The sequence below is a fragment of the Pezoporus occidentalis genome, unplaced genomic scaffold (genome assembly GCF_034315485.1).
Source record: "Pezoporus occidentalis ecotype Australia unplaced genomic scaffold, CSIRO_AGI_Poc_V1 ctg22, whole genome shotgun sequence".
Lineage (NCBI taxonomy): Eukaryota > Metazoa > Chordata > Aves > Psittaciformes > Psittacidae > Pezoporus > Pezoporus occidentalis.
Genome location: NW_026914072.1, coordinates 1462346 through 1688010, shown reverse-complemented (window position 1 = coordinate 1688010; position 225665 = coordinate 1462346). Strand labels below are relative to the sequence as shown.

The 225665-nt window shown below is 41.0% G+C and overlaps 2 protein-coding genes and 1 long non-coding RNA gene across 4 annotated transcripts; all 3 read right to left on the bottom strand.

Annotated features, from left to right (window-relative positions):
* Positions 1-7737: 7737 nt before the first annotated feature.
* LOC134164442 (uncharacterized) lies at positions 7738-33840 on the bottom strand. The gene is made up of 3 exons (XR_009965144.1): positions 33274-33840; positions 8879-9773; positions 7738-7799 (listed from the first exon to the last, which is right to left on the bottom strand). It is a non-coding gene; the product is annotated as an uncharacterized LOC134164442 (long non-coding RNA).
* Positions 33841-38701: 4861 nt separating this feature from the next.
* Positions 38702-99146, bottom strand: PARVA (parvin alpha). Of its 2 annotated transcripts, none has more exons than XM_062620171.1 (13): positions 98848-99146; positions 58711-58800; positions 58541-58611; positions 57805-57907; positions 55747-55887; positions 53647-53762; positions 48073-48131; positions 47036-47055; positions 45622-45683; positions 44895-44963; positions 43205-43306; positions 42342-42414; positions 38702-38956 (listed from the first exon to the last, which is right to left on the bottom strand). In XM_062620171.1, the coding sequence occupies exons 1-13, from the start codon at positions 98981-98983 to the stop codon at positions 38880-38882; spliced, it is 1119 nt and encodes a 372-aa protein (XP_062476155.1). In that variant the 5' UTR covers positions 98984-99146; the 3' UTR covers positions 38702-38879. The 2 variants fall into 2 exon arrangements, with proteins under 2 accessions (XP_062476155.1, XP_062476156.1); XM_062620172.1 differs by lacking the exon at positions 98848-99146 and adding an exon at positions 69645-69748.
* Positions 99147-104020: 4874 nt separating this feature from the next.
* Positions 104021-223692, bottom strand: MICAL2 (microtubule associated monooxygenase, calponin and LIM domain containing 2). Its single transcript, XM_062620114.1, has 36 exons — positions 221172-223692; positions 218637-218994; positions 199373-199580; positions 198592-198708; positions 197375-197476; positions 195435-195590; positions 194365-194465; positions 192573-192830; positions 191677-191792; positions 190547-190673; positions 190281-190371; positions 190036-190183; positions 187699-187898; positions 187077-187189; positions 182762-182833; positions 182117-182263; positions 180915-181019; positions 179148-179366; positions 178807-178908; positions 177697-177828; positions 169236-169343; positions 167117-167303; positions 165948-166036; positions 165231-165609; positions 146228-146436; positions 143696-143829; positions 143241-143416; positions 142069-142143; positions 136365-136462; positions 132827-134186; positions 124511-124605; positions 122350-122442; positions 120314-120407; positions 109522-109621; positions 108237-108310; positions 104021-107333 (listed from the first exon to the last, which is right to left on the bottom strand). Exons 2-36 carry the CDS (start codon positions 218898-218900, stop codon positions 107149-107151), a joined length of 6234 nt encoding a protein of 2077 aa, XP_062476098.1. The 5' UTR covers positions 218901-218994; positions 221172-223692; the 3' UTR covers positions 104021-107148.
* Positions 223693-225665: the final 1973 nt, after the last annotated feature.

Genomic DNA, 225665 nt, shown 5'->3' with positions numbered 1-225665 from the left:
ATCGTGCTCAAAATCTACATCCAAGGAATATTTCAAAGCAACTAAAAGCACCATCTGCTGTGAGATCCATTGTACAACATCATTCACAAGCATTCACTCCACAGGTGACTTTTACAGTGAAAAGCTGGCCTTTTCCAGTCACTCAGGACAAACACCATTCCTGGTGTCAGTTTATCCCAGCACATCCGTGTGGCAGCCCAGCCAGCTCTCCACTGCCCATCTCCACCTTGTAGGCTACAGTGTGTTCTTTCATGGCCAGGCCTTGCCTTTGTTCCCTGTAATGCTGCTGTTCACAGATTAGCCCATGGCAGTGGGTCCCACAGACCTGACTCCCTACTGGGTTTGGCCTGGGCATCTGTACACACCATTTGTATGGAAAGAAGCATGTTGTGGGATGGTAAAGTCATTAACCAACCAAATTTCAAAGATCAGCAGCAAATGTTATACCACCTTAAGTCAAGAAATGGAAAATATTTCCCCAGAGAAAGTGCCAGGCAGCTTCACCAGAGATAGCAACACTTTCTGCAATAAGAGAAATTCCACTTTCACAACTGACTTCGCTGAGACTGCAGAAGGTGTAAATCAGTGCAGAGTTTAGACCTGTCTGTTTATAAACAACTGTGGATGTAAGCAAGCACTCGGATGACATGGGGTTGCTGGCAAAAAGCTGAGCTGCATTTCTTGCTGAGGCTCCTCAGCCCCAGGTTAGGAGTGCAAATATATGGCTGCTGCTTCACCTAATCCCTGGAATGCCACATGATGAGGCAGAATTTGCCAGATATTGGGAAAGGCTACCAAAACCAGTGAAGCACAGCTGACAGTGTCTGAAGTGAAAACAAACTTTCCCAAATATGAAAGAATTGTGCAACACTCCTTATTCATACAGAGTCCAAAGTATCACTGGCAGTTCTGATAAATACAAAACCAAACTTTATCTGAAGTGGAAGTGATACCCAGCATATGACCAAGGCAGGTAGGATAGAATGCACACTGAAGGCCCAACTAGAATATAGTTACCCTTATTTCACACCGATTGTTTCATTTCTCCATTCATAATGTGGGTAGAATCACACATGGTAAATAAAACTGGGAGAAAAATGAAATGAGAAAGTCTGAGCTCTGCAGAGGTGTTAGGGGTGCTTTGCTAAGAAAGAAAAAAGTGAGAAGAGACACGTCCTCTGCTCATGCTCTCTTCTATGTCATCTGCATAACAAGACTTGCAGAAAGCACCCAAATTCCTCTAACCTTTTTTACTTTCTCTGTAAATATTCTTCTGGTATGGAAATATGGAAACTTGTTCCAGCAACCTTTAAAGCTCAGGCTTTGTTCAGGACAGAAGTGGGGAGCTGAGAGCGCACAGCACTGTTTCTGAGGAGATTCAAACTCAGCAGGATTCAGTTTTTCTGCTTTTGGTTGGGGGAAGCAGGAAAGGAGAGGAGAAGGAAAGGGACTCTTAGAAGACTATTTTGCTATTTCCTGTTACAACTTGACTATGTGGGAAGTTCAAATGAGTATGAAAGGAAATCTAAAGAGAGGTAATGCATTCCTCACTGTAACTAATCCTTGAAGGCCAGGCTTACATGACATTTCAGTAGGAAAATTACAAAAAGTAATTTTCAGTTGGTTGGGTAATGAAAGAAATAAAAATTACCTAAAGCTACTGGGAAACCATAATGGTGCATGGGTAAGTAGTTAGATAGACTCAGTTCATGGGGATGAGAACTACTGAATCAAGTTTCTGGAATGGCCATTACAGAATTTGTAGTAGTTAATATCACCATGTAAATCCCAACCTTTCCTCATACTTCCCAGGGGAAACCACAAATACTTTTCATCTGGCTTGTATTTAGGAAGACAGTTTTGGAAACAGGAAAAAGAAAAATCAGCTGAAGATGTAGGAGGCACTGAGGCTAGCCGATGCTCTAGTCTACCAGAATAGGGTCCCCCACCTTTAATTTTAATATTGGACTGTCTCTTCTCTCACTGCTTTTTATATGTGTCCTGGGTTCAGCAGTAGCAGTCATTTTTCCCCTTCTTGGTAGCTGGTGCAGTGCTGTGTTTTGACTTTCAGCTTGGGAACAGAGCTGATAGTGATGTTTTGGTTTGGCCAAGGACTTTGTGAGCCTCATGCTCTGCCAGGGGGGAGGGGAAGCCAGGAGGAAGCAGAGACAGGACACCTGACCCAAACTGACCAAAGAGGTATTCCATACCACAGCACGTCATGCCCAGGATGTAACTGGGAGTTAGCCGGAAGAAGGGCTGGGAGTCTGCAGGGTTGGAGGAGGTATCGGTCAGAGCTTGGTCGGGCTGGGGGGGCAAGTTATCGGTCGGCTGGTGGTGAGATGATGTATTCTCTTCCCTTGTTATTTCCTTTATCATTATTATCATTGGTGGTAGCAGTAGTGATCTGTGTTATACCTTAGTTACTAAACTGTTCTTATCTCAACCCGTGGGAGTTGCATTCTTTTCGATTCTCCTCTTCGTCCCTCCGAGAGCAGGGGGAGGGCAAGAAAGGGGGGGGGGGAAGTGAGTGAACAAATTACCTGACTGGGTTTAAACCACGACAGTTCTTTTTGGCGCCCAACGTGGGGCACGAAGGGTTGAGATAACGACAGATTTGACTGGATTAATAGTCACTCGTCACAATGCTGATTTATTGGCTCTCAGAGTTGTTTCGCTTGATCTCACAGCTTCAGAATGTTGTAACTTACGTAGAGCCGGTATTTGCTGTGATAGTGTTTATCAAGTATGGGGCCTGGGCTAAGGTTCTTGTCTCACTGTGCTTTATGGCAATGGCTTGTAACACGGGTGGGCTCCAGCAGCAGGGCGGGACGGACGTGGCCGTGGACTTGTACCTGGCCGTCCGGCTGCTCTTCACCGCCCTGGCCCTCACCCTACTCTCCATCTTCGTGAGGCTGCGGGGAGCCGAGGGGGAGCGGCCCCGGGAGCCGGCGGCAGCCGAACCGGCCCGGGAGAGCGGCCCCGGGGACCAAGCGGCGGCGGGAGCGGGGCCGGAGGCCGCGAGGGGACGGCTGCCGGTGGAGGAGGTCGGGGCGGTCGAGGAGCAGAAGGAGGCGGCTGCCGAGCAGCGGGAGAAGGCGGCGGAGGAGCCGAGCCCCGCGGAGGAGCCGAGCCCCGCGGCCGAGCCGAGCCCCGCGACGGCCGAGAGCATTCCCTGGAAGCCGCCCGCCGAGCCCCAGGAGGATGCAGGAGACCACGCAGCATTTCCCAGCAAGGCAGAGGGGGAAGAGCTGGACTCAGGACAAGAGAAGCTGGCGGTGGGAGAGCCGGCAAGCACAGCAGCTGCACCAGCCCCAGTGACAAGTACAGCAGCATCAACTGAGAGTTCTGAAGGTTTTGAATGGCCTTTGGGTGTCCTTGGTACCTGCCTGCTGATTGTGATGGGGATCAGCATGTTGGCACACACACAGAGTGTGTTCTACCCACAACCATTTTGTCTGATCTCAAAAGTTAAGCAGAGTCAGGTTTGGGTCTTGTCTGGGGTTAGACGAGGATATGGGGGGACCAAGAGGTTTTCCCCAAGGCTGGACAGCCAGGAGTGGCAGGGTGTGTGGGACAGTATGGACAAGTATCTAGTCCACTGGGCCCCTCCAGTGCTTTGGAAGCATCGGAGATGGAAGGCAGCTGTATGGAGTCCCCAGCAACAAGCTGCAGAAACTGCTGAAGGGGACAGTGAATTATTTTAAGCCTGGTGGGCCCATGACACCTCAGGCCATCAGAGCAGAGATGCAACACAGAGATGGACTCATGATCGAGGGGTGGACTTAGCAATGGACACTATTGCCCAGGTTATTCACGAGTGTGAACACTGCACACAGTCTCTCCTGCTCTGGAAGACTGTTACAAGAGATGGAGCCTGACATGGACCAGATGGACTCAGCAGCTTTATAGGGACTGGTCCATGCACTAAGTTAAGAGTGCACCGAGATAAGAGTGATGGTATATTGAAAATGTGGGATCTGAGCATGACGTGAATGGTATGGAATAAGGGGTGGATAATGTCCTGGGTTCAGCAGTAGCAGTCATTTTTCCCCTTCTTGGTAGCTGGTGCAGTGCTGTGTTTTGACTTTCAGCTTGGGAACAGAGCTGATAGTGATGTTTTGGTTTGGCCAAGGACTTTGTGAGCCTCATGCTCTGCCAGGGGGGAGGGGAAGCCAGGAGGAAGCAGAGACAGGACACCTGACCCAAACTGACCAAAGAGGTATTCCATACCACAGCACGTCATGCCCAGGATGTAACTGGGAGTTAGCCGGAAGAAGGGCTGGGAGTCTGCAGGGTTGGAGGAGGTATGGGTTGGTGCTTGGTTGGGGCTGGGGGGGCAAGTTATCGGTCGCTGGTGGTGAGATGATGTATTCTCTTCCCTTGTTATTTCCTTTATCATTATTATCATTGGTGGTAGCAGTAGTGATCTGTGTTATACCTTAGTTACTAAACTGTTCTTATCTCAACCCGTGGGAGTTGCATTCTTTTCGATTCTCCTCTTCGTCCCTCCGAGAGCAGGGGGAGGGCAAGAAAGGGGGGGAAGTGAGCGAACAAATTACCTGACTGGGTTTAAACCACGACAGTTCTTTTAAAAGAACCACCGGCCAAGAGAAACGAGCTCCACCCCGAAACCCCTGTCCTTCCGGGTCACTCCCAGTTACCCCTCACCCCGGGTAGGAGGCACTGAGGCTAGCCGATGCTCTAGTCTACCAGAATAGGGTCCCCCACCTTTAATTTTAATATTGGACTGTCTCTTCTCTCACTGCTTTTTATATGTTATGTTCCAGTAGTGACAAACGGTAACTGAACTGACAGTGTTACTTACTTGAAATTAAAACAACTGTTTAATGCTCTTAAGATTCAGAATTCTGCAGCTTTGCAAACTACAGTGGATGAATTGGCTGCTATGAAGCTCAATCCTGATTGCAGCTGCTCTCTTTGGTCTGCCTTTTCTGCTCATATGCTCATGACATGTTACTTCTAATAGAGAGCCAGTCAGAACACATTGTTGGTGTTTGAAGAGGTCCACGGAAAAGAAGGACCACCTCAAAGAGATATCCTGCAGGAAGAACAATGCCAATGGTGGGTGAATAGCTGTGCAGTCTTAATGAACAGGTTTGGGCAGAAGGAAGACAGGGAAGACTACAAATCACGCTAGTCAGTAAGTGTTCACAGCTCAGGGCTATGTGCCACAGCACACAGGGCAAAGTGCTCTGCCCACAGTGCGGGTCACAGGTAAATGGGACACATAAGGAGCTGTGAATCACAGGTCCTGTACCTAGTCATTAAATAGTTGGGTAGAAGTATGTCAAACAATGAGGTGATGTAATGGGCAAACACTTGTCATAAACAGAGAATCCTGACCTCATTTCACATGTGATTTCATCTTAGGTGACCTCACAAGTGCAGTTACTCTACCACCTTCACAGCCTTGTATGTTTTATGTGCTTCTTTTACCCTCTAGATCCTGAAGAAATTAGTTAATTTGTTATTGTTCACAATCAGTCCCAGATGGATGATGTCTGTCAGCATTTCCTGAGTTACATAACATTTATCATTTTCAAACCACTTTTTAAACACTAAGCAGTTGATCCTCACACCACCCTGTGCCCTAAGCATTAATACTTCTCTTTTACCAAGTTTCCAATTATTATGGGAAGTCAAAGTAATCCTCACAGTAGCTAAGGTAACAGCAGAACTCAGTACCATCCAATTTTTTAACTGCTCTTTACTTCTCTAGCACATCACACTTTCCTAATGCAAACACACCTACCGCACTGCCCTCCAGTAATATTTTTTTCTTTGTTATTTACATATAAAAATCCTCTACCCAGCTCCATTAGTTCTTGCAGCCTTTTGGTCTCTGGTATAGTTAGAACCAAGCTCCCAACTTGTCCACAAGTGAGTACAACCTTTGTGCCTTAAGATATTTTATCCCAAATGTCTGTCAGGTACAATCAATAGTTTAAAAAGTCATCTTTTTAGCTTACTCACTTAGTATGTGGTCACAGAGTCATCTAATTCCTTGTGGATACAAAACTGAGGTTCACTGAAAATTGGGCCCCAGCTGAGCTTTGGTAAATTTTTAATGTCAGCAATTCAATGGCTTGTAAAATTAGAGGTATTTCAGAACTGACAGCAGTAACTCTTGGAAAGAACTGAAACTCAAAGCGGCTGCATTCTTAGCTGCAGTAGAGCATTCAGCAGTGTTAAACTCCTTCCAAGCACATACAAAGGGAAGTAGTTTGATTTATTAATAATAATGACCTTACATACATAGTTATAGGCAGGTGAAGGCTTTTGAGTCAGTTTTACATTCTAACTGCCGAAGGCAAGTAAAGAAGAAATGTTGGGTAGTAGTTAAGACAAAATTAGAAGCCTGTAAGCCCTTCCTTGGGCAGTGTTTCTTCATCTAATCCTGTCCATGCTAGCAAAGAGTAGTGGTACATGGCTGAACACTGCTAGCACACCACCATCTGCCAGCCCCTCAGCACATAAAGGCTCCATATGACCTCCAATCATTTGAGTCTTAACACTTGCCAAAAAAATCACCTGAACAAAAACCACAGAACATGAACTTCTGATTATGACATTCTCTTTCCCTACCTTCCTTTTTGAAATCTTTTCCCTCTAATGGCATAGGTGACCCCAGACCTGATGTTCTTAAGGATAAACCTCCCGAACATTCAGTGTTGCAATTCCTGATTTACGGGTTTGCTTTCATGTTAGAGGCAATGGGTAATGCATGAGAAAAGCCATGAGGTACCTGAGAATAATATTCACCACAGTTAAGTTACAGATGCCTAGAAGTACCCGAAAGAAAAATCCTTAGGAAAGCATTAGAGGTCTGCTCTCTGACAACATAAAGGAACTTTATTTGCCATAACAGGAGGCGTTCTTCTCTTGCAATTCAGACCCTAGCTTTCTTTGCTGAGGGTGTGTGTCGCTGCTCTTGCTTTTCTACCTGGCAGCTGGTCCCCGTGCTTTACAGCAATGGGAGGAAGAAAGCGACATTGCCATTCACTGTCCTTCCTTGGTAGCAAAGTAGATAAGCCTTGGTCCACTAAGGACAGAAGGAAACTGAAGCTTAATGTCCTTCTCCACCTGAGATAATATGTTTCTCCAAGCCCTACAGAGAAAGCACTGTCTAGCAGGAAGCAGGTCTGTTGCCTCTCCTTCAGAGGTTCTCCTTCAGAGTTATTAACAGCATTTTACTATGCTCCTTGCAGAAGAAAGCAGTGAGAGAGTTCCAACTTTTCTGTGCAAGCCATTAGTGGATGTAGTACACCAAACTGGGAACTTTCCACAAGAGCAGGAGCCTGGCCACCAGTATATCTTCTCAAACAAGTAAGGGAGCTTCATCAATCTTACGGCTTCGGTGTAGCCGGGGCAAAATTTAATTGTTGGCTACATCTGGACTGGTATTAGGTACTGTGGTATCTATCTCTGCATTGTAACTCCTGCTCACTCTGTTCCCTTCTGCAATAAAATAATTAAAGGTTGAAAATGGGACAGAGGGAATAGGAAATCTATAGCTGGTTGGGAGGGCAAACTCCTCAAATGAGCCTTCATTGGCTTTATATTGTTTACTCATGCCTGCTCCTTCTGACCAAAAAAGTATAACAAAAGTGAAGAAAATAAACTTGCATGGGATAAAGTTGTTCTAGTAATACATCAATATTAACATCCTACATGTATAAAACATTGTCCATACCTTTTTGTCCCTTTTTCTTTTTTTTTGCTCTGACTGTTGTCCAACCTTTAGGTGTCTCATGAATTCAGGCCAGTGGAAAACTCTGGAAAATAAGTAAAAACTCTTTGTTTGAGACATGGGTTTGTTCTGCTGCCCAGGTTTGAAGAGGGTGAGATATTTACCTACATGTGATTTCAGCACTGGCTCAGACACACAAGCCAGTTACAGTGGCTTAGCAAGGCAATGCATATAAGCTGAACTATGGCTGCTCAGTTAAGTCAGAGCTCTTCATGGCATTTATGTGAATCTTACATACAGAATATGAATTAGGCATCCAGGCTGCTGCACTGGGAAGGGACTTTTACTCCGGCCTACATAGTTTTTAATCTCTAAAACCATGAAAGGAGCCATTACGGTGTGGCTAAAGAATGCCTAGGTGACACTTGTATTTCTTCTATTGACAGCTGACGGCTTATGCTATTGGTGAGGAGAGTTAAACTATTAAAAACCTAATTTGTGTCTCTTTCTTCACTGTGTGACTCAAACCAGTTTTGCAATCTGTTACAGGTTAACTAGCCAGGGTTAGGCAGGGTGGGGCCTGTAGCACATTGCAAAACTGTTTTATTCAATTCACAAAGTGAGAAAACATCCTTAAAAATAGGCATTCTAGAAGACCAGATACCTTACTGTCAATTACGGCACATCATGCAACAAAACAGATTTTCAGGCCCCTCAGCTTTTGCTGCTGTATTGAGTGAGACACTGCATGCAAGTCACGTGCAAGCAGAGGCCACCCAGCATTGTGCTGCAGCTGAAGAGCATGCCTTTCTTTCAGCTTCAGGCTACGCTCAGAGGCGTACCCTCACCTGCAGCCGGCTCTCCTCTTGTCCATAACTCTGTGTGCCAAACGCAGCTGGTTAATAGATCACAGATCAGACCGACCAGCTGCTCCCAGCATATGGGGTCACAGAGGAGGGGAAGCTGCAGAGCTGCTCTGCAAATGTGTGAGATGCAGGTCTGGAGCTGTCTGCAGATCAACAGGTGATTTTGAGTAGAGAAAGAAATGGAAGAGAGCTGTACTGTTTTCAGCAAGAGAGAGGGAATGCAATCTGTTGGCTCTTGAAGAGTTTTGCTCTTTTTGAGTGGGTAGGCAGACATGCAGATAGTGAGTTGCAGGCTTACCTTGTGGGATACCTTGTACAGCTTCATCTGGACATGGGATGTACCACATAAGGCGATGACATAGGTGTGTCTGAAAGCTCTTCTTCAATGTTAAACTGAGGAAGATGGAATACAGAAAGCACGGGGGAAAAAAAAATAAATTACATCAAAAGTCTCTTGTATATGTGTTAAAATATGACAGATGGTTTCAGAATCTTGCACCTTCTCTTCTTATAAATGCAGTTCCTTTTACTGCTTCCAGACGTTCAAATTTTGGCACTGTATCAGAGTATCAGAGAAGACATGAAGTGTATGATCAACTTTCCTGTATGCAGCCAATACCATCATTGTCCTAGGGAGTTTTCCTAGTCTACAGCCATAGAAAGATCATCAGAAACAGAGAGCCTCGCTTTCACTTACATTAGTGGGCCTTTCATATTGCTCCAGAAATATAAAAAAGTCCTAAAGTTTAAGTTAAACTTAATATGAAACTTTAGCAATCCTTTACATTGTCATGGGAGTGAAAATTTGTCCCTGCTATAAACATAACACAGCCATTTTCTGAATCGCTGTTATGTTGCATTATAACAATGAGACACCAGAACAGATTAACTGGGGAGCCAGAGGAGCTTCCTTCACAGAAAGTTTTTGAAAGTTAGGATCTGCATGTGCCAGCATGGTCTGGGAGTATTTGCTCCTGCCTCAGTGCAGGGACAGACTGAGTAATTTTCTGAAATCCTTTGCAGTTCTGCAGTTCTGAAGGTTTATGTTTTCTAAAGAGTGAAATTCTCTGCGTGTCAGTCAGTGCACTCTGGTCCTATCCCCAGAATGTTACTCCATATTTTTGCAAAGGCTATCAGTTTACTCACCGTAGCAGTGAAAATTAAAAACTACATTCCTGAAATTGGCCTGTTTCCTAACAACATACCAAAGAAAAGCAAACAGAAAAGGTATTACACATAACTTAGTTAATATTGCTTCTTTTGTATTTGCTGCAGCGTAAACATATATTCCCTTCTTGCTCCCCCGAACTGCCCATTCCAGCTGAATTGTGAACTGTGATTCTAAGGACACCCAACTTTCGTGCTTTTAAAAATGTAATTAAAAAAATCCCCCTTATATCTACAAATTTCCCCAAAATTTTTCTTTTTTTTTTCTTTTTTTGTTTTTAACTCAAAAGATGTCAGTTTTAAAATGACACTGTTGCCTTTGTTTCTGAGCACAGTAGCCCCTGTCTATTTCATGTCTCTATTTGTTTCACAGCAACAACTCTTGGGAAGGGACCTTCACGATGCCCCTCAGTGAAACTCCAGATTTAACAGCTTTACCATGTAGAACCAAAATTAGCATTCATGTCCAGTGTTCATCTACAATCCTCCTGTCCCTTCTCTGTGGAAGTGGCCAGTTCCAAACCAAAGCTGTTCGAATTTCCTCACACTGCCCCATAGGAGAGGCATGGGAATGCCCTTGTTGCTGCCTATAGGACAGCAGAGAGAGAGCCAGGTAAGCAATCCAGCTTAGGTAACGTGTCACTTTGCTGTCACAGTACAAAGCTGCTTCGCAGAGTAAGTAGCCTACATGGGGGTTTGGGTCGCTGTGGCTGGGCTACCTGTGGTACTCAAACAAGCTCTGTCACCCTTGCAATACCAGGTACCTCTACAGTGCCAGTGTAGCCCTGTTCCCAAGTTTCAATGATGAAAAAAAAACTTCAGTTTGCATATGTGTTATTGTGCCTTTGGTAGTGTCACGTTCATGCTAGAGACAACAGTCCCAAAGGAATTGGACTAAGGCTAGCATTTCCCTTCCTTGGAGTCAATGAAGCAGTCCTCAGTCACAGCTGCGGTCTGGGTGACTGGAGTAATGAGGTTCCGCAGTCCGTAATTTCACACTGAGTACTTCCTCCCTCAGGAGTAACGCAGCCAGTTTATTGAAATCACACACAAATAGGTCTTAGTGCACTTCTTTGCGGCTGATACTAGAAAAACCTCAGATGGCCTAATTGCGAAACATGCTGGTGGAACCTGCGGAAACATGGCCTTTATTCCTGGCCTTTTGACCAGTGGAAGGACTGACTTCAAACAAATCTTTTAACCCCTTTGTGTTTCAGATCCTCTCAGCTGTAAAAGAGGGATGCATCGCACCCTCTGTGCTACTGCCATGTGACGTTGTGGGCTGAGCATACACTGGGCAAGCCTCTCCTACTGCTGACCTCCAACATGCGTTCCCTGGATAACTGAAGAGCTTCAGCTCCAATGGCAGGCACCCCAAGACCTCTACCGGCACTCTAGTCACTACAGAAATATGTCTTTTTATTGTTGTTATGATTGCAGTTAGTTGACAGAAACCCCATAAAACCTGATGCTGTAAAAAAGTAATAAAAACATTTAATGTTACAAAAAAAAGTTACTTTGATACTAAGCCCCAAGTTGGCATGATTAAGAGTGTAACATCACCCACAGCAAAACTACTAATGCTCTTTGCACTCATCGAGAGGCTTAGGTCACTCTGGCCAGATCCTATGGGTCCCTACATACCCTCACCATACACCTTCCAGTAGAAATCACCAGCAGACCCTTCTTCCACTCTCAACTGAAGCTACTTCAGTAGGTTTTAAAGTGTCTCTGGATTGCGCTGCTCAACTCCAGTTCAGAAATTGCACTTGATCAGGCAAAAGACACTTGACCCTCTGATGTGACTTCATGCCCTGGATCACAAGAAAACCTAGCAGTGACATGGCTGTGCCCACCCTCTGCACATATAATGGCCATATCTGATCATCTGGTGTAAACCTTTTTTGTAAGCTGAGATCATAATCTTTAAACTGCTCCTCTGCAAGCCAGTCATTACATTTGATCTGCAGTTTTTTCTCACCTTGGGATGATCTTTTAAAGCATGTGAGCAATTATGAAAATTAGCATTTTCCCAGGGCAATAAAATTTGCATTTCAGAGACTTGTGAATAAATATTTAAGAAAAAATATAAATGTGTTAGGTAAAGTTTAGTTTATGTTAATTTTTATGACTCCTCTGGATGGTAGGACAGCTGCATTGGCTGCATAATATTTTTTAGAGTTAGGAATATATAGCCATCTGTTCAGCTTGTAAAATGTGTTAATAGGTATCTCAAATTTCAAATTTAGAAATTACCATCATAGTAAATAATGCAGCAGCAGGAAACTTGGGTTAACTAATGGAGACCTACCTGTAGTAATACTACATCTGTTTAAGTTAGTCATTACAGAAATAGTCAAGTATGAAGTAGAATCATAAAATCATAGAATAGTTAGGGTTGGAAAGGACCTTAAGATCATCCAGTTCCAACTTCCATGCCATGGGCAGGGACACCTCACACTAAACCATGTCACCCAAGGCTCTGGCCAACCTGGCCTTGAACACTGCCAGGGATGGAGCATTCACAGCTTCCATGGGTGACCCATGCCAGTGCCTCACCACCCTTACAGCAAAGAACTTCCTCCTTATGCCCAATCTAAACTTCCCCTGTTTAAGTTTTAACCCATTACCCCTTGTCCTATCACTACAGTCTCTAATGAAGAGTCCCTCCCCAGCATCCTTACAGGCCCTCTTCAGATACTGGAAGGCTGCTATGAGGTCTCCACGCAGCCTTCTCTTCTCCAGGCTGAACAGCCCCAACTTTCTCAGCCTGTCTTCATACGGGAGGTGCTCCAGTCCCCTGATCATCTTCGTGGCCCTCCTCTGGACTTGTTCCAACAGTTCACACAGTATCACAGTATGCTGGAGATTGGAAGGGACCTCAAAAGATCATCTAGTCCAATCCCCCTGCCAGAGCAGGAACACCTAGATAACGTTACACAGGAATGTGTCCAGGCGGGCTTTGAATGTCTCCAGGGAAGGAGACTCCACAACCTCCCTGGGCAGCCTGTTCCAGTGTTCCGTCACCCTCACTGAGAAGAAGTTCCTTCTCAAGTTTAAGTGGAACCTCTTGTGTTCCAGTTTGCACCCATTACCCCTTGTCCTATCATTGTTTGCCACTGAGTAGAGCCTGGCTCCATCCTCGTGACACTCCCCCTTTATATATTTATAGACACTTATAAGGTCACCCCTCAGTCTCCTCTTCTCTAAACTATAAAGACCCAGCTCCCTCAGTCTTTCCTCATAAGGGAGATGCTCCACTCCCTTAATCATCTTGGTTGCCCTGCGCTGGACTCTCTCCAGCAGCTCCCTGTCCTTCTTGAACTGAGGGGCCCAGAACTGGACACAATATTCCAGATGGAGTCTCACCAGGGCAGAGTAGAGGGGAAGGAGGACCTCTCTCGACCTACTAACCACCGCCCTTCTAATACATCCCAGGATGCCATTGGCCTTCTTAGCCACAAGGGCACAGTGTTGGCTCATGGTCATCCTGTCGTCCACTAGGACCCCCAGGTCCCTCTCCCCTACACTGCTCTCTAGCAGGTCATTCCCCAACCTATACTGGAACCTGGGGTTGTTCCTGCCCAGATGCAGGACTCTACACTTTCCCTTGTTATATTTCATCCAGTTATTCCCTGCCCAACTCTCCAGCCTGTCCAGGTCTCGCTGGATGGCAGCACAGCCTTCTGGCGTGTCAGCCACTCCTCCCAGCTTAGTGTCATCAGCAAACTTGCTGATAGTGCACTCAATTCCCTCATCTAAATCGTTGATGAATATATTAAATAATACCGGTCCCAGTACTGACCCTTGAGGCACTCCACTAGTTACAGGCCTCCAACTAGACTCCGCCCCATAGACTACAACTCTCTGGCTTCTCTCCTTCAGCCAGTTCACAGTCCACCTCACTACCTGGTCATCCAGTCCACACTTCCTCAATTTAGCTGTGGGAGACTGTGTCAAAGGCTTTGCTGAAGTCAAGGTAGACCACATCCACCGCTCTGCCATCATCCATCCACCGTGTTATTTCCTCATAAAAGGCTAAGAGATTGGTCAAACATGATTTCCCCCTGGTGAAGCCATGTTGACTGCCCCTCATAACCCTCTTATCCTTGATATGCTTTAAGATGGCACCAAGGACAAGGTGTTCCATCACTTTCCCAGGGATGGAGGTGAGGCTGACCGGTCTATAGTTACCCGGGTCCTCCTTCTTGCCCTTTTTGAAGACTGGAGTGACATTTGCCTTCCTCCAGTCCTCAGGCACCTCTCCCGTTTCCCAGGACTTTGTAAAGATGATGGAGAGTGGTCTAGCAATGACTTCCGCCAGTTCCCTCAGCACCCACGGGTGCATCCCATCTGGACCCATGGATTTATGGATGTCCAGATTGCTCAACTGATTTCTAACCCATTCCTCATCGACTAAGGCAAGTCGCTCCGTCGACCTGACTTCATCTAAGGTCTCAGGGGTATAGGGCTCTTCAGGACTGCCTGCAGCAGAGTAGACAGAGACAAAGAAGGCATTCAGTAACTCTGCCATCTCTGCATCTTCTGTCACCAGGGCACCCATCCCGTTCATCAGTGGGCCTACATTGCCTCTGGTGTTAGTTTTGTCTGCTATGTACTTGAAAAAGCTCTTTTTGCTGTCCTTGACCCTTCTCGCCAGGTTTAATTCTAAGGAAGCCTTAGTCCTCCTAGCTGCCTTCCTACATCCCCTAGCAGCAGCCTTATAGTCCTCCCAAGTGGCCAGCCCCTCCTTCCATGACCTGTAAACTCTCCTCTTCCACTTGAGCATACCCAGCAATTCCCTATTTAGCCACACAGGTCTCTTGGCCCTCTTCCTTGACTTCCTACGTGTCGGGATGCTCCGATCTTGAGCACGGAAAAAGCAGTCCTTGAATGTCAACCAACTATCTTGGGCCCCTTTTCCTTCAAGCAGCCTTGCCCATGGGATTTCCCCTAGCAATTGCTTGAAAAGGCCAAAGTTTGCCCTGCTAAAGTCCAGGGTTGCAATTCTACTTGGTATTCTACTAGTCCTACCACACAAGATCCTGAACTTCACCATCTCGTGGTCGCTGCAACCAAGGCAGCCCTCAACCCTTACTGCTTCAACCAGATCCTCCTTGTTAGTGAGGATGAGATCCAGCAGCGCTCCTCTCCTGGTCGGCTCATCCACCATTTGCAGGAGGAAGTTATCATCCACACACTGGAGAAACCTCCTGGACTGCGGCTGGGTTGCCGAGTGGTCCTTCCAGCAAACATCAGGGAAGTTAAAATCCCCCATGACGACCACGGCCTGTGACTGTGAGGCCTCTCTCAGCTGCCTGTAGAAGGCCTCGTCAACTTCCTCACCCTGATCTGGTGGTCTGTAACAGACACCTACAACAGTATCGCCCCTGCCAGCCTGCCCCTTAATTCTCACCCACAGACTCTCAACTCGCTCATCATCTGTCCCCAGACAGAACTCGGTGCATTGTAGTTCCTCCCGCACATAAAGAGCAACCCCACCACCCCTCCTGGCTAGCCTGTCTTTCCTGAAAAGGACATAGCCCTCCATGACTATATTCCAGTCATGTGAGCTGTCCCACCAAGTCTCTGTAATTGCCACGTCCTTTTTATGTTGAGGACACCAGAACTGCACACAGTACTCCAAGTGAAGTCTCACGAGAGCAGATTAGAGGGGCAGGATCACCTCCTTCAACCTGCTGGTCATGCTCCTTTTGATGCAGCCCAGGATACGGTTGGCTTTCTGGGCTGTGAGTGCACACTGAAGCCGGCTCATGTTCATTTTCTCACCAACCAACACCCCCAAGTCCTTCTCCGCAGGGCTGCCCTGAATCTCTTCTCTGCCCAACCTGTAGCTGTGCCTGGGATTGCTCCGACCCAGGTGTAGGACCTTGCACTTGGCATGCTTAAACCTCATGAGGTTGGCATCAGCCCACCTCACAAGCGTGTCAAGGTCCCTCTGGATGGCATTACTTCCCTCCAGTGTATCAACCAAACCACACAGCTTGGTGTCATCAGCAAGCTTGCTGAGGGCACACTCAATCCCACTGTCCATGTCACCGACAAAGATGTTGAACAAGACAGGTCCCAACATCGATCCCTGAGGGACACCACTCGTTACTGGTCTCCAGCCGGACATTGAGCCATTGACCACAACTCTTTGTGTGCGGCCATCCAGGCAGTTCTTTATCCACTGAGTGGTCCACCTATCAAATTGATGTCTCTCCAATTTAGAGACAAGGATGTCGTGTGGGACAGCGCCAAATGCTTTGCACAAGTCCAGGCAGATGACATCAGCTGCTCTACCCCTGTCCATCAGGTCCGTAGCCCCATCATAGAAGGCCACCAAATTGGTCAGGCAGAATTTCCCCTTAGTGAAGCCATGCCGGCTGTCACCAAGCACCTTGTTGTTTTTTATGTGCCTTAGCATGCCTTCCAGTACTTGGCTTAAATGGGACTTTTAGCTAAAAAGCATTAGAAATCCGCATTGGAAGTCTGGGACTGAGACTAAGAAAAAGACATAGCCAAAAGGTTTCCAGCTTTATGTTGACACTTAGATGCATTTTACAGAGATTACAGATCTTTACTAACAATATACCAATATACCCACCCAGGCTTCATAAATTTATTTTATGGACTTGGTCCACCAGAGATGACCCTAAGGATAACTTCAGACCTACCTGGATTTGAAGTTCAGATCAGAGAAAGAAAAAATCCCATGCAAAATGCCTAAGACCATAATTAAATTAATCTCAAATTGTGCAGCCCCTGCAGGACAATATCATACTTAAGTAGTCTCAATGCAGGTGATGGTTGGCTCTGAATTTAATCTGAAAAGTGAGTTATAGTCCCCTATATGTGCATGGGTATGTATGAAGCAAGACAAATTACAAAATAAAATTAAAGTATGGTCTTTACCCCCCACTCCTTGCTCCAAAAGGCTCTTCTTGCTGCACAGTTGCAGGCAGTTTAAAGGGCTGTAGCTCTAGGTTTTTGGTTGCCAAGATCAAGAAAATGTCACTCTAAAGCAGATGGTACTGCTGATGCAGAAGGTCATACACTTGGAAATTCATTTTAACAACCCAAAACTAAAGCAAGGGAATGGTAGCAATAGTCCATTATTATATTTGAACATTGAAAAGAGCGTTGAGGAAGCACAGCAAGAAAGGAAGGTCAGTTTATCCTTGGATTAATCATAGAAAATGCATTTGATTTCCTTAATGAGAACTAGAGGGAAACATAAGCCAACAAAAGAAATCATGGTCAGATCCTTGAACCTCTACAGATGAAGATTTTATCTGAGTGCAGGAACCACAGAGGACAGTGTCACCACAATTAATGGTCTTTATGCCATTTTCAACTAGAAGGATGCACTCCATTCCCCCACCAACTAGATGGATGCTGGAGGGGGCTAGGCACCCTAGTTGATGCTCTTCCTGGTTCAGCCTTAATTTTAGGACTGAGAAGCACTGAGATCAGTTGAATGTTCCTGTCCCATCTCCAGTCATCTTTCAGATACAGCTCAGCAGACTGAATTCCAGTCCTTTGCACGTGGCAGATGTCATAGCAGAGAAGTTACAAGAATATGACCTCATGATTTCATAAAGTACCTTCACAGGAACTAATTAGGGGGTAACTTCTTAACAGAGAAACCACCAAGTTATGAATGAACTGTCAGTTGCTGTGCCAAGTAACTTGCAGCAGCAATTACAGTCATAAACATTCTGGGTAAAAGCACACTTAATAGGACACTTTCATGGGCTGTGCAGTCTCTATCACAGGAACAATTTAATGTTTTCTCTGTTTGTACCAGCTATAGAAGGGCCTGGAAAATCTGTGATCTCTATTCAATTTCTGTGACATAAATTTGCACCCATCTTTGCTATTCAATAACCACTTCCCTCCCTCCCCCAACTTTATAGCTCTTACGGCTGTGGAGAAAATGTGATTCAAACATATTCTGAAAGAGCAAGATCTTCCCGAATCTCTGGAGAGCCTAATGAGGTGCTTGTGAGTATGAACTGCCCTATTCATATTAATCAGTAGCTTCATTGGTCTCACAGCCAAGGAACTAGTAATTCTTTAACAGTATACTAAAATTAATTGAAATTTTCATCTTGGTTTTGCCAGAGACACAGGATATTTCACTTTGTTTCTATACTCTGCTGGAATCTCTCAGCAGCTGTTTTTATCTCATGCTCTTCCTACAAGTAGAAAATCTGTGGAATTACGGTGCACCACTCAGTCCTGCTCGCTCTGTTCAGTTAAGCAGCTGTATAACTCACCTCTGGCTCAGCCCCTGCTAGTGTGGCCACACTGAAGTGACACCAGTAACCTGGAACGTACACCTAAGTTACATCTTCCGGCATCCACGCCATGCCTCTCTGGATCTTTAAGATTGTGTATAAATTGCTATTATCATGTGACAAACGGCCAAACCATCTCCCTATAGTGGCAAAATCATCTAGTCTGTTGATTTTTCATGCTGGCCTCATCACTAGGACACTGTATAAACATCTGAGCAGCTTTAAACAGTCGCACACTAGAGCACACAAATCTGACAACCTTTCAAAAATGCATTGCCCCAGACAGAAATACTTCCCACACAAATAGCCTTCCATAGCTCGTTAGCAGACACGGAGCTTGAAAACTCCTGCAAAAAGAGACATGGCATCTGACTGGAAAGAACAGCTTTCTACTTCAAATTTAAAATGGAGTAAAAAAGCGCCCATTTTTATCTTCCATTCTTGACTTCTTCTCTTCCAGATTGCATTTTGTATCTCTTCCTTGTTAAGAACCACATCAAAAAAAGAAACACCTTAAAATTTCCTAAGTAGGAAACTAGCTGTTGTACAGTATTTCCTATGTGTTAGTAGTAAAGGACTTCCAGAATATGATTAAAATATTATGAGCTGGTTTTATGAGAGCTGAAGTCATATAAGGAGATTTATATAGGCCATTGCAACCTTCCTATCAATTGTAACTTTGCTTAAGGCTACTGTTTATTCTTTCAGAAAATACTAGAGATATCTAAGGTCTAAGGCACCAGAAAAAAGGAAAGGAAGGCAAGCATCTGTCATGGTACATAGAAAATGAAACCTTCTGGCAACTCCTGCCCAACCCTAGATTAATATGGATTTACAATTAACATCATCAGTGAATCAAGCAGCATTGTAATTGTTTTTGCAGCTATTCCAAAACTTTCTTCTGCACAGACATAATCTAATTCTAACTTAGTGAGACAGAACAGCTTGACACATTTGTTATCTAAAGACTACTTCAGCCAAAGAATATAATGAGAAAGCATGGGAACTTGACTCAGGAGCAAAGGCTCTTCTTCAATATTTGTTCCAAAAATAAAAAACCTCTCTCCCCTACATCTCTCATTATTTCTTACCCTTGAAGCTCTGATTTTGCCCCAAGGACTGCTTCAAAAATACATTCTCTTTGATAGGATTGCTTAATACTGTGCAGTCAAGTGGGATTAGAGCCTTCTGAGGGAAATAACGTATTCCTTATTAATTTTCTTGACTAATTAGTAAAAATTACTTTGGGAAACCTTAGTTGTAGAAGGATCACTCACCTCTTTTTCACAGTGGGGATTAATAACCAGCACACACTATCGTTCAGTGTCCAAATGCAGCTGGCAGGCAGCTCCATGACACCAGCCCCGGAGCCTCATGGAGAAAGGAGCTAGAGCTTCCGCCTTCACCTAGTGACCTGGGTCTCAGGCATACCAAGCAGCAAACCAGTTATTCCCTCTCACAGGCACAATCTTACTTCATCACTAAAGCATCAAAGAGCTGCTACAAAGGGGAACTAACCAAGTGTAACGGGGACTAACCAAGTGTAACCCTGCTCTGGCATCATTCCTTCAACTAGTCTTTAGGGAGAATTGGGTGAATGCTTTGCTTATGCGCCAGTCTAAGGTAGGGAATGTGCCTGTATCCCAGCTTTTAGAAGTGATATGACAAGAAGATGAGCTGGAAAAGACCAGGCACCATGATGGAATCATTTTCATGTCCTTCCTTCTCTATGCCTTGGCCAGACATAACTAGTCTTTGTTGAGAACTAGTTGGCTAAATATTCCTTCAAAAGCCAGTAAATTTCTTTCCTTAAATTCAATGATTTTGTAGACATACATAGTAAAAAACTAGAACATGCCTTTATCATGCAAACATTGAAAGCTTACTTCCAGAGTTTCTTCAGCTATGAAGCTCAAGAAGAAAACAAGGACTACCACTATGTGAGGTACTATGTTATCACTGTGTATTACACCATCAGCACACTACATTATTGATACTTAAAATCATTTACAGCAATGGTGAGACAAGACAAAAATCAAACCCAGCGATCTGAATCTACTGTCCTCACTAAATCAAAAACAGGATTGTTGTTGACATGTATACAAAATAATGACTCAGACCTTAAAAAACCCATGATGTTGACTTACATTTGTGACTTTTTTAAAATACAAAAGACTATTTAGATTTCTTTACACAGTTCCAAGAATATGGACTGGGCACTGCATTTCCTACAGTTGATTTGCTGCAGTGTTTTTGTAATCTGGGACTTAAAATTGTCAGGGTGTGATGCAGAAAAACACGCTTTATGAGAAAGCATGCAACTAAATTGAAATGAACTTCCCTGCAAAGGGAGAAAGGGGTTTTTCATGTTCTTCATCACCACTGCCCACTTGGCTGAGCTTGGCTGGAGTGGCCATACTACAGCCACCTCAGATACTTGGTTGAGGTATGAGGCCACAAAGGGTCTCCTGAATTCCTTGGAAAGCTGTGGCTGTAGAGCATTTCTCTCTGGCTTTCCAGGCTAATTGTGGATGTCAGATCAGCACTCAGAGTTAAGAAGAGAACACAGATCCTGCAAAAGGTGTTAATCTCTTTGCTGAAAGAAAAAAGTATTCTAGAACAAAAAAACCCAACCCATGCTTTAGGGTTCATCTTCTACTCAGCAGTTACTGAAAGAAGATTTCTTCCTTTGCCTAAGTGTCCGGTCATTAGTAACATACTGAAAGTGATCTTTTTTGTATAGAGCCATATACAACAATCTAGACAATGCCAAGGTAACACAATGAGAATTGTTATTTCCTCATGCCCAACCATCATCTTTCACTTGTCATCACAATTTGATAGATGTGAAAATAAAACAAAATAAAATAAGGACAAAAAGAACCCAACAACATCATTCTTAGAGCACTGCCAGAGCTTCTACTTAGACAAGAGCAGTTTGACCTATTATAGCAGGTAATGAGATCCACGTCTCTGTGACAAAATGGGACCTGACCATACAATTTTATTGCTTACTGCTCTTTCCTGAAAAAGTTCTGTCCTCAAAAATGTTTTCCAAGCTTAAAAACATTAATAATATTGATTCTGCTTGACAATGTTTCAGGACTTTTGCAAAGACCCCTTGACTAGAGCTGAACTGTGAAAAATTCCTGTTTTTCCAAAAATGAAGCAGAATATGATGTGCTGCCATGTCCACTAACTGTGAACATGACTTTTCATCAGTTATAGGAATTGATTTAATACAGATGTAGCCATGAGGCTTCTGAAAAGCACAATGGGTCCTCTGGGACTCTGCAAGCCTCCCTGACACTACAAGAGAGCCGCTCTATGTCTGTATTTCTTTCTTTAGGACTAAAACCACCACACCAGACAAAAAGAAATGTGACAGCTTCAGAGCACTGTTCCTGAGCAGAACTGTTGCCTCTGAGTAGGTGAGCGTTGGAACCACAGAGACAGGGCCAGGACTTATTCCCTTTCTTCAGCAGTGCACAGCTGTGACAACATCTGCAGAGTACGAAGAGGGTGAAGTTCTGGGCATCACTGCTATACATATCCCACATGCCCAGTGGAAGAGTCACTTCACCTTCACCTTGCTTCACCAGTGCTTTTGAAAGGCCGTGGGGAAAGAAAGACTGACCCTATAGATGTGGCTTTAGGGATATTTCTGGGCAGGCCTTCAAGCTTATTTCTTAGCCTTATTTTTCCATGGGTGTCCATGAAGACTACAATGAATAGTCAGTAATTTTGATCTTTCCCCACGTCAATGCAAGAGATCCCAGGAAGAAGGGACTCAAGTTACAGATTCATTTTAGAGATATAGGTATTTCATAGTTGTTTCATTCCTCACACACTGGCAGCATGTTAGGGAAACACACGACAAGGCCTCTCTCCCTCTTATGACAAACCTGAAGAGATCAAAAGTCAGTCAGTCTGGGGTGGGAGTCAGTAACAGTGATTCTAGGAGATGACTTATCTTCCCCTCTGTGTTGAGCACAAAAGAAGTAAGTAAGGACAGTCCACAAAGCTAACAGTCATGGAGTGACTCTTCTACTTCTGGTGCGTACAGTAGCTACCCACCCATAGCTCGCATGACCCAGCAGACTAATTCTGAGCATGATGGGGATGCAGGAACCAGGATCTTACAGACTGCACAAGTCTGAGAGACACAGCCATGTGTGCAGTCCCCCATCTGTGCACTAGTCCCAAGTCTGAAAAATTCCAATGCAGCATTTAACTTTCCCCAAAATATCGAGGATAGTCTGAAGAGGCTGCTACGTAAAGCCTTTTCTAATACACCTGTAAATAAGCAAAAGAACATCCATCTGGGCCAATATTAGATACACCATACCACAGGGCTATCCCTGGAAAAGCCAGCACCAGGAGAAATGTAACGTTTTGCTCCGCTGGTTACAAACTCACCATAGACCAATCATGTGAATGGGTCTGAGTTTACTGCTGTGGGAGCACAACTGATAACTTTGAAGCTTGCTGCTGAATTTTGTATCAAGAACGAGGGTAGCACAATTTCTGGACAGACATCCTGTTTTCATGAGGCTGCTGTGGTACAGGCTAGCTGTCCTGACTTGTGAGCTGCTGTTAGCCACTGGCTCTCTATGTGTCTGTTAGCCAGAATAACATAGGTGCAGCTCAAGGGTCATGAAAGGGCTAGGTTTTTGCTGACTATCCCATGAAACTTGTATGGAGTTAAATGTTAGAAAGTGTGGATATTCACAGGGTTTGACCTCCAAAGATGCTAAAGTGACAATCTAGAGTGCTATGAAGGAACAAAAACATAGGTCTTTACATTATTTGGGCACCTGAATCCCATCTGTATTAGCAGCCACTATGCCTTTGAGGATGCAGGACAGCTCGGATTTATTTAGACCAGTGCCCACCACAGTCATAGTGCTTCAAGCTCCTGGCTGACTAAGCCTTGAAGCCAGGCAGTAAGGAATGCTAGACACTGGCAGTGAGGTAGACATATTTGACAAGTCCAAGTAAATTAGCCATTGTCATGAGGGAAATAGGGTGGCAGAGTAAGGAAAGTAAATCATCTTATTGCAAGAAACATGATTCAATGCCTAAACTACAGTACTGCACTTTGTTTCAGAATTCACAAGCAACCCTAACTGAAGAACTAAACCCACCAAACTCTTCTCAAAATATTTCACTGACAAAAAAGTAACTGGCTGGTTCACTATTGCAACCAGAAGCAGACCTGAATAAGAATAATACTATTGATGAACTGAGTGTACAAAATAAAGTTACAACAGTAATTAAACACAGAACTCTATTTAGCAATGAAGGCTGGTTATTAATCTTGCTGGGTTAACAATTTGGCTAGGAGGCAATTAAACTCCTGTATTTTGAATCTGATCTTGTTTTGTCATGGAATGAAAGTCCTGTAGGTGGTTATCTATCAAAAAATCCTCCCGTGTGAAGCACATGATTAGTACAGCACAAATGTTCTGCATTGATACGTATTTGTGATCATACCAAAGATTTTTCTTATATCAAGACACTTTAATACCCACGCATTCTCTATCTAGCCACTGGCAAGCAGTCGTGTGGGGTCAGGCAGGCCACTGCGGACTATTTCACAGCAAGACAGTCAATCTGCATCACAACAAACTGTCACACTTTAGGAAAAAGCAGTTCTGCCATGGTGTATTCTGAATTTCAGACAGACCTCAAATGGTCTCCACAGATGCCAACTCACCAGTAGCCTGATTCAGATATCCCATCTGTCCAAATGCCTATTGCATTTCTTCAAACCTTGGGTACCTTAAAATATTTTATGCTGCCTCTTTCCTCTCACACCCTCCTTCTCCAGCATTACCTCTATTACAATATAATAACCCCAAATGACCTTGGGGCACCTTTTATGAAGGAGTCCCACTTTGGATGCTGACTCACCACAGAAAGAATAGCTCTCTCCCCTCTTCACACAGTAACATGCAATCTTAATTTTATAATTCAAAAACACAGAACTAAATCCATCCCTAATGTAACTAGTCAATGAAATTACTCCAAGAATCAGTTTTAATCTCTTGGTTCTAATACAAGGAAAATGTCTCATCCACCATAAAAGTAGAAACTTAATACACACTCTGGTGTGTCAGACAGCATTGTCAACACAGCACTGTATTTGCTTTTGAACAAGGCTTATTCATATCTGTGTTCTTTCTAAATCTGGGTATTGCATTTGTTATGCAAAGAAAGAAAATTAAGTTTTGCTACTGAAGATAGGGACTACTGAGACCCCTGAGATTCAGCATATGTTAACAGTACACCTATCCTCACTTAAGAGAGATGCTCAAACCTCTAATAAAATTTTGATTTTTAAAGATTTCCTCTACTATAAAGTACACGTAAGTACCATGTACCATTGCCATCTAGTGGAAAGGTAAGTAAGAACACAGGTTTCCTTCAATTTAATAGCTATCCATGATGATTATTTTAGCTAATCTCTAGATTAGCATACTGCATGCTGACCTCTAGAAAGCATACTGTAAAGTCCATACATTTCTCAATGCCTGCCCTGCTCTCAGGTAAATCAATAGCTTCCTGTTTATCTTTTGGTATGGTTGAAAGAAGTGTTTGATTGCTGTTAGCAATCTTACAGAAGACTTTTTCTTCTGAAACAGAGGAAACTTAGCTTGCATCCTCATCTTTGATTAAATATAATATTTACTAACTCAATTGAAATACAGCATGTTAGTGGATACACATGGTCAATATGAACGTATTTCAGAGACAACTGCTGTGAAAAGGGAGGTGGTGGTACAACAGGAATAGAAATCAAGCTACAGTAATTCCGCTTCTTCTTGGCTTGTCTAAAAGAACAAAATTAACACAGGTTTTCACAATTAAAAGCATATGCAAGTTTCGGGCAGGCTCACAGATTAAGCATTAAAGTGAGGAGCTTCTACACAAAAACTCTGTTCAGGCTAAAAGACTTATTTCTTGTAGCCATTTGTTTAACGAGTTTATGTCTGATGTAACATTCAAAGAAGTCAGCAGAGCTAGCGTTTGACAGCTGCTCTTGAAAAACCCAACGAGGATGCACTTTGCTCATCTTCCTCACAAACTTTAGATAAGGATGAGAAATGGTACAGAGATCCACTGGAAAACCTCAAAGGCAAAATACACGATATCTAGTTTTACTAGATTCTTATCATTTACAGTTCACCCTAAAACTCCCACACATTTGTTTCTTAAAGTCCCTTATGCTCTGTTAAACCTCACTGCAGCAATGTTCCCATAGGAATGTGGCTACTTGCCAGACTCTCTCATGAACATTTCATTAATCTTCTTGGCTCTCATACAAACTACAAAACATTATTTGTTAGCAGTTTAACTGTTTTGCTGCCAAATGTGCCAGAAATGAGATCTTTGCTATGCTTTCATTCAAGAATACACAGGATAATTATATAGTAAATGAAATGAGGTTTTTTACATTTAGCAAGATAAGAGTGCAAGAAAGGTAAACTGTTTATAACTTATTGCTGGAATTAATTTTCATGCTATCCTAAACACCAAGCCATTCTCAAATGTTAAGATCTAACTTATACTTAGCAAAATACATCTTTAAATTCAGTTTCAGACTATCTCATATAATCTACGTACTTGAGAGGATAACATAACAGAAAAGACTATTTCTGTTTTCTGTAAGTCTGGCCTGCCCCATGTCCAGGGATACTGAGAAAAGACTATCACTGGCTTCGCAATAAATATGAAGACTCTGTCAGCATGCAAATCTTTGAAAATACATGTGACTTGCTAGAGAGAAGAAAAACAATTAAGAGAAAAGCAGCATCATCCCCTGCAGAGCAGGGAGGAGTTAATTCTAGCTATACAGATACACAACTTTTATTTCATAAAATGGGAAGCTTCAGAGTGGTGTAAGTGGATAAAGCTGTCCCCAAATTCATATAACGCTAACAGTATAGAAGCGGGTTTCATCACTCAATTTCACCCGGGCTTAAAAAAACAACATCACATAGAGACATGCAGATGCAACTCAGTTTCATGGGAGAAGTATAACCTTTTCATTTTCTAACTTTTCAGTATTGTAAGTAATAAGCTTCAAGTGTGTCAACTCCATGGGTTATTTGGTAACTAATCTATAAGAAGTTCAGTTAATTCCTCAAATCCCATTTTCACTTTGCAACAATGTGACTGTTTTAAACAATATGCTTCCATAGCACTGTATGTAAAGTGGTATACATCTATAATTGAAAGATGAAATAAAGAGTAAAGAGCGAATCAAGGCTGAAGTCATTTAAAAAAAAGAAAATCAGAGAATTAAAAGGAGAGGAATGAACAATAGCACATTTATAGGTCTTTCTGTTTTCTCTTCTGATTTCTGTAAGTGCACACAAGGAACCAAAACATTTGGAATGTATCCAAACTCAAGCTCTTCTGAGGTTTTCCCAGCACTCTTTTTGGCTTAATACTGTTCTGCAATGTAATGGGCAAAGACATGCAGCCATGCTCTCCACATTGTGCAGTCACTAAGTTGCAATCTGTGTGAACAGATTTGACCAGCCACGAATGAAGCAACGGCCACAGGCTGTTTGCTGGGTCAGAATTGGGATTTTTTTCTTAGAATAATCATAAGGGGAAAAGAAAAAGGTATTGCAAATTATGCTGCAGAATGCACTGGATTGTGGCAAAAACTGATTGAAACATGCTCTTTCAATTCTACCTTTTAAAATTATAGGGGGGGATGAGTGGGGAAGTGTTATGAGTGCATCCATAGAACACGAAGGGCTGATGATAGAAATAAGAAGCTCTATCAGTTTTACATGCAGTAAGATAATGAAACCATTCAAAACTTTCAATGTTGCTTGAGAGAAAGGAACAGGAATGACAGAGTGCCTAAGACCAGTTGGAAAAAATCGGTTTTTGGTGAGATAACGGCATGATCATCTGCATGATTTTGATTGTTTAGATGTTGGGTTGATCAACTATCTCAACAGCTGGAAGAAGAGGTACGTCATAAGGTGTGATCAGATGAAGGGGGTTGGGAGCTAGGAATTTTTGAAGGGTGAAAGTAGGTAGGAGTATTTTGATACAAATATCTCAGGAGAGTCAGTCAATGAGGAAATAACCAATGGAGGGGACAAGGCACCCTGGAAAGTATTTATTTTTCTTTGATGGTGATGGGAGACCTGATGTAGCTCTTTCACCATTGGACTGAGAGTACTCAACTGCAGTGTTACAAGGGTTAAAACCAGTCCAGAGACAAGCACATATGTAATCTGCCATTCAGAATGAGCATTCCCAATTTAGCTTTCAACCGGTGGCAAAGCCTAGTCATAGTGGTGAGATGCCAAATACTAATTTAGGCAAAGCTACCTTGCTATATACTCTTGGAAGCTGTATGATTAGAAGTCAATAGAGTAAAAATGACCTAATTTCTTATTTTTATTTCATAACTAAAAGCAGCTCAAGGGAATCCTGAACACAGAACTTGCTCAACCCACACCATAATTGGACAGGATGATTTAACTAGCTGGTTGGCTAACACTGTATTCTGATTAAATTGTAAGACCTTTTTTCCAAACGGCAAAGCTCTCCTCCCTGTAATTCCTGAGAGCCCCATCCGATAATTACAGTGTAAAGAGAGTGTATAGTGTCAGACAGCCTCTGCTGTTCTCCCCAACAAGTTATAAATAAATATAGCATACTTACAGTGCTCTGTATTAAAGAAAGCCAAGATCAAGGCCAAGTGTCACAGTCTTCCCTGAAAATAATTGCAGCATGCAATATAATCCCACATACTCTAGCAATATATAGTCTAAATAGAAACCAACAGGACAGCATGGGATTGTGGAATTCTACCAGATCTTGGGAATTTTATGTTAATTAAGAAATGCTGATTAATAAAGAATGGCAGGTTTTAATAAGCTACTAATAAAAGAGAAATTGTGTTTAAATAACCAGAGTGTCTTGATTCCCTGGAACAAACCTTCTGATTTTTAATGGGAGAGAATTCACCTAGTGGAAAATTTTGCCTGACTTAGGACAGCCAAAGTCTTCTGTTGGTGTTACTCACTGCAGTTTAACTCTGTCCCAGAGGTCTGCTGGGTAACTGAGCCATCGGGAAAGACGTCTTAGAAGCAGCAGAAATCACAGTCTTGATACCAAAATTACTGGGTGAGGTTGAGTCATACCAGAGGAGAGAACAAGAAGATCACAAGACTTCTGGGGTTAAAGTGTTAAGGTACATGCAGAAGACCTAGCAACACAATATAGTATAGTTTATTTACTGAAAGTGCTCAGAATGCAAGTTACAGGTCTGCTAGCAAAGTGATTAACAAAGGTGCTGGGACTGTGCTGCCCCAGCAGGATCAATCCTTTATCTCATTTCAGGGTACAAATGCTTCTTCTCCCTCTTAATAGTACAACTACACATAACTACCTACACAAAGAGAAGGAAACCCCTGATCTTTTTTGTTACTGGGCACAGACGGAAATCCTGAGGCATGATGCAGGTTTCTCTGTATATATATCCCAAAAGGAGGCAGAGCTGACTCAGAGAAACTTGCCCATTAATACTCTGTATTCACATCATGCTACGCACCTTGGTGGATCATACAATACTTTGTAGATTACCTAAAGGAGCTGTGTTCAATGGAGGGACATTATTGTAAGCATAAAACAGGAATCCAGACACTTTCGGCAATCCAAACTCAAATAAAGTGAGCATAGAGACTCTGCTGTGGCTAATGAAAAATTAAAAGCAAGGTCTAATTATTAGCAAAGGAATTTCAGAAATTAATACTCAAACCTCTAACTGAGGAATACATGTGTTCCTGAAAAGCAGTGTAACTGCTCAAAATATCTATAGAAAAACCTGTGCCCTAAATCTGCTTCCTACCAACTTGGTAACTTTCTACAGTGATTGGAAAGTGCATATTGTAACAAATTTATTGCCAGACTATCTTCCTGTACCTCCAAGACAGAAAAATCTCTGAATCTAGACATGGAGTTCTGGTTAAATGAAGCTGAGTCTGCTACGTGCTTCTAATTTCTTTGCTTTGATGAAAGTCCTAATGTCACCACTTAGACAATGAGAAGGCAAGTTAGAGTTTTATCAGTACTAACTGGCAGCAGGCAGAGTTGAAGGCAGATCTTGATTAAGAGCTCTAAGCCACTGGAATTAAACTGTGGGACTGCAGAGTCTGGGAAGTAGTGGTCCACATGCAAGTTTTCATTTCAGAGCCCCCCTAACTAAACCCCTTTTAAAACCTGACCGTTTTCTTCCAGCTCTCTTCTTCAAACTACAAGTAAACTCATGGAACCTGCCGAAGTAGAAAACTAACTTATTAGTCACAGGACAGTTGGTGGCACACAGAGCATACTACTGATTAATTTATCTGTCTAGGTTATTTTACAGCCAGCTGGCCCACCCTCATTGTGTTATATGAGCATGTTGCAAACTCTAAAGTGTTGACACAAAGATATGTTTCTTTCTCTTCCCCTCACCCTCTACTTTTATTTGTGCTTGTTTCTTTAGAGATATGCATTTGTGCACCAAGTATCTGTATACCTAGTTCTCATTTGCATTAAGAGCCCCTAAGGTGCCATGAAGAAAGTTTAGTGTTAAGTAAGATTCAGGACTTGATTTCTGTGATGGTTGGGGGGGGGAGGGGGGGGGCGTTTATTTGTTTTGTTTCAATACTTTTAAAATTGTGTAAATACGATTAGTATTGCTTCCATTTTGACAGGCTACAATCAGTAGTGGCTTAGATTACCCTCTCTGCAATTTATATTTGAGGAGATTATTTGATTTTGCTATTGCTTTATTAAAGCACAGTGACCCAATTAGAAATACTGATAGTGATCCTGACCAATTCTATCTTTACATTTTATCTTAAGAAAGAAAATAAAAGTTCCCAGATAGCAAAATTACGAAAATCACAAAGGGAAGTGTCACCTAAGATTCTTTCTACTGAAAATGTAATCACCACAAGTTTTTCAGTCATCTGAACCAAGACTGGGAATAATCTCCCAATGTCCTAGAATTGTGCATTTCTTTTTTTTTTTTCTCTTACAGATTAATTACAGTACTTCAGCAGACTGTCAAATAAGGCAGCTCTGTTGCTTAGTTTTTAAACTAGTGCATTCATGGGAATATTTTTTTTTTTGTATCATTATCTCATAAAACTACACATGCAAGTTTAGCACAAACCATAAAAATGTATTGTAGACTTCAGCTAATCTAGTATCTTTCATTTGTAAGGAGGATTTGGGTGGAAGCCAAGTTAATTAAAACCAGAATAGAAATGTTCTATTCATATGAGTCATATACTTCTGACTCACAATAGAGTCTGTGCAGCTAATGGGTTAATTTGTCCTGATAACACAGAAAAAAATGAACCTATACATTATGACACCATTTGAACCGAGTGCTGGTTTCAGACAGTAGAGGTACAAGGCTTTTTTGCAATTAAGAACACAGATCTGCTCTAATAACCTCCCTTCTGTCTATTCAAGAGCCATTACAAGCAGTTCAGAAAGATCTGGAGGTACAGAAAGCTTAGAAATCTAGGACTGACACCTTCAGTACTCTATTATTGTAACAATATGCACATGAAAGTGTTTAAGCTACTGTCACATAGGGGAAAGTCTAAATCACACACATATAACTTGTAATGTTGGCATTTCCCTCCTAGCTGATGACCCTGCAGCACTTCAATGGGAAAAATTCCTCTCCAAACAACCTAACAAACCCACATACTTGCCTCAGTGGCTTGACGCTCAGCACCTACATCTTTACCACAGGAAGTGTGGTAATCTTTTGAGCTAACAGCCTTTGTAACTCCTCTAGTCCCTTTTTCCCAGGGGACTGGCATTCCACACAAAACTCACTGGTAACTTCCTAGCTCCTTGGTTTACACCCCCAACTTGGTTCCTAATCCATACCTATTATGATCTCCTGTATAAAGTTAGAGAAGTTCACTTACAGCTTTCCTCCTCCCACATTCCTGCAAGACCATGAGCCTTTCAAGATATGGACTGTATCACGGCATGCATTCACGGAACTCCTACTGCAACAAAACGTGTATGCATGGATATAAACCATCCAGCAATAAATAATAAGCACACCTGAGTAGTATCTGCCTAAAACTTAATGCCACTGTTGAACACAGACAGCAGCATTCTGATACTCTGCAGTTGATTTATGTATCTGATCTCCAAGGCCCTCATAAGAGTAGACAAAAATTAGTTTTTCAATCCTCGTGCAGGTGAAACTCTTAATGAATACAAGAGTGGACAAGAAACATATATCTTTTATGAGCTAATTGACAAAGTGGCTATAAAGGATCCTTTATAAAGGAAAGCAGGCCTTAAAGGTAATGGTTTTGTGGGTATAATTATATAGGATTGTGCTGGGGTGTGAATACAATAAATACAACACAGGCCTCAGTGTAAATGTGACTGAGGCTTTCCACAGTGATACGAATATTTATCGATGCCTAGGTAAAACAGACTCCAAGAAACCACAAGTGCTTTTCTCACATATTTAAAGTTAATTCAGTATTTTGCTGAATTGAGGCTACAGCCCTCAGCATCTTGAAAGTTTCAGACTGCGCACAGGAATAGAAATAATCCCCCCCTTATCTAAGTACTGCCACCCAATACAAAAAAAATAAAAATTAAGTTCTAGCCACAGTGATTTCCCTCTCCCCCCCACATGTAATTTCAGAGTCCTCATCTGTTCATCTAATATAACAGTTTTAAATTTGGCATGTGATCCAATGGACAAATCATTCAGAGACATGACTACAGTCAGCACTGTTCATTCCTCCCAGCATCAAAAGCCCTAAGCAGTGAATGGTGCTGATTAGTCACAGCTAAAGACTTTAGAACCTCAATATGCTAGTTTAGTATTAATTTTCACCTCACTGGAACAGTGGAAACATCCAAGAGAGGGAGGAATAGTTAAAGCATGTTTTCAGGGTTATTTCCAATAAAATTAAACTGAGCCAAGTGGGAAAGAGTCTGTGCAGTCCACCACAATATGGAGAAGGGAAGCAGAAGATGGTCTTCCTGTTTTCCCTCACCAGCCCATGTGAGGCGCATGGCCCCAGGCAGATTTTGTGCTCTTCACACTGAATACAAGCACCAAGGCTGCCATTCTGGAAAATCTATTAAAGCAATGCTTCCCCCTGAAGCTGTCTAAATTTCACCCTTGACTGTCAATTGAAAAAGCCCTAGCATTTTATGCCTGCACATTCTTGAAGCTGACCTAGTCTCAATGGGACTGAGCAGTTCTAATCTGTCTGGGATTCAAAAAAGAGATTTAGCACTCAACCCAGTACTTGTGCCCAGAGAAGGCCTAAAAAGTTGCAACTGGCTTTACAGACAAAATGCACACATCTGCCATTTTCCTAAAACACAGCTGGTAGATAATGTGGTGCTCATCTTCCCATATGAGTTCACCTAATGGCTACAGACAGGTAGAAAGCAGGGGATGAAACCATTATTTGCTTTGCCTGAGGAAATGTAAAACTAACTCAGGCTGCAGGCTTTGTGGGGTAGGAATACCTTCTCTTGGGGATGTTTTGACACAGGAGTCCTGGATGAGAGGAGTGAGAGTAACCAAAGCTCAGCAGGAACTCTGAATTGAAACAGAGGTGATGCTAGTCCTGGTTCCTCTTCAGCCAATGTATTTTGGTATTTCAGCACTTTTTGACTAAAATACAAAAGCAGGGCTTACAGGAGGCCCAGAAGACAGGTTCTTCCCCCAAACCTAACCACCTATTTTGCTCTCTCTCTCTGTCAGTTACTGTGGAATCACTTTATATACTGAATTGCAACTTCATCTTATGAGTAGACAGTGCCCCTCCAACGCCACTAAAAAAAGCGCATTACCTTAAATTCATATTGCAGATTATGGCATTCTTCTAAGAAGGAGGAGAAATAACTCCCACAGGTGCAGAAAGACATTAGACCCAGGTCTTTTACTTTCTGGGTGAAGAGACATGAAGAAACTGAAGCAGCCAGCCAACAACCTGTCTGTTGTACTGCAATATTTGAAGATGAGCAAGTTTACTTGCTCTTCAAGACAAAATACATGAAATTCAGGACAAAAGTTGCAAGTACATATGGTGGGGCTTAACACTGTGGATTCTAAACAGAGATACTTCTTTCCAGCCCTTTTACTTTTAATAGGCTGGGATTGAAGAATGGCATTAAAACTCACCCTTACTGTTCCCTGTTGATTAGGCAGCTCTGCTTGGTGGTTTCAACTCTACAAGCAGACCTAAAGATCAAACACCTGCTTCTAGATTCATTCCAGTAATTCAGTAGCTAAAGATGTCGATCTGTAGCACTTTAGATGCCTATATTTTTGACTGGTTCCAAGTTCTGCACTGAAGCGCCTGCATTAAAGCGTCACAACAAAAACAAATTTGTAAAAAAACAGATCTCAAAATCTTCCTAAATGCAGGTATTTTCTGAAATAGTTTAATTTTGATCATTTTAACATTTTGCTAAGATTTTGTTAAATCTCAAATTAACAAAATTATGCTGCAGTAAATTGCATTATATCCAGCTGCAATACCACCACTAAAATGTTCAGCACAGTAATTTTAATTAAAGGTATACTTTGCTATTTTGAATCAAATACAGCATTTTACCAACCTCCTGTTGTTAATCATTTCAAGCATATGCTTATGCGGCTGTTTTTGCCAACCCACTTTCAGCTGTCACCAGCCCCCACACAAAATAATAACAAACACCTAGTGCACCCACACAGACGCAACTGAAAATGGGTCTAGAAGCTAAGAGAAAATAAACCATACAGCCTTCCTCATTATTTGTCATACATGTCATACTTTGACCCAACATACAGGGTTGATTTTTCAGGTGCGTATTTTATTTTATTGTGAATCAAAACAAAGGTTTCAGAAAAAGCACAGGAAAAATTCAGCAATGGTGTCTCTTACTTACAGGGTACATTAAATATATTCTGTGAAAGCTACTAACTCTGCACTTGAAGGCAACGCAGCTTCATTTAAACTAACCACTATTTGTGGTATCTGAGATACACATCTTAAGAAGCAGATTTTGCAAATATGCTTTTTTTTGATTGGTTTGATATTGAAATTGAGAACCAAATATATTACAGCGAAACATACATTGTTGCAGAGTGTATAGTATTAAACTGTTAGACATTAAATCTCATTATTGGAAAAGAAACAGTCATACAGAAGATATTGTCAAAACACATAAAATTAGCCTCAGTAAATATTAAATTACTCAAAACATCTTTGGAAAAATTGTGGATGCTGAGGTATGCAAAATTGGGGTATTTTGGTGCTGCTATCTCCATTTTTCATGTGAGACATCAAAACAAAAGATCTTAATTTAAGCTAACTTAAACTTTCTACAAGGATTTCTTCAGCTTTTAATTGTACTTTTAACTGTAAAAAAAAACCCCACACTAATTCTTATAGTAAAATGACAAAAGTCTATTAGATAACAGTGTAGAAAATCTTGCAAGAGTTATTCAAGGCACTGTTCTTTTTTGCATGCTTGGCACACACAGAGGCCATTCACAAACGCTGTTCTGATAGGAAGACAGGAATAACAAAAACTAGACCTAAAGCTAGTATTTAGTGTATTAAATAGCATATATATCTTTCTCTAATGAAATAAATCCCATTACTTTTAAAAGTCATTTTGCTTTACAACACTATAGCTTGCACTAAGGTGTCTGTTAAATTAATCTGAAACACGAATTTAAAAAAATACTTTAAGGAATTGAGTAAGAACAAAAGTCAACCAAGTAGCATTTACCTCAGTCAATATAGTCTGCCTGAATGTAAACCATTCCCAAATACTGAAACCTTCTGTAAAACAGAAAGGACCAAATGCTCTGTTGATTTAATGCCACTGGTTCACATGGAGATATGCTGATCTGCAACTTGGTCCACAGTTAGTCAACGTAGATTTGGACCTTATCCAGCACTTGCTGGTCCACTTAAATGCCTGAACTATGCAGCTATAAGACTGCTGCCCCCCTACTACAGGAAGATATATACTGACTAAGAAACGCAAAGAACTAAATATTCTTTAATAAGAAACCTGATGCATTTGTACTCCAGCAGAAATACAGAGCAATCAAGTTTTGGACTTTATGTGTGTATCTCAGGTAAAATTATGCAAAGATTCCTTCAATACCTTTTTTTCTTCTAGGACCTGTTTCTTTACAGCAACTAAATGCCAGTCAGCTGGGAAGGAAATCTGAAAGGAGATGACTTCAAGATATTAGGATTTTAGATAATTATTTTAACTACATCTTTCTGACATACTGTTCAGAATCTCTGGCTGCTCTTTGAAAAAAAGTAAGTTTTGTGTGGTTGACAGAGCATGCCAGGCTCCATCAATAGGAAAAGAATGCCCATCTCCAATCACAAAACAAATCTGGATGCCACACTGCTGGATGCAATAGACGGATTAGAAATCAGAGAAGCATAGAAACCTCTGTTCTTTTGGCAGTTTCATAATGCCCCAGCAGCAGAAATGTTTACTATTTATTATTCAAGGCAGGTTAATATTCTGCCAGTTTTCAGTGGACTCCACTACTTGTGGGCCTTCATGTGACAGACCACAACAGACAAGCGTATTAGACAAGCGATGAGATCCAAATACCACCATGAGATCTTAAGCAGTGACTTGGACTCATACTACTTGGCTTTAGAAACCTAGCCAAAGCAGTGAGATAGCAGCCTCAAGATTAGAGGCTCCTGCTGGGACCAGGAAAGAAACTTGCCTCTCCAGGTGACTGTTTATATCTTACATGGACTACATCCATTGACCTGGACCTATTTAATCATTTAAAGCAAACATAAACAAAATTATGATTGACCTAAATCTTAAACAACTTCTATCTTCAAATAAAGAGTGAGGAAAATTCTGCATTCAGCTGTACATCAGTACATCTGCTCTGTATCAAGAATAAAAGCATCACAGGCACCAGAAGAATTTGGCCCAGCTAATTTAACATTTCGCTTCCCTGAAGGAAGGTGCTGGCCTACACTGACTGCTTAAGGGCAAACTGTCTGCAGTAGTATTGTATATTTCTATAATATTCTGTATCAAAGCAATAAATATTAGATATAATCTGTATATTAGATTTCATATTTATCTGATAGCTATTTAAATCTACACTGTCAAAAATATAAGCAGTGACCCACTCCTACATGGCAGCATATACTATTTGTGTGAATGTGTTAAAACTATCACATGGGTCTATATTTACATAAGACACTCTCGTTTATACAGTAGATTTTAATTTACATAAATTCTTACCATAGGATAGATAACTGTGTAAAGCTTGGATATTATTTGTTTCTATGATTCTGCATAATTACATTTCAGCATGAGGATTCTATCATTTTGTCTCATTTTTATGTTTTTTAAGGATAGAAAACAGAGCCTGATTGATAGACTTCAAAATCTCTAAAACGTTATACCAATATAGCACAGGAACACTTTCAAGTCCAGACAAAAAACAGTTTCATTGCTCCTAACTTTTTTCTTTTACATATATAAATCTCCTCTTTAAAGAAAGTGCACTCCTGAAAACAAGGGCAATCAAAATGTTTTAGCATTGTTAAGATGTAAAAGAGTGCTTCATTTGAGCATGATCTGCAGAAAAACATCATACATGTTTTTAAATAACTATTACAATTACTACAATCTAGGTGCACAAATGAAAAACATACATTAAATAAGCTGAAACTGCTGCTGGTCTCAGTTTGCTCAAAAAAATGGTTGGTTGATTCCTATTGTTTTGCCTCGTTTCTCAGTTATTAAAGATCTAATCAAAACATGTTCATTTTCATGGAGGTCAAAATGGCCAGTTATTTCCCTCTGTAAAAGGCAAATAATTGTTAATTTTTTGTACCTCTAATTTCAGAAACTTTTAAAAATACAGAGGTAACAAAATATTTTAATAAAGATATTTAGAAAGTTTATAACAATCAGATAACAATTTCTGAGTTCAGAGAACATTCAGATATTGTCCTCTGAACTATATATTGACTTTCCTTTGCTAAAGTTGATATATACTTCTCAGAATAATAATTTCTGTAATATCTGTTAGTGTTCATTATGAGTATTCATTATGGATGCAGCTTTGAGCAACCTGGTCTAGTGGAAGGTGTTCCTGCCCATGGTAGACGGCTGGTACTAGATGAGCTTTAAGGCCTCTTCCAACCCAAACCACTCTACGATCCTGTGCTTAAAAGACAGAACATAACGGCTTGTCTTCCTTTTTTGCTAAGGTTGGACTGGAAAGCCAATAAGTAACATATAGCCGCTACTGGCTGTTCTAGTCAGCACTGCTTTTCTACAGATGAACAGACCCAAGGGCTGACAGATTGCTTTCCCTTTTACCTATACCAGTTGTTGTAATTGGACGACTATTAACAAGTCTCCTTCCTGCCCCAAACAGTCCAAGGATTTCTGAACAGTCATCCAGTAATTCCTGTCTAAGGATTTTCTTCCTTACTGTGTAACCCAGGATCCCAAGAATCTGTGGTTGCATTGGATCACTTCTTAGTGTATCTAACATCAAGACTTCCAGCAAATGATTGATTTACTCTTCAACTTATGCCAGCACAGTTTCTGAAGATTCAGGCAGTCTCCATCAGCTTCTTTATGGAAACATAATTGGTGCTTGATATCTGTCTATGGCAAGAATTAACTCCCATTTCTCTTTCCTGTCTTTGTTTAAGCTAAAACTAAACAGGTAACAGCTTATACTTGGTCATGATTAGACAAAAGTATTCTTTACAGCTGTGTAAAAATGACCCCAAAAACTTATACTGTAGTGGAGTCTTTGCAGATTGGAGTAGTTTTGACGAAAAAGCAGTGCTTTTGTAACTGAAAGGCTACAGGAATGTTTCTAGAAAATTAATCTGCTAGACATTATGCAGCAAAATACATTCACCATAAAAATCAAACAAAGGGACAAATTCTAAATCCTACTTAGCAATAAATCTAAACTTACAACCTGTTAATCCTGTGTTTAAACTACTGAATAAAAAAAGAAACCATTCTTTTATTTTCTATAGTAATACTAATATTATACAGAAACTGTATTATATAATGTGTTTTCCTGAAATGTGTACTTTGTAAAAAAGCTGCAAAGTGTGCTTATGTGGAATGCTCAATAACACATAGGTAAAGCAGAGCATCATGTTATAGTAAGTCTGAAGGAACGAGTAGCCACTTCAGTTTGTAACCCTAAAATTCAAGCCTAATAGCACTGGAAATATAAATCAATCAGGTTAAGTGCTTGAAAAAGTATCTTTTTAGCTGTGATCTGAACAAGAGTTTTTAACTGGTTTTCCCCAGGCATATTTCTCATAATTAGAATGCAACTGTCATATCATGAATAGAAAATATTGTTCCCCTACACCAGAAAATACATACATTAAAAATATTTAAATAGCTATTCAGTACAGAACCTTCCTATGATTTGCTTCAAATGCTGATTTGAACTAAAGTTACTATATCTTTTTTCCATTGTGTCTCCACCTACTACAAAACAGTGTGAAAACAGTTATTACTAAGATATTAATTCTCCCAGAATACACCCAAATACCTTCCTCCAAACCCTTCATTCTTAGTTTTAAATCTCCTATAAAAACAGTAGTGCATGAATAATCAATTAAAAATGCTTCAGATAAATGGTTCAGCTCCTTTTCAGAAAAAGATGCAGAGGAATACTGATGAAAGATATGCTAGTTATGAAGTTTTCTTTGTTAACACTCCTTCACGACCCAAATCAGTTCTTCACTCCACGTTCCTGTATTTGGTAAACAAATTGTACAGTACTCTCAGTGTAGACTTCAAGTCACAATTTACAATATCTAGAAAAAAGACAAGGGAAAAACAATTAGTAACTTCATTAGCTCAAAACATTTTTCAGAAAAAGTGCCTATCCTCCATTTCTTTTCCTTGCTCGGATCCATATCCATGAACATTAGAATCACAAGTACAGTAAGAAAGAGTAGAGATACAAACAAAGTAAAGCTTTTAAACTGGTAACTCAAAAATCATTATTTCAACCACTTTTTGTTAGGTATACAAACGGCTAATGGTGCTGATATAGAAATGCAACCAAGGTTTAGATACCCATGAGACAAATTGTGTCTAGGTTTACACATATTTACATTACTGAATCTTCAGTTAATTGTGGCTGGAAAGTAAGTATTCTGAACAAACAATGAGACAGGAACCAATGGAACTCTCACATTAAGATTTGCAGAACTTGCATTCTGGGTTGCAACATCCTTTAGTAGGCCTAATTTCAGCAAGACAGCTAGAGGCAAGTTTAAATTTTCTGATGGATCTAAAGAAGCTAGGCATACAAGTCCCCCTTCTGAAAATGCTTTGGATCATTTGATGTACATGGCCTTAGAAACTCCATGTATAAAGTAAAGGAGTTACATGAAACAAAAAGCTGATGAATACTTTCTGTTTCAAAGAGAAGTTCTTGAGAAAATTAATGTTATTTCACAAGAAATCTATAAAACAAGCTGACAAGTACTACTGCAGCAGTCTATGCTAGTGCTTCAAGGAATTTTTAGTCTCAAACAGGGACTTAGAATTGCCCTCAGAAAGAACAGAATAGAGCAAAATAGAATTTGAATTAGAATTGTCCTATGACTTTTGACTCCACAGGAATTCAATCTCCTAATTTTGTTCTTGGAATTGCTCATGAAAGTGCCAAGCAGATGGTGTCCCATTATCTTCAAAACCTCCAAGCAGGCCTAGTAAATTGTATATATAATCATCAGATGGTTCTACCATTATATTTAACAGCACTGATATTTCTCATAGATTGTAAAGGGGTTATACATTGAAGAATGAATCCAATCAAATCTGTGCATGCTGTCCCGAAGCATATAAACTTTGAAGGGCTAAAGATATCAACTACATGTCAAACTGACATCCACACACAAAGGGTGAAAACACTCAAACCTAGATTTTATGCTGAGCTTGTGTATGGTCATGAAACCATGGCCACATGGTTTTGTGGCTCTTAATTCAATCAGATCAAAACTGCTTGGTATAAAAGAAAATGCCAAAAGCTAGAGGAAGGGCACACCGCTCCCACAGCATCAAGTTATACTCTGCAATACTGTCTGCATGTAACTCAGGAAGTTTCCTTTTCAGGCCAGTAGCAAGCCGCATAACACCCTCCTTTCCTAATACAGAACATCAAATGAGTAAAGAGATAACTTTCATAGGTCTTCGTGAAGTTACCAGAAGACTTCACTGCGACAACAGAATTCCGCAGAAAGCTCCAAACTAAAAAGCAGCATGCTCCCAGAGAAAGATGAGTTATTTTCATTGCTACATGTGTTTGACCTATATATATAACATTTTACTGATTGCAATTTTCAAAAAGAGAAACTTGATTTTGACTTTGATATACACATTTCAAGAAGTAATCTGAAAAAAGCTCAAACTGGAAATGTATTCATTATAGACTCAGTAGATTAATGTTCTGGCCCTTTTTAAAGTAAAAGGTCACAGAATGGTTTTTAATACCTTTTCAATTATATTGCAAATAACCCAAATAAACTGTTGACCCCATAAAAATCATTGGTTTTCATACTCATTTATTTAACCACATTCTTTTTTTCCACTAGATATGTTTTTCATATTCTAAAGCACTTTTCAGCATATTTTTTCCTCAAGAACCTCAAAGAAACAGTGTAGGAATTTAAAGAGTATTTAGTATACACATTTAGGGCAAGATCCTTTTCAATATGCTTCTGCTCACTGGAAATTTTAAGTCCGGGCATTGTGCCCAGTGTAACAACACATAAAACAGATGTGTTTTTCCATTCACATTGGGCAGGAAGTTTCATATTAAGCATTTCAATAATTGCACAAGAAATGTCTTATATATGCTGAAATATCCTTATGGCTTGATTTATACTGGAAAAATTAGCTGTCCCCTAGAGCAATAAATACCTGAAAAATTAAATGCCATAAGAATTTTAAACCTCCATGGGGAGTAAGGGATCACAGATACTCTCTGTTTTACTTGGATCCCTAGATTTCACTATTTCCCTCTTCTCTGACTACTTCAAACATAAAAGTTTGTGATACAGTCACCACTGGTTTAGCTGACTGTGGACAAGAATTCAAGCAATCAAAAGAAGGGAAAAGACAGGCTGCGTAGGTGCAGATTAAATGCCCAGGCAGAATAGGCTGAATCCTGAGACATACTTATTTTGTGTGCGTGTACATCTACTTTTGTTATGATGTGGAAGCCTGGAGGAATGGAAAATAAGCAGAATGGAGCAGAACTTGATTCAGTGATGTGTGCCTGAATCTCCAGAGCGTCATTGCTATTAGAAGTAAAACTGAGCATTCACTTCGATCAGCTCCTCAGGGAATGACAACCCAATATTATGGCAGGAAAAGACTGTGCATCATAGAACGTGAATCTGCAACGGGTCTTGAAAGCACATTTATTTTTACTAGTACGGTAGCTAACCAGCAAAAGCCTAGTAAACACCCCTGTTGGGAAGCGTGAAGCAGAAGCTACACGTTCAGCTCCTCCATGGTAAGAAGTGGCAACTTCTTAGAGGAGAAACCACAAGAGCACCCTATAGCACAGTGAATCAAGAGCACTATATCTAGCCTGAAAGGCTGGATTTAAACCCTTCTTTATATGGGCAAAGAGGAGTGCAACCCTGGTCCTGCTAAAGTCAGCAGCAAACCCTTCATCTTCCCCCAAGGCACTTTACTTTCAGTTTCCAGCTCTAAATCTAATTTAAATATCCATTATTAGGTCCTGCATTCAAAGGCAGTTATGTGAACATTTGAAATTCCTTATCCACAATACCTACTTATTTTGTGAAAAACTTCTAAATTACACTGGAATACTTGAGGTTTGCTATGAAGATGCGGGATGGGGGAAAAGGGAGCAACTGGAGCAGTTCGTATCTGCTGCTTACACCATTCACAGCTGTATGCTTTTTCTTTCAGTGAATATCTGAGTATTACTGAATATGTTTGGTCATGCAAATATTATCCTGGCCATTCAAGAAAGGAAGCCTTGCAACATCTGAAAGTGTATCTAACAGCCGCTTGAAATACAGTTACCTGAGCACTTCAAAATGTATCTTGACTTTCACTCTTTGTTTAATGTTTTAACCACTGTTTAGCTATACCATAATCCTATGAGATCCATTGCAAATTTTTAAGAACATATAAAAAAAGTAGAATAGATACCTTCTGGTCTTGGCTTTGGTTTTTCCAATCCACCATCTTGCATTAGCTCAAATGCGAAGGATACATTGAGGACCTAGTAATGCGATAAAGGTACTCATTATTGTGAACTATATACAATATAGGATAAATGGTCAAAATAAGATTTATTTAAAGCTGCAGATCCAGATGCTAAGAAAGAAAAAATAGTCAGGGCTCTGTATATCAATGGCAGATCTGGTCTGTGGAATCCAGACAATCCATTGTTTTATTTTTTTCTGGGTGGCGATGGTGGTTTCAGAAACATAAAAGTAATTGAAAAATAACATGTGGACTAATATTACCCATAGAAAAGTTAGTTACAAGTAAGAACAGCCCACCTCCTGCAAGTTTGAAAATTGGAACATGATGGCCCGTGAAGCACTCTTATCTTGAATAGACAACTGAATTGCCTGGATAGCAACAGACATTCGAGTAATAGTTGGTCTTAAAATGATAGATTGTACATATATGCTTTTATGCTTCCAAAAAACCATTAAACCTTTCAAATGTTAAATTCTTGGATTCTCAACACAAAAACCCAGTTCAGTCAACAATTCATGTGTATAATTTCTTCTACACTTACTGAAGACTAAGTCTGGTTCAATGCATCACAAAATGGCTGCCAAAATCAGTTCTTACTTGCTAACCTCTTCATCATTAACATAATTTTCCCTTTTATTCCCGATAAGCATTAATACTGAGATCTTAAAAATGTTTGGAATTGGTTACCAGCACATTCCTATTACATCAAACTTATGCAGAAAAGTCTGTGTCATCTTTGAACTATTTGACATGCTTATGTCAAATAAATATTTGTTTTTAACAGAAAAATGAAATCTAATTACCTTTTGATCAAAACTATCAGGAGTCAAGAAAAAGCTATGCAGAGGAACAAAATAGCCTTCTAGGAGACCCATTAGCAGGACTAAGTACACACCATCTGCAAACTGTAAAACAGACATTTCTCAGGACATTTACTGAAAAATAACTCATTGCTTTGCTTAATGAACAAGATATATATTGTATAATGCAAAACTGTCAACAAAATACTAATACAAATATTTTAAATTGCAACAAAAAGTTTTCATCTCACTTCTTTGATTCCTCTTATTTAGTTAGTACATTCTGCTATGTCTTCTCCAAAACTGACCTAATGCTAAAATACACATGCCGAATAAAGTTCCTGGGAAGAGTGGCTGTCAGTGGCTCTGAGGTATGCCTTTGCTTTCTATTCAACTAGTTGCAGGGAATCAGAACAGCCACCTTTCAAGCTCTCAAACAGCATGCATTCCCTGAGCACAGAAAAGTAGAATGGAGGTGCAATCTCATGGCTGCACTTAAATCCAGTGCATTGGAGGAAATAAAGGAACATCTTCATCCATGTTATGTAAGTCTGTGTCAACCTAATTTTAAGTGTAATTACAGATGGAAGATATGTAATTGCTATATGATAATTTCTATCTAAAAAAATAGCAAAAAGATTTTGATAAAGGCCTCTCACTCTTACCCCTGTGGCATCAGGTCTATCAATGTACTGAGAGATGCTCATAATCAAACTGAGTTATCTGAAGCAACCCATCACCTTCCTGTAGTAGGTCATTTTCTTTCAACTGACAGAAATACAATCTCTCATCTCAGGGAATACTGTTTCAGATAAATGCTTAAGGGGTTTCTAGCCACATCTGAGTAAATATTTTTTTCCAAAGCAAATACTGCAATAAGCAGGCAAAGGGAACACATTTCTGAAAGCCCTTACATATTATTTCCATCTGAATCTTACCTTTGAAAAATCTCTATGAGATTGACAGCTATTTAAATAAACCAGAGAGTCTTAATAACATGAATCAAGCATAAAATAAAAGCCTGTCCTGAAGTCACCTGGGGTTTTTTTGATACCATCCTTCCTGTCTGACCTTGTAATTTGCTTATGAAAACTGCTGCAGTTGTTCACATGGGGTGGTATTAATACAGCAGGATTAAGCTTTTCTTTTAGATTATTTTCAGCCAATTTAGCAGTTGAGAACAAGAAATAAGACCATGTACCACATAATTTCTGTGCTGCAATCAAGCCTGCAGCCCAACTCTACAGCTGCCTATACACTTGAGTAGCTTTACTCTCAAGAACGTGTCTTACTGAATAGAGTCATTGTATTCCCGTATGATCGTATGCTTATGTGAAGGCAGGCAGGAAACAACTGTTCAGCTTGATGCTGGATCAAATCAAGCAGACAGAGTTCTTTCCTGACCGAAACAAGTACAGGTTTTGCTTACAGCACTTGGCAGCACCCAAGAGGTAGCATATATTAATTAATTTTTATGCTAATGGAAGCGCAAAACAGTTTCAGAAAAATTAAGCTGTCCAATTGGTGATGGTCTTCATCACACAAACATATTTAGAAATGAAGGGTTTCCTGCTGAAATAACATCTTAGAGCTCAATCAGTAATAACTCAATGAGATTTCTGGATAAGGTTCAGGGCATAGTGCGCAACAGTGCAACTATCCCTTCATTTTATGAAAGGCTGTAAAATCCTACCTGAGTCTCCAGTTCAGTGACCTCCAAATTCAATTTATTTAGATGCTTGTTAACAAAGGTGATGAGAGTCTGAAATATGAAAACAATTACTGAAAGCCTATTCAGTAGCGCAGCAGCTCAACATATGCAGTATTAACTTCACTCACAAGAGAATCTGCATGAGCAGAGAGACTGCAACACCATCTTAACTGAAATAGAACATTAAAACCCCCTTTTTTTTCTTCTCAGATTGAAGAACAGAAATAAAATGATCGTGATGTATATAATAAAAACACTGTTAAAACACACTAATTCTTAAAAAAAAAACCCTGTAGCAGACTATAGGGAAGTGGGTAATTGGACTCCACTCAAATCTGACAGCAGCCAAAATACTCTAGGTCAGACCCCTGGCAGCTGTAAACTGGATACCTCTTTAGCATCAGTATACTCAATCTACCAGGCAGGTTCTACTTAACATACACTTTGTGAGAATTTCTCTTTGATGGAAACATTGATAACTACATGTTGTTCTGTGTTCCAAAGTTAAGTTTATGCTGCTGAACATGAATAAAAAGTACTATTATAGTAATGAATTTGTGTGTTTGTTTAAGCATAAAGCTTAATTGTATTTAATGTATGTAAACTATGTCAATTATGTATTATATACATACACACTCACTACATATGTAGAAACAGATCCACAGAAACATGCACACATCATGTAATTTCAAAATTAAAGCTTTCCAACCTTTTTCACTACATTGAGCTTGTCTGGAGCATGGTCAAATAAAGTGTCAAATGCGTCTCTTTCTGAAAAACATTCAGAGATATTAATATCTTGAGCAGCAGTTGTTCAAATGCAGAATAAATGCTCATTAAGGCACATATTGTTTGAGACAACACAGTCAGGAAGAGGTTTCATTATAGCCCCTTTGTATTCCACGTACCATGTATTTTGCATACTGTTCTCTTGCTATAAGCTGCTAGGAACTTATTCTCTGCAAAAAGCATGATTTTCAAGCAGGATTTGGATTACCCAATAACCCTGTTTTTTAGAGATTAACAAATAATGGTATCTTAATGCATAAAACCTTAATTGGACAGAAACAAGGAGCTAAATAACCAAATCTTTTCTTGCAGAAGGACCTGAGTTCACATCTAGAGTCAGTACATCTACATAGGAAGATTTTCCCCATGGGCCACTGACTGCATTGTGGTCTGCAAGCCTCTTAATCACACAGCTGCAATACAATCCTTTGTATAGATGTTTTGGGGCCATTCTGATATGCAATTTAGGACATTATCAGCAGAACAGGCAACCTAGGGTAGCATGACTGGAGTGCTACCATAGCCGCATTCTGAAGAAAACAGAAAAAACAATAAATATAAAAAGGTACCAGAGCTTTTTCTGAGCAATTTCCATTTTGACTACTACCTGAATGATAGTGACTGACTCTATGAAAAGCTACATTCATACTCCTCAATAGTATGAATGCTAGATCCAAAAGCATTTGTAGAAGGTACACTTCATACAAAGAGTGCTCTGGGATATATCACTGGGAAAAGGTCATGCATGTAGCCTTTTAGATCAGCTCTAAGGCAGCTACTGAAATAAAACAAAAAGCAAATGCTAAATTTTGGTGGGACTCCACCTAAGCTTCTCAGATACATGTTTTCTGTTGGCCAGGCCTCTGGCTAGTCTCACTACTTGCAGTAAGATGTACTAGACACAGGAACTTGCATGGTGTTTAGGCCTGCCAAATAATGACTCAAAGTCATAAAAGCATAAGCAAGTAATGCATGCAAGAATGCCAACAGGTTCACCAGCTAGTTTATGATAAGACATTTCATATTATGCTGTGAACTTATGACCATTATTACTATTACAGTAATGTTCTAGAGGTTAAACCATAAAGCACCTGCAAATTAACACATGCTGAAAAGCAATGAAATGTGTTTTAAAGATGGTCAGACTGATTTTTATGCTTTTTTTTTTCCTTTTGTTAACTGCCACAATAGCTTGTGGTGCATATATTTATATATTTGCCAGAGCGACTTGAAATCCACTGCTTCCTTGCAGTTTGATCGAAGTGGCCACGCACTGCAGAACTAGTGTTTACTTTGGCTGCCTTTAGAAAAAGAAAATAATCAAACGTACTTACCATGCCTTCCTGATAATGCCCTATGAAAAACAAAAAGAACAAAACACAGTTATATGCAATACACTTGCAGGCACTGTGCTGCAAAAGACAACATCATACATGGCCAGATCTTCAGCTTGTCGAATGCTGGAGCAGATTAACAGAATTAAGAGTACCTTTATCAAGTCACTCTAACTGAGATTCTGGATTAGTCCACAGTCCATCAGTTTAACATCTCCTGGCTTCACTAAAGTCTCATGGGAACCCAGATCTCAGATATCCTACTATTGAACCAAATCAACACATCTTGCTTGAGTGAAGGTGGCTTTTTCATACTGATTTTTTGAAAACTTTTCCATTTGCTTTTAAGATGCATTTACCAAACCAACTATAATTTCAGCCAAAACAATGATTGAACTTGGTTCCTAACACTGAAGGATTTTACTGCAGTTGATTCCTTATATAACTAGCACACATAAGGAAATCCATAAAGATTAATAATAAGTCAATAGTCTGGTTTCCATTCATTCTATTAAAAACTAGGATATTCTATTATTGCCGTCTGTTAATTTGGAATAGCTTCTCTGTTAAACATTGTTTGGTCAGATGACATATACAGGGCTTGATACCATAATTTTAAATCTCCAAAACACCTAAAAATAGTCGTATCACATTCCTTTTTGAAATAATCTAGTTCTCTATCAAATAAATACCAACATAAAAGAATGAGGCATATCTTCCTTGTTTGTTTGAAGGACTTTGGAATAATAAGAAATAAATACAGAAATAAATTAATAGAAGATAAAGTAGAGCTTCCCTCTGTCTCCTCTTTTACCATGGTTTCCTGCTTTTAGTTCCCCGGCTTTGTATTTCCTCACCCTTTTGTATTTTTAGATGCATGTTTGCAGCTCTTGAGAAGGCTAAAATAGAGCCACTGGCTGATGCGTCATCTTCCCTGGAACCCCAATACCAAAATCTAAATATCAGCAAATGTTTGAATTTCTGAGACACATCTGTGTTCAATTACTGAACTGCTGGCAAAAGTGGTGTTGACATACTCAGTGTTACCAGTTATTTCCTCTTGGATTTGTCGAGACTGGAGGATTCCTTCTCTTTTCTGGAAAAAATAAAAAAGTGACATTTTTCACTGTAAAGTTTAATGCTTAGGGTACAGTAAGAAAATTATTTGTGATCCACAAACATAATTAGACAAGAAACCTGCAAAATAAGAACTTTTTTAAAACAAACTTACAGCAATAGATTATTTCACTTTGCAAGTATTTCGGAAAACTCTTTTGTAAATTAACAAGAAACTTGAAAACTCCACCTGTGGAAGGAAGCATTTCTTTTCCTTTCTCCATTGTTCTTAATTCACTTTTATTCTAAAGGCCCCAATTCAGCAAGACGTTCGAAACACCTAAAACCATATGTAAGTATTTTAGTAGAGGTATGTTTAGGTGAGTTGAATTAAACCTTGTATTTCAATGAACAGATTGGCAGATGGTGCCCATGCTTCCCTTTCACATAATTCTTGCTCCCAGACTATCAGCTCTTTCTGCTCTGTTCATACATTTTCTTTCTTGCCTCAGTGGTTTCCTTTTCTGACGTCTCTCCACAGAAAGAGCTCTTTTTGCTCGTGATGGAAAACCAAAATGGAGGATGATCCATTCACAGTGTGCTCCAGACCCTAGTCCTTCTTGGTGTTAACACATGCATTGACTCCAGTGCTCCTCAGATTCAAGAAGCCCTTCATACACGGTGGTGAGTGGCTTGTGTCTAGAAGCTGTACACAAAATGGCAGAAGCCAAGTCAAATGGTTGCTATTTGAGTCAGTTGGAAAATGAAGGAGTCTAAAAAATTTGACATTGTTTCCAGTATGCTGATCATAGTCATCTGTTGTCAGTGTAAATACTGCACATATGTTTTGCCTCTCTTTGTGTTCTTGCTGTTAATTCTATTCACTGGAAATAGTAAGATTTTGCAATACAGAAAGAAGAGTTGGGCAAATGCTGACGACTTCATATAAAGTCTAGACATTAAGCAATTATTCACGATTCTTCACTCCTTGTCATACAAGGAAAAGAGAAAAATAAATTTATGCTGGTCCCAAACTTGCCTTCTACATAAAAAAAAGGGGACTAACCTTTTCTAGAAGTCCTTCATGGCATGTGAACTGGAGCTGCTGCTCTTCCCTGCCTTCGAGAAGATAGCACATCCCCTACCTGAGGCGTGTATGATGGTGCTGAGGATTTGGTCAGGCTTGAGTTTAGTATTCCTATGCTGCATTACTAAAATATATGAGGATCAAACTTAAGTTTCTGCAAGAAAGCCACACATGGCACTCTCTGGGTCACCCCAGACTGGCACTTGGAATAGTCTGAATTGTCGTTTTAGCTAGATGATATTTTCAGGGTTTTTTGCTTTTATTTTTTGAAACCCTATTATTATCTTGCATATAGTTAAAAATGTATTTAGGAAAGACATTTGAACATTAAAAAGAGAGGGTGATGTCCAGTGTGTTATATACTGAAAGAGGGGGCACAGAACAGCTGCAGAGACATCTGCTGTCACGTATCTTGAAAGTCTGAAGAAAAACTACATCATTTAGGGCTATCTTCATTTATAGCTTGCATAGACAGCAGTAAGTACTTGCACCTAAAGTTACCGTATAGTTCATGGCAGCTCAAGTTAAAATTCCACTCTAGGATTTTTGTTTATTTTCCCCTTTGCTGCAGGGTGAAAGGAAACTTTTATTTCCTTCTGATGATGACTCCAACATGCCAACAATGCCTTCTGAAGCAAAAGCCCTACCACTTGTCTCCTAGAGGAGTTGAGCATCAGCAACAGCAACTGTAGAACTCAGTGCCCAGTCCACTTATATGGGAGAAGAAAAAGGCTTCTTTTACTTCACCTTCCCTCTGCAAACATGCAAAAATTGCCTAAAACATAGTCTAATACCGATATAAAACATTTTCCTTTTTGATAAACTGCAATTAATATAACAGGAATTCTACATCTCAGTCCTGTTATTGACAAATAAAAAAATAAACCAAAACAAAAAAAACAAAACCAAACCAAGAATCCAAAACAAAACAACAAGAAAAAAAACACCACACAACCAAAAGATCCCAAGACATCAAGCCCTATTTTTGTGTCTGGCATCTGATCACTAACAGTAATGGGATTTCCACACTACCCAAATATGACATGCATCATCTGGACACTTACTTGACCACCACATGTCAAGATGGACTTTCTTATGCTTTCAATCTGTAAAAAGACTGGTGAAAAAATCCCAATGGCAAAAATATGAATGGGCCTTAGAAACACTAGTCTAAGGACCATCTCTGTGAAGGCTGCTTCCCATTCATCTTTCACAATTTAAAAACTCTCTGCCTCAAAATTTACCCTAACACTGATGTCACCTGTTGTGAAGTTTGATTTATATTAAGACGGAGAATGACGTGATATTCCTAAAAATACAAAGAACTGACACTGAGGATGGAAAGACTCTCCAGCAATGTTCCTTAAAGACAACAGTGGCTATAACTGAAATAACAAATGATAAAAATGAACACCTACTATTTGAAAGAAATGAGGCATGAGTTGAGATTCACCATTAGAAAGAAAAGCTGGACACACATTCCAGTGACCTCAGGGACAGGCCTGGCATTTTCTTCCCTCTCAGCTGAAAGACACTCAGCTGTGAAAGATGTTCTTAGTCACTTACCATTTTAAATTGGTGACTAACCCTAAAAAAAAATACACCTGAAACTTGGGTAATAGGTCTGGAAATGGAAAGAGTTTCTTCTTCATCTCTGTTTGCATCACCTAGATGTAACTGAGAGCCAACTGCTTACTTAAACAGAGTCCTGCTCTGAAAACCTTCCAGCTATCTGAATCATAGAATGGTAAGGTTTGGAAGGGACCTTATGATCACCTAGTTTCAACCCTTCTGAATGGATTTTGCCTATGTACTGTTGTTATCCATTTCATCTGGAGGATCACGTTTCCTAACTGCCCCACCAAAATGAAATGCAGAACTGTTCTGGAGCTTAAAGAACAAATACATTTGTCACAGGTTCAAAAAGAAGATTTCTTGAGAAGCTGGAGGCAATGCTGCTCAGAAGCATTTCAGACCTTCTCAGGCAGTGGGACCAATGATCTCAGATTACGTCTGTGATAGATATACTTTCTTCTAATCTCATTAATTTTCTATCTTTGCTTATCAGTAGTTTATGCACCCAAGAATTGCTGTACCAGTGTTCAGAATATGCTGAAGCCATTCTGGCTGCTCTGCCAATGCATTCTTATACTCTCTGACTTACATCTCTTGCACACAAACAACCTGTCATTTAACAAGTTGTGGATGGCATAAATAAATAATTTTTAGAAAGAGGCAAAATGATGGCTCTGCACAAAAGCTCTCACTTGTTTCAATAAACAAACAAAGCCCAGGCTTTGATCAAAGTTATTTACTCTACCAGTATGAAAGGAAAAGAAAATCATATAACAAAATAACTATAAAAGATCCATCTATCTTTTTTCCCAATCAGTTTATAACCCGTATCTCATATTATCTCGTTGCTAACAGCTTTGGTACAAAACGCCCAAAGGAAACAAGCTTTCCTAAGACCTGTGTTGATTACCTGTTGGGCATGAGCACGTTTTTAGTTTCAGGGATATCTTTGTTTCTACTCCAATTAACTACACCCAGTCAACAGGCAACCCACACATTTTATGTGTTTCTAAACCTAAGAAAATATGAAATGAATCTAGGTAGTCTTCCTCAAAGAGCTCATAGAAGTACTTCGGGTTTTTATTCCTCTCTTTATACTATTCCCTTTATCAAACTATATAGAGTAGAAATTAAAACCAGCTACCAACATAATCTGTTAAGTTTCCCTAGGCATGACCTGACTTTAAAAAATATATGAGGGTTTAGAACATAAGGTGTGCAAGTCTGAACACTAAATTAGGCTTTAGGATCTAAATTAGGCTGCTTGTTGATTAAAACTTTCACCAAGTTCAGAGGGCACGCGATGAATTACACAGAATCCATCCCACAGGACATGAGAAACATTTAAAACAAAAAACCATCCACCATAAAATAAAAATTGCCTCAAACACATTACAGTAAGAACACTGCCTTTCACCCCACCCTTCCCTGTTTATAGGAATCATCATAGCCTTGAGGTTCCACTGACCAGCTTTCCCCAAGGACAGGGACTGTAGGATGAAATCTCCTGCAACATTTTATCCCAGTACTACTGCTTTCTCTCACCGGCACCTGAGCTACAGCTGCATAGCTCAGACGCAAAGCAGACAGCCAGATTCTCCCACTACTTACTGTTTTTAAATCAGTTTATCTGTAGTGACTTCAGTGGATTTGCTGTTGAACTACATTAGTCTATTAAACAGAAGGACAATTACATCCATTGATTTCAATGGGAATTTTGTCTGGACGTACAGAGTGACAGCAAAATGCAAGACTGGTTCTTTATTTTAGAATGGTTTTCTTTTTCTAGTTTGTTTTTTTAACCCAAAGATGCTCTGCCACTGTACTCACAGATTTCTTAAGCTGGTTTTGGTAGAACTTTGAAATAATCCAGTGTAATTAATATATTTATAATAGCCAAAGGAAAGTGCTTGAAAATTATGTTCCTCTGAAGCGTTAAACAAATAAGTGCAGATCTGCTATGGTTCTTTTTCATTGTCTGTAGAGAAACCCATGAAGCAGAATTTGAGAGTCAATGAGTCATTATCAGGCATCAGTGACACATCTACTGAGACTCTCCTTCAGATTTCTCCTCAAATTACAGAACTGTCTTATTTGAATGATGGAAAAAGGTTACTTTCTCAGATCTGTCCCACAGATTTTCAGTCACACAGAACTTCAGCAATAGCTCTTTGCATCAGATACTTCAGGGTAACATCAGTTAAAACACATAAAGACAGTTGCAGTGTGAAAAATAAAGGCATAGCTAGTAGGACAGAAAGAAAAACAAATTAAATGGGAAGAGGCCAAATAAGATACAGCAAGCACAAGTCCAAGTGAAAGAAAAATTCTAACAGAATATGAAGAGTTTGGATGGATGAGGCTCTTAATAAGGAGTCTGACTGACACAAAAGATTTAGCTGATGGGGGGTTTTTGCATGCTTATGAGAAAGCCAACATTGTAATCAGACTAAATTAGCATGCACAAGGCTGAAAAAGAGTATTTAGTCACCTAACATGAATCTGAATGTAATAAACAGTGACAATTCATCATTCAGTGCCAAAATTGATTTGAATCTCTACACAAGTGAGAAGACCATCAAAAAAGAGAAAAAATAATAATTCTAGAGATCATATTCAGTGATAAACACATTCCAACAATAACAATGCTTCATATACTTTTAACGTCAGAGTCTGGCCACTTCACAATCTAAATAAGATATTCTGAGCCACAGCTCAATCTGGGAAAGCACTTCTGCATTTTCCTGGTTGAAGCATTGTCCAGCAGAGAAGACGCTTTCTTGTCAGCCAAATAGACACACACATGCCTGCCCAAACAGAAACTCTGTATGTATTTTTGAAGAAACCCGACAATTTCACAACACTACCAACAGCTGGTCAACACCTCTCTTACCTGCACAACAACCACCTGAATGAACACATGATCTGGGAGTCGGATTGGTGCTCGAAAATACTGTGATAATGCAACCAGAAGATGAAGTATTGCTACGAGGCTTTTAGCATGAACAGCTGAAATAGATATTAAAAGCACAAGTTACAAACTGTAAAGTAACTAGGGCATATATTTTTACCATTTAGGATGTAGGGATTATGGGACTCTTCTCCTCCTGCCACCTGGAGCCTTGGGGCACTTTTAATGCACCTCACCTTTACTGGTCCCCTCATGCTCAACAGGTCATGCGAATGCAGCCCAGTCAGTAATAAGTGTCAGCACCAAAGCGTTACTTTTTGCAATATGCCTGGACGCCACAGGCTCGTGTAGATGGAAATCTAAAGCTAATCCAAAAACCAGATTTCATGTACAGCAGTTTAAGTGCTGCCTCTGCATTCTCCTTGCCTTTCCTTTATTCCCTTTATTTCAATAAGGATTTATGGACTATCAGAAAGATATTTTTGTACTCATAACATGCACTTACTCATTTTTAAGTGTCACAATGTCTGCAGGATGATAAATGAGCCTATTTTGGCAGAAGCCTTAAGCAATAACTTACTAAACTCAATGACTCAAACATTCCTCATGAAGTTGTTACAGTTCTTGTTATTGAAGCTTTTTCACAGCAGGTTTCATATGCGTAGTTAACACTAACACAACTTACAAGATAGATATCAAAAGCCATATGCAGGAAATCCATAAGTATCTGTAAGTGAATCATTCCTAATTTTTATAATTGCCTTTCTTCTTTTTTTAATTTGTTTTTGCATTCATAGTCTTTTCCCAGAGTAGTATTCCTGAATGATCTTTGACAGCTAACAGTACAGCTCACTTAGGCTTCATGTATTTGAGCTAACCAACTACTACCTTACTACACTGTAAAGTAGGATCAGACTAACGGAAACATCCTTCTTCATTATCTTCCAGTGCAAGTCCCAACTATGCCACATGGAGATGATACCCATTCATTTAAAATGTGGTATCACTGTCAAATTTTGCTGCCATGCCAGTGGTCAAGGATGAGGTGCTTTAGTGGAACACTAGAAAGATGTCTGTCTGCATAAAACTGGTGTGTGCTACAGCTGGCTCCAACTGCTGCTATCTCTTACTTTAGCTCTAAAACGCATGTAAAATATTAAATTAAAACTAGAAGTTAAATTGTCAAGCCTCTCCAAACACCCTGCCTCACGCTGCATGACAGAGAATGGAAAAAAACTGGGGGGAAGTTGAAGAGAGATGGGGACAGAAAATTCAGTAGGACCACATGAAGGGTAAAGTCAGAGATGCCTAACATTCACTCTTCCTCCCTAGAGCTATTTCTCTCCCTCTCACTAATTTGTTGGAAATTGAACAGGATACCACACAGCCCGGATGTGGTAGACAGGTATAGGAGACTGGGAAACTGCTATATAGTGGTGAAGGTATTCACTGGTGTGAAATGATTCTGGATACCAAACTTAAAACAGATTTAGAGGTCTAATTTTCTAGAATTGATGATAACCTGCTTTCTGCAACACATATGCAGTAAAAATGTCCTGTGTTGGGCCACAGAGGGCATTTCTATTAGATATAACTATATTCATTTTTAATACAATAAAACAGGAAGGATATGGTCCTAATCCTAATGAGAGTTTTGTAATAAAAACTGGTGGTTCAAATTTAGCCTTAAACGATCAGAAATATTATTCACATCTATGTTGCAAATGTTACACAAATAAGTCCTAGGACCTAACTCTCCCTCTGCCTATCTACCACATTTATGCAGGTACTTGCCTATTTCAACAATTTAGTAACAGAAAACTTAATCTGGTATGCATATGGATTTAACAGCAGAAATACCATACTTTGACAGACTCTGAAGACACTTTATTTAAATTGGAGGTTGATGACCAGTAAAGAGGGTAGAGTGTAACACAGCTTGAAGTGCACTGCAGGGCAGCTCCTACAATAAATACCAGGTTTCAGCCTTCCCTTATCATTGGATATTTTGTAATTCCAGCTAGCAGCTATAAACACTCAGCTGTCAACAAACAAGAACAGCATAGAAAACATGCAACTTACAGTCAACATTCCATTTAATGCTTCTTGGAGGCAGTTTAAGGGTTTCGTTGATCTTTTCAAGTACTGTCTGTAGCTTCTGCTTCTGAGCAATTTCAGACTGAGTAACTTCAGCAACGTTCAGCTTCTCACTTTCAAGTTTTTCTGAAGTGATAATAGATATAAAAACAGAAGAAAAACCCTGAAGAACACAAAGACATCCTATGCATCCAGATATACATTCACGAGATAGTGGACTTCCTAGTTTTAAAATTATCTGGTTTTCCTTCCATAGCCACTTCCCTACCTCCCTACTTCTAAGCTCCTATCCTAAAGATACAGTTCGCATTTTCCCTTTATTTACCCATTGCCAAGGGGAAGGCCAAGTATTAATTAAAACCACACTACGGACTAACAAGTATTTTCTGCAATTCCCTTTTGGGAACACCAGACTGTGAAGTAAGGCCCGTTACTTCTACTGCTACTACTGGATAAAGGACATTCTGCATACAAGCAGCTTGTACAGCAGACCATCAAACCTACAAAAGAAACACTACCTTCGAGATTTGTTTCATTGGTCTCACTCTTCTGGCTTCTCCCTCAGACTCAGGAGATTTAAAAATTGTACTCAGCCTTTTTGTGATAAAAGTGAAGAAACACCACATTCAGAGACGTGGAGGATGCATGCAAGAAATGTGAACAAGTATTTCTGGAGGTATGAAAATAACTAAAACCTCTGACAGTTTCTTTCTATAAAACCACAGCTCTTTTCTGCACTCAAAATTTGCAGAAGATTAAAAATACTTCATGAATCAGTTTGTTACTAATTAGCACAAATTGCTAGGTATATATGTACATGGCTTAGTGTTTGCCATTAAATAACAAGCAAAGATAATTTGGCAATAAATGCTCCCTGATCACAACAACAGAAACAAAATGCTTGGCCACCTATCAATTTACTTCTATGAAGGAATATCTTATTAACAGGTATCTTATTCAGTAAGAGCCAATCTTGTTCTCATTGAAGCCAAGTGAGTATCTTCCCAAAGAGCCCGAGCTACCAGCTTGTGAATCCTGCCTGAGATCCTATCTCCATGGGTTTCTTGTGCCTCCACAAAAATCAATCTGTGCACAGTCTCACAAAACCGAAGTCTTCAGTTAGCATAGACCTGATCCATAAGGAATTAACAGTAACGGAAAAGATTCCACTGAAATCAGTAAGTGCTGGATCAGTATAAGCATATTTAGAGTCAAGCTGCATCTGATACGTGTTTTTTTGGGTTTGACTGAAGTCACTGGAGGTCTGCCCATGAGAATCAAATTGCTCAGCCTGAGGCATATCCAGTCCATCGCGATATATTCAATAGCTTAACCATTCATAGAAGTCTGTGTACTCTTTATTAGAAGTGTTCACATGATGTTTCAAGATTCATTTGAGATACTGAGCAGAAATTTACTGGAGACTTTATGAGCTGTAATAACTAAGAAAATGGCTTCTAAGCCAACAGTTCAAAAAGCACATGCCAGCTCTGCATTAGCAGTTTCTCTTCTCTATCTGTTTCTCAGCTGAAGCTCAGTTTGCAGTCCACTGGGTACCATTACCTCAGTAATGTTAAAAGCCAGACATCAAATCAGAAAGAAATTCCAACTTTCCAAAGGAACTTCACAATGTGAATAAACTACAGTATGGAACCAGCAGAGATTAAAAACATCCACCGTTGTACTGGAAATACTCTTGCCTTGAAACTTACTTTCCACTTCTAACATGGTTAAGTTTGCACAGCACATATGCAGATAATAAATTTAATTGGAGTGAATACTGTTGCCAAGACAAGAACCCTCCCTCTCTAGCACCCCAGGTAGGCTTTATGCTCTTCTCATCAACTACAGAGCACCACACATTGCACTGTAGCTATAAGGACTGTGCATACAGCCTATTGCTCAAGGGTCTCATAATACAACACTATTTTTATATCACTTAGTGGCATAAATGTAAGATGAAACCAAGGCTCCTATGTAGGAACAAGTGATCCACTTACTGACAGAATGCCCCAACAGCATGCACATAGATTTTTTTCTTACCAAATAATTTCTGCAGTACTTGTCCATCATACAGGTCTTCAGCCAAGTCTTTCACAATAATCCTCTCTCCTACCAACACATCATTAATCCAGTCAATTAATACCTATATGGGAAACACAAATTTGGCAGTATTACACACTATTCATTTGCAATTTAAAACACATGTCATTTTTTACAATGATGAAAATATTTAGCAGAAAGAATACCAAAGCTGCAATGGCTCAAAATACAATCAAGTCTGAAATACCACCAGAAGAAAATAGGAAGGACTTAGGAAGGACTCTTTCAAGGTAGCTGTGTCAATGCACCACAATATCTAGACAAACACCAACTTGATGCAATGCCTTCTGGAGTGAAATCTGTCCCTTGCTTTCACTAGTATTTTAACATTTTATTGCGAATCCAAAGGTGTTGAAGTCAGTTGTTATTGAGCTTCCTGCTAAAGTTCTGACCCAAGAATCACAAAGACTACAAGGGAGGTCAGGGTTACCATAGGATTGGGGTTGGGATGGGACTAAAAACTCAGGATTTTAATTCAAATCGTTAAGTATCCATGTGCCATATCTAGAGAAAGATACTTCAGCAAATGACCTTCCCATTTCACTGGGATGCATGCACGACCTGGATTCATTTAATTAATATTTAAACAATACTTTGAAGTGTTCAAACAAAAGAGTCAGGGATAGCATTAAAAACAGCTTAACTTTCTTGAAAGTGTTTACATGCTTTTCGTTACCTTCATTAGTTCTTGTAATTTTGGATCATTTCTTGAATTTGGATCAACCATTGTTCGGACTTCATTTTCCTCTGGAGGGTTTTAAAGAGAGATATTAGAAACTATTACAGGCATGAAACTTTATTTTACATCAAGCTTTTATGTTGAGACGTAAAATCGTTGTGAATTACCTAGCATAGTGTCCTCAGGGTCTAGTTCAAATGGAATTGGACTGAGAGGTAAGTTAATGGCATTTATTCCTTCTTCCTGTAATTCAGATACTAGGAAATAAAAGAGAAGAGCTTGGTCAAATTTCAATTCAATTTTCCTTACTATTTCACTCTTGCTAAAAGTAGCATTAATTGTCTTAATTTCTTTATAAGAACATGACTCTATTAGATAAGCCATTAGGTATAATTAAAGTAATAAAATATAGCTAACAAAAAAAGGAGGCCCACCCAACAAACCTTTACTTGTATGAGTATATTTTTCATGGATAATGGTACTCGAATCAACACAATTTCCTCAAGTCTTTTCCAGGATAAGGCCCATTGTCCTCAAATTTTGAAAGGCTCACTTGCATTTTAATAGTCTTGACATTTTAACACTAATGAATCATCTTAGCTGAGGGAAATGATTATTGCTTTCAGCTGTGTCACCCTTGCTCCGGAGATACTTCAAGTTTAGCTACTTGAGAGGAGCTGCGTCTGGCTATATATCCACACAGGAGCTGCCAGACTGATAGAACTATTTGCAGCACATGGCTATCTCCATTGCTCAGGTCAGAGACCAGCTGGAGCAGACTGCAGGATGCTTCTGGCCTGTGTTTTTGGCCTTTCTTTAGCAGATACCACAGTAGCAAGACACAGATGTAAAATGATGAACCCTCAAAAGTACTGCCTTAGTGCGGAGTCCAGATATAGGCTGAGATAGAACTTGGACACAGGAATGACGAAGTAATCCAAGATCCCACAGTCTGGAGATGCCCACAGTTGTCAGGAAATATGGACTCATATTTCCTACTCAGCCAAAGTCCCCTAATGCTGCAAAAAAACAATATTCTTGTAATACATGCTCTGAGAACAGAGGGACAGATTGATCCAGAGAAGCATTGAAACAGTCCTGCCACTAGTTCTGTACTGTACAGGTTCTACACTTTTACAGTTCATCCCTCTGCTAACCTCATAGGTTGCAAAGACAAACTCCTTGCTTCACTAGCCAAACATGCCTCTGTATAAGAGAAGAGCATAAATACAAACAAGCCAACACACTAATCCTACCACTATGGAAGAACACAGAGTACTGTGCAGGGAGGGTTGTCACTCTGGTGATCAGACAAGCCGGTACCCTGTTTTGTGACCAAGAAATCAGTACAAACCTGACTTACCAAATCAGGGAAGAGTTTTGCCACCTTATGTGGAAAGCCTTTTAGAAGACAACTCAAGACACGGTTTTGCTTTTTTCTTTAGCAATTTTCTTAGGCTTTGGAACAGGCTGCCCAGGGCAGTGGTGGAATCCCCATCCCTGAAGCATTCACAAACCCTGTACACGAGGCCCTTAGTGACATGATTTAGGGGTGAGCTTGGCAGTGCTTGGGAATGGTTGGACCTGATGATCTTGAAGGACTTTTCCAACTTTGCTGATTCGATGATTCTATGTGTAACAAGTAAGTAATGCTGTTCTGACCACTCATTTTCCAGTGTACAGACCTTTAACAGAACTGGTTATTAACACAACTGTTACAGTTCAGACTTAAATAACTTAACTATTCTACATGTGTCCTAAAGATTCATGTAGCTGTATGCACCTTCTGACATGAACTGAAATATATGATTTATGTGCAGATGCAGATTCAACATCTAACATTTCAGATTTACTAGCTGAAGCTTTGCTCAGTTTATTCTGAAAATTACAGATGCAATTCAGGTTTGGAGAAAACGGCAAAGGAGAAAGTGACAGTAGAGATCTTGTGCTTTGTTCCTGGCCCCTTGAGTGCCTCCTAAGTTAGCTTTTGAAGAAGTTTTACCTCTCTGCCTTAACTCCCTGTGTGCAGTAAGTACAGCTAAGTTTCACATGAACACTGCAATAATTAGTCGGTGTGATAACAGTACTTAAAACTTTCCAAATATTTTCTATGCTTCGTGAAATATTTTGTGCTCTGCCAGATGAAATGCCTGTGCACGTTTCAAGAGCAGCCTCTATGAAAGCGCTCTATGTGCTCTAACAGCAATAATGGCTGTTAGAATGCTTACTTTTAATTGTACAAAAGTAAATTTGAGAAATCCACTACCTTCAGTATGGAAACACTAACTTCACACACTCACCCTGCTTTTTTATCTGTAAAATACATATATTGAGCAGCTCTAAAGAGTCATAAAATAGTCCCCTCGATTGTTGTATATCCTCTAAAACTGATGGCTAAGAGCAATGGACCAAATTAATCCCTTATGTAAATCCATTGAGTTCTGAGGAGTTATAGCAAGGATGAATTTGGTCTAACATGTACAATCTCATGAACTGTTTACACTTAATGGCATATTTTTTAACTGATAGCACTCCTTAATAAAACCAACAGTGATTTTCTCTAACCATGGTTATGAGCATAAAGACATCAGTGGATAGAAAACTTTCATGTGCAGGTCTCTCTGTTCTGAAATGTTTAGTTCATGAAGGACTTCTGCACAAAGATTCCTGGGCAGAAAATGTTATTTGGGTTCTTTTTCCACATCAATCCCAAGAGGGAGCATAGTAAGAAATCTGTTCAAGCCAACTGGCTTCACTGAGCAGTCCTATCCCAAAGGGCTGGACGCTTTGCTTGAGGAAGCAGTCAGCTCATTTTCCTAGTAAAGGACAATGTGGAAAGCTTTTGGCTTCCCTCCCTCAGGTGTGACCCACTGGCACAACTCACTGACACTTCTCCAGGGACACTGAGTGGACCTTTCAAGGCTGAATGTTCTGTAAGGCATTCTTTACTAGGCCCACTAAACCTCCCCAGATTTGTCCTCCAGTCTATACAACTATTACTTTTAATAACATGACCTTCAACATACTATCAGAGTTTCTGATAATAAAACAAACTAAAACCTGCCATATCTTGCAAGGAAAGGGTACATAAAATACAAATAAAATAATAATAAATATGCACAATAAACTAATACATAGATCTCCTCTAGAATGCATTGCAAGTGTTATGTTTATTGTACAGCAGGGGCTAACTGCTGCTTTGCTGTACTCAGTTATGCACAAGTGTGGTCTTATTCCCACCAGGCAGGTCACCCACTCATACATCTATCACACCTGCCTGAGCCATATGCAAAACCTACCCAACACATCTCCAGATGATCCAAAGATCGATCCAGTTTGCCAGAGAGGACAGCTCCTCCACAGCCACTGCATTCTGCAGTGCACAACCATGCCCAAGGTTGGTATTAGTTCTGTAATAAAGACTCCTGCTCTCCTGTCCCCTACAAGCAGAAAACATGATGGAGAAACCCTGAGCCTGATAGCATCTTTTCCTTTCTTTCCTGATAATGAAGAGAAAACATTAAGCTACAGATTAGCAATACTACTAAAAGGAGCAGGTAAGAACATATGCATTATAACAAGTTGTATGTAAATGGAGAGAAAATGTATTATGTAGTATAGCCTTACTTTCTAAGAATTTCCATCAAAAACGTTCCATGACAAACCACTATTATACACTTAGGTGTTTATAGAGGAACCACAAAAATGTGATCGAGGTTAAGAGTTTGCATACCACAGTTTCAGCAGAGGAATCAATTTTTCAGCTGCTTTTCATTAATTTGTTTTAATTAATTTTCATAAAAATCACTTCAGCAATTTAGCATTTTAATAAAAACAAGGCACATGTTTGTGACAGTTTTTGCAGCAGCCAAAACTAAAATACAATCATACAATTTCTTGAAATACTTTGAGGGAGGACTTGGAATACCAGTAAGACCTCCACTCTGAGTCTTAAAGTATAAAGATCCAGGTAGGGAGAAGGGGACACAGCTGCAGCTCATTTACACAGCAGCTGCCAGAAGGTAGACCGGGGCACAGGGGCCTGATACCTCTGAAGGACAGTATCCACAGAGTTGTCTGCTTGATATCAAGCACACTTGGCCACTGGACAACCCTAGCAATTAAGAGTTAAGAGCACCTTTCTGTTCCCACTCTCTGCTGCAGCCCAGACACAGCCCTGTGAGTCAGCTACCATGGGGCTTGTTCTCGTTGTGCTTATACTGGCAAGATTAGGGACTTCATCCTTTGGATGCAAGAGGAAAACCCAGACCTTTGTGGTTTTTTTTATAGTCACCATGCTGAGTGGAAGTGGGGGTTGAACATATGTTTGAAGCAAGACCCTTAAAAGCAACATGGACCAGACAAATCTTCATGGATTTGCAAAGTGAAAGTCCCAGTTTTAAATCTGGATAAGGAATGGTCACTTCTGCTTAGACTTCTGATTCAGGTCCACATGTCAAGCTTGTTATGATGTAATCCACTGCTATCAGCTGTCAACAGACTTCCTCCTATCCTGCCAGCACCAAATTTGGCCCCAGAGCTGGGGAGCCCACAAGCTTGTATCAACAGCAACTACAGCAGCTATTTTAAGCTGGATAGAGTTCTTACTGTTTTAGATGCTATAGGATTACAAGGTCATAAACCTATGCTATCAAATCCACACAGGTGCTCTGAGCCAGACTTTGCCCTTTGATGCATGCAACCAACTGCCATTGAAACCACTGGACGCCATGCACATCTGAAAGTGGAGTACTGCCCATACGGTTTAAATTGGCTTAATTCCTCTAGAACATGCAGCCTGTTGCTCCACAATGTATTTAGCAGTTTCATTCGGGTTTTTTACTTGTTTATTTTCTGTGCTGAAGGCTTTTTGCTGCTCTGCTTAGTATTCAGGGCTTAATGTTATTCTGATTTGGATAAAACACATCTAATTATTTAACTGAGCTCAGAGATGCCGTATCACCCAACACATTCTCTGTGGTTTAGACGTATTTTGGCATATCTGTCTGAAGAATCATAAAATAAATACAGCAAGATGCAGTGTTAAATGGTCTCTTTTGAGTGCTACAGCCATGTCTTTCCATATAATTGATTCCTTACTTACAAAACTAAAATTACTCAAGCGCTACAACACTAATAGATCGATTCTGAAAGTCTGTGATTAACTAGAACCAAACCTTAATACTGGAAGACCACAATGACACAATGCTTCTAACCTCAATCTTTCAAAACCAGAAGATTTAAATATATGCATGTACACCTACACAAATATATACATACATGCTTCTGCAGTTCTTTAACTGTCTTTTATTCTTAATGTAAGGGCTTCCATTCAAGGTCATCTCTGCCACTTTTAAGGTTGCAGATCCTTTGTTTTGGCCTCAGGGGGGTTGAAGAAGAGGGGAAAGGGTGTGTTTTCATGATGGTTTGGTTTGATTTGGATTTTTTTGGGTGGAAACTGAAATTTGTTGCCATTCACAGCACTCCAGGAGTTTAAGCTTCCTATAAAAACCCAAACAACAAACTACATGTAAACTTCTATGGTAGACAGTAGCTTTATGTGCCATGCTTTAAGCTACTCTTCCCTGGAACATGCACAGCTTGGGAGGCTAGCTGCAGACATTATATTGCCAGAGTAACACTGGATATTTGTATATATACCCACATTCAAACACGCGTGCTTATGCTACATACATTGATGTCTGTAGTCAAGAATTTTCTAAACAGCCAGTTTAGAAAAATGCTGATTTTCAATAAGAAATGTCTTCACTGCTCTTGTAGCAGAGATGTTCGCCCAATCAGAGTCGAGCCAAATGCAGATGAATTGGTTTTGGTTTCATATTCTCTTCACTGGGTGCAGATTTCCCATAAACGCTTATGACCTTGCTGGCTTGCCTCTGTAACCACTTGTGCACCAGAGCAGCTTTACTACTCCCAGTGACTTGATAGTCTGCGATGCAAACTTGAGCGTTAATGACAGTACCCGCACAGATTTCAGTGGATTTATGCCAGTTTATACCAACTCACTTTCAATTCTATTCCCCCTCACATACTCCAGTTTGATACCCCAACATAATTCCAGTGGAGTAATTCTGAATTTGTACTGCCAAATGTGAAAAGATTCAAATTACTTGAGATGGCCAGAGAATGAGAGGAAAAAATACAATCAGCAAAAGCATTTTCAAAAAGTCCCAGTTTAAGTTTTTACAGAATTATCCTATTCAAAACTTATGCAATTGCTTTCTGGGCCATCCATCCAATTGTTATTTTCTAATGTTTGTGTGTGTGCATCTTATAAGTCCACAAAGGGAAAAGAAAATATTAATCTAAAATGGTCTAATTTTCTTGAATACATAATTCACCCAATACGGATTCTGGCAGCTCAAACTCTGAAACAAAAGAAATCCACACAAAAGACAATAAATCTGCATTACACATGGTACTAAAATGATCCAATGGATTTATAGATGTTTACAAGTTTGCAGAGTATGACACAGTGTCCACCAGAAATCTGATATTCGCAGCACAAAACATCATAAACATATGTCTACAACTACAAAGGGGCCTTTTTATCTGGGGATGACTGTTAAAATTGTCTTCAGAACATAAACCTGAAGTTGTAAATGCTACTCCTCATTTATTCTCCAAAACATAACAAATGAGGAAAGAAAAGCAGAGATATGTTTGCAATTGAAAATGTTTCTCAGGAAATGTTCTGTACAGGAACATCATTCTCATTCCATTAACTGCTGACTCCAAGCCAACCATTTTTAAAAGTAAATAAATATGCAAACTGGCTGACAACAATGTGCCTGCCTTCAATGTTACTGCATTAGTACCCATTCTCCAAAAAAGAATCTATTTTCTTTTCTCATTTCTCCATTAAACCAATCATGGCATACACACAAAAAGAACGGGTGAAATGCTGCTCACAAAAAAGAATGTCAGAAATGCCATAATTTAATTTTCATGTATGCAATACAAATTAAATGCTTATTGCCTTGAACTTTCTTTAAAGTCCAAAACTACTCAAAGTTCTTCAGTGACTAGCTTGCTGTTCCTTTCTTTTTTACAATTAGCAGGGAAAAAAAACCCTCCATAGACTGACAGATGTCTGGTATGAGTAGGTAAAAAACAACAAACAGGGAGCAAACTCATTCCTTCTAGAAAGTGCATGTGATTTTCTTTGCCATGTCACAAGTAGCTTCATTAAGCCATACATGCTTTCACATTTCATTTGGGATGAAGGTTCTTGCTCAGAATTTTCCTGTAGTTTCTGAGAGGTAGCAAGTGTTGCAGTGTCAAGCTAACACAGATGCCAGTCATTCCAGTCATTCCTTCAACACATTCTCTCAACACATCTTTCAAAATACATAAGCAGTATCTGCAGATGTTTTGAAAAGCCTGTCGCCCTACAAGAGTGTTTCAAATACCACTAAAAACCCCAAAACACAAAACCAGCAATGGGAACAAATACAGACAAGCATTCAATTGAAACTGACTTTTTTTCCCCCTGCTGAAGAACAAACTATGCATATAAGAAATGCTGTGACCATCCCAAGTCCTGATCAAAATGTGTTGCACTGAATCTGATTCCATCCTAAAAACACCTCAAACAGCCTCAGATATGTTGGTAGGGTCTCTGTGCAACAGACACCTAGAGATTATTAAATGGTATGCACACGGTATCCCTAAATGCAAACTATCTTACTGAAACAAATCCTTTGACAGCTAAGATTTCCAATTTACTGAGATACTTGGAGAGATTTACTGAGATATCTCAGAACTACATGGAGTGCTCTGGGGACATATGGAGACAGAAGAGAGAATGTTTGTATTCTCCTCACCAATACTTCACAAATTGTAATAAACCCAGATGTAGCATAATCCAGAAGAGAGTCAGACAGACCACCTGGTGCAGTCCTAACCCAAAGCAAGTAGAGGGAAATTCATTCTATATGCTCATCAGCTTGCTGCAATAGTTTTTTCCAAATATTGTGGAGTGGAGAAGCTGCTTTTATTTTACGACTGACTTGCCTCGTTCTCTGAATCACCACCAGCCAGCTAATAGTAGCTATTCCAACATCAACAAGGGGCGCTCATGCAGAAAAGACAAAACCAAAGATCTGTTCCAAGAAGTCCTTCCCAGCTCAACAAGTTCTAGCTATTCCTAAGAGAAAATCCAAAAATAGTTCTCAGGAATGTGAGGGCATACTAGTAGCAAGCTGAGGATTTCCTGAATTTCTTGCTCTTTTCTTCTTGTGTATATAAACCCTGGTTTTGAAGGAGAAAAAATTAAGTGTCAGACCCACTGCATCTCAATAATCTAGATGACTACTACTTCTTGGAAGAATTAGGAAAATTACTACATTTACTGGAAAGTTACAGTTCTTTTTCAGGGACTGCGAATTGGTTTATGTATCACACATGGCCACTATTTTCAAACTGTACTTCTTGGAGCTACTTGTGTTTTAACGTAAGCATCTGGTCATCTACAGGGAATGACTTTGTAACAAAGGATCAGAATATTTGTAGTAAATGGCCAAGTATTTCTACATCCCAGAAGGCAAAAAACTGAAACAAAAAAACACTTCAGTATCTTCTGAGAGCTGCTCATGCTTGAAGATCTTTCTTTGGTATTAAAGTCAATCAAGATAAAGTTTGAGGGTAACACCAAGGTCCTGGACAAGTAGCAAACAAAAAAAAGTGACCCTCAGAAATTAAAATAATAATGGATACAAATATGCAAATGTATTATCTATTTGCATAACTAGTAGTTTGTAGTCCATGCTTTGCTACCTTCTGTATCAATGCTGAGCATCTAACCATGGTTTTCAGATTCAGTACAACAAATGAGAATGGACTTGCTGTATCTAATTCTTTTTTCCCCTTCATTTTAAAGATTCCCTACTTCTTGCTACTTTAGTGTTTGTGTCTAACAGATGGTTTCTAAAAGTCTCTGCAGCGTGCCCTAGGGAATTTAAGTTTCTTGTCAAGGACAGAATCAGGGTCTAATTTGGGAATTGAGATCTAGACAGACCTTCAACACGGTAAAACGAGGCTGTGGTTTTGGCTGGATCAACAGAATTCCCCCTACATTCTTAAAGCAAATGGGCTGGATTTGGTGAGGGCAGCAAAATGAAACATTAAAATGGCAGAAATACATCATTTATCATACTGAAGAGTACACTACCCTTTGGGGAGTTCTCTTGATCAATGTAGAGGTTAATGTGCATTTGACAGCAGAAAAACTTCAGGCTTGGACTGTTACAGAAATGGCTACAGAAAAGGTAAACTTGTTTCACCATCCTTATTTAGTATGAGTGTGCATCACTTACCAAGATGCACATCTGACGAGTGGAAGCCCTCCTGTTCTTACCAGCCATACAGCATGCAGGGTCATTTCAGGGACTGAGAGGAATATATTAGGGCTGTGGCAATCCTTAAGTGGAGGGAGGACTTTGGTCAGGTGGCATAATTCACAGTGTGCTGTGATCAATAGTGTGGCTGTGGTATTCTCCTAAAACACATTTGCATGGAAGTGTAAGATCATGATGCAAGACAGGACTTTGGTAGCACAAACTGGAAATCATGCTCGGCTTAGGAAAGCAGAGTTAGTTCTCATTTTACACAGGAAATAAATCAACACTTTCCAGTCTATGTTCTCAAATCCCTTAATCAGAATTAATTCATTTAACTTCCCACCAACAGAAGAAAATAGCATTATCCCCATTCTGCAGCATAGAAAGTGACGCACTTCAGGATTAAAGGATGCATTTACATGTTCCCTTTCTGAAGACACAAATTGCTCTTGCAAAATAGAAGCTAGGCACTTAAAAATACAGTCTATAATGTTACGCTTAGTCTGACATAGAATGGGCAGGAATTCTTGTACCTTTTGTTTCCAAACCCAATATCACAGCTAAGAGAACACCCTTGTTTTGATATAACTAGTAGCAATGATTTTCCACCCACCCCTGTGCCTTGCTCTTCACAGGCACTGCCTGGTACCCTCCTGCACATTCCTGACTTTGCTCATTTCCTTGAAAAACTCAGACAGCTGCCCAACTTACAAATGCCCTACCTCAAAAAAATTAGCTTACTGAACTGTTCATCTGATTACGGTGTTCACATATTTCTTATCAGGAAACAAGCTGCAAGCAATGTAAGCACCATCAATGTAAGGGTAAATCCACAGCTCTGAGCTGCACACGCATTGCAACTCTTTTCCAAGAGATTTCAAACAAGCTGTAAGCTCAGAGCAGCAGTTGCTACCACCTGTCAAATGCTGTCAGACATAGGAAACACCACTGTGTAAACTCCTATCTGCTAAATCCATTTCACAGGTTGCTGTCATTACCAATATATCAATTCCAGCATGCAAAACATTCATACCAATAGTAGCTGTGGCTGTATTTGCTGCTTTGCAGGTGAACACACCAAAAACTGCAACTGAATCATTCAAGTAAATAACCTTAAATGGGTTTTAATCCATAGTACTAACACATTCAAAGTTTCCCAGAAATAATCTGCAGCCTTCAGCAGTTGATGTCATAAATGAGTTTATGTTAATATTCCTATTAGGAAGCATTTAGTACGAAAAAATTTTCATTTTAATACATATGAATATCAAAACTTATCTACTGCATCACACATAGCCCATTAGAAAATTGCTATCTCAAGTATGCTTTTGACTACAAATGACAATTTTCCCTGAGTGGAAATTCAAATCATAAAAATCACTATTTTCACACTAGATTCAGTACTACTAAAGGATTGAGTTTGTCTCAAACTGAAGTTAATAGAAAACACATACTCTTATGAAATAGCACTAGGATGAAATATCTAACTCTATCTCATATTGCAGAAATATTTTCATGGAATAGTTTTCAAAATTAACGAACTATTGTATATTCTTCCTCTTTTACCCAGGAAAAACAAGTCTGACAAAGGGAAGAAGAAAACAACCTCCCATTCTTATCTTTGAATTATCACAGAACAAAAATAACTACCATTCCAAAAATACAAGGTCAGAAAACAATACTCCTAAAGTATTACAGAAATGACAATGAAAACTAACTGAGTCAGTCTAGTCTCCTACCTTTAAGGCAAAATGCTCCACAGCCCATCGTAGGGTCTCTGGGCCACCCTCATAGTGCATCTCAGGGAGAACTGCGGTCTATAAGGTGTCTGAAGCCCCTTGCTGCTCTGCAGGCCGCTTTGCTGCTGCTCTGCAGAGAAGCTGTATTAGCTTTAGAGTCTGTTTTCCAACCGAATGGTCCAAGCACATCACAACTCTCGGCTCAGAGCATTGCTTCAGAACAAGTGACTGACTGGCTATATAATTTAATATGATGCCACATGAGACTCATAGACCATCTGCAAAAGAAACTAAATCTGCTTTTTGCAGCTTGGTAAGTTGCATTCTGAATGCTGGAATGTAATTTTGACTGCGTGCTTTTGTTATCAGTCATAAAAAACACTGAAACAGCAAGTGTAAAGCACACGCTTTCACCAGTATCAGTCTGTTTCTGTTGTAGGTAACTCATACCTTTTCCCCATACAACTTAATAAAGTCACAATTCCCCTCACAGCGTAGGAAGGGTGTTAAGGCACAGACATGGCAACACTGGAAGGGAAATTTACCTTTTTTCTTTTTTTTTTGGTGTAAAACAAAAGACTGGTCAACAAGAGCAACAGAATCCTTGAATCTTGTTGCCAGAATTGAGATGCACTTGTGTTATTACCAAATCCAGCTCCTGACCGCAGTACTCCTTTCTCTAGAAATACTACCCTACTGCAATAATTAGCAAAACTGACATGGAAAGAGGATTAAGACTAAACAGGCAAAAGCACGTAAAAAGCTAAAAAGCAGAGGAAAGCAGAGGTATGAGCCATCAAAAGAATAAACTACTGGTAAGAAGTTAACTACTTTTATGTGCTCTGGGTCCTGCCAAAGAGGGACAGTAATGGAAAGATAATCTAAAGCAATCACTTACTCAGCTAAAAATCAAACAGCTATGAAGTTTTCTACAGACTACAACTTTTCAGAAGCTACAAAATGTTTTAAGTGTCTATTTCAACTTGGAGCAGGATGAGGAAAGTGACACAACCCTGGCTCATTTCTAAGTCATGGAAAGTGGTTACCTTTCTAGTTTCCAATTGAACTTCATTTAAAATACCAGTGCCAAAAGGCAAGTATGGAGAACCGAGGGGTATTTATTGTTTAGGGTTATTCAGCTGTGCTACACAACATTCCTTCCCCAGGTTTTGTATCAGATGTGATTCCTTGCAGAAAAAGACACAGAGTTCTCATAACTGTCCTAAAACCACATTCTTCGCCAGTTCTAAGGGATCTCAGATACATATTGGTCTGCAGCTACTTGGTTACTCCTAAGAGCGGTTTTCCCCCACCAACAGTCCTATTTCATGCTGTACTCACAAGTACTAATGGGGCTCCCCATTCTGACTCCTGGAGTCCCACCGCTTTTTGGAACTGAGAAACTGGATCCCCAAACTGCTGAATAACAGCATTCAATAACAGGACGATACTAAGCTGGCCATTCTGTACCAAGCTTTCCTTTTCTTAATTTCTGAATAGAACCATAAACGTCCCAGATAGTTATTACAGCAATCCTGTTTGGGAGGTAAGTACAGCTAAAGGAAAACCATGCTCCACTTGAAACATCAAGGAGGATGCACTTAAGATGGTTAAGAAAATCCAGAGTCTGAAGCCAGAGGAACCTACATCTTCAAATCAACCTATTTTATAAGTAACTATTTATAAAGTGGCACTCTTCTGCATGCAGAAAATAGCTATTTTATTAAAAAAGTATTGAAAGAAAAGAAAGTTGGTGTTTTTTTTTATGGTAAGTTTTTATACCTACAGCCAAAAGATCATGTCCAGGTACATTTCTAATAGGTGTAGTTACAGTAGAGTAAGAAAGCTACAAATTAACTAAAGCAGAACTGCTTTCTCAGAGGGTGTAACATAGCAAGAAGTTGACAACAGCAGGTGTGAAGGGTATAGCTCGGGGACCAAGTAGAGGAATTTCTATTTGTACTCTCTGTAACCCATTTCCACTTGCCACAAACACAAATACAAATGGGACTTAATTTCTAATTCCTGTAATCTAACAACAACAACAAAACCGTCATTCAAAAAGCCTGTGCACTTCCCCTTTCCCTTAGCAGAGATCACTGCAGGAAAAAAAACAGCGCATTGGTAAGATGCTTTGGATCCAGATTTTCCCAACTGTTCCTAAAGGCTCACTTTCAACCCCATAATTTTCAGCTTTATGAAAACAAAATTATAGCCAGAGAGGACTAAAGTCTTTTTCAAGCCATTCTGGCCATCAATACAGGAAACAATTCAAAGGCAACATGACACTGATAGCTTAATTTGTGAAAATGGATAAATACCGTATCTGCCACATAGCACATTAACCCATGTAACAAATAAATACAGAAATAGCACTGCAATACTTGGTTAAAAGGTTTTGGTTCACAGAGGAGGAAATTTAATTAAAGCATGTAATGTCAATTACTGTCATATGTAATTTTATTTTGCTTCCCTAGAAAAAATACAGATGCAGGATTCTAAAGTTACCTGCATGTTTGATGAAAATGGGATAAAATTATCTAGGTTCTGAGAAAACCCAGAGAGTAGCAGGAAAAAAAAATGCATTTTTACCTAACCTCATTCATGGATCTTCTTCAAAGTGTTGATTACATGAGGACTGACATGCGTCCAATTTAAACATATAAGCCAACAACCCAGACCTGAAACAAGACTTTTATGTTTAAAAAATTGTGTTAAGTCAGCAGAAAGGTTGAGAGGGGAGTAATAGCCTAATTCTCAGATACTGCAAATGGGCACAGACTTACTAGAGCTGACAGCACAGTGACTAGTATCAGAAGAGAATTTGCCTTAGTGTTTACACTGACTGATTTCAGTTGGAAAATTACAGGGCCAGGTCCTTAATGCTTCTGTCCCCTTAACTCTGCTCTGTGCAAAAGTGAAAGAGATATGGGAGCCATGTGGAAGACTCCAAGCATCTCATCACCACAGTAATAAACATTGCCAAATCTCGTCAGTCCTTATCCTTTGCCATATGCAATGCATTGGAGTATCAGCATCTATTTCTGCTTTTGCACAAACTGCTCTTCAGCAGCTCATTGCTGCACAGAAGCACCCTACCTATATTATGTTCTGCTAAACTCAGGAAATAACACCAGAAATGGATTTAACTTACTGTTGGTGAAATACATCAGACATTTTTCTACCTTGCAAACTGTGATCTGAGCTACCACTAGAATCAGCAGGAGATTTGCTGTAAAAACAGACCTCCAAGCCGTTTTAAGTACCACCATTTCTAAAAATGGCAAGCATCCTGCTTTGAGAAATCACGCTTTCCTCAGTAGTGTAATGCTACAATAAAATGGTGATTAGAATTATAGGAAAGAACTAACAACAGAAAGATGAAACCAGTCATATGCTTTCTTATATCTCTAAATGATACATGCAAATTGTGCCTATCAGGTTCCCTCAGGCTATTTCAGGAGTATGCAGAACACAAAATGATGCAGATTCATTACAAAAAGTCTAAATCTAATCTACCTGAATTTAAAATGCCAGGAATCACATAAATGAAAGATGAGAAGATAGAGCTTGTATGTTATACATAAGCAGAAACAAGAGTAATACAAAGTGGAAGCCACATAAAATGCTCAGTTTCCAAGAAATATTAGGTGTATAACAACACTGCAGAAAATGGTGTCTCCAAACTGCTTTCGTGCCTTCCCCAGTTTTCAGAAGGATGACATGAGGCTGGCATCTGTGATTTCAGGGGTGGCTTTGGGGGTATGAGTGACACTTAACCTCCCTTTTCCATTCAGAAATAAAGAATTCCAAACAGCCTGTATAATGCAAAGGGAGGAGGTAAATACCAGTTATATTTTCAATATACCAGTTATATATTTCAATTATCAAACTGTGGCCTTCCCAAATAACACAAGGGAATGCTGACAAATGTCATTCGAAATGGGCAATTCTAACTACACCTTTGTGGCAAATGCAAAAAATTAGGCTGTTGGCAAAAATAAAATACCATTGACATGACTTAGTTCACCTATAATATAGCAGACAAGTGGCTACAAATATGTTGACAAGATCCTGAGAGATAACACCTCCCCCAGTCCATTATGATGATATGCAGTGCACCTTGCAAAGTCCAAGTGTTACACGCAGGAGAAAGAGCATGCTCTCATACCCACAAATACACACACTTTTAAATGCCTTATACCATAAACAAAATATTTGATTTTGTGTGCATGTACAGTTGTATTAAATAATTTGGAACACTCAATAGTACAGCGTCTCTCTCCTAACAAGCAAGTCTTACTCCCTGCCATTAAAAGTCACACTCAGGTCTAAAACTTTCACCTGGACCCAGGCTTCTTGACTTGTTATGTGCTGACATTTTAAACTGACTGCAGGAATTTCTCTCCTTGCATTTTCTAAGTTATGCTGGATCAAAATCTAAACTTCAGCACTGCTGCTGAAAATACAGAAACAACCTCAGTCAGCAGACTCTCAGCAGCATAAAACTAGCATGCAGATCAGACCAAAACGGTAACTCCTGCTGACTTCTCTTGTGACACAAAAATACTACTCAGAGTAAAGACAGCACAATTGGTTACTAAATAGCTTACTCAGTATTGTGATACTGTTTCTCAAGTGAAAAACTACAGCATACGCATTTACAAGGATATCCAAAATTGGCCCAAAGTTTGTGCTAGAGTACAGCGAAAAACCCCTTGATTTATAGACCTATGCATTAACAAGCCTCTCTTTCTTGTTTCTCTCCGCCTCCCATTTAGTCTTCACATTACTGGAGCCGGACTTCCTCTAGGTCTGGGCCCTATTCACTAAACTGCACTAATATACCAATTCCATCTTGCAATCTCCTTTTCTAGAATACTGCCAAGCTGGCAATATGGTCCCTGAGAGACTACTTTCCCTGACATGCAGTATGCTATTTATTGACACACCACTATTCCCATGCAGTTTTGCACCTAAGCAGCGAACTGGATAGCAGTTCCGTATGTTTGAGCTGTTACACTCCTCTGGAAAACTGTATTACTTTGGGTAAATAAAAGCTAAGAGCAGCAGGAAAAATATCATAAAAATGCAGCCGAATTTGTTTCATCCTGCCTCCATCAGCAAATTTGGTCTATGACCTCTGCATATGAGTCATGCAACTAGTTTTAAAACTTCCAGTGATTTATATTTTCAGGACAGGAAGTTCAAGGCTTATGTTTCTATTCCCCAACCATACATTATTTTTCTTCATACACAATTCCTTGATAATTATCTATGAACTAAAATGTAAAATCTTTTTTCCTACTTTGTGGTGCATATTAACCAAAACCATTCATCTCAATAACCAGCCTCTGTACTCTTGGCAGAGTACAGCTGATGCGTAGGTTATTCCTGGAACCATACTAGGTCGATGCTCTCATCATGACTAGTTTTAGTCATGGAAACAGGCTTCTACCAAGACACACATTGTTTGTGAAAAAGGAAATTCCCAGCATATCTGTCAGAAACAAGTAGTAGGGTACACCACTTTAATAAAAGTATCTAATATTTATGCAGTGCCGTTGACCAGAAAACCTTTCTCTGTTCTACAAATCAAGTAATGCTTGTTAGAGCCAAGGGCTTATATCCTACCGAGAAAGCACTCTCCCTATCCCTCTGCAGCACGGCTTTACTCCTGGAGTCCTACGTTTATAAACAGATGAAGAGCAGCAAGTCAAAATATCACACAGGCCCCAGGAAAAAAGGAGATCATCTCTCCTATCAGACTATTTCTGATTCCACATTCAGTAACCTAACTTCCAATTATTTTTTCAGATAAAATCATTAGTATACACATTACTGTTTTGCTGCCATTCTGCTGATCAGAACCAGTGCTAAGGCAACTCCAAACCGAACAGAATTATTTATGGACCTCTGTAGGCTGATACATAATTGCACGACAGCTTCAGTGAACTGGACAGCCTATTTCCAAGAGTTTACAGCACTTCTATTATGTGGGCACAGTCTGGAACGGCGAGATAAAAGATGACTCTACAACCCATTGTGTACACCTGGTACATATTTCTTCATCTTTGGAATCTGGATCTTAATCCCAGAAAAGGTAATGCCAGGGTTCAAAGCACATGGTCCATTCAGGGAGCAATGTGATGGTCAGTATCTAGGTGACCTAACACTTCCCTGCATGTCTTACAGGTCTCTACTTGAATTCATGTTCTGCTTTGAAGAGAGGTAGCAGAAGAGGCTACTTTTCAGTTTCTTTGAACATTATTAGCTGGACTTTTGGGTCCACTAACCTGTATTTTCTATAGTCTATTTGATTTGTACTGCAGCACCTGAAAGATTACAAGGAACATCTCACTGACTTGAAAAAGACCATTTGTTTCCTTTGTGATGTAAGCCTATAAGAAGCACAATACAGATCTAGATACAGGTAAATTGACTTTACCCTTTACGGACGAAGTTACAAGTTACCGTATTGGTTAGGTGCAACTAATTAAGCACTCTTTCTTCTTCCTGTAAAATTCAACAAATAATCCCTTCATTGAGTAAAAGTGTACAAATCTGTCTCCACAGTTAAATTCTACAGGGTTCTGTATCTTCAGCATATGCTTCTTCAGGATATTTCACAACAGCAGAAGCAGAGCATCTCACACACCAGAGTTTTGACTATTGTGTGGCACTGTTGTTTTTCCTGTGTGCTCTCTTCAGCTGGTCCTGTCCAGATAATTGAGAATGTTTCCATCTTATTTCTCTATAGAGTACTAACAGTGATCAATCGTTCTGCTTTACCCTCATGGGCAATCTTTGGAGTCTCATCAATAATATGTTGGCAGCTCAATCTAGATGGAAATCTGTGTTCATCCTTGGAAATCCTTGCTTTAAATATATTTTCTGAAACAATCAGACTTTAATTGATCTTAGTATTTATTTCTAGTCTGAACGAGTTAAAAAGCAGGTGAGGCTCCCTTGCTGAATGATCAACTCAGGCATAAAACCTGATCTCTTGCAGATCTCGATCAGTTTTAGAACTCTGCTGCAAAATGTTACATCTGTGACCAAGTTAATCCTAGTTTCTCTTTTAGGCCTCCAGATACAATCAAGGATCTGAAAGCTTCTGGTTTTCTTCAAATGTTTCCATTTTCATTAGTACAACAGGGCAAGTCAGGCAAATCCTGCCCTTTGCTGTTCGTGCAGCCCAATTGTTGCTAAGAAGTCTATCGTAGTAGCCAGCATGGTGTTCAAAACCTTCTCCATAGCTGTGGTTGCCCTGCAGTGTTAACAGGAAAAGAAAGCAAAACTTTAATTTGTCACTGAGGTAAGCACTTACCGACTGGGGGCACAAGCAAAGGTCAACACATCTCTGCTGTTTGAGAATTACAGTGGCACTTTAAGCCTCATGACACCACTTTGATGCAGATAATGACCGTCATTATCACTATTTTAGGGATAAGAGAACAGACAGAAAAAGAGAATTTGCATGCAATCTCAGAACAGAACCAGGATTAGCGATCAAGGGCTACTGCCCCCCAGAAACAAGCTTAGCCCATTTCAGCATCAGCCCTTCACCTTGTCTAAGCTTCACTCACTCGCCAGAGCATCACTCTCCTCTCACATACTTCATCCTGATTCAAGGTGGTCACCTCCTGAATACTCCTGTGACTTTGTCCACCCCCTTCAAGGCCATTGCTTGTTGCCGCCTCTTCGCTATTCCATGCTGGTGCTGCCGCTGCCACTTCCTCCCCACCTGTGCTTTCCTGGCTTCCCCCTTCTACACCCTACAACTGCAGGCACAGGGCCAGAGCTGGTAAGTCCAATAGATCTTGTTTTCCAGATCCTGCAGGGAGCAGAACTAGAAGTAAATGATGAAAAACAGTGCCCAAAGCTGCCAGCCCAATTTATCACACTTTCAGTGCAGGTATTAAAAATAGGAGAAGGACTATTAACTCTCTCTTGTCCCACTTAGTGTCACCTTGACTATCTGAACTTTGCCTTAGAAGCCTGTTTCCCATGTTAACTGCTGATTTCACATTCTATCTTAGAACGCATAGTTCTCAGCATAATCCCCAGTCTCCTGCGATTCCTGTAGAATACTTTCTCCTGACAATCTTTAAAAAAAGTCTTTACAACATATTAGAACAAGAATCTGATAGCCTATGTTTCTAGAAACCAATGCTGTCAGAATTAAGTTTAAAAGCATTGCACAGGCAAAAGAAAATTATTTACTGGATCACTCAGGAGGAAAGGAAAAATGTTGCCTTTAACAGTCAAAGACATCTACCACCTTGTTAAAAATTATCAACAAGCCAACTCATGTTGATGAACAGATTTCCAGTTTCTGGGCCCTCACACAGTAAACCTGTTGGTTTGTAATTACAGCTCTCTTTGCTTTGCCAGATCAAGGGGAAAAGGGCAGGCAAGAGGCTGTGCTTCACCACAGCAGCACCTGCATGCAAATGCAGCGGTATCAGCTTAGGAGCTCAGAAGGGAACCACTTGCCACAAGTAAATGCAGTTTGACAGCAGCTCCTAATAAGAGGAAGGAAAAGAGGGAGAAAAAGAAAAGTGATAGGAGACAAAAAGGACTTTATAAAACAGGGCTTTACTGCTTTCATTTGCAGCATTTTCTCTTTGTTCTGTTTAAGCACCAAGCCTTCCAATTCCAGATACTGCACAAAAGAGATACCTGTCTAAAAAAGTGTATTTTCATCTGGAACTGTCTTACAAGATGCTTCATAAACTCAGCAGCCCATCATTAGGAGTAACAATGAGCTACCCCTAATTAATTTGGTACAGCCTTTGCTTTTGATACCAATCAAATCAATATTAATGGGGAGTTTGTGCTTTCTCATTACAGCACAAAATGAGTACCAATCTTCTAATGAAGATTTTTTGGACCACAAACTCTGTTTGAGGTCAGTGTAGTTGGCTTCCTACCACCCCCCTTTTTTCAACAGGATGGAAAAAATATATAACGATGTGCTATTTAGTACCTGGATAAAAATCTACATTCAGGCTGCCTACTCTGAGAGACTGAAACCAGTTCAATATGAAGAAATCTCAGTCTAAGAAAATAAAGATTTTAGTAGCTCACAGAGCTCAAATTAAACACTTAAATAGGTAACACTAGATATTTCTCATGCTGCCTCACATTTCTCTATTTATTTTTATCTGCAGGATCAGGCGTGTTAGAGAGGGAGGCCTGGTAAGAATTGCCTCAGCCATCATTCTTGGTTACTTACATCTGTGGTCAATTTTCCACACTTTCTTCCATAAAAGGTAAACGAGGCACTGTACTTGCAACAGGATAATCTAAACAATATGAACAATGTTACTGTTAAAGACCATCTGGCTCATCAAGCACAGCTCCAGACTTTTAACTCCTTGAATAAAGTGTGGAGCCTTGCAGTGTAACTTTTTCTCCAAAATGCATTTTTAAAATGGCAAAACTAAGAGCTCCTGGAAACACAAGGGATTTGGAGAGCAAGGAAATTAATTTTCTGGTTCTATCCCTCTTGTATCTTACACATGCCACAATCCAGGCTGGAGACAACACTTACATGTCACATTTTTCTACATAAAAACACCCTCTCAAATTTTCTGCGAGAAGCCTCTGTGTGTAATGGCTGCGTGGGGCTGGCGTTTCAGAAGGGAGACAAAAGGGTTAAGTATTTCATAATTCACTTTAACTTAACAGCCTGGTCTTGCCACTTCTTAAAAGGTAATAAAAGTCAAAGAAGGGTCACCACAAATTAGAAGAAAATGGAGCAGGGAGGGGTAAGTGTGAATGCAACCAAAGAAGGCCTTTGGTAATTGTACCCACAATTTCTTATCTGTTAGATAAATTAACAAGTGGCTGGTCTCTGCTACAGCAACACAGGAACAAAATAATCAGCAAGAGGGCAAGTCGGTAGGGAGAAAAGAGTGATCCAGAAAGTCCAAAGAGCAGAGAAAGCACTGGAGCTGGCTGTACCCTGTGCACCATGAGCCAGATCATAGCTCCGTGCCTCAGTTTCCCCACCCACCACGGGGGAATTGCAACCCACAGATGGCACTTTCAGGATTCACTGCAGTCCTGTGAAGTGCTCTGAAATACAAGGCGGCAGCACATACCATGCTGTGAAGCAGAACAGCTCCACCAACATCCAGGCCTTAAATACTCTTAGACATTTAAAAGGCTATGGACTTCAAAACACACTTGGTTTTGAACTGAACAACAGACAGAATTAAATCTTGTCATTGGTCTTTGTTCAGCCTTCTCTCAGTTCTAACTCTGTGATTATTGTGCACAGAATCGGATAAAGAGCTCTGCAGCACCATCAGTGCTGGCTGTAACAGAGGGCAGGGTTTTGGTCCTCAAGAAGTGGGGGGTTTCTCTAAGAAAAGTTTTAGCTGCATTAAAAAAAACCCAAACCAACCAACTGGTTTGTTGAAACCCTTTAATGCTTTTTATTTAATTTCTAAAAATATTTTTGGAAGGCAAAGCAAAGAAAATTAGTTAGAGCATAGTTGGATGCTTTCTTTTAGGGTAAACACAGAAATTAATTTTCATATTCACTGGTTCCTTGCTTTAAATTCTGCATCTTGCTTTAACAAGAAACATCACCCTGTCTGGTCTCTAGGTACAGCGCACACATGACTGAACCTTCCCCTACAGTAAGTTCTTCCAGCCACTCCCAGAAACATGTGCCTACAACCCTTTTTCAAAGTCTACTCTAATTTTGATCCGATTTTCATTGAAGCTATTATATCATAAGCCCACTGCATACGTATGCTAAATTCTTAGCTTACAAAAACTGTTTAAAATGCAAGCAGGGCTTTTTTTTTATTTTTTAAAGAAACTATTTAATATGTGCTCATGACTCATCAATTAAAAAGAAGAAGCAGTGTTACAGTAAGTAAGATAGGTCAGGCAGCTTTGTGATTAATGTGGTCAAAAAGTTAGAATTCATATTTAAAATGTCGGTTGCTCACACTGAAACAATTAACCCTATTTACTGAGCATCAACTACACCAGCCAAGAGAACCAATCCCAACATACAGTTTTAGAAAGACGCAGTGTTATATCACAAAACACTTATTTCAGTGTGTGTGCCTCCCCTTGAGAAAAAAAAAAAAAGGAGGGGGGGGAATCTCCACCTTATCAAGAGATTTTCTGGGTGTAACTCCTTCAAAATACATGGAGCTTTCAGTATGAGATGCCAGAGTACAATGTGTAAACTAGACATGCCCTGGTGGCTCTTCTGCTGCAAAAGCAGCCTGTTTTCTCATGTATCAATTTAAAGCCCCCTTTCCTCATACTAAAGTTAGTATTAGGATTTGGAAAAGGAAAACAGAAATCATTTGATCAACAAGGAATCTCCTGTCGAACCTCCCTGTACAGTAATGGTTACATCATTTTCAAAAGTGTCTGCCAATTACATTGTACATCTGAGAAAAACGATTGCTATTTTAAATTTACTTTTCTGCATACTGAGCACTCGTGATAGTAAGCATCAAATGCACTGTATGCAACTACTGGATTTTAATTAAGAGCATTCCACAGGAATAATACTAACACGTGCTGAGTGATAAGTGTATATGCACTAACACTGTTCTGTAAAGCCTTAAATTACGCGCTTCAGTGTGTTTGATTTAAATCCTAGAAGACATTGTCAGCAATTGCTGGGATTACAACTTTCAATTAAACCTAGAACTAAATTACTGGATTTTAAACCATTTCTTTAAGCCACACCTGTCTGCTAAGCCTTTCACCACATTCATGTTTAATAACCCTTAACATTTTTCGTCTAGAAAGCTCAAATGGTCTCTCAAATTGAGTCCCTGTCACTGCTCCATTTCACATACCTGGAAACTGAGGCACACAATAATTAAATATCCAAACCTAATGCAGGAACCTGTGCCAAAAGGTACCAAAACCATCACATGGTCAGAGGCCAAATGGGAAAACTCACTCAAGAAAATACTGGGAGACAGGTTTTGTAAACGTACATAGAAAGAGTTGCCAATGACAAATTGTTGGACACTGGCAGAGCATTATGAAAAGCCATCATAGCTGTTCCATACTGGTCTACATCTGTATATCTACGGCCAGTAAGTGCTAAGCAGATCAGGCCTTCGTTAGCCTTTTTTCATGTTAAATAGCAGATATAAGAGAGAGTTGCCATTTATAAAAAATGCTTAATAAGTGAAATATTAAATTAAAAAAAGAAATTGAAATCTAACATTCCTATTTAGATTATAAACATTAGAAAAGAGTCAGATAATTATACCAAATAGTGTAATTCAGCTTTTCTTTCAAGACCTGAAACTGTAAGGTTTCTCTGGAGCCTTTAGATGGTCTTCTCCAATGACACACTCAGAGGAAATACTTACCTTTTCGGTGTAAAGGGAACAGATACTGCACTAGGGTCCATGTATGTAAATTAATACAGCTGATTCTGTAGCCATTAGTTAGGATGAGTACTCTAGGTGGGCACGTTCAGGGTGGGATTTTCAGAGCCAAACAGTAGACTTGGCAACAGAATGTTATATTGAGAAAGCAAATGCTCTAGTTGGCTTTGAAAACATCATCAGTCATGTTTCCATCTAACTGAAGAAAAAAGAAAGAAGAAGGGGGAAAAGAGAGAAGAAAAAATATAAATTCTTTCCTCCTGATCCAGGACTAGTCTCTATTTGAGAAAGTGGTTAATTGCCCCTTCCAATTAACATTAAGCTTACTCAGGCTAAATCTCACCAAGAAACATTTGGTGAACTTTATATGAATCTCATATGGCAACATACTCAAATTTTCTTAAAACCTCATGTCCATACTCCAGGCCAAGCTACACCTGAAGAGCTGCATGGATGCTGTGCATGGTGGAAAAGCAGTGGGGACACCAGGGAGAGCTTTGCATATGTACTTTCACACACCTGCAGTACTGTGCACAGTTCTGGGTGCTCCTGTACAAGAGATATATGGGGTCCAGTGAAGGGCCACAGAGATAATTAACAGCCTGAAGCAACTCTCATGAGGAAAGGCTGAGAGAGCTGGGAACGTTTAACCTAGAGAAGAGAAGGCTTGGGGATCTCATTAATGTGCAGAAGTATCTAAAAGGAGGCTGTAAAAAAGGCAGAGCAAGACTCTTTTCAGTGGTGCCCAGTGATAAGACCAGAGAAAACAGGCACAACCTAAAACACATAAGATTCCATCTCCATCGGGAAAAACATTTTTACCATGAGAGTGACCAAGCACTAGCACAGATTGCCCATACAGGCTGTAGAGCCCCAGTCCTTGGACATATTTAAAAGCCATGTGGTTAAGCTGGCTCTAGTTGGCCCTACTTGGGCAGGAGTGCTGGTCCAGATGACCTCCAGAGGCTCCTTCCAATCTCAGCCATTCTGTAGTTCTGTAACTCCAGGCACATAGCAATCTTTGTAGCTCAGCAGTGAGACTGTCACAAGCAACTATGAATGGATGGAGACAAATTATCCCCCCTCCCCACCCATCACACTGCCTGTAAGAACCCAAAATCACAAGGCTCTGGTGCGCACAGCGATTCTCTCCAACTCAGAAATGCTCAGAAGCATTCTGAAGGTTCAACTATTGGTACAAACTGGGGAGCAGGACTTCCGCTGCTCAAAGAATCAAGAATCTACGAAGCCATGCATGCCCTCAACTACTCTTTACACACACAAACATCAAGCAAGTAAGTCGCATTCAAGGAAGCCTGAGCCATGTACATATACAGGAACACCTCATTCTTTTCTTGAATTTTCCTACAGAGAGTTACATTTGCTTAGTACCCTGGCAAAATGCAGTGTTGCACAAATATGCTCTGGATATAGGATGTGGTACAAGTCAAAACTATTAAGAATTACTTTGTCTTTTCTCTTATCTGTTAGGCATATTTCAATATATGTATCAAAATCCTTGTACACATCAGGTTTTTTTGTATCTTTGAGAAGAAAGTGTGAAACTAACACATCACCTGTGAATAAAGCAACGATGCTCTCTTTTTCTGGAGATTGACATTACGAAAGTGGATGGCTGTTTTCTGCAACTGAAATCTCGGAAACTGCACATTCTAGCCTATACTCTGTAGTACTTGCTTTGAAGCAAAAATAAAAGTCCTTGCATTGCTGCTTCTTCTGCAAAGGTTTTAATGACAGTAACAACAATATATGCTAACTCTTTTAAAGCCTGATGAACTAAAAGACAAGGAGAACTCTGCTGAACATAGAATCCTTTACAGTGCCTGCATGAAACAACTGAAGAAAACTGCTGCAGCCGATTGTACTGTCTCCAGGTCTTGGCATTCATTACTTAAATTCAGTGGAAACTGTTCATCCTTGAAGCAGACTGACTCACGTACTTTTAACTTCTAATTTCCTGCAAACAATCCATTAGTTTTTGGCAAGTTCCATACTGCACAGTACTTACACAAAAAGGGCAGCTCCCAAACTCTTCCAATTTCAACAGTGTTTTTTGTAACAGAGTTTAATGCAAGTAGAATTTGTACACATACCCTAAAAAACTGAACGTGATCCCCACCTAAAAATGACTGACACACTTATCAAAGGTAAATGAATGACTCTGTTCCTAAATGTTCTCTTCAAATGTACTTGTTGGGGCAAATCCCACTGGGCTGTACTATACTCTCCATATGAGGCAGTGGGTATTTACCAGAAAACAGAAGCTGTTTTAGATGCAGAGTGTTTTGCTTTGTCTGACAAGGAAAGTAAAAATACATTCATACTACTTACTCCTCTCCCCAAAGTGCATTACCTACTCCTATACTTCTCTGGGTTTACAATGACTGAAGTGAGCCACGGGATATGTAAATGCTAATTCCATCACTTGCAACTACAATTGTTTTTAAATTTACTGTTCCCTTCAAATATTTTGTCACCAAGTGGTATCTGAAATATGTCAGTAACTCAAAATGGGAAATAACTGTGGTATCTCCAATGCCACCATTTGGTAACTGTAGATAAAAGTGGTCTAGCAAACGGTGACTAGTAAAAATATTATTCTTCTATCGCCAGTATATAATTTCTTAAAAAATGAGAAAAGAAACAGAAGCATCGACGTACATACATACATGTGAATACAGCTTTCAGAGTATTTGGTAGGATTCCAAATACGTACGTGCTCCAGTTCAGCTAATACAGTAGGAAAGTTTCCCTCTAAAATTAATTTCTTTGTGCACCTTGCAAGGTGTGGGGCTGAAGTGTTTAACCACACTAAAAATGCCAAACAGCAGCACAGATTTCCCCACCTCAGCATATCGACTCTCGATCCACACAAGGCAATCATAAACAGGTTGCAGTTTCCACGCTCATTCAGTTCCCAAGCCCTCTCTCCTGGGACTGTCAGCTAGCACAGATTATTAACTCAGATTTGCAAGATACTTGACTCTTTGACAGAACTGACTCAATCTCATTCAAACGATTTTCCTTAAGTGATACAATCATCAAATAGTAGTGGATTTTTGGCCACCACAGGAAAGTTTAGATGCAACAAAATAGTACCAAAAAAGTTTTACAAATAAATAGAAGCAAGCTCCAGAATCCTTTGAAAGGTTTGTTTTCAAATGTTTAAAAATACATTGAAACAGCAAAGTAGACATTGTGGGAACTTAAGTAGCTGTTTAGGCACCTAGATTAAACACATATTTGGGTGTCCAAAAGAAACCTACCAGCTCCGCAGAGGCCTGCATCTCAGCTGGTAAAGTCCCCCAGATATCGAATTCTCTGTTGCCAGATAAGAACACAGACATGAACCTGATTCAAAACCAGGTGCTTATTTCCCAGCTTTCTTTCCCAAGCTACTCTGCACAAAGTGTTTCCACTGTAAATAAAATATGCAAAGATGTCAGACCAAAGTTGCAATAATTATTGCCTACTGCACAGGGTTACCTTACTTTCTGCACAAGTAGTGTGGCTTTTGACATTTCATGGCAATACTTTTGCCTTATTTTCCTGGTATGGAAGTTATTATTTTCCACTTCAGAAAAACCTCTCTGCTACCTTGCTGAATCCACTTGGAAGTAACCCCAAAGACTGTTTAAATGCTCAAACAATTACCATAAACCTAACCCCCCTTTTTTTAAAAAAAAAAAAAAAAAAGTAGTTCTCTAATTTTCTTTTTTAAAACTCCAAGTTCTTGTAGTCAGGCATAAGGTTCAGTCTGGCAGATCCAGTCCTCACTTTTTCTACTGCATTTTCAAGCCTGAACATAGTATGTGCCTGATTTAGTCCTTAAGCTCTGTGCACTCTGACTTGATCCATGTATGCACTTCTTTGAGCACATGAACGGTTTTCTTGACTTGTCTACTTGACTTATCTACTTGCATGCTTATTGTTAAGCATGGAATTAAGCGGTTTGTTAGACTGATCCCAAGTGCTTAGCATCTGAACAGCATGAATTTTTACTCAATTGAGTAAGAAAACCTTTCCCAGAGCTTCATCTCTCTATCCATAATAAGTGCCTACATATAACTTTACTTGCCTGACAAAAGAGTAAAATTTACAGGCATTTTTATCTCTCTGGGATTTATTATTGAAACTGAAAACCGATGGTTTAACTGGGGAATCAAATGAAGCGGAGCTGGTTTACTAGTCATCTAGGGGTTAAGCTAATTTGTTAGTGCCCTTGCTGTTTCTTGCTGTCAGCCACTATGCATCCACTCTTTAAATTCTGAAAAGAACACCGACCTTTAATCTGTGGTATTAGTTCCTTTGACAAAATGGAAGATTATGCCTTTTTCCCACAAGCCTTCATGCAAAGCTTAGCCAGCTTCCATCTGGTCTGGCTAATTAAATGTAAGTTAACATTAAGTTAAGAGCCAGCTCCAGCCCACAGACCTTCTATTCTGCAACTGCAGATTTATTAACTGGCCAAACTATTTGAGTATTTAATTCCAATTTTTGATTACTTTTATTTTATTCTCTCATGAAAACAGGGAAATGATTTTGAAGACATATTTGCATAATTTCAGCTCAGAAACACATAATATTAAGACTCGCTAATAAGAATCTGAACCGCCATAAAATTGTCAGGTTTTTCTCTTCTGTATTTGACATGTTAATAAAGTACTGTCATAACAGTGTGAAGAATCTGCCTATTATGCACAAGATCTGGAATCACTGGAGCTGTACACTTTTAAGCTGGCCGTGACCCACAATCTGGCCCTATAAGTACTAAAACTAGAGCCAGTTGTTGTATTCCTTATTCAGTCAAAACTTTCTTTGACCTTAATGGGCGTCCTGTCTGAATAAAGAACAAAGGGATTAGATCTAATATGAGGAGTTACTAATTACAATCATACCCACAGTTAACTTTTCATAAAATCCATTTGTAAAACTGAAAAAATACAGAGAATCTAAGTCAAAATGGTGCTTTATACTATTCTATTTTTAATATTAGCTCTACATAGGACTTGTACTGAATCCGTTTTGCTGTATTTAACATTAAGTGTTAGAGAGGAAAATTGTAAGTTTCAAGACTTAAAATAAATAATGTGGCAAAGTTAGATTTATGGATTTGTTTTAACACCTGACATTACTTTGAGAAAATTCTTATTTAATAGAACAGCTTAAAACCTCTTAACCAAATCCTCCTCAGAGGCAAAGATAACATCAAGAAATGCTATTTCTTCACATGTTAACCTAATATAATGCCTGCTGCAACAGTATGTAAAGCAAATTAAAAAATGCGAACCCCACAAAACTTCTTCCTATTTCACAGAAACAAAAAAGGAAGATGGTTTTAAAAAACCCAAACAGAACCAAAAAAGTTAAAAGTTCAGTTTCATGTGAAAATCCAAACCATATCAAGACATGAAACAGAGAGTTAAAAAAAAAAAACAAACAATAAAAACTGTGACTGGCACAAACTGCTGTCTAATGGAGCAAGACTAAATGCTGAAATTAGGAGACCACTGCTAATTTCCACTTCTTACCCTGAATAAGATCACATGAGTAAATCAGCTCAATTTGCCTTTCTCAGCCTCAGTTGCCCAGGCAGATGATATGGATAGAACAAACATTTCTCCTTTTCTGTCCTCACTCAAAATTCTCAGGTGTTTAGAAACACTCAGATGAAGGTGTTCTGTGTAATGGCTGACTATTAGCAACTATTATTATGCTGGAAATAGAAATGGATAAGTAATTCACTTCTAAGACTCTGAAATTAAAAATGATGTTGTTACGGACTCCAAGACCAACAACAGACAAATTATTTTTTATTAAGTTTAGTCATAATATGGGATTTTCTCATCAACTTAGTTTGCTTTCTCCTCCACTCATTAAGGTTTTTATCAAGCAAGTCATTAAAATTTTTCTCATGAACCTCTGAATTGCCATTTTATCCTCTGCCTGGCTTACATTACATTTCTGCTCTTATTGTACACACCGACTCTGTTTTCTTCACAGCTCACCCTGGGAATGCTGTTCTGCACCTTTAACTTGGACACAAGCAACTCAGAACATATAATAAAGTCCACTGGGATAATTCCTTCAAGAATGAAATAAGACACAAAATGCAACCTAAATTTACTAGTCCAACTGTAAGATTAGACACAACCTTCTTCCAAAGACCCACTAAGATTCGGCTGATATTCAAAATACCAAACCTGCAGTACAGCGAAAGACTGAGCTCCATCCTGACACACTTCTAGCTGCTCCTTGCGAACCAATTCCTGGCACTTTACTCGACTCACGCCAACTTTCTTCGTCAACTGGAGCCACCTTGTGCCCTGTAGAGTACCTGCACCCTTCTATCCAGGAAAATCTGTATTTACATACTGGCATTCGGTGCACGTGAAAACTCCTAAAACGTATTTATTTGGATTCTATATAAATTGCTTCATTTGTGAGTAACTGTTTCGAGTCAGTTAAACATGAACAAAATAATAAAGATGCAAATCAACTGGATGTTGATTATTTTTTTCCAATCTAATGCACCACTGCAATGAGTTTTTAGGAAGTATGCAAGGCACTAAGTCACTTTGAACACTCGTGGTATAATGAGGAACACCACCACTATTTTCCACTTTATTTTCTGTTCTTACCTGTAATTGAGAATTATAACAAAGCAGTGACAAGAATTGGAAACCATGAGCTGCTTCACTGCATGTTTTATTTTGTAGTAAACCAATAAAATCTCTTCCTCTGCAGTAATGAATTTGAGAGTACAGCATACAGCCTTAAAAATGTTTACAAGTGCTACAGTTCAGATTTGGTCTCTAGCCATAAAATTTAAATCCAGCTTTGAAGCATTCCCAAAACTCAGAGCTGATTTTTTTGTGCGTGTCTCATTATAAAACAGGGATCACATGCATCAAATAGATCTGGATGTATTTCCAGAGGCTACTGGGTCAAATCTATGCCAAATCTACCATATTCATATTCTTTTATTCTAACAAGATCAATATCTAATAGGTTGAGGGTATGAGAATACAATACATATTTCCTTTCCTTCTAAAAGCAAGGGTGATTTTCTCTATTCCAAGTGGGGAGGACAGATGTGATCACACCCTCCAGTAAAATTAATACACATTCATTTAAACACATGAGACCCGACATTTCTTCTAAAGCCTGAAAGCATAGGCGACAAAAAATAACCCACAAAACCCAAACCCATAAATGACTTAGTTACAACAAAACCTGTTCTGGCCTTTTACCATTCTTCTTCTTCATCCACTCTGACGACAAGTTAGGCATATCATCTTTTGAATCCAGTACTGCAATACATTATACTGCATTTACTCTGAGCACTCTGACATTATCATTATCTTCTTTTGTGCCTGACAGCAACTGCAGCTCCTATAATGCCATTATTGCAATTAAGAACAATCTGAACCATTGACAGCATTGCCTCATTTGCTCTAGAATCCCCTGTGCATTAGTGTTCTTCTAAGCCAATATTTCACTATTAATAGTTTTCTGCTTTAGAACTGCCTACGGTTAAAGGAAAAAAAATTATCAGGCCTCAGCCTAACTCGATGGCTAAAGAAGAAACTTAAGAAAAAAGAATTTTAAAGACTGTACACTGGCAAACTGTTACAGCTTTTCTTTGAACACGCTGAAAACAGATTCACACACTGCCAACCTATTCAGGCCGTTACCCAGGTGAGGAAGGTTATTTTGGCTTGCTTCAAAAGGACCACCTGTACAGATACAAAAGAAAACATCTCTTCTCCTACTAAATGTACCCAAAGTACTTCTCTGTCAAAACTCTCCCTTTCATTAATCCAGCTCACAGTTGGATAAGTAGGGCACAGCAATTTAGACATCCTTGTCTGGGAAATTCTAACCTTAACATCCACCCTTGCTGCACACGTGCTCTCCAGGCTGCCTGTACCCCTGCCTACCTGTTTGAAAAGCATGATGCCTGCTTGTTTGCTGAGCCACAAAGATGATCACTACCATAGCCCTGTAACTGTCTAACACCCAAGGCTTAGACTGTCTGTAATTCCAGCGAAACAATCAATAATGAGCTAAAGAACTGCAGGTACAACTGGCAGGTCAGCATCGTGCAGCTCTTAGAAGCTACGGCCAGAAAGCCCACAGCCAGGTCAGGAGAAGCAACTTGTATTTTTCCTCTGCAGTACATGAGAAGCTGGAGTATTAAGTTCTAACATAAGGGAAACCAGGAGTCATTACCTGCAAACTATCTGAAAAGAGCGACATTGGAAATCCACCTATGGAATGGCACCTGTAACATCGATCTTTGTCTAGCTTTAGTAAACGTGAATACAGAAAAGCACCACATGAAAATGACTAAAGAAACATGGCTAGTAGAAAAGCTGGTTATCTCCAAAGGATAATACAGAAATAAAGCATGAAAAATATTATTTTGCCACTCGCTTTCTCCAGTCTGTTTCTAGTCACCTTCATCTGAATTGATTGCTTGGCTTTGGTGGCTGCAGTAGTGCACAAGAAGCCAGCTCTAATTAGAGCACTTCTGCATGCAAAGGCAGGCAAAAAGAGATTCAAGACTGCAGTACAAATACCAAAGCCAGGGTGCAGAATTTTCTTCTTGTGACCACATGTTCCATTAAAAAAAAAAAACATGAATCCTATATGGAAGAAACATTCAGGAAATTGAACCGTGTAGGCTGCATTTAGGATTTTTGATGCTTTCAAAGCTTTTGCAGTGTAAGATTGTATTTTTATGTCTGGGAAATCTCAACCAGTCTGGAGATGAACAGCTGCACCTCAATCTACCATGCCCTGCAGTCTCTGCTCACAGCTTTTGAAGGGGAGCAGTGGTCACTGACAATTGTTGCACCCCCTCTTCTACCACTCTGAATAAAGTCCCTTTTTCCAAGTGGAATTTCATAGGTTTCACTACAAATAAAGGTTAATTTCACCCACCAATGGGTCAGTGCCATAGACTACTCAATCACTCCATAGGAAGGGAAATGAACAGAATCAGCTCTATGCTAAGCAGGAATCAGAGAAGACGAAAGGACTTAATGATGACTACAGCTATCAAGAATGACTCACAGAAATAAATATTCCAGGTGTTTTTGTCTGCAAAAATAATGATCTAAGAAATGCAAGATGAGTAAAATATTGTCAACCATGGTATACTATGTGGTGTGTAACACAAACATCAAGAAGTCAGGAAGAGAAGTGCAAGGACTAAGAGAAGAGCAGTATTGCTAACTCATGACCAATACGCTCTCTTTAATTCTGCATTAAATCTACATATATGACAAGAATGTTTTATAGCACCACTTGCAATTATTTCACAGGGACTACTACAAAACTAAAAGGAAAGCAGAACAGTTGGGAAACTGTAGAGCCTTGTTACTTAATCCTGCAATTCTTTGTGTTTTGAGTAAGGTCATCACTTGGTTGAACAGTGGCACATTCTAGAGCCAGGTGCAGGATTTGGGTGAACAGATGGTGGCTAATCTTCCTAATACAGCTCTGCCAACACAACTCACTCTTGACCAGTCACATCCGAGGTTTTCTTTTTTTCTGGCCCTTGGATTTCTCTGGCCTATCACAGGTTGTCAAGGAGTACTTGCATGGTAGGCAAAGGAATCACATAAGGCTGCTGACCTGATTTTGCTTTTGGTCCAAGACATCTTTTGTTTGTGTTTTAGTCTTGTCACCAATGTGAATTAACTCACTTGTACACTCAACACACACATCCACACCCAGCCCCAAGAGGGACAAGGATATCCAAACCAAGTAATGTTATCTATTAACAAGTACTAGTACACCAAACAGGAAACGCATGATGACACCTATAAAGAGCAAGGCTTGGAGTACAACTACACACTCAAAAAAGTACAGCTACTGCAACTGCAGAAGGCACAAGGAACACACAGAGAGCAAGCTAAGCCTTCAGCCCCACCCTGGCCCTGCATTTGGAAAAGCTGTAAGTGAAAATGTGGAGCACTGCAACATATCCTGCCTTCCAGATCACCCTCTCATGCAAAATGGCATCACACTACTTTCAGCACAACACATTGACCACCTAATGCAGTGTTAACTGTCCTTTCAGGAGTCATCTCTTCTTGGTTTTGGCTGCAGTTTAGCTAAGACACACAAGTATATTTTTATAGGAACTGGTGTGGGGAGAAAAAGGAAGGGGACAAAAGCAGCAAATGTAAAAGCAACAATATTTTAGGTAAACCTCAAACACTGCTCTTCTGTTTACTTCACACAGAACTGCGCCCTACAAGTGCTGATTTCACCTTCAGCAACATCAGCATTCTGAAAAAGACTGCAGAACTCTGTGGACTAAATTAAAAGGAAGCAATTGATCTCAGATACAGTGAAGTAAAAAAAGAACTGGACTGTCCTTATCTTAATCTCAGCAGAAAGGCAAAGAGCCCAGGTTAAACTATTTGGTCGCAGGGAGGTCATGGTTTAGTAGTTGCAGAAGGCATTAAAGAGAGAAAAGAAAAAGTAGTATATATCCAGAGATCTGGTCCAAGAGAGACGCACAAAGGCACAGACCTGTACTTATGGGAAGCTGCTTTTCACCTGTAGGGTTTCAGAAGATGTAGACCCCCACAAGCAGTAATCAAACCCAGTGAGAACTCTCTTGGTCAGAGTCTTGGACTTTTGGTCTTCTCCTACCTTCAGAGCAGATTACTTAAATGCCAATAGAAATGTTAAGAGTTCTAAAATCACAGATCCTCTTTCTTGACAGCATGCTCACTTTACTAAGGGTAAAAATAAGAACTTCATATTTACTCTCTTCTACAGCTTCACTTTGTTATATCCACCTTCACACTGAAGACTGGATGCATGCCTTTATGAGTCTAATATCAGGGATAGAGTATTTTAAACCCAGAGATGCAAAAAAAAAAAAAACAAAAAAACAACCAACCAAAAAACCCAAAACTGAAATAAAGGTACATCAGTTTAAGTTGGTCTCTAGCTGTTTTTTAGTTTCTTCCATCATGACTGGCCAGAGGTACGAGCTTCATCGGCCAGACCAGTCCACTTGCCTCAGTTGAGATCCTGAACCATTAGACAACTGAATCATTAGATGATCTCCAGAGGTTCCTTCCAACCATATCTATTCAGTAACTCTGGAACCCAACCTTGTCAAGTCTCTGTGACAGCGCAATCCAACTGGCAGCTTGTGGCCACCACCCCTGCCAAACCGTCAAGCACCTTCATCCATGTCAGCTCACAGAACCCTGAAGAGCTCAGCAGTGACCACTATGACCAATGCAGCACAAGGAGAGGGGAGCAGCTGCTGCTGGAGAGGAGAGGAAAAGATGGAAACTGCCTTAGGGACAACCATCCTCCCTACCCCTGCCCTCCAGCCTAGTCCCTCCTCCTAGCCCAGCAGCACCTCAGAGAGCAACCACTTTCTGCAGCCAGAGCCTTGCTCTGCTCCTCTTCACCACCCTCCTTTCTTTAACCCATTTCATGCATGTCCAGTTTTATCCTGTATGAAACCTATAGGCTCAAACAATGAAGAAACTGCTCAAATGGAAAGAACGCAGGAAATAAAAGGCACACTTCTTCAGCAGCTGACTTGCCCACGCAATTTAAGGCTGCTTTAGGAAGTCAAACGCAAAAACAGCTTTCACTGGCTCCATACCCACATGCAGGTAGTCAAGAGAACAACAGAATTAATGACCATATTGGGTCAGAACCACAGTTCAAAGCCCAGAGTCCCGGCCCCTGGCAGAAATGCATACTTAACAATACAAATAGGGAAAGGCAAAACAACAGAATTTTTTCCCTTGGTATAAGCTTCCTTAAATAGGTATGGACTTCATGATGGCTATTTCATGATTTCTGAATGTGAAATGTCTCTGATGGCCTACATGATTCATTCCTATGTGGGCCACTGCAGCCACTTTGTTTTTCATCTAGAATCCACCCAGACCCACTTTTAGCCCCATCCCCCCCTTAAAAAATATTTTTGGCATCCAAAACATTGTATCGCAATAGGTTTCAGAACTTAACATGCACAGAGAGAAAATAATAATTGTCACTTCGGTTAGTTCAAAAGCAACCAGATGTATTTAACAACTGAACAGTGCTCCTGTGGGAACAGGCAGGAGGACCTTGCTCTATGTCCTCTTCACACACATCCCCTACAGCATGCATGGGTCCTCCTGCCTCCAGTGAGACACCACCACAGCTGCCTTTGCCTCCTCTTTGGCAGAGAAGAGTTTGACAGTGCTGTGTTTTGTGTTCATTTCAACACTGCCAGTGCATTTTACGTATCCTATGTTTTACAATCCTATATGAGCTAACTCCTCCATGTATGTTTTGCACATGCTAGGAGACATTTGCATAAACCAGAAACTGATACGCTCAGCTCTACCACGACAGGATTCCCTTGGATATAGACTCAATAATCTGAAAAGAAAAAAAGAAGAAAAAGCCTCTTTAAACTAAAACCCTAGAGAAAATGCACTAGCTAAAATTCCAAATGAGATCATGAGTTCTACCAAAACCGAGATGCTGGAAATAATGTTAAAATGCAGATTAGAGAAGGAAAAATCCAGAAAAGTATGCAAGATGTACAGATAAAGAGGTCTAGGTTGCAGTTATTGCATGCAGGGACTCTTCACACTGTTTGTGAAAGTACAGTGCCTAGCACGGACCCTCTGTTTAGCCACATACGAACAACAACACATCCTTAACCATGTCTTAGAGATAACAGCTAACAGTGCTTATCAGTTTCTGATTATTGCAGAGAGCAACACTTGTCAAAAGAGAAGACAGAGGCAGGGAGAAAGATCCAAAAGCTATCAAAGGCTACAGTAGTTACTCTTCCACCTGCACAAACCCAGTGCAGCATGGCTTGGGTAGTTTATTTTCTTTTAATACACTGTAGATATGCTCAGAAGGCTCACAGCAATGAAATGACAACAAACGAAGCCTGTGAGCCTTCCCCTTCTTTTTCTTTTCACTTTCCATGTTCCTCCACTTAACAGAAGTATTTTATCTACTGAACAGAACTTGCTCCAAGGCAATAATTATTTCAGTGGTAGTATTAACAGGTTTTGTTCAGCAACAGCTTATGCAGCTGCCTATGATGTGCCTGTGGCAGGACATGATAATAAGCAATACAGGATACAGAGGAAAGATTGCAAGCACATTTCAGTCACTATGGGCAGAGGTTGGAGGTAAAGCATGTTATGTCAGACATCAAAACCAGCTGTTCACTGATTCTGATGGCACAAGAAGGCCTAGATACACTGCAGGTAAAGAGAGGAACTCTAAAGTACTGATGTAACAGTGACTATGAAGCCCTCCCTGTGCCATTTCCTTTCCATAGAACACACTATACACTCTCTTCAAAGCACCAGTATGAAATTAGCGTTCAGTGGCCCATTTTCATTGTTTGCACTACGTATTAGCAAACACAGGGGTAAGACATGTATCAGTTCTACTTTCAGCTTTGTCTGCATTTTAAATACAGCATCAGGTAGAGCAGTAGAAAAGAAAAAGCCTGCAATGCATTTAAGCTAGTCTAGAACCTCTCATGTGAGAAACAGACAAGCAAGAAAGTCTACTGGCATGAAAAAATAGCCCTTTGCCCCAGTAGTGCATTACTCAAAAAGAAATTACAGAACCAGGTCCAAAGAAAACTATTCAAGAATGTCAATTAAAATTCAGCAGAACACTTCTTGTATACCAAGAAATACATTTCTTTCAGAGTCAAATGCCCCTAGCCAGACCAAGGAATGACGTCTCGGTGAGTCACACAGCAAACCTTTTAGTCATGGATTCCAGAAAAAACAAGAATTTTACTTAAAACACCTGAAAAGCTCTCATAACCCTACACTTATTCTTAATTTGTGTTTTTCATTTGTAGCAATTTCATCTTATTCTGTGAAATGCAAGATGGCAACAAAGCAAAGATTGACAAAGGTAAGGTTATTATCAAAAAGTAGCAGAATCTATAATATTTTACACTGTTAACATACTCTTCCTTAGGCATACAAATACAGCCTACTGTGACCTCGCATATCAAAATTAAAACAAAACAAGACAAACAAAAGAAAAAGTACCCTAAGTGGAAGCTAAAAGAAAATTCATTCCTCCTCTTGCCCATCAACACCAAATAAACCAGGCACAAGTGCAGTCAAATTACTGAAATTGATGTCATATCAACTGGAAAACTGACTGAGCCTGTACAATTGTTCTCTACCAAATTCATGGGTCCAAGCTGCTTCACATCTGCTCCTATGCAATTTAAGCAGTTCTGAACTTTGCTCTCTGTTCCCACGTGTCAGATTTATTAGTATGTCAGAGGCCAATTCTTAAGATTCCCCACTAAGGTAAGCTATTAGGAGGAGTGACATTTCTGTGTCTATAATTGCCAGGCCAGGAAAATTCAAGGAGGATAATCACGCATGACCTTAGCGAACCCACCATGAAGAATTCATCAGATAACACAACACACCCCCCTACATCTAAAAAAAGATGTCATTCTGTTCTCTCCTTGCACTTGTATAAAGATAAGTTTAAGACACAATGCAGACTACTCTATGGACCTTACAATTTAATTTAATTTGTGGTTGGGTTTTGCTAATACAATGAGGTCAGCATGCACATTAACTCCTGCTAGATCAGGGCTGGAATCTTCCAGCAGCATAAATGGGGTGGGCCAGTCTTTGAATGCTTTTCAGGAATGGAAGGGATGGAATCTTACTTTAAACTACAACTAATTCTGGCATGCAACAGTTCAGTTGTACATAGGTCATCAAATATTCTAGGATTATCTCATCATTTTCTCACTAGAGAAACCATAACCCTAACCTCTGTATGTGCTTCCACTAAAAAAATGTGACAAACACATGCAGAAGGATGTTAAGGTGAATTGAATAAAATACTTTTTCTTCCATCAGCATATAACAAACTTGTTACAAAGTTAAAAAAAAAAAATTAAAATTAAAAATCTCCAAACCAAACTACTGTCATTTCTAAATAGACTTTAGAAAATTGGGAAACACAAAGGACCAGGACAACACTAATGTTGTTCCAAAATTTCAAAAGGGTAAATATCAACATGATGAGACAATGAAATGGCAGGTACAGGTGGTAGTTGATAAATACAGATATGGAAGTAACAAGAAGAAATATTATTTCACAGAATACAGCTTTTTGAAAGATTACAAAATTTTGGATAAAAGTAACTGTTACTTTAACAGTTTCCTGGAGATTTGTAACTTAACATCTGTCACTGAGGAAAACAGCACAGTTTAAAAATGACACTGGGCATACTAAAACTACAAATAGGCAAAATTAAATATTTGTGAATACACCTATCATATAGTCACCACAGACAACCATTGCCCTTTCAATGCTGCTAATATTCATGAGTACCCTAACAGAATAATATAACAAAGTGAGAAAGCAGTTTAGTTTGCCATTATTTACTATTTCATCAACTTCTGGCCCATCTGCAATGACCAGGAAAAGCCAAATAATGTGGGCACAATGGTGTAACATGTATTTTAATTGAAAAGCAAGACCATGCATCTCAGAAAGATGATGTGACAGTTACAGAATGAGGGCTGTACTCGCCAAAGTCAGATCATCCTTGTCCACAGCGCTGGTACTACTCTGAAATACTGTGCCTGGTTTCATTACCCATGTATAAATATATGAAAAGCAAGAGTCTGCCAAGCATAAACCCCTTCTTCACACTTGCAAGCAATGAACACTTTGAAGTGACTATTACTTTGGCTCTCTTTGCATCATATTTAAATTAACATCAGCTGGGAAATGATGGGTGAGTGAGGTTAAATTCCAATTCTCTGCCTCATGGGATTTTAAATAGGCAAATTCCATGCAGAGTGGATATTAATTCACATGCATGGACAAAGAAACACACTGTTGTATGTGCTTAGTGTTCTCCAAAGGTCCACTGACATGAGGCAGAAGTCTTTTGCTTAGTACAAGAATAACTATGTTTTAAGCCTGAGGATCGATTCCTGTTACAAACATTACATCAGTCTTGTGCATCACACTAGTTTCTCAGAGCAGTGTTTACTGACCATACTGTAGGCCAATACAAAGCAACACATTATGAGTCAAAGAAGATCTGAGCATCAAGATTTGGGGGCTTTGCACCACAATTTAGAAGACAAGTGCTCCAGACCGGCTGCTAGGCGCGGCCGAGGACAAACCGCGGGCTCTCCCCAGCTCCGCGGCGCTGCGAGGCACTGGGGCCCGCAGGCCTGACGAGACCGCAGGCCGCCGAAGCGCTTCAGCCTCGGCGGTGAACCACCACCCTTCTCCAGCCCATCCTGTCCCAGCCGCGTCGGGCAGTACGAACTCAGCACTGACTCCACACGGGGGACACCGCTCACCCGCCCCACCGCTTCCCGGCCCGCAGTGCCGCGGGCCCGCCTCGGCCGCAGCGCACAGCCCGCCCCGGCGCGGGGGGCTCAGCAGCGGCAGCGGAAGCTGTGGCGAGGGTGGTCGGGCGAGGGGTCTCCCGCATTTCCCCGCCGTGACGTGCTGGCACCGCGGAGCGACACCGGGGAGCAGCGCCGCGGCCCCCGCCCGCAGCCGGCGAAGCCGCAGGGAAACGACGCGCTCCTCCCTCGCCGCTCGCCTGCCCACCCCGCTTCACGCGTCCTTCCCCAGTCAGCCCCTTCCTCCCGCTCCCCAGAGCCTTTTCCCTCTCCCCCTGTCTCCTCCCTCCCCCCCCCCCCCCCCCCATTTTAAGGTAACTCCCAGGAAACGTGCAAACCTGTAATTTTTACCTTCTTTGGCTTTTTTCCTCCTCGCCAGCGTGCCTCCGAGCTTGCCGAGAAAGGAGTCATCTTTCTTTCTGGACTGGGGAGATTTAGGGGTGGGGGACTTGGGGGAAGAAGGGGACTTCTGAGGGGAGGTTGCCATGATGGCCCAGCCGGTGCTCGGGGATGGAAGAGACGGGTCCGAGGCCCCGATGCCGTGGGAGGCTGCTCCCGGCTTTGAACGGAAGCGGAATTATTTCAAGCATTTGAGGCAGCTCCTGCTCCGCTCTCCCGACTCTCCCGCTCCTTCCCTCCCTCCCTCCTCCCGCCCTCCCGGCGTCCGCCGGGGACGGCCCGCTCCCCTCATCACGGCTCCCTCCGCCGGCCCCCTCCTCAGCCCGCCGCCCGGTCAAATCCCCCGTCTCCCCTCAGCCCAACGGCCTCCCCCTCCTCAGCCCAATGGGCGCCCCTACCTGCCCCCCTCAGGCGACTCAACCGTGGGCCGAGGACCTCGCTTCGCTTGCCCGGAAGGGCCGCAGCCTCAGGGTGCTATGAAGGCCACACTCACCTCCCAGCTGAGGGACACGCAGCTTTTTGTGGGCCTGCTGTACCGTACACTGAGCGTCGGGGCAATGCCTCATCCCATGGTCCATCCACCCTTACCGGCTTGCCCTGGAGCCAGGCACTAACTCATGCTGGTTAGTCAAATGCACCAATGTATGTGACCACACACATGACAATGCTAGTTAACAGGAATGCCAAAAGTTTAAACACGGGTATAGAAGGGCCGGACCAGGGCTCAGACAGCTCAAGTCATCCACTACTACCGTAAGTGAAGGCACTGGAAGGATGGAAGCTGCTGGCACATGTTGAAGCTTACTACATACATTTCAGTCTTGAGCCAAAGAAGCTCTTCTGCCTGAAGGTGTTGGCTGTATCTGTGGTCATAGGCGGTGGGCATCGTTGCATCCACTTCTACAAAAGAAACCAGCTGTTGTAATCAGACCAGTATAAAAGCCAGTGGTAAAGAAAGGTGCCTAGCATGATAGATTGCCTATACCAATGCTGCTTTGATTTGCAGATGAGTAGCTTAGGAGAGAAGTATGTTTAAGATATAGATAATTTGCTGTGACTGGTTCAGGAGGCGTGCAGGACTGGAACAGCATTAATGTCATCTGGATACACTACTTTAACTTACCACTTAATCACTTGATTAACAATTCAGGCAAAAAGCCACACACACTTCATGCAAATATCTAGCTATCCATTAGGCATAATAAGTGAAATGAAATTACCATGAGGATATTTCTAAATCGGCTAATAATTGTTGTGTTTTTACAAGCTGGTAACATTGGTTAGCTGATGAGGGGTAGAATTCAATGCGTATTTGTTGTATGCAGTTAGAATATGCCCTGGAGAAAAATGTTATTCGTCCATACTGCCATCAGTTAAAAGCAGGAATGAGCCCAAGCCTTTAGCACAATCTCTCCTTTACTTAGGTTTGCTCTCTGGCTCCTAGCGCCAATTGTGTCTCAGAGCTGTTTGTCTACAGAACAGTCCAAATTTCACACATTATTCTCTTTTTACAGAAGTGCTACTCACACAGCATATGGATTAGGAGATGAACTGTTTTGGAACATTTTTAAGAACGTAATAAAATATTATTTCAAAAGAAGGAGAAATAAACACATCAAGCCCTTTTTTTGCATGTGTGTGAATCTGTGGCATTTACAAACAGAGCAATGACCCCACTAAATCTCCATTTGGATCCAAATGACAATACACAGATGTCAATATAGGATTTTGTGGGCGCAGCAGAAGAGACAGCATTTTGGCAAGTACGCTTGCCTTTGTACCAGTATGGTTGTGTTTAAGACAGGAAGAACAAGCCACATATCTCACAAACAGTAATGGATGCTGGGTTGTACATTACGGGAAAGTCAGGAGTCATCATGCATTTACTGAGACTCACACGAAACAGCCAAAAAGACCCAGAATCTTTCTTTCCTATTTCACTAAATTCAGCATGTGTAAATAAATAACAAATGTGATATAACTTATTTAATAGCCTCATGAGTTAGGGTGTTTCACATCACAAGGAGAAAGTAATTTTTAAATTAAAGTGTTTAAAATCAACTTTGTCAGATCTGGATATGCAAATACTGTGTGTTTTACGTAATAATGATAAAGTAACAGACACTTAAATTTACCGATGGGTTTTTTTATGTTTGGGTTTTTTCAGAATTTTTTTTGCAGTTCTTTGGGTATAACATTATTGTAGTGTTTTTCACTTAGGATGTTCTTTTCAAGGATAGTTACAACATTTTTTCCTCCCATCTTTAAATCTAGAACTACATGTGCTACACCTTTTTCTTTTGATCTGGGAACATATATAGACCTATGACCTTTAAATTAGTATTGCATTCAGTGCAAAAGGGCTCATAGATATGCACAATTTCTATCTTATGGCACATACAGGAATGTTTTTTGCCCTGCTTTATATTTTATAATTGAACACTTTCCTGATGATGCTCTGTGATTCCACACACAGGACGCAGTAGTCAGCAGGCTGCTGTTCAGGCTGGCCTCACTGCATCTGGCATATAGAAGTCTGGAGCAGACCATGAGAGCTCTCACTGTGCTCCCTGTCAGTGCCTTGTTCTTACAGATGAGCCAAGCAGTAGTTCAAATTAATTGTATCCTGATCACTTTTGCCAGGCTATAAAAAGAAGACTAAATCCACATCTTATTCACCTGCATATCTCTCTATGCACACCTGGTTTTTATTTCTTGTAATACAGGACTCAGAATGATCACAAACTGTTCAAATTAGAAAGAAGAGGCAGGGTATATATACTAACCATAGGCTAGGCTAGTAAGAAAGTGCAATGCAGAAGCCATGCTGATTAAGGCTGAACAAGAAATTATTCATTTTCCTTAGAGTTTTCTCCTAACCTTTTTCCTAGGTGTACCTCTGCTGTAGCTTTTAACCACTTGGTCATTTAAAGAATGGCAGCAGTATTTTCAAAAATGCTCTATGGACCTACTGCTGTTGCTGTGGTCGATACAGAAACACTCTTCACTGGGCTCAGGAAGAAGAGAACTAGACCAAAGTATACTCTTTTTATTTTTCTAAGTGTTTGCAGTCAGCCTTTTACTGACCTGCCAATTCTGTGTGGTTAACTGCTGAATGTGTTTCCCCCAGGCACCTTGCATAATAGTTAACAGGACATTAAAGGAGCCCACTTAGAAAAGAAAGCATTTACATACAGGTTGCTTTGAGGATGTTTCTTGCTTGGGATTTTCCTGAGAGTGCCCCAAAATACCTGGAGATAAGAGCTCTGGCAGGACCTAGTGCTCCTGCAATTGTCCATGAGCAAGACATGCCAGGCACCTGCTCCCTCAGGTGAGGCAAGGCTGTGGCCAGTGCTGGCACCCCAGGAGGCTGGGAAGTGTGAGCTACCTCCAGTCCTGTCCTGAAGGACAGTGATTTTGAATTTCACTAGGAAGGCATGCTCCTCTTCACATGGCTGAAAGACAAAAGGTATTGAATCTCTGTGACTATATGCAGTATGTTATTTGGGAAGTTTCAAGGGAAAGCAAGTGGGGTTTTCACTTGCAACCTGCAAGTTTGTACATCAATTTTTACATGAACATATATATTAGCAAGCACTCTGCTGGGACACAGGGCCACCGGGTCTCTTTTTGTAGTTCTTTAGAACAAACATAGGAAAACATAATTTAGTCCTAAATATTAGGCAAAGACATTTAGGTGAACACAGCTTACCCACCTTACTTATCACAAAGTATTTGTCAAGATCTAGCTCCATGAGATGTGGCAGCCATGAAAACTGCAGGCATAGTATTTGCACACTAACATGGCAAACCCATCATGCCCACCTATGCAAAAACTGTACGGTCCATGCAAAACCCATCAGCGACAGCTTTAGATCTTAACAGTAGGAAAGTCTTAAAAGACATACAGAATCTCCAATCTGCCAAGTCACATCCTGTTACTGGAAAGAGACTGCTAAACTAAAGCAAACTTCTTAGTTGAAATCAGATATGCATTTGGCTAAAAAGTAGTTTCAGAGCACAAGATTTCAAAAGTTTGTTGCCTGTGCCCAGAGAAACCTGACCAAATACCCTAAAAATCACTGAGGCATTCCTTTACCTTGGGAGCAGATAGAGTGATCGTGAGTCAAAATAATGGCTTACAGATTTTTTTTCCTGGACTTCTTGTCCGATTGATTTTTAGACCTATGATCTTTTGAAGGGGGGGGGGGATAGGAAGGGAGCCTTGGTAAATTCCTGTGGTGGCATTTCTACCCACATCCTACTCCAGGGCCATTCAAGTTCTCCAGCTGTTGATCAGCTGGTTGAGAAATCAACATGGCTGCAAGGTTTTGAACATGGGTTAAAGTTCTACATATTACTTCTAATGAACCCAGAAGGCAGGTAATTCCTGTGCAGTCCTAAAACTTATGTGTGGTATTATCAGATGAGTCACCACCACATCTGCCTCTGGGACACACAAGATGGAAGCAAAAGGACAAGACAGTAGAAGAGAAACCTCCGTTTAAATACACTGAAAGTTACTTCGAACTCTGAAGAGAAGCAGCCGTCCATCTGTCTTCTGAATATGAAAATGAGGGCAAATTCAGAGTCACTGAGCAGGGGACAGTGGTACAGGCACTAACATAAGCCCCAATTCTTGCTTATCCAGTTCCCTCCTCTCAAGCAGCACATTGTTTTGCTGGTAGAAAGCAAGAAAATGAGGTGACCTGACAGAGGTAAAGTCAGCGGAAGATACAAACTGGCAGTTAAGGTTTTGATCACCAACTCTTAGTGATCCACACAATGACACTTCCTTCAGGTCTTCAAGGAGCTGTTTTAATTTGCATGTCACGCCTAAGGAAATTAAGTTGTGAATCCCTGCGTAAGAATGTGTGGAAGTTGTTGACCTTATGGAGTTTGTAACCTCTTGTGCTAAAGGTGGAGTTGAATGCTGTCTACCTTCAGGGTGTCATTATTCCTAAACTATAACATGAATCTGTGAATTGCAAGATGGTATGATCTACTTACCAGTATAGGGATTAAGAATCTGATATTATTTCTTACCTATGGATCTTTCCTAGACACACACTATTACATTGTAGGTATTGGTGGAGAAAAATTGCTATGGAAATGATTCAGGGACTTCAGAGAGTGAGATAATTTTATTTTTTTCAAATAGAAAATTGTTCACATCTAGTCCATTTACACATACTCAATACATTCCAGCACATCACATTATACCAAAAAATGACAGCTCTAAGGACTTAAAAATGAACAAATCTATTACAGGGTAACAAGTCAATTTACAGAAAAGATTGAGCAGCAAGAAGACTCATAACCAAACCAATGTTTAAATACATTTCTAATACAAGCCAACCATATTAAATTGACCTGTGAACAGTGCACATAGCTTCTCTTTTTTAACCTGCTTCTCTACTCTTATAGCATATGAAGACCTGCTTTAAAGGACTTAAGAGCTTATTGTTTTTTTTAAATCACTTGAATGGTTTATTTCTGGATCTAATCTTGTGAAGTACTTCCTATCAGGCAGGTAACAGTTGCCTGACAGGTTTATTCCACCAAAGAGTGGACACAGAGTTTTGGGTGACACGTGTTATGACTCCATGGCATCCAGAAAATAATCTTTTTAGCAAAGAATATACTTGAGGTCCACAAAATGCTGATGGCCCTCAGCTTCTGTTGACTCTAATACTCCCAAGAACTCAAATCTTTGGAGCTAAAAGGAAAGCATTTTTTTGTATTTGGTCTTATAGCCAAACAAGTATCTGCTGTAAACTGAAATCTCAGGGCTTAAATACAATGCAAAGCAACCTGAACCTTACTGATTGCAGCATGTGTACCTCCCTGGAGTGAGCAGGCTGGACTTTGGTAGAGGAGAGCAATCATGTTTCTCTAATTATTCCCTTCCTCTTCCTCTTTTCATGGCAGCAGCACTAAGGTGAATGGAATTTTTAGTTTGTAAAAGCAAGGTGAAGAAAACCAATCTTTGACTAATATAGCTGGAGGTTTCTGCTGAATTCCCCTTCCATGCAAAGCATCAAGAAGTTTGCTTGCTTTTTTTCTTTTACTAAATACCTTGAAAGCATTATGGCTCTCCATCTTCTACAGTGAACTGACAATGTTCCAGACAGTCTTGTTCTACATGATGACATGAGGCTTCTGGGAACAGTGATAAAATCCATAAATTTTCTCCACAAAACTGGAAATACAAGCAGACCTCAACAGAGAAAATTAAAATACTTATTACTGCTCTGCCTGCTCCTACTTTGTGTCAATCTTAAGTAATAGAGTTAATTTAAAAATCAATTGCTGCAATCCATCTCAATAAAAACGTAACCTGAAGATCAGGTATGCTTAGCTTATGAATGACAGAGGAAAAAAAAAAGTCTGATGGTAATTTTGGAACACATTTAAGGATTCTGCTTTGTCTTCCCACTGTGCTGAAAGACAAATTTTACTATTAAAGCCCTACATGGTATGCTTTAAGGGTATCCCTTCAAGTTATGGTAACTGAGAGCATATTTTTAAAATCTTAATTCATATTTTTTTACTAATTATTTACCAAATCGATAAAGCTATCTACTCTACAATGCACACCATTACCTATACATAGCTGTTAGAAATACACATCTATGTATCAAAACCAGAGACAACATCCAAACTGTAAAATGTAACCAGACACTCTTATCCTCTTTAAACAGTCTAATAAATAAATATAAATACATAAATATTGAGGAACAGTCATATATTCCTTGCACTAATAGAGGTATATTATTTTTCTGTGGTCAATAGTAAAATCTTGCTTGTATCTTTAGAAAGGGTAAATTTCTTACAATACAGCAAAAACTTAAGATAATTCATAAATTGTTGTGACAGGATCCAGTGTGTCTGTTACTCTACAAATACTTACCAAGAGGTTTTTTAGCTTAAAGCTTTTGTAACAGGAATGCTTCTAGCTTTGCCTGTACCCTGGGCAACTGCTGCGAATAAGTACCATTCATGAAAGAATGAGAATATCAGATCTTCTCTGTGCATGAGGTAAAGTGATATTCAAAAAGAAAGTCTAAGTTTCTCCTTGTTTTTTCCACTTTGAAAATCTAGTGCATCATACATACAGTTGGACCTACTACCAATCTTAAATTGCAGAATTATCTCAGATTTAATAAAGTACTTGAATTACACAGAATACTAAAGAGAACCTGCACATACGCTTTGCCAATATCTACAAATACATATACAGAGAAGACAGGAGATATTTCCTTTAAGCAAAAAATATGCGTGTGTTCTTAAGCAGCAAGATAAATGTAGTGTAAATATACCCACAATATTTTCTGTCAGATGTTGACATTAAAAAAAATCAACACTTGTTTTTGCAATCCTTTTGAGGAATTATTCTCAGGGAGATTTTTAACTCATCACACCCTATGATACTACGTGCAATGTATTTTATCAAGCCATTGTAAAGCCTACCCTACAAATACTAATTGGGTTTGGATTATTAGTTTTAAACTATCATTTAGCATATTTTAAAGACCTTAATCTGTGACATACAAAAGCTTTTTTGAGCATTTAACAGTTTTAAGGGTAGTAACCCCTTTGATAATCCCTTACCATTCTACAAAATGTAGGGATTTAATATTGCTTTAACTTGTTCAAAAATACACAGTGCACTAAAACTTGCAAATACCTGGAAAATTAATTTCTGATACTGCATTTACAGTAGTTTTAATGAGTGCTTATATGTAGTTATTAATCAAATGACACTTCCTCCACCAGAAATACAAACTAACCTTGTTTTTATATGATGCTTGCTTTCTGACCTTTCAATAGTTCACCATGGCTTGGCTGTGCCAAAATATTAACAAAACCACATACAGATTCAGATAAACACATGGAAAGTAATGTTGTCTCAAAAATACGAAATTATGTCACCATGTTTCTCAGAAACTCTATTCTCAGCATTAAAATAAAATTCCAAGAAAACAACAGAGCTCTGATTTCCCTTTCACAGACTCTGATGCCCATCAGAGAGGTAAATTCAGTCCTATTCTGTATTCCAGTGATCCTTTAAGCTGATAGTGAAATGACTCACTCTGGTATGTGCAAAAGAACTGCTTAAGCACTTTTGATAAGAAAGCAACATGTTTCCCAAATAAACTGATTTTCAATTTGAATTTCTCCATTTTTCATAATACTGTATCTCCATGATTATGAATATTGCTGAAATCATGTTTATTTGCATGTGGCTGTTTAAATCCTGCTCTGCTGATAGCCTCTAGATAATATAATGCTTTCAAAGTGCTGGTCTTCTGCTTTTTCTTTCACTCTCTGCTCCTCTAAGGTAGACACAAGTTTGTCCCTTTCTTCAACCACTTTCATCATCTCAGTAAAAATTTCAACCTCCTCATTCAGATCCATTTCGTCTTTAAGGCTGTCTGAAAGATCACAAAACAAGAGGTCAAAATCCAGATAACACACTTGTTACACTTTACATTTTAACTGTTGGCATGCAGCTTGAATTAATATTATAGTCAATGAGAAATGAAGTCAATAGCAGTTAATGGTTTTTATGTTACAGTCCAGGGAAAATTTCTCCAGCATTTGGGACATTTAAGGTTGACCATTAAGGCTCCTAAAGGCTAGGGTAGGTCTTTTAGCAAAGCTTTGTCTGGAATGCATAGGAAGAGCACAACTTATTTACAAAAACTGGAGTTTAATTTATAAGATAAAAAGCCCAACCATGAAATGTAGTACCTGTAAGAAAATGAAAAGTGTTTTTCAGAAAATGCATTGAAAACTGCCATGGCTTATAAACTGCATGCTTTGAACATGACAGGCTATTTTTGGGTATTCAAGTGCTATTTAACTCCCCTTCTTCCTGCCCGTGTTCTCTTTTCTAATATCAAATGAAAGGGCAAGCCTAAACTGTAACCCAAAGTATCTGAAAGCAATTCCAAAATACTGTGGTAACCAGTAATGCTACAGCTGGCACAAAACCAGATAACCTCTTTCGTGTTTAAGTGGTTGAAACAATTACTTTCCACTGCTTCCCATCATTGCATGCTAGCTGGATGTTGCTGCCTGCACACACAATTAGTGCAATTACATGTGCGAGTGCTTCTGATCCAGTTCAGTGTAAAACTGGGCAGGTTAGCTTAGCTGTCTTCACTAGAAGTCAGTTGAGAAGACCTCTCATGTTGCATTTTTCTGGCTGAACTGCCCTTGCAGAAGAGAAGTGGAGGAAGAGCCTTAGCAACTCTGGTCCTCTGGAAGCAAACAGGTGTGTACGGGCATGGCCTCTCACTGTGGCCTGGAACATATACTTCCCTTTGACTTACCATCAATGGCCATCTTCTCTCTCAGTTTTTGTTCCAACCTGCTTTGGTGGTCTTCCAATTCTAGCTCTTGGGCTCTAGGTACAACAAAAAGTACATTAAAAGAGCTTTTTTCCAATAAAGACATAAACGTTAATATTCAACCAAGAGATTCTGTGTTCTGTTTTCCAGTGTTTTCTCCTCTTGGGCAATCAAGGCTAAAAAGTTTGCCCATGCCTACATTGCCACAGCAATGCCAGATGTACCACTACCACCTTTTGCATTATATATCAGATTAAGCTCTCTCATACACTGCAACACTTCATGCTTTAGCCAGCTGTGCTTTGTTGGTGGCACCCACAACGTAATTCTGGACAGGACTGAATGATCCCCCCGACATGAAGGGCCCTGGCAGGCTCTCTGCACAGGAATGGGTCCTGAGGGAAGGGAATTAACACATGTGAACGCATCCAGACAACATTTTGTGTTCTGCAGTGACAAAAGCAGCCTGCTTTTGCTTTTGTAACTGCTTTTCCAGACGGTGTGAGCAGGAAGCATTACTACTGCAACACACAATGACAATTGAACAGGAAAGAAGAGGTTTGGCCCCGACAGCATCAGCTGGGGAGAAATTGGGGTGCAGCTGGAACTAATGGTTGGTCTGCATTACTGCCCACAGCACTGGGTGCTGAGTGATATGGAAATGATAAATGGCAACAAGCAGCCTGCACTGATGTGAAATCCAGGGGTGAGTAATAACTCTCATCGCCTTCCCACATGGTCCAGAAATCCTGGAGAAAATAGCTGAGAGTCACCTCCGCTTATCTGTTGAGCACGTTTCCAAGGAGGTGAGGTGAGGCAACAGAGCTACAGCCTATATTGTTTCCATCAACTACAGTGGCATCTGAGGCAGTTTTTATTTGCTTGGGGCATCTGCTTGCTTCATTGCTGTAGTGAATTCCTAGATCTTTTCCCCTATGTCCAATGAAACCTGAGATAAATTTGTCAGACTGCTTTTCTTTCACAGAAGAAAGTTCATTAGACGCACATTATGTAAATGCAGAGCGTCTACATGCTATATTGTTTCAAAGCATGTTATAGGATTGAAATGAATGAACCCCTGTGAGAGGGAAAGACAAGGAAGGCTCAACTAAAAATCTGTGTTCAAAACAGATTGTAGCTACTCTGGGTACATTTATTCCACAACAGTCTCAAACTGCAGCACACAACAGGGTGTTCAGGTGTATTTTCAGTACACTCTTCCTCTCTCCCCTCCCCATCTTTAGTACTAATGTTTGTCCTCACTTACATAATCAGGAGCTCAGACTCATAACGCATTAATTTATTCTTCTCCAGGACCAGCTCAAACCATTCATGTAGCATCTGAGTTTCATCCTTTGTGCCTGAATCTGTTTAAAATAAAAGGCTTAAGTGTGCATTACCAGCTTTCTTTCCAACGCACTCACCACTTAAGTTCATGTTAAATAGTCCTCATTAGTAAGCCTACGTGAGTTCAAATGTAGATTTTTTTTGCTGTGTGTAACTTACATCAGTAAAGTCTGGGTATAACAGGTATAACATTCTTGTCTACCTTTGCTTGAATGATGTAGTTTATTGCATATGTTGTAGTTAAAGATGCATTAGACTTAAAACCACTTCTGTTCAGGCAGTTAAGATTTTCCTTTCAAGACTTTCTTTTATTAATGGGCACTTTTTCTTTTTCTTACTTCTGCCTTTGACAACATAATTCCTCTGCTGATACTGGACTCCAGCAGCTGAACTATATGTATAAATACTTATATATATATATAATAATCCCATTAATGCAACCGGACTTCAGGATGTACATCCTGGCAAGTATCAACTTAGTCCCTGTTTCCAGTGAGTGGGCATCAGACACACAATCAAATCCACAAGTTTCTGATCATTTTCCAGCTGGCCTCTAAATCTGCATCTGCTTTGAATGACAGGAAAGGCTGTGGGACAGGGTAACTCTTCTATTACTGCATGGTTTTGTAACACTTTGGGCCAGTGCATCGCTGTTAGGCACTATACAGACGTGAAACATGAGATGGTGTCGTGGTTGAAGCCCAGCCGGTAACTCAGAACCATGCAGCTGCTCACTCATTGCCCTCCTTCTACCTTCCCCTGCTCCCAGAGGGATGGGGAGGAGAATTGAAAGAATATAACTCCCGTGGGTTGAGATAAGAACAGTCCAGTAACTAAGGTATAACACAAACCACTACTGCTGCCACCAATAATAATAATGATAAGGAAAATAACAAGGGAAGAGAATACAACCGCTCACCACCTTCTGATCAATACCCAGCCCAACCCGAACAGTGATCTGGGGCTTCCGGGTAACTGCCCCGTTTATTTACTGGGTATGACGTGCTGTGGTATGGAATATCTCTTTGGCTAGTTTGGATCAGAGATTCACCCTCTCCTTCAGCAGTTTCTGCAACTTGTCGTCCAGGACTCCATACAGCTGCCTTCCATCTCCGATGCTTTCCCACAATACGGCAGGACCCATCAGTAAACAAGGCATACTGCTTTTCACTTTCTGACAGTTTATTATATGATGGGGCCTCTACAGCACGCATCACCTCCTCCTCTAATGACATTCCGAAATCTTTGCCCTCTGGCCAGTCCATGATGACTTCTAGAATGCCTGGACGACTGAGATTTCCTATTCGAGTTCGTTGTGTTATTAGTGCAGCCCATTTACTCCATGTAGCATCAGTTGCATGATGTGTAGAGGAGACCCTGCCTTTGAACATCCAGCCCAGCACGGGCAACCGGGGTGCCAGGAGGAGCTGTGCTTCAGTGCCAATCACTTCCGAAGCAGCTCGAACCCCTTCATAGGCTGCCAGTATCTCTTTCTCAGTTGGGGTATAGCTGGCCTCAGATCCTTTGTATCCCCGACTCCAAAAGCCGAGGGGTCGACCTCGAGTCTCCCCTGGAGCTTTCTGCCAGAGGCTCCAGGTAGGACCGTTCTCCCCAGCTGCAGTGTACAGCACATTTTTTACATCTGGCCCGGTCCGGACTGGTCCAAGGGCTACTGCATGAACTATCTCGCATTTAATTTGCTCAAAGGCTTGTTGCTGCTCAAGGCCCCATTTAAAATCATTCTTCTTCTGGGTCACATGATAGAGAGGGCTTACAATCGAACTGTAATTTGGGATGTGCATTCTCCAGAACCCCACAGCACCCAAGGAAGCTTGCGTTTCTTTCTTATTAGTTGGTGGAGACATTGCTGTTATCTTGTTGATCACATCTGTGGGGATCTGTCTATGTCCATCTTGCCATTTTATTCCCCAAAATTGAATCTCCTGTGCTAGTCCATTGACCTTACTCCGTTTTATGGCAAAACCGGCTTTCAGCAGGATTTGGATTATTTTCCTCCCTTTCTCAAAGACTTCTTCCGCTGTATCGCCCCACACAATAATGTCATCAATGTATTGCAGGTGTTCTGGAGCTTGCCCCTGTTCCAGTGCAGTCTGGATCAGTCCACGGCAAATGGTAGGGCTGTGTTTCCACCCCTGGGGCAGTCGGTTCCAAGTGCACTGGACACCCCTCCAAGTAAAAGCAAACTGTGGCCTGCACTCTGCTGCCAAAGGAATTGAGAAAAATGCATTGGCAATATCAATCGTGGCATACCACTTGGCTGCCTTTGACTCTAGTTCATACTGAAGTTCTAGCATGTCCGGTACGGCAGCACTCAATGGTGGTGTGACTTCATTCAGGCCACGATAGTCTACTATTAGTCTCCACTCTCTGTTAGACTTTTGCACTGGCCATATGGGGCTACTGAAGGGTGAGCAGGTCCTGCTGATCACTCCTTGCTGATCACCTTATGCATGGGAATCAGGGAGTCTCGGTTGGTGCAATATTGCCACCCATGCACTGTTGTGTTCACGATTGGCACTTGTTGTTCTTTGACCTTTGGCAACCCCACAACAGAAGGATCCTCTGAGAGACCAGGCAAGGTGGACAGCTGCTTAATTTCCTCTGTCTCCAAAGCAGCAACACCAAAAGCCTATCAGTACCCTTTTGGGTCTTTGAAGTACCCTCTCCTGCTCCTGAGGTCGTCTATGCCAAGGATGCATGGATCCTCTGGACCAGTCACATTAGGGTGCTTTTGCCACTCCTTCCCAGTCAGGCTGATTTCAGCCTTCAGTACAGTCAACTCTTGGGGTCCTCCTGTCACTCCAGAAATATAAATGGGTTCCACCCCTTGATAGCTTGATGGCATCAGGGTACACTGTGCACCAGTATCTACTAGAGCCTTACACTCCTGTGGGACTGATGTGCCAGGCCATCTGATCCACACAGTCCAGTAAATCCAATTGTTCCCTACCTCCACCTGGCTGGAGGCAGGGCCCCTCGAATAGCGATCACAATATTGGTCACTTACATCTTGTAGACAGGGATTAGGATTCTTTGTCACAGGATCTGGAGTAAAATCAACTCTTCCACTCCATCTGGGAACCTGCTCACCAGAGACTGAAGCTGCAGCTTTCATGGGATGATCATCCTTGACCTTTGCTCTCCTCTTCAATTCACGCACGCATACCTCTGCAGCTGAGGTAGGTTTTCCATCCCACTTTCTCATGTCTTCTCCGTGATCCTGCAGGTAAAACCATAGGGTGGCCTGTGGCCTGTACCTCCTATATCTTCTCTCTCGAGCAGTAGGGCACCTTTTGTTTATAGCTGAGACAGGGGCTGGTACACATAAGGAACTGGACAGATCAAATAGATCACCTCTCAATTGTTTTAACTCCTGGGACGGTTTTTCCACAGCTGAAATGTCGGAAGGGGTGAGATTGTCTTCGAACTCTTGGAGTTGATGAATCAGTTCATCCACTGTCGGTGGTGCTACATCATACCAGGTTATTGATGCCAATGAATGTGCATATAATGGTGGTGCACTCCATGTAAATTTCTGCCACATGGGTCATGTACATTCAACTTCATTTGGATCTATGGATGTATTCCCAGCATCCAGCCTACAATAGATCATCTCTAGAATGGCTGATTTCCTCAGAGATTGGATGCCTTTCTCTATCATGATCCAGTTGGCCGAACGACTCATAACATCATCCTTGTAGAGAAACCTTACCTTCACAGCTGCCAAGAGCCACCTCCAGAGGCTGAGGGACTGTTTCTCTCTTGCAATTGCTTTGTCAATTCCCCCTTCCCTAGCAAGTGATCCCAGCCGCTTGGCTTCCCCACCTTCTAGTTCATGACCATCGGCCCCATTGTCCCAGCATCGGAGCAACCAGGTGATGATGTGCTCCCCTGGATGATGGGTGAAATCTTTTTGCATATTCCGTATCTCAGTTGAGATCTGGGGTCGAGAAGTCACTTCTTCCTCTTCCTCTGATTCACATAATGACTTTTGTTCAGATGCTGTCCCATGAAATAAGTGCACTGGTTCTTTATCTTCACTGTATGGGTTGCTCTTTGTGCCTCTTGTTTGCTTTTCCCCTTGTGTACAGGGGCAACTGATATTGGCATGAATTGGACCTTTGGTTTAGCTGCAGTGACTATCACTGTGGTTGGAGTGGCTGCAGTATCTGTTGTTGGGGTTGGTGCAGCCGCTATGCTTGGGGGTTGAGTAGCACCAGCAGCTGCATTGTTGGAGTCTGCTGTACTTGTCGCTGGGGTTAGTGTAGTTGCTGTACTTGGAGTAGCTGCATTGTCTGTTGCAGTCAGAGTTTGAGTAGCTGCTGTACTTGTCAGTAGGGTTGGTGTAGCTGTTGTACTTGGAGTTGCAGTAGCTGCATTGTCTGTTGCTTTGCAACAGATGATACAGAAACATCTTTTTCCCTTTGAAGATGTTGGATAGTGTTGAACAGGGCTCTGTAAGCGTAGGCTACATACATGAGCACGTTGCCATGATTTGTCCCTCTCTGGTACATCCAGAATGACCACACACCTTATTTAAGTGTTTTACTAATTCTTCTGGATTTTGCAGTTGTTCGATAGTGAAATTCCAAAATACTGGAGGGGCCCACTGACCTAGATACTTGCCCATACTATCCCACACACCCTGCCACTCATGGCTGTCCAGCCTCAGGGAAAATCTCTTGGTCCTCCTGTATCTTCATCTAACCCTAGACAAGACCCAAACCCGATTCTGCTTAACTTTCAAGATCAGATTAAATGGTCATGGGTAAAACACACTCTGTGCGGGTGCCAACATGGTGATCCCCATCACAATCAGCAGGCAGGTCTCAAGGGTACTCTAAGGCCATTCAAAACTATCAGAACTCTCAAATGATGCTCTAAATAGTCCGGTGGGGGAGCTGGGATGTAAAGAAATGTCTCCTTCATAGGTTGACCACCCAAGGGGGGAAAAAAAGATGTGTAATTGCTAAACACTTCCATTATATACCTCCCGAAGTATAGAGGTGGTAACCACACTGGGAACGCAAGCCAGACCAGTTTTATGATCAATGATTCTGTTGTATTACAAACCATTACCATAAAGTACAGTGAAACAAGAGCCTTAACCCAGGCTCCCCAGCCAATAAACACTAACACAGCAAATACCGGCTGTAAATAAGGTACGACATGCTGAAACTGTGAGATCAAGAGCAACAACTTTGAGAGCCAATAAATCAGCATCGTGATGTGTGACTATTAATCCGAAACAATGAATGCTTATCACAAATATGATCAGACACACTCTGGTCAGATCTGTCATTAACTCAACCCTTAGTGCCCCACATTGGGTGCCACAAAGAACTGTCATGGTTCAAGTCCAGCCGGTAACTCAGAACCATGCAGCTGCTTGCTCACTCCCCACCTTCTTCTTCCCCCTGTTCCCAGAGGGATGGGGAGGAGAATCAAAAGAATGTAACTCCCGTGGGTTGAGATAAGAACAGTCCAGTAACTAAGGTATAACACAAACCACTACTGCTGCCACTAATAATGATAATGATAAGGGAAATAACAAAGGAAGAGAATACAACCGCTCACCACCCACTGACCGATACCCAACCCGACCCGAACAGCGATCTGGGGCTTCCGGGTAACTCCCTACAGTTTATATACTGGTCATGATGTGCTGTGGTATGGAATACCTCTTTGGTTAGTTTGGGTCAGGTGTCCTGCCTCTGCTTACTCCCAGCTTCCCCTCCTCCCTGGCAGAACATGAGACTCCTTGGTCAGAGTAAACATTACTGAGCACCAACTAAAAACATCGGTGTTATCAGTGCTGTTCCCAGGCTGAAAGTCAGAAACACAGCACTGCACCAGCTACTAAGACGGAGAAAAATGACTGCTACTGCTGAACCCAGGACAGATGGTCTGTTTCCCAAAGATCTCACAGCTTAACTCTGCCTTGCTGAAGAGGAGGATGGATTTCTTTCACCAGGTGAGGGCCTTTAAAGCTCCTAAAATGCTGTCTGTACAAAAATCTTTGGCAATGAAGAACCCCTATGTGTTTTCAAGTGGCAAATCAGAGTACATATGTGTTTATTTTCCTTGCTGCCCTTTTTAATATGCTCATCACTTCACATTTTCCATTAATTTTCTTCACAAAACAAACCCACCCCAGCACCCCTTGATGCAGAATTACAGCAGTGATAGCACTGCAAACACACCTCCCACAGTGTCTGCTCTGCCCCTCTGCCATCTGTTGCCACAAAATAGTGATCACTTGTAGGAAGCAAATATCTTACACTGCTCCAGGTTGAGGCAACAATTCAAGTGACACGCTGGCCCCTTCAGAAGCATAAAATCAACAGCCAGCCTGTGCTTCTGCCTCAGGACATGGTAGTTGCACACTCCACCACTGTGTGTTGGAGGCAGGGCCAGCTGGACCTGGGACAAAGCAAAACAAGGTACTGCCAGCAGGCAGGAGAACACAGCTCTCTGCTCCTCCAGCCTTATATCACACTGCTAGATAACCAAGCATAACCCACCCGTAAATAAGCTTGGCTGTTTTCTGTGGATGGAGACTTCTGTGGATGGACTGCACCTTCTGTGGATGGACTGCACTGAGGGTGCTGAGATATAAGCCCAAAGGTCTCAGGTTCAAGCTCCAGTGATGACAGCTACAAAAGTAGGTCAGCAAGTGGTAAAAGAGGCAGAGCCTTGGACAGCTCAGCAGTGTTTCGGATGCCTTTCTGTTGTCATTTTGAAATGCTCTTTTTTTTTGTCAGCCCCAGAAATTACCCTCTTGCCTCTACTGCTTCAGCTGTCCGTCACTTTAACAGGAAAGCCAGGAGCTGACTCCACTCAAGAACAGCAGTTTAAAGCCCATGTCCTTTAGGCGATCAATGACCTTGCTCAATGCAGCCCTTTAGCAATCCTCCTGAGCAGAAGGGAAATGTTAGATGGTCACCAGCCCATTTCTGTGCCTTCACCAGGCACAGTCATCCTCCTGCCAGTGTTGGAGGAATTGCATGGGCCTTCATACTGAGGGCAAGAGTTGTGCTCGTTTTGGTGCAGTTCTGCAATTTCTCACTAGGATTTGACCTCAATCTGAATTTACCATGAAATGGGAAGCTAAACAGCAGGAGAGGGCAGAGCAAGTCTGATTTCTGCCTGATTCCATTAAAACTTGTCAATAATTGATGTGCTCCCATGGGATCTTCCAGGTCAGTAAGCGGTGATAAAAAAAAAATGATCTCAAAGTGACTGCTGGAGCAGTTCTAACTGTGACATGCCAGCTGTGGCTTCTCCCACACCCAGTGCAGGGATGCAGCATTAGTACCTGGGGTCTTCATATGCCACCATCAGAAGTTATCATCAAAATTTGATCTAATTTACCGACAGTAAAAACATCACAATTGTAGGTATGTGTATGTCCCATACACACACAGAGAATTACTGCTCCCTTTTTCCTGTTTTCTTGATTAGGCATTTTTTAATTTTTTTTTCTTTATGTTTCCTCTTTACACTTCAAAATCTGTGTACCTCTAATAAAAGACTGCGTATGTAGGTTGACTGAGGTAAGCAAAGAGTAATGCACTTTGTAAAAATGCCACTCATTTTAGTAAAATCCTCAGTGCAAGCCAGAGTAAAAGTAGCCCTTGTTTTACCTCATTCTCCATCCCATAGAATGCCCCCCAGGTGTCCCCAGGGACATTTTTTTCCTGAGCTTTTCAAATGTTTTTACTTATAATGGTAATAGTTATTTAAGTCTGATAGAGCATTTTATGCCTTCCGAGGGCGGAACAAACCAATGAAGTATTTTGCATTATGCAGTATGACAGATCTTTTTAAAGGTTAGAGGAAAACAATTTGTGAGTTTGTTTTGTGAGCCATATTGGCTTTCTCTTACAGCACTGCTAAAGCAAAACGTGCCTCCTGGTTTACCCAAGTCTCCTTTAACTTTGATACTGTTTGAAAGTCAGATACTCTTCTAATCACATCGTAGCTATTTCTGTTTTCAATACTTCTAGGGAATGACAGGCTGCATAGGAGTATTTACTGAACACAGTTCTCAAAACATCAACCTTCTGTTCTCCAGAGTGATGCTACACTGTCCCTCCATAGAGCAGTCACACAGTAAAGGGGCCTTGGCCAGTTTGCACACTTTTAGAAACAGCTAAACTTCATATTCTTCATTCTTACAGGTTTAAATCGATTTCTTTTGACACTCGTGAAAGTTCTGAGAAACGTTGAATATGCTCCTTGTGAAATAAAAACGAAGGGCAATGTGTGCAGATATTTGTTCCCCTTCCAAAAAACGGAGAGGTTTCTTGAAGTTCTCTCAACACAGATTTTCTTTTTTCATGATTTGTTTAGTCACTGATCAGTTATGCTAATTTCAGTGGAAAATGTGTTTTGAGATTTTTATTTCTGTATTTTCTGGTAGGCAGAAGATCTCCATAAGCCTCCACAAATGTCAGTGGAAAACAAAGCGACAGTACATCAATGATTTATTATTTGGTATTTTGAACCAGAATAAAGCAAATAACGGGCTTCAAAAATTATTCATAGGACTGATACGATTCCTTTTTTTTTTTTTTTTAAATGCATGAATTGTTGTCACTACAATTAGAAGATCATCAAAGCCTCATTTTGCTCATCAGTCTTCATGGCAGTTGTTTTGCACCCACGCATGTTCTCTTCTAATTCAGTTGAGGAGCTAATGAATAACTCCTCCTAACAAAAGGGCCATTCATCCCAGGCTTACAGAATTATTAGAGGAGAGTTGCGTAAATGTCACTGAAGACTAGTGTTTGCAGGCCTGTCTCTAAATTTGGTTATTCACAACCTTTGCAGCTCAATATTATTGCTGAACTGTGATCGTTTTCTAATTACCTTAATAATACCTATTAAATCACTTGAATTGCGTAAGCGCAGACCTGCTTAAATACAACTTAACCTAATAAATACTGGTCATTCATTAAACAATAATGCACATTATTTTTAGGAAAGTTGAACAGAATATTAAACTCACCAATTCCTGCATCATTACAAGCGTGTTATTACAAGCAACAAAGCATTTACATTTTGTTTGGGAAACTTGCAGCTTCATGCTTTCACACCAGAAGAGTTATTGAGACACAGTAACATCCTACTCTTCAGTATCTGCCCTATTTGTAACTGGCCACCTACACACAATCAACAGGGAGAAAAAATAGTACTTTCACCTTAATGAGGGCAATCCAATTACTAAAGATGGGAAGAGAATGAGAAGCATCAATCTCTTGGCAGACAGCCTTCTTTAGGAAATGCGATTGTCAAAACACCAAAAACAAGAGGTGGCTGTAGGCCATTTATCTTGGTATTTGGCGTCTATCCCAAGAGATAGAAGCCTCTTGTCCCTGTCTGGTTTTTGAGGTTTCCAAAAAGCCAACCACCCTTACACAGCTCAGCAGTAAAAAAAAAAGCTAATCAAAACAAATCCTCAAAGTCTTTTTTGAAGACTTTCTCACAGGTGGTAAAGTGGGTACCATTTCATAAAAGGCTATTCTTTCATTTAAGGAAAAAGATGCTAGCCTTTAAATAACAGTTGAAATAGGTTGGCACTATCAAATATAGAAAATCAGTTAATAAATATAAAAGGTTGGGCAAATGCTGTCTTGCTGAATTGATTACTTCAGTGTTAGAATAGGGGCAACAACTGCTAAGAAACATGGCATTTAAAAAAGCCAGCATGTAGATATTGTGCTAGGTTGCCCACCTAAGACAACAAAAAGATCAGGTGCCAAAACATATCTAGGTTTTCAGCGTTGTGCAACTGCTTGTCATGAAAGCACCATATTCAGCTTTCTAAAACAGAGGTAAATAAACACACATTTCCAATCAGGCTCCACAGAGTCCTTTCAGCACAGAACTACAGCCCCCTCTGAAGTCTTTTACACACATGGTTCACAGTCCCATCCCCATTTTGGGCCTGGCAGGAGCTCCCAGATGTCCCGTCCCTCTGTGGGAGGTCTCCACAGCTTCACTCCATGTGTGTTGGGGAGCACTGGCAAGGCTGGCTTGGTGGGAGGATGACACGGTCCTGGGTGTTTGGGACTGTCAGTTCAGGTGAGGCAAAACCTTGCCTCCAACCTGGAGGGGCCAGGACAATGTCCCTGTTATCTTCTACGCATTGGGGGAAGAGCTGTGTGGTTTGGGTCTGTGTGCCCGATACTGCCGTTGCTATAGCATGGCCACTGACTCTAATTGTATTAATGGCATCTCACACTCCAGAGGAGTCATTAAGGACTGTTACTAGGCACAGGCTGCTGCTGGCTTGGTAACTGAGATAGCAGATACAGCTCCTGGAAACCTCATGGGTTCCCTCCAGGGGATGAAATTCAGCTCAGGATAGGTTTTTGAAAAAAGGGGAAGGGGAGAAGGGGTTGGGGAGGATGTAGATTCAGGTTCAACAGGCAAATAATTCCAAACCTGTGACAACCAACAGTAGATTTCTAGCATTCAGCGTAAAGGTGCTTGAGCTAAGAGAGTTTGGAAAAAAGGCAAACAGTGTTTTTTGTCCTTCTAGTTACTGTTCCATTTGAGATTTTGCACTAAACTGTACTTCTATGACAGTCACTAAAACCTCTCTACTTTGAAAAATGTGATTTTAAAGAAAAAAAACCCTGACCAAACAAAACCCACCCCCAAACACACACTGCTTCATTTACCTGATTCTCCTCTTAGTTCTCTCTCCAGTTTGACACCAAAAATCTCCAGAGCTCTTTGTCTTTCCTCCAACTCTTCTAACTGTCGCTGGACTGCCTGCAAAATTGTAATGATATAAAAGCTACAGACATAGCTTAAAAATTCAGAGACAAAAAGATAGTCTCAGTGGTTAGAGAAACAGCTTGCAAGGGTCTCAGAGGAGTCATGGGATTTGCAAACTCATTGAGTACATTAGGTGCCTAAGCAATTTAATAATCCCACTAGGTACCGAAATCCAGCAGGTATGGCTATGGTTTGTGTGGGTAGGTATTGTAGTCACTAGAAAAACCTAGGTTTTTTTCTGAACTCCAGCTCTCGTGCTGTAAAACAGAGATCATAACATTTCTGTCTTTCAAGGTGTCAAAGTCAATAATTTACACATATATTCTGAGATGCTACCTGAATAAAGGTCATATAGTATTGAAGGTTTACAGCTAGAAAGCTTTGCTAACTATTTTGTTGTCTATGGGATTTTGTTGTTTCTTTCTTTTGCTTTCATATTGCCAGGCTTTTGACACATGAAGGAAAGAGTCTAATACCTAAGAAGTGGCACTTTAGGAAGGACTTCTACATTCACTGGTCCATCCCCTTTTAAACAAGATTTTCAGAGGTGCCATGTGGATTATAGGCACGAAACATGTCAAAGGTAGATGCTCAGCAGTTCTCATTTCAGGATGTGTTATGGCATACTAAGCCAAGCCCTCAGCAACAGCCTGATGAATATGAAACATAATTCAACAAGTTTGGACTTCATTATTTCCAGAAAGGGGTAAAATAAGACAAGGTGTTTATGTACCTATTTTTTAGCTTGAGATAATTTACAATTCTTAGCTGAAAAATAATACAGTTGCTCTTACTTTAGATTAAATAAGACGCTGGGTTTTCTTCCCCATGGGTTTTATTCTGTCACAGATTTTAGAGCAACAGCTAGATATAAGCATTTTCTAAAATCCACTGGTTCAAACACAAAAATTCTCTCCTTTTCAGCAGTGCATTTTACAAAGGCAGTGATGTCTGCAAAACCAGAGATTTCAGATTCATATCTGAAAAACAATTTAGTAGTTCCCTTTTTTAATTTAATATTGGTAAAGAAGTAGCCAGTGGAAGCTCCACCCAAAACTCCCCACCTGCTGAATACAACACAAGATAATGACAACTTCTGCTCTTTTCACTACCATATCTCGATTACCGTTACAGCCTGAATTAATGAGATTAAATCTAGTTCAGGTTTCTCTGCCCTGTGCTACTGTACATACACACACAAAAATTGCTAATGGCCACATAAGCCATTAAGGGTTGGGGTTTTTTTTGTGTGTATAGATATATATATATATATCTATACACATACACATATGCATATGAATATGTATGTATGGTAAGTGAAATAGATAAACCCAAAAATTTTGACACCTGAGAGAATATAGTCTGAGATCAAGTTGTGCACAAGTGCATCGCAAAATCTTTGAACTGTAATTGAAAATAATAAACATTAGCGGAGTCCAAAGCTTATCCAGCATCTTCCAAAATGCAGGGCCTGCATATAGCAAATTGACCTTGCATCATTAAGAGAGAAAATGATTCACTTTCATTGTTATGGCAGAGAGAGAACAAAACCCATCACTGTATTTTCATACCCTCCTGTAATACATAGGGCTAATAGTGGAGTTTCTTACATTCTCAGGGACTCATGTTACTTCCCCTTTCTATCTCCTTCCCTCTTCAGTGTATTCTTCTCTTATTGCCAGTCACTATTCCCTCTTGTTCTTCATACAGTTACAAAATTATGATGGTCTCCTGGGGCACATGTGGATTTGTCACAAACAGAGCTGCAAGACCCTGCCACATACACCTTCTTGCTCCTGACTGATAGTTTGACAGGGCTTCAACACAGAAGGCCATAATGAGAAGTGAGAGGAAGCGCAAACCCCATACTGGGTACCCCCATACTCACTAGTCCCATTTGTCTTCCTATAGTGACACCTGTGAGTTACATTTTCACCTGTGCTTTGTGAAGCCTCTTCAGTTCCTCTTGTTTAATCAATTGCTTTGTCTCCCTCTCCAGCTTCCTTCTCCTTCTGATAGACCATTTTGCCTACAAAAGAGAGAGAGGAATAAAGAAAGGCAATCAGAGCATAAGTATGCCATTACAGGTTTCCTCAAACCTCCCAGAATCCCAGAACATTAAGGGCATGGGAGAGACCTCTGGATCTCATCTAACTTGAATCCCCTGCTCAAAATAAGGTGCACTGCTGCAGGGTGCTTGGGGCAACCTAACTGAAATGAAAATATGCATGTAGGAATATTTTCATGCATTTGCCTACATGACTTTAAATCATTACAAGCTCTTATTGCAACCCTCAGTGGGTGTGAACTGTGTCTATCAATAAAAGAAAAGTCTGAATGGCAAGGTTGCTTCTGCAGACATCACCATGACCAGAGAAAAAGCCAGGCACAGGGAGGAGGAAGCGCTGGTTTAAGGAAACTCAACCTGTTTCTACTGTTGTAGCTGCTAAGTAGTAAAATTCACTTTGGATCGCTTATAACACAGTAAAAAGGATACATCCCTTTATTAGAAACAGCCATCATAGGACACTATCTGCAGCCCTATGAAATATTCCCCAGTGCCAGTTCTCTACAGCATTACAGAGGGTTTTTTTTCCCTTTTCCCGGCGTACCTGTCACTGCTGCTGGGAAAGCAGGGCAGCTACAGGGCTGCCTGAGGGAATCACCTGTGCTTGCTCCATACTGCCCTTGACCCAAGTGATCTGGAAGTGCTTTAAAGCTGTGGGTTTCCCATTTTGGAGGAGACAGAATATATGAGCACCATAGATAAGACAAAAAAACTATCAAGTGATGATGCTGCTTGCTAAAATTTTCCCACTGAGTTTTTCCAGAGACACAGAGAGTGGCAAAATAGCAGGCAGAACTGGCATGCAAAGAAGTGCTAGGTGGTAGCTGAGAGAAACAAGCTGAGTGGAGAACGTGCATCAAAACTGAATCACTACTAATGCCCATATGTGACAGCTGCTCATTCACATTGGTTCTGGCACTGCCTGGCAGTGCTGCCTTCCCCGCTGCCTGACCCTGCCTGTTCCTGTGCCTGCCTTAACTATTTGGTGTTGCTCCTATCCAGTTTTCTCCTATACCTCCCTTCTTTTCTCTATTTTGTTTAGACTTTATTTAATTCACCGTTGTATCATCTTACTATAGACTGCCTTTCCTGTAACGGGAAAGATGAATGATGGATTCTGACATCTCGGCACACCCTGAAATAGAGCCACTGGCGGGATGTGCCACCACACACTGCTGCACTTCTGCCTCCTGGCACTTCTGTTCTTCTGGAGCTGTGCAACTGGGTTTCCATTTATAGCCCCACTTAAGTTTCAGCTTGGCTGTTTTTCCAGCGTACTGGGCAGCCTCTTGCTTTGCTTTCCCTGTTTCCATCCTACCTCAAAGGCAACAAATCAAAAGGCCACTTTGTACTATTAACTCCACTTACTGATATTCTCCACAGGAAAGAGGTAAACACATTTCTGATGAGCTATTCAGGCAATAAAAGCTCTGTTTCTTCACATCAGAGCTAGGCATCAAGAGTTCATTGGTGCTTTAACCTCATCCTAGCCACAGGAAACAGATTAGGGCTCAGAGACCCCGCTGTGCAGCCAGCCCTTTCAGCGTGTAGGCTCTGGGTGCAACTTGGTGGCTCATGCAGTGCCACTGATTAGGATAAACAGAGGTTTCCAAACAACCTGCCTGTAGCGCTTCTCAAATGAAGTTGTATTTTCCCATAGGAAATCTGCATCTGTTTGCTTTATTTTTTTTCAATAGTTTGGTTGTTGGGCTATGCATTAAGGCCATTTAAGAGTGCAGCCTCAAAGTAGATTCAGTGAAACATCTCTGTCTGTCAAATTAAGACCTCCTCTGTCAACACTGGTGCAACCTGGGGGAATTAAAGATTCAAAGAGGAAAAAGGAATTTTAATGTTCACGTTCCTTAAAGAGTTTTAATGTGTTTTTTCTCCATTGCACATAACCTCCACTGATAAAATATTCCAAACCCCACTTTGAGAAATTGCTGTGTGTTTTAGATCAAAATCATATGATGAATCTTAGCTACAGTCCAACTGAGGAAATATCTTTCTGTTTCCAAGTCAAGATTACCTTGTGTGTTAATGAAGGCTTGCATTCAAATTCATCATCAGAGGAAGAAGTGGAATACTCAGTAACTTGTTTTCTAACAGTTAGGTGTTCACATCCTAAAATGCAGGAACAAAATAGTTAGTGAAGCAAAAAAATACTGTTCTCTAACTTATATAGACACTTTGCACCTGCCCTGAGTCCTAATCAGCAGCACCTAGAGCAATGTGGAAATTTGGCTGATGGCATTAATTAGATTCTTGATGCCTTTCAAAAACTCTATCTGGATATATTTGATTTTTTCAGGTATTACGTACAAATAAATTAATTCCTTGAGCACCCTGCGTGCAGCACGCTGCTCTGAATGCACTCAGCATTCATTAAAATGTATATCTGAAGTTAGCCATATTACCCAAATGATTGTATAAGGCTCACTATACAGTGTAATTGAATGCAAAAAGTCTGAACCAGCTCTTAAACAAATTACCCTTATGTGGCTTGTAGCATCTGGCACCCATTTTTACTACATGACATCTGCTCAGTGTAAAATAGTTGGCGTCAGAATGTCTGGTCATATAAAAAAATCACAAATGTAATCAGAAGCAAATGGACTAAGAGAACAAGGCTTTATCACACAGCCGCATGCAACATAAATATTTCATTAATTATGTCTAAACAAATGTCACTTATTTTTCTGCTTTAGGAATATTATCACATCATTGAACTGTTGATTAAAATGCCATAATAAGTCAGGAAAATCCATACATCACAACAATGCACTCCATAAGGAAATCTCCAAGGCTGCCGCTGGAGGAAGCATGCTTTCAGATTTATAAATTAAATTACATTTAATTGCAGCAATTTTACCATGCCTGTTTTTCCAGCATCTTGTTTCAACTGGGTGTAAATATTTGAATTTCTTCTTAATTTGTCTAATTCATAGCTTCATTCTCTTTATTTCAGAAAATAAAACCATTTTTGGAACATCTGTCCCTACACTTCAACCTGCTACAGGGTTAATGATTAACAGCTGGGCAACATCTTGGAAATGTACATTATTTAAAGCTAACAGTGCCATTTTCCTTTGTATCTTCCAGGTAACAACTGGCTGCCTGTGTGCAAGTTGTATTCAGATTAAAATCACTTCCCATTCTCCTAGTGTAAATGTTTCTTCTCTGCTTTGTCCTGGATCCCAGTCCTGAAGTAGGAATTCCATCTCAAGCCCTAATTTAAAATCAGGATCCATGAAACAGATTCATCCCAGACAGTAAAGCAATACAAGCAGATCCAAGTAATTTGAGGCAGAGATTCTGATTTTTCTGTGCAATCTCAACATTGGAAGAACCCAGTCCTTTTGCTAAATGAAGCTGCAACCTCAGAGGGTCCAGTAGAGCAGGTTTGGGTCCTGCCATCCTTTTTGCAGGACAAGTCCTTGGGCAGGAGACACCTGCAGTTGAAAGCAAGAAGGTTCAATAGCTCTCCAGGTGGGTCTCCAACTCCCAGGCAATTCCCCTGCTCCAGGATTGCCCAAGGCTGCCACTTGGAGGCAGGGACACTGTCCTGCTTGCTGACCTGCCAGGGACTCTCCGATGGCTCAGGATTGCTGAGGTCAAACCAGTGCCACACACTGCCCCATGCTCTGCAGACCAGAGTGCAAATCCAGCCTCGCCCCGTCTCTGCCCCCAGCAATGACCCGCAGGCATAAAGCCCTTCCCAATGCATGAGATGGAGTAAGACATGGGGAGTATCAGCCACTACTTCTTCTGGGTAGTAAAGTTACATACCTTGCTTTTCCCTGTGCAACTAAAAGATTGCAGTAACTACCCTTCAGTCATGCCCATGGGGAAATCAAATTCCCTAACATGCAAAGGGCAAAATTTACAGCCCAGCATGGCAACTACACACTCCCTTTCTTCTCTCAGCTGTGAGAATAAGTGACTGCTTGCCTATGTCTTCCCTTTTGAGTGGTACCAATAATTCAAAAAGCGTTACAAGGTCTCCAGGAAAACCAGCATGCTGTAACACAAGGGCACCCGCCTCCTCCTCAGGGCTGGGACTCGGGAGCTCCTCACCTTTTAGACACAGTCAATGGCTTCCCCAGGGACTTCCAAGAACAACCTCACGAGCACAGGAAGCCCATGTCTGCACACAGAATACTTTCATAACATCCACAGTCCTCCCTGTGACAGTCTACTATGGAGAGCCAGGTATTTGCACCTTGCTTTGCAGAGAAGAGCCATTTTGATTGCTCCAAAGCAGCTCAGCCTTTAAAGCGACACAGTACCCAAAGACCTGTAAGACAGTAGCCACCTAACTGAGATCAGCAATCTCCTTCATTGTCTCCACCTGAGCATCCTACAGGATTGATGGAGGACCACATGAATCTGCTCAGTGATGAGGCATCTGAGGAACCTACCTGCACACATTGACAGTTACAGTCTCTGTCACATTTATTGCATATATAGAATCATAGAATCGTTAGGGCTGGAAAGGACCTTAAGATCATCTAGTTCTAACCCCCCTGCCGTGGGCAAGGGACACCTCACACTAAACCGTATCACCCAAGGCTCTGGCCAACCTGGCCTTGAACACTGCCAGGGATGGAGCATTCACAGCCTCCCTGGGCAACTTATTCCAGTGCCTCACCACCCTAACAGGAAAGAACTTCTTCCTTATATCCAATCTAAACTTCCCCTGTTTAAGTTTTAACCCCATATATTTCATGGCACTGATGTTCTCTACTAATTTAATGTGGATAATCGAAGTCACAGGAAAAAGAAGGTGTCTGGAAACACACAAATAGTGACAGAATTGGGATGAGAATACAGGGTGTTTGCGGCATTTCATGACACAGACTGAAGTTGATGCGGAGACTCAAATCCTCGTTTATTACCACCAAGCCCTTTTTATCCCCTTGTTCGGTACTTTCCCAACCTGCACATACATGCGACATTCAATCTCATTGGTCCCTGTAAAACTCTCCAGGTAAATAGTCCAATCACGATGTTGCAGGCCCTCTCACAACCCCCACATCCTCTGGCCTCCAACTGAGATTCCCGCCACAGCTACATCCTGACCCATGCTCCCGAGGCTTGCTTGTTTACCTTCCCTGCCCTTCAGTGTTTCAACTCATCACCCCAGGGCTTGTCAAGCGCCAAGGCCTCAGAGCTCATTCCCAAAACCTTTTTCATGCAAATCTTATCACCTTCACTCCCCACAGGCTTTGGCTCCCAGATATGTGGTCTTGCCATATTGTAGGGGTACAGAAAGAGTGGGACAATGCATTTCTTTCAACATTAAAAGGGCACCCACCGACTGCTCTGCTCAACTATTTTTCTTTGGCTATTTCCAACCAAATTAACAAAAAAAAAAAAAAAAAATCCAACCAAAAAACCCAAACCACTCTTCCTTATCACAGCATCTATATGTTCTATTCTAGATGACTGAGCATTAAACTTTCCCACCTCCTAAGGGCTGGAATAAGCAGAATTTAGCTGCCAGCTGTGAGGATATGGACAAGGAGTTCACATATAAGTTTATGGACTTTTACACTTACGGGTTCATTTAGATTTGAAACTTAGAATTGTAATAGTAAAGTTAGATAATAATAAGAATTTGTCCACTCCAAGTATGTCAAGCCTTAAAGCCTGATAGCTACAAAAAAAAATCTCAAAAATAATATGTTTTTTTCCAAATCTTAATTCAGTTCTTCTAGATTTGGGCTTTCTCTTTCTGGCCATCTTATTCCTTCTAGGGAGTTATTTATTACTTAATTACTTTATTTCTTAAGTACTCTAGCATCTCACAACTTCCAAATTAACTGGGGAGCTTTTCCTCCCCAGCTAACATGACTTTGGATCACTAGGAATGGTCAGCTGTAGTTTTAGTTCTTAATTGTAAGGAGGAAAGGAATAAATATCTCTGTTCTTGATTTCTACCTCACAGTAGCTACTAGGAGTTTGGTCAAGACACCTTTCCAGCATATCTGATTTACAACTGTTAAATCACAGGAAACTGCAGATTATTTAATATTATTATTAATTGTTATTCAATCTGACAGTGTCACGGAATACACTACAAAGTTGGAGGAAACCTCCAGTTCTTGATATTGGGACTTGGTATCTTCACTTGTGTATGTCACAAGAGATAAGAAAAATTACATCCATAAAATTAAAATCTGGTCCTATGCCAGTTCGTTAGAGTTTGGTAATCCAAGGGTGTGTCTCAAAGACACTTTGCTTCCACTTAAAGTGCACTGCCACTGAATGCCACCAGCAGCAAAACCCTAACTGCATTCAGAGTGATCTACTGGACCTAAGTCCAGTGCTTTTGAGACACCTCCCCCATATAAATCTAAGGTACTGGTTTTCCTAACATACTTAAGGTCCTCTGAACAAAGAGGGACCTGTCATATGAAGATGTTAAGAGGGTGATACCTTCTGTTAGATGGGCAAGCACTGCTGACTGCCCTAGAGATTAATGGGGAAAACCACCACTTCTGTCATTCTGCATGTCACAGCTCACCTCCCTTTTGTGGGGTGTTTCTGTGTCATGGTAGTAACTGCAATCTAAATACGTAGAAAGTCTTGGAGCAGGAACTGTTTTGATAACATTGTGTTATTTTAATCTGTTGGCTTCCTGTGTAACTGTCCAAGATTCCATATTTTTGTAAAGTTATTGGTGTTAACCATGACCACTTTAAGTACTTCAGTGTTTTACAAAAGAGAGGCAAAGCCACACACATCTCTTTGGCACTGGTGTCCCAAACCAGACAGGAATTGGCGTGAGGCAGGAGATGAAAAGGCCAGTAGAAATCAAGAGTGGGCTTCACATCTCTGCTTCTCCATAGATTTCTCATATGGTCTTAGGCCTGAAATTTAATCCTGTAGTGCCTCAGTCCTCTTCTAAAACACAAAATCACCAAGATAACAGTGTCCTAGCTGCCAATAACATTACCAACACACAGAATTTCAGTGATTCAAAGATGCAGTAATAGGAACCATGTGTGAACCTGAAATACTTGCAAGAAATGCCTTTTCAATCTGGAAGTGCACAAAACCAGCAAAGTGAGTTCATAACACATCTAATTTTCTGATCAGCAGAACTGGTTGTCCTGCTTAATGAAGTGAGCCATGTAAACAACACACAGTCACAAACTGAGTTATAACAACTCCCAGCTAAGGGGCAGTTCTCGGAATGCATCTTTCCACATGATCCCCGCTCAGTCAGGGACAGAAATATTCCTCCCATCTCCACTACTACAAAGAAGCAACCCTGGAGTCACAAACATCTACCAGTAACCAACCACCTTCATGGTCTGGTCCTCTGAAAGTCTGTCAGTCAAAAGTACGAGAAAACAGTTAACAACCTGATTGATCAATTTTATGGATCAAGTCTGGGTTTTTTCAACCACAGGTTGGAACACAAAGGATGAATCAACAGATAAAAGCCTCAAAGATGTTTGTGCAGTAAATCAGAAGTCCGGCATTGCACCTGGAAACTCCAGTGTGGTCATTTGGAGACGTTTGTATATTCTACTGGCAAACTTGGACAGGGTTTTACTTTTTAAAAAACTCATTCTTTCACTGAAAACAGCACATGAACCCCCATTACTTCAGTAAGATTTGTCTATGTCCCACACAGGTAACCTGTGCAGCCGGATCTCTACACAGTCCAAAATTGCCAAGTGGCTCTGAGGAATGGTTCTTACGAAGTGTTAGCCTGAAAGCTTTTAGACCAGGTCTGGATATCAGAAGCTGGAAAGACCCATATGGAAGGTGTAATGCAGGCATAAGTTTGAGCTACAGGTAATCTGCTTCTGAGCAATTAAGATCTCTGCTTCCTCATGCTGACCTTCAGCTGGTGGCTGGACACTTGGCAGGAAGTGACAGAAGGACAGAATACAGTTTTAGTTTGAACAGACACCTGGGTCTGTAATGCAGAAGTCATAAGCACAGGATAGACATTGTGATGTGTATTTGCAGGTAACATAACTAAGGTAAGGTGTAAGAAAAGATGAGCAACATAACAGAAGTAGATGTGTAGAGTGAGACTGACGGTCCTTCCAGGCTGCCCAGCAGTGGATGTCTAAAGGAACACTATAGACACCAGGGAGTCATACATGATTCCTCCTGTGACACTCACCCAGCCTCCAAGCATTTTTCAATTCAGGAGCTTTTTAAATTGGAAGTGGTTTCTAAGCATTTGGTTACTCCCCAGTGAGCTCAGCCAGTCTCATCTCAAGCCCTGCACTTTAATCACCCAGCTCATTCTTTGGCTCCACAAGCCAGCAGCCTATTGAGGGAGAAAACACCAGTGTAATGTGAGACCCACCATACTTGCACAGAATGAGTCTGGCCTCAAGTAGGATAGAAAAGCCCTACTGGAAAGAGCCAGGAGGAGTATGAGAAAGAGCCTCATTAAATTGGTTTCTGCCAGATGCTGGGAGTATTTTTTTCTCTTTAAAGAAAAGAAATTTTCTGAGATTCATGGTAAATTTCAAGAGAGAAAAATAATGACGTAATGTGGGCTAAAGCTCACCATCAGTTCATGAATGAAGTTTGCCAAGCCTGAGCCTCAGACAAGTGCCAGTAGGAGACAGAAATGCCATTTGAGAGAGTCAAGCAGGACTTGGCTCTTTTATAAGTTTAATTTACTCAAATATTAAGGTTTGAAAAAGTTCAGGGAGGTTCAATGTTGAAACACTGAGGATGACAGATTCCTGGACAAATGGCTAGATCAAAGCTGCATTTTTTCCTCTGAACAGACTTTGCAATGCTTATATTCAATAATTATAATAATTTAATCATTCCTGTTTTGGCTTGCACAACAGAGGAAAGCAACACATATTAAACCAGCATGTTTTCCAAAATATTTAAAACATAAATAAAGCAAAGCAATATTCAAACCTAACAAGAGCTTTTCCCATTCTCATAGGAACACCACATACCAATTATTGTAATACATTTTGTTAAAAGCAAGTCAGCTTGACTTAGTTGATAGATAATGACTACTCATAGACTCAGAAAAAGCTCCCCATTTAAGACCACAGCATGACTAGTGAGAACACCAGCAACTCTCTGTGGGTTCAGTGCAGTCCTTAGCATCCTCTGGCACAATGGGGATGCCTGGTTTTGTGAGTTGTTAGGTAAAGGATGCCCCCAAGAATCCAATCCAAACACTCAGGAATAAGAACAGGAGTTATTGTATCAATTTCGATGATATTTAATCAATATTAATTATCAAGTCTCTTTCAGTATGCGGTAGTTCTGAAGCAAAAAAGATGCAAAAAGGCTTTGGCTGCTTACTGGGAACTTCAGTGACTTCACATTTTATATACAGATTGTTATTTTAATGCTGCAATACAGCAGCAATTTTGGGGTTACAGTTTGGGTTGTAATTTAATAAAGTAAGAAACAAACAGGTAAGTCAAAATTCAATAGGTTATAGTTAAATAACTGACTTTCTCCAATGGGGTAGTGGAAAGATGGATCACAGTGGTAAGGCTCTCATACCTTATATTTCAGACCTGAAACTGTACTGCACTTAATTCTTTTTGAGCCGATGCTCAGATTACTTGGACTCTTCTTTGTCTCTGACATCAATATTTCTGAGATTGGTCTGCAATTTTAGTACTAACCTTGTTCTTCCAAGCAAACATGAAAATTGATGCCTTTTAATCGCTGCCCAGACTCACAAGTAGGCCAGAGTAGGTCAGTAAGGAGCTATATCTCCTCTCACATAAAAGAACAAGGGCATATTAATGAAACCACAGGGTCCCTAAAGCAGTTCTACAGTTTGGTCACACAACAGTAGACAGAGCTGAAGAGACACCTGCTGAGGAAGCGCATACACAAAGCACAGCTGCTTGCTGTTGCAAACATACCGCTTCAGCCTCTGAGCTCCTCATGGAAAGAGTAGCAAATGTACTCTGCACTGCACTTGAGTTTTCAGTGCTTGTCCTTCTGCTTGTCTGCTGCAGTCCCCCTTCCACCACACCCAGGGTCACAGCAGCAGTTACCCCGCTGCCAAACCACTCCTTCCACCTTGACCAGAACATTTGTCTGACCTAAACATATTTGAACAGCATCAAGCAGCAGACCAAACTTGGGGCCAGCAAGCTGCGTGCTGCTTGCAAATCCATTCTGCTCCTTTAAACCAGAAGCAGGTCCTAAACCTTAACCAAAAAAATAGATTTATTAAGTCTTCATGTGTAGAAAGTAACTACAAATTAAACATAGCGTACAACAGATAGGTGTTTGCGTGATCGCACAGATATTTTAAATGTTAGCTGCTATTAAATCATCATCATAACAATAATAATTCAACTTGGGGCCTCACCTGTGGAAGGGTAACAGAGCCTGGTTTCTGGAGAATGGTCCCTCACAAAAGGCAGAAATGACACAAAGGAATTCCCTTCTCTGTCATGAACTTTACTTCTCAGTCTATCAAAGAGGGACCCAAGACTACTCTTCTGTGCAGAGTCATTCAGATTGTCCTTGGGGGTGTTCTTGGGCTCTGGAGATGAAAGAAGGAGGTACTTTTCATTACAGATAAACATGTCATCCATGGGAGCCCCTGGAAGAGTATCTTTGAAGGTAAACTTTTCTAGGAGTCCTGGAACATCCTCCATCCTAGTGCAAGTTGATTTCTGAGGTATACTGGCTGTCTGGGAAGACCTGGTGTGAGAACTGTAAACTGGGAAGGATACCTCCTTGCTGTAACCCCCTGGAGATCTCTCTTCAGAGACAACAGAAAAATTACATGAATTTGAGAAATTGCTCCCATTTCCTAAATATTCTCCTGCCCACTCCCCTGCTTTAAGCTCTGGTGGCTGAGTGTTATTTCCCCAGCTATTGTTACTGTTCCTTTGGCTTAGGGAATAGCCAGGAGTACTGGGGAAGCTGAAGAAACCTTTTTCTGAGGAGGCTCTGACTTTGCTGTTTGAGTCTTGCTTTGGTCCCTCTGAAGATGAGGTCAGAGGCTCAAAAACAGACCTTTTGATAGCATTGGCTATGAGCTTCAGCGGTGACTTTGGTGGGCCAGCTGCAAGCTCCCTGGCAACTACATCTGGACTCCTCAGAGCATCTTTTGTGTTAACTGGCAAAGCTGGTGGAGCATCATTGGCAAATAAGAGAGGCACAGGACAACCAGACTGTTTGAACACAACTTTTGCCCAGTTAGCATCGTTCTCCTGTGAAGTCCACAGCACTCCTTTGTTTTGACACCCTGAGCTAGTTCTGCCTAAGTCTGTCCTGTTAGAATCATATGACAAGGGCAGCTGTTGAGCACATAGCACCGGCCTCTTTTTTGCCTCCTTTAGTTCTTGCTCAAGCTTTTCTTCTGGGTGCCTTGTATTTTTGCCATCTTTCTCCTGCAAATCCAGAGATGACAGCACTTTTGTCTTCCTAATAATATCTTCTGGTTCAGAAGTATATTTCTGGGTTTTTTCCTTCCAGCCCTGGGCTTTGTATGTCCCATTGTCACTATCTGTATCTTCAGCCTCAGAAAAATCAGCCAGTGTCCCTTTCCCAGGAGGGGTCCATGGAGAACCTCTGGTACTGCTCTGAAAAGGAGAACAATGGGGCACATAGACATGGATGTTTTCATGCATCTCTCTGGCTTTTTCTTTTCTTTGAAATACTGGGCTGTAGGGTTTGAAATGTCCTCTTGTGATTTCCGGTGGTTTCTTATGAGCCAACTGTGGAGTGCATGAAAAAGAATATTTTAGGGATAGAAAAAGATAGTTTAGTTTATCTTTTATTTCATGTCATATTTTCATAAATTTTAATCTAACATAATACTAGTTAATGTATATACTCATATATATGCATGTATATATATCTAATATATATATGCATAATGTATATACTTATTTAGATGACAATACAGTAAGAAAAGCCTTTCCCCCTAAATGGCTAGGAGTGGAGATCTAATCTTACTGGAAATATTAATAGTCTAAAAATAACATTCACATTAAGAACCTGTCATATCTTTACGAAGTGCCTTCAGTGTTTTCCTCAGAAAGAAATAGTCCTATATCTATAGGAAAACAAACAAGAACAGATCTGCTCTTTCCTCCTGTGTACATTCCAGTTGCATCACCTTAGTGTTTCCAGCAAGCCCAAGAGACCATCAGCCATCTTTCCAACTGCTTCTATAATATTGCATGTTTACATAGCATAAGTACGAAGTGACCCTGACAAGACCATTAAATGCAAGACAGTAATTTTAAACAATTCAATTAGTTCTCTCTTATGACTGGTTTTCCTTTAATTAAAGTTTTAATTCATTACCCTAGCCATTGAAATCTTCTGCTGGAGATAGTAACAAGGAGAAATGACCACATTATCTAGCCAGCACATCAAAACTAGAGGGTTGGGGGTTTCTGTCTTTCTAAAAATGGAGGTGTTTTAACCTCAATGCTATGTGATAATGGATGGTGCAAAGATTCAATTCCTGTTTCTATTTATGTGCCAGATTCCCAAATCTACATGGGTGAAGCCGCTAATCCATCTGACTTCTTGTTTCCCAGAAACATGGGAAGTAAGGAAATAATGATTACCCTGTTTCACAGTTGTATTTGTTGACCAAAGTTAATATTGGCCAGGATTTCAGACAGAAAAACATGTGAAACACTAATAAATAAATGAGGACCCTCTTATTTCTATTCTAAAGAGAGAGAGGATTAAGGCTGCTAAGCACTGCTTCTGGAGTGGGAGCTGCAGAGTCACCTCTCCTCGTGCACAGCGTGGTGAAGCAGCATTGTGCAGCTCTGTTCCCATGGGACAGTCCCTTCCTGGCCCTATTGTCCTGGACCGCATTTCAAATACCACCATGGACATGGGAGACTTTATTATTTTCTAATGCAGACCCTGAGGTCAAGCAATTTTAATCATGTTTAACCCAAGGGTGAGGACAACTGGCTAGGACGAGGAGGACATTAGCTGGTTCCCACTCCACCCAGCTCCAAGTCCAGGGGACGTGCTGCCCTTTGCCTGGGATGCAGCAGGTCACAACTCCTGCTGCAGCACTGCACAAAGAGCAGCCCCACCATACCTCGAGCCTAAAACACCCCATAAATTTAAAACCTCAGAAAATGCAATGGAAAACCTAGGTCCTGAAGGAAGCTGAGGATGTTCTTGAGCTGTGGGAGGTGTGGAGCCAAGGGCATGCTGCAAATGAAGAAAGGCTGTTGCCCACCAGACACAAAGAATAAACATCAGACACAGGAACACCTACTTCTAGGGGCTGTAACAGCCTGAAATACCCCAGACTGCTATACCAGGTTTCCTACAGTTGTCATAATGCGAGCCCTTAGCTTGACTCCTATATTTACTCCCTAAGGCTGGTGATGGCACTTGTCTTTTGCCCAGTGATATACAGCAACCAAGTGATACCCTTGCACCCCACCATGTTGCCAGCATGCCACATTTCCATCCAACCCTACAAGCACACAGACCAACAGGCAGCTTGGGAGCACCAGGGAACAGAGGTTTGAGGGCTTTCCTCTCCTTTGGGCAGAAACTGTGGCACAAAGGAAATCCCAGTGGCAGCTGAGCCCCATGCTGTGAGGGAAGGGCAGGCTGGTGGTGCCTATATGTTGACTGATGCAACAGCTTAGTGACTAACTCCCAGTGCGATCAAGGTCTGAGTCCCACAGCAAAATGTGACTTCAGTGCATGATTTGGGAATGGCTAATCCATCAGAGCATCAAAGTCTCTTCCCTCTGTGCAGCACAGGCATAACTCCAACTTCAATGGTTAGTGTGAGGATCAAAACCATTTGAAAGAGCAGAGGATGCTCAGACAGCCTGCTGAGAGCAGAGATACCCAACAGTAGCTACACGTGTTTTGCTCTACGCAATTCTCCTTCGTACCTGTGTTTGGGAGGGATTCTCTCCAGGACCATTTTGACAGCTGGCTGAGCTGTCCTTCCCATGTGGCCCAGGTTTCTTGCTGCACAGTAGAGGGAAGCCTGCCAAAGACACACATTTTTTTCCATCACATTGATACTGGTTTTGTCTTAAATAAAGTTTGAAATTAAAGAACAAGAACAGAAAGTTAAACAGTCATCTGGACACAGTTGTACCTGAAGAGCTGACCTTTCAGTAATGAAGTTTATGGCCTCACTCACATGTGTGGGCAATGCTGTGCCAAACACACATTGGTATTTTTAGCAGTGGTCCTGAACTGCATCCACTTTTTGGCTGGACCTAGTAAAATGGCTTTAGAGTTCCGGGAAACTTTCTGGAAAACCAGCCTTAAAAGCAGAGGCAGTCAAAACAACCAGCAACTCTGGAAGCTTTGGGCAGTTCCAAGAAATGAAGAAAATGGATGACTTCCAAGAAGGCTGTCTGTCAGAATGGGAGAGAATGGGACATGCAATCACCTGCAGGCAGTAAGGATAGAAATAATCCTGTGGTCTCCCAAGCCAGGCAAACAGAACAGCATGCTGGGAGCTCTCCTAGGATCAGACAAGGGAACTAATTGCTAGAGGCCTTGAACCAAAACTAGCACCGATAGACCTGCTGGAAGAAAAAGTAGGGAGTCAGGGGGGCTCTCTAATATTTGTGCCTGTGGGAACTTTACATAATAAATAATCTTTGGACAGAATAAAAGTATCCGTGAGCCAAGATATTACCATGTCAAGCTGTAACAAACTATGACAAGTATATTTATAGGTGAATTATTAACTCCCAATTATTAGTTCTGAAACCCACAAAGGTTCCAAAAGCAAACTTTGAATCTTCTACATAGGAATTTAAATATGTGTAAGGACACAAGCAACACACCAGAGAAAGTAGACAGCAGACTTTAGAAGAGACGAGCCAGGAAGAGAGGCCCAACTTTCCTTTCCTCTCAGTGTCTCACCTATTTGCTCCCAATCTTGATTAAATCTGTCATGTTTTGTCAAGAGCAGAGGGAAATGATGAACTGGAGTTCGTTAAGGAACTCCTGCAGGGACTAGCAACCAGGGGATGACCTTTATGTTCTGTAAAGTGAATTAAGTCATGGGAAAACAGGAAAATCAAGAATTAGGACAAAAAATCCCACCATCACCTGCATAAATGAGCCAAACAGGTTTAGCCTGATCCACTAAAACCCTGAGCCTCCTGACACAGGCAAATGTTATAACTCAGCATAGCAGGGGAAATACAACCGCTGCAGCAGCAACAGCCATAACACCAACAAGGGCATAAACCCCACAGCCAGGGGTCAGCGGGGAAGCGGCACATGCCCACGGGAACAACTGTTCCCTACAACAGCTCCTGTGGGTGTGCATGTGCTTACACAGACAGGACCTGCACATGCAGGAGCACTGCTCCATGCAAAGCCATAGCTTGCTGGCTTTCACAGACTCACAGAATGGTTGAGGCTGGAAGGGACTGCCGAGCGTCATCTAGTCCAACCTCCCTGCTCAAGCAGGGTCACCTACACTGCTCAGGATTGTGTCCAGACAGCTTCAAATATCTCCAGGGAAGGAGACTCCATCACCAGGCAACCTATTCCAGTGCTGGATTTATTCCCACCAAGACGCTGAATTTGCAGCTTCACATTCAAAACAGGATCTAAAATAAAAAAAAAAAGCAGCTCCCTAGGGCACCATCATGATCTGTTTGACCCAAAAGCTGCTCCAAGTCACCAAGATAAATTAGGAACACAGTATTCCCTGTGGCCATGGGATAGGGATTAAAGATCTTGAAAGGTAATATCCTGCTCTGAGCCTTTCAGCCAATATAACCATGATACCGATTCCTTTCCTTGGCCACGTACCTTGTGCTGTTTATGAAACATACGTGTTTTGGGAAATAAGTCCGAAAAGAAGACGGATTTTTTCTTTCATGGGACTGATGATCATATGAATTCTTATAACCAAACCTTAAGTGGATTAAATATAGAAACTAAGACTTAGTGATCCTCCAGAGAGTAAAAAAAAGCCTTTATTCTGTTCCCAGTGTACACTGAATGTGCTTTACATGCGCTTTAACAGCATACTTGAAGTTTCAAATTCATGCAGTGCATGGCTTCCCTCTCAAAGGCTTGTAGCTCCCTCTAGAGCCCTTTAGGCACATGGAAGATTTTAATAAAATGATGGGAAAATGAATTGGGAAACGATTAGGTAATGTCCTTGCTAAGAACAAGCTGGAAATGAGTTGAAATTAAGAGTGACCCACAGTCTTCTCTTCTTTCCTCTCAATGATTCTTTTTTCCCCCCATCAAACCTGTAATAAGTATAATTGACAAAGATGCCATGAGACTTTTCTCCCTCCCCATCCTGGGCATGGATCAGCCTTCCCACAGAAGGAGAGATCTGGTTCGAGACAATCTTAAGAACCTGAATGTGCGCAAGTCCATGGGACCTGATGAAATCCATCCGCACGGCCTGAAGGAGCTGGTGAATGAAGTTGCTAAGCCACTGTCCATCATATTTGAAAAATCATGGCAGTCAGGTGAAGTTCCCGACGACTGAAAAAGGGAAATATAACCCCCATGTTCAAGAAGGGGAAAATGGATGAGCCAGGGAATTACAGACCAGTCAGTCTCACCTCTGTGCCTGGCAAAATCTTGGAGCAGATTCTCCTGGAAGGCATGCTAAGGCACATGAAAATCAACAAGGTGCTTGGTGACAGCCAGCATGGCTTCACTAAGGGGAAATCCTGCCTGACCAATTTGGTGGCCTTCTATGGTGGGGCTACAGAACTGATGGACAGGGGTAGAGCAGTTGATGTCATCTACCTGGACTTGTGCAAAGCATTCGACACTGTCCCACATGACATCCTTCTCTCTAAATTGGAGAGACATCAATTTGATGGATGGACCACTCGGTGGATAAAGACCTGCCTGGATGGCCGCACACAAAGAGTTGTGGTCAATGGCTCAATGTCCGGCTGGAGATCAGTAACGAGCGGTGTCCCTCAGGGATCGGTGTTGGGACCAGTCTTGTTCAACATCTCTGTCGCTGACATGGACAGTGGGATTGAGTGCGCCCTCAGCAAGCTTGCCGATGACACCAAGCTGTGCAGTTCGGTTGATACGCTGGAGGGAAGGAATTCCATCCAGAGGGACCTTGACACCCTTGTGAGGTGGGCTGATGCCAACCTCATGAAGTTTAACCATGCCAAGTGCAAGGTCCTACACCTGGGTTGGAGCAATCCCAGGCACAGCTACAGGTTGGGCAGAGAAGTCCTGCGGAGTCAATGGGTGATGGTCAATGAGAAAACGAACATGAGCCGGCTTCAGTGTGTGCTCGCAGCCCAGAAAGCCAACTGTATCCTGGGCTGCATCCAAAGGAGCGTGACCAGCAGGTTGAAGGAGGTGATCCTGCCCCTCTACTCTGCCCTCGTGAGACCTCACCTGGAGTATTGTGTGCAGCTCAGCATAAAAAGGACATGGAACTGTTGGAACAAGCCCAGAGAAGGGCCACGAGGATGATCAGGGGACTGGAGCACCTCCCGTATGAAGACAGGCTGAGGAAGTTGGGGCTGTTCAGCCTGGAGAAGAGAAGGCTGCGTGGAGACCTCATAGCAGCCTTCCAGTATCTGAAGAGGGCCTATAAGGATGCTGGGGAGGGACTCTTCATTAGAGACTGTAGTGATAGGACAAGGGGTAATGGGTTCAAATTTAAACGGGGGAAGTTTAGACTGGATATAAGGAAGAAGTTCCTTACTGTGAGGGTGGTGAGGCACTGGAATGGGTTGCCCATGGAAGCTGTGAATGCTTCATCCCTGGCAGTGTTCAAGGCCAGTTTGGATGAAGCCTTGGGTGAGATGGTTTAGTGTGAGGTGTCCCTGCCCATGGCATGGGGGTTGGAACTGGGTGATCTTAAGGTCCTTTCCAACCCTAACTATTTTATGATTCCATGACTCCATTTGCTGTTCCAGAGAGGCCTCTCAGAGCACAGCAAGTCCCCAGGACTTAGAGGTACTGTGAATCCTAGGAAACAGAGCCCCATCAAGACACATTTATCTGTCTGTGACTGCTGCCTCTCTGGTAACAGCCCATCAAAGGGGATGGTCTGCTGAAGGTAAGCTTGGTGAGAGCACCCTTTCAGGACTGTGAAATAGCCCTGTCTATTCCCTACCGAGATTTGCAGAGTAATCCGAGATGCTTGGCATTGGGAGCCTCCAAGGGTGGGTGGTGACAGTGCTCGCATGTACCTGCAGGCATTTGACTGAGGCGAGTCCTGTGCCAGGAAGGAGAGATGCAGCTTGTCTCCTCTTTTGAGGTATAAAAATTCATCCCACAGTGGGTACTTGCATATAATCTTAAAGCCTGGTGTACATTCAAATCAAGCAAGCCCAAATGCCTCTGCTTGAATTCTGAGTCCTGTAACACACACAGGATTCCTAATTGTTTTGGGAGCAGAGTCTTAACTTCTCTAAAGACAACTGGTACTCTGAGCAGCAGCAGAAAACCCCCTCATTGCAGAGGGCAGGGTTAAAGAGCGGCTGTCACCACCATTGCCCAAAAGCCACTGTCTCCACGCCCAGAAACTGTGGCACTCAGTCACGTCCTCATATCCCTTCCTTCCACTGCTGTACATTCGTGTTTCATACTTAAGGCTGTCAACATCCCAGTCTAACAGCTATGACTGCATTTCTAATGAAGTCCGGAGAGGATTTGGGATACTGGTAAGCTCGCCCAGCTTTCATACTGGTATGATCAGTCCTGGAAGGTATCTGTGAGTCCTTAGCAAGGACAGGAAAGCTTTTGGGAGGATCTGGGATCCTGGTAAGCTCACCCAGCTCCCATACTGGTATAATTAATCCTGGCAGGTACCTGTGAGTCCTTAGTGGGGACTGGGCAGGCACTGTGTGTGCTTGCAGAGGGGCTGTGCCACGGCAGGCAGGCAGCCCTGTTATGAGCAGCAGAGGTGTAACCAAGGATGGATAGCCTGTTTTGGGACTGCAGCCCAGGAGAAAGTTTACCTTGATGGAGCCTCAGCTGCTAGGGGTGACTGCACTGTGTTTTGGCAGTGGCAGAACCAATTGTTGCCGAAATCTCTGCATTCCTGTGCATGGGCAGAGACGGGTCAGCCCAAACCAAGTCAAACTGCTAGAGGACAAGAACTAGTAACACTTATGTTCACCAAGTCACCTCTTGGACTAATCTCTCCCTTTTTGTAACCTAGAAACATCACCTGTTCCTTTTTTCCAAAAAAAAAGAATTGATAGAGCACCTGTAGTTGAGTGTAAATAGGCACCTCCAGGAGCATCCCTAATAAGTGATAACTCATGATGTTAGAGCCAATGTTACACCCGAGCAAAAGCAATCAGTGCAGGCAGGGCTAGAGAGAGAATATATGGCTCTGGGATAGGGGTGCATTTTCTTGGAGAATTAGAGCAGACACCACTTGCTGATGCATGTAATAATATAGGGAACAGCCACACGGGGAATTTGATTTTTCTGAGGATTACAGAAGGGAAAAGAAGTACTTGGTGCATTTTAGATCTCTATTTTCTCGTGTAGTGACTCAAAATTACAAAACTTCCAAAGGCAAGGAGGAGAAGCATATTTAAGGGACAGAACAGAGAAGACAGCACAAATAGAAGACACAGTTGCTTCTCGGGCTTCACTCACTCGTTTGGAGTTTTCTCCTCCAATTCTGATACTTATTTAACGCGGTTGAGTGAAAACTGTTGGCTCTCTGCAGTGCTGAACAGAAACAGCAAAAACACCTGGTCAGATAGCACAGCAAAAACAGAGGTGGGAAAAAGGGGAGGGGGGGCACGCGGACGACGGCGACAACAAAACCTCCAAACCCGAGCCGGGATTTCCCTGGCCCTCTCCCAGCCGCGGCGGCCGGGAGGGGGCAGCGCGCACCCGCCACCGGCCCCGCCGCGGGAGGCAGGGACAGGCTCGGAGGGAAGGAGCTCACGTAAATCCTTCTGAGAGCCAAGCTGCTCGTGAAGACCTGGCTAACCCGGCTGGTATGGTGGGAAGGAAGCGACTGCAGGGAGGAAGGTGTCAGCAGCTGGGTGTGGAGGAGAACGTGGAATTGCGGAAGAAAAAGGATAAAATCCTTCAGTGGCTGCATGGCACCACACACTGCTGGGCACGCTTTAGGGGTTGCTGCTGCCCTTTTTTTCTCGTGCCCTAAGCAAGTGCTCCATTATTGAAGAGTCAATTTAAACTGCTGTATGAAATCCCCTCTTTTCTGTTTGGATTAAAAATGCATATATGGATGTGGGGGTGGTGGGACATGGGAAGAAATGAATGCCATGGCCTTTTATTTTCTGCAAAACAATTTCTTCGGCTGTTTTTAGCACATCTTTTAGTTCTGACCTTCCGCAGCTCCAGAAATGAGTTTCTATTTGGAAGCAGACTGTTCCCAAACCTCTCCCCACCCCTCTGCTAGCTACATCCTTTGTGCTTTCACCTGACACAAAATTTTTAAGCAGCTACTGATAGAAATACTAATTTAGCCAAGCAGAACTCTCTCTTGCTTCCCAACATCGCCCTTCCTTAGGCAACAGTGTGGATACTGCCAATAACATCCCAAATTTTTACCAGTAGGAAAACATTCTTCCCACCCTGCAATCTAAGGGTGAGGCACAAGTACTCTGGGTTACACTGTATCTTGGAAATGGTGTTTCAGTTACAGCGCCCAAAAGGTAGAAACCCCCAAACGAAGACATCTTTAACAGGTTCAACCTGGCTACACTGCAGGCAACAGCCTCCGCTCCCCCCATCCCTGACTTCATCCCTCAGGAGAGGCTGCTGGAGCATCCTCAGGTCAGGACGTTGCTTACCATCAGCAACTTTGGATGTTTTGGGGCTTTCCTCCAGTGCCACAGAGCTCCTGGTGAGCGATGCCCACCTCTGGACGGGGCTCGGGCAGGTGGGGAGCTCCAGCAGCAAGGTCTGTCCTCCGTTCACTTCCGAATTTGATGAGTCGCCGTTAAAATCAGACTCCTCCAGCTCGGAGCTACAGGGTAACAGGGCAAGATGGAAAGAAAGCAGGACATTTCAGAAGATGCATGGCATGGAGGTATTCATTCCCCTTCAGTGCAACAAGCATTGACAGCAATGCAGGCCACAGAGAAATAGGTGTTTTTGCAGCCAGAGTCACCATCCTCATTTTGCTCCTTTCACTGCTATTATTACAGGCCTGTAATTTGCTCTAGGTGCAACACAGCTGAGCTACACCTATGCCCATCAGACTTCTGCTGCCTGGATTCATGCCCACAACCTTTACTTTCAGCACCTGAAATCAAACTGCTGCCAAGACAAACTTTGGTGAAATACCACTTCTTGGTTAGCAGGGATAGGTCCTTCTGCCTGCAAGGCTGTACACCAGGATGAAGAGAGGTAAACAGCATTTGCAATACTGTAATTGGCCTAGAAACAAGGCACAAGGGACAAAACACTACATTTTTACCTTTTACCCCCATAGATTTTTTGGAAATCAGAGGTATACCATAGAGAAAGAACTCACTGGAGGCCAAGTCCTGATCGGTCAGAGCAGCTTGCTCTGACTGTGAGGTGGGCTTCACCCTCAAATTAAATACAGTTGTTGCTGAACCTGGCCTCATTGCTCATGTGGGATGTGGAACCAGCTCCCCTCTCTGGTGGCAGCTGAGCACACCATCACCTGGCAAACAGTGGTGGTGCCAGTACCTCCGCAGCTGCCTCGTGGCACTGCTCCGGCAGGAAACAGGCTCCTGGGAGCTGTTTGCCTCGTGGCCTCACCGGAGCTGCTCACCTTGGCAACAGGCACTTTGAGGCCTTCCGATGTGACCATGTTCCCAGTCACATCCCACCATCCCACTCTGCATGCTTCTAATGCAAACAATACTGCTAACCTAATTCATATATTTATCATGACGATTAATAGCTCTACCTTAAAAAGAAGAGCTTATGCCATGAGTAGTCCTGCTGGCATGGCAAGAGAAAGCTGTTTGGTGTTTATACAGCACGACCTTGTAGAAAGTAAAGATCGACTGTAACAGCCCAAGGCACAGCCCAGGAGACAGGAGAAATAAGAGTTAAAGAAAAGGCTGCAGTCTGTATAAAGCCAGGGTAAATGCCAGACGGGTAGCGCCCACCATCCTGGCTTTGCCCAGTTCAAACCAACAGTGCTGGGAGGCAAGGATGGGAGCACAGCTCCAGGTGCGTTGCTTTCTCAGTAGGCTGAATCAGCATGGCCTTAAGTTTCAGCACTAACACGCACTTTTAAGATGTCTTTCAAGCTGTGTCGAGCATAGAGAGAGATATAGTTAAAAATACAAATATATGAAGTCTTTGATAGTTGAGATCCTGTGTGGATGGAGAGATACCACACTGAGATTGGGCAGAGCGCCACACAAAAGAAAAAGACCTGCCATTAACATTGATTGATATATTTCTGTTTTAAAGAGCAAAATGTTTATTTTCCTTGCCTGGCAAGGAGGTAAGTGCTATAGTGCGAGCTACGGCTTCTCCTCTGATCTCTGCTTGCTAGGTGGTCATTATCCACAAGTACCTTAAGCCTGAGCTGCAGAACCACGTCACTGAGCTGGTGGTTTTCCCCATCCCACTAAGTGCCCCACAGCCAGCTCAGCAGTGCTATTTGTCACTTACTATTTCTCTCGTGCCCCATTTTTCAGCAGGGGCTGGCCTCTGGAGAGCACCACAGCAGTGGGGGGCTGACCTCAGGGGTGATAGCTGCGGCGTCACCCCTGGCAGGAAACCAGGGGCCTTACTACCTGGCCACAAGGGCTATGAAAGTGAAGGGAGCTGATCCCTCAGGTCAGAGGGATTAGCTGACTCTCACTGCTGCCTGGGCGCAGCGGGCACCACAAGCCGGAGGGTATTGGTGAGGGATACAAGCACAAGCTCTGCAGAGGGTCTGTCAAGCAGGTAGGAAACCCTGTGTCCTGTGGGAGAGGAATTCTGGAGAGGTTCCTCCTTCTCCAGACCCAGGCAGCAGAGCACAAAAGCCATTTAAAACCACTGTAGGGAATAGAAAGTTGCATTTCTGAAAGTGTGACTCTCCACAAACCACACACAGCATCACGGATAGGTGTTTAAAGGACATCAAGAATTTGAATGAGCATCCTTACAGAGCAATAGCTTAGTGTTTGCAACAGTTGGCTTTGGGTTCACCCTGATTTGTTTTTTGCCTTTCCCCCACCCTGCTCTCCCTCTTCTATTTTAGTCCTCAGCAAGGAGAACTGCTTTAGTCCCTAGATACCCATCTAATCCTTAGACGGAATGAACTCCTACAGAATCCTGCCCAGAAAGCCAATACATTCTAATTTGCACACAGAAATCGGGCTTCCTCTGACAGCTCCCCAGGGGTCATCAAATTTCAGATTTCTTAGGGGTGGGCAGGAGCTGGGAGAGGCCTGTGGTGTGGAGCTGCAGGATGATGCCTGAGGTGGGAGGCAGCCACACCACAGGATGCACCTTTTGCCATAGGCACACCACACCCGCTGCCCTAATCCCTGATCCGACGTATTTCGGTGCACAAAGAGCTGAACCCGGGCTGATCAGGACAATGTTTTTCCCTCTGATTCAGGCCCCTGTGTGGGATGCAAATGTTTGAAGATTTGTTGCAGAGTGACTCATGTGTCTTGGGGATTTATGGCTGCGGTAAAGAACAGTTGTTATTCTGAGCGGTTTGTCTTTTCCTTCCTTCCTCCCTCCCTCCCCCCCCCCCGAGTTGTACATACATTCTGTACTGTATTTTGCTATATTTTTCCTTAGTGTTCCAGAGAAAACCAAGCAGCTCTTACAGGTTATTTTATAGGGTTACTTGTATTTTAAAGTACCTGCTTGTGTCACTGGTGACCATGACTCGGATAGCGAGAAGGTTGTGCTCCGTCATCTCCTCCTCGGGGATGACCCTCACGGTGGCCCACTCAGGGGAAGGAGGTGAGAACCAGCTCTCCAAGTCACGGCACTCAGAGATGCTCTTTGCCTTCTTTGGGGAAGTGGGCTCATCAGCTGTGGGCAGGCAGTGATCTGGGAAAGCACAAAGGTGACAGCAAGGTATTAGGAGAGGACAGAGCCCATGGGAGGAACCTCGCCCCCATGTTCAAGTGGTCCTTGGCCATCACTGGTGGTTTCTGTGTGAGGCCCTGTCTGTTCCCACAGGCACAGGCAAGGTGTGTGCACTGACAGCCTGGCACAGCAAGAGCATCCCTTCAGCCCAGTACAGCCCTGCTGGGGTTCATCAGCTCAGATGCAGAGGGAAGCAGACTTCAGGGGCAGCCTCAGCTTTTGCAGCTACGAATCCTCGCTCTGCTCCATGGGACAGTCAGCAGGCTGGATGCCTGGTGGCAGCAGTACGACATGTGCCAGCCACACAAGTAGGGATTTATGGTCCCTTTTCAGGTCCCTGATTTACATTTATGTGTGGCAGGAAGCACATGGACCAATCTTGCCTGGGGGGCTAAGGCTTCAGCCTTTCATTGGAAGTTTAGGTCAATTTAGGACAGCAGGAGCAAGAAAGTAAAAACAGGCTCTTATTTTTGAGTGTGTACAGCACAATCAGACACTGATTTGGGAAGAAGCATCATCACAGCAGCTAAACAGCACCATCCCTGAACTTCACATTCAGGCAGGAGGAATGAAGAATAAAGACAAGTTTCCTTTGCTCACCTCAGGTAATACAAACAGAGCCACAGACAGATCAACCCTCCCTGTGAAATCCTTAGTTTTGGAGCAACCTCACCTATCCACAACCTCCTGCCCAAGCAAATACAAACATACAGCTGCACAAGTTCCCCTGGGCCTTGGTGCAGAAGGGACAAATGACAAGCTCCCAGAGAGTGGCTTTGCTCAGTTTACCTCCCATGTGTGGTGCTTTTGCCGGATTTAATTCAACACTGCTGCTTCTAATTTACAACTGTATAGGTGGAAGAAAACCCAACCCGGACCTGGGACAAGGCTTACTTTCTCATTTATTAGAGAGACCTATCTAGTAAACATCAATTAAACTCCTCTTTAACTTTGAGTTCCTCCATTTATTGCAAGAGTGTATTTCCCTCCCCCATCCTTTACCTCACAAAGGCTTTTAACTCAAACATCAAATGTATGCATGGGTTGAATGCAGAAAACAAACCCACAGGGAACAGCAATGCTACAGGCAAATCCCAGACCATCAGGAGGATTATATACACCACAGAAGACAGAGTACGAGCCCATGGGACCTACAGAGCAGCAATTTCCCACCTGCAGGTACTGCAGCTGCACAACCCACACCACACCGAGCTCTAACCCCATCTCAGATCACTTGGTCCATCTGTCACTGTCCCCTCTCTGGTACCATTCCTATAGAGCTCTGAAACAAGGTTGCAACAGCAGAGCTGTGCCTTTATTTTGCATGATTCATGTAGCTCCTGGCCTCCCCCAGAAAAAGAAAACTTCTGCACCACTCCCAGTTATTGTCCATCCCCTCTCTGTGTCTGAAAACAAGCACCACAGAGGAAAGCCCAGCTGCTGGTGGCAGGGATGACTGCTTTACAGGTACAACTCTTATGCTGGCTTGGTGAAGCTCTCTTATTTGTGCTCACAGACTGACTAACATGGCTTTGAGTCCTTTTTTTTTTTATAGTTTTACCGATTCGGTCTTTCCCAAGTGACACAGACCTACACACTTTCCGAAGGGCAGAAGGGACCTCTGTTTTTTCACCCTTCAGAGAAGTCAGTGTATTTTCTTGGCTTGAAAACTCCTCACAACTCCACCTCTCACAAGAGTTTTGTGTGGTTTTGTGGTGTTTTCTTAAATACTTCCATGTACAAGAAGCCAAGGAGGATGGAGGAGTGGCTTGCTGCTTCTTCAGAGCAGGATGCTCCCATGTGAAAACATGTGCTCAGGCTCTACATCCAGCTCACTAGCACCACAGCAGCCACGTGTTTCTTGACCACAGATATTTCATTTCCTTTGGGAGATGGAGAAAACTCATCCCTCTCTGACTTGTGTTTGACTTCTACTTTGTCCCAGCCAGACCACCCACCCCAAAGCTGCCCACAGCAGTGCACAGCAAGCCTGGCAGCATGGGAAACCCTCCTAGGAACAGCCCCTTTCTTCCCCCAGAGCTGGGCTGGACCACAACGTGCCATTTCTACTCTCCAGAAGCAAAGCAGAAAGGAGTATCTTGAGCCAATTTGTAAAACCCAAGTCCTTCAACTTGTCTTTCTCCTTAGAAAAAGCTGCATTTTATATGAAAATCAGAGCAAGCAAAGCCAAACGAAAGTTTGCCAGCTTTGTCTATAAACTTTGTACCCATGCTGGCAATAAGCACTGCCCAAGGTTGCTGCAAGTGGCTGTTAAAGAAAGTCAGTTCCGCCATTTGCTCCATGCTCAGTACATACTCCTTCCTCACCTTGCTAGCAGGAAAGAGGAGAAAACATGTTTATGACTAACAGACACACAGCTGGAGAGCATTGAAACCCACAGACAGACAGACTACCTAAAACGATTCCCAGCATGGTTCCTGAATGTGAACAGATTTCCAGCCAAATCCCTCTGCAATAGCCCATTACACATCCAGTTTTCAATCATGATAGATGTAATAGTTAGAGCCAGTGAAGGGCCCTCAGGATGTCTTCCAGGACACTAGATGAGGTGATGGATGGCACCATCACCTCTCTGAAGAGTTACATATTGAGTTACATATTTACATTTCTGGTATCAATTGAATTCAGCACCTAGAAGCTGCCCCCATCAGGAATCTGTTAGACAGCTGAGTCCTCCCTGAGCAAGATAAGCTTGCATTCACAGCAATACCAATCAGGTTTAAGATCAGCAACTGGCACCAGCACCCACTTCAATCCAGCAGATCCCTGCCCATGGCAGGTGGGTTGGAACAGATCTTTACAGGTCCCTTTCTAGCCCAAGCCACTCTAGGATTAGAAAGCAACCCCACTCCTCACTAACATATTTAATCAATATTTGTACTGTGACATATGAAGTTGAATAAACTATGTTGCACTCAACTCCATAGAAGCAGAGACTGGGGTGCCTGGGTGTTTCAGTGTGTGGGATGTGCACTCATACATGGGGTTACACACTCCACAGGACATTTAAAAAGATTAAATTTAATGCTGCTGCTTCTCATTGCAGGGCTGCACCTTGGGTAACAGGCTCAAACAAAGAGCAAAGGTGTCCCAGACACCCAAGTGTCGGGGTTTTGTAGGCTCTGATGACGTTACACAACTTGACTGGTCTCTCCTGAAAGCAGCCCTTCCTGCAGCACCAGACTGAACCCCAGTCCCACAGGCATGCACTGCATGGCGAAACACAGCTCGGAAGAGCACTTTGGGCTCCTGCAAGACAGAGATTCCAAGCCCCAAGAACAAGAGGGGTACAGACCAAGTAGAGAGAGCAGGGACAAGCTGCTGCTGGCTTTGTGTAAACACTGCGGAAGAAGAGCATGGCCATTTCAAACAAAAGCCTGGAGGCTCTGCAGGCCTGGAGTGCCCCTGGGAATTATTACCTGCCTCTCCACAGCAATGCAAATAAATCTAATCAGCCATCAGATGCGACTCCACCACTAGCCATTGCTGCCATCTATTTTAACGGAGTATCAAAAGGAGAAACATGATTTAGACGAGGAACCATGAAAGAAATCTGGGAGTTCTTTAAAGCTCTTATTTTGCACAAGATAAGAAGGGCTGTCTGAACTAACTTCTGAATCAGCCCAAAGGCTGAGTACTTACACAAAAGTGAGGCATACATTTATGCTCCTGAACAGATGGCTAGGCTAAATAAGCAGCAGCCCTTTTACCTTCCCATTTCAGCTGGGAGCTTTGCAGCTCCCTCTTGAATCCTGGACAGCCTCACAGCACCAGCAGTCAGGTCCTCTGTGAGACATCAGCACAGTGAGGCTGAGCAGGAGCATACCAATTTTTTGGCAATCTGACTCCAGGGTGGAAACCAGGCTCTAAACCTCAGCGCCCTGATTCCCATCACACTGCAGACTGACGGTTGAACACCTTAGACTGGTACCTCTAGTGACCATTGCAATTAACTGGTCATGCACTGAGCTGCTGGTAAACCAGCCCTCATGGAGGTGCAGATGGGTCCTGGTTGGAGGCTGAGCTGTGCTGGGAGGTAAGCGCAAGTTGTTTGGCACTTCTGGGCACATACAGCAGCCACATGCTCTCTGGGGAAACTCAAGCTCTGGCAGAAGTACTGAGGTGGCCATTCAGCTGCTAAATCCAAGGTGGCAATTCTCATGTAAGCTCCTGCTTGAGCCTTTCATAAGCCTGTGCCTGGCTGTACTTACCACATTATCCATTTCCTCATCAGAAGACACAAAAATGGCCAAACTGCTACTCCTGAAGGGGAAGTGGCACAAGAGTGGACCCCTAAGGCTGGATCCCTGAGGCAGCCTGTGGTGCTGCAGGCAGCTCTGTGGCCAGCCAGCACTCTCATTCCGCATCAGGGTTCCTGCCCAGGACAGGAGATTTTCTACTAGAAGCTAAGAGACTGAGTCAGAGGAATTGAATTTTGTAAGATAAACACACACAATGGAAAAGCTGGAGAGACATTCAGTGTGTAGGACAGAAAAGGGCACAGCCCCATTTCCTGCCGATGCAAACTGGTGCTGTGGCACTGACCTCCGTGTGCCAGCACCAGACATTATCAGAGGCGAGCCCAGTCCTCAGGAAACAGTCACTCAAAATAGCATTTGCGTAAGATCTTATTTGATTTCCATCGTGCTCGCTTCACATTTCCTACTGTCTGTCTCAGAATGCCAAAGACCTCCAGCAGTGAGTACTCCTGCTCTGTAGCACGGTTTGGGCCGGAGTCCCTACTACTCCTTTGCTAAAATGTTCACATCCTTTACATGGGGTGGCATGGCCAAGGCATACATGGGAAGGTGTTAATCTTTGGTCACAGCCAGCAATCTGTCACACGAATACGGCTGCAGGGACAGGCAGCACATGCCACGAGTATGTTGCAGCACACTGCTGGCCAGTTAAAGTGAAACCTCCTGACAACTGACCTGTGGAGCTTCTTTGGGTGCTGATGTTTCCTCAACTAGTAAGTATGAGCGAGCATATGATGATCCTTCCTGATCCATCGTGCTGCCCCAGTGCTTTGTTTTGGCCACACCATTACCTTTCTCATTGGTCTCCTGATTCTCCTCTGCCAAGCACCCTGTGCCTTCCCTAACTGACTCCCTACCTCCTGGCTGCCTTTCCCCAGCAGCCCTTCTTAGGGTGATGTCCCTACTACCATGGCTCTGGGTGCTCCCTTCCCTTCTCTCCCAGCTCCAGACCTCAACAGCCATCACCCAGCTGCAGGCTGGCTCTGAGCAGTTTCTGGGGCCAGGGACATGTTGCTGGCTCCACAGCAGGTGGACCTGGCCCAAGGTGAGGGCTTGGAGGGGCTCTGCTCATCAAAGCAACAAGAACAGCTCTGCGGTACCACAAAACCAGCCTCTCGCTTCCTCTGCCTAAGCCACACGACAAAAACACTGCTCCCAAATCGAGAGAGGAGTCAGGCTGGGCTGGAGCACACAGGCCAGGGGCTGCACTTTGTTGCTGGGCACAGTGTGCACAGAGGGAGGTGAGGCTGTTCTCACCCTCACCAGCCCAAGGGCACTGAACACGTGCACAAAGGGCAAGCTGCACCACGGCATGCTGCCGGCAACTGGCCTTTGGAGAACACACTGCCTGCCCAGCTGAGGCCTGGAGTGAGTTTGTCCACTCCAGTACCAGACTGGCAGCAGCATCTCCACACACAAGCTCTACTGCCCATCTCTTCAGTGCAAGTGTCTCTCCTCTGTCAGAGCTCTCCTGACCAGAGTCCCTGACTGACTGGCACTGCTAACAAAGAGTGGGTTTTGTTTGGTTTTTTTGTTATGTGAGCGGTGGAGCTTAGCTGCCTTCAGTCACTCAAACAGCAGCAGTACAGCCAGTGATTTCAACAGTACAATCCTGTATTCATCTGGCCCTCCCACTTGAACACCACGAACAATTTGGATAAACAATTTCTGCTTTGTCTGTGTTTCCAAACCCACCTCATCCTCCTCACACACGGAGAGGAACAACTTTTTTCCTTACAGGGTAAGGATTTAGCTAACCATGTGGTAACTCAGATGTATTCCTAAAGCTTCATCTGCAGGGCTCGCATGCAGATCAGCACTCACTCGGAGATCAGGGCTGGTCAAAACACACTCTGGTGTACAGGCTTGGCCAAACAGCCCCTGCAGACCCCACAGGCAGATGCAAACCTCTTTCCAGGAAAACACGCTTATTCTCCATTAAGTGTCATGCTGAGTTTTCTCAAGTCAATATTGTGCCAGCTCAGCCTCGCATTTGAGACTGCAATTTTTGAGCCAAATCTCAAATGAGTCACAGATGCAGCCAGTGAGGGACAAAGACGTTCAAAGAGCTCTGCAATGCCAGGATGGTTGACGAAAATTGGAGGTGGGCCTTACTGCAGATACTCAGATATGGTCAAGGAGCAAAAATCCTCATTTTTTCCTAGCACCAATAATCCAAATACCACAGCTTGTATATACAGGGCTTTAGTCACTAAAGGTAAATTAGCAAGAACATCTGGGACTGTCGAGCCAGCTCGTGACTTCTGGCTAGACTTGCGGGAATTCACCTACCAGACTCAGCAGAGAGTGCAGCTGAGTGGACTGAACCACTCAGTGAAGCTTGTACCACGGAGGAGAGAAGGCAACAAAGTAATCCAGGCCTTTGGGACAATGCAGCAAGGTCGCACCCTGGACTGACAGCCTGCATCCAGAACCTCAACACCTCCAGAATCCTCCACCCCACTTCAGGGGTGGACGGGCTGTACAAAGATGCTCCCATCTCAGCACAGTCACTGAGCAGGAGCCGGGCAGGGCTGGTACCTTGGGAGGGACCTGTTTCAAGCTGATTATCAAATCTGAGAAACAAACTGTAGTTTGTTTATGGCTCTGCCAAGTAGCAGCCTTAAGTAGGAATATAATGATGGTATTTGGAAGTCCCTGTATATACAAGTCCAGCAGCAGCCTCCCCGCAAAAGTTTTTAAGAGACTTTTCCCTTCAGTCTCTCTGGAGACCGGCTGAGCCCTGCAGAAAGCACACGGGCTGAAGGCAGCTTCCTACAAGCAAAAAGCATGCAAATTCAGTATGGTGGTTCTGCTCATTGGAAGATCATCACAGCTGTGATTTTCTCAATGGCAGACTTGTAAAATTCACACACTTGCAGAATAACACCTGGTGATGATCCTCCACAACCTAAAAGGCATTCTTGCCCCCCTCTCCCCACTTTAAATAACTTTTTGTATCAGCATCCTCAGTGGTCTGGATGCATTTCAGCATCTAACAAGGCCTTCAAGCAGCACTGCTTTCCTTCAAAGGCTCTATGCCCAGCAGGAATGGAGCACTGCTGGAGAGTGAGAGGGAGAATGGCAGCAAATCATCCAGAAGCCCAGAAACAAGGATGGAGAAATCTCTCAGCATGTGGGATCAGGGACTCAGGGATCTCAAGTGCTTCTGTGAATACCTTGGTTCACTTTCCTCCCTCAGGTACAAGGGCAAAGCTGACAGCCAAGAATAGCAGTGGAGAGGTCTTTCCTGTCTGTAACATGCTGCATATTACAGACATGAGCTACGTGAATGTTCTTAAAGCCCTGAAAACTTGCAATTAGTTTTGTTAGTCATTTTCTCCTACAATGGTTTTAGGGCAATTTATACCCATGGAAATGTGGTCTCCCCCACAGTTATCAGGCACCTGTGCTGGTTTTGCTCAAGATAAACAGGAGCAGCATGGCTGCATGGGCCCATCAGCATTGCCTGGGAGAGATCAAACCTCTCCCAACATCACATCCCAAAGGATGAGGGAGGGTGTGCATGGAGCTCTGAGCAGTGCAGACCCAAATCCAGGATTGATGCTGTGCTCTGCACGGTGTGGCTGGGCCAATGCCAGTTCCACTACATTGCTCAGCCAAAAAGCTGAAGCTCAGGTTTTGGAAAGCTCAGCCCCCAGAGCTGTTTACTGCCCCTCCGTGACTAACAAACTGCAAAATGCAGCCTACCAGCAGGCAAGCTCCCTCTGCTACCACACAACAGATAAATGCATCATCACATCCGTCTTCCTGGTCCCTGAGGCTCTGCCAACACACCAGCCTGATTTAATGAGAGAAAGGTGCTGAGTTACACACTGGTGTCTCACACACACTGTGGCATTTCACCATGGCACAGAGAAGCACTGAAACCTATTTCCATGTTATGCTATGTTTGGCAGTGCAATTGCAATGGGCTTGTTTAGCTGATGAAAACACCAGGGTCCAGTGAGAGTCCCTGTCAGGGGTCTCCTTCAGGAACCTGCCTAGGAGCAGAGTGCCACTGTACATGTGGCTAAGGAGAGGCCCTTTCCAAAGGAGCTTACTGTCCACCCACCTGGGGCTTCACAGATGGCTCTTGGCATCTTCTATGATTACCATTAATAAGGAGCTGATAAATAAGGCTCCAGTATCTGAGTGCCCCCACCAGTAACACCAGGGCCAATGAACAGATGTAAGCAGGAGATACTATTCACACTGGCGGGTCCCAGTTGACAAGGCAGCCTGACTTTCTGTATGAGCTGCTGCTGCTCCCGAGTCACTGCCAAACCAGTGTCAGGCAAATCACACTACTGTGACCTGGCAAGGAGATGACAAGGGCTCGGGACACAGCCAAGTTTGGGCAGAGCCAGGCCCCCGCTGGGGCAGCCAGACCGGGTCAGTGGTTTCCCTGCACTGCCCACAGAGTCACAAAGCCTGAGCTCTGCCAACAACATCCCCCTCCCCATGGGAGTGCCGGGCCAAGTGCCTCGGACACCAGCTGGCTCAGGCAGCTGTGATTTATCAGCAGTGCTCAGGAGCGGCTGCTCTGTGCCTGCTGCTGCCCGTCTTGGACAAAAATGGTCAAAGATGCTCCAATGAAAAATCCCCACCAGCTGCAGCGGCCTCCCTGTCAAGTCAGCACCACCATGCCATAAGCAGCCACAAGTGTTCACGTTTGTCCTTCCTCTTCCCCTTTAGCTGGTTTTAAGTCACAAGAGGGGGACTCATTGTTAAGCAAGGTACAGTGAGAGCTCCTGCAGTATTTCTTGACTAAGGTGAATCAGACCAAGTGGGAGCCCCACACAAGCAGAAAGGGGGAGTGAACCTTGTTGAGCTAACCAAAGTATGAAAACTTAAGCTAATAGAAACCCAGAGAACACCCCTGAAGGCAGATGAAAACCAGAGACAGAGCCAGGAAACAACAAATTTTAAAGTGGTATCCACTTTCCTGCCTTGGGACACAACACACCCAGTGTACTGGTAGTCAGGAACAGAGACTCTGCAGGGAGGCTGGTCCAGAAAACTCCCCTGAGGGCACCCCGATACATCCAGCTTGGGGTCCCCCAGAAAACACAAGGTCTGATGGCTGATCAGATGGAGAACCCCTGGCTGGCCCCTTAGAGGGGATAAGAAATTGTTCATACCTGCTGCTTGCAGGGAAAGGGGACCCTGCCATAACTGCCCTGCCTCAAGGGCAGGCAGCTCGCACCCACTCTGTGGCTCAGGAAAGGCAGACAAAGAAGTGACCAAGTTCTTACAGCCGTGCCTACATTGCACACTTGAGTGCAGGCCATGTTCGGGGAGGAAAAAGGAAACCTACAGGAACTTGGTGTCACAACGCGCACTTGGGATGTGACGTTTTGGCACCTCTGACACCTCGCGTTCTTGTGACCCCCTCCTGGCTGGGAAGCAGCAGTACTTACCCAAAGCTGCCCCAGCCGTGTGAGACTGGCAGAGGGCTTTCAGGTCTTCAGGCGAAAAGCACCACTGTGATCCCAAGTGCTGCTCTCACCAAGAGGAGGTGGGTGCCCAGGCACCCAGGGGTAGCACAGGGCTCACCTTCCCTGCTGTGCAGCTGGCCCAGCACAACCCCCATAAAGACCCCAACCTAGCTTGTGTCCTGCTTTCCCAGATGACAATCCTGAGGCTCTTGGCCTGCCATTAAACTGTGTCACCCTATAACTCATTCAGAGGATGAGTGGACTCTGCCTGGCCTTGTATGGAGCTGCTGACTAAGGCAACGACAGGAGTGAGCAGTTTTAAAGTGGAGTTACTCATACATGTAGGCAGCTCTGATGGTGAAAATGAACACCATTTGGCATCAAAACCCGACGTTAAGACATTCAGTCAGCGGGCCACAGATTGATTTGCAGCACACCCAGCACACTTTGCTGCTCTCTGACTTCTTACTGTGTAATAAATAAAAAAATATTCATGAGTCCTGCTTATAACACAGCAGTGCTTTAAGAAAGCTGTGGGGCAGAAGGAAGGCATCCTCATACCTGTGCTGTGGAAGCACGGCTGAAATGAACCCAGCGAGCTCAGGGATGAGCTACAGAACACAAAGCACTCTCCAGGGAAGCACAGCCCACATGGGACTGTGAGAGGGGATGGGGTAACTGTGACATCTTTAGCTTGGTTACACCTTGGTGTTGATGCAATGCACTGGTTACCAGCCCACACTGGAGCGAAAACTGAGCTCAAACCTGTTATAGCTTCAGCTGTGCCCTGTAACAGGAATGTCAAAACATATAAGGCTGCAATGGGAACATTGCCTGTGTCAGATTTTGAAACTGAAGTCATCCCACTAAGGTACTTCACAGATCGCTATCTGAGGAAGCTGTAGGAGTTCTAGCAGCATTCCCAAACTGATGTCCTGTCCAAAATTTGACTTTTCATCACACCTGAAAAAGCACCAGGCAGGTTCTTGTCCTTCAAAAAGGACACCTGTAAAAGATATGATGTCTGACATTCCACAGATGTCAACTCTTGCCACGTTTCTCCTTTTCCCTCATACTTGCTTCATGCTCCTACAGGAGTAATTTCCATGTTATAGTGGCTAACAGATGGTGAAGAATAAAGGCAACCAGCTCTCCTGTTAGCCATAGGGTGGCACACTGCTCCCTGTGGCAGTGAGGCCTGATCACCTGCCTGGCTTCCAACCACCAGCACCCAACAAACGCTTTCCTGCTGCTCCTTCTCCACCCATGGCCCTGCAATGGGCTCCTGAAGAGCCCCTCCTCCTGTCCCCACGCCAGGAGCCCACCTTCTCCCATACCCCCATGGGCCCACACCAGCACCTACACAAGTTCTTCAGCAGCAAAAGACTTTTTCAAAGTACCCATTACTTACTTGATAAACAGACACCTCTGAATTCAAGCATGAAACATGAATGCGAAGCTGGCAAAGCAAGACAGAGCCCAAATCACACGACTTTCAAATGCATCCGGGATGGTGCACATTAACATTCTAATACAAACTGAGCAAAAATTAATAAAGGAAAAAACACTTTAGTGAAAGCCTACTAGACAAAGTGAAGGTGCATCTTTATCGAAAATTGCTTCTCAAAAAAAACCTGCTGTGGTAACACACAGTGTCTGTAATTTTAGAGTAAATATATATTTTATCAGAGCAATCTGTGCTAGTCTGGTATATTAATGCATGTAGTAATGATGAATTCGGAGTGCAGGGACAACTGTTTCAGTCTCCAGAGTGATCAGTGTCTGTCAAAATAGTATCTTCAGACACAGACTCAAAGCATCAAACACCTTAAAACAAAGACGCGAATGAATGCCTGCAGAATAAATGCTGAAAGTGCAAATTCAAGATTATAGCAATATATAAATTCCTTTGTAATTTCATATTTCATAAAAACATATCAGAAATTGCATCCATTTCAAACAGGTTTGGAGCCCACCACCTGAAGAGATGAGATCAAAGAATCCCTTCTTTTTATGTTAACACAGTTCAGGGAGAAAAGGAGAGACTTGGGGAAGCATTTACATGACTAATATGTACACCTGGATCAAGCATTAATACACACTGTCTTCTGCTTCAGTGATATGATCTCTAATGCAAAAAAAAAATCGCATCATCTGCAACCATGTCATGCCTTCAAAAACACAGAATTCAGTGCATTTCAGAACTCATTGTTTTGATTGGAATGGGAGGAACGAGTGAGCCAGAAGTGAATTAAAGCCAATTATAGTAACTAATTGCCATAATACTGTGGGAGAACCCAGATCACAGCCCTTGCTTGAGGTTGGAATACCTACAGAAGACACTTTCAATGGCATTTTATAGCTGTAGCAATCTAGATGAAAGCGAGAGGAATAGAAATTACTCTTCTTGCAGAGCTAATGAAAGGCTGATGTTTTAATTTAAGCAATTTTAAGAAGTTTTGTCTGTGTTCTTTTTTCCAAAGTTCTTTTTCATTATCAAGCATTAGCATTATCATAATAAAGGCAGGTTACCTTTACAGAATCTCAGCATGTTTGATTTTCATTACCAGACATGTAGGCAGGTAAGGCTGCCTTGCTTTAAGATGGGCCTGGCTCTTCAAAAAAGCACACCTGTGTACTTATTTCCAATCCAAACGACCCCTGTGGCAACAGACAAGTTCAGAACCCATTTGAACCAGTATAAAGAGGAGGAAAGACAAAGCATCTCCTGAGCCTGCCAGACAAAGCAAATGTCACCTCTGCATTTCTACTGCTATAATGGCATCTATAGCATCAAGCAACTTTCAAGTCTTAGAAAGCATTAGCTATACCAAGAGCCACTAGTGTCTTCTGCTCTGAAACCACGGTTTTTAGAAGGCAACCAGTCCAGTGTCAGCTTGAGACCAGAGCAGCAGCCTGGTTGCCTTTCAAACAAGCACCACTGATAATTCCAGCTATGTGAAAGGACAAAGCATCACTGCTTCAGGGTGCATTTTTAACAGCACATGCTGCCAGAGACTGAGAGCACTCGAGTTTTTGGAGAGAGCTCAGCACAACAGCAGGAGGAGGATTCAGGTCTTCTACCCACAGGGAGCTTTGCACATGTGGCCAAATCAGGCTCATTAAATTTGTAGAGAACTTAACCCACTAGTCTACTCCTTCATCAGCAGTACTAGAAGCAAAACAAGGAATATTCAGTTTTATTGTGCAATGGTTTTGATTCAGAGCAAGGGAACTAGCACAAACTTGTTCCCCTCATGCTGCTCATTTTGTCTTCTTTATTTCTTTTCCAAACATGGTGTTTTGTTTTGTCCACTAGCATTCAAGGACATGGACTGTTCACCACTAGGTATATCCCTCCAGTGACATGATTTGGTAGTGATTTGACTTTTTGGACCTCTGTGCCACCATAAGAAACAAAACTATAACAAATCTAACATTACCCCAATTCCAAGTTATTGTAAGTGAAAACTTATGAGAACAGCATGAACATCTGATGCCTCTCAAAGCTTCAGTGCCAAACAAATCATCACCTTCTGCAGAAAAAAAACCAACCTCTTCTAATGTTTCCATGTCACTGCCTCTGCCTAAAATGATCAAGATGTCAGAAATAAGGCTGCTCTGAATCTGTTAGTTGCACAAAGAGTAAATGGAGTCTTACCCAGATTGTTTTGTCCATTACAATTAAGAAGGTGCCAAGTATTGTCTTAAATAGTATTTGTTGCCCTATGTTTTCATTATGCAAATCATCTCCCCCCCAAACAATAAACTTTCTACTGTACATGGTGGCTTTTTCTTTGGCAGGGAAGATGGAATAGTTCATTGGGAATAACATTTGTTGTTCTTTAGCAATGTTGTCTTTAGCAGCACTGTAAAAAAAATTCTGTCACTCAAACAACCCTTCTGAGGCTCATTTTGAACTAACTTTAAAAAACACATCACACAATCTTTCCATTAAATTACTGGGAATATTCTTTCTGGGATTTGTTTGTTGTTTTTTTTCTTGAAATACAAAGGAAGAGATTACAGTTTAAGAATTGAAGTGCAAGCAAAAAAAAAGAAAAGAAGATGAAGGGGAGGAAGACTTAGGAAAGCTTTTTTGGAGACCCCACTGCTTAAAAAGAACCACAAACACCACCTTTAACAACAAATTAAAATTAAGGGAAAAAAAATAAATAGCCATGACAGAGCAAAGGAAGGCTAAAGAAATGAATAAATACATAAACAAGGCCACTGTTAGCATATAATAGGTCACCACTAGTTGAAGCTTCCCAGCATCCGGAAGATACAGGGAGCTTGCAAACAGCACTCAAGAGCTAGTAGCAAAAGTAAAGCTTTACCCACAGTTATTACCTGCTTTTCCTGTATACAGTATAAAATCCCAAACACATTAACTCAGCTTGACCTTTATGATGTTTGTAAATACGCAAATTAAAATCATAAAGAAAGGTAAGAGAAGTGAGAGGGGAGCGGACAAGTGCCATTTTTGTATGCAATACAAGCAGCTCCCATTCTCACCAACACCAATTTATCATTCCCAGGAAGGAGAAATCCCAACACCAGCCACCTCCTGATCAGCACTGGGTGGGATAAATTGCCAAGGACCCTGACATATATCTGTTTCAAAAGGGACACATGCAGTTATGCCACCACAGTGAAACTCTCTGGCCTTTGGGTCAGGCCACAAAGATAACGCAACAGCATCCACCAGAAGAGGAATGTGCAGAACCACTGTGAAGTCACTATTAAGTCTCTGTCCTTAGGAAACATTTTTAAAAGGAAGAGATGAAACAAGAAGACTTACAAAGAACTACATTTATTTTTGTTTACAGCAGATATCATAAATAAAGCTAAAACAATTTTCACTGTGTGCAAAATACAGAATTTCCATGTGAAAATTTAAATACAGCATTAAAAACTATTTAATAAAAATATTCAGTTAAGATTATAAAGTAAAATGAAGACAGAAGATTGAGGAGGAGAAGGACAGAATCCTCACTGGCCAGGAAGAGCTAGGAAGACTCTGCAACAGAGGGTAAAAAACACAGCAGTGGAGTGGTTTGAAATGGCAGGCCTTTATGTCATGACCTTCATCTGAAAGCATGCTGAGCTCTGTAACAAAACACCATAGCCCTGACATACATAGGAAGTCACGTCCTAACCATTTGTGCAGGAAGTGACGCTTAAAATACAGAGAAGGTTTCTGTGTGGGCACAGAGCGGGGACTTTCAAAGCCATCAAGACATTCTGGCATACCCACACAAATAAATACTATTGCTTAAGCTACACAAATGTACAGGTCAGCAAGATAAGGAGTGTAGAGCTCTGACCCTGCAGCACTTCAGCATTCCTGGCTGAGGTGTGTGAAATGAGGCAAGTGGCAGAGGACGTGTGGCCTCTCCTGAAAACTGCCACTTAGATCAATTCCCGAAGACCCTTCCCTTTAGAAGAGGATCTCAGGAGGGAAGGCTGGGTCATGACCATGTCAAACAAAGCTTTAGTGCACATGCTTGTCAGACTGAGCCCTTGGTTCTTGTTTGGATTCATTTCCCCTTCTAGATTATCAACGTGTGATTGATTACACATACTGGAACTTATGTAAAAAATACAAAATAATAGCACAACTTTGTCATGGAGAGCATGGCAAGGTCTCATGCAGCAAGACAAATCCATTCATCACAGTGGCAAATAGGGCCTAGTTAATTAGTTAACAAAACAATTCAAACCAAAACACTCTGGTTATATAAACTTGGCATTCTGATATTACAGACTAAAAATAGCATGCTTATATATTACTGTTAGGCCAGCCTACCATGTTTCTTGGGGTGAAAGACTAGAGTTTGCACCTACTTGGCTAATTTTTTAACAGAATCCTTTTATATTGTACTCTTCCAGTATGAAAGCAAGAAAGTGCTTAGGAAGCACCACAGTGCTCAAACATTGCTTGTTCACTGCTTATTGGAGCTCAATGGAAATAGGTGGTCACGCTAACCAGGAGAATCAGCTGGCTAATCTTGTCCTGACCTTATTTCAAATCTTTCCTTCAATACTTTGAAAGAAATTTAATTAGTTTTTGAAAGAAACTTTAATTAGTTCTTTCGAGAAGCAACTTACTTACCTAACTTACCTTGAAGGCACAAGGAAGTGTACATGCACAGACACAGACAGAAAAATTCTCTACAGAGAGCACAGACTTTGCTTTTTCTAGAACTGTGAACTCAGCATCAGGTTAAATGATCATGCCAAAGCTTGCATCCATTAATATACCAGACACACACAGTTTGCTCCAAAAGTCTTGAAAAAAACGCACATTGAAATGCTGTCAAACAACAGTGTTAGTCACACAATTTTGGAACTGGCAAGCAGAAAAAAAAATCACCTGAGAGCAGAAAGGCTTCAGCCAGTGAGTGGGTGCAGCACTGGAATGATGAAATGGACTAAAAGCAATGAGGGAGATTGACAAAGAAGACAGCCAGGAAAAAAAACAAAACACAGACCTTAACTTGGTTATACAGAAAAGCATCAGAAAGATTATGTAGGCACAGAGAAGAATAGGCCAAAATGAAACTGCCTTTCTTCATTAAATCATGAATGAGGACAAGTAAGTATGAATCTTACTAACAGAATATTAAGATTAAAAAAAACATAAATAAAAAAATCTACCAATTAGATTGATATCAATAAAAAAACCTTGCCAACAGATCCCAGTGGGATATGCAGTGTAATTAAGATTCCTCAGGAAAATGTTTTCATTCTGCAGATTCCTGATTTCTGTTGTGGGAATGTAGGGATTTTATTCCTCATTATATAAATCTATACGAGTCAATGCCAGCTTTTTATTTTTTTAAGTTGAATTTTAAACTTTCTCCTAGTAAGATTCATCTACTTTACATTAATTGGACATCAGAGATTTATAGATTTCTTACTATGTCACCATTTTCCATACCAATGGTATGTTTACCATTACGCTCACTCTGCTGAAAAGCAGAAAATTCCCTGTAGTAAACAGTAGAAGATTTCAGGAAACAGTGTTCCTAAGGACTGTGCTGTTGACAAACTGACAGAGAACTGATTGCAAGCCAAGTTTTAAAACTTTACTACTTAGCAGTTTGCTGTGTTGCAGGAGTAACATGCTCAATCACAGCACAGATTTTTTCCTTTTTAAAGTGAAACTATAATTAGCAAATAATTAAAAAGTATACAATGTTCCAAAGTAGGTTTGGGGGTTTTTTACATGCTATAAAAAAAAAGATACAGATACGTTTTGTTACATATATACAGATGCCCACCATGTTACTATAATTGTTGCTGTGTCCAGTCAATATTCTAGCAAAGTTTTGCTAATACATGTTTGAGCATTAATGGCAATTTATTTCAAATGAATGCTGCCTTACACCTAAACAATTTTCTTCAATCACTTTTTCAAGTTCTGCGCATATACTAACAATTTTTTTCCCCCAAAATACATAATCATTTTAAACTGTGAAAAGCTTTATCCTCATAGTTTAAAGGAAGTCAGACTATCTAGAAGAAAAATCCAGTTTGCCATTTCCTTTAAACAGGAGATAATTTCCTCTTTAAACCTAAGAAAAAACTGCCAGTCCATAAGCAGCACAGCCATTTAAGACCACTGGAAGACCACTGGATGCTCAACTTTGGTTCTAACTGAATGCAATATTATTTCCTATTATTTAAGCCATATTCTGTTGGCTAGAAATAAATGCTACAGAAGCTTTTAATTTTAGGCTATATATAATACCATGTTTATGTATTTACCTATTTCCTGGTTAACTTCTGAATTTAAACACTCAAGTATTTGAGAGGCAGGGAGCATGCTTACCTTGCTGGCTAACTAGGCTGAAAGTAATCAGGATTTGGGATGTTGGTGTCTCCTTGCCACTAAATAGCTTACTTAACCTGCCCCAACACCTTCTGATTAAGGTAGACCTTGTTGAGAGACATCTGAAAGAAAGTTACTTAACAGCTGCTCCAGACAGAATTTCACCTTTCTGCCATTACACATTGAAATGAATGAAATACCCAACTAAGAATTAATCTCCTTGGAATACATTTTTAGGTTTTTCTTGTTTGCTCTAAACTTGTATTAAAAAAAAAAATAAAAATCCAAAAGACAATAGGAGCATTGCCTACCCAGAGGAAACACAGCAGTGATTTCACTTACAGATGAGTGCTCCATAAACTGATATTCCTTGAATCAGCCACCTAATGAGGAAGCCTCGATTTGAGAAATAAGTCAGATCTAATTACACTATCAGTTCCTTTGACCTAGTTGCAATCAAGCCTTCACTCAACTAAGATTTGCTCTTCAAATTTATTTCAAAACTTTAAATAAATTAGTAGTACAGATTACACCCACTATCATCAAAAGGGTATCTATCACATATAAGAAATGAAAAAAGGCATGACTAGGAGCAATGGCAATTAAGTACATGATTAATTCTTCTTTTTTTCTTTTTAACATATTCATGCAAATTATAAACCTCATAACGCAGAGCAAAGATGAAAGCAAGAAGAAAAAAGGTATGCGCCATCTTCAGGTTTCAAAACCCAGTCATTTATCACAAATATTCCCCAAACATCTGAAAGAATACACATTCTTTCTTGGTCTAATGAAAAAAAGAAAAAGGAGGAGGGCAGGGGAGGGAGCATGGTTTTTAAATATACAATATGCCCCATGGTCTGATCACAGGATAAAACAAGTAAAAAAGATAAATCTACAAACATCCTTCATCCGTTGCCATGTTTTGGAAATGTGTCTGGACATTGCCCTTCATGCTCTAACATACAGTACATTTCATATTGAAATTTTTGATTGCACACCTCATATATATCAGAAGGAATCCACCATTCAAGTCACACATTAAATTATATGAAAAGTAAAAAAGCAAACAAACAAAAAAACCAACAAAACCCCCAAAGAAGCAAACAAAAAACCCTCAAGAAAATAGTGAGGCTGTTAATTTTGAAAATCTGAAAGGCAAAATTGAGCAAGACACAGAAGAACTTAAACCCTACAGAATTTTTTTCACCCATTCAAGCACATTTTCAAGTGATAGCTCTGCTTCCCGGTACATATGAGTAAGTACCTCTAGAAGAGCACAGAGGAATGGCACACCAAGGCTCAAGAGTTCATACAAGTAGGTATAGTTATATGCATTGTCCCTGAAATGAAGATTGGTAGCGTGCAGAAAACCATGCATCCAGTTAGACAGGCGTCTGGGAATGTCAAGCAGATCCCTTGTCACCCGAAGGGGCCAGCTTAGTGCGCCCCTAAAGAAGGAAGTCAGGATACCTGGGGACCTGTCCTCTGGACTGCTAGCAGTAGACAAAGTGCTTTCTGTGGTGGTCTCTGTGGGTTTGGGTTCCTCTTTCTTCCATGCTTCTGCTGTCTCCTTATATAAAGCGTTAAAAAAAAATGTTATATATACACTTCTAAAATATGGCACGTTCAATTTCTCTTACTGTTTTCAGGTCTTTATATATATATATTCACTTCCAATTTCTCCTAAGTTCACATTTATTTTGTATAGAGAAAACTCAATTCCATTCAGAACCAGACTATAAATATGTCAAACAGAACCAGGAGGTTATGTTTTAGTATTGATTTAATTGCTTCTGGATATTAGCTAGGAAACATCTCTCACATACACATACAATTGCAAGTATTGCACCCTGCTTGAAGTCAAGCTGCCTCAACATTCCCTGCATTACTAATATAAACAATACATACCTTTCCTTGGATCTGTAAGGTTGCTCTTCTCTTTCTCTGCTTAGTACTGATTTTGCAGTGTGTAAAATGAGGTTTGCAGTAAAATTTACCTACAAGAGAAAAAAAAAAAAAAAAGATATTTTATCTATATATGTATGGACTGAAACCCCACTGCTGCATCCATAAAAAGCTAAAATCAGGATAATCAATGGTTGGGCAGCAAAAGGAATGGGAAACTTGCCACCAGCTGAATAGCTTACAGCTCTGAATGGGTTTCTTTTACAGTACACAGATTTGCATGTTTTTTAAATAAGGCAAGGTCATTTATCTACCACACAGGTTTAAGATTAATTAATAGCAGAAACCCAAAATTCAATAAATACAATGTCACAAACCAAAACAAGACATCAAGCAGCAAAAACTCAAATAATCAGTTAAAAAAAAAAGTCTTTGCAAAGCATTCTCTGGACTTCAAAAGAGTCACTTTTAGCCTTGAGTCTTTAATTTTTTCTTTGCAGAAAGAGATCAGGTTAATATTCCAATCTACTCAAACCATTTGGAAGCAGCAAGGGAATTTCAATTCAGTTTAATAATTTCCCTCTAAACAAAAAACAAACAAACAAACAAAAATGGGGGTGTAGGTGGGATTGAGTGCCCAAGATCTGAATCTCCTGTTCTACAGTAGACTGGAATAAATTACACCACTGCTCGGCCAGTACTACTGCTTTCAATTCCTGAGCCATAACATCTTGAAAGAGATAACCTATATTCCCTTGATCCATGTAAATCTGCCACTATTGTGTCTTACCCTTGTAGATCATGTTATTTAATGGCCAGTTATAAATGAGAGATGAGAATAATTCTGTACTGTTGGAGAGAAAAAAAAAAAAAAAAAATCACCTTTCCCCTCCACCTCCCTCTGTCCTGCGCTTGGACAAATTGCATTTTGATCACTCAAGTTATTTTCCACTGAGGAATTCTTATTTAAAGCTCAGGTCTGTCATAACTGGATTATTTTGAAAGACTAGAACTGCAAGTACAAGGACTTGAAGATCAGTATGGACACAACATACTTGGCAGACCTCCTCTTTACTGAATTACTTGGCCAGGTCTTTTTCCCTGGTTCCTTTAAAAACATCAATACTTAAACAATCAATATTTTAAATATTCTTAAATAGTTCCTCTATTACCTTCCTCAACATCAAAGGCGTAAATTCCTAAGCGGAGTGTTGTAGAACATACTTCACACTTGAAGCACTCCCTATGAAAGAAGTGGCCTTCTGCACTCAGCCGCTCCATAACGTATACCCGTTTTTTGCAGAAGTAACAAATGTCACTCCCCCCGACAGACTGAGGGAATTCTTTTCGCAGAGATGCCTGTTAAATGACAAAAATAGAAAGGCACATAAAGCTGTTGCACTACACCCAGACACAAATTCTTAACTGGGAAGCTTCTTTATCTGCTTGAATTTTTACACAGCACCCTCCACACACAATTAAAATGTCAGCTTTTTTATTACTCATTTGCTACAATCCTGTAGGTTTATGCTGCAATTCATAAATCAGACATCACAAGGACTTTAAGGGGTGATTTTCAGCTGGACTCGTATCCAGCTTCCCTCTGGGAGTTCACTGACATTTTGTGTTTACTCAGGTACAAGAGCAGCATCAGTCCCAGATGCTCTTTTCATCACCCTGCACTGTGCTGGCTCAGGCACTTGCATCTCACAGTCTGAGGGCATCGGTGCTTCTCAGAAGAGGGCAAAGGCAGACCTTGCCAGCCTCAAATAACAGGCATGCAGAGCTAGGAAAACAGACATCCTGAAACTTTCAATATACACTCGCTCATACACACTCTGGAGGAAAATGTAGGCTTGCATTTTAATGTCCAGGAAGAAAACCTGACAGTCTTTAATGCTGGTGTCTGAACTGTTTTCATTGCTGCAGACATGCTTCCCCTCTCAGACATGTTCCTCCCAAGACTACAGCCCAAGCTGGGGCTTGATTTGTTTTAAAAAAAAAAAAAAATCACTTTCTCTCCTTCCACAGACATGCAGAATATTTTTAACTCATTGGACTTTAAAATATGATCCATATTTACAACTGGAATCTATTGTGAAAGTTTTTGTTGAATTTGGGCTGTCAATCATCATTCTTTAATTGCCATACATCTTACCCTCTCTGGATATACACGCAAAAGGTACAGAAAAAATAAAAAGGTACAGAAAAATAAATTAGAAATTAATTAGATGCCACTGGACTTCCCTTTTCTTATTAGAGGTAGATATGAAGATGTTACTTTGTATTAGTTATAAGTCAGTACAGACGAGCAACCTGTCTCTACCACAGCCATCACCATCTCCCTTCCTTTCCACCATCCCCACTGCCACGGGAGAAGTTCTATGCATGGGACAGAGGAGGCATAGGCTTGGCAGAGTCCAGGCACATTCAGACAACAGCACATAGTCCACGCAACTCATCTTTAGTTTGCTGCCAAAAAGTAGCCTTGTAACAGCTTCATAATGTTAAGTTCAAGTCACAATTTTAATCGTCACATTGTCTTGTGCTTAAAAGTTAAGGACCAAATCTGCCATCAATAATCCGTTTTGCTGTGATGGATCATTTCAGAGCATGAAATTTCCCAAATGAATAACCATGCAAATGGTTACCCATGTATATACATGTTTTCGAAAAAAGAACAGATAGTTACAGTGAAGTACAAGCAACTGAGTTTGTGCTGGCTAATAGATAAGTGTCATCACCACAACACAACATCTTACTTCACTTCCCAATACCTGACAGCTCTGAGCAGTAGAGGCAGAAGATGGAGAATGAGGAATGGGGCAAGAACCTGTAGCTCTGTCCAGAGACTGCTTCTGAATTCAACACAGAACAGTGTCAGAGTTTAAAAACAGCTCTCCAAAATGAGGCACAGTGATTCAGCATTTGTGTGTTAAAAATAACTGCATAAACATATACTATAACAAAACTTTCTTTAGAAGCTACCCTGATTAATAATTGCCTTCTCTTACTAACTGTACCAGTAATTACGTTTAATAAAACCCTCCTGAAGTTTTAATTCATGCAAATAATAAAAATCTAAATAGAAGACACCGTGAACAACATTTCCAGCACATCCACACATCAGCATGTTTTGCCAGTACGTACTTGATTCCTTAATAAATGTTAGACTAAGACCTTTCATAATGCTTGAAGTGCTCCACAGCCAAAATCTTAAATTAGGATGTTAGTTCCGGAAACACCACTCTTTAAAATCGAGTTATTGCTTCTTTTTGGGTTTGGTCTTACCAGTTCAAGGGGGTTAAGCTGTGGCTTGGGTCTGTGATCATTCACATACAGATTGACAAGAACTTCAGCCACAGCTCCAATTGCACATGATACCTTTCCTACAGTCATCTAACCAGAAAAGAGAAGATGAAGAATAGAAGGAAGAGCTTTAGTTTTTCTTGAAAAAGGATTTTACGAGAAAAGGACAGGAATGATTTGAAAACATGCAAACAACGATAAAGAGAGGCTACGAGAAAGAGCAGAGCCAAAGTCTAGCAGAACACAAGCATGTTCATTTGTTAGCAGCATGGTCCAGCTGGTGGCCACAGAAAGCTTCTGTGCAGCTCCCACACTTCTCTGTGAAATGATGCAGAAACAACTGCTGGGAGCAAACACTCCCACAGCACAGTCCTCCTGCCATGCCTATGAAAGGCTGAGCTGGGAGCTACTGCCTATCAGGGTTGGGCTGTTCTGATAGATTGAGAAAAACAAACCCTGTTCACTTTGACTTCTTGGAACTTTATTGTTGTATTTAACAGGAGTGGGGACTAAACTTTACATTACCAGACTACAGAGTGTGGCATTTCAGGAAACAGCCTATGAAAATGTAGCAGAAATCCCACGTACAAACATTTTGTTGATTCTCACAAAGCAATCATTCTCCCTCTTCCCCATTGACTCAATGCCAGGGAAAACTGGATAAACCATGCTCATGAAAGGAAGCCATCTCCTTTAATCTGCTTCATCACACTATAGCAGCCACAAATGTTAGGCTCTTTCTAACCAAATTTATCAAATAGACAGGCCTGCAAGGAAACTGCACTTCTTTAGGCTGTGGCTCCAAATGCACCACCACCAGATCACTGACTGCATGGTCCAGGCTTCCTTGCCAAAACACATGCCTGGGCAGTGGAACAGTAGAAAGGGGGGGTGTGTGTGGCAGGCAGGCAGGTAGGTATTCTAGTTCCCTGCTCCTGGAAAAAAAGACTGCGAAGACTTCATAGAGCTATAGAAATATTTTCTACCCTAAGCCAAATTTGCTGTAGTGACTTTCATTTTAGTTTTATAGTCAACATAAGATCCCACGACCTCTCTGGTAGCAAAGACAGCAAGAACAATCCTGGTAAGGCCAGGGACCTGGTATTCTGCTTCTGAAGTCAGAACATTCTTTTTATTTCCTAGAGGATCCACTGTCTCATATATCGTGCTTCATTTGCCTCCCAAAGAGTCCAAATATTAAAGTCTCACACTTGTCAGCGATATAATTTTTTACTGCCACTATACCAAGTCTTGCTAATGGAAAGGTTTTAAAATATCAGAAAGCTACCAAGAAGAAAAGAGAAAAATATAAAGGCAATGGTATTTATGCTACTTTAAAATAATTTTGAAACATTTTCTATCAAGTTTAAAACAACTATGATGCATTGTGGGTGCATTTTCAAAAATTATGACAGATAAAAATATTCTTGCTAATAAAAAAAAAATATAATCCAGAGGAGTATGTCCAGCTCCTTACAGCTTCCCTTATCTTTTGAGAGTTATCCTGTAATTAGCTTAATATCCAGGTAGGTACAAAATATGCATGTTAAGACAACAAAGGCCATTCAAGGAATAAATTTATGTCCTGTTTGGTTTTGCTTATTATAAAAAGACTTTAAAATGTTGTTCAATATCTGCAGAACTTGCAGGGTAACAACAGCAAAGTAAACTGTTAATTACACACCACAGTGCTGTCCCAAGTGGTACACTAGATTATTAGCCAACAGAAGTGCTACTTGCTACTACAGGAAAACTATGCTCCTTTGTATTGTTTAAAATCACAGAAGACAAAATTTTCCTCCCCAAATTCTGCCCCTCAGAATACGCTGAGTGACTTTTAGGCCACATACAACTTATTACCTATGAGCTCCTAGGTAAAAGAAAGCTTCTGAAGTTAACTGAAGCAAGAAGTTTACCTTGAACTAGTTAAATGCTGGAGCAATCACTTGAACAATAAGGCTGTGCCTAGAATGCAAGTAGGTGAATTTCAGGAAAAGCATCCTTAAGCATGAACTACACCTTGAAATTCATCAGGTTGGTCGATTTCTGTTCTCCACCCATTGGAGCAATCTACCTCAACATTAAAGCAGTCAAAACAAGAAAATTGCACATCTGTACATACTTAAAAAATGTTATTAAAAGGAAATGTTATTGTAATGAAAGGGAACTCCCATTCTGTGTAAAAGCAAGTGGGATTTCAATTTAATCTAGTAACCGAAAGATTGCTGACTACTCTTGTCTCCTACAACCACCATCAACACACGCATTGTTGCTGCTCACCAGTGGGAAGGGCAGGAGGCAAGTGGACTTGAGGACTGATTAGATCTCACTTTATACAAATGGTTTAATAAGGCCACATTACTGGGGAAAGATCTCTATTGGTTCTCCTTACTGAATCAGGAATGTGGGTAGACAAGAGGAGATCGATTTGCTACAACCTTGGCACCACACCTTCCAGGTGATGTGCAGAGGGGCCTAGATAGATTGGAGCATTGGGCAATGATTAAGGGGATAAAATTTACCAGGTCCAAATGCTGAGTTCTGCACTCAGAATAGAGTAATGCCAGGTGCAAGTATAAACCGGGAGAGGGGTGGCTGGAGAGCAGCCCTGCAGAATGGGATCAGGGATTGCTGGTTGGCAGCAGGCTCAGTATGAGCCAGCAGTGTGCCCTGGCAGCCAAGAGGGTAAACCCCATAATGGAGGGCATCAAACACAGCACCAGCAACCAGTTCAAAAGAGGGGACTATCCCACTGTATTCAGCATTGGTGCAGCCTCACATTGAGTACTGTGTGCAGCTCTGGGCCCCACAGCTGGAAAAGGATGTGAAGTTCCTTAAATGTGTCTGGAGGAGGGCAACGAAGCTGGCGGGAGCACTGGAAGGCAAGTCTTGTGAGGGGCAGCTAAGGACTGTGGGCTTGTCTAGTTTGGAGAGAAGGAAGCTAAGGGGTGACCTCATTGCTTTCTACAGCTTCCTGAGGAGGGAAACTGGAGAGGAGGTGCTGATCTCTTCTTCCTGTACCTAGTGATAGGATCACACAGTATCACACAGTATCACAGTATGCTAGAGATTGGAAGGGACCTCAAAAGATCATCTAGTCCAATCCCCCTGCCAGAGCAGGAACACCTAGATGCTTGGGAATGGTTCAAAGCTGCATCAGGAGAGGTTCAGACTGGACATTAGGAAGCACTTCTTCACCAAAACAGTGGTCAAACACTGGAACAGGCTTCCCAGAGAGCTGGTTGATGCCCCACGCCTGCCAGTGATTAAGAGGCATTTGGACAATGTCCTTAGTTTCATGCTTTAGCTTTTGGTCAGCCCTGAATTGGTCAGGCAGTTGGACTAGATGATCATGGTACATCCCTTACAACCAAAATATTCTATTGTGTTCTATTCAAAAGAAATTAAATTACAAAATAGAAACATCGAGGAAAGATAAGAAGCCACCAGACCACCTCATGAGCACTTGCAGAAACCTGCAGAGAAGGGGAGGGATGGGTTCTAGCCCACAAGGCTAGGGACTTCTGCCCTAATATGACAACAGTACAACCACTGAGTAACCTTGTCTTCTCTAAAACTCACCTGGTTATGGACAAGGACTTCAGTAACATCCTCACCACGTAATCATGTAAGTGTAATAAATTCCAGTTGCAGGAGAGATGGTCTGACCCCAAAATCTACAGACATTCCTGCAGAGAACCTGTCAGCTCTTACATGGGTTAGCTTTGGTTGATAGCACACAGATCTCTGCCAGCCTGATGCTACTCATGTACCCTAGAAATTCACTATACACATAATAGGTTTTATATTTTGCTTATGCACTTACTACCCTTGAGGCTACTGGTGTACTTGAAGTGCCACACAACCCTGCAATTCTGTAGTGCCGCGGCCACTATCAATAAATAGCAGGTTACTGCTCACAATTCAAGCAGGTTTATACCTTTAGCTTTAAACCCTGTGTTGGAAAGGAATCTTAGAGTTACCTTACACAGTAAATTTCAGAAAAAATCTGCAAAGAAAACACTTAAAAATCCACCACGTGTGTGTGATTTGTGAAGACTGTTGACCTGTCAATGACATGTTACCAAAGCTTTTCAGCAGGTTGATCAGAGTGGTTATTAGTGGGAAGCGAAAGCTGCCTTCTGTGTTTCCCCATGTTATTGTTTGTAACACCACAGCCAACCAACAACTATGCCTGGTAGTATTTTCATAAAACAAAGGAAATGTACTCTCTGCCTCCAAAGCATACAATGCTTCCCCTTTGTTGTTTCATATCCTTAATGATTTTCCTGGTCTTATTTAGCTTTGAAAGGTATTTATTTACTTTGGTACCACCTGCTACATATGTTTTACCTCTGAGATAAACAACATGTGAGCAATAAGTTACTGTGTGTAGAAAACACCCAAGCCCTGCTGGTAATTAGTCGCCTCACTGAAGGGAAGCAGTTGGTCCAAACACTGCAGGCAGCAAAGCCTACTGATTGCAACATCATAGTTCTTATGACATACGGTGTGGAGTCACGCATGCAAAGCTCAGATGAACACAGTTTTCTGAAGATCAAATCCAACTTTAAACAGACAACAGGAATAACCAAAGCCCAGCCTGTAATATAATATTTGTTCCTTCATAATTCTACCTATGTGAATTTTGACAGCTGCTCAAAGCTAGAAGGTAGCTTTGATTATTACTGGCAACTTGCATATACTTTCATGTAGTAGGAAGTTCTTAATAAATTGTAATGACTGTATGCCTTTAGAAGAAACAATATGCTTCCATAGCCTTCCTTTCAAGGGCTCCTTTCAGGACTGAGGCTTAACAGGTTTCTGTAATAAGACAGTATGATTTCTTAGCCACCATTTTCAATAAATATGGTACCATAACTAATACCACTCTAGTGAAAATTCAACAGTTGCAAAGGATCATTGTGTCTCATAACAATCTCAGTATTCACTTGAAATTAAAGTGACGGTTCTAACTACTTAAAGAATGGGAGGGTACTGATATTTATAGGCCACCTCTCATGAAATCTTACAAAACTCAGAAGACTTCCATTATCTTCTGCTGGGAAAATGCAGAAACACTGAGAGCGACATGAAGAAGCTTGTTCTGCTGGCTTACCAATCCTGAAGCCCTTTTTCTCACTGAAGTCTAGACTTACCTCGTGGTATCTCTCAGAACAGGGACCAGAAATAGAAATTCTAAGTCCTATAACCCCAACCGCAAGATAACACAAACACAGGCAATTAATTACCAGTGCATACTCAGAGCAGAGAAGTCCAAACATATTGTTAAATTATCATGCATAGCACTTGAAAATGTGCACTGCGCACCTGAAATATGATCCGATTTTATTTTATAGTGCTGCACATTTAGCCAGTGTTTTAGAGTAGGATAAAATTTTCATGTTACAAAAAGTGGTGAGGCACTGGAATGGGTTGCCCAGGGAGGTTGTGAATGCTCCATCCCTGGCAGTGTTCAAGATCAGGTTGGACGAAGCCTTGGGTGAGATGGTTTAGTGTGAGGTGTCCCTGCCCATGGCACGGGGGTTGGAACTAGATGATCTTAAGGTCCTTTCCAACCCTAACGATTCTATGATTCTATGATTCTAAGTGTGCAATCTTAAGACAAAACCCAGGGACAAGAAGTTAACCGTGAAAGGGCACAGACAGATTGCTTGTTATGAAATCCAGGCTCAGCAGGTGTTCTCTGAAAAACTGATACTCTCACAGTAAAACAGCAATAAGAAACCTGCTTCTGGAAAAATTTTGCTTGAGAAATAACAGAAGATAAGCCAGAACATGGCCTGTGTAACTTAAAGAGAAACAGAAATTAAGTTGCCAAAGAGAGGTAAAGTTAAAGTAATGGGTATCACAGGACTAAACCAACCTCACAGCACATGAATAAATAGTATGGAGAACAAAAGTCTTGCACATCCATTAACACCTCACTAGCACATCATCAATGCAAGTAAAGGGCCTAGACATAGGTCCACAGAGCCATTTAGTTCATCTCCTGTCCTCAGGACAGATCCATTTTACTTGTGTAAAGTGCACATCGGCATAACCTGCTCCAAACATAACCTGCTGCAGACTGCAGGCCTCCTCCAGCACCCTGCTACTTACTATTCAGGGGTCTCCTATCCCCATCCCCAAGCCTCACCTGAATCTCTGTTTCCATAGTGACTGTCCACTTACTGTGCCAAAACTGAGCATGGAGGACAGGTACCCTCCCCTTCTCTGCAACAGCTTTGAGACACCATGGCTGACTGACCCTGTCTAACCCCTCCGCTCGCTTTAAGTTACCCCTGTAGCATCTGCCTCAAAGGGGAGGAAAGTTAAAGCTTGCCTGTTCATTATCAGACCTGCTATTTAAAAATTCCCAAATATGCTGTGCCAAATGCACCATATTTAGACATATGTAATGCATACAGTGTACAAGAAGACCTGAGCCTATGTAACCCTATGGAGCAGCATACTAGGCATCAAGATGTTCATACATGTAGATCTGCCAAAGAATACATGTAGTCCTACCTAACCAGCCAAATATTTACCAAATGAGATGAATGTACATTTTCTGTACTGGTGACAGAATAAGATTTTCTTGGCTCAGCAGCTGTGCTGCATTCTGCCATCACCTCTGGAGTAATGGCAGAATGGAGAGCATTTTTCAATTGACGTAAACTTAGCCTGACTGAAATCAAGTCATAACAAAATATTGCTACATCATTCAAATACAATGGCAAGCTAATAAAAGACTGTAAGTGTAGTTCAAACAAAACACAGTTGGATTAAAACATTCAAAAATGACTGCTCAGGCCAAACGCTCTCTATGAAAAAAACTTTAAAACCCAGTAAAATTATGGCTCTGTACAGAGTTTCTGTATGATTAAGAACTTAGTTCTCATATGTTAAAGGGTTGTTCATATAGTCTGGGTTTTTTTCTTTATTCTCATTGCAGTGTCACAATGGTTCTCCAAATAAAATGAGCAACAGGCCCCTACATTTTGGAAACCATTACTTAGCTTAAAACCCATCACATGCTATACCTCCTAGGTCATAGAAAGTAAGAGGTAAATCCAGGCAAAGGATTTACTTTGAAGCTGAAGAGAATTAGGGGATTACTGCAGTAAGGCACCTGCTGGGCTTGCAGTGTCCTTGAAGGACTCTTTAGCCTGTATTTTCCCAGAGAATGAGAGGGAGTCTTTTCAACACAGATCCATTTCAACTGAGGGACATGGCTTTGCAAACTGCAAGTCAGCTCAGTACCTAGCTTCTTGGTTACTGCGGGGGCTGTGAGCCCGATTTCCAACCAGCACTAACAATATGGTGCAAAATAACCTTAAAATACCTAGACCATTCCACTAAATGATTCTGCCCACCAGATGGGAAATTACCTTCACCCATGGCTTGCCTGAAGTTGAGAAACAGTCATGAGTAATTCATAAAACTACTGTTATTTGAATACAACAAAAGCAGAATGCTTTGCTTCTCCTCCCAGTAAATGCAGACAGTACCAGATTTTGCTGAATAGCACTTCTTTCATGTGTCAGGCAGCAGAACCACCAGCATGTGCAGAGTCACAGCAATTGCCATCAATACCCCTAGAAAAAATGAAGTGTCCACCTTCATTTCTTCACCCACCCAATTCAATACTGGGAACCTAGGCCTGTACCTGCCCTGAAAAGCTGAAAAAGAAACTTTCTTCAATTAAAATCCTTCTAAAACAAAGGGAGTTAGAAGCCAGTCTCATCCTAACTTCCACAGATAAAAGCAAACCCCCTTCTAACATCAGCACAAGTAGCAAGAGCCAAATATCTGATTCAAGTGTTACATAACCGCTTTCATTCAGAGTATGCACGTTTCCTCTCTGTAAAAGTTTGTTACAAAAACTATTCTAGCAAAAAATTCTAGCAAGTACAAATAAATAAACAAACAAGACAATGAAATTGGTCTGTAACTACAAGTGTTCATACTATTTCTAGTTAAAACCAACATTATCGTGCAGGTTCCCCCCTATAGTCCAGACAGATATTCTTATGAAAACAAAAAACAACCAAACACAAATGCCATCCAAGAACATCTAACTGATCCCATAACATCCAGTTAGCTATAAAATGTGAAGCTCTTTCTTTGCTAGGCATGTCTGTAGTACTGTCCAACAACAGAACATTTCAGATAAGCAGCAATGCAAAATTTTCAGAACTGAAGTAAAAATTTTATTAGCTATTTGCTTTGTTCTTCAACTTAATACCTGAACAGTTTTTAACGACTTTCCTCCTACAAACATGCAGAATTAACAACAGTGAATAAAATAAAATTTTATTCCAGTGTGAAATGCAACCTATACAACAGATCTGCTGGCAGCACCTTCCATCCAAGCAGTTTCTTAAGTAGCTTTAGCAACACGTTTGGATTTAACAGGAAAAAGCTGTTAATAGAGTACCTGTCTAGAAGGAGCAGCAGGGAAAGCTGAATCGACAGATGATGGAGAAGAGGCAGCAGCCGAGTCATGAGGTGGAGGGCAAGAAGGAGTTGGGGGCTGAGAATAGGATAAGCCTTTAGTAGATAGTTTATTCTGTGTAAAGCAGAAATAGGAGAGTTATCCAAGAGACAGTGACATTAGCAGAGGTTAAGAGAGTAATTTCAAAGTCATGCATGAAAAAAATAGGATAATCATAGAATCATAGAATCGTTAGGGCTGGAAAGGACCTTAAGATCATCTAGTTCCAACCCCCCTGCCGTGGGTAGGGACACCTTACGCTAAATCATATCACCCAAGGCCTCGTCCAACCTGGTCTTGAACACTGCCAGGGATGGAGCATTCACAACCTCCCTGGGCAACCTGTTCCAGTGCCTCACCACCCTAACAGGAAAGAATTTCCTTCTTATATCCAACCTAAACTTCCCCTGTTTAAGTTTTAACCCGTTACCCCTTGTCCTATCACTACAGTCTCTAATGAAGAATCCCTCTCCAGCATCCCTATAGGCCCCCTTCAGATACTGGAAGGCTGCTATGAGGTCTCCACACAGCCTTCTCTTCTCCAGGCTGAACAGACCCAACTTCCTCTAATTCTGTTCTTTTTCCTCTATTTCTGCACAGGGAGGAGCCACAGAAATTATCAAGGTAAAACCTTCATGGCAAATTATATTATTGTACTCAGTTTTCTTTTAAAAATATTTACAGTGGACAGTTCGGTAAGATAGTGCTGTGAGAAAGCATAACAAAGCATAAGAAATGCCAGATTCCACCAAGAATTACAAATTCATTAGAAACTGTGAGCTACCAGTGTATATGTAAGCACAAGACATGGTTTATACTAACATTTCTCTCATGCTAATGTACTCTGATTAGCTCTATGATTTAGATTGTGTTTTGCCTCAAATTATGAATAATACATAGCCTTTTGCCAGTTACAGGGGAATCCACATTGTTTTTCAGATCCACCCAAGGTGAAAGGAAAGTTAGAAACAAAACTACTGAAATTTCCCTCCCCCTGATTTCTCGTATGTCTTCTAACTCAGCACTTTTTCAGGTATAAAACCTAATATTCACCTTTGGAAGCTCCATGTATCCAAACATTGAGGCAAGATGTGCTGCTTTCTCTTTAATGTTCTTTTTATGGAATTCCCTGTTTGCTATGTTCTGAGCTCTTTTCTGCAATAAGAGCCAGGGAAGGAATGCCAAGAAAGGAGAGAGAGAGAGAGAGAGAGATTGAGAAATCTCTGTTAATGTCACATACATCATGAGAATATATCAAGTTTGTAGAAAGACTTTTTATTGTCTTAATATAGCCTATAGTCAACAGAGAAAAAGCCAGCACAACTAGGGACAATACAGGATACAGATTAACATATGCAGTTAAGAGACAGAAAGGAAAAGAAATTGCTTGTCACCTGTTTCATTTTTTCCTCCAGGTGCTGAAGACGCTCAAGCACTCCAGAAAGTACAAATGCAGCAGAACAGGCAGATGCGAGATTTTCAGAGGTTTCTGACAGACTGGGTTGGGTATCTGTTTTTTGTACAGTCTTTGCTCTCCTGGCCATATGATCAGAACCATCTAAAGACTGTTTGGGTTCCCTGACCTCGTGTTCACTCCTAGCTAGCACCTGAAACTGGGAAACACTTGAAGTGAAAAAAATCTGCTTTCTGCACTACCATGCAGTATATGCAGCTTTTAAGAACGCTTCTGAAAGCACAGCACAGTCATGCACATAACTAGAATCAAAATGTTCTCACATCACTCTTTGCAAACTACCTACTGCATCTCTGATGCTTGCATCCATGCACTGAAATAAATCGGTCCTGCATAACTTACGCAGGTCTTGACATCCTTCTCTAGGTCTGTGTCAGTTTTTATGAATAACCCCAGTTAGCATCAGTGCAGAAGAACACGACACTGCATCTCCTTCCAGGTTTTTTAGCAAGGATTTTGCTTGCTTGTTTGTTTTAGTATTACATCTGCCTGAAACTAAACTTACAATCAACTTGTAAGGATATCAACAGTAGTTCTCAGTGTAATTCTAGATCTAGTCTAACCCAAGTTAAGCTATAAAGTATCTAAGATTTAAACAATTTTAAGGAGTTCATTGAGGATTTCAGAATAGGTCTCTGAATTTGAGTCTTTACATAGAATAGCTTTTGAAGTAAAGAAAACATTTGAATCAGTTCAGCTTTATCAAACTCAGTCTTACCTTCCAGTTGGGTCTTTTCATGAGAGTTTTCTACTTCATCCTATCTGTCCAATTCAATTAAATACATAAACTTTCCAAATTTCTCAGAATTAAAATATAAAAACCTAATGCCAATCAACTTGCAGTGTGCTTCTGATGTTTCAGAATAGCAGATCTGCCTTTGAAACAGCAATTCTCAACTAGTTTATGAATCTGCATTTTTCATCAAGCTGATTGGCAGATTTCCATATGCAATGCAGATCCCATTTCACTGAAGACTACTCTTGCAATGCCCCTACATGGTATTTACTTCAATTTAACATTCTATTGTAAAGTGAATGTCAATACTATTTGATATAAGACTGCTTTCATTGGAAGTATCAAGAGAAAAATTTAGACAATGTATTCAAACATTTTGCCCCATGTATATGACGCAGCAAAAGAGTTTTCAGCAGAAATTCTTATTACAAGTTTTGCTTAAAGAAATAAAACCTCTGGGCATCAATATCAGCTTTTCAATGCTCAAGCTTTTATCTCGGATATTTTTGCCGGGTTTCTTGGGACGGAAAACTCCTTTTGCATTATCTTTACAATAGCCCAAAACATCAAGTACATGCACAGACAAATTTTCAGATACTGCTGTAGTTTTCTCACATGTTAAATGTAGCTATGTAATTATATTTATACAGTTTGGACTATAGATGTGATAACACAGAAATCAACACCTATGTTTTTAGGTTTGTTTTGTTTTGGTTTTATTTCCCCCCACAGTTATTAATTCTTTCAAATAGTTTTCTCATCTGGTCAAGCAGGTATAAAATAGCCTTAAACTTTAATGTGGTTTTCACAATTCTGAGCTAAATATATCTGTTAACTTTGCAGATTACATCCACATGTTGTTTTATATATTCTATAGTTACACAGTAAGACTGAGTTCTCAGCAATGAGAGAAAAAGTGTGATTGTCGGTGTTACCAATGTGAGTTCCTACCTGCCTTTTTGGTTGAGGAGGAAGAAGACTTGCATCCTTAGGCTTAGCAAAGCGAGGATTAACAGGAGGGTCAGAAGAAAGCAGGCCTCGTCTATCTATTAGCTCCTTGTAAAGCATTTTTAAAATTACAAAGACAGAGAAGAGGGGGAAAAAAAAAAAAAAGGAAGACAGTAAATAGGATTCAAAGGTCTTTTGAGGCAGAAAGAAATAAAAGCCGGTTTTAAAGACACGTTACTATGGAGCTTAACAACATGCTTTGTAGACTTTTGTCACTGACCAATTTTATTAACCCCTTCTACCATCAAAGATATACTTAAAATTCAGTGCATTCAGTACTCTTTTAGAAAGGTTATGATCAAAAGGTTAAAAAAAAAAGCATCAAGCATTCCTTCAACAAGGCCAAGCAAACCTCTGCACACATAGCACATGCAGAAAACTCAGGGCATTGACAAGCAGCCAGGTAGAGCGCAAAGAACAGCAGTTCACACACTGCAGAAGTCACTTGACAACTACAGCCTACGTTTCTGGAGGACTTAAATATGTAAAAGAAAAAAATGGATACAAGCACAAAGAATTAAGAAAACCACCTCCTTCTGTGGAACCTCAACACCTTGTTCATCCTTCCTTCAAATATTTCATGTGACAGATCCAAACTCAGCTGACTCAAACCATCTCACTAGCTAAAGTGTGATTTCGAGTTTATGATCACTACCTTGACAGCACTGGATTATCTTTAAACCATGAAAATGCCACTGAACGTACAAATATATTCCATTATGTCTACTTTACAAATGGAAATGCAGCCAGACACATCTTACAAAAGGTTAGATTACCTTCTATGCTTTCTAAATTTTCCACAAAGAAAGATTCCACTGGATGTGTAGAGTCCTTTAGTCATAGAATATAGGGAAAAAAAAAAAGTCCTTCTGCAATACCATATGCAGTCAGCTGTGACTTCCACACAAAGCAAAAATTCTACAGACTGGCTTACAAGAGATTTTTAGATATTGCAATTCCACCACACTTTATTATTAAAATATTTATTAATACATTATATAAATATGCATTAGTCAACCTATATTAGTCAGATTTGTTCATTAACTACTGAAAGGAATACCTTTAATTTGCATACAGCATCACGTTCGCAAGGAGTGACTACAGTTTAATTTCAGAGATTACTTTTGCATTCACCTATGACATACCTGCCTCCGAAAAATTGTATTTGGAGCATTCTCTTCAAACTTTGCCAACAGTTGAGTTGCCATTGATTTAACTTTATTCTGGTTTGTTCCTTCTCTGCCATCACTCTGTTCTTTTCCATTTATCCCTTGGCTTGAAAAGCCTGAAGTCTGCAAGGAAACAACAAAATATGGTTTTCCTGAGTTTGCCTACAACACTCACGGAGAGAGAAAAAGAGAGATGTAACATCCTTATCAGCAAAGGGCAATAGGAAATACATCTATATAATATTATATAGATGAGTTAAAGATGAGGCTGTTTAGCATGCCAAAGTCACCAACAAGTACTCTCTTTGGTCCCAGAGTACAGCAAAAAAGGGAATATTAACTGGTGTTAGTGATAAAACAGAGCCACCAACACACCTTAAGCATTCTTGGATCTCAAAGAAAACTAGTGCAATTTAGGTGATGCTCTCCTCCCTGACAAATGATTTAAATATATTTAGCTCTTTAGGGCACACCATGGTAAATTCAAGGTTTTTAAGGAGAGAGGCTGGCTTTTTCTTTCCTGCCAAGCACAAAAAGGGCCAAGCCCCAGCCCCCCAACTTCACTGCTTCCTCAGCTCTGGTGCTCATCGAGGAACTGGCTGAACACCACTGAACACCAACCTCCTCGAAGACACCAAAAAGACCTTTTCGACGTCTTTTATTAGACTCATTTTCTTCCGTTTTCCCTTCAACCTGGAATGGTAAAGTCAAAACAAGTTTATGGATTACTGCAGCAGTTACCAGATTAACCCACACAGTTCCTCCCAGGATATTAACTTTCATAACCAGGCAGTGTGGTCTGGCCTGTGTTAAATAAGGCAAACCCAGGTGAGCAGTGCCAGCATGCGGGGATCCTCATGGCACTGGCGTGCCTCATCAAACCCACACATGAGGAGGCTGGTGACCCTCATGGGAGTTATCACATATATCAAAGCTGCCCTGTAACCCCTGACTGGGAGCTCTCACTGGACTCTGATGGGTGAAAATACATGCTTCTACACCCTGTTGAACACAGGCCCTACATTGTTGGTGTTTATCTTGTCCTCTTTCAGTGTTGAAGAGTTTGTAATTCATAAATTACTGGCACATCCTTGAAGGAAAAGGCATTACAGCATCACTTATTCTGTGAATTTTAGTCTAGACTACACTGGTTTACAGGTAAATAACAAAATCCAGAAACCCCTTACTCTTTCACATCTTTTAATTAGATATCTGCATGCAGATCATGTGTTTATAGCGCAGACATACCTCTTTTGGGGAAGCAATTATTGTCTACCTTAAAGTCTGTCGCCCTTGTAAGGTTCATCTCCCTGACTATGGCTTTACATTACAATACTTAAGCAACCAAATTGCCTATTTTGTGCTCAAGCTACGCACATGTTTGATTACTCTACTGAATTAGGGATGGCACAACAAATACTACTTCATACTCAGTCTGGATGAACTTGCAAAATAGTCAATGCTTAAAAATTTGTAACAGTTCTTATTAAATTCAATTTTGAAGACTTGGTACAATGGAAATTTTTTTTTTTGTCTGATAGATGTCATGTTGAGTTACACTTTATGAACAATAGACTCCACTTATTTGCATCTGCCCATGCTGCATCTTAGTGATTGCTCAGCCAATTAAAAAAAAAAGAAAAAAAGAATGAAGAGAGATCAAAGAATACAGGATTCCTTTTTATAGATACACTGTAATAAATCATTATGCAGTGAATAGAAGTAATCCCAAACAACTTCTGAGCAAACACCAAAAGAATCAGGTGACAGTATTTTGATTACTTTGTATGCTTTGGTACATTGTCTTTCAAGCACTAGCTCTCAGTAACCTAGCTTAACACTGCCTATAGTCATTAGTCTACCAAGGAAAATTGAACAACATAACAGCACAATGTATTCTGCATAATAATCTGTACCACATAAAAGCAGACTTCGCCTAAGTGAATGGAGCAAACAAGATGATGCCTTTCGAAAAGTCTTACACAAAGGACTTTAATTAAGATATTTTACAAAGAAATGAAAGACAAAGCAATTTAATTACCTAGCAAAACTGCAAGAAAAAGGACTGTGCCCTTTATTGTGTAAACACCTCTATTCATTTATTAGTCTGGAGCACAGGAAATCTCAGTTCCTCTCCAGCCCTGCCGACACTGCTGGAGAATGGAAAACATTATCCAGCCCAACACACCCTGCCAGAACAGCTGGCCACACCAGTTCCAGGGTCCCGCTTCCTGGTCTCTCCTAATCTGAGCCCAGATAAGGATCCCTCTTCCAGCCAAATAAAAGGACAAACTAGATGGTATGGAAAGTTTTGTAAGCAACACTGTTACCCTGGCTGGTTTCTGAGTCTATGATATGTGAGTGCTCTCTTACAGTAATACCTGGATAATGCTCAGCAGCACTTTTTGCAGGGGAAAGAGACATAAATCTGAAGCCAAACTCTTAACTCAAGCAGTTGCTTTCCAAGGAGTTTCATTTCCCAGCTAGTTTCAGCTGGTTCTGGCACTCAAAAGGCTCTGTTCTAACCCGAGTACCATGTTCCTTGCTTACTTTCACACCCCAGCCATGACAGGGCTGCAAAGCCCTATACAAAATAAGGTCTTCACAGTCCCACTCCCCAAGCTGATTTGGAAAATACGGCCTTCGCTTCTCATTTCAAACAAACCACTGCAGTGTGAAACCAAAGGGGCCCATCAAGCAAATAACCTCATGCTTTCATGTAGTGCCAAGAACTATACCTCCTGTTATGACAGAAGGCTTATTTCATGATGGGAGGTTAGTCAGAAGGGCTGCACAGCTTAGTAATGGAAAGCTCTCCCCATTACTAAAAAGTCTATTTACTTCCACAAATAACTCAGGGAAAACCAACAACACTGTGGTCATGAAGAAGATTTTTCTTCTGAAGAAGTCACCCACAAGAAAAAGCAATGTTTATTTTGCCTATTTGATTTCCCACTGGTTGGTTAGCTGGGAAATATCACTTGGTTTTGTGTATATGTGGGTGGCAGGGAAAAGTTATTTCCTAACAAGGATATATGAGGTTACTGTGTTGTCCACAGGTTTCAAAAATGTGTTTCCTTATAGAAAATATCTGAGCCATCATCTAGGAAATCACTAGAAATTCTGGAGCAATTCTTCAGGTAGAAAACAAACAAACAAAAAATCCCACATTTCCATGAAAACTGAGAAGGTAAATTGGCAACAAATTTAAAAAGCAACACATTAAACTACAGAGAATGCAGTACATACATGTACACCTGAACTTTTCTGAAGGACACTGAATTCCAAAGAATTTGGAAATGTGTAGTTTTGAAGACAAAACTTAAAGAGTCTCTGCATAGGTGTAAATGAAGCAATACAGTTAAGCATGAATGAGGTCTGTTAAAAAGGAAAAAAAAAGAAAAGGAAGAAATAAAAAGAAAAAAAAAACAAACACCAAAACCCAACAAAGCAAGGGCTTGAGAACTGTAGCAGTAAATACACAGTTTCTGACCAGCCCAGGAAAGTCAAAGCCTGGAACAATTTTGCATTAAGCTTTGTTTCAGAAAATACAGAAGTTAAATTCATTTTGGTGGAGTACATGCTGCTAACTTGTGCTGGTTAATCTGCAGCAGCTGGATTTGAGACACTGGTGCCTCTGAGCCAGGCTTTGCAGACATTCCCCATGTAAACTGAAATTAGAATGAAGGTAGGCTTGGCTGTGGACGCACAGTCCCTCCTCAAGGTCTCCTTTCAAAAGAGGACCAGGTTAATGAATAGGCAGAAGGTGAAACAGTTTATTACTGAATAATTTCATTAGAGTAACCTATAAATTAAATCATAGAAAACTTCTGAAGTTTTAATCCATTCAGAAACATAATACTCTGACTGCACACTGTCCTATGCCACACAATATTAACTCAGGGCTTCATAACCTTTCAAGGCCCCAGAGTGTTGAACCACAACATGTATGGGCATGGATATGTTTTATAAAGGGGCATAAAAAGGGCATTTCAATAAGTCTTCACTAATAAGTGACCAAGAGAAGAATATATGTATATGAGTAAGAGAGCATCATCTCAGAGTCAAGCCAGTCAGCCTGCCCACTGTTTGTTACCGATTCAGGCTTTATACATCTATAAGTATTCGAAAGCTTCCCTCCAGAACCATGACAGCAACCACACCTGCTCAAAACACTGCTTTGTGAAAAAACAGCACTCACTCCCAATCAATAAGCCTTCTAGCATACCAGTGACTATTTGAACTGAAATATAATAATATGGCTGCATATTTAACTCTAGGAATACAGAACTACAGTACTATTTTTTCTTAAGGGTAGGAATAACCTAGAAAAATTCCAGACTTTCCTGTCTCAAAAAACAAAAAACTCAAGCCCAAAGCCCCCCCAAACTAAAATAATCCTTAGTATTTAGCATTGCACAAAACCTCCTAAAAATTATTTTGGAAAATCTTTTTTTCAAGAAATAAAACATAAAAGACAATACACACAACAGAGCCAAGATCTCAAATATTTCAAGTTGAAAATGTTAATTTGTAAACACAACAAATAAAACAACCTTCTCCTCTTATTTTCACCTTCACTGAAGAAGATATCAGTGGACAATAGATATTAATTCTCCCCAAGTACACCTAAATTCTCACTGTGATTTGAAATTTTGCAGTTACAGAGAATGCTTAACTGGGACTATTATTAATGCTTCAGCAATTTGACACTGACAAATGCTTCAGTATTATCCTTACAAACATCATAAGAATTGACTGTGCATGTGTGTGTTAGCTTTGTTTACTGTGAAATCTTATTTTTCTTCTTTAATATGCTCAAAAATCTCCTTCTACAGCTCTTTTAATAGTAGGATACATATAAAACCTTTATTTCTAAACCTGACAGTTTATTTTCATCTTCTCAACAGAGAAAGGCTTATAGGGCCATTCTTACCTTTGGTACTCGTTTTCTTGGAAAAGTTAAATTGATGTAATTATTAAAGATGAAATTGGATGATTTTGCTGAACAAAGATCATTATGTTCTCCATTTTGCTTCTCACCAGCATCTGTTCAAAAAACAACTGCTTAGGATATTTACTCAAATTTCTTTTTTAAATGCTTTGTCCCAGGCAAAATTTTCCAGTTGAGTGCTGGTAGCAATTATACATAAGAAACCCAAGCCAATAAAATAAACACATACAATATAGGGTGACTTTTTAAAAAAGGAAGAGAAGCACCCAGGAATGGACAAGCCATATGCAGTCATTCTTACCAGAGAATCACTCTAACGGCCCGATACATGAACTTTATGATGTCAAGCAGCAGTTATTCAGCTGCTTCTGTTCTCTGAAACCACCAAGGACCCACAAAACCTTGGTCTTCAATCAAGTTTTTCCCCCTTTCATTTTTAAAGCACAAGGTAGCTATTGCAGACAGAAGCAGGCACTCTTGCATTCCAGAACAGCTCAGCTGGGAAAAGACTCTTGGCTCAAGAGCAGTGCTCATAAGCAGCCTGGATGAAGCGCTTCCGTCCCCTAAACTTGCAAGAATTAGGAGTGGCCTGGGTTTGGCTTACCTACTGCCCGCAGCGGTGTGCCCCTGAACAGTTCATAGAACTTGGAGAGGTACATGACCATGCTGAGCTTGTCGGGCTCCCCAGCCGACCCCACCTCCTTCCCCGTGGTCACAGGGGGGATCCCAAACTCCTGCTCAGCAACATCGAATGCCAGCTGGTTGTTTTTGACAACATCCTCTTCATTCAGAGCATCAAAGTCACTGTGGGGCAACACACTAGTATTAGTGGCAGTTTCCTCTCTGATTCCCACAGAAAAATGCAGTGCTCATGTCCATCACATAGGTGCAGAACAGCACCACGAATGTGCACACAGGCATTTTACTGGGTCAAAGCGACAGATATGCCAAAGGTAAGAAATCCCATTATTACAAATCCTGGCTTTGCAAAAATGTAATTTAGAAGCTATTTCACTGAAATGGATTTTGATGCAGTCCCATGAAAAGGATTAGCTTATTTGTGAACAACTGCAATTCCTCCTTAGAAGTGCTAAGAAAATTTTATCCTCTCCAAATACAGCTGTACTTCTACAGAGTTCACCTGTTAGCAACTGACTTTTTAGTTTTGATTAGTTCTAGAAAACATCAAAGTCAGGAGTAGAAAAATTTAGGCTCATGTTTTATGAAACAAATGTTAGGTGCACACACACACACATGCACAGGCACTACCTTTCTTTTTAAGGTGTTCCACACACAGTTCAAATGAGGACCTACTGTCCATGTCATAACTGAATTTAGCAGCACACTAAATAAGTATATCACACATCTGGAACTGTGTTTATCCATTCTCTAATCCATTTTCTATGGGACCTATTCTAAGACTCTGATCTCTTGAACAGCCTCCAAAATTCATGATTAAAATAAACATGTGAATAAATTACAAAGCTCAGGGCAGGGTAGCTTCTCCTCATAAGGAATGTGAGGTTTTGAATCCCCAAAGAACTTCTTTCTCTCCCCACACAAACTGTCTATTCCTGGAGCCAGGGGGCTGCAGGCAGCCCTCCACCCCAGCCCTGCCTGCAATCCACAGGCAGCTGACTGCTGCCTGCCCAGCTTTGATCTGGCCAAGTCCTTCAGCAGCCCCATTTATTACAAAAAGCCAACAATATCTGAACACAATGTTAATTAAATAGCAGGAAGTCTGTTAGCTCAGGAAATCTATCAGCTTTCTAGAGAGAGCAGGGCTTAAGAGACATGCTTTCCACAGACAGAAAAGATTACTTTGCTTTCTACACTGTCCTCTCCACAAAACCATCCATAATTCTTTTAAACGAATAAAAGGGAAAAAACAAACCAAACCCAAAAAAATCTAATTTTTAAAATCCTAGCTCTTCCTCTGGCAAAGCTGTACAAACAAGCATCCTTGTTATCATTCCTGTTTTTTCCAAATTATCACACCTCATAAAAGAGCTCAATCATTTCTTTCATTTATCCACAGTAATGGGTGGCTGACAATAATTCATTCGTGACTCCTAAGTCTGTGTAGGTAGACAAGAGAATGCATCCACTGCATTCTGGAGACTGGTGAGAGGACAAAAGAGTCACCCCACCACAGACTGCAGCAGGCAGGCACAGTAACCCAGCACCAGCAATTGCCATTTCCTGACACCTATTAAACACCGACCCCGTGGTATCTAACAGAGGAACCTTACAAAACATTTATACATAAGAATGTATGTATTATAGAGTTAGGACCCCAGAAACACTGTCAAAAGTGGAATGCTGGCTTACATTCAATCCCTAAAGCAGTTAATTTTCAAGGGCCAGCCCTTGTTACACAGCCCACGTGCAAGGGAACTGTGCTCTTCTGGACAAAGAGTTATGCAAAACCACCATCTCCTGTGCACCAACATGGCCCACCATTTCCCTACATGACTGTCACAGTAACCACTACAATATACTGAGGATGGTCCATTTAAGGCTCACCCTGGTATTTCTGTAACTCATGACAGTGACGTTCTGGTTTCAAACATACACTAAAAAGCTGTCTCTAGAGACCTGGGAATGCAACTCTCGCATTCTCCAAGCACTGCAATTTTCGTTTTAAATAGCCATGTGACAAACATGATCATAAATCATAAGGTTCAAAGCCTTCCTAGCTCTTTGAAAGCATATATACTTCATTTTAAATGGTGTGCAAAGACATACAAAAAAAAAAAACAAAGCAAAAACTACCCCACCCTCTCCATCCCCCAAACCTGGCAATGGTGTGCATCTCCTTGCAAAGACCAGAAATAAAAGGGGACTCTGGAGTATCAGTGCTGTTCTCATTGGTTTTACCCTATACTTTGGTAAATGCTTAACATGCCTACACTTAACAAGATCTACAGATGCCACTTACATGAGGTCAGGTCTGAAGCGATGGATAATAGCACACAGTGCAAGGCCACTTTTCCAGGAGGTAGTCAGGTCTGTGACGTTAACATTACGGTACCCTTCTGTCTGCTTCTGACACCAGGTCAAAAGCTTGTTAGGTCGAATATCTGACTCTGCAGTTACAGTGGAGAGCAAATGTTTCAATCAATTTTTGTATGCTCAGAATGCTCTAAATACTAAGTGCTGCAGGAAACATGAGATGTCACATACCGTGTCTTGCAAGATTCACTGATCTTCTAATGGAGCTCACTCTTTCAAGAGGACATTGTTGTAACTCAGTGGTAACATATAATTGTCTCACCTACAAGTAAAAGCAATTAGCAGCACAATGTGAGAATCGCTTAGAGAGAAAAACAAGAGTTACCCTAGAAAGAAAACTTTATTAACAGTTGGCTCTAAATTAAGGAATCTCCTGAAGATTTTGTTCATGCACTATTTACAGCCCTGATTTCACAAGCAACCTTTTAAGAACTAACCTGATGAGGTCGAACACAGCTTGAGTTCAAATTTGGGTATCTTGTTCCAGGGTCAATGGTATACTGGTCAAAGTTCTTGTTAATATTTTCAGGGGTAGTCTGAGGCAAGAGTCGATAAATGCTCTCTCTGGTAGAGAAAAAAAGATGCAAGATATATTGATTAAAATAAATATTTATTACATAAAGTGTATTTATTTTTTGCAGCTACCTGCACCTGATTTTGATTCTGCTAGGACAAGTGTTATGCACTAACTGCATAATGCATCCATCCTATCTCCTATCCCCACTCAGCAGAACAACAGAATGATGCCAGACAAAAAGGACAGCAAAAAGACAGACTCTCAGAACTTATGCCCGTATTTTCCTGAGGCAGGAAGTGAGCAAGAAAAAGAAGAGGAGGGAGGAAAAAAAAAAAAAAAAAGGTTACATCATTCAGTCATCTGGTTTTGCTTTAACATCCACACAAGGAGTAACTTATTTACCACATAACAGCACTAGATCCTGTCATTCTGCAATGCCTATAACCACCACAGCCTTTTTATTATGCTGTTCAATTTTCCATTTGGGACTAGGCTGTGTTTGAGTCATCCCACAGGCTTCTATCTTAAACCTTCTCAAAGCACTGTTCTTAGTAATGCTTCTACTTGCATTACTACAACCGTGACTATTTCTATTGTGTATCTGCCCCAGAAACACCTGGGCAGCTGCAGCAGAGCAGGGCAGTTGCCATCAGGACCAGAATCAGCAACTTGAACCATCAGACCATGGCAACACCAGGATTGCTGGTGTACTTATGGCTGGAAAGTTAGTCTTTTGACACAACCAAAGTAACTCTGGTTTACTTCCTTAAGGATCTCACTTACTCCTAGTCATTAGCGACTTGAATTAATGCTGTAAACCCATGTTATACGCATTGCTGGATCTCTGTATTAGTGTGCAGAAGTGTACAGCACAATGGCCTACTGCTATTGTAAACTGTTCAGTAACCTGAGCTAATAGATAATCTCAACCCAATGCCATTGCAGTGAAGAATATTTTTCCTAGTGGCATTCTGAACTTCACTGCCTTCTAACAGTGCTGCAACTCCTTCAAACACTGGGAATGGTGGAGAAGACAAAAGCAGCACTTACCGTTCAGCAAGAATTTCTAATGGGGGTTTTCCTTGAGCCCAGCTCCTCACCATCCATGCAGTATCAAAAGCAGCTAAGAAGCCTCTTGCACAGCCAGTACCCATTGGCCAGAAGGGCTGTAAGAAGCAATTACATTTTAATTCCTTGTATTAATGTCTTATTACAAAAGTAACCTGCAATGTGATTTTGGAGTCTAGGGTTTCATACTGTAACAGAAAAGTAGCCCTGAAAGAGTTAAAATGCAACAACTTGCAATTTTTAGACATTTCTCTCCTCCACATCTTAGGTAATGAAAAAAACTGCTTTCACATTTTCTTTTTTTAGCTTCTATATTTAAAAACAGACTCCTTAACCTCTAAAGGTACAGGCTGACGGGAAAACAAGGAAAAAATAAAAGAAAAAAAAGACTCAATACTCAAGAATTACTCTAGGAAAAAAAAAAAAAAGGAAAAAAAATGCCTTTCTTCCCATCTCCTAATTTTGCTTTGAACTGATCTTTTCAGACACTTCAGGCTGTCAGCATGAACTTAAAAAAAAAAATAAAAAAATTAGTTGTGAAATACACTTTTCACTTCAGAATAAGAGAACATATTAAGGCAAAGAGACTACAATTTAAATTTGGACCAAGTTTTCTCTATGATGAAAGTCAGGAAAATTATGCCATGCACCCAAGCTGAGGACACACAGCTCAGTTTTCAGACAGAAAAAAAACCTTGCATAAAGCAAAATAGGATCTCAGCTACAGAGTGTGAGCCAAGCATTAGTTATGACATAACTATGGCATAAAAAAAAAGGAAAAAAAAAATCTATTCCAAAGAAAGTACACATAAGAGAGTACAGTTTGTTTTGGAGGGTAGATTGAATGGCTCGGTTAAGGGGAAAAAATAAAGATACACCTCAAGCAAACTATCTCCAACAAGAGCCACCAGGAGCTGATGTCTGTGTCTCTGTCTCACTAGCGCAGCATTTTCAGATGCATACATAGAAGTAAAATCAAACATTGCCACATCTGGTTGCCCATAGTGATTAATTGCAAAATCCAAGGAAGGCAGCTGGTAGTTGGTTGCAAAGTCAGCAGCTTCTCTAGCATAGGACAGCAAATTGCTCTGGTTCACATTTTCGCCACAGAGGAGCAACTCAGTATCAATATAGTCCTGCAGGGAGAGAAGCATGTAGATTAGATACTCCAACTATACTCTCTGGATTGGAACATTGCAGTGTCATAGCATGAGTAGCAATCACACATCTCACAGCATAAAGAACCACGTAAGGTTTGTGATCTCCTCCAAGAAGTTAATACAAAACATCAAAACATCAAAAGATGTTACCATCATCATTGCAATGCTTTCTTGCATGTGTGCACCCCACATCTGAAACCACACGAGAGCAGAAATACCAACATACTGATGATATAACATGCAGGTCTCGGCCTCAAGGCTTGACTTAACACCTCGGTAACAATACATTCAAACTTAACACTGTGGAAACTTTTCTGTTGTGCTGTTTTGGGCTGGGTTTTCTTTGGCCAGTGTGGTAAAGGCCCCCACCTTTGCAGGTCACCCTACTTAAAGCCAGTGATTATTAATAAGGCAGTTTCTATTTACAGCTTAATCGCAGATGAGACCCCTAATCGTAGGGATGATACCACAGAATCCCTATTAGCCCAGTTGTTTTAGAGAGACTGTTTTGGTTTCTCTCCCACTCAGACCTGAGCAGCTTAGAAGAGCTCTGACAGCCACAGCTTCTGCTCCTCTTCTTCAAACTACCCACAGACCTCCCAGGACTGCCCTCACCTACAAACATCAGCCCCTCAACCCCAGGACCTATGTCCAGTTCTGTCCACCCTGCACTGCAGGGGGGCTGATGCCCTTCCCCTCTCCCATCCTGGCTGGTCAAGGCCAGCTGCTCTGCTCTGGGACCATCCTCTGAAAGGGCAGGAGTTCATGGTACCGAGCTAAGTGGTCCCATCAGGAAGCCAAGCAGCTTTCTGATAGCTCCCCACAAGTACTTCCTTCGGGAAATTATACTCGACTCATTTTGGCACGGTCTTACTTTAAGAAAAATTGACCTCTCTTGAGTTTCCAGGAAGACAAATTTAAATGATGCCAAAACACTCTCTAGAAACAAAAGAAAATAAACCCATACATCTTAGAGAAGAAGGAAAACAAACAAACAAAAAAAAAAAAAAAAAAGAAAAAAGGCCTCAAAGGCCTGAACTTTCAGAGGTACTTGGGACATTGTGCTTATAGCCTACTTATATCATGTTCTATGAACATTAGAGAATTTGCAATTTAGCCTGGGGTAGGTCTTAATGCTTCCTTATTTGCCTGATAAAACTGGACATAGCTGTGTTAAGTTCACCTTTAAATAATGAGGATTTTATTTTCTAGTGTGTTGACCACACTACATATTTCCAAGGTGAGTCAAGATCCCATTTCAGCCAGTTTCAGAACTGATAAATTTAGGACATACTGTTTTCAGTTCTCTACAGAAACTTGGTGCTGACTGGAGGGAAAAAGCACATTAACAAAAAAAGTCACAGTAAGATCTAAGAGATCTGAGCTTTCATGGAATGATGTAGTAAGTCCATAAATACCCTCTATAACATGCATCAACATTTATGCAGATGTTCACACTTATTCTGTGCCAAGTAAATAAAATTAGGTTTTAGCCAGCATTTTTACATACATTAATAATTACTCCTTTGTCCAGAAGACTCTGCTTTTTTGCTGTCATCACAAAATAATGAGTACTATCTTTATAGTAAACAATATTCTCCAGGTCAATTCCTGAAAAGAGATAATACATTTGTTATCAAGCACTGCCTGTGTACTTTACTAACAACATGTGACAGAGCCTCACAGATGCCTTTCCTTCTTGGGATACCTTAGCAGCTGGGATAAAGCATTAGTGGACAAGATACCATTAAAGAAAACCCCAACAGACAAACAAAAAACAAACAAACCACACACACACACACAAACCCCACAATCAAACAAACAAACACAAACCCCAAAAGCCCAAAAACCAACCAACCAAAAACCAAAAACCACAACCAACCCACAAAACCAACCAAAATCAAAAAGGGAAATAAGCCAGTAAAGTGCTTTTTAGGTTGCTGGGGCTCTGGCATTGGGTCTAACCAGCAGTTTGGGTTTCTATTGTAGTAATTTTTAATAAATGAAATTAGCTGTACATCAAGAATGGAATTGCTTGTACTGACAGTGCAACTCCTCTGAAACCCCTTTTCATGAAAATGTTTCATAGTTTATATTTTAAGTATTTATGGCAGATTCCTGTGTAATTCTTTTCAGTTTATCAGATCTGCACATCAAAACCAAAGATTAAACTCCTCCCAGAAGGGCAGAGCCTTTTTCACAGGGTTTAAGCTGTTCAGTATGTGAACGGATACAAACAAAACAAGCTATGTCTTAAGGGAAATCTCTGGGCACTGCAAATGCTCTTCTAAATTTGTTCAAGATAGCAGACATTTTTACAGTTGAGAAAAATTTAAACATTAAAACAAGCTATGAGGTGGCAACGCCCAAGCTAAAAAATATAAATAAATAAATAAATCCCACTGCACCATAAATGGACACCTCCATCTGCAAGGCTCTGACATCAACGGCATTTTAGGCAGGTTTTTTTATACACTGTATTTAAATTGATGCGAATAGGAGGGTGGCCTGGCACATGAAGAGTTCCTCTATTCTCTCTTGTATTTGGTTGTGGAAATAAGAAAAAGAGGATGCACCCACCCGTTTCCTCTTTAAGATCCTGGAAGAACTTCTGATTGAAGATGAAAGCAACACCACTAATTTCTTCTACCTTGGCTTCTGCAGTTGTATTTCTGTTTATAAAATTGGCAGTGATAGCTATGGCCAGCTTTCCACGGAACTCCTTCCTCCTGAAACCTGGTAAGCAAAGAAAAAATTAAAGACACTGAAAATTTCACATTGGACTTCCAGGAAGAAGCTGCGCAAGGCAGCTTGGTCTCTTTTCTGTGTCTAGCCCTACATATCAAACAACACACCAGAAGCAGCTTCCATCACTTCTCCAAAATTCCCTTGAATGAAGGAGTCTTTTCTCCCCAGTTCAGTGCAAAACTGAAGCTGCACTGCATTCAAGATAAAGTCTCGATAAGATAAAAAAAAACAAAACCTGGAGGGGAACCATGGGAAGAAGTGCAATATGGGAAGAAGTTAAGAGCAAATGATAACTAAAGAACAACAGATTGGAAATAGAACAGATCAAATTTAATGGAGGAAAACATTATTAACATGTAAAATATTAAATAAGATTTTTGTTACATAGATGGTAAACAGCTTAAGAAAAAACATGCAAGGGGATCAGCAGTCAAAAGCAGCAAAGAACGATCTGAAAAACAGAAACCTCTAGAACAGTGCTTAGATGCACATACTCCCAGCTAGTGAGGTTTTCCAAAGATATTAGGGGATGAAAAATATTCAGTGGCTTATCTGTCATATTCCCAAGGTGAGATTGACTGCAAAGTCATTCGCTGTCTTGCTCCATCCTAGCTTCCTCTTTTCACAAAAAAAAAAAAAAAAGGCCACTAAGCCACTATCTTGCAATTACACATTGAAGTTTTTCCGTCTGGATAGTCCCCTTTACCTGTAAGTAAATTCTGAAGTAGGACAGAGGGTCCTTATTTTTAAGGCCAATTGCAGATGACTTTGCAGAGAATACATGTAGTTTTTAAGAAGAAATAAATTAGCTATAAATTTTTGTCTCTGTGCTTCTTGATATGGTCTCATTATTTCACTGGGATTGATTTGACAATACCAGCCTCTGTATGTAAACAACCTTCAGTGCGCTAATTTTTCCCTTAGATCCTGGTACTACGATAACCACATTAACTTCTCAATAGAGTCTGCAGCTGAGGTAAGAATAATTTCATTTTGCTGATACCTTATTATTTAAACAGTCTGTTAGAGAGGATAGCTAGACAATACTGTGGGGTAATTTCTAATCGAGCATTAACTCTAAACATATTGTGGTTGGCAGATATAAGAATAAGCAAACTATGAAGCTAATAAAGAAGGAAATAGTGTACTTAGTGAACTGAAACTAACATGGATATAATTAAAGCTACAAGGCAAATATATAATTAAGTAACAGGTTTGTTCATGTGATACAGGAGCAGCTTAGCTAGTGTCTCGTTAAAACAGACAGCTCAGATGGTCTGAATTCTCAGAAGTGGCTCCAGATAATGAAGCATTCCCCCCCTCTTTTCCCCTCCTTGCTTAGAGTTATTATCTTTTGGTATCATTTCCAAAGTATTTGCTTTTGAAGTTAAATCATCTCTGTAAGACAGCAATATCTCTGATGCCTTCATTAAATACCTGACAGTCATGTTTCGATCATTAGTTGAAACATACAGTACAAGTTTAAGGCACAATAGCAAAGACTAGACAATTCCTGCCATGTATCTAGTCAGCATCCTTGAAGTAAAATCATATAATTGCTGAAGCTTGAAGCAAGCCCAATGGCGTCATGATGAATTTTGTAGGCAATGCAGATACACAGTGCTGAGAATTGGTAATGACATTAAATGTCTTTATTTTGAGCTACAACTTAACAACAGAAGCAGAAGATACCACATAAAAAATAGTTTCACAGACTTTAGTGGATTGAAAAGTCTGTTGTTTTGTGCTCTCCTAAGCACATATTCACCTACCTTCTAATGTGTTCCTGCGGCCATCTGCACCAATAATAACATCAAATTCATACTCTGACAAAGGGTGATCCATGGGGAGAAATTCAGCCCTCCAACCTATCTCTAAAAACACAAGGAATAATACTTATTCATTCTTCAGTAATACAAAGGAGAAGCGATTTCAGAGTCTGAAGAAAGGGCATTAGGATAAATTATCCGTTTCTCATTCAAACAGAGCTGAATTCTGCCCTGGTCTGATGGAGGGAAGCTCTGTTGCAGTCAAAGCTATGCTCAGGCTGTGTTAGCAAGGCGTCAAGCTCGTAAACTGACAATAAGAAAAAAAAGAACAGAAGGCTTCATTTGAATCGCCTAATGCACTAAACTTCTTCTCAGACCCATATCACAATGAAGGACTGGGTATTAAAAGAAGAAATATAGCATTCCATCATCAATACTTTTTATTATCTTCTAAATAGAAATTAAATGTGAGCATGCTCACAAACCAAAATTTAACCTTTATGTTAACACAAAGCTGATTATGCAAAAATGTTTGCATTGTCCATATTTAAAAATTATATATGATTTAACTACCTTAGACATTTATATATTTTATAGAAATAAATATAAAATATCTATTTCTATATTTTATTTATATAAAACATATTTATTCTACTGTCACTATAAGATCCTTTAAAAAGAGACAGCATAGTATTTTTAATGAAAGCAAAATTTTAAAATACTCTATTGCAACTACACCCTACATACTAATCTTATTAAAAAAATGGAAAAAAGAATGAGAGATCATTCTCTATTTTGTTTAAAAACCTTGCATAACATGCCTGATAAAGACTCTGTGCACCAGTGGGAGTTACATCAAATGTGAAAGCAAAATGAGGCCCAGGGAGCTTAATCCATCCTCAATATTTATATTATCAATCAAAAATTGTTTTTGCAAGAAGATACCAAAAAGCCACACCAGACTCCCTACAAAGCCTCAAATGCATGCCAGAAGGCATAGTGCAAAACCTCATCTTCTCCGACTGGGCTGTATTTTAAGAATTATCAGTGCTCTGCCACAATGATACAAATCATGATCACAACCGTGTACAGCAAACCTTGCTGAATAAGAAGGGCAAAAACTTCCCATTTCTTTAGACAGAATTCACCTTGAACGATCACACATAATGCCTGCCAAAAAGAAGGTACTGTGAACAAAACTACATTATGACAAATAATACTTTGGTTTTCTTGATCTTCAGGAGGTTCCAGGACTTTCACAAATTCTAGATTCACATGGATTTCAACTCCTAGTATAAGTGCAACTTTGAAGAGGATAAGTTGAAGCTGTCGAATACCTGTAGACAGTGAGTAATGAAGAAGTATTTAATACGTAAGTAATTACAGCTGCTATAAGCATGCAACCCAACTGATATTGTTAACACAAGCATGCAGCGTTATTATTTCCCATACTGTGCTGAATGCAAATGTAGCAACCGCCACAGCCTGTTCCTCTCTTCTGTCTCATTTTCCTCTGGCAGCAAAATTTGTAGGTAATAAGACTCACTTCAGTGAGTTTCTAGCAATACTTATATAGAACTTTCCTTTTTAATGACATTTAAAGGATCTGCTAACCAGTATGTTGACCATTTTAGGACAGAATATTATACAGCATATTTACCTGTAAAATACCTCACTTTCACATATTTTTTCATTAGATTAAGGGTTGTGTCTATCTTCAACATACTAGAATGAATGTCAATAGTCTTCATACTTCGCAGTTAAAAAAAATAGTTTAACAAATCCAGACTAATAAAAAATCTACTCTGTAAGACCGTCAAATGTTCAACTGCCATTTTGTTTAAATGAGACCATTCCTTTTCCTCTCCGTGTGTGTGTGCAAGCATGCACTTGAGCATGTTTAAGGCAGACGAACTTTCTGCCAAATCAAGAAGTCTCTGGTAATCATCTGATTTCAGTACACCTGTTATCTGAACTGTGCCCATGCCCTTGGATACTTACTGATGTGATCAATTGATCCTGCACAGAATTTTCCATAGAATTTCTTTGCTCCCAGTCCTCGGAGGTCATGGATTGTAAATGGCCAGAGATGCAACACATTATTTCTTGAAAAGGTGTCCCGCTTCTCCACAACGACAACTTTGGCTCCCAGAAAGGCAAGTTCTATGGCAGTCCGCAAGCCACATGGGCCACCTCCAATAATTAAACACTAGCACAGAAAAGAAGCAGTCTTACACAGGGTTTTGCATTGACTTCCACACACTCCTCTGTTACAAATTGATATTCAACCAGATATACGCTACTGAGAATGGATGCAAGTCATCTATTTAAACCAATAAACATTCAAATTCTGCTCGTGTGGCATTCAGTCAATTTATACAAGAGGATAAGCTGTGCTTCATGCAGATGTAGAAACATCTGATAAAACGATATAACAAGAAACAGAAAAAAGCTAAACAGTTTTGAGCACCTGCTTGTACATTTCTAACTCACATTTAGTGTTTCAAAACTGCTTGCAGTAAACAGGATTACAGATACATAAAAAAGAGAGGAAAGGAAATAAGTGGTCTTGTTTTGAAGAGGAAATAGGTGGACATTTGTTAGACTTGTTAAACAAATCTATGATAAGCCAGTAATCTTACGGTACTAGTTACTCTTTCAAGTGATGATGTATCCTGAATATGACAACCTATTTCACCTACTGTCATAAAGTAGTGCATGTTAAGAACAGTCAGCAGACTTGTACTCCCTACCAGAGCCAAGGAACTTGACCTGCCCTATTCCATTTCACCCACTGGTCAACATCCTCACTGTCAGCACAATCACATTTTAGGAGCTTAAGTCTAAATTTGGGCATCCTCAGAAGAACTGCTTCAGAAATCACTACAGAGAATTCTTGCCCAAATTTTAGTTGACAGCTGTAAGTTTTCACAGCCTAACAAGCAAAGGATTTCCAGAAAGCAAACTAATTAAAACTTAACATATTTAATGCTTATGTTTTCCTGACTGATTACTAAAAACTGATTAGAAAGTCTCATCACTGCTGTTCCACATCTCCCCCAAAATTCACCCTACCTCCCCGAAAACACCCAAAAACACTCATGGACTTCACAAACTCTATGCCACCAGTTCAAGCACCAGGTTCGGACAGGGAGAGACAAGGTGAGCCTTAATGGAGGAGGAGAGAGGCTGAGCTGTGCTGCATTGCACCCCAAACCCATTATCTCACACACCAGACATGCTCCTGTGCATCCTGCACACATAGCCAGACAGTGATTGAAGCTTCAAAGCAAGCACGGACTGTATTTGGAGGCTTGTTGGATACAAGTCTGGTTCCCATTACATTTCAATTTCATAAAATAGAGTCATTTATTTATTTTGGTTCGTTCAACATTTGTTTTCAAATTTAATAACTTAAGCAAAAATTACCCAGTGCTGACTTTTGTCCATGACTTTTGTCCAACCCAATCATAGAAGTGCCAGGGATTTTTTTCATTTAATAATTAATCTGAGTAAATTCCCACTGAAAGAAGAGTTCCTGTGAGGTGCTTTTGCTTTGCTTAAGGCAAGTGTTCTTTTAACTAGAGACATTAAATAAGTTAAAGATAGGTTGTTGTATTAGCCATTTGGCTTTCTTCCTCTTAAAAGAACACATTTAATTCATAATTTCAGAAGAACACTCCTCACTCCATTTTAAGTATTAAAAATTAGCAACAGATGTAATTATATAAAGGAAGAAAATAGAGTGCAGATGTTACCCCAGCTGAAGAGGATCTCTGGTGGGTCAGCTCTTCACTGCACATGCATGTTGTGATTAACATGGGAACTGCGAATTCTAACAAGTAAGTGACTGCCTTCACAGGTACAGAGTTTTCCAGTAATGTTTAGCAAGCAGTTAGAAAGATTTTACAATAATGACCATACATGGTTTGACAATGTGGGGCTGGGTTTTGGCTAACAAACTGTATTATATACACACAACTTTTTCTTTAAAAAAGCGGCCTTTGAGATTTAGCCATAGTGGATCCTGCCAAGGAATAAAACCCACGCAGAAAACACTGTTAGTTCCTCCAGGGGCTCTGCAACACAGTATGTTACAATTCTGAGGAGGATTCTGTCCCCTCCCCTCCTCCTGTGACCATTGGCAAAATGTATTTGTAACTGCCTAGAGACACCATGAAAAACGGTAGTATATTTGTCATCATCCATGGTTACCTTCCATAAACACATTTATCTGTGTCTCAGCACTATTTGTTCTTTGATTTATTAAGGACACTTCCTGCTGGTGTAGAGCTTACTCTTGGCACTTTGTCTTTTTTTTTTTTTTCTTTTTAAACTTCTGGGGTCAAAACCAACATAAAACCCTTGCAAAGGTAATTCTTACTGTGTTTGTGTTCCTACCTTTATCAAGTAAGGAAAGAGAGCATACCACTAGCCTGTCCATTCCCTCCCTCCCAAACTCTCTGCTAGCAAAGTCACAGGAGAAACCTTGTTGTAGTCAGCCTAGAACAAGCCTTGAATGGCTTCCCATTTTCACCTCCTGTTACCTCAGTCTCCTGGCTCATCAGGGCCTGCTTTTGAAATTAACATCTTGCAATTTAACACCAATTATGAAAACTGACATCATGCAAGGAAGTCTCAAGCAATCAATCCTGAAATGTAACAAACATGGATGGACAAATGCCAAGGGTTTCTTGACATCCACATCACCATTCACAGCTCAACTGTCTTTCAATTGTGCCAGACCGCCTCCTAAAAAGGTAACGGGTAACTCAAAAGCATCTTCTGCAACTTATTCAAAGTAACAGTTTCTCAAGGGGACTGACAAGGAGCTTTTGCATATTTACTTTTCAGGCTGCAAATGAAGGGAGAAAGACTTGTACAGAATACAGGGCAGCTTGTTCAAGAATAAGATCATGACTAGACTTCCATAACATACCTGAAGATTCTGTATCATGTTGAGTTTATATCCTGTTTTACTGCATATATACACCACGTTAGTCCAAGATAGCAATACTGAGAGAAGGCATATTTCTCAGCGAAAACCTCATACTATAAAGGGTGAGGCTGCCTGCAAACATACATAAACACTTCCTGTTAAATCAGAAGCTTCATTAAATTTAATACACTCCCCAAGAACAGCATGGGCACACCTGCCTGTGCTCCATCACCTCATCAGCAACAGGACCATGTAAGGTTATGTACATCAAATTTCCTGCTCCAAACTCCAGCTACGCTGTAACTGGCAGTACTGAAGAGACTGCCCATAAACACCAACTCCTACAAGCAACAGTCACCACGAGTACTTTTCATCAGGATTTTATGTGAGCTAAGTTCATCTACTCTTCTTGCAAATATCCTGGATATGAATGATACCAATTACTGCTTGCAATAAATGCAACAAGGAAAATTTTACACTTACGATATAAATTATCATAAATAAATGGACATGCTGGTTTGAGTTAGACTTCTGCAAAGGCATTTTTTGAATACCAGCTACAAAATCCCCATTGAAGAGGATTAAGGCAAGTTTACAGGCCAGTAACAGTTGCCTAGTGACAAACTTAGGACAATTCCAGCTTACAATTATAAACATTAGGTAAAGCATGGAAATTTTTGTACTTCAAAATAAAACACTAATAAGGCTATGCATATTTTACAAAAGTTGTCACTTAAGCCACTGAGTAAATAATATGGTTTTATGGTACTGTTAAAAAACACCATACTTTTCCCTAAAAGATAATTACTTGTTTCTGTATAAATCTTGTCTCACTTAAGCACACTTCTTGTTGCATTATTTATCTTCAGACTGAAATAGAGCAGAAACTTTGTGTATTTTTTCCCCAAGTGCAATTAAAAGATATCAGAAAGTGTTCACTTGTAATAATATAAACATACACAGCATTTGGTAAGTCTCATAAGCTTGATTCTACTCAAAGGTTGATCTGACTCTATGAGATCCTACTTTCTCTCTACTGGTATGTTTAAGAATGGCAGTGCCTTGAAAATCTCCAGGAAATGTTTCTACACTGAATAAGAGCACTTAGTGCTGAGATAAATGGCAGCACAAGTTACCTCCCCAAAAGCAGAATGACTTCTGTGCCAGGCACAGGTTTTTGGTACGATCTCCTCTATACAATGTACAAACATGAGACTTAAAAATAGAAGGACAGGAAAGAAGAGAGGGATGGGAAGTAGGGGCCTCTTGCAACCCCTCCTGTCCCCCACTATTAAATCGGCAGCTTGTGAATCCAGACCCCTATATCCCATTCTGGAAAAAAAACATATGCAGTTTAACAGCTGAGAATTTGTAGAACTCTTCCATTGGTTGTCACACACTGAAGTAAATCTTTATATAGAATACAGAAACAATTGAGGCTTTGAGAGAAAGGGGAGAGAGCAGATGAATACTAACACTACTCTTAAAAAAAAAAAAAACCACCCCACTCCACAATGACCTAGTCACAGAAATCTCTCATCCACTTTAATAACTGACAGAATCTACTCATTGACCTTGAAAAATGTAAAAAAAAAAAAATAATATATATATATAAATTTGTTAGTCCTCCACATTTACATGCTCACAGTTGAGGAATGCACCAGTTGGTAGTAGCAGGTGGGTGGGGGATGCAACCAAACTGCATCTCTTTGCACGGTTAAGAATAGACAAATCCCATTGTAGCTCAATGCATCACATTGTTATTACCCAGCTTTAAATCCCTCACTCCTCTCCTGCTCAAGGTACCTCACCATTAAATTAGTCCTGGAAAATCAAAGTATGTTCAATGATGACCCACTTCCTGTATGTTCTGGGATGAAGAGCTACAACCACTCCAGGAGTTCAAGACTTTCTCATTTCTGCCTTTCAGTTGCTTTAGAGGTGAAAAAGAGGAGATTAATTTTAGACTCCAGCTCAACAGCACCTGGATAGATGCAGAGACACCCTTTATTGTCCTAAGGCATGCCTAGCCAGAAGCACCATTTCTACTCTTCAGTGGAAATACACACATGTACACTAGTGAAAAAAATACTGAAAACCATCTACCCAAATTATTTAACTTCTTTCAGCTTATATGTAATATTTGCCCAAAGTACTAACTGGAAATCAAAACCTATAGGAATGGATCATGCTGCTAGAAATGAACACCAACTCCCCACATGCCTCAAGGCCCCTGCCTGGTGCTGCAGGTTTCCCCAGTTACAGGAGGCTCTACCCATGCCCAGACAGCCTGCAGGATGCAGACAGACACAATATTTTGCCTTTCCATGGCAAACACTCTTCCACCATTTGCTCTGGGACTCGGGTGTGTTCATTCCCAGAGTCACCAGATGTGGGACTTCGGCATTTGTGCAACGTCTAAAGCAACAGGAGTTCACAAGGATTAATTTGACTGACCATACGGGATCACATCCTACATGGATTTAGGCAAGTGATGCAACACGAGATAGACACAAAAACCACAATGAAACAACACATTTTCTGGATCAGCATTGACTGTTTCCCTGGAATGGCTCCAAAGAGAAACAGCTGCATAAGCAGCTAAGGCAGACAGCTACCAGAAGCTACAGCAGGAAGCTCTCTCCACCACATTGCTTTTCACTTCATCCCCCTTATTAGACACGAAAATGTTTCTGGCAAAAAGAGGGCTGCTCAGTAGGACATTCCTGACTCACAGTTCATCTCATATTTATAGTCGCAGATTTTATCACATGAATTCATTGACAACCACTGGATACAACAGTGCAGTCAAACGTACCCTGAATCCACTGAAAAGCCAATATAGTTTTTGAAGTTTGAAAAACTATAATGGAAATCACTGAAAAATACAATTCTATAATGCCACTTGAGGCAATATCAAAAATGTCAAGAGATAAAGTTTTATTAAAAAAAAAAAAAAGAAGGAAAAGAAAAAAAGGTTACACTCACAATAAGCATGACACATTTTGTCAATTTATGGTGCTAGCCCAATCATGCTGCCGGCCTGGCCTACCAAAGCACCTCAATATATGTCTGCTCCCCTTCACAGTCCTGTTCAGATACTCACTGCTTCTCCAGATGAAGACCCCCGTACAAAGAGCTTGCCATCCCCTTACATACTACATACCACTACAAGCCAGCCCAGCCATTGCCAACAAAGGATGTGTTGCTATAAAATACCTTGGTTAACAGGCACCTTAGTATAGACCTGCTTTGTCAGTAACATGCCCTGCAGTGCATAGGATGCTTGTCCTTGTTGCCTGTTGCCTGACTTGCTGAATGCTGCCATACATATACAACTGCTTTTACTAAAGGGCAACAGAACATGACCTTGTCAAGAACATTGATGATAATAACTGCAGCTAAATACGAGAATGATTTGGAAGGTGTCGATTTGACTAGATATACATATAGAAAGGGAACAGCACTGACCTAAACCAGGAATTCTTTCATTCGTTTTTAGAAAGAGGCCAGATACCAAAACATATACCCCAAACTTCTGTGGTTAACAGATCTATACTACAGATTCTTCCAACAAAAGGAGAAGGTATAGGAGCTAATTAAACTTGCCCTACAAAAATGAAGTAATCTTTAGGAGAACTTTCCTCTACTATAATATGTTTCATGAGCTCCTTATAAAATTAGTAAGGTTAAAAACGTTTCATTTGACAAAAATAATATTCAGTTAAGTGTATTTTAATGAGAGGTCTTAACTCTCCAAAGGGTTATATGAACACTATTTAAATGAACTACAGATAGCTGCAAAATCTACCTTAAAATATTATGACTAGCTGGATCTTGCTGAATGGACTTTTTTAGAGACTGAACACCACATAAATACCGCTGCTGGGGAAGTTCAAAGGCAGCTGGGAACTGTGAGACTCATGCACCCCTAATTGCCACCAACCACAGCAACAAAACCATTTTGGTGCAACACTACAATTCCATTTCTGCTTTCACTACCAACAGTAGTTTACCCTTCATATCCTCAGCTGAGCACCTCCAAAATATGCAGTTTTGTCATCTCCTGCCAAAAGTGCCCATATCAGGAACTGGCTAAAATGGAAACACTGCTATTTTTCTCCTTAAAAGACTGTAACAAGGATTTGAGGCTACCTAATCCAGGCTGATTTTGGACAGAGCTTTCCCCAGCACTGTGCCCTGCAGTTGCTACACTCACAGCTGGACATGGCACAGTCCACGGATCAGAGGATCTATCTTTATTGCCCTCCTGTTTTAATGCCAGAAGTGAAACATTAGTACATTTATTGCATTCATTTGGCTCATCTTTACAGGGATTTTTTTCTCTTTTTTGGAAGATAAGCTTCTGCATGGAAAAAAACACGTGCCTTCATTTTTCCTGGATTAATTTGGACACACTTGTCCATCCATCCTGTCTCTCTCTCAGATATATGTACTAGTATTAGAACTGCATATAAAAATCTTTCCATTACATTAAATTAAAACAATGGTATGAAAGACATCTGAAACTTATAGTCTTCTGTGCAACACAAAGAAAAGCTGTATGCATTCAGTGTGCTAGAAGGTCAAGAGTTCCTTCATTCACGCACCAACGCTGTCAAGGCTTGGTTACTTGGAGCTTTTCTGAAGAGCTCACTCAGGTGGCATTGGACATATTTAAATATATTCTGCTTGATCTCGGAGCTTTTATAATAATTTACTGAAAAACGAAATAAAAATTGTAATTAGCAGACATAACATAGAAAAGTATCTCCAGAAACTTTAAGTTGTCCTGCACCACAATTACAGCTAGCTGAAGAAAACCTGACAGCAAATGTTACACTGTTTTTAATAAACAGATTATCCAGCAGAAATCAGGCAAGTGCAAAGCACAAAATAAACCCTCTAACATCATTTGCAATTAAGAGCATATTTTCTGTTTTCCTATCTGTCTTTCATTGTAATCAAAACAGGGAAAAAACGCACACCCAAAAACCAGGAAAGACCGCTTTATTTTCTTTTTTTTTTTCTTTTTACATCAGTTGCTTAAACAATCAAAATGAAAACAAGATAAACCTTGCAGAAAGAATGCTGCCTGACTATCCCAGTCATGAATAGGTTGGCAGCACTTGAGTACCTTGTCTTTTACTTGTAGGCTTATGCCTGTCATACTGAGATAATGCTTTAAGGCTACCCTTAAACACTTAGCAAAAAAAAACACCAAAAAACAAACAAAAAAAACAAACAAACAAACAAAAAACCAACCCAAAACCATGAAACAAACTATTCAGAAACAGAAAACTGGTGAGCAGAGGTGAAGAAACAAAGGCACCAAGAGCCTCACTTGTGAGCACAGCAGAGACTGGCCAGTGTCCAAGACTCAAGTCTTGGAAGCCTTGCAAGTAGTGACACTTGCGTGATCACAATTGCAAGAAATAATTAATCCTCTACATGGTTTCAGGGTCAGAGGCTGACCAGCCAGTGGAGGACTTGTCTACAGGCGCAGAGGAAGGGATTTCTCATGCTTGACAGCATCCAAAGCATGCAGGTATGTTGGTTGGTCAACAACCATGGCATCGCTACAGGAAGAAGCTGGTAATATGCTTGGGAAAAAAAAAATAAAAATCCCACCCACAACAGAAAAATAGCACTGTTGCTACAGCCTGATGTGGGTACCAAAATGAAACACTAAATTGAACCTGAAATTGTTAACTGAACAACAATTACGACAATCTAATAAATGAGTAAAGCTTCCATTCAGAAGCTGGTTTTTAAAGTAAGCGGTGAGTCAAGTTATTCCAAGGTCATTTCACAGAATATTTTAAAACACACTGGCAAATACATTTTTATATTAGGTGAATTATTAACCAACAACAAATTAAGACCTGGCTTTTAGAAGCCAGTACTGGGTAAACAAGCTCATACAGAACCAGCCATCAGAATCCAGATTTAAAAATCATTTATTTATTTATTTTTAAAGAGCTGAATCGTTTAACCCCATAATTTCTAATTTTGCCAAGCAGAACGACTGTACAGTAGTGCATGGCAGCTATAGATGAGCTCAAAATACAACACTGGACAACAAAGCAACAGTTCTGGGCTCCTGGGGTTTATTTTCTCCTGGCTCATCATGCAGTCTTCGAAGGCACCGCATTTTCCAGTGCTAGCATTCACAGCCACTTAACTAGTAAAGCCAAATACAGCTCCAAAGAGTGATAAACCGATTTTTTTCCAGTTTGACTGGTCACTTGCACATACCAGTCTACCACGGGTAGAAAATGCTTTTACATTTTTATTTACAACCTAAAAACTATAAGAACTGACCAACCAGCACCTCTTCAAAATATGGTATCAAGTAGCAGCAACATGCAAGATAGATTCAAACACTTCACATAACTCAAATTAGAAAATGTACCTTTAGTGCTTCTGACAGCAGGCAAAGTTAACAGCACTCACACAGAACCAACTAACCAGGCTGCTGGCAGTATATCACACAGAGAAAATCAAATTTCAGCACCTCTAGTTCTTATTTCCAAAACCTTTTTGGCTGAAAACAAAGAAGGAAGGGACAAAACAGCCTTATTACTGAAGGTAAGAGTCTTGGAAAATAGAAGTAAATATAAAAAAAGGGAAAAAAAATAAAAAGAGCATGCTTCAAAGAGAGGGGCAGAGAGTTGGAGGTAAAATCTGACAGCAAACTGCACTCCACAAGGTGTGATAGTCCCTTTTACACCAAATTCCGATGCAATAAAAGGAAGATGAACATACATAGAAGATCAGTGTTTATTTACACACCTCCATATTAATGACTCTGTTTTCACATTCCAGCCAGGGTGAAATTCAGATGGAGCACTTGACTCAACAGCACTGGCTGTGCTTGTTCTGCCACTATCAAGGCTGTATCTGGGCTGCCAGGCAGTGAACTTCCTACCCCAGATGCCTACAGCCCATTAGAAGACAGAGTAAGCCACCCAAGCCCCAACAGCCTGGTGGCCAGGCAGGCAGGGAGCAGCCCCAGCAGCAGCTCCACCAGTCACAATAGTCCTCACCCATCAGGAAAGGCTTCCTACTGCATGCAACTGCTTCCTACCTTGCTAAAAAACAAACAAACAAGAGAAAAAATGGGGGGGGGGAATTAGAGAGAAATGCCTTTGCCTTCCACTGAGCACTTGCTGATCAGCATAACTTGTTATTAGTGATATGGGTGTGTAGTCCTTGGCAGGAAGCTCACTACCATCTCTTGCAATGTTTTCTACTCTGAGTTGCAGACTTCCCTGTGGCAGTTGTTTTATCTGAATTGTAAATCCAGCGAGGATGGCAGAGTGTGCAGGCAGGATGGGGAGGTGGACATCAGTCTCAGAGACGTGCATTTGCTGTTCCACAGGTCCTTTCAAAGCTGCTCTTGTAACTCATTCACAGGGGCAGTGGGAGTAAGCAACACAAGTCTAATTCAAATTGTGGCATAACCACGTGGTTCCTTCTAAGTTCATATCTTAGTCAAATGAACAAATCCAGAGTGATGCAAGACAAGCAAGAAAGTATCTTGTGGTTGGTTTCTTAAGCAGAAACAAGCATGGCCTTGGGAAACAGAAGCTGTTCTTCAGGGCTGAAACAGGAGCAGTGAATGTCCAGGGCAAAATGCAAACTCTGAAAAACTAATCAGATTATGATCTAGCAGTGTCAGCCAGACTACTACAGAGTGAAGGTGAAAAGAATAACAGATCTGGTTGTGTTCAAGCTCCATAGAACAACTGTGTAGTGTTCCTTTTTGGGTCTTCTCTGCCACAGATTAGGTGAAGGTATTTAAGCCTCTCCTACAGGTTATGTTCTCTAAAATTCTGACCATGCCCTCTGGAACTCTGGGCTTGTTTGAGTTTAATCTTGCCTCTTGTCCTCTTTTATTAGAAGAGTCATAGTTTTCTGGTAGCTTCTGGAAATTTTATCCTCTTGATCTTGGACTACTGCTCTAGCTTTCAACATTTTTTAAAACTTTGAACCCTGTGTTTTAAAGCATTTGCAGGTCACTGCAGCTGGGTCACATCTGCCCTTCCTCAATCCAGCTCTCACACTTCTAATAAGCACAACACATACCAGTCTACAACAGGAATCACTGAAATCCCACTGAATGCGTTTCACTAGTCTGGAGCAAACTTACTGGTACCACTGTAAACATAGTTCTTCAGCTGCCTGCGTGATATAATTTAACCTAAACCACAGTCACAAGTTTTCTTGTTAAAGCAAGGGCTCTATGAGGATCAGGTCAGAACTGCAACTTTTACTTCCCTCGGACACACTGGGACAACTTCTTTGTAAAGGAGAAGACACCTACACCTGGCTGTAGTAATCACAACCAATGCAAAAAGTCACCATTACCCATTTCATCCCTCATCTCCCAGGTGGTCAGTACAACAGGCCCACAGCTCTTGTGCATTTTTAACTTAAAACTTCTCTAGACTTGAAGTACAGCTGGTCTGTTAGCTGAAATGACGTAACGCTTGTTCTTCTCTCTGCCTTCGCCCAGGACCCAGAATGGGACCAAGGCCCACTTGGGTATCTGTCAGACTTTCACGCTTCTGAAAGATACGAAGCACATTGAGACCAGCTGCCAGGACAATGACTCTCCTTGTGAAGGCTTTTTCACCACAGCAATAATTAGTTCTCTCCCCCCTGCCAGGTTCGTTTCAAAATACAGCTTAAACTCACCCACACATTCCTGACCTGAGGAAAAGGTTAAGTGATTTAAGAATTAGAAAACTGTAATAATGTCAGATTATGGCATAAACTCGGATAATTTTTCAATTAGCACCTTTCATCATATATACAGGTCAAGGTACAAAATCCTAGAGACCTGAAATGGCAAACAGGTGTCTAGGTTGCAGAAACATGGCTACCTGCAGACAGAAACAGATTTTGTGTGCAAGTACAGACATACTAGGGAATGTGGGAATTTTGAGAACTGACTGACACAATATAATCCACCTTTAAACACTGTAGCAGAGAAAGTAAATTAACCCAATTTCAAGTGCATTAACAGGGAATTCCTACTTTGTCTTTACAACAGATCCTAGTTAAACTTTTTTTCACCACAAACTCCAACATTAAGGCTTTTCAGAGAGAAAAGGCAAATAGAAATTTTGTTTGCTTAAGAAAATTGGCTTCTATTAAGATATTTTGCATTTTCGCTTCTTACACAGAATCTCTTAGAACTGTGGGATTCTAAATTCTACCAAAGTGTCTGCACAGATGCCTGAAACAGAAAATAATGCACAACTAGATTTGTCAGCAGAAAGACGAAAGAGTGACCACATCCCCAAAACCCCAGTTCTCAGGACAGACATGGGAACCTCAGGAAGGACCTGAACTGAAGGAGACAGGAAATTGCCTTATTGTCTGAAACCTGGGTTTTAGCAGCCAAGTGTTTAATCACTTCTTGGTAGCAAAAGCCATGTATTTCCTCACTTATCAGTACACAAACATTACCAGAGTGAAGCTGGAAATGTTGCTAACAGCAAACCCCTAACAACCACATCTGGCACCGACAGGGTCTCTCTGAAGGAAGGAGAAGGGCCTGACCCGAGCAAACCATCAGCACAGGCTGTGCACTGCGGCCCACACAGGAGCATCCCTCACCCCATACACACCACTCTGGCTGGTGGAGGGACACCCAGCCCTGCTGCTTCATACAGCTAAACCCCAAAGCACTACAAAGCCAAAGTCAGAGAAACACACCCTGTCGTAATTAAGTCTGAATGAAACAAAAGGTTAAGCCACTTGTGGTGACAATAGTCGTGTTTTATGTGAAAGTGACTGGGTGTCACTCCCCGTGGCAATCTGTAAAATATCTAGGAAATCAGGTCAGGGTGGAACAGTTCCCTTCTGTTGATTACTTGCAAAGCCATTAAGCAAAGCACAGAGAAACAGCACAGTGCTGTTAAAGCACAGATGTAAAGCTACTGTTATCTTGACAGCCAAAAAAAAATTCAAATTCCCAAATGCCTGAAGAATTCTTATTTAGGCTGTTTGATCACGTTGCTTTGGCCTGGGTTCATTGCTTTTCATGACCGATAAAGCTGAAAAATTGTGTGTTTGTGGAAATGTCTGTAGGATAATAAAAATAAAGTGATTTCATTACCAAATCACATGCCAAACGTTTGCTTTTGCTGACGTAATTTGGCCCAATCTGTTTAAAACACAGCTCAAAGAGTCAAACACTTTGTTTTGTTTTCAAAGAACCCTGTCTGCTCTGTGTCCTGTCATCACCCGAAATGCCCCCATCCCCTCTCAAAAAATCCTTAGAGAAATGAATGCACAGTGTTCTACAACTGTGGTTTCACTGCATGTTCATAGGTGATTTGCTGGTTCTCCCTGCATCTCAAGCAACTTTTCCTTACCTCTCATCCCATGTTTTCTACTACTTTGAAATAACTCCGTAAAAGTTACTTATTAAAATTCCTAAAAAATGAATTTACAATGAAAATGCAGTGCAAGGCTTTAGGTGCTCTGTCCTAAAAGGCAAAAGCAAAGCAGCATAGATGCCAAAATAAAAACTGTCTTTCAAGTATACCAAACACACCTAGGTAACACTTAAAAAGTAAGTAGACTACATGGCCTTTAACGTCTCCAACACCTCAATAGCTTCTGGATTCTGTTGTCCAAGCACTCCGTGTTTGGATTTTAAAAGGAAACAAACAAAAGAGCAGCTGAATGCCTTTTTGTGAGAAGTCACAACCTTTCATTCACTAAACTTCCTATAAATATGGCATTCAGCATCTAGTTTCAAGTTTTATGACCTTCACAGGAACACATTTTTACTATAATAAGCAGGTTAGCAATGCTATCTAATAGATCTAAGATATGTTTGGCATTTTCATTATAAAGACCAATTATCAGGTTCGGAAATCTCCCCATTTCAATCTTTATTTTGTAGAAATCAGTAAATCCAGCAGAAGGGACATGCCATCTGGATATTCGCTCTTTATAGAATAAACAGGTTAAAGTTTTTGTTGTAAAAAGGATATTTTTGAGTTGGCCACAACTGGCATTCCCTTCTTTCACCTTACAATTCAATTACTTTCTTAAGAAAAGAACCAGTATTTGTTTCATGGGACACAATCAGTCACAACACTTGAACACACAGACTCACTGTCTTCTGCACCAATATACACAGCAAAGGAGAAACCTGCCTGAAAATCCAAGTTGACTCTGAAGGATCAACAAATGCCAGTGATTCAGGAGGAAATTTAGCCACAATACCAACAGGTTTATACATGCTGGATGATTTGCTTAATTAAGAGCCAAATATTTGTTTAGCACTACAGAGAGAGGTGGAGACAGGAGAGAGGAAGACATCCAGAGCCCAACCTGCCTTACTTACCATGAGGGCCAAGACTGCAGAATAGAATGTTTGTAAACAACCAAGGACTGGTAGGAAGCCAACTTCTACCTAATAACAAGGAGCATGACCTTGTATCCACTCCTCATCCTGCTGACTACCCTACAGCTATGTAACATGGCAGTACCCAGCATGGCCCAGGGGTACCTCTCCCTTACTCAAATCCAGGGAAGGAGAGCACCAGGTAAAGTAAGCTTTATTAACTCCCAAAGGATTCAGAAGGGGTTTGACCGATAAAGACCATCCTGGTTTATCATTCATGGGTACACCACTGTGGCTAGTATCAGAGACAAGGCTCTGAGCCAACACTGAGTCAGGCGCAGAACCTCCAGCCTCCAGCGCCATTCCTGATCCATGGCTGCTCCTCAGCTGACTCACACCCTGGCCCCCAACTACCTGGCTCCCCTCAAGCCACATGCTCTCTGCTAAAGCAGCACCATGCCAGAGAAGTCTGCAAAGCCTTCCCTACAGCAGAGATGCACATGCCACTGAGTCCATGTAAGACTGGACAGCATAGGACACCACCAAACAGAGCCACTGTGTTTTTTTACATAAGCCATGGAAATAAGGTCATAAAGAATTTTAGAGACATTCTCTTGAAAAAAGTTCTGCAAGAAGAGGTTTTGGAAGGGAACCTGATCTGCTGAGAACAAGCTTTGAAAGGCCAAATCCAGGAACAAGGAAAACTAGACAGGCCAACAAGAGACAGAGCTCGAGATCATTTAACTTGCTTTTCAGGAATTTATATGTTTCTACACATCTACTAATGAGGATGTATGTGTGTATTTACATACACAGCACTTCTTGGCTTGATTTTATTTACTTGCTTTATGCTAATTTTGTCCAGTTAGGCCTTGAAACCAGTCTACCATGGCAGCTGGTAACTACATAGTAGCACTTCAGAATTTCCTTCATGTAAGCATGTGTTTGAAAAATCAGCACACATGTTTGAAGGGGAAGAAAACACCACATCTGCTTTAGAGAATCAACACTTCTCTTCAGATTAAGTCTGGGATGTTTTCATGTGCAGTGGCCTCTCCTCTTCTCAAGCATGAGGAGAGTCAGAATTTCAGGTGGACAGCACAAGCCAGGTCCTCTGATACATATACATACACATCTCAAACATCAGCAGGAGCCTCATTTATACAAGCATGCATATATTTGTATAATTTCCACAGGTAAATGGCCAGTAAATCAAGTGCAAGTAAAGAATCTACTCTATACACAGAGGTTCAAATAAATGTTTGAAGAATGCTCCCATGTCTTAAAAAGGCTACTGAATACACTGCAACTAGCTGGATGAATTCTTGTTCATCACTGCATTTTGTTTTGCATGTTCCAAACGTTAGACTAGAGACATTCAAACTGCTAGCGCAGTGAACAACATACGCTAAAACTTTAATCTTCTTTAGTTGTCTAGCTATGCTTCATTCCCTGAAGAAATAAATAATCATTACAGATTCTGAGCACATTACTCTGCACTGATTAGCAAAAGATGAAAATGAGAGAGAAGCTTTGCCAGGATAATAAATCTGTGCTCTTTTTCTAGACGCACTTGCAAAAATCACAGGTTTCTAGAGCTTTGCCTACTTAGGACAGACTTCCATTTCTCTCTAGTAGCAGTGAACAAATGCCAGCTCTCAGAAACAGCAATTCTGAACAGTATTCATTTTTATTTTACAAGTTGGTGATGGAAGGAAGTACCTGTTTCATATAGACTTAGCGTACATACAGGTGGACTCCTACAGCTTCAGAAAAAGTTTATTCCCACCCCAATTTTGTGCATGTCTTTCTATAGCACTTCAGTTTTATTTTGGGGTGCTTTTTTGTTTTCTTCTACAAAGAATAAAAGGGAAAATAATGTCCATGATACGGCAACTCTGCAATAGCAGTGGGTTTGAACTTCTTGAAAATTGTTCAACTGGTTTTATTCATCCAGCTTAAAATCATGTAATTGTAGAAGCCTGGAAAGCTGTATTTGGCAATGTTCTTCAAGAGCAGTTAAAACACAAGATTATTGTTATTTAGTGGTAGTGGTACGTTCTGTATGTATAAAACTTATGTATATTGTAATGAGTAACTTAAGTGTGGCTAAGGAGTTTATAAATGCAAAAATCAACAAGTACGACATTCGCCTCTTAAATAAGAGTGCAAAAAATATGAACAGTTTTTGGGTAAGGCAGTAGATTGTCAGTTTTTAAAAAACAACACACCAAAAAAAAAACCACCATGAGTAATTTAGATGCCAATTGTGTTTAATTTCCTTTATCTCCTGCAAAGACTGGAGAGACTGCAAGAAGCCAGATTGCAGAGCCATATCTGAGAACTGAAGCTGCAGACTCAGCTGCAGAGCCCATGGCCACGAGCTCATATAAAGCCTTCAAGTCATTTTTTTTTTTAATGATGCCTACTAGCAACCTTGGCTCTGTTTACAGAACTGCAATTGCAAAAATCCACTTAGCTCATTTTGTGATCCTGCTTTAACAAGAAAGATTTTTTTACTCTGGGATGATCTACTTCAACAAGCCCCCAGGCAGCTGCACAGAAGTGAGCTGTTGTCAGGATTTAGCCTGCTAACTCCTGTTTGCCTGCTTCACTACTAAAAATGGTAGCTGGCATAACATGCAAGACAGACGAACTTAAAATCACCAGTTGCACTCAAGGAAAATCATGGCACGCATACTGTAGCCTAATCTCTCTACACTGGTATTTTGGTTGGACTGCCAGCATTTCTGAGAATTCCTTATCTGTAAGTGGTTCTGTCAGAGCACACCACTGCAGTGATCAGAGAGTCCACAGCCTTCTCCCAGCATGTCTCCTCTCATTCATGTTGCATAGATAGGCTTTCACAGCAGGCTGTGTGTGATTCACGGGTGAGGAATGTTTGGTAGATATCCCCACAGAGCCTGCAGACTGTGGTTATTGCTTTTTTGCAGCAGTCTGAAGATTCATGTTTCTCTCGTTAAATGCATGATGACACAGTGAAGTACAGGTCTGGGCATAGTCCAGGCTCATAATGAACATCTACAAGTATTTCACAGATTATCTATACACACACTGTTCACATACAGACGTTCTAAACTCTACTGTAATTTGATCATATGTGCATCAGATACGTCTATTAATTTCTGCAAATACTTCCACCACACCACTAAAAATAAACCTTTACTTGCAAAGAGCAGTAATACCATACTTCGAACACTGTGGAAGGTGTTGATTAGCCTCCAGCTTGGCAGCCTTGTAAAGCACTAAACAGGCTTTATTTTATGTACCAACTGATTGCCATGAGCCTTCTCCCATACATAAAAATCAATCATTTTGCTCAGGAACTTTGCAGAACCAGGCCTTGGCATTTTACTGTCACACTTGAGAGAGAACTTCATTTTTATATTTCACATGTGTCTTAAAACTGCTTTTTTTGTTGCAAATATTTCCTCAAATTAACTATGAAATGTGGGCCTGAGGCTGTATATGTAAGGCAAGGTGCATGTGGAATGTCTCCTATAATTTGTTAACCATCAGACCTCTTCTCATTCCTTCCCTTTCCTGTATGTTTTCATCATGAAGATGCTCAATGACATATGTTCAAGGCCTTTTCAAAAGAACAAAAGGCAGGAAGGAAGCAAGAGTCAAAAAAAAAAGGAGATGAAAGGAAAAGATAAAAACAGAGACTGTCAGGAAAACAGTGCAAATAGCTGTAATGGCACGCTTCACTTACTAAATAAAACTGTAGTAAAGGCATCTGTTACCTTAGAAGATATTCATAATCACTGGGACTTTATTCAAAATGAATAAATAAAACCGGAGACCTCTATATATATACTGAAGGTAACATGGTGTCCTTCTCCCTGGTGCTCCTGAGACGCCTCAATGCAATGATGCAAACAGGAAGAGACTGTCAACATTGCCTATCTACTGAGTCCAAAATAACACTTCGGTGATAGTTTCAATTAAAAAGTCCTCTTCATTTTTGTGTCTAGTTACCCTCCCTCTCTGCTCAATACAGTCAAGTAGCTTTTTTAAACTTAACCTTCTTGGGGCAACTTTTAGCCATCACTTAGCAGTAAATTGCTCCAAGAGAAAGCTATTAAAAATATTCTGTGATAACTACATGAAACAAGTGGTATGAGCTAGAGTATGTTGTACAGCTCTGTCAACAAGATTTATACCAATGTTCAGTGGCTCTCTGTATCAAAATATGGTATTGCATGCCCTACTGAAGAGAAGATAATACCCTGCCCTTTTCACGACCAACCAAGCCAACCATTTCCTTCAGTAACTACCACATAGCAATTATCCACATTCTGCTTGCAAAAAAGCAGTTACAGGAAAGTATTTAGATCCATAAATAGTGCAGGATTTTCTTGTGCTGTTGTTTAGCAACTAGAATCAATGCTAGGTGACAAAGACAGATCCCCAGACCTCCAAGCTGCACTTCCCAGAGAACAGTTTGAGAACTGCTGCTGAAAAGCATCAGGCCAGGCCTGATATTCTACAGTTTCCACAAAGCAGGAAACTGAGAAGCCTGCTGAATATGCTATGATTTGGACCTTTCAGAACACTGTTTAATAAAGCCAGTAGTTCTTGTGAGCCTGGAATGAATGAAATCTACTGCCTCATGAGTTTACATCTTATGCCTTATCGACACTGATGTCCAAAGAGGGTAGAAAAGCTTTTTGCGTGATTGAGGCAGATCGTAAAGCAGGGTGCTTTAAGGATCACTCCTACATACCGTGTGTTTTCATAAAACTTGCAGAACAAAAATACCTGAAAATTTGTCAAAATCAGTTGATATCACCCATAATTTCAAAAAGTATTTTCAAGGGAGAGTTACATGAATGGATGCATTGCATGTGATGACAGAAACCTTGCTTCTGCAGGAAAAAAGTGTGAAAGACTCTAAACTACAAAATCCCAAACCGAACTCTACTTACCTTAGTGTTCATACAAGATTTTCCACGTTTATATTCTTTGTGACTTGCTCTTTTATCAAGCTTGTTCCACAAAGCTTTGGCCTTCCACGTGGTCACTCTTGACTTCAGTTTGGTGTAAAAGTTTCTATTGTCCAAAGGATCTAATTCAAGTTGGCGAGTGAGGATATTAAAGGCCTGAATGGTACCTTTGCATGTTGATGCTTGTACAAAGTTTTCAAATATCTGGCCAGCTTGACTGTATTTTTCATCATCATTTTCCCCCATGTTCTGAGAGAAGTGTTTGAAAAGGATTGGGCTGGAGCTCTTGTGCTGGAGTACAGGTAATCAGCGCTACCAAGTACTTTCAAGCATGTTATTCCTAGAAAAGAGAAACACAGGTCATGTTAAAGCAGGTACAGCATAACCAAATTAAACCCACAAACTGCATATCCACTATTAATATAAAAATACAACACATGGCAAGTGGACAACCAGGTACAAAAAGTTAGTAGTAGCATCTAAGATAAGTGTTACAAACATAACATATTTGCACTCTCATGATATACATCACAATGACTGGTACAGAAACCCTACAAGTCTACTGCTTCAAAACCAACCAGCTTCACCAAAAGCCTCAAGATTTCTTTAATTTTTGTTCAGTGATAACTGCTAGATAATAGATGAAGAAAAAACAAATGTCCAGATACTTTTCCCCAAGAAGAATTTATGTCTCAGCAAGTACTTGTCTGGTAACATCTTGGTCTTAAGAATTCTTAGAAACCTGCAGCCAAAAGTCAACACCACCCCTTGCATAAGTGAGGGCCAAGAGCACAGCTTAGCTAGAGCAATTTAGAATTGGCACAATCACTTGCCACAAGCAAATGCACAAAACAGTCTAAGGAGAAATATTATCACAAGTTACACCAGAACTGAAGAAACAGCAAACAAGTAACAAGAGCACTCCCCTTTTTCTAACACTCTTGCCAAAATGAGAAAGAGTTTGGTGCTTTAGTGCACAGAAAGGAATTTTATCTCCACATCTCCACATGTTAAATGCTAAAGCTCTATGCTTGGAGTCTTACTTTGTCATGTGCTATGATATAAAATAGTGATGCTTGGCCCACTAAGCCCCACTGGTTTTTCATAGTAACATGATCACTGTCAAACTGCCTGATATTCCAGATAAATGCCCTTAAATTCTCTAAGAGCAATGCTATTTTAAATTAATATAAGTTTGAAAGAACTAACGAACTCTCACTGTGGCACTCCCTTATCCTTCTTTAACCTTGCTCTCAATCTCTAATGAGGAGCGTTTTAGAGTCAGCCAAGGTCCACAGAAAATACGCAAATAGCTTTCACATTTTCCAAGAATATTGTTACAGGTTATGTATAAACTTGTCCTCAGAAGAGGGTCTACCTGGACTCAAGGCCAGAGATTTAAGTCATGGGTTCTGTTGCTATTAAAGAATTATCTACCACTCCAAAACCCCCAAAACTAAATCAATGCTTGCCTAACCTCCCACATAATTAGTTATTTTGCTTGGAACATCATTTCTTGGCTGATAGTTTTAGAATAAATTGTTAGAAAGGCCTTTGAAGTTTTTGCTTTTTAATTTAACACTGTCCACAAACTATTCGTTCTCTGCTTGCACTTCCTTCAAAGAAGAAAAAAACATAACTAGTGTATTTAAGTACAGACCTACCATGTCTATCTTACATTATCTTATATTATCTATCCTCTAATACTGAAAAATACTATGCAACTTATTAAAGAGATCCCATGGGGAGATATAAGGAAGCATTTGGAATACTAACATTCCTTGGCTGTGCTCAAAATAAATAACCTTTGTGTGCACAACTTTGTCTGTTGTCGGTTTGTGGGTAAAACAAATTGGCAACATTGAGAGTTTGTACATTTTCTTAGACCAAATGTCATGATTAAATATTTAGTGCCAAGAATAAGTCAGGAAATTTTTGTTTTCCCCTCTGAATACTTCATTTATAGTATGCTCCATGCCCTTTTCTGAAGAGCTTTGTGGCTTTGTGAGGTAAAAGCACAAGTATTTTATACACCCGACTTCCAGAAGGTCCAATTTTTCAAGAGACTGAGTGCTATGAACTCCCATTGACTCGAAAGGAGTTCAGGACATTCAGTACCTTTCCAGGTTCAAATTCTCAATGATTTATGAGCAAACCCCTCCAACAATCGCATGGTGATGGAAAGAACCCTGGCCACCTCCTCAATCCCTGTACAGATGCAACTGGGGCCCAGTATTACCTTCCCCAGCCACGACTTCGGGAACTCAAGAGCTACAGTGGGTTTTTGGGTCGCTCCAAAACAGCCCAATAGATCCAGAAGTTCCTAGGGGAAGGGTAGGGACTGCCATGTCTCTACTGAGCCTGGGAGAGGCTGATTTGTGTCTGCATTTCAGCTTTATACACAAGTGTAACTGAAGATAGCAACAGCACAGCACAAGATGCCACTATGCAGCTTAACAGCTTGATATACAGGACGCATTGAAAAAGAAAGAGGTCAAATCAAGGATAAATACTTACCTGCCTAAGATATTTTTTGTAACAGAAAAGCCAACATACTTTTCTTGTCTCTTGGGGAGGGGCAAAGTGTCAGTGAAATGTTCCACTTTGGACAATTGAGCTAAGTGAACAGCAGCCAGATTATGTTTTATTAATCACTATAAACTCACATCGCTACTGCCTCAGTGCTAGACCAAAGACTTTGACCGACTTACTAGCTGTAAAACAATACTTCCTCTCCACTGTTTTCATTAGCTCACCACAAGGCTGTTATGTTCATACAACACAAATATCTTTAAAAGTTACCTCTGGCATAATTGATAAGTGAGTCTGATCACAAGCTCTTTAATTTAGTATCTTTTCTGCTCACAGAGAGGAGATTTTCATAGCCTCAGCACTTTCCATCTAACTGGGGAATGGGGGGAGAGAAAAGCTAAGAGAGTAGAGGCATATCTGAATCAACCAAAGAAGAAAAGCAGTATGTGCCAGGGCTGATAACAGTGAAGAGGAGACAGAAGAGATGGTTGGCAGGAAACGCTGCAAGCAAAGGGAAGGGGAGGAAAACATTTTTAGCATGATGCAAAACAGTGGACGTTGATGTTGCACACAAACACAGGCAGCAGGCCTGGGCTTCCTCTGCCTTTCCACTGGGAAAGAGAGCAGGAAGGAAGGACAGCCTGGACACTTTAAAATTCCCTTTTCCAACACCAAAAAGCCAAGACTGAGACTGTTTCTTCTGGGCACAAAATCTTCCAAAAAACACCCAAACCACTCCCATCCTGTCCACACTGAAAAGCTGTGGAGTGGCATCTCAGCAGAGACATTTGTTAACCAGCAAAGCATTTCTCCTCACTGTGTCAGAGGTCACGTTCTCCAAAAAAGCCACATTTTGTGGTCAAAAAGGCAGGATGAGACAGGAGACTCTGGTTACTTGGGTTTCTGGCTGGCTGGAAACACCACTTTTTTTCTCTTTTTTTGGACATGAACACAGCGTTGACAGATGACAGAGAGGAAGATGGTGTCCTAAGTGTATGCAGCTCTTGGAAAAGTACGCATTTTTTTCTGAGGAGTCACAAATATTTCAATGCAGCATTGTACATAGCTCACTAGAAACAATGCAATAAGGACAAGAAGTTGAACAGAGTAATTCTGAACTATAATTAAAGTTTCTTGTTCTGTAACTGCCTCTTAAGACGGACTTAAGAGGCAATGCATAAACTGCTTACCCGTAGCGGGGAAAATAAAAACAGTGTTTGGGGAAGTACTAGAGTTCTTAAAGAGTATTATCATTTATCCTTTTTCTTCCTTCATTGTGTAGACCACTCTAGGGATGAAATACAGATCCAAAAGTCTCATCAAAGTGAGTATTGATATTGAAACTTCAAACTATGCTTTTTAAAGTAATTGCTGAACTTCCTCTGGAAGTACAATCCAAAAATATAATGAAGCTTATCTAAAACTTTACTGAAGTGCTAGAGCCCAATAAAAATTTGGGTCACAGAAAGGAAGAAAATTAGAAAGCAGGAACTGGTCTGGACAAACAGTTCTTTGAAGTCAGAACTGAAGCATCCATGGGTTAGATTCACATCTGAAAGAACTGTCACTTTAGGTTCCACGTATGCTGTATTAAGCACATACAAGAATCTAGCCTTCCATGCAGCTTCCCCATGGTATTACAGACATCTCTGGTGGCTCCCTCACACAAAGTGCAGATACTGAGAACAAGATGACCCCCGTTCTGATGATCCCTTCTACTGTAATGTTAGCCCAATCTCCTTTCTGCCTCCATTCCCAGGCAAACAGGATGTCAGATAAGAAAAGCTGAGAAGTGCTGTTCATGCCTGGTAGCTACCCAAAGAGAAAGTGAAGATCTTACTACAACTTAAAGGAAAGCAGTGCAAAAGGGACAGAAAGGAAGCAGAAATTGAAGCTACAATGCATGTACAGATGTAAGCATCTGAAAGCAAATGCCTCAAGTCTTGGCTGATATTTCCTGTTGGTAAAACAAACTCTGTTACTCCAGATGACTTTGAGAATAGTGAAAAAATGTCTCCACTGTCAGGGTAATTCCTGTCATCATCACCAACTAAATGAATGTAGGGAGCTGCCTCGCGCCTGCACATGAAGCCTTTCAGCATAACAGAGCAAGCAATAAAGTTGACATATAGGAGTCATTAAATGAAAATAACTTACATTTTTGACAACGGTACCATGTGAATTGCTTGTCAGCAGTGTTTTGAGGTAGGATACTCAAAAATCAAAAACCTTTCTTGGCTTAGTTGTCCCATGGGAGAGAATACAACTCTAATTTGAATTCAAACTTGCAGCACTTAAGTCCTTCCTTAGTCCCCTAATGCTGTTTCTAATATCTGAGAACATGTTCCTTGGGGAGAATGGAAAATAATTAAATTCCTCACATTTCAATACCACTAATCCTGATTCCATTTTCAATATAGCCCTAATTCTGTCATGTTTACCAAGAACAAATTCTTTTATTAAGACTTCAGTTTGGCATGCAGGATACAATAGATTTATTGCTTGCTTGAAGTTAAAAAGATCAAGAGAAAAAAAAAGACTGGTTTCTGCAGCATCTTGGCCTTTCCTCGTCATGAGTAAAATTTACAGTATTTGTGCTGCCTCTTCTCTGACATAATGGCCTCAAGTTTCAATACCATTACAATAAGTTAAATTTCTAAGTGAGACTGGCTGTGTTACAGGACCTTCTAGGTTTTTCAACTTAGTTGCTACTCGCATTAGGCACTTTGTTTTCATGGTGACCATTTTAAATATAAGTATTTCTATCTGGAGGAAATACAGCTTTTTGGTGGTTTTATTTCTTTGCATGTTTTCCTCAAATTGACATAAAAGGAGGAAAAAAAAAATTATTCTGGTAATAACTGAAGCTCTCCCTTACTCTGCTTATAAAACTGGCTAAAAAAAAAACCCACAAAAGTACATTTGTCTAAAATACTTGTTTTCTATTGGTGACAAATAGGAAACACATTTCTTAAGATGCAAATCATAACAGAAACATCAATGTTTCTGAACATAGCCCCACAAACATTCTCTCTTTATAAACAGCCAGATTACTTTTCTTTATTTTTATAAAAAAATGACTTCCACTGAACTCCTGCAAAATAACTTTGCAGGCCAAGTATGGAATTCAAAACAGCTCCTACTGAGACATTCTGTGCCTATGAACTTACAAGGTTACCATACACGCTATCAGCTTGTTTTGCCAAAGTTATATGAGACATTTCAAACACAAGCCTTCCAACAAGTGCTGCTGTGCCGATTTAACCTGCTACATCTGGAATCATCCCTCAATAAAACATAGCTGGAAGCACGTGCACAAGTACACTAACACTCTGGTGTAAGTATTTTAAATATGTTCACAGGAAGCATGAAATAAAGTGACTTATCTGTAGTATTTTATCTGCCACACAGACTAAGTCACATTCCACACATTTTAATGGTGAAAGCTTTAAAAATAGTCCAGTTTGTTTCTTGATGTTACTGGTCTGAGCCTTCAAGTTTTACTGTGGGAATACACTAAGACACTGACAAGTAAAATGAGCTCAAGCACGTAAGGAAGCAGTGTGCATACTTCTCCATTAATGCAAACAGAGTGCTGGCATGGGTAAAGCATGGGATGCTGCCCAAGGGTCTCTGTGTAATCCTAGATCCTTCGTATCTAGGAACATCTGCCCCTGCCACAGCTGCTGGTGGGCCCAAGGCAGGCTGCACAACCTTTGCCTTACCGCCACTCTTGCAACACAGAGTACAGATAACACAGAAGACTGGCATTTACAGGGGTCACGCCACTCTACTGCATGCAGAGCATCATTAAAACCCATGGATGCTCATTTTGCAAAGCACGGGCACAATTATTTCAAATGAATGACAATGCATCATTTACCTGGCGTCTGTATGTAGCTTATATTTGAACTACTCATCAAAACCACTGACCAGAAATACCAATGCATTTCTGAGGGGTCAGTTGCAAAATAAAGAAGTTTGTTGGTTTTGTTGTTTTTTTTAAGTAGCAGTGTCGCACCTATACCACTGGAAATTGTAACTCTAAACCTCTAAGTCCAATGGTTTTGAGGAAAAATGTCTCTACCCCAATTATTGTTTTGTGCAGGTTACAGTGAATATTTAAAAATTATTATTTTAACAGGGGTGCTAAAAGCTTTATTACAAGGTTCCAAGTTCCCATGTAGTCTACACCTTCAAAGCTAATTGTAGGTGATTAAGCCACAGTCATTAGGGGTTAATGTTATGAATAAACAAGATGTTAAAACTCTTGTTTAGACTAGTTACAAGAACGATCATTTTTCAGATCTGGTCAAGTAGATTAGAAACACAATATAAACAACAGTAGAAAGTTTATGCTGATGTCTTCCTAGGTTAGGATCACAAAAGCAAGGGAAAAATGTATACCATAAGGATAACATCAGCCATCTCTTAAGAAAGGGCACTTGTTATATTTAAGTTAGAAAGATCTTATGAAAA

What these genes read in the sequence shown, in the direction of transcription:
- PARVA (XM_062620171.1), bottom strand. Translation starts at nt 98,983, where the DNA reads ATGGCAACCTCCCCTCAGAAGTCCCCTTCTTCCCCCAAGTCCCCCACC. An exon ending in CATTAAATGGAATGTTGACT is followed by an intron (nt 53,763 to 55,746) that starts GTAAGTTGCATG and finishes TATCTATTTCAG; the next exon opens with CTGTTCATGCTAAAAGCCTC. An exon ending in GGCATTATCAGGAAGGCATG is followed by an intron (nt 45,684 to 47,035) that starts GTAAGTACGTTT and finishes AATGTTTTTCAG; the next exon opens with AAAGAGACGCATTTGACACT.
- MICAL2 (XM_062620114.1), bottom strand. Translation starts at nt 218,900, where the DNA reads ATGGGGGAAAATGATGATGAAAAATACAGTCAAGCTGGCCAGATATTT. An exon ending in AATCTTGTATGAACACTAAG is followed by an intron (nt 199,581 to 218,636) that starts GTAAGTAGAGTT and finishes TTTCTGTGCTAG; the next exon opens with TGTTTAATTATTGGAGGTGG. An exon ending in TGGAGGAAAAAATGAAACAG is followed by an intron (nt 178,909 to 179,147) that starts GTGACAAGCAAT and finishes CTCTTATTGCAG; the next exon opens with AAAAGAGCTCAGAACATAGC.